The sequence below is a fragment of the Neovison vison genome, chromosome 13 (assembly GCF_020171115.1).
Source record: "Neovison vison isolate M4711 chromosome 13, ASM_NN_V1, whole genome shotgun sequence".
NCBI classification, from domain to species: domain Eukaryota; kingdom Metazoa; phylum Chordata; class Mammalia; order Carnivora; family Mustelidae; genus Neogale; species Neogale vison.
Genome location: NC_058103.1, coordinates 107,161,252 through 107,403,189, shown reverse-complemented (window position 1 = coordinate 107,403,189; position 241,938 = coordinate 107,161,252). Strand labels below are relative to the sequence as shown.

The following is a 241,938-nucleotide window of genomic DNA, read 5'->3' as shown; positions in this document are numbered from 1 at the left end:
AGTTCACCAGGTTGGTAGGTAGGAGCCTTCCTTTTGTTTCCCAGAAAGTGGTGCTATAGCACAAAATTTTAAAAGTTCTTTAACCAGAGCTGACTCACCACCAATGTTGGGAGTGCAGCGTTTAAGAAAAATTTAAAAGGCAAAGAGCTGCAGCACAGTGGGGGTAGTACTTAGTACTTGTGGCTTTGGTGGTTTGCCCACAGCCCAGTAGAGGAATTCTCAAGTTGGGGGCAGGGGCTCCCAGAGGTCTGTGCATAGACCTCTTGCCTCCCGAAGCAGACAGAAGAGATGCTTTCCTTCCGTTGTGTTTGCCTACTACCCTTCCTTACTCTCCTCTTAGTCACCACAGACTCCGTGAGGAGACAACTGGTCCCTCCAGCTGTAGCCCTTACGGCCAGGCAGACCCCACTCATCACGTTCACCCTCTGACTCCTCTGCCAGAAAGTTCATGCTGGCCCAGTGCCACACCCCGCCTTCTCTGCCATCACTGCCTCCGCAGCCAACACCGGTTTCACTGCAACCTCCTCCGCAGCCCGGTCCACCGTCGGGTGCATGTCTGGATCTCACGGGTGTCCTGTACGCTGTGCAAAGGCACTTTACTTTTTTTGGATTTTTAAAAAGTTGTAATTCCAGTGTAGCTACCATAGTGTTACATTAGTTTCAGGTGTACAATGTAGTAAATGCAACAGTTCTGTGCAGGACTCAGTGCTCATGATGCTGAGTGTGCTCTTAATTCCTTTCACCTGTGTTACCCGTCCTCCCACCCTCCGCCCCTCTGGCAACCACCAGTTTGAAGGGAACAAAACTCTTAACTCTAGAGAAGAGTTAAGAGTCTCTTTCTTGGTCTGTCTCTTTGCTTCTTAAATTCCATATGTGATATCATATAGTATTTGTCTTTCTCTTATTTCACTTACCATTAGACTCTCTAGTTCTATCCGTGTTGTTGCAAAATGGCAAGATATCATTCCTTTTATGGCTGAATAATATTTCATTATATATATAATATATAAACAACATATATATAATATATAAGTAACTATATATGTATATATTTATATAATGATTATATTTATATGTATATTCTCAAGTTGGACAAAGGGGAAATATATATATATGTATGTATGTATATTGTCTTCTTTAACCACTCATCTATTGATGGACACTTGGGCTGCTTCCATAATTTCGGTATTATAAATAATGCTGCAATAAACAAAGAGGTGCATATATCTTTTCGAGTTACTGTTTTTGTATTTTTGGGTAAATTACCATAGTGGAATTACTGATCCCATGGTAATTCTATTTTTAATTTTTTAAGGAACCTCCGTACTCTTTTCCACAGGGGGTATACCAATCTGCATTCCCACCAACAGTTCAAGAGGGTTTCTTTTTCTCCATATCCTCGCCAACACTGGGTATTTTTTGTTTTTGAATTTAGCTATTCTGACAGGTGTAAGGTGATATATCATTATGACTTTGATTTGCATTTCCCTGATGAAGAGTGATACTGAGCATCTTTCCATGTATCTGTTAGCCATCTGGCTGTCTTCTTTGGAGAAATGTCTGTTTATATCTTCTGCCCATTTTTAAATTGGATTATTTGGTTTTGTGGATATTGAGTTTTAGAAGTTCTTTATGTATTTTGGATACTAACCCTTTATCAGATATGTCATTTGCACATATCTCCTCTCATTCAGTGGACTTTTTAGTTTCATTATTTTCTTTGCTGTGCAAGAGCTTTTAATTTTGATGTAGTCCTAAAAGTTTATATTTGATTTTGCTTCCCCTGCCTCGTATCTAGAAAGATGTTATAGCCGATGTCAGAGAAATTACTGCTGTGCACTCTTCTAGGATTTTTATGGTTTCAGGTCTCATATTTAGATCCTTAACTCATTTTGAATTTATTTTTTATGTGTGGTGTAAGAAAGTGGTCCAGTTTTCCCAACACCATTTGTTGAAGAGACTGTCTTTTTCCCATTATATATCCTTGCCTCCTTTGCCAAAGATTAGTTGACTACATAATCAGGAACTTCTTTTTGGGTTCTCTGTTCTGTTCCATTGATCTAAATGTCTGTTTTTATGCCAGTATCATACTGTTTTGATTACTATAGATGTGTAATGTATCTTGAAATTGGAGATTCTGATACTTCCACTTTGTTCTTCGTCAAAATTACTTTGCTATTCAGGGTCTTTTCATACACATTTTAGGATTATTTATTCTCATTCTGTGAAAAAATGCTGTTGGTATTTTGATAGGAATTGCATTAAATCTATATGGACATTTTAACAATATTTGTTCTTCCCATCCATGAGCATAGAATTATTTTTGTGTCATCTTCAATTTCTTTCATCAAACTTATGGTTGTCAGAGCACAGGTCTTTCATCTCCTTCGTTAAGTTTATTCCTAAGCATTTTGTTATTTTTAGTACAATTGTAAATGGGATTATTTTCTTGATTTCTCTTTCTGCTTCTTCACTAATAGTGTGCAGAAACTTAACAGATTTTTGTATATTGATTTTGTATCTGTGATTTTACTGAATTCATCTGTCAGTACTAATAGTTTTTTGGTACAGTCTTTCAAGTTTTCTATATATAGTATCATGCCATCTGCAAATAGTGAAAGTTTTACTTCTTCCTTACCAATCTGGATGCCTTTTCTTTTTGTTGTCCAATTACTATGGCTAGGATTTCTAGTATTATGTTGAATAAAAGTGGTGAGGGTGGACATCCTTGTCTTGTCCCCAATCTTAGAGGAAAAGCTCTGTTTTTCACCATTGAGCATGTCAGCTGTGGGTTTTTTACATATGGCCTTTATTATGTTGAGGCAATTTCTTTCTAACCCTATTTTGCTGAGAGATTTTATAATGAATGGATATTGTACTCTAATGCTTTCTCTGCATCTATCAAAATGGTCATACGATTTTTGTCCTCGCTCTTGTTGATGTATCACATTGATTAAGAATATTGAACCAGGGGGCGCCTGGGTGGCTCAATGGGTTAAAGCCTCTGCTTTCAGCTCAGGTCATGATCCCAGGGTCCTGGGATTGAGCCCCACGTTGGGTTCTCTAATCAGAGGGGAGCCTGCTTCCTCCTTCCTCTCTGCCTCTGAGCCTACTTGTGATCTCTGTCAAATAAATAAATAAAATCTTAAAAAAAAAAAAAAAAAAGAAGAATATTGAACCAGGGGCGCCTGGGTGGCTCAGTCCTTAAGCATCTGCCTTTGGCTCAGGTCATGATCCCAGGGTCCTAGGATTGAGCCCCGCATCTGGCTCCCTGCTCAGCAGGAAGCCTGCTTCTCTCTCTCCTACTCCCCCCGCTTGTGTTCGCTCTCTTGATGTGTCTCTGTCAAATAAATAAAATCTTTAAAAAATATATTGAACCATTCTTGAATCTCAGGAATAAATCCCACTTGACTGTGATGAATGACTGTTTTATTGTATTGTTGGGTTCAGTTAGTATTTTTGAGGATTTTTGCATTCATATTCATCAGAGGTACTGGACTGTAGTTTTTTGGAGTGTCTTTATTTCGTTTTGGTATCAGAGTAATGCTGGCCTCATAGAATGAATTTGGAAGCTTTTCTTCCTTTTCTAATTTCTGGAAAAGTTTGAGAAGAATAGGTATTAACTTTTCTTTAAATGTTTGGTAGAATTCACCTAAGAAACCATCTGTCCCTGGACTTTTGTTTTCTTCCTGATTCAGTTTTGGAAGATTGTGTTTCTAGTAATTTATCCATTTTCTTCTAGGTTGTCCAGTTTGTTGGTATATACTTCTCATATTTTCTTGTCATTCTTTGTATTTCTTTCATGTTATTATTTCTCATTTCATTTCTGATTTTGTCTTTTTTCTTTCTTAAAAATTAGTCTGGCTATCTAGTTTGTCAATTTTGTGAAGAACCAGCTCCTGCTCTCATTGATGTTCTTTTTTTTTAGTTTCTATTTCTCTTATTTCAGCTTTAATCCTTATTATTTCCTTTCTTCTGCCGGTTTTGGGTTTTGTTGCTTCTTTTTCTACCTTCTTTTGGTTGTTTTGAGATTTTTCTTGCTTCTTGAGGTAGGTCTGTATTGCTGCAAACTTCCCTCTTTTGCTGCAATCCAAAGATTTTGGATGGCTTGGTTTTTTTGTTTTGTTTTGTTGTTTTTTTCATTTGTCTCCATGTATTTTTTTTATCTCCTCTTCACTTTCTTGGTTGGTTCATTCACTGTGCAGTAGCATGCTATTTAACCTCCATGTATTTGTATTCTTTCTGTACTTTTTCTTATGGTTGATTTCTGAATCCACAGTGTTGTGGTCAGAAAGCACAACTTCACTTTTAGCCTCGCATGTGATCTCCTCTGGAGAATGTTCCATATGCATTTGAACAGAACGTGTATTCTATATTTTAATGTTCTGCTGGTATCTGTCAAACAGATTAACCTGTTTCAGTGTATCATTCAAAGCCACTGTTTCCTTGTTGGTTTTCTATTTGGATGATCTATTGATGTAAATGGGGTATAAAAATCCCCTACTATTACTGTATTATTATTGATTAGTTCCTTTATGTTTGTTATTAGCTTCTTTGTTTTTGGGTGCTCCCATGTTGGGTGCATAACTATTTACAAGTGGCATATCTTCTTGTTCAGTTGTTCCCTTTATGATGATATAGTGCCCATCTTTGCCTCTTGTTACAGTCTTTGTTTTAAACTCTGTTCTGTCCGGGGTGTCTTGGTGATGGATATTGGGTAGGGTATGTGTTTGTGGTGGTGTTGGGTATTGTATAAGACTGATGAATCACAGACCTCTACCCCTGAAGCAAATAATATATGTTAATTTTTTTAAAAGTCTATTTTGTCCAATAAAATTATTGCCACCCAGCTTTCTTTTCACTTCCATTTGCATGATGAACACTTTTCCGTCCCTTCACTTTCTATCTGCAGGTGTCTTTGGTTCTGAAAGGAGTCTCTTGTATGCAGTGTACGGATAGAATTTTCTTTCTTACCCATTTTGTCACCGTATGTCTTTGGACTGGAGTGTTTAGTCCATTGACTTTCAAAGTAATTATTATAGGTATGTACTTATTGCCATTTTGTTATTTGTTTTCTGGTGGTTTTTATAGTTATTTCTTCTTATGCTCCTTCATGTTTCCTGGCTTTCTTTACAGATACATCTAGATTCCTTTTCCTTTTTTTTTTTTGTACATCCCTGTTTTTTTATTTGTGGTTACCATTAGGTTGATATATATAATACCTTATGCATGCAGCAGTCTGTATTAAGTTTATGGCCGCTTAAGTTTGAAGCCCTTCTTTACTCCCCTTCCTCCCACTTCAAGTCCTTTTATTTTATGAATCCCCTGACGAATTTTTATAGATATACTTAATTTTGCTGCTTTTGTGCTTCCTACTTTTCTTCTATTTATGGTCTTTCCTTCCTACTCAAAGAGTCCTCTTTAATATTTCCTGTAAGACTGGTTTATTGGTGATGAAACTTTAATTTTTGCTTGTCTGAGAAACTCTTTGTCTCTCCTTCTATTTTGAATGATATAGCGCTTTGCTGGATGGAGTGTTCTTGGTTGCATGAATATTTCTTTCAGCATCTTGAATATATCATGCCATCCCCTTCTGGCTAGAGGCACTTTTTGCCCCAGTTATGGATGTCTGATGAGTTGTACAATCAAGGGGAGAGAAAAAAGAAAGGACCCACACTGCCTTATGATGCTTGTGTCCCTTGAGTTAATTTTTCTATATGGTGTTCCATTAGTTCAGTCCTATTTGTTGAAAAAATTACATTATCCCATTTAATTATATTGGTACTTTTGTCAAAATCATTAACTAAACGTTCAGGTTTTCATTTTCTGGATACTCTTAATCTATTGTTCTATTTTTATGTCAGTACCATAACATCTTGATTCTTGTTGCTGAATAAAATGTCTTGAAGTCAGATAGCAAGAGTAATTAGAATTTTTTCTACAACTTCAAGGTTGTTTTGACTATTATAGTTCTTACATAATTGTATTTTTATATAACTTTAAAATATTGCATTTCTATATAATTTAAAAATGAACCTGCCAATTTCTTTAAGAAAAGCCTTATGGAATTTTGATTGGGATTGTATTGAATCTGTACATCAGTCTGAGAAGTAATTACATTGCAGTATTTAATTTCTTATCTGTGAGCATGATTGCCAATACATTAGACTTCATCAATATTTAAAACTTGTGCTCGCCTAACGACACTTAAGAAAATGAAAAGGCAAGGTAAAGACTTAAGAGAAAATATTTCCAAAATATATATTAACAAAGGACATGTATTATATATCAAGAAATCTTACAACTCAATAAGGAAAAATATGAAAAATTTGCAAAAGCGTGGACACTTTACCAAGAAAATATACAGATAATAAATAAATACATGAAAAGACACTTAGCATCTTTAGTCATAGGAAAATGCAAATTAACACCATAATGAGATACCACTACACACCCACTAGAAAAAAAATTTAAAAGACTGGTAATATCAAATGTTGTCGAAGATGTGAAACAACTGGAACTCTCACATGACATGAATAACTTGGAATAACAGTTTGGCGATCTTTAAAAAGTCAAACATAAACACCTACCATACAACCCAGCTGTTGCACTCTGATTTACCCAAGAGACAGGAGAGCCGATGTGCATGCAAAGATTTCTACACAGATATTCAGAGGAACTTCATTTGAAAGAGCCTAAAACTGACAGTAACCCAAATGTTCATTACCAGGTGATCTAGTCATCAATATAAAGGGATGAACTACTGATCCATGCAACAATATGAATGAATCACAAAGTATGGTAAGTAAAAGCAGCCAGATAAAAATGCATCAATATTTATGATTCCACTCCTATAAAATTCTACAAAATACAAACTAATCTACTGGACTAAAAGTAGATCAGTGGCTGCAAGAGGATGGAATGGGAATGGATGGTAAGGGGCAAAAGGAACCTTGGGAATGATGGATGTTCTTTATTTTGATTATTGTGGCAATTCATGGAGATACATACTTGTATATGATATTTACCAAGTGTTTATGTGTAATTTACTGTGTGTCACTATTTATCAATAAAAGATAAAGTCAATATTTACCAAGTATTTATGTATTTATTTTGAGTCACTATTTACCAATAAAGGATAAAATAACAAAGGTCACATTTGTTCCATCATAATAGAAAACTAGACAAAATACATAAAGGAACTGTTTTAAACAATGGACAATGGACACAGCAGGGCTGTTACCCGAGAGAAGAGAATGAGAGAAGTGAGCTCTTTGATTGCTCCATCCTCCTGCCTGGATGCATTTTCCTAACAGTAGTAGAAGGAGGGAAACTCAAATAGAGCCCAGAACGCTGAGTATGAAAAGACAGAGGTGGGAGTTCATGGACACTGACTGGTAGTCGGCTGCAGGACAGAGCTCTAGGGAGAAGGGAGCTATACAGAAAAGGAGCTCCATATAATCTTTAATCTTTGCTTCGTATTACGCCAAACACATATGAAATGCAACTCATGTGGTTGAGCAAAAAAATATGTATCGGGTTTTAAACTGAAAATTCCCAGAGTTACCCAGGGCAAGAAGTTCAAGTTTCAACCAACTGAAGCCTTGAACTGTGAGTGGTCAACTAGGGCATTCACTGTCAACCACATCAAGGCTATCCCACAGGACGATGACTGAACTATCTCTTAAATGAAATCTATTTTAGTTTCACCATAAGAATCTATAAACAAGGCTCAAATCTGTCAAACTGATCAACAAATAACTTAAATGCCTTAACTTCTTGAAGGGAACCAACAAATCTGGACATTCAACAACACAGTAATCATAAAGCCCAGTATCCAATAAAAAGTTGTTAGAGATGCAGAACCCAAGATGATCCCCAACCAGGAGAAAATTCAAATAAAAGAAATGGTAAGAGGTGTTACATTAGCAGACAAGGAACTGCAATCCTATATTCAAAGGCAAACGATATAATGAAGAGGGAAATCAAACTCATCTTTTAAAAACCCACAGAGAACTTTTAGAGATTAAGAAACAATGTATGAGGGCACCTGGGTGGCTCAGTGGGTTAAGCCGCTGCCTTCGGCTCGGGTCATGATCTCAGGGTCCTGGGATCGAGTCCCGCATCGGGCTCTCTGCTCAGCAGGGAGCCTGCTTCCTCCTCCTCTCTCTCTCTCTGCCTGCCTCTCTGCCTGCTTGTGATCTTTCTCTGTCAAATGAATAAATAAAATCTTTAAAAAAAAAAAAAAGAAACAATGTATGAGGGGCACCTGGGTGGCTCAGTGGGTTAAAGCCTCTGCCTTCGGCTCAGGCCCTGTTCCTAGGGTTCTGGGATGGAGCCCCACGTCAGGCTCTCTGCACAGCAGGGAGCCTGCTTCCCTTCCTCTCTCTGCCTGCCTCTCTGACTACTTGTGATCTCTGTCAAATAAATAAATAAAATCTTAAAAAAAAAAGAAAAACATGTATGAAATAAAATTTTCACATGATAAGATTAACAGTGGATAGACATTGCAGTAGAAAAGACTGGTAGGAGCATCTGGGTGGCTCAGTCAGTTTCGCGTCTGCTTTTAGCTCGGGTCGTGATCCCAGGGTGCTGGGCTCAAGCCCAGCATCGTTCTCCCTGCTCCCTGTGGGGAGTCTGCGTCTGTCTGTCTGTCTTTGTCAAATAAAATAAATAAAATCTTAAAAAAGAAAGAAAGAAAAGACTGGTAAACACGAAAGCGCAAAGATAAAATGAATAAAAAAAATAAAAATAAAAAAAGCTCAGTGACTTCTGAGGAAAGTCAAAACTACATGTAAACGAAGTCTTAGAATAAGAGAGTGTAAAAACAAGATAGGGGGAAAAAAGGGCCAGAATTTCCAATTTGATTAAAACAACAAACCACAAGTAGAAAATACACACCAAAATACGTCATAACCAAATTGCTGTAACCAGTGATAAGTAGAAAATCTTTAAGCAACCATTAAAGGCAAGGAACAGGCTAGGGAAGGAATATCCTATCCCTGTACCCCCATGCCAACCCCCCAGCATAACTTCCCAAGGTTACCCAATGGCTTGAATGAGGCAAGACTCCTAGACCGTGTGTTTGGGCTTTAGGAAGTTCCACTGCGTAACAGAGGCCAGGGCACTGATACTTCAGCCAAGAGGCTCACTGCGCTGTCCCAAGAAGTGGCTCCTAGAGCTCTTAAGTCCCAACCCAAATCCCTCGGAGGTGGACTGGGAAGCCTTGGAAGGAAAGAGCCATTTAGGAGCAGGCCATGTCTCTCTCCTCCATTTTCCAAATAGAGAAACTGAAAACCATGGCTTTCCCCATATGGGAAATGGCAAATCTGTAGCAAAGAAGTTTCCGTCTGTCCGTCAACTTCTGGGCTGTGGGGCCAGCACTCTATGCTGCACTGAAATTGCAATGAAAAATCTAATTTTCAGTTACAGGAGAAAATACCCATAGTACCCAGGTGGCACAACCAAGACATCAATTAAAATCCAACTTAAGCCCCAAGTACTTAAACTGTACAACCATCACTAAGAGGGAGGTCCCTAAACACAACAATACCGATTTGAGCCTCTCAAGAGGAGAATGATGAATAAGAACCTCTCCCCCTCCCCAGCCATATCCAATGATGGAGGGAGGGAGGAAGAGAGAAAGGGAGGAGTGTGAGTGGGAGGAATAAAGGAAAGAACAGTAAAAGAAAAGAAAGAAAGAAAACCTGGATACCGGAAAAACCAATAAAATGAAAGAATGTGGACACACACGTACTATTAAATTCAAACAGTTTCAGGCGAGCCTGCCTGGCTCAGTTGGTTAAGTGTCTGCCTTTGGTTCAGGTTATGATCCCGATCAAGCCCCGAATTGGGCTCCCTGCACTTCCTTCTCCCTCTGCCACTGTACTTTCTGGCTCTCTCTCTCCCGGTCAAATAAATAAATAAAACCTTAAAAAAAAAGAAAGAAAGAAAGAAAGAAAAAGTTTCATAATTTGAGCCAATTGGAAACCCAAAATTTACTGGGATAATTTGCATAACAAAAATAGCAACAATTAGAGGTCTTATGCCTGTACAACTTAGAGGTTCTAAATTAACTTAATATGTACTAAAATATGCCAATTCGGGGCATCTGGGTTGGCTCCGTCGGTTGAGTGTCCCGCTCTTTTTTTTTTTTTTTAAGATTTTATTTATTTGACAGGGAGAGAGACAGCCAGAGAAGGAACACAAGCAGGGGAAGTGGAAGAGGGAGAAGCAGGCTTTCCACAGAGCTGGGAGCCCGACGGGGGGCTCCATCCCAGGACCCTGGGATCATGACCTGAGCTGAAGGCAGACACTTAACGACTGAGTCACCTAGACACAAGTGTCCCACTCTTGACTGCGGCTCAGGTCAAGATCTCAGGGTCATGGGACAGAGTCCCCACATCAGGCTCCGTGCTCAGTGCAGAGTCTGCTTGTCCCTCTCCTTTTCTGCTTCCCCCCCTTACTCTTTAAATTTAAAAAAAAATTTTTTTTAAATAATAAAACACACCAAGTAGTTAAACTTCAGGGACTCAATACTGGGACTCAGATTTCAGTTACACCTGAAGACAAATCTGAATATAGCACCCCGATAATCTGGAGAGAGTAACTAAATATAGAGAAAACATAGGTATGCCTCATTTTAACTACAACCTTGCCTTTCCCATAGCCAGAGTACCCACTGCCCTAAAATATTCCACAGTGTCTTTGACACTTACAAACTGGTTTGACAAAACAGGACCCCACAGATCCCTGGTTAAAGTCATTAATAGGGTGACACCTGGGTGGCTGGGTCAGTTAGGAATCTGCCTTCAGCTCTGGTCATGATCCCAGGGATTGAGCCCTGCGTCAGACTCCCTGCCTGGTGGAGTCTGCTTCTCCTTCTTCCTCTGCCCCTTCCCCACTGCTTGTGTTCACTCACACTCCCTCTCTCTCAAATAAATAAAAATTAAAAAAAAAAAAAAGTTAATATGGCCCAAAGAGGGGTAAAATAGGTCCTTCAAGTATGGAAACTTCTATATGACCAAACTAATGAATGGGTGATTATTCCTACTGCTTCTCTACATAATAGCCCACTTCTGCCTGTTCTTAAATTTAGGAGAATGATGATGCCTCCTGCGGGATCACTGCAATCTTAAATATCTTAAATGCTGTGGGCCCACCCATGAAGGCCCCATCCTCAATACCCAGTATTACTGAAATTACTAATGTCATCCAATCAGAAAACCGATAAAAGACATACAAACAATGTTTTTTATTCATTCTTGGGTTCCAGAAGCAACATAATTCTCATTTCAAGGATTGCTTAACCTCACTGATGCTCCTACTTACAAATCAGTCCATCTTAAATGGGGCTCCCCTCAACAAAAGGCCCTAGAATCTATCCAAATGAAAATCAACAGGCACTTCCTTTAGTACCTTTGGAGACTCCACTGCAGGGGCTTTGACAACCTCCCCTCTTACCTCCTGGTCTCTGGACCACCTATGATGGCCTTAAGTTGCCCATAGGCTTCTGATGCCAGAAAGTACCCCTCTCAGTCTCGTGCTATATGCCACCAGAGAGAAATTGCTGGCCACATCCTGAGCTACCCTGGAAAGAGTGGCTCCCACAAGACTCTGAGCCTATGACCCTCTGTACCCAGCTGCCCACCATGCCTTGGGTCATGGCAGCAGGCACCCCACAAGCTCAGCACTGCTACTGAGGCCTCCTTGTAGGATAGAGCCAAATGTGGCCCCTGTGGCTTATTCCGATTGCAAGAGAAATGGCCTCCTTTGTTCTCAGCTCCTTGCCAGACGTCACCCCTCCTCCGGACCCTGGACTACCTGGGGAGGCTGCTTGGAATTAACTGAGTGAACAGCAGCGGAAGCTCAGAGCGAACACACAGCATGACCACCACCATACAGGAGGGGGCCCAGTGCGGTGTTCCTGCTTTCATCCCTTAACCAAGATGCCCCTGATAAAGGGCAGGACAGAGGACACAAGAGTGGGCAAAAGTGGCCAAATTTCAGGCAATCATCTTAGCACCCACTGCACATTTTTACAAACTTTGGGGTCATTGCCTAAAAGCAAGGTAAAGAACTCCAAATCTCTGGCCTCACAGATAACCCTGATACAAATCAGAGTCACACATGCCTCTCTATACACTAAGGCCAAAGTACGAGGCCTCACCAGACACTCCTCATCCCCTTCAGAGTCCCAGACATTACTGAGTTACCAAGACACACATTTCACTTCTAAAACTACAGTGCCCTCTTAGAAAAGGCATTCAACTGAACTTTGATCTTCCCAATAGGTCCCCAATGGCAATGGCCAGGTAAATGAGATATAATGGTCTCTTCAAATAACTTATTTTTAAACTCTAGTCTGCAAATGGACCCCTTATGTGGGTCTCAATCTTGCCCCAGGCCGTGTTCTTTCTTCATGTAAGGCTCCTTGGATAATTCACACCGTACACTAACTAAACAACTTTCCGATGCCCTTTCCTATCTTTAAAGAGGGCCTGTCCAGCCTCTAAAATTATCTGTCCGGGGTCATTGCCACGGACAGTGTGGACTATCAAGAAGGGAGACAGAAAATCCTGCTTTGCAAGTGAAAATCACATTGAGAGATAATCATAAAAGCAAGACCATGTCCCACACCAGTGAACCGAGAAGCCTCCTCTTGGTAATACTCCAGCATCGGGCAGCAGAAGCCTGTCAGGAGCGGCGGCACACCGTCCCGCCGGCTCTCGGCCTGGTACTTTAAGTCCGGGTGCTTTCACTGGTTTGCAACCCGGAGGCCCAAAGCCTCCAAGTCAGTCACGGTTCCGGCCACACCGAGCAGATGCTGAGGCCCCCGTGACTGGAGCGTGGCTCACACCAGCTCTGCAGCCCAAAGGCCCTGCCAGCTTGCCTGCGCACCGTCAAACCAACGCAGGGAACAAAACGCCCACGGCAGCCGGCTCAGCTGGAGGGCCCGCGCACGCTGCACGCTGCAGCTGCAACCACCTCGGCCGCAGAGATGCTGAGGGACAGACGACCGGACACCATAGCACCGAGGCGCACGCAAGTCAGGCCACGAGGTGTCAGATCTATTCTCGGCAAAACCCCGCTCGTGGCCCGTGCGGGCAAAGCCTTGGGCTCTTGGGGAGATTCTGGATTCGGCCACGCTCCCTGAGGCGTTTGATGGTGCCGGCAAGATTCAGGTACTCTGGCCCCACCACAGCAGTCCCGGGGGTGCCACCATCGTGCTCTCTGGCTGGACACCCACAAAGCTCCAGCACTTAACAGATACTTGCAAGTCGAGCTTGTGGGCCCAACACTGCCTTCAAATTTGACGAGCAGCCTGGTCTTAGTGTATTACAGGTTGTATGAAGGACGTTTATACCCTCTGATGCAAAAATTAAATTAAAAACAGGAAAAAAAATGCATTACAGTGTATTGTAATTAGCTTTGTGGATGTAAAATTAAGGCACTTATATTAAAACTGTTAGCGACTTTAAAGATTTACTTAAGAGAACGAGCGAGCACAGGGTGAGGAGGGGTAGAGGGAGAGAGCATCTCGAGCAGAATCCTCACTGAATGCAGAGCAGAGGCAAGCCCGAGGTCCGGCTTGATCCCATGACCTGAGATCGTGACCTGAGCTGAAATAGTGGAGGAGGCTCAATCCACTGAGCCACCCAGGCACCCCTAGAGTTAGTGATTTTTGAAGGATTAAATGGTCAATCAGATTCTCAAGAATTTTAGTTTGCTTTCTCCCTTTTGGTTCAATTTTGTAATTTCTGTTCTCAGAAAATAAAACACTCAAAATAGCAAAAACAAACAAGAAAACCACGACCCATATCAATCTGAGTGGGTATCCACTTGGAAAGGGTACACCAGTCCCACGTCCCAGTTACACTGCTCTGGCCCCGGAGTTCACCGTGCATTAGACACCGCCTTGGACACCATCACCGCTGTCCAAGATCTCACCATTGGAGAGGACTGCCCTCCAGGCCCTGAGGCCACTGGCCAAGCAATGCCCATGGGCCACCTCTGCTAAGCTACCGACAAATAAGATGCAGGTCACTTATTACTTTCCCTCCTTAACAGGAGGGATTCCGTGATGCTTCTTGAGCTTGCTGGTCACTTAGCCCACGATCCTCATGTACTCTCTGCTTCCGGCCCTAATACTCCCATGCCTAAGGGGAAATTTTGGAGAGTTTACTACCATCTGTGTCCTTCTAAAAATTAATGGAAATTAATGCTTTCCCCAGTGTACAACTGCCTATACGGCTACCCCTCAACTCCCTAGGGACAGGAGCTCCCGCTCCCCACTGCATTCTCCTACTCCTCCCAACTCTGGCTTGCCCCCTGACCCTCTCACCCTGTATCTCCATTGACAGCCACCAAAAAAAACCCCTCCCCTTAATTACAACAAATACCAGTAACATTGAAATACATCTTACTGAACTACCAGCTCATTCCCTTCAACAATGTAACTGCAGAACCTGCCACCTTGATCCAAGCAATACACCAAGATAGTATCATCATGAAGAAGATAACTGAGGCTTTTAACACACATGACAAGTCCACCAAGATATTGTTAGAGACCCCAGAAATTCAGACTGGTTTTCACTGCTAATGCCATATAAATGGGCAACTTGGTTTTGGGCTAATCTGCAAGGGTTCCTTGTACTTCTTTTCTTCCATTTTCACCTTATGTTTTCTATGTTATTCAAGACAACTCATCTCAAATTCTCCTCTACTATTTAGAACAAATACCCCAAGTAACGGAGCTCAAAACTGAGGTCAAGACATCGAGACGTCAATTTTAATATATATTTTAAAAATTTATCTTTAAAAACTTCTTCTTCAGAAGCACGCACCTACCTAGGTGGCTCTGTTGGTTAAGTGTCTGCCTTTGGCACAGATCATGATCCCAAGGTCCTGGGATCGAGTCCCGCATCGGGCTCTCTGCTCAACGGGGAGCCTGCTTCTCCCTCTCCTCCCAGCCTATATTCTATCACTGACTCTCTCTCTCTCTCAAATAAATAAAATCTTAAAAAAAAAAAAATACTTTTTTTCTTCAGCTTTTTGAGGTAGAATTAACACATAGGTATAAGTAATATACTGTATACTTACGTGGACAGCTTGTTCTGACATGTATACATTGTGAAATGATCACCACAATCAAGCAAATTAACATAACCATCAACTCAACAGTTACCATTTCTCTATCTTTCTCCTTTCCTTCCCTTCCTCCCTCCTTTCTTCCTTTCTTTTGTAGGGAGAACACTTAAGATCTACTAACATATGTCTAGTATACAATACAGTATTACCTAGAGTCACGATATTGTACCCTTTGACTAACACGTCCCTATCTCCCCCTTCCCCCATCCTAGTGACCACTAGACTCTCTTCTTCTATTAAATTGACTATTTGATTCTACGTATCAGTGAGATCATGTAGTATTTGTCTGTGTCTGGCTTGCTTAGCATGAAGTCCCTTAGATTCACTTATGTGATCCCAAATGGCAAGATTACCTTCTTTTATGAGGCTGAATAATATCCCATTGTGTAGTATGTATACACACACACATTTTCTTTATCCATCAGTAGACATTTAGGTTGTTTCCACGTCTTGACTACTATAAATAATGTTGTAATGAACACAGACATGCAAATAGCTCCTTAAGATCTATACTTCATCTCCTTAGGAAATAGCTCTAAAAGTTAAAAATGCTCTTGACCCAATTTGAAGGGCCTAAGTAGCAAGTCAGTTTCCCTTCTTGAGTGGCTGAGTCCACACCCTAGCCAATTCCCTTACTGAGCTCTTCTACTCTGGGGCACTATGCACCCAACTCTAATTAACCTGGGGCCAGGTACCAGACAACTAATGTCCCTATACTGCCAAGCGAAATTATTTAAAATAGATGATCCTCAGGGGAGCCCATGAAACCTAGCTAACCTCATCCTACTAGCCATATCTAAGCTGCCCCTGACTTCTCTAATTTGCTGTTACCATGTTCCTGGGTGCAACTTTTGTGCTGCACCGCATGGGAGCTTCTACTCGATCAAAACTTAAGTAACAGAGTTCTGCCTTTAATTTATCCAAGTGTTTTTATATTGTGCCGACCATCTTTAAAGAAGAATCTTTAAATCTATAAAACAATTAATTAGAAAAGAAGGGCCTATAAAAATGATCAAACTTTCTACCTTAAGGAGAGAAAAAGAGCAAATTAAACCCCAACAAGCAGAAGATAACAAAGAGGAAGATCAGAAAAAATGAGTAGAAAATAGACAAAAGATTAAAAAAAAAAATCAATGTAACCAAAATCTGGTCCTTTAGGGGTAAAAAAAGACCTCTAACAATTATTTTAGCCAGACTGACTGAGACAAAAAGAAAGAAGAAAAAAATTTCCAGTATCAGAAATGGAAGAGGTGGTATCACTACAAATCTTACAGATTGGAAAAGGTAACATAATGAATAATTTTCTGCCAATAAATGTGCTCATTTATGTAAAATGGATAAATTCCTTGAAAGACAAGAAGTATAAAAATTGGTTCAAAAAGAAACGGGAAATCTTAATAGTCTTATGTCTATTTAAGAAATTGAATTTATAAATTTAACATCTCCACAAAAGAAAATTCCATGCCCAGATAGTTACTCTATCAAGCATTTAAGGAAAAAATACCATCTTGTAAAACTTTCTCAGAAAAAGACAAAGGAAAAATCATTTCTCTATCACATTATGCAGACGGCATTACCCTCATAAACATTACAAGAACTACAGACTATTTATTCTTCATGGAAATAATGCAAAACTCTTACCACCACCAAAACAAAAACAACACAACAAAGAAAAAATTCAAAACTCACTATAAGGCAACAAAAATAAAGGTAGTGTGATACTGACAAAGGAGAAATAGATCAATGAAAGATAACTAAGAGTCAAGAAATAGAATCATTTGTCCACGATCAACCGGTTTTTTGACAAGGGTGTCACAACTATTCAATTAATAGTCTTTTCAAAATAATATTTTCAAAAATAATAATAATAGTCTTTTCAAAAATGAAATTTGACTCTTACCTTGTTACATATACAAAAATTAACCCAAAATAAATAATACACCTAAATGTAAGAGCTAAAACTGTGTAACTCTTAGGAGAAAACACAGTGGTAAATTTTCATGACTTCTGCTCTGGCAAAAGATTCTTAGAAATGACACCAAGAACACAAACAGTAAGAAAAAAAAAAACAGACTGTACTAAGTCTAAATTAAAAACTTTTGTGCTTCAGGGGCACCTAGGTGGCTCAGTGGGTTAGGGCCTCTGCCTTCGGCTCAGGTCATGATCTCAGGGTCCTGGGATCAAGCCTGTCATTGGGCTCTCTGTTCAGCGGGGAGCCTGCTTCCCCTTCTCTCTCTGCCTGCCTCTTTGCCTACCTGTGATCTCTGACTGTCGAATTATATATATATATATTTTTTAAATCTTAAAATAAAAAACAAGAACAACAAAAAAATCTTTTGTGCTTCAGAGGGTACCGTAAGTTCAATGACAATCCACAGAATGGGAGAAAATATTTGCAAGTCACATCTAACAGGGACTTCTACCTAGAATTCTTACAACTCATTAACAAAAAGGCAAATAGCACAATTTAAAAAATAGGTAAAAGGTCTAAATAGACATTTCTCCAACGAAGATGTACAAATGCCCTATAAGCCAAGGAAAAGATGGTCAGGGTCATTAGCCATCAGAGAAATGTAATTAAAACCACGGTGAGATACCATTTCACAGCCACTAGACTGGTGAAAAAGGTAAGCAAGCTCTGGTAAGAAAGTGAAAATATCAAAGCCTACACATGCTGTTGATGGCAATATAAAATGAAAGGGCAAATGTGGAAAACAGTCCGGCAGCTCTTCAAGCAATGAGAGTTAGCATATGATCCAGCAATTCCATTCCTAGGTATATACCCAGGAGAAATGAAAACATATGCCCACATAAAAACATGTACAAGAATGTTCATAACTGTATTATTTATAAAACCAAAAGGCAAACACAAACCAAATGTCCATCAACTGCAGAATGGATAATATGTGGTATATCCACACAACAGAAACTCATTAAACCATAAAAAGAAATGAAGTCCTGATAACATGCTACCACATGGATGAACTTTGATAACATTATGCTAATTGGAAAAAAGCCAGTCACAAAAGATAACATATGATTTCACTTACATAAGATGCCCCACATTACCAAATCTATATATAGACAAATAATAAATCAGTGGATTCTTAGGACTAGGGAGGACCAGGGAAATGAGAGAGTGAGGAGGTGACAGAGTATAGCATTTCTGAGGCGATGAAAATGTTCTAAAATTCACTGTGGTGATCTATGAAAGTACTAAAATCACTGAGTTGCACACTTTAAGCAGGTGAATTGGATGGTATATGAATTACAGCTCAGTAAGAAGTTTTAAAAAAAATCCTTAAAATTTTAATAAACCAGACCCAGCTATAATCAATATCTGACGATTAGATAGATTAATAGATCAATCAATCATACCTAAATATGGATTTTCTCTACTAAGCAAGGCTGATATATTTTAATATCAATGTAATTCACCATATTAACAAAATGAAGGGGGAAGCCCATATGATCATCGCAACAGACACAGCAAAAGCCTTTGACAGAATTCAGTATCCATTTATAGTAAGAACTCCCAGTATATTGAGAATACATGGTAACGTCTTCAACCTCATAAAGAGTATAAATGAAAAGTTCATAGGTGACATCACATTTAATGGCAAGAAACTAAATGCCATCTTCCTAAAATTGGGAACCATACAAGAATATCTGCCCTTAACAGATACCTACTATTCAACATTCTATTGGAGATACTAGCCAGTGCAGTTAAGACAAGGAGAGAAAAAGGCATTGAAATTGCTAAGAATCTAATGCTACCTTTGTTTCCGTAAGACACGATGGTAGACACGATGGTGTATGTGGAAAACCCTGAGGCATCTACTACAAAGCTACTAGAATTATTAAGTCAATTTAACAAGGTCAAAGGATACAAAGATCAGGGCGCCTGAGTCGGTCGAGCATGAGACTCTTGATCTCAGGGTTGTTAGTTCAAGCCCCACGCTGGATGTAGACTACTTAAAATCTTTTTTAAAGATACAAGGATCAATACACAAAAATCAATTATGTTTCTATGTACTGGCAATGGACAGTATTAAATACTTTAAATACAATTTACAATAGCATCAAAAATGTTAACAAAGAATGTATTATGTCCTACACAATCAAAATTATAACACATGGCTAAAAGATATTAAGGCCTATTAAATATAGAGATACAGTAATTGTGATTAGAAGATTCAATATTGTTAACATGTCAGTTCTCTCCAAATTTAATCTATGTATTTAACATATTTTCATTCAAAATCCCAGCATGCTTTTTTTTTATAGAAATTATCACGCTGATTTTAAAAGGAGTGGGATTGGGGCACCTGGGTCGCTCAGTGGGTTAAGCCTCTGCCTTTGCCTCAGGTCATGATCTCAGGGTCCTGGGATCAAGCCCCGTTTCAGGCTCTCTGCTCAGCCAGGAGCCGGCTCCCTGCCCCCTGCTGCTTGCCTCCCTGCCTACTTGTGATCTGTCTCTGTCAAATAAATAAAATCTTTTAAAAAAATTAAAATAAAAGGAGTGGGATTAGCCAACATAATTTTGAATAACATAAATAACATTGAAAGAATTACATTACCTGATTTTAAGATTTTTTTTTTTTTTAAGATTTTATTTGTCAGAGAGAGGGAGAGAAAGCAAGCACAGGCAGACAGAAAGGCAGGTAGAGGCAGAGGGAGAAGCAGGCTCCCTGCTGAGCAAGGAGCCCGATGTGGGACTCGATCCCAGGACGCTGGGATCATGACCTGAGCCGAAGGCAGCTACTCAACCAACTGAGCCACCCAGGCGTCCCTGATTTTAAGATTTAATATAAAATTACAGTAATCAAGACGGTGTGGTGCTTGTGACAAAAGTACAGACATAGAGATCAACAGAACAGAACAAAGTCCCAAAGTGGATTCACACATATAGATTTTTTTTTTTTTTTTTAAACAAAGATGTTAAGGGGGCACCTGGATGGCTCAGTTGGTTAAGCGCCTGACTCTAGACTTTAGCTCAGGTCTTGATATTAGGGTTGTGAGTTCAAGCCCCACTTCATGCTCCAGGCTGAGTGTGGAGCCTACTTTAAAAAAAAAAAAGAAAAGAAAAGAAAAACAAAGGTGATTAAGGTCATTTCTAGGAAAAAGATAGCCTTTTCAACAAATTATACTGGAAAAACTAAATATCCATATAGGAAAAAATATACCTTAACCCTTAAGTTTACACCATATGTAAATGAACCTGAAATGGATTTTATCTAAATGTAAAAACTAAATCAAAAGCTAAAACTATAAAAGGCCAAGAAGAAACACAGGAGAAAAACCTGTGATCTTGGGGATAGGCAAAGATTTCTACCTAGAGCAAAAATATCCCCGACTTTTGGAAGAAAAAAAATTGATAAACTGAACTTGAGCAAAACTAAAAACTGTTTTTCAGAAGATACCATTATGAAAATGAAAAAGCCGAGTGCCCAGGGGGCTCAGTCAGTTAAGTGCTTTCAGGTCAGGTCCTGATCCTGGGGTCCTGGGATCAAGCCCTTTATCTGGCTCGCTGCTCAGTGGGGAGCTTCCCCTTCTCCCTCTCCCTCTGCTGCTCCCCATGCTTGTGCTCTCTGACCTCTCTCTCTTAAATAAATAAATAAAATCTTTTTAAAAAAAGCAAATATTTTTCGAAAGATACCGTTAAGAAAATGAAAAGGCAGGAATGCCTGGGTGGCTCAGTCGGTTAAGTGCCCAAATCTCGATTTAGGCTCAGGTTATGATCTGAGGGTCATAGGACAGAGCCCCACATCAGGCTCTGTGCTCAGAAGGGTGCCTGCTTGAGTGTCTCTCCTCTTCTTCAGCCCTTCCCCCCACTAGCGTGCTAATAAATAAATCTAAAAAGAAAGAAAGAAAAGAAAATGAAAAGGCAAACCACAGACTGGAAGAAAATATTCCCAATATATATCTGATATAGGACTGGTAATCATAATACATAAAGAGATCTTGCAACTCCATAAGACAAAAAGCAGAATTAAAAAAATGGGTAAGTATTTGAAGACACAATTCACAAAGACCAATCAGTGGTCAATAAGCACATGAAAACACACTCGACATCAAAAGCCAGCAGGGAAATGTAAATACCACGAGATAGTTTTGTACACCAATTAAAACGGCTGAAATTAAAAAGACTGACAATAATAAGTGTTGATGAGCCTGAGGAGCAATTTTTACCCTTGAAGTTGCTGATGCAAAATGTGGTTTCCTATAACGATACACACACCCCTGCATATATGCCCTACACTGGATGAAATGATTTGATGTTTTTATTTATGTAAGTATCTGCCTATGTTTGAATCCTGGTTCTACCACTTGCTATCTTTATTACCTTGGGGAAATTTCTTTCGTTTCCATTCATATACAACAGAATAGTACTTAAAATAGAATAGTACCTACACCTAAAACGTAACATTGTTGTGGAAATTGATGCATGTAAATTACCTAGTAACATGCCCAGCACATGTAAGTACTCAATAAACAGTAACTTCTGTGACGACTCTATGAATCACTCATTCATATTAAACATACCCGACACAGTAATCAGCTAAGTAACAACTTGGAGGAATTACACTATGTTTTTAAAAATTACTTTGACTAATCTCACTCCTTTGCACTTCCATGTAAGGTTTACAATCAGACTGGTAATTTCTACCGAAAAAGCATGCTGGGATTTTGAATGAAAATATGTTGAATATATAGATCAAATATGGGGAGAACACACATATTAATTACCTTCTTGTGTGGGAAAAATTTTTTCCCTTTGATTTCCTGTGACTGAATGATCAGAGATGCCTGTATTTTTTTCAGAGAGAGAACGTGTACACAAGCAGTAGGAGGGGCAGAGGGAGGGGAGAGAAACAGACCCCCACTGAGCCTGGAGCCCAGTGTGGGGCTCAAACTCGAAAGCCTGAGATCGTGACCTGAGCCGAAATCAAGAGTCAGATGCTTAACCTACCAAGCCACCCAGGTGCCCCCAAAGCTGCCTGTATTTTGAATTTTTATTATAATGGAAGTTGGACAGTAGGAATCATAAAGGTATTAAATCTAGGGATAAAGAAATGGGGGTCCAAAAGGATTTAATTATATGCTTCAGCTAGTAGGATCAGAACCAGACTCCAAGACTTCTCTTGATCTAGTCTGTCAATCTCGGTACTGTGCTGAAACCCTTTCAAACCCTTCTCACTGGGTACTCTCTAGCTAACGGAATGAAAACAAATGACGGTAATATAGAATATTAATAATTTTAAGATTTCACAGCATAACCAGGACAGTTCTGACAGCTCTGTACACAAGGTGGTGCACAAGTCCTCCTCTGCCCATTCCTGAGTGGCTCGAGTGTATTAAGTTATTAATCAGTTAATCAGAAAATTACATTAATCAGACCATCTCATTCCCACTGGCAAAAGACGGGGTTTCTAAAACCAAAATAACATGTGTTTGAGTAGTGAGGAGAAAAACTCTCCCACCCATAAAATTACTGGCTGTTTGTCAAAGAGCATCTGGTTTTACTTACTCTGGACGCTATCAGTGATTCTCAATGCCACCTGCACATCGGAATCATCCGAGGGAATTTTTGTGGAAAATATGCCTGGGCCCCGCCCCCAGGCATTTGGTTCTGAGAACCACTGCCCTAGCTCACCCCAGGAGACCTCCAATTTTGTCCTGCTGTACCAATGCATTTCTCTAACCAGCAACCTTTACAAACTGAAATCGTCAGTTGTGGGGTTAAGAAGGGCCAAAAAGATTACGAAACCCAGACCAATACAGAAGCGCCAGTTCCCCAAAAGGCCAACGAGCAGAGCACGGTGGCTGCGCATGCCGCTCAGGGGTCTGAGTCATCCCACGAACCCGACTGTGGCCACCCGTGGACATTTACAGGAACTCCTACAAAGACTACTTCTCAAATCAAAAGGTGGCCTCAGGGTGATCCCTTATTCCCAATCTTTCGCTTTATACAAGCATCCAGACTGCTCAAATATCCAAGAATCTAGACCATTTGGGTTATTCATCACTGATTTATAAGAAGGAATAGGGAGGCTTTAAGAGGTAGCATTCAGAATTTACGTCGAAGGGCTTTCCTAGAAGATGCCTTTAAAAAAAAAAAAGCTGTAAGATTAGTGGTTAACTCGCCAACACTTCACCAGAGCGTACTACCCAGCTACTGAAGTGAAAATCAAAGTGAGATTTATTTCCAAAAACGAAGCCCAAAAGACTGCCTTCATAGCTCTAAACCTAGTCACTTACTTTGGGTTTAACTGTAGAAAGGGCTGGAGGACTAACACCTAAAGAGCTGGAAACAAAGACACATACACTTCCAGGTGTGGATTTTTATTTTCACAAAAAGACAACAATGCCTTCCCACATACAAGTATTTACAAAACCCAACTGATTCACCAAGCTAGAACCTGGGTTTTTTGTTTTTTTTTTTTCCAGTTCTCAACATAGTTGGGAACATGGAAACATTAGTACCCACACAATTCCCAGAGATGGAATTTATCCACCAAACAGTGCAGATTACCTAAAAAAGTGCACTTACCTGCACAACTCAGTCTAAAAACCTCAAGTGATACAAACCTCATGGCCAAGGTTTCATGAATCTATTTGGTTTCATACCATGCAAACCCGAACAAGTGTGCTGCTACACTAATCTGAAAATCGGCTCTCATTTTACAGTTAAAAAGGTTCTCAACGCTTTAGCAACTATACAGAATATGAAGGTTTATTTCAAAAAAGAGTACATTTTTTTTTAAACCAGGATACACAGATGCACTTAATGTAACAGTACCTTCTGCAAAAATAGGTTACATAATACTCAGAAATGCAAGGAACAATCTTATTCTCTAAAAATTAGACAGCAGACTTTTGTAAGCTTAGACAGCCTTCAAAATGGAGGCTGAAACGCTTGGTGACAAGAAGGAACTCTAGAGCCTGACACCACAGAGCTAATGCTGCAAATGAAACTACGACCACACACCTGCAAACTACTCTTTATATTCACACAGCGTTAAACAAAATGGTTTGGATTCCATCTTTTCAAATGTGTTTCGGTGCTGGAAGAAAAAAAGTTGAATGATACACAAAACTAGTAAAAGTTACAACGGAACTATTTAAACATCTTCTCCAAAATTGAGAAAAGCAATCATGTTAAATTTTAAAAAATGAGAAAAAAAGAAAAGTCTGACAGAACTCTCAAGCAAGTCAGAGGTCCTCTTCATAAGTAGTCAAGTAAAGTTTACAGGAGATTTCAATAAATTATCTTGAAACCATGGCAGAGAGCTAATTCTCAGAATCGTCGTGGAGGTCCACCCTTAAAAGGCTTAAATCCGGAGCCACTTCCTCTTGGCATGGAATTACCACTGATTTGTACAATTCTATTAATTGGGGATGCATTACTGAAAAAAGGTTTAAAAGAAAAAATTGTCAAGAACAAAAGAATAAATTACAGCTACTACTTATTAAGTGCTTATCATTTACCACGCACGGTTCTTTGTACTTTACCCATATTAAATAAGTTACACTTTTCAACAATCCTGTGAGGTATGGACCATTACTAACCCCACTTTCCTGATAAAGCAACTGGGATCTGGTGGTTACGTAACTTGCCCAAATCACAGCTAATAAATGGTGGAACAAGGATTTGAACTTGGGCACTCTCACTTCATAGTGAGCCAACTGATGAGATGCACCATGAATGGACTGGAGCAGAGGCTCTGAGTGTGATCCCCAGATCAGGAGCATAGGCATCAGCTAGGAATTTGAACCTCTGAACTAGAGGACATCACCACAGAATTGTTTCTGGAGTTCTTTTGGAGGAGGATGGATTTTTTTTTTAATATGCTTAATGGCAACGTAGTAGGTAATAATGAGCAACACAGGAAAAAAGACCCATCAAAACACCCTACAACCAATTTGGGAGATAAACTCATGGTGAAACAGCTTAAGGAGAGTAAAACCAGACGACATAAAGGTCTGAATGTCTGGCTGAGGAAGGCAGGTTAGATCTGTGACCAGAGAGGCAGCTCCCTGGCTTTGGAGCAAATAATGGTACAACAACACAGTTCTAATAAATAGTTAAATTTTTTAAAAGTATGAGTAACAGAGAAGATAAAACACTAATTTGATAAGCTGAAATGAAGAAGATGGCATAGCTATTGCAACTATTTTTCTTAAATGGAACCACATTTAGAAATTTAGGCTAGGAGTGGAGGGAGATAAAAGATGAGGCCCAGTCTGGGTGAACAAGATGCACAGTGGCACTGGCAAATTAAAAGAAGCTAGCGGAAACACACGGAACATGAAGGACTGAGAATGACTTCGCCAGAATTTATGCAGCCGGCAAAGCATTTACATAAAGATCATAATACAGAGCTAAATATCAAGAGCAGTGTCTCAAGTTCAACTATCTGAAGGAGCCAGCAAAGGAAATCCAAAGGGGCAGAAAGAAAGTCGGATGCCTGAGAAAACGGAGAAGTGTCTCCCCACCACCAAAAGAGAAGCCACAGTGAGCAACAGTGCTTCACCACCAAGGAGAGCTGAAAATAAAGGAATATAGATGTATCCAGAAAAAAGGCACCGGTAACCTTTGAAACCAAAGACAGAATGAGTGATGAGGCCACGCAGGCACAGATACAATAAACACTCACTCAAGTCTGACAGCAGAACCAACCACAGCAAAGCAGTAAGTCGGATCAGCAAGCCCGCCCCCTCTTCTAAGACAGGGGAATGGGAAAGACAGAGGGCACAGAAGAGAGGGAGAGACCAAAGACTTGCTGGCTGAGGGGCCACGATGGATGTTGGTACACAGCGAAGATAAAGCTCGCCTCTGAGAATACGAACAGGCTTTGGGTTAGTTAAATATCCAACAGTTTTATTAGAGCTATTGGAGAAGGAAGGGAGCAGAATGTACTTTCAGTCTTCTCTTCCATTCGAAGACTTTAGTAGTGCCAAGTAGTGAACAAGATGATGGTTCCGACGTGAAGTTAGTGCTCTCCATCTACTAGATTCTGATGCACACACATCCCTGTATCTCAATCCCTATGGCAGAATGCCTATCGATGAACTTACAATGAAGAATATCAACTAACAAATTAACATCCGCTGCCCTGCATATAATCTCTGGGCGATCTGGGGTTAATATGGGGAAATGTGTTGGAAGAAGTAGGGCTGTTACTAGCTGCGATTCAATCTCTCAGAAACTATACTGCCCTTTACAGAAGATTAACGGTGTGGATGAATGGTTGCAGTGAAGTCTTAACTGAGTACTTACCTCGTGTGTTGGCTTATCATGCCTGCTCCTGTCCGGCCGTCACCCATTCGCCTTGCATCGTGATAGCCAGGCCCTTGAGAAGGTGGACCATGCCACTCTTTCCTTGGTCCACTTGTGTCCCGTCCATGGCGTTCAACCACATGTCGTTCCTCAGGGTAGTGCTAAAGAATTACATATTAAAAGTAAAGTTGATGAGGGTTGTGAGGGGGAGGTGGGTAGGGACAAGGTGGTTGGGTTATGGACATTGGGGAGGGTATGTGCTATGGTGAAGTGTGTAAGCCTGACGATTTACAGACCTGTACCCCTGGGGCTAATAATACATTATATGTTAACTAAAAAAAAAGTAGTCACAACACCTGCAGCCTCATGGCGATTCACTTATGCCGGTGTGCTCTTAATGTCCGAAACAAACCAGCAGGGTGTTTGAGAAGAAAAGAAGGTTGAATAACACCACAGCACATGGAAAGCATTTCCACCTGTTTGGTACTGAGAAGCTGCTCAGGCTTCAGTGTAGCGTACGGGAGCAATGTAACTTCTATTTCCATACCTTTCAGCATGCACGTACTTTCTGACTTTTGAGTATTTCTAGATCTGTGTGTGTACAGTGCCTGGATCAACAAATACGTGAGAAGGTAAAACAGTAAGACAAATGAGGGTAAATGTAAGATCGACATGCAAACAGCACAAACATGGGAGTTGTCCTATTTCACACAGGACTCATTACTGCTATGACTCCAAGGTCTTACATACATGATTATGAAAGAGAGTAATGAACATAAGAAAACAAAAGCCATGGAACTAAGGATCCAAGGAAAGCAGACTAAGTGATGATACTTAGTCAACAGAAAAGCTGAAGGTACTCTACAGAGAGATGATACTGGCGAAACAAAAAACAGCATTTTCAAGGTAGGAACAAGATCTCCTCCTCAGGATACCTCTTCTAAATGGACATCGGAATGCAGGGGCCAATCTATGAGTTTTTACCCCAACTAAGGCAGAATGTCTGCATTACAAACCCTGTCTTAAAAGTTTTGCTCAGGATAAAGAGCTCAATGAACTAACTGACCTACTGATAGTATTTACTAACTCTCGGGGCGCCTGGGTGGCTCAGTGGGTTGAGCCTCTGCCTTCAGCTCGGGTCATGGTCCCAGGGTCCTGGGATCGAGCCCCACATCAGGCTCTCTGCTCAGTGGGGACCCTGCTTCCCCTGCTCTCTATCTGCCTCTCTGCCTACTTGTGATCTCTGTCTGTCAAATAAATAAATAAAATCTTTAAAAAAAAAAAAAAAAATCTGGGACGCCTGGGTGGCTCAGTTGGTTGGACGACTGCCTTCGGCTCAGGGCGTGATCCTGGAGTCCCGGGATCGAGTCCCACATCAGGCTCCCAGCTCCATGGGGAGTCTGCTTCGCTCTCTGACCTTCTCGCTCATGCTCTCTCTCACTGTCTCTCTGTCAAATAAATAAATAAAATCTTTAAAAAAAAAAAATCTACTAACTTTTTATTTATTAGAAACAGGAAAGCTGATAATGCCATCAGGCCCAAAACTGTTTCATGAATGCTTCAGATGAAATGGAAAATGTATAGTGGTATTAGCTAGTATGCCAAGGGATTAATAAAACTCTTCCAGTAAAAAATATTGCTATAAAAGCCAACAGGTATTCAAACACAAGACAAAACATTAGAGTACCATGAGGTTGAAGAATGGACACACACACAAACCACAAACACACTTCAGAATTCTTTGTTGTATATAATTTAAGAAGATATTCCATTTATGCCACTGAACTAATATGCCAGTATTTCATCAACAGAATGCTTTCAAATTAGGTAAAAAAGGTTTTGGCTCGGGCGCCTGGGTGGCTCAGTGGGTTAAGCCACTGCCTTCGGCTCAGGTCATGATCTCGAGGTCCTGGGATCGAGTCCCGCATCGGGCTCTCTGCTCGGCAGGGAGCCTGCTTCCTCCTCTCTCTCTCTACCTGCCTCTCTGCCTACTTGTAATCTCTCTCTGTCAAATAAATAAATAAAATCTTTTTAAAAAAAAAAAAAAAGGTTTTGGCTCATCCGAGTTGCTAAGAGATGAAGATACTTTATTAACTTACAAAATATTCAAGTCAATAAAGTGTCACAAGAATAAAAAGCAATTAAAAAATATGAACGATTCCACTCACCCACCTTTAGAATTAAAAGAACAAAAAAGAGACAAAAATTTTATCTCAGTTCTACATTCTAAGCTACTTAATGAACAAGGAGAGTATTTATTTATTTATTTATTTTTAAAGATTTATTTGACAGAGAGAGATCACAAGCAGTCAGAGAGGCAGGCAGAGAGAGAAAGAGAGAGGGAAGCAGGCTCCCCGCTGAGCAGAAAGCCCAATGCGGGACTCAATGCCAGGACCCTGAGATCATGACCCGAGCCGAAGGCAGAGGCTTAACCCACTGAGCCACCTAGGCGCCCCACTAGGAGAGTATTTTTTTAAAAAGGGAGGGGCACCTGGGTGGCACATTTGCTTAGCGTCTGCCCTCGGCTCAAGTCATGATCCCAAGGTCCTGGGATCAAGCTGCATGCACATCAGGCTCCCTGCTTGGCAGGAACTGCTTCTCTCTCTCCCACTTCCCCTGCTTGTGTTTCTGCTCTCACTGTCTCTGTCAAATGAATAAATAAAATCTTAAAAAAGTTAAAAGTGAGAGAAACACAAGTTGAAGTCAAAGTTTTCCCTGCTAATCTAAAAGCCTTAATTTCTTTTTTTTTTTAATTTTTAAGATTCTATTTATTTATTTGACAGAGAGAGATCACAAGTGGGCAGAGAGGCAGGCAGAGAGAGAGAGAGAGAGGAGGAAGCAGGCTCCCTGCTGAGCAGAGAGCCCGATGTGGGACTCGATCCCAGGACCCTGAGATCATGATCTGAGCCGAAGGCAGCGGCTTAACCCACTGAGCCACCCAGGTGCCCTAAAAGCCTCAATTTCTTAGAAGGAAATAAAACCTTCATCTCTAAGAAGGCTCATCTACAAAATTTAACAATACTCAAATTTGAGCAGGAATTTTAAGAAAAATGGCATAAGAATTTCAGGGCTAGCATCCTACTTCTTTGGACTATTAATGTTCAATTATTGACAGTAAAAATATGAAAAATACTAAGAGCTTTTTTAAGAATCTCGCCTCCCAATCGTTCTAAATAATCTAGACCATCAAAATGGTAAATCCCGGGAATTTATTCCTGAAGAGGTGACAATATATCCTTAAGCATTTACCTGTGTTCCACTTCCTCGGTCCGTGATCACGCCCCTGTCTCCCTCTCTGTTTCCGTAGCCCGACGCATTACTGCGATTGCCAGGGGGCGCGCCCCTCACACTGTGTCCTGAAACTTCCCTCCCAGATCGTTCCGGCCTTTCAACTCTGTTAAATAAAACCCGAAGACATCTTCGATCAAAACTCTATTACACCTCTTTTTCCTTGAACACAAATATCTTCTATGCCACCGGCTTGGCCCTGGCAACTAAACAGATACCTTGTTTCCCGTTTGTCGGCGGACATGCCGCCGTCACTTTTCCAGGTGGCTGGTCTGGATGGATTCGGCCCTGCTTCTCGAGGATGTCTAGGGTGAGTGATATCAGGCCTGTCATGGATGATCACGGTTCTCCTCTCGTCTCGTTCTCCCCGGACTTCTCGCCTGTCCGTTTCTCTAAGTTCATTTCTTGGTGGTGGAGGCTCATTTCTTCTGGAATCACTGAAATTTTTGGGATACCTTTCAAAACCCGGATCTTCTCTTCGTGCAGTAGGACGTGTTTTTTTCCCTTCACTTTGACCAACAAAGCGTTCTCGCCTATTGATTATCCAAAACAAAGAACAAACGTCTGAGATGTACTTACTTGGCCTTATTCTTTTTTTTTTTTTTTTTAACAAATCACAATTTTTTTTTTAAGATTTTATTTATTTATTTGACAGAGACCACAAGTAAGCAGAGAGGCAGGCAGAGAGAGAGGAAGGGAAGCAGGTTCCCTGCTGAGCAGAGAGCCTAATTCGGGGCTTGATCCCAGGACCCTGGGATCATGACCTGAGTCAAAGGCAGAGGCTTTAACCCACTGAGCAACCCAGGTGCCCCACTTGGCCTTATTCTTAATTGTACTTGGATAACTTAGAAAAATCACAGCTTCTTTAAAAATTAACTTAAGGCAAAGCCACCAGAAAAGCCACAACTGTTGATTATAATAACTTATATTGATTGATTATAATAACTTATTGATTATAATAACTTGTTGTTGTTATTATAATCAACAATAAACTGTTGATTATAATAATTTATATTCTAAATGCCTGGTATGGAGATTGTTGTTTAGCATCTGGGAGGAATTAACATCAAACACTCAAGTGACTACCAGCCTGAATGAAGGAGGTTCTAGTGTTCTCAACAGCTGAGACACACCCCATGCTGAAAGCTAACAGTATTCCCACCTAGTTTTAAACAATGCTAAGAGGATAAAGCGAATCAACTTAACTTTGTTATGGTGGTCTGTCAAACTAAATTTTTTTTCAAGGTTTATTTATTTAAGCAACCTCTATAACCTGAATGGGGCTCAAACTCATGACCTCAAACTAATTTTGAATACTGAATCACATTTACATTAATAACAACAAAAACCAAATGTAGGATTTGTTCTGAACACTCAGATCTGACCTGTAGTACTTAAGATTTTTTTTTTAAAGATTTTATTTATTTATTTGACAGAGAGAAAGAGGTCACAAGTAGGCAGAGAGGCAGGCAGAGTTGGGGCGGTGGGGAAGCCAACTCCCCGCGGAGCAGAGAGCCGGATTCAGGCCTCAATCCCAGGACTCTGAGATCATAACCTGAGCTGCAAGCAGAGGCTTCACCAACTCAGCCACCCAGGTGCCCAGTACTTAAGATTTTAATAGAGAACCAAAGTTATCATTAGCAAGGCTCACATACCAAATACAACAAAATCTTTTTTCTTTTTCTTTTTTTTTTAAAGATCTTATTTATTTGAGAGCGAGTGAGCAAGAGAGTGCACGAGCTGGGGAAGAGGCAGATAGGCAAGGGAGAAACAGACTCCCCACTGAGCAAGGAGGAGCCCGAAATGAGGCTCAATCTCAGGACCCTGGGATCAAGACCTGAGCCAAAGGCAGATGTTTAACCTACAGAGCCACCCAGGACCCCCCAAATATAGTAACTTTCAAGATATCTATATACCTTTCAAAAGATGAAGACTGTACTGCTGAACTCTCAGGAAACCTGCCCCTCTCTCGGTGATCAAAGTCATTAAATCTGTTTTGCTGGCGAGAATAGTCAGATCCATGGCTGAATCGTGCATCTGTATCTAGAGACAACTTTTTACTCTCGCTCCAGTAAGGATCATCTCGCCTTGAAGAGAAATATTTACTCATTTATATAAATGAGTTTAATAATAATCCAACAACACTAACTTGGAGTCATACATACCACATATTAGGAACTGTGGATACAGAGGGCTAATAAACTCAAGACATAAAACATTTTGTTACAAGAACAGACTAGCAAAGAATTAACTATCAGATGGCACAGAGTCATGTAATGTTAGAGGAATTTCACAGGAGAGAAAACAAGTGAAAAATGGTCTGTTTTAAAATTTGTAAATGGAAAAGACAGATACCATTTTATAATAAAATTCTAACCAATAGTACACAACTTTTTTCAGTCACACTTAACTTCCGGAAGGTTAGATGGGTAAGTCCCAAGCACAATTCATACATTCCATGTATTTCTCACCACAATCAATTAAGTCTCACAGAACTTATATGAAGAAAATTCAATGACTGCATTTGGAAATCTATTAAGGAGCATGAACACAAACACACAATGCAATCCTTCCCAGTTTGCAACCTCCAAATTTATCTGCACTACCCTCTCAGAATTCTCAAAATGGGTCTGAGTGTGAGAAGCATCACTGAAGCCTATGATGGTGAAGTATTTCCAGTCATAATGGAAAGACATTTGGCAATAGGAAGGGAAAGGGGAAAAGGGCAGACTCTTCCTACTTGACAAGCACGGGATCCACTCCCATCCCTACTGATCATGACCTTTTATTCCAAGCATGGTTGCCTGTACTTGCTGCTACTCCAATCAGCTTTAAATCAGTTTGAAAGGCCTAAGATAGCACGCACTGTTAAAGAAGAAAGCAGGCAACTACCTATGATCTACATCACGTGGGCGTTTCAAAGAATTCCTTTTCTCTTGTTCATAACGAAGCTGCTGCTGTTGCCTTCTCAGCTCCTCTCGTTCTCGAGCAATACGTTCGGCTTCCTTACGACGTTCCTTCAGACAACACAGAAGGAAGAACCAACCAATGCAAAATGAAAACATAAGGTAAGTACATGCGCAACCTTGTTTTCATCCTGTCATTAAGAAACCACCAAAGGCAAGCACCGGGCAAAACACACACCTGGGACAAATACGTAAACAAAATTGACTTCAGAAATCAGTAATCTAGGCTATGGCTATTGTTCTGCAACATTAAAAATAACGGAATTTGGGTGGTGGAAGCTGGCAGGTAATGGGGAAGGTCAGATTTAGTTTCATCATTTGACTGAAACAAAAGCACCTGAAGGGAATTAGATATAAAGTTCTTAAAAACCTGGATACAGTTCTGCAAAGAGAGGCATTATTTCCTTCCAGCCTTGGGAAATCATTCCCACTCTACAATGTAAGGAAATAAGTTATTATTTGCGGAGACTGGGATAGTGACAGAGCCTGGATTACAACTACTCTGGACTCAGAGTCCTATGCTCAGACTATTAGGCTGCCATGATTGCAGAGCTTGGGTTATTACCAATTGGCTCGAACAAAGTCACAACTAAATGTATTTTGAACTAGCACCTAAGTGATTGTTATCTTTCAGGGACACTTAATAAATGCTCATTAACTGAGCTCATTCTACAGAAGCTTTACAACAAGTAAAGCAAATTTTAGGGCAAAAATCACAGGGTTTGGAAAAGGTCAGTTATTTAAGATGAAAAGATTTTCTGACTGCACCTGTTCAATACGAATGCGTTCCCTTTCCAAGCGTTCGCGTTCCATTCTCTCTCTCTCTAGTTTTTGCCTTTCAATTTCTAGGCGCTCTCTCTCTCTCTGTAAGCGTTCCCGTTCTTCCCGTTCACGAATTATTCTAATGCGTTCTCGCTCTCGACGCTCTCTTTCTGCAATCTCTCTTCGTCTAACAAAAATCAGTATTTAGAAATACTTAAATTATGCTAGCACTGTGTGAAAGAGAATAGCTTTTGAGTTTGAATTTTTCCTTGAGGTTGGCAATTTTAAACTTCAACTCAACCTAAGTAGTTTTAATGTAATTGGAAAGAGAACTCAAAAGAAAACTTTAAACAGATTCCAATGCTGTCACTTATTTATTAAGACTGTCAACTGAGCAGCTGAATTTTATAAAGTAGTTGCCTCTTAGAGGATTCCTGTTTAAATAAAAATCCCATAATAGCCCATTAATAAATCCACATTTTAAAAAGGAGATATTCTACATATATGAATTTCCAAAACTAAACTTCTACTGTTTTTGAGAGGAAAATTTCCAGTATCTAGTATATGGTCTGCCTCCTTAAACAAGGTGTACCTTATTTTGATGAGTTGGGATCATACCTGTCAACACGAATTATAGCAATTGCTACATATAATTTCTTAGTGTTCATCGGCCCATGCTTCTTTGAGTCAGGAGGCAGTTCAAATGTTTGCTGAACTCAATGAAGTTACTGTATTGGGACCAGAAGTCACGTTTTTGTCATCTCCTCACTCTAAGGCCCTCCATGGACTCTACAAGCATGTCTTCTAGTAACCCAGTGGTTCTCAGCGGCTCAGTGCTGCACCCACGGATATCTGAGGGGCATTTTATCACAAACGAGCAAGGGGGCTGTTAGCAGCATTTAGGCAGTGGGGAACCAAGATCCTAATTATTTTTTGAAGCGTGCAAAAATCAGAATAGCTCTGCACCACAAAAACTGTCCGACAATTACACCTTTCAAATGCTGTAATGGACATTCATGTAATTAAAACAAAACAAAACACAATCACCTTAAAAAAAAATCATAGCCTAAAACTTGACTTGTTTCTAATAAATGTTAGGTTGGTTTATTTGCTTTGGCATGATTTTTATATAAAAACTAAAATGTCAAGAAATACAACTCCATGTAAATTAAAGGAAAAATACTTCAAGACCTTCACCAAGAGCTGTTCACCATTTCAGAAATCAGGTAGTAATGTCAACGCCACTCCTGGTATTTGACTTACCAAAATGACACACCAATATCAGTCTGCATTTGTAGCTGTCACATTTTCATTGAGTCTAAAGAGGGCTGTAAACATCTGACTACTTCATTAGGTCTTCTAGAGAGTCGTGCCTAAACATTCATATCTGGAATATATGCTTCATTATAATTTGCTTTTATTTCTTCTTTAGGTTAGAATTAAGGCATTATATTGTTTTTTTGGGAAATTATTTATAAAAGCATATTATGCATTTGTAGGCCTATTATGCATCAATTACTTTTCAGCAGAGTGAAGAAAATGCTGCGACTTTTTTGTTTGTTTGTTTTTTTAAATATAAAAGGGGTGCTTCTCTGACAGACCTGAGAATCACTGCTCTGGTAGAACCTACTCTCTCATCCTAACTTATCATATAAAGAGGAATCTCAGAATACTGGGACTTCATCAAAAAAAAAAAAGAGGAAAAAAATGGGTTCTGAGTAACCCCAGAATTATTTCCTTCTAATAAAGTATGTGGCAATCATAGTGCTATTTGAGCTGTGAAATGTGTCTGGTTGTTCCTAACACTCCTGTGAATGAATAGACGAAATCCCATGAGATAACCTATCAATGAGATAGGTTAATATTTGGAAATTTATATTAAAAAACACTTTCACAAGAATATTTCAAGTGGCATCCAAAAACTGATATAGGAAAGCAATGGTGGCATTTGTGGTGAACTGCTGAGATACTGCCACTAACAATGAAGTGTTTGTCTCAGTTTGTTTTAAAGAGAATGCTTGTATTGAGATAGAGCCTGAACACAATAAGGTTCAGAAGGCGAATCTTCCTTCACTTGGGCTCTAATCCAAAGTACAATCAATTTTTCCTAAAATGTCGACATGCTACTTTGAACACTGTAGCTTACACTATCTTATCTCAACATCATTTTTTTCTGTAAAGTCATGTTTTTCATGGCGGCAGCTTAGGAGTAGAGGAAAGAGCATTGGACTTGGAGTCAGAAGACTTGGGTCTGAGTCCCGACTCTGCCACTCATTCGCCATGTGGCACTGGAAGAGTCATTTAGCCTCTCTGGGCCTCTATTTTTTCAATTATATAATGGGCACACCTAATCTTAAAGAACAGCTGAGACAGAAGTAACAGTTGGAAAGGTAATTTGTAAATTGTAAAATGCTATACAAACTTAAGAAATCATTAGGTTTTACTGCATTTAAAAGTGGCCAATAGCTTTCTGTGGGAATACAATTTCTAGAAATCTGGTTTGTAACTAGCATGAAATTTGTACCTATAGTTAAAGACAGGTATAAAATAGACTCTTTTCCTACCTTCGAAGTTCCATTGCTCGTCGCAATCTCTCAAAGCGAACTAAATGCTCTCTTAGTCTTTGTTCCTTCATCTTTTCAAAAGGCAAGATGTCTTTCCTTCTATAGTCTTTGTCCCTTTTTTTATCTAGGCTAGCTCTCTCCTTTTCCTTGCTCCTTCCATGAATCTACAGAAAAAAAAAAGTTATAACAGAACTAGAAGTTAAAATAATTTGGGGTTTTGGTTTTCAAGTTAGGCTGGTCATTTAAAAAGTTTAAATGAGTAATGATATTCCATTTCTCTTAGATTTTCAAGAACAGAAGTATGCAAAAAATGGTAATACTAAATTATCTTCTTTTGCAAACAGGGAAAATAATACACAGCATCCCTCCCAGAGACTTACTTTCTCATATCTTCCTCTTCTTGATGGCCTACAATGATCTCCTTTAGTTTGGTCTAGTATTACCATATGTCCTGGACTCTTGGAACCTAAGAGGAAAAAAAAGTAGATAAACAAATGCCTAAAAAACATTTCATTAAAAAAGACAATAAATGTAATGTAAAAATGCTGAATTCTTAGGATAGCCAGATATTCACAACCAGTGCAAGAAATTTAAAAAAAGAACCTACTAACTCTATCAGAAAGTAATTTGTCCAGTTTTTAAAAAATAACTCAACCCACAAACATAGATACTTTCTGCAATACCAAAAGATCCCAACTCAGTTACACAGCTACAAATCAGTGACCATTTACTGCCAGTCCAGGTCTCCAGCAAAGGGGCTCAGCTGAAAAGAACACATCTGTTTCCCAAGGGTAGAAAAGAAGACAACTAGTGCTACTGGACCTCCTTTTCTACCACAGTGACATCGAACAACAAAATTAAAATATTTCTCTGGACTGCAATCTCAGGTCTTCCCTTCCACTGTAAAAATGAAGTAGTAGAAAGCATTAGAAAGGGACTGAGAAGAAAGATACATAGCATACTTATTCGCTTCTTTTCTTCACTTTTTTTAATCGATTCTGAAGTTTGGCCACTTGATCCATTATCATTCTTCTCGTCTTTACCTTCTATTTTCTTAGGCTCCTTGCCTTCTTTTTTTTCACACTTCTCAGACGACCTTTTCTCTTCTTTTTTGACAGAGGCTTGTGTCCTGACCATACCACCCAAGAAAACAACACAGTGAGAACTACTTCATCAATTTCCCAGAAAAGTCTACATGCTTATCAAAAAAATAAATCCTTACTTGCTACTTCTATCACTCATATTTTTTTTGTCTCCAGAACCTCTTGAACTACTCTTTTCATCATTTTCTTTCTTCAGTTCTTTCTTAGAAGGATCACCTTTAACCTGAAGGTTTAAATAGGAAACAAAACAAAAAAGTAAGTTAACATTAATGAGCATAAACAGTATGCTTCTAGGAGAAAATCTGGAAAACATGGAAGAAAAAAAATAAAAATACTTTAAAAATTATACCAAATTGTACTCCCTACTGGTATAATCTCTTGAAATTGAGCATTAGTGGCCCTCAAAGTAACCTCCCTCTTATACGCATTTAGGCAAGCTTACTTTTTCAACAGAAATCAGCTGTCCGTGCAGCTCAGTGCGATGAAGATGGGCAATACATCTGGACACCTCTGTGCTTGAAGACATAGTTACAATGCCATAGCACTTTGCCCCAGGACTTCGAGCATTTGTAACTACCTTTGCACTCAGAACCTACAAGATAAGGTAACACTTTACAAAGTTTTACAACTACATACATTCTAAAAAGATCAAACTTCAGAAGTAAGACTATTCAAATAAAATGACTACTCAGAAGACAGAAATTCATAATGAAGGATAAATTTAGGATATATATTATTCTGTCTCATATTCTTGTGATCACTATCTACTTTGCTTTTAAGTATGTAGTAAATATTCAGGGGAACAATTTAAAGTATCAAAAAGCAATTTAACCTAATTTTTTCTTATTAATTTTTTCAAATATATAGCCAAAACAGTTAGTCACATCAATGAAATTGGCACAATTAATGAAAGCGAAGAAATAATATTCTCAATTAGATCTGAGCCAAACTTCCCCTATCATAAGCCCACCCTAAATCTCTTAAAGGGAAGGAAAAAAAAGGGCAAATTTCTAGAAAGTTTCTAAATGATTGTTAACAATTTTCTATAACGAGTAACTATTAATTTCAAAAAATGAATAAAGAATTATCCTCATATAAAACAGCAGTCTTTAAAAACACTCCCTACAAAAATATACTCTAAAGAGACACACTTTCCAGTCTGTGCTTTTAAGATTTATACCAATATCAAAGTGACAAATAATTTAAATTCTGTAAAATAGTTAAGAGAGACAAGGGATGGGTAAGTAAGAAGAAAAGTGATCTAGTGCTGAGCAAAGAGAAAGACAGACATAATACCATGAAGAAGTAAAGAGGGAATTTAGGAGGCTGTGTGGTATGAATGGCTGGAAACTATCAGCTTTTATCTCAACTCTGGGAAAGGCAGACTTGCCCCAACAGCAACCTGATTTTTAAGCCCAAGGTCTTGTTATAAAGTGCATGGTGTCCTTTGCATAGTTTTAGTCCCAGGAAATGCCAGCATTAAAATATTGGTTTTGGGGGGCGCCTGGGTAGCTCAGTGGTTAAGCCGCTGCCTTTGGCTCAGGTCATGATCTCAGGGTCGTGGGATTGAGTCCCGCATGGGGCTCTCTGCTCAGCAGGGAGCCTGCTTCCCTCTCTCTCTCTCTGCCTGCCTCGCCGTCTACTTGTGATTTCTCTCTGTCAAATAAATAAATAAAAATCTTAAAAAAAAAAAAATTGGTTTTGGATTTCTGACAATAAATCACCAGCGCTGACCATGCAACTACAATTCTCAGTGTTCTGTATCTGACACCTACAAGAATCCTTAACACTCAGGTAACTCTTTATATTTGAAGAAAAAAAAAAAGGACTCCTAAAATCAAGAGGATAGACCATTAATGGTCATTTACCAATACTGGTCATTAATTTAATAAGTATTCCAAAGCCCACTGTGTGCACACAAAGTATAGCAGATAAAGTTTCTGCTATCAAAGAGCTTACACTGGAGATTACGTATGATGTATAATGAAAACCAAAAATAAACGGTAGAAAGCAGTGAGTGCCATAAGAGAGAGAGATCAACTACAATGCAATTCAAAAACTATTAACTATTATTTTAGTCATTTAATTATTTACTATTCTTCTCTATTAGGTCTTTCCCTTATATGCCTGAAGAACCAACTATAGTAAACCCTCCCCCTTTTGCTCTCTTAGCAACTCTTTCCATCATAGCATATATCACAACTTAATTAAGTATATTTTTACCAGTTTTACATTTTTCTCCACTACTGTATTAGAATCTGTATGATGACAGGGACATTAGTTCCCACCCGACCCCCAAACTCTATATCCCATGGTCTAGTATTAGACTAGTCTACCTATATTTTCCAAATGATCAGATCAACCTCAGATACTCAAGTTTCTAGAGAAATCATGATGTATGTGAAAAACAAAACGCAGTTTTTCACTGAAATGGGCTCAAAATATAAGCTTTTAATAAAAAGAGCCCTAGGGCTCCGGGTGAGATTTTATGACAAAATTCACCAGTACCACAGAACTCAGTAATTATGTCTATACCAGTCCTGAGAAAATCAAGAAACTGGAAGGTTTTATATAATACCGTTTTGAATATAATCCCCATTTCGAATGGAGATACTAGAAAGACAGATAAAAAGTGTACCTTTCCATATTTGCCAAAGAGGTTCTTCAAGTCAGCAGCTTTGGTATTAGAAGAAAGTCCACTAACCCAGATATTTTTAGTTGAGCTTCCACTGCTACCACTAGTACTACTTGTACTTCCTAGAACAGATTTAATATCAGACATTTTAGCGTCTTAATTGGAAATTCTATTTTTAAACAAAATTATTAGGTCCATATGCTTTCAAAATTATAAAACCCTCTTTTAATTTAGTTATGATAGTACAACCTTGCTGTATCAAAAGCCTATGAATTTGCTATTATTAAAATCAAACACAACAGATAATATAGCTAGTGAGGAAACAAGTCTGAACATCTGTATACTTCCTAGTGCATGAGTTTCACATCAAAATGGGTAAACCATGAACTACAGGTCCTGGACTTTCACTGCTAAGTTTAATCATTTAGAATCTACCACTGCACTGAATACAAACAACCAGAAAACAGTCATCAAGAAACTTACAGACTGCTTAATTACCCACATCTGTTCTGGGCTTTAGATCCTGAGAAATTGGGAGTGTAAGAGGGAAGAGTCAAAGCAAGGGATAAACTATTTCCAAGAATTTAAACGTTTAATAACAAAGACTAACCAAAAGCTCAACTTCATTACCTAGCAGAGAAAGACTAAAAATGAAATTATATGCAGCTAGTTAACTCTGGATTTAATAAGAAACAATTTTCTAAAACAAATTTAATTTTAAGAATAAAATCAGAAACCTCAAAATCCTTTAGAATAGGTAAGTATAATGCTATATGAATCATTTTTGTACTACTTCCATACACGAATTATGGTTTCATAATAGAGATGCCATTACTTAGAATATAGGCCTTCTCAGTCACCCTCCAATGCTTTTCCTCAAACATGCTATTCTAAAAGGGGAGCTTTCATTCATTTGACTTTACTTGGAAAACAATTCTTAATCCACTTTAACAGTATGTAATAATTAAAAGTAACAATTTTTATAACTTCAGGTTATTACATGTACAAAGACTAAAAAATTTCAATGCTTTAGAATATTACATGCCATAAGTTTTAACTGAAAAATTACTGTCCAGTGTAGACTTATATGAAGAGACAACACACAGCTGACTCAAATATTTTAAATATTAATGTTTGTGGCATTTCTACTCTTAAAAAATGCATCAAAGGATCGATACTAACAAGAAGTGCATGTATCTTTTTTATATTACCAATAACATTTGGGCCCAGGTATTTCTCTTACAGAAAAAAAATTTTTAGTTAATAGAAAAAAGTTACCATTTAACCAAGACCACTAAGTTTGTGAATTTACAGGTTAACACTTAATATTAAGTTATTATATTTTGTCCATTAACCAAAACTGTAAGGGATATAAGAATTGCAATTAACTGTCAATCACTAAGACTTCCAACTATAAAAACATACCAACAAAGTAACACTAAATGAACCACAAAACAGATTAACATTCGCTAAAGAAGCATTTTAGGACTTTGCAGTACCTGAATGGTGTTCTTTTCCCTTACAATGCTTTCTTTAGAAAACAAGAAATGTTTTTCAAGTAGATGGCATACGTGCAAGAGGAGACTATAGTGCGCAGCCGTGAAATAACCAGACATCCCAATATCAGATATTGCATCTTTAAGCTTATAAGAATGTCAAATGAAACTAACTTCCAACACAATACTCCCATCAACCCAAAATAAGTCAAATTAAGAAACAGATCTTCAAGAATCAAAATAATATATACTGGCTATGTTATTAGAAGTGTGCCCTGGTTTAAACAATGAAAAAAAGCAAAACCAAATGTTAGAGACTGGTTTTCTCTTAATACTAGACTCCACAAATAGGGCAAATATTATTCACAGTACATCTCCTAAAAGAACAGGGAAAAAGTTGTGCTGGTGTGCAAGGGATACAAATGACTACAATTAAAGATAAAATACTTCTAAAATTATAATGTAAGAAAATGAAATACCCACTGTATTAACATTCAGTACAGTTGCTTAGAACGCAATGTGAAAAACACAGACTTTTAATATACTCAAACCAGTTTACAAAGTAAGTAATTAAAGGTAACGCTTCAATCACACCAGGAGTTTGCGGAAATCTATTTAACTCAATAGTTTACAGATAGACCCACCCCCAAATGTTCAGTATGTCAATTTTTAATGACTAAAGATCAAAGGAAACCCCAGGAAATTATTACTTTTTAACAAAAATGTGCAATTTACCACTGAAACAAACAGTAAAAAATCCATTACCTTTGTCATCTTTGGATGATGTCTTGCTGTCTTTAGATTCCTTTGAAGAGCTAAAGAAGCAAACCACCAGAAGAAAATTGAAAACAAAAAAAACAAAACAAAACAAAAATCGAACAGCTTGATATTGACTATATTTCAAACTAGTACTATTCGTACAAATTAACAATTCCAAAGGCCTAGATTAGGTTATTTGAGCAAATGATTCCCTTAGGATTCTTGCACTGATTTTCCCCAAGATGCCTGAAGATCTATATTTTCTGACAATTCTATTCAGTGGATATATGGCCATCTTCTCCAGATTTCAGGACTGGGACTTGACTTCATTTTGTGTTCTTAGGACTGATAGTTGTTCATTAACCATCATCACAAGGATTTTTAAAAATAAAACACAAAAAAATTGTCAATTTGAAAAAAAAAAACCAAAAAACAACCAAAAAAAAACCAAATATATGCTGACAATTCGACAATGCAATCAGTAGGACACACTGCATATTACGAAGATCTTGAAATTTTTTTAAAAGTAACTTATGACGGTCAAAAATATTATAGGCAGGATCATAAGTACTAATTACTGTACATGGTCTTGAAGCCACCCCCTTAATGTAGAGTGATCTTATTGAATGCTGGAATTCAGTATCGTAAAGAACTGACATAGAAAAACAAACCTCTTTGCTTGACCAGAGGCCCCAGTAGACGAGGGCCCTTTCTTCAAAGTATCCTTTTCTTTGTCTCCAGATTCTGCTTTCTTAGAACTTTCTCTGGCTTCCTTCTCGACAGGATCACCCTTCACGCAGTCTTCCTTCTTACCATCTTTATGGTTCGCATTCATCTCATAATCCTTGCTTTCCTTCTCCGGGCTCTGTGCAATGGCGTCCTGCCCATCTTTTGGCTTACTTGCTTCAGAATCTGTAATTTTCACATTTTTACCTGTTTCTAGGAGGTCATCACCATCAAAATCCAGAGTGATGGCATCTTCAGCCTGGATTGTGACCGAGATGTTGTCATCCTCAGCTTCTTTCACAGGCGCATTAGCTTCCATCTCTTCGTGAGCTGTGTGATCAGCCTCAGCTAGGTTCCCTTCTGAAGGAAGAGGTTTAGATACTTCTTGTGTACCATCACCAGAACCTGCTATATCTAAGAGGATTTAACAGGAATAAATACGGCAAAACAAGAAGTTTAAACAATTTCATATTCATAAGCTAGAATAGGACCTAGAAAATATAAAGCCAGTTATTAGCACTGATGGAAGGTTAGGGGGAAAAAAAACACAAGGGTATTAACTAACATAAACAATCCTTTACCCAGGATCACTTATTCTTCATGGAAAAAAGGATCTCTACATACAAATACCAAACAACAAAAGTGAAGAAATGGTTCCATCCTGAGGATACCAACTCTTCGTTTGTGGTTATAAGTTAATGGCATATGGAAGATTTTGTTTCCCTCCATGAGGTAAGTGACAAATGTGAAGATTTGTTATTCAGTGTTCGAATCATCTTGGGTTTAACCCTTGTGACCTTCAGAACTCCCATGGTGACATCTTGAAAGGTCACAGTCTGAGGACAATAGTCTTCACAGTTTTTCAGGGCCCATCCTTTTCATTCTTCTTATTCAATTCTTGGGTAGTCCAGAATCCTATGGAAAACTGCTACAGAAGACTCCAAAGATGGCCTGCTCCATAATGTTCAGGAAATTGGTTATTTCCAGTCTTCATCCTGTCCAGCCAGTCCTGCAATTATCATTTTCGAAGATGTCTTGCATTCCCCCAAAATGGAAAGGCTTCGGGCATGTGATGTTTTTCAGTCAGTAGCTTTACTTCATCATCGCTTTTGGGCTTTTTATTCTGCCTTGCTTAGAACCCTGCTCCATGTCCTTTCTAGTCCAAAGAAGGACCTTTGACTTCCATCCAAGAACTCTTCCATCCGTAACCTCATAGTGATCAACGCATTACTACTGATGTCCCTGTAATTGTATTGGATGAGCCAGTTCTCCTAAACTATGAAAACTGTTGGAAGACTGTATGAAAGTTTCTCTATACAGCAAACAAAAAGTCAGTCTCCTGGTGACCCATTTTTAGGACTGGTTGTACAATTCAGTATCCATTACACTCTAGGACCCCAATAAGCACGTATGAGTTACTGCAGTGCCAGTCTTAAAGGACATTATCAACTTACCGTATGCTAGAAGTTATTTTAAAACATAAAATTAAAATTGGGTTAAATAAAATATGGCGATGTCCACTACAGTAACTGATATGTACCAGTAAGTTAGAACGTATCTTTAAAGTTAAAAACAAAATTAAAACCAATTGAAAAATAAAATCAAGATGCTAACTTAATTCACTAAATTGATAAATTTGAAAATAAATTCATTTCAAAAATAAGATTTCAAAGAAGGAATGTTTTATTTTTACATAATTTACTATTTCTCTAAATGTTAGCAATTTTTAAAACTCTACTTGGCATCAAACATACCTTTCTCATTTTCTTCTTCCTCACCATCCTGAAATTCAAAGAATAATCAAATGTAAAATGAATTCACTTAAAACTAGATTTTAGTAACAGCACAAAAGCAGTGAGGTTAAACTGGTATATAATTTAATAATATTAATTAGGGACACCTATCACTAACAAATATAGGATATTCCAATCAGAATGAGAGCCCATTTAGAGAAATGTGGCACATTAGCTGGTGGTTGTGGTTTCAGACAAAACAGGAAAATTTATCAGTAATTAGGTCAATTATCAATTGGATTAGTTTCAGTATTCAAAACTAGTTTATAGAATCTGAATCTTAAATCAAAGAGTTGCCCAAAGACTGACCTGATTATCTTATGTGACTCAGTTCAAAAGCACAAGGGCGTGCTATTCAAAATACTACGAGAAAGTATACTGTGAATATATACACTTTCAAGGGCTTAAATGCACATTAATAAAACAAACAAAAACCCTTCCAGGCATCTCAGAAGAGGGGTGACTACAAGAATAGTTATTTTCAAATTATTTGTTCCTTTCTTCTGTTGAAAATGAATTCACAGCAGTCACATATACCCTGATGGTCACTTTAAAAATGGTATTTGCACAACAGGTAATCAAAATCATAACTTGTGCTGTTTTAAAAATATGACTGATTTTAATTTTAAAATATGTGGTCTTTTCACTTAGTCTAAAATTAAGCATGTGCTAGCATGAAAACAGGAATACCTAAAGGTAGTTTACCTTTTTCTCTACCCAGCAAATACTGCAAAAACCCCTGGAGGTAGTCAAAGTCACACCAAGGAAAAAAACCAACATTTTCCCCAAACTGAAGATCGTAACAAATAAGCAAATATTCATTTAATCTCAGGAAAGAAAAAAAAAAAGTTAAGGGATGTTTTAATTTATAACTTTTAAAATAAAACCTGAGTAGCACCTGGGTGGCTCAGTCAATTAAATGTCTGCCTTCAACTCGTGTCATGATCGCAGGCTCCTGGGATCGAGCTCCGCATCAGGCTCCCTGCTCAATGGCAAGCCTGCTTCTCCCTCTCCTATTCCCCCTGCTTGTGTTCCCTCTCTCGCTTGCTCTCTGTCAAATAAATGAGTAAAATCTTTAAAAATGAAATAAAATAAAATAAAAGCTGAGTAGCAGCAGATCATTTTCAGTCAAGGTGGTGTGACGCTACCACATACAAAGCCTCAGAGTGGAGGGTCTCAAACTGAGCCTGTATCAGAATCCCCTGGAAGGCTTGTTAAAACAGTTTGCTGAGCACCAACCCAGAGTTTCTAATTCAGGTCTGGAAGCAGGGCTTGAGCATCTTCATCTCTAACAAGTTTCCAGGTGATGCTGATGCTGTTGGTCCAAGGACTACACTTTTAACAACTACTGCCTTAGAGTGACAGCCTAGTAGTGAAAGAAGACTTTAAACATTGAACCGTAAACAAAACTTTAAATGGCGTATTTATCTTGCAACATAATTTAAGATTCCAGAAAAGCATGCATTCCTTAAAAATGTCAAATACCTTACCGTACGTTCAAAATCAATAACCACATTTCTAAGAAATCACTTTAAAAGCTTTTTCAACTTTCAGCTAACATGTAAGCGCCCCCGAATTATGGAATGCCCAACTGTTTTACACACTAAACATGAAGGAAACTAAAAACACTGAAACAACTAAGCCACAAGCTTAGGAAGTAAGAGTCCAAAACTAAGTAGATTACTGATTTATAATAGCAAAGTGAATCATTTGAAGTGAAGTATTATCATGTAAGTCATTATATTATGTTCTAATAACCTCTTTACTGTTGTTCTGTTGAACCAGAATTTAGTTTTAGTCATTATTTCTAATCTGCGACATCTGGAAAGGAAAGAAAAATGCTTTCACTTGGGTAGTGAAGCAGGCTTGCCATTGAGTGACAGACAATGGCAGCAAAGAAAGGATGAAACTGTCAATTTATCTTTTTCTTCCCAATTCTTTTAATTTAGAAATTAGTCTTTTGGCGGGGAGAAACATACTGGAATTTCTTAACTTTTACTCAGGACAACAAATGAGCTTAAAGAATGCAACTTGCTGCTTCTTTATCTACCAACAGCACACAACTTCCCAGTTATTCTTTTAGAGTTGCGATATTGACAGGTTCAAGAAAAAAAAAATGGCCAAATTATCTCCTGTTTTAAAATGTAAAAAAAATTAAATACTGAGATGTAAAAAAACGAAATCCTTTCTGCTGTAATTCTACCAATTAGAAATGTTATTTCCTGCTGCTAAAATAACTGGTAAGGTTTGCCTTACTTTGCTGAAGAGCTTTTAGATATTTATCCTAATTACTCAACATGCCTTCCAAAGGGGCTCATACATAACATATTAGTTTCTCAAATTAAAGGTAACACTAGTTTTACTACATATACTTAAATGCCCCGAGAAGAGTCTGGCCCAGCTTCTGGAAAATAAACCCAACTACGGCTGAGGGTAAACCACAGAAACCACTAGGGTTAGTAGAAAAGACCAGCCACAGATCAGCGCAGGCTTTGCAGTGCAGTGGACACAAAGCACTACTAAAGTCAAACCTTTGGCCCTAAGCAAGCCTAAAAGTCCTCGTAATAAGGAAACAAAACAAGAAATACAACAAAGATAATGGGAGACTTTTCCCATCTAAATGATACAAACAATATGCATCTTATCTGAAAATAGTTTTCCTCCACTGAAAACAGGTTTTTTATTTTGGAATGAAAAATACAGTAAATCAGGAACAACAATGTAAAGCATTCCCTTATATTTTTTAGTTTATCTTGAAAAAATGTAACATTTCACATATGAAAATGAAGAAATGCTTTCCATAAAGTAGGAATTCATGTTGTGTATCTTTGTAGCAGGATCTACAACTCTTAGTCAAATGCCAAAAGTCACATACAAAGCTTCTCTATTTTTATTTCACCCTAGGAACAGCAATGATGAGACAAAAATGAGCAAAGGGCTTATTTTTCAGTTAATGAAATGTTTACTATATATATAGTAAGTATACACATACACACGTGTATATTCTATGTGTGTATATATGTATATACACACACACACTCATTTTACCTTCCCCTAGGTTAAACTTGTGAGACATGTAACATATATGTACTATGTAAGAAGACCTCCTCTGGAAAGCCTCCTTTTCCCTGAATGTATATAAACACTATATTCAGGGGCACCTGGGTGGCTCAGTTGGTTGAGCGACTGCCTTCGGCTCAGGTCATGATCCCGGACTTACGGGATCTCGGCCCGCCTCAGGCTCCCAGCAACTTGGGGAGTCTGCTTCTCCCAATGACCTTCTCCTCTCTCATGCTCTCTCTCTTATTCTCTCTCAAATAAATAAATAAAATCTTTAAAAAAAATAATAAACACTATATTCAGCCTGATATAAAATAAACCTTCAAAATAACCTTAAACCACCAACTGCCCACTATCTATCTGGCAGTAAGTTAAAGGTCATAGGAAATACAAAATGAGCACTCAAATAAGTACTCAAAATAAGCACATGATAAGTAATCAATAAACACTTGTTGAATGATTTTACTGAATAAATGTAGTGTGAGACACTATTATTTTTAGATGGAAGGAATGAACGAACTGCTCACTTCCATGTATGTAATAGGCTTAACTGCGGCACTGTGTAAGTACAGTGGAATTCGGGAAACACTTGCTAGCGTGCAGTTATTTAGTGAAAAGAACACCAAACTAGACATCCTAAGACCTGGGTATTTATCCTCTCTTAACCACTGAAACAGTTGTACTCTGTGGTATTGTCATCCATCTAGCTAAATTTCATCCATAAAAGAGAGTTAACCTATGACCAATACAGAATACAAGTAATTACATAAGATAATGGATGTAAAAAGTTCTCTGTAAACCATAGGCACTACATAAGAGATCTTAGAGAAAGTTTTATGGAGGATATACAGATAAATCCAGCTTTCAAAGTACATAAACTTCATATGACAAAAAAACAGGTATCAAATTAGTGAAACATTAAGGGCAAGGGCAAATAGAAAAAGGAATATACATGGTGTGATCACAGAAGACTGAAAAGACTGAGGTTAGAGGAAATTTTTAAGAATTAAAGCACTAGCAAACAAACGTTTTTTTGAGAAAAATTTCCCCCAAATTCTCAAGTAATGGGTATCTTCAAGCTAATACAATATCACAAATAACCAGACTGCATATGTACTAAGTGCCAGATCTATGACCAATCCCAACATCAATCCAGCAGGTAGAAATTATTATGTTTATTTTACAGACATAGAAACTAAGAGAATCTGCCCGAATTCATAAATTATTACAGGTAACCAATACAAACACAATTTGAACCAAATTCTATGTAGTGTAACAGGCTAATGCTTAAAGGTCAAATATTTAAAATCCAAGCAAGTCTGAAAACTGGCTTGAGTGAAGGGACTTTTTGAATGCATCTTTCTCATAGCTTTGATTTGGGAACCATGTACATATTTGTAAACAGTTATAAAATCATTTAATTTTCCAGCTATTCTGAATTATATACTCACAAAAAGTTACAGATCCAATTTCCTTAAAACCAATACTTTAATTATTGAAAATTAAATGAAACAAGTCAACCTAAATATGTATGAGTTGGTGATATAAGCACAGAGAGCAGAACTAGTCTAATAGGCAGTTAATTGTTCATTCCCAGAAGGATCCATCTTTAGGACAGATATAACAGGAAAAAAATCTTAAAATTATTTTCAGTAATCTTTTTGGTAGCGGTGTTAGTATTAAGTTTCTTAGACTGTTGTATGTGTACTGTAAGACAAAGAAAATGACTGACACAGAAGTATCCCTATGACCTCAAAATCTATTTAACTTAAAAGCAAAACCAAACCAAAAACCACACACATTCACTAGCACTGTACATTGGAAGAAGACCTAGAAAACATGAAAACCCAGTAGCAATGAACACCCCTACTACTGAGACTAGGTTCTTGAGAACCACTTACAACTAAAAGGAAAAAATGGGTACTTAGGTCTAGAGAAGAAAAAGGAACATCCTTACATACGAGAAAGCAATCAAAGACTACTAGGATCATGTTGAAATGAAGAGGCTCTCACAAGCTCCAGATGGGGCCATTTGAACACTGAACAAATTAAATACATTTAAATCCATAAATTCAAAATGAAACTGAGAAAAAAAGGAAATATAAAAAACACAGTAGTCACTGTTAAAGATGGTAATCAACTGGCTCATTATTCCAAAAATTGGTAAATAAAAGGAAAAGCATCAGGCTTAAATATAGATGCTGCCTTTCCTTTGTAAATGGTACCACTGAGTAACCAAATAGTATGAGATATTTCTATCTCTAGGATCATTCCTAATAAATAAGGAAGAAATGATAGAATGAGAGTATCACTACCTTGATCCAAGGGCTATGGATCATCAATGCTCGGTACCATCATCAAGTATAACTAGACATTATGTGCAGCCAAATGGAAAAACATGACACTATCTATGAACTAGTGGGTAAGTTGAGGTGGGCGTGGGATACCCTGCAGTGGATAGCAAACATCTAGATCCCACACCCAACTTACCAATTTATAGAGAATACAGTAAACAAAGAATCATGTTGAATGACTCCCCAGAAATGTAATCAGCAAAAATCTCGACTCCAGAAACCCTACAAGCAGGGATAGGCAAACTACACTAGATGCCTCTTTTTGTAAGTATTTTTACTGAAACAGCCATATCCGTTCATTTACCCACTGACTGTGTCTGTTTTCACAAAACAATGGAAGAGTTGAATAGTTAAAACATAGATCATATGGCCCACAACAGCTAAAATATTTTCTACCTAGTCCCATTAATAAACTCTGCCAAACACCCCTGGCTCTACAGAATACACCAACTCAATTTCTTCACCTACTGATCTTTTAAAAGAGGTCTAATGAACATTTCAATCAACCACAATGGGTACATCTTATTTGCATCTGGATTCAAACAAAACCTGTAAAAACAAAAAGCAAAACAAAAACTACACACAATTGAACATTTGAATACTAATTAAATATTTAATGACACTAAAATCTTATATTAGGAGTAATAATGTAAAAAATAATACATTACTTTTTTAGAGATACATCATGAAATTTTTAAAGCAATATATGACGTCAAGGATTTGTTCCAATAAACAAAGGGAAAAGTGAATGGAGCTATAAATGAAACAAGACTGTCCATGAGTTTTAACAGCTAAAGCTGGGTGATGGTTACACTCTATGTATTACACTCTATTATTTAATGCCCACAGTAAGACAATATATTCACTAAGCATGTTTAGAAGCATTAGAACATGATGAAACGTAGATACATTGACATATGTTGCTAGATGTTCCACTCTGCATTATTTAGAAGGAGAAAAAAGGTCGTTTTACTTAAAGAAAACTTCTTTGAAGATGTACCCTCCCTATCTTTTGATACAATCAGGCAATACTTGCCTCTTGATGAGAAAGAATAACTGTTCTTTCATTATCAGGATAGAAGGGGAGCAAGGCCATCTTCAGGCCATAAAAATTTATTAAAATTAGAAAAAGGCATTCATTCCTTAAGATACTTTACTTCCATCTGTTAAATTTTCATAATACATACATAGTTTATTATGAGAATGGGGACCCTTAGATATGATTGGTGCCTTTACACAACTTACAACCTGTACAACTTCAGGAGTGGCCCTTAGTGGAAATGAAAAAGCTAGCTACTAAAGAATATGAAGAGCTCAACTCTACCTTTCTGCAAATTTGTAATGTAGAAAAGGTACCCCCCCAAATTTGAGAAAGTTAATTTTCCTCACCTAATCTTTACCACTTAGAAATGAACTTATGCATAGCTAGTACATGGAACAAATCTATAGACTTTCACAGTCCTAACATTTCCTTCCTGAATATTCTCAATTATGACACATTTCTCCCAGAAATGCAGTTTCTCCCCCACTGCAATAAATGCAGAGAGCCAAGATACAACCTAACCAGCATTTGTGGCTCACCATCATTTCAAAGGCAAGAGAGCTGCAGGAAAGAAGGCGTGCATGACCAGAGGTAATCAGCTAAGCAGTGCTAAATATGAACCCCACTACATACTCTTCTAGAAAATATTAACTAAGGAAATAACAGACCTGATCACAGATTTTTCTAAATCTGAGAAACAGAGGAAACTCCTATCTCTACTTCAAAGCATACGATTTAAAGAAGATACATGAACAAGGCTTCTTGAGTATAGATATGAGAAAAGAAAAGGATAAGCTAAAGAGAAAACATTGTTGCAACTGAGCTATATAAATGTGTTTATAACCCCTATAAACCATGCTCTAAAATATGTTATATAAATCATATATACCAAAAAAAACACAATACGCAATAGAAGTGCACTCCTTTTCTACACACACACACACACACACACACACATCCCCCGAGTAAATCTCTAGAACAGAGATTTTTACCATTTTTACACTATGCCCATCCTAGGTCTTAAATTAGCAAAATCTTAAAAAAAGCTTTGAAAAGGATATTAGTACATTTAAATAATTAACTTCATAGCAGAGTAACAGGAAAAAAATATCAAGGAGAGTGCAGACTTCTCAAAAGACTGGTAACCAGAGTTGTTTTTTGTTTCTATTTTTTTTTTTTAAACAGAAAGGATGGACTATTTTTATTTTTCTTCTGAAAATGGTAGGAACTTTGTTATAATATCTTCCAATTACCTTTGTGGCAACAGAATTTCAGCTGCCAATTTTAACTATTTCGTATATACCACATAAATAATTCAGTATTGAGTTTATGGCAGTTTTATGAATTAGAGGATTCTGAAGTCAAAATAAGATTCCTTTTCCAAGCCCTTCCACCCACAATATCGTATTCATAGGACTAAATATAAACTTACTTGGGCTGTTAGAAAGGTATCATCTTCACCTTCTTGAGCTTCAATTTCCTAAGTAAAAGGGTATACAATAGCTTTGCTTTACAAAATATCTGGGTAACATGAGAATGCTTCTATGCTCTACCCAATTATCACTTGCCTTGTATTCTGCTATGTCTATGATACCATGTGTACTAAGTCAATGCTTAATAATGTAGACTATATATTTTATGCCAACAGAAAAATAGTCACGTTGATAGAGAATTAGAAAAATCTCTTGAGCCCTTCATTTATTGAGCTAGGTAGAACAGAAGTATTCTAAGCATGAACATTAAGAGCACTGACTCCCTCCATAATCCACTGGCTTTCTTAAGACATACTAACATACTGCAAAGCAGGACAAATGGTCTCTTTCAATCAAAGAAAGTATTTTTTTTAATTATATGTCTTTAAATTAAACTTTCCTAAGTAATTCCCCACCCTTGATAATAACCAAAGAAATGCAAGTTAATCTTTTAGCTCTACTAAAGTAGCAATGGATAAAAAGCTACCATCAGTAGTGTTGGCAAGATCAGTGACTGATACACTCATCCACAGTGGAGGAGAAAACAACTTCAATGTAAATGTCCCATATCAAAGGAGTGGCTACTCAGTCTAGTAAGTTACGGTGTAACACAAGCATTATGAAGTTATCATGGTATGTCATATAGAACAAATAGCAACTAAAGGTATGATAACTACTATGTACAAATATATACAAATGTGGAAGATAATAAGCCAAAATTTAAAAGCTAGTAGGATTCCAGGTGATTTAAAATTCAAAATTTTCTGAAAATTCTGAGACTTCCACATTGAACTAGAAAAAATACTATTATTTATTACTTAATTTATCTGTTCACATTTTAAAAAAACTGTCTAAAGACCTGACTTTCGATGTCCTCTTTTTCTATATCTTCTATTGCTTCTGCCTCTATTAATTCATGAGTTCTCTTGTTCTCTTCTGCAGAAAGTGACTCCTTGGAATGTACAGTTTCTTCTTCATTTTCACCAAATTCTTCAGAGTCCTTTAGTTCATCATTTCCATCTTGTTCATGTGCCTCTTGATTCTCCAACTCACAGTCCTTTTAATGGTAAGAAAATTTGGTACAGCTAGAGGCAAAGCAGTGCAGGCTATCCACCAAACGTTTCTGGTAATTTACATATCTACCTGTTTTAAATTTTACCATTTTTGACATTATTCCCAAAGTCAAAGTTCAATTATTTGACCTTACATATTAACTGTGTCTTTAAAAATGGAGTCAAATTCCAAAGTCACTGAACTATGCATCTAAGTTCCCAAACCTCTCACACTGAAATACACACTAACTGGATTGCAACTAGAGATGCTCTCAAGTTCCGGTTATTTAATATTTACCAAATCACATCCCAGGAACTTTCCTAGAAGATAAAGCTTCACAGAAATGACTTGATTTCTCCATGTGCCATAGTTTGATTTAACTTAAAAAACTCTGGGGCGCCTGGGTGGCTCAGTGGGTTAAGCCGCTGCCTTCGGCTCAGGTCATGATCTCAGGGTCCTGGGATCGAGTCCCGCATCGGGCTCTCTGCTCGGCAGGGAGCCTGCTTCCTCCTCTCTCTCTCTCTGCCTACCTCTCTGCCTACTTGTGATCTCTCTCTGTCAAATAAATAAAAAACAAAAAAAAAAAAACTGTGAATCTTACATATTATAACAAGGTTAATTTCTAATTAATATTCTTTATTTCTAATTATATTCTGTTCTTTGGGAAAAAGAAAAAAGCAAATCATTGACGTATTTGCTTTGAAATCTATCACTGTGCCACAGTCTCAGTTAGGGGAACACAGGTTGGGATTGTCTTGGTGAAGGAATTCTGTTTGCCCTTCAAAGTTTATCGACACACAGTACTACAGCAGAAACAAAGAAAAGCAGCAGTCTAATCAGTTTCCTCTTTAACTTCAAAGAAAGGGTTGAAAGCGATGAACACTTCCCCTTTCCATGTTCTTATGGTAAATATAACAGATTTAAGAAAAGGCTTCGGGATTAAAACGGGGAAAAGGGCAGGGGCATGACTATTAATCATTCAAAACTGAACTGCAGTGAGGAAATGGAAATTTCTGGGGAGGCGGGCAAAGGAAAGGAATAGGATTGTATTGTGAGTGTGAAGTACTTGGGAGCAGGGCACATCTCTGGAGGGCAGGTTTAACCAGCCTCAACACGTATGAGTAAGGGAACACTGGAGGTTGCAAACAGAGTAGGGGACTGTATAACAATAGTAAATGCAACAACAACAACAAAAAAAAAGAAAGAAAGAAAGAAAAAAAGAAAAGAAAGCAACCAAGGGAAATCACCCAGGGAACTTCATCCAAGAGTGCTAACTCCAACCATTCTCCTCTTTTCATCTATAAATGAAAGCAATTACTATACTATTTACATCTAGGCAATAGGTGATATTTACTCACCACTACAGTATAAATTCTAGAATTCCCAATACTGAGAGATAAGTATATTCACTTAATTTCTATCAAATACATCACGAATGCCGGTACTCCCAAAGCAAAAAAGGAAGTACAAAGAAACTGAAGATTTATTTAAATTGGACTTTTTTTTTTTAAAGCTCCTTTGTTCTTCCAGACATTATGACCAGGTTCATTTAATAATAACACAAAGGTATCTTTTGCAGCACACGTAAGAGACAATACTATTATGCGAAATAGAAGTATATATCTCCTAACATTTCAAATGAATGTTAAGATTTTTAATGAACTGAAGAGCTAAAAGTTAGACCTTTGAAAATTAAAAATTTTTACTAAATCACAATGTTTTTCCAGCTTAGGGATAATTTTTGCTTCCTCATAACACTCACTAGTGAAGACACCTGGAGAAAATAAGAGTAAAGGAACAAACCTAAAGGAAGAGGTATCACAAGGGTAACAGAATACAGAGATCGGACTGCTCCAAAAGGCTCAAACAAAAACCGACTACGGACATGCAATCATCAGTTTTAATGGCTCCCTGGGCACGTATTTCCTAAAATTATCTGATTTCAGGGTTAAATCCTCAACCACATGTTTCTTTCTCTATGTGCATATGTACCCTCAAAGTGCAAGGTGCAAAGTGTGGGAAGTGTGGTACGCTCTGTGCTCTGTGTGTGCATGTAATGTGGGGAGGGTAGAGAGTTAAGCAGAAGGTGAGATGGCCAGGTGAATGGACAGGAGCTGACTTCATGGTAGAGCACACAGACATCCAGAGATGTTACGACCATATGGACTAAGTGTATACAGAAAACAGAATATATGGGGTATAAATGGATATAATTTAGGAGGAACTGTGCTCATTAAAATAATTCCTGCAAATGCCATGCTACTTAAGACCTAATGATCATTAAGTAGCAGATCATGTCAGTAAAAAGAACCCAAAAAACAAAAAACCTGTGATTAAAAATAACTTCTGGAACTGCCACAGCTGCAGTTAAAACTGTACACATTACTTTTCTGGCTGGTCGGTTTTGAAATACATTCATTCTTAGCCAAAAAAGACCTGGCTTAAATTTACCTTGAAAGGGCAAAACAAATTTCTTAATTTGCTCTTTACTAAGTAGCAACACATAAGCAATCTTCTATCTCCATTTTAAAGACTACCTCAATCTAAGTTCTGTGTATTTTATACAAAAGCTAAATGGAATAGGCAGATGAAAATAAACCATCAATACCCTTAGTGCAGTAGCTTCTCCAGGAACTAACATATCATTTGTCCTGCAGCTGTTCCTCTGGCCCCTATGTCGAACTTCTACTTCCAGGCCTGTACCAATATTACTTTTAGCTCTCTGTCTCATGTAACTAAAGACAAAGTCATTTATTATATTTCTCAACTATGATGAGATTGACAATACTACATTAAGTCTCTATTTTACCTCCATACTTCAGGATCTATTATTCAAGTAAAATGCATGAATTCATCATGCAAAATAAACGTCTTAACCTGAGTAATTAACACTTTACCTTGACAAAAGCATCATCTTCCACAGAAGCATCTCCACTCAACTCATCTGCTTCCTGTTTTTTACCTGCGAAAGAAGGAAAATGGGCTAACAACCAATATTTTATTACTTTAAAAGTAAAAAACATTCAGAAGAGTTGACCCCACAGTATCAATCACTCTCTACTCCCAAATCATCTGACAAAACTAATGCAAACTCCTTATAAACCACCTGCTCACAGCTGTCCCAAACAGAAAAGCTTTATTAAGAACATCATGCTGCCTCACTAAATAAACTACACAAATCATCCTAATATAAACCCATCGTCTTAACTGACTGGATATATATAATACAATTTTCTTTATGCCACTCAAATTCTCTTATCTTCAATCCTTCCAGAAGTAGCAGCACATTTCAGTGTGTTCTGAGTCTATCACCAGATGCCTCACAGCTAAGTCAGTTGTAAGACAGCTCCTGTCCCCCACAAAGTCATCCCTAAGTGCTACTCTTCAACAAGCTTTCTCTGAAATAAAATCCTAATGCTTCAATCTACACCGTACAGTCCATCAGTTGATTCTGTATTGCCTCATACTCTCAAATAAATCTTGCTTCACCATTTAGAAAAGAAAATTCCTTAAGTACAAGTGACTGCTTTTATGCTTATTTTGTATTTCTCCAAAGGCCTAACTATAAATGGGGCTTGGCGCTTAACAAAATGACTGATTTAACTGACTTAAGGCAAGGAGAAATACTTCAGACTGAAAACTGTTAATAGCCTCCAGATAGACTATAGGCCTTCCCCACCCAATTCGCATCTTCAAACTACAAATCGGTGGTTGGGACTTCAAAAATGCTTTCCACGGTTAAAGAAATACATATTTTCCACAGAGCCAATGCTAAAGGTTTATGTTTTCGGGCTACTTCACAAAAACCTACTGAACAAGCCATGCATCAGAAATACTGTAAAAAGCACAGCTGCCAAAACTTTAGTATCGATGATTTTTTAATTCGTTTACTTTGAAATGTGAATGGATGTTCTTTCCTGAGCCCAACTAATCATCAACTTTCCCCTTTATCTAAAACAGGGACTGCCATGTACCTATGTCAAGCTTCTGTGACTCTCACGGTAGAGAGTTTAGGTTTAAGGTGGCTGTAAAAAAAAAAAAAAAATAAAAATAAAAAAGTCAGTGTACCTCCCTTCCCTGAGTCTCAACAACCTCTACCTTCCATGTACTCCTAATTTGAAACCCCTTCCTTGAAGGAGAAATAAAAAGGCAACAAGATTCTAATCCTTCCAGGTATGTGAAAAAGATCAAGACTAAAAGTGGAGTTTTGTTTTGTTCTTTTTTTTTTATTTTTTAACTCACTGAGGTAAAAAGGGGTTGTCCCAGTCTCTCAAGGGTTTACATGAATCAAGAGAGAAAGTGTGGAGCTTGTGTGGCATTTGGTTCCTATTTAGAATGCTGGTGTATTTTCTTAGGGAAAATAGAAATTAGAAGTTATTACAAGAGACAACTAACAGAGTCTGCTGGTCAGAAAACATTTATTACTATATTAAAAAAAAAAAAAAAAAAGTGCAGATGTTCCTTCCCCGAAAACAGTATCAGATGAAAAAGAGCTCACTAAATTATTCCTTCACATTTAGAGGAAATTCCATGTTATAAAATCTTAAAGATGCTTCTTCATGGGAGAAATAATTTTTTTAAAAATATAAGACCCCAAAACACACCACCAAGTAATCTACAGAGTAGAGCTTTGGGGGGAATTCTTTCAGAACATTTGCAAACAGTATTTACTCCTTAAATTTGCAAACCATTAAAAAAAAAAAAAGTTCAATTGATTTTCTCAAGCACCCTATGGTACTTGGGATAGGTAATCAAAATCTTAGGAAAAAGAGAAAATGAGCCAGAGAAGTTAAGTAGCTTGCCCAAAGCTAGTAAATGGCGTTGTCAGAACTGGAAGCCAAGACTTCTCATTTCCAGTCCAAAGTTCTTTCCACTACATCCTATGACCTACTTAAAAGGCATTATCCTAGTAAGGCGTGGTTCATTAACTCAGTTTAAAGATACTATCTTTGAAATGGCAGCCTTCAGCATTAATGACAAACTACATATGCTTTGCACACTCCTGGTCAATTTCACTTGCCTTAGTTTACTTAAAGGAAAACCAAACTGCACCACGGCAACAAAATGAACACTGGCAGTCACTATCACTGCTTAACTGGCTTCCATGGTCCAAGCACTAGGATAAACGTTTTCTATACAGTAATGTATTTATTTAATTTATTCTCCTAACTACTCTAAAACTATTATCCCCATTCTATAAAAAAGGGAACTGTTGCTCAAAAGCTAATCAGATTACAAAGCTAGTGAAGGCAGTGCTTCAGTTTATTTTTTTATTTTTATTTTTTAAAGATTTTATTTACTTATCTTTATTTTTTAAAGACTTATTTGTGGGGCACCTGGGTGGCTCAGTGGATTAAGCCTCTGCCCTGGGATCAAGCACCGAATTGGGCTCTTTGCTCAGCAGGAAGCCTGCTTCTCCCCCACCCCCCAGCCCCCCTGCCTGCCTCTCTGCCTACTTGTGATCTCTTTCTCTCTATCAAATGGATTAATAAAATCATTAACCAAAAATAAATAAAATAATAAAGACTTATTTGTCAGAGAAAGTGAGAGGAGAGAGTGCATGTGCATGCACAAGCAGCAGGAGTGGCAAGCAGAAGGAAAAAGCAGGCTCCCTGCCGAGTAAGAAGCCTGTCTGGGGACTCCATCCTAGCACCCTGGAATCAGAGTCAAAGACAGATGCTTAACGAACTGAGCCACCCAGGCATCCCAACAGTGCTTCAACTTAAACCCAGGCCTATTCCCACCTTTCGAAACCCACAAAGCCATTAAATTTGTGAGTGGCTACAATGTGCCAGTTGTTAATGCTATCTCTTTTAATGTAAAAAGAGGCTCCAGAAGTCACACCCACAAAATGTTTAAAGGTAAGCCTCCAAGATTATGTAACCTGCCCCATGACAAACAGGCCATAAGAGGCAGAAGTGCACAAAAAGGCCCAACTTTGCCATGCCTTACTGTTAAAAACAGCTGTACCACACAAAAGCACTGGACATTTAATTTATCAGCTTATAAACATAAAAACCATGAGGACAAAATTTTCAAACATATAGTGATGAAACTATAATAATAATTTGATATGTTTTAAGAAAAATGAAATTTTACCCTCTTCAAAAAATGATTTAAATTTTGAAACAGTATAAGAAAATTCTACTTGATGTCTCAGGAATGAGCTGACACCATTTTTTATTCTGTACATTTAGAATGAAGTCATGAACTTTATAAAGACATCTTTGATCATTCCAAAAACAAACAAGCAAAAAAACCCTGAAATTTTACACTCTAGCTTTTGACTGCTTTCATAATCTGTAACTTGGGGCTTACTTAGCACATGCTGAAATTAGAAACTATATTATAATATCTTCCTTTATGAAAAAAGGATCATTCTTCCCCCATACAAAATATAACTCACATTTTAAAAAGCTCTAATGATCACCATCTAGCCCAGAACCTAGTACAACATTATATAATGAACAGACAGATTTCCTGACTGATAATGGGAGTATCCCTAGGTTGGATATAACAAGGTCTGGATTTCTATTCAGCCCTCACTGGAACAAGAAGAGGTGACATGGCAGTCAAACTAGCACCATGTACGGTCCCATCCTCTCAGTAAAACTGTAAACTCCCAACTTCAATGATGCTAGATTATCTATGGATTCCTAATTTATGTCACAGATGAGAGATAACTTATAAGAAAAACCAAATCCCCTTTAAATTCCAACAAGCAACACTGACCACCTTCGGCTCTTTTTTGTACAGTCAGTAACCATCTCTATTTCCAGTTCCCATTTATGCCTGTACTAGCAACACTCCTAGAGAAAATTAATCTGGTAATCTTCAGTCCTTCAAGGACTCAGGCACATGCCACAGAAACGTGTGTTGATGCAAAAGAAAGTGGCATGACTGGGAAGAGGGCGCTAACTTAAAGTTTAATGTAAGAGAAGCTTCACTTTTTTTTTTTAAAGCAATGTCTACACCTGGCATTGAGCTTGAACCCACAACCCTGAGATCTAGTCGCATGTTCCACCAACTGAACCAGCCAGTCACCCCCAAAGCCTAACTTCAATGCTTTGAGCAACAAAACTAGAAAATAAGCCAAGCAATAAAGATAGTCTGAACAACAATACAAATGGAAGCAAAATTAACTTTATCATATTTTAAATTATCACAGTAGTAACACATGGCTATTTTTGAAATTACATAACTTCACATAAAAACACTACAATATTCTTTGCATGATTTTAGTCTAAAGTAAAATGGCAAAGCAAAATGTATACACCAAAGGAAGAGGACGCTAGAAATACTTTCTTAATTATGCAACATAAATGCATACAGGTCCACAAGTATTTAATTTTAAGAATTAAGTATAATTCAGAATTTTCAGATTTTAGAGGAGTATGACAGTATATGCATCATGTATCAAACTATATTTCCCAGTGGCTTCTGGAACAGGGCCTTTCAATCAATCACAGAAATATCTGTGCAAAGAAACATGCATATTCATACCAAATGAGATAAATCAAGACTATAAACACATCAAGACCATAAATAGCTTCACTTTTGCCAACAAACTTAAGAAAAAACTCAAAATTTTCCGAATTTTTGTATTTCAGAATTATGAATAAAGGATTCTAGGTCATAAATTGGTTTTCTCCTCCAAAGGTAAAGTAGTCCTTCTAAGGATTTGCAATTTTCCTTTTCAAGTTCAGAAATACGTCCAAAACAAAACCCCACTCAATAAGTAGATTTAAAGTAAACTCGCCCAAAAACTTTGTGAGAATAACTCTTCCACGTAAACATTTACGAAGCTATGAAATATAGAAAACTTTAGTCATAAAACTGCTGTTTGAAAAGTGGGGGGGGATTCAGAATATAAGCCAAACTGAACAAGACTGTTTCCAGCAACCTCTCCCCAAAAGCATAACTGCATGCAGTATCTTAAAATAATCAGACTATGCTTTGTGTTGTCTGCATACAACTGCATGCAGTGTTTTAGCATCTCGTCTATTAAACTGATGTTTTACTAATGAAATCTTTCTAAATGACCTTATATGTTGTCTTAAACACTGCAGTTATCCAACAGATCATTTTATTGTATTTTTAAAAATCTACTGCAGATAATTCACACTCATTATAACAAATCTAGAAAATACCAACAGCATATTTTTTTAAAATCTGTTAACTTTATCATCTGAAGATAACCAAATTCAACAGACACACACACACAAAATAAATGCACACGAGTACACACAAGATTTTAATTTAAAAGGCAGCAAAAATGTAACTCAGTTTTTAGTGGGTTATTTTTCCAGTCCATCAATACAGAGAAAATACTAGCTGACCCGAAGCCTCACTGTCTGAATCAAATAAAGCAATGCGGAAGTTTTTTGGAAAATGTAAATTATGCAATACAATTTGCAAACTGAGAGGCAGAAAGAAATGAATGAAAATGATACCAAGCTTCAAGCTCTAGTCTAGAGCAGTCAGTGGTTCTTAACTCTACCTGCGTGAAAATTACCTGAGGAACTGTTAGAAAATAACGAAGTCTGTGTCCCCAACAGAGCAGCCAAAACCAAACCTCTGGGGAGGCAGAAGCCTGGTAGCTGTATTTTTAACAATTCAAATGACTCTACCATAGAGAACTACTAGGACAACTGAGCCTAAGTAACTAAGAAAATATGAGGAAGATTATTGTTGTCAGCTTCTCCAAACTACAGAAAGTTTCAATTCTCTCTGCCTTTGACAAAACACCATGCATGATGTGAACCTATTTTAGTTGTTGAAAAGGGGGTAAAAATCTGTAAACATAAATCTTCTATGAGTACGTGCACATATACGTACACAACTCAGATCAACAGATAACACCTGATAGATTCAGGGTGGTAGAATTACAGGCAATTTCACCTTTCAGTGCCTTTCTGGATTATGAATTTTTTTTAATGAACATATTTCCCATTTATAATCTGGAAAACACTATTGTAAAGCCATAATAATAATAATACTATCTCAGGGTACCAGATCTGCCATGTAAAACTACCTCAGGCTGTGGAGTTCAGGATGTGAGTAGTTAATTCCTAATACTGCACAACTTCGAGGCCTTTTTATATGATATATATGTGAGAACTTTAGCATAACTGATTAGCCAGGAAATTCCACCCTTGTACCTTAAACCATCGTTCAACCTCTTCGATAAAGTCATTTCTGATGCCACCAACTAATAATATTTTCCCCCTAATTCCTGGACAATTCATACCTCATTTTATATGAGTTTGTGAAAGAGGAGATAGTCTGAAGCCCTCTGCTCCTAATTCAGAAGGCAGAGAAGGACTAACCTGGGAAAAATGCACTGTCTTCAAGTACTAGAAAAATTTTCCTACATCGACACACATCACATTTGACACAATAAAACAGTCGCAAAAAGTACATGAGGGCTTTGATGATAAATATACTCCATCATATAAACTGCAGAAAACAAGCTGCAGGTTTTAACAGCAAAGGCGAAAGGTCTGATTTGGTGATGTGAAAACGAGGCTGGACAATAATCCAGCAAAAGTTTTAAGGATTTCCAACACAGTTACAAAGTGGTAAGGAATAAAAGGATGTTGCAATGACTCACATGTTCTGGGTTCTGGATGCTTTACACATCAGTGCCTAAGGAGGAGCCACTAGTGCCATTGAGAAAGGTACCTCTGGAAGTAACAGACTACTGATCTCTGATACATGTGCTTCCAGCAAAGAAACAGGCAATTAAAACAAGCACCAAAAGAGGTATCTTTAAAAGCAGTTAAGAAAGCCATCATATGGCCCTTAGTATTCATTCAACAAATATTTTTTGAGTACCTATTCCACGCCTAGCACTGTACTAGGCATTACAGAGACTAATGTAAACAAAAGGCTGTATGTCCTTACCCTCACAAAGTTTCTAGCCTAGTGGGTATCCAAAAATATTTATGACAATTCTATCCCGAAAGCCCTTCTCAATGCCACAGTTCTGATTAGTTTCCTTAACACCCAAACATACTGCAATTAAAAAAAAAAAAAAGGCAAGAATTAAAGTATACTAAAATAATGTATTATGTTAAATGCATTTTATGTGGTTTACTTAACAGACACAAATTTCAGAAAGCTTTACACAGTAAACATGTAATTCTTTACATTATCTGAGGTATTTTCCACACAAAATTAGGCATTAGATGTCTGGATAAACCTATAACCCCAAATTACACTTGTTTCTACAGCAGGAAAATAAATCAGATTTCATGTAGTGGTTTGAACCTTTGCTAAGCTTGCATGTACTGCACATTAAAACATCAATAGTACTGCATTATATATAATTCTGAATACTATACTGATTAAAGCCACATAAAATAACTTTTGCTGAAGTTTAAAGGTGACTCTAAAGGTTGAAAATCAAAAGAATATGGTATGCCATGGTCAGGTAAAGCAAAAGAAACTTTAAATCTATAATCTCTAAAACAAGTTAATGAGGAGTTAGCTCTACCTGTTTAACCACTTTCTTCACACACACGCCCAAATAATATGACAATAAATCTCCCTGGTAAAGCTTTCTTCTGTGTTACTTATTAAAAAGTTCATAGCAAAGAGAGTTGTAAAAAAGACTCAGAAGGGACAACCAATACAAGCTACAAACCGTTTCACTGTATTAACCACATGCAAACAGAATTTATAAACAATATTAGAACTATAACACTATCAACACTTATTACAAGCACAAACTTGTTTTAAAAATATTCTAAAATATAGTTAAGAATACAGATCCCCTTTCCTCTAATCTGGCTAAACACAAATATTTTAACATAAAATTTTTTAAATACTGACCCTGCATTTATAAGAGAATAAACTTAATATTTCACCTGAGTAATTGATCCACACCCATTAAGCTACTCTCTTGCTTTCTTAATATCATTTAACTTTTACTTGATACCTTAAGATTATCATACGAATTATTCATTTTCCTGACAAGCTATTATATGCTGTATCTTGCTGATGTCTATATGACTACCTCTAGTAATCCCTTTCTTTGTTCTCCTTTTCTAATAATCTGTTCTAAAGAATATTTATACTGATGGAGCCCCTATGAGCTTTACAGTTCCTTCTTTGCACCTCCATTTTAGTTGAACAGAAAACATTTTTCTTCTGACTCCTGACCATATATAATCATTAAATTTTAGAACTAAAGAAGTCCTACAGATGATCCAGTAAAACTTTCGGTTTTATTTAAAAAAAAAAAAGAAGAAGAAGAAACAGATCACTGAAGGAAAGGTGGTATGACCAAGAGGAAGTTATTTTCAAGGTAGAGACTGTTGAGCAAAATAAGATTTGGAATGCAGTAATTCAGCAATTAGACTGAAAAACTGACATCACATTAAAATATTTAATTTCTTGAATCCTTGATTTTAAAACATACTGTTATTTTTAAGTTTCCATATTCAAATTTGATTTTTACTCTTTTTATACTTATTTTTATTATTATTTTAAAACTCAACTTAAAATAATCTTACTCGTAAGCATCTTTAATTGCACATTAATTCAAACCAGGTTCTTAGACTGGGATTTACATTGCGTTCTTTGTAATTCACAGAATTTTCAGAACAATGATAAATGGAATTTAAGGAGTCAAGAGCTACTTATCATGCAAGTCCTAGAATAAGTCTCATGAAGGACTCAGTGATTATATGTTACAACTTCTAACTAAAGACCACAAGACACCTTAATATCAGTGTTATGAAAAATTAAAGTTCAAGTATCCTAATAATCCATATAAAAGAAAAAAAATTAACAAACTGATCATATATATATATACACACACACACTATATATAGAAAATTAAAACTTCTTAAAATTCTACATTGCTAAAAATTATTTCTAAGGGTAAGACAAATGTAGTTCCTAATAACTGAAAAAGAGACACACAAATAAATTTAAAATAGGTGAGAATGCACATATCAGATGAAGTTTACTTTCAGTGCTAAAATCCATAATCAGCTTGAATAATCTGGAACTATGATTAATACATAGCATCTGTTAAACAATCACAATGTGCTAAATAAACTACATGAATTAAAATCACTATAAGAAATACGGTTAATTCCTGTTTTACTTATTTCCAAAATTTCTATGCTTCATTTTGAAATAACTCTGGTTTGTAAGCATAGGCTTCTCAGCACAAGCTTCTCTCAACACAGGGAAATGTATCTCTCAAAGTGATACACTGAGTCAGAGTTACATTAAAAGCCACAGATCTTCAAGATAACTTTGTTATTCCTCTAAACTCCATTTCCACCTCTGTCATTCCCATCCCACCCAGGAAATACTCCTTATCCCTGTTCAGTTTCCTCTGGCACAAAAGGGGGACACTTGCAAACCTATGAAGACTCAAATAGTGAGATGGCATCAGATCTGCCTGGTCCTAACACCTACAGACTGCTTAAGATCCAATGTTAATATTCCCATCTTTTCAAGGTTAATCCATTCAATCATTTTACCCTAGTTACAGTCAATCTGGTCCACGGCAGATAGAACAGTATTTGGATACTTGGAGCAGTAAGGAAAGTTAGATTTTTAAAAAATTCTGCAGCTGTCCATGACACACTCCACCTATTGCAAACAGGTACCAGGAAGCAGATACCCACATCATGTCCACCCTCTGCCACTGTCCTTATAAGAAGGTGGGAGAAATTTATAATTATTCAAGTCAAGACTTCAATTACCAGAACATTTTTTTTTAAAATCTAAGTCCCATTTATACTGTCAAAGTGTTAATTTAAAACCACTTTTCCCTATTCATTAAATCACCATATCCTGGAAATATATTCTGGCTAGTTTAAAAGTTTAAAAAATTAAAAATTTTGAACATATCCCTACAACTTTTTTTTAAAGCTAATTAATCATGGATTTTCCCCTACCTTGTTAGTATGATTGGTGAGGTCTTTTTAAATTTCACTGAAAATTAGAATGTATAATAGCATAAATGGAAATTAAGTTCACCAAGTCAAACAAAATACTAAACATAAAGGTTATAAAATTTTAATATACTAGAAAAAACAGCAGGAGCCAAGGTGAAAGATTTGGAAGGAATTCCATCAATACTCTGCCAATTGTGGGGCAAGGTAGACATGTATTTAACTGTATTTTATTCTTCAGGTCTTCACACTATGAAAGAAGAAACATTATGAAACTGGACTTTGTGATTTTTTTTTTTTTTTGGAAGCAATAAAAAACTGGTCTCTTTCAGGTCAGCTTCAGCCAAATCTTAAGGGCTACAAGTTATCCAGAGCCTGGCAACAGTAACTTTTCTTCCTTGACCCAAGAAGGCAGAGTGCCAGAGGGAAATAGCAAAGAGTAGCACTATATAAACAGGGCAAGTGGCACAAGAGCAGAGGCAAGTTATATAACCAAAATATATTTTAAAATATGTTCATAACTCGTAACAACCTTTGCCTTTGGTTGGTTTCTTGTTTGGAGTATCAGTTGAAACAGTTAATTCAATATTATCTGGATCGCCTCCTTCCTCTTCAATAGCCTACATTAGAAAGAGAAGTTAATATGCTACACAATCTATCTAAACTTATTTTATAAAAAGGAAAAAAAAATTAGCAAACCTCAAGCCTCAAGACATTAGAATTGCCAGTCATTTCATAAACCGACTTCAAAAAGAGCAATTAAACTACACGAGTAAGAGAAACTTCCACGGGGATTATCATTAGGTATCAAAATCACAAGGAGTTTTAAATTCTACCGAGTCGAAATAATTAAATATCACATGTTATCATACTGAACAAAAGTCTAAATATTCTCAATTGCAGAAAAGTTGCTGGCTATGAAAGTAAATAACTAAAAAGAGTTTTCCTAATTTCTAGAATGCAAACTTATTTCTCCTCTACTACAATTCCAACGCTCACTCAAATAAACCAGAAAGATAATCAGGGATGAAAAAGCAGATTACTGCTCTGATGCAAAAACTGAAAACCCAGCGGAAAACAAACCCTCTCTCTTACCCACCCCTCAACTCCCACTACCAATTCCCCCCCAAGATGGGGAGGAAACGGTTGGGCACAATTAAACGGTAACTTCACAGAAGTCACCAAAGTAACCAGTCCCTCCGAGGCCAAGAAATGCACGCGCTCACCACCGCTAAAGACTGGGGACCGAGCGCCTCCCGGGTCTCCACGATCGCCCTTGGGAGGCCGCGCCGGCCGTCGACAGCCCTCGCAGCCTGGCGGGGACGTCCCGGGGGAGGCAGGGGCGCGCTCGGCTGCGACGGCCGGTCCCAGGCGGCTCGCGGGCCCCTCGCAGGCCCAGCCAGGCTCGCGGGGGCGGGGGCGCCGCGGAAGGGTCCTCACCCTGCTCGCGCGCGCGGGCGCCGCCCGGGGCCTCCCCATAGCGCAGCCCCGCGGGCCCCGGCGGCTGCGGGCGGCCGGGGGCTGCGGCGGAAGTGGGGGCTCCGAGGCGCGGCCTAAGCTCCCATTCCCGGACCTCGCCGGGCCTCACCTGCTTGAGTCGGGAAACGAGCACAGTCTTCACTCCGGTGATGTCTAAGTTCCGCCGCTTCAGCTCGGACTTGAGATCGATGACCCGCAGATCTGTGATCTTTTTACCTTCCGCCTGACCCGAGGCGGCCGAGGCTGCCACAGCACCGGTAGCGGCAGCCATTTTAGAAGAGCAGCGCGCTGCCGAGGCAGCGAGTGGGCTGCAGGGCGGCGGCAGCAGCGCCAACTTCGACCCAGGCCTCGGCGGCCGCCGGCGCCGCGCAGCGCTGCGCACAATGAGCCGCTGGCCCCGCCCCCTGTCCGCCACCCCAGCGCAACCTGCAGCCGCAGCCAGCACCCTGGGGCTGAGCCTGGCTCGCGATTGGTGCTTGTGCGCAGCGATCCCCGCCCCCCGCCCCCTCCGTCACTGCCAAGATGGCACCAGTCGCAGCGGCCGCCGCCGCTGCGGCTGGAGCCAGAGAAGGAGGCGGAGGCAGCGGCGGCTGCAAGGGGAGGGGGAGTCCCGTCTGACTGAGACGGCAGGCCTGGGCGGGCGGGGGTGCCGCGCAGGGCGGAGCGCCGGGCTGGGGATGAGCTAAGCGGGTTTAGAGCGCCGCGGCATTCAGCCCCTCGTGTCCCGCCGCCGTCTGGAAGGGACTGGGCAGCACTCTCCAAGCTCGACCCGCTGCTCGCGCTGGAGCCAGCGGTGAGGTGAGTGCGGGGGTGGCGGCGCGGACAGCGGTGGCATGTGGAGCTGTCACGGCCCCGAGCGGTGACAGCCGTGGTCGCGGGAGCGGGGTCGGCCGGGCTCGGAGAGGTGGCGTGGATGGCCGCGACCTCCGCCCGGGGGCTTCTCAGAGCCGGACGGTCCTCGGCGGACTGGGTCCGCTCCGGGCTGGCGCGGCGGTATTAAGAGTAGCGCCAGCACCTCTGTGTCGGACGCGTGGGGGGCTCCGGTGTTTTCATTCCAGATTTTCTATTCCGGGCTGGTTCGGGGCTCTTGTTGTTAGGAGGTGGGGGTGGGGTGGGGGCGGGGGCGGTGAGAGGGGAGGTCCTGAGCTGGGATTTTGACAAGCTCGTTACGTAAGACGGAGGTGGCCTTCCGGAATCCCACCTGCTCGATATTTTAAATAGGCGGCCGCGGGAGCCTGGAGGGCCCCCAGAGGCCCAGTTTTCCTCTCAGGGGTCTGCTTAGCCAACCCTAGCCACCGTGGGCCGGGTTAGCGTTCAAGTTGGTCAGTTGCATTTTGTGTGTGTGTGTGTGTGTGTGTGTGTGTGTGTGTGTGAGCGCGCGCGCTCGCGCGCGCGCGTGTGTGTGTCTGTTTTTGCGGGGGGAAGGGGGTAAATGTTTCTGGTCGCCACCATTCCTTTTGAAGTTTATCGCTTTCGTGGGGGGCGGGGGGAGGAGGAGAAAAAGGAAAAAAGCTTGTGACCCAAAACTGGGTCGCAGCGACAGCTTTTCATTATCGTGCTTTTAAATGACAGATGTGTTGGAAGATTTTTGTTATTGTTCCAGAGTGCTTTTAATTCAAACGTATGGTTACGCCTGGAGGCTTAGAGAAGGGTTTTTGTCTTACAGGACAGTTATTTGTTGTTTGCAACAGCAGGACAGACATCAGTCAACAGGCATGTATTTATTTGAGGAGAAAACGCGTGTCAGCCAGCTAGAGACTCGTGAGGACAGAAATTGTATTACTCCGTGAATATGTTATTCTTTCAAACGCATTGTACATTAATTAAAATAATAGTCCACGTGTGTAAAAAGCAATTTTACAAGATTGCAAGCTGTTGTTTGGTATATAGTCTCTATTTTCTGCTTGCTATAATCTACCTCTTCTCTCCTCTTGGGAAAGGAGGCGGAGACACCTGTAAACAGCGTAGCCCAGGTTACACTAATCTATTGTAGTACATTTGAGATAATTGTAAAAAGTAGTCTCTGGGGGACCTAAGATTAGGTGGTAAGTAAGGACTCTTGGGCAAGTTACTCAGTTTATGTTTAGAGTAGACCTGGTATCCAGCTTTTGAAAACTTAAGTATACAGAATTTCTGAGCTATTTGAACCCTGTTTGAACTTGTAATGAAATAAAAGATTACATTTGGCTTCTCTTATGGGTACTTTGTTTTGTTTTGGCCAGAATTAAACATTCTGGACAACTTTTACTTCATTTTCACAATTTCCCTTTGAACTGCAGCTCTCAGTAGTCCAGACTACCATATATCATGCCATCATCATCATTATATATATGTTATATAATTTTCTTTTTCTGAATGATCAAAGATAGACTTACTTCATTGTGGAATTTTTAAAGAATATACTTTTTAGGAAAATTAATTGATCTTGACACCAGCCCAATAGAAATAAAATAAGAGTAAATTTTGGCCTGAGTTTTAAATTTATGTACAGAAATTTACACTTTAGAAAACTGGTGAAGCAAAATACATTTTTTGTTTGTGCAAGAGAGCCAGGAAGCTGATGCTGATTTGTTCTGAACTTTTCCACATGAATTACCACTGGCTTAAATAGTTATTGATTCTTAAGCTCCTGGAGCTGTTGGCCTATTTATGGCAGTCTGAATAATATTTAGAATAATTGGAAAGCTATAAGAAGGAATAAAGTATATGAAATTTATTAATTCATTCAAAAATAAAAATCATGGCAGAATTGTAAAAAAACAACAACTTATTTTTTCATTGAGTGATACTATTTACACTACCTTTTTGTTTCCAGAATTCTTCTAAATAGTCTACCTACTATGGAAACCTAGATTTAAGCACTCATACAGATAGAGATGTATATTACAAATCTTGTATCATTCCTATTTAAATTGATGGCTCATTCCAAGTGGAAAACAGAAGTGGCTCTAGCAGGAAAATTGACTGGTTATTCTTGTCCTCTCTGCTGTCAGAGGCTTATCTTGGGGCTTTCCTCTTTCTTACCAGATGTGGAAGATGAGACAGACTGAAGGAAAGCTGATAAAAAAACTTCCTCTTTGTTTAATACCCTAGATTATTGATCATTGCTTAGTAGAATTTGTGAGTTGGGGAGAAATGAAGCACTCTATGCTTTATTAGTGTGTATCCTAGTTATCACTTTCGAATTCTAAAACAGCAGTGTAGAACTTTATACGTAAAAGGATTAATTTATATAGTTTTTTACTGTAGTAGGGAAAAATTTATAATAGTCAAAATACCATATAATAGAGGAATAGTGAAACAAATGATAATCCATGTGGTAGATGCAGTTTTTAAGGGTCCCATTTTCAGAAATATTTACTGACATGAGAAAGTACAGTATAGTGTTGAGAGAAAAGTAAGAATATAAAGAATATACTTTGTTATTATTTATAGTATATCACATATACATGGCAAGAAAATTGGCAGGAAATAAATTTTTTTAAGATTTTATTTATTTGAGAGAGAGAGAGAAAGCATGAGCTGAGAGAGAGGCTTTTGGAGAGGGAAAGGCAGACTACTCGCTGAGCAGGGAGCCCAACACGGGGCTCCATCCCAGGACTCTGAGATGATGACCTGAGCTGAAGGTAGATGTTCAACCAACTGAGCCACCCAGGCACCTCAGAAATAAATATTTTAATAAAATATTAAAAGGTGTCTGGTTGATGGGATGATAGGAAGTGTTTATACTTTGTCCTATCTTCTGAATAGTATTACTGTAGTAATGACAAGAGTGACATTAAAAGGTTTTAAGGGTCATAGGAGAAAATCCCCCAAATCCCACAAAACCACTACTCCAATAGGAAGACTATCTTATGATTCATTATTAGAAAGCTAACTCAAAGTATGGTGCTTATGCAGTATGCAATAATGGAAGGAGCTAATAATTTAGGTGAAGGCACTCTTCTGGTTACCAGCACCAACCTCCAGTGGTTTTACATATGTAGATGCTTCTATTAATGCACATTGTTACTCTCCAACCTCTTTTCTATTTGGATCTTACACCCAAACTGTTTTATATTGATAGTGCCACCTATTATTGATGGACTGCCTGACTGAGTCTTTCCCTCTTCACCCCATCAGTCAATAGATAGCAGTCTTGGAATGTTTATGAGGTGCCAGGTATTTTGCTAGTCACTGAAGATACAGAGGTAAATGAAACATCATTTCTGTCCTGAAACTCTGGCTGAGAACCCTTTCTTCTGTGGGCCAGCAGTGCATACTGTGTACTCTGCTTTTCCTGTTCACTGCTCATGGCCTGGCACCACAGTCAGTATCTTTTTGATGGTGCTCATATCCTCTTTTAACTTTCTTTATGGGAAAATGTTTCGAGGTCCAAACAACCAATTTACAAATAAGGTTTTGGAACATTACTTGATTGTATGTTGGAGAATCTTATATTAAGAAGGACTGCTGTTACTGTTATTTTCAAAGTGTGTGATTCTCAGTGCCTTGTTTCCTTCTTTTAAAAAGCACAAACAAGTAGAAACCAGTAGGGAGAAGAGATAAACTATCAAGAAAAATATCCAGGGAGTTTTCCTGCTGTTGCTATACTTTATTCACTAAAAATAATGAGTCATCAAAATGTATAGTAAGAGAAACTATTACTGCTGTACTTTTAGTATCTCTTTGAATCCATATAAAAATGCATTTTCCATGTACATATACACATAAATTCACAGTTTACCTGTTTTCATTTCCAAATAAAAGCTGAAATAGGAGATTGGAAATTTCTTAAATTTCTTTTTATTTTTATGGTAATATTTTATAGATGATACATTTTCTTGAAAAGCTTTAAAGATACAAAAAAAGTAGTAAGCACAAATACACTCATACAAAGTGTTAACATTTTTTCATTTTTGTTTCAGATATATTTTTAATATAAAAAAACTATGTATATTGGGGTGCCTGGGTGGCTCAGTCAGTTAAGCCTCTGCCTTTTGCTCAGGTCATGATCTCAGGGTCCTGGGATTGAGCCCTGCATTGGGCTCTCTGCTCGGCAGGGAGCCTACTCCCCCCCCCTCTTCTCTGCCTACTTGTAATCTCTCTCTCTATCAAATAAATGAATAAAATCTTAAAAAACAAAACAAAACTATGTATATCATAGTTATCATACTGAATGCTTAAAGAGCAGATAGAACTTTATACTGTACTTGAACATCGCTGATAAAGTTAAAGTCCTTTTTGTACTCCTCAGTTTCATCCTCCCTCCATCCCTCTTCATAGCCCCTCCCAAAGGCAATTGTTAGGATAAATTTGATGTGTATCCTTCTGTTTGCCTTTTAATAAACTTTACATATGAACAGTACATGGCATTGCCTTCAGTGCTTTTGGAAAGCTGTGGACTCTGGAGCCATACTCCCTTGATTTAAACCTGGACTCTGCTACTTAATAGTTTTGTGACCTTAGGAAAATTTTTAAATCTTCCATGCCTCCTCATCTATCAGATAGGGATAATAGATCTGCCTACCTCATAAGGTTGTTGTAGAAAGCAAGTGAGTCTAAAGATTTATTTATTTATTTATTTGACAGGCAGAGATCACAAGTAGGCAGAGAGGCAGGCAGAGAGAGAGGGGGGAAAGCAGGCTTCCCACTGAGCAGAAAGCCTGATGCAGGGCTCATCCCAGGAGCCTGAGATCTTGACCTGAGAGGAAGACAGAGGCTTAACCCACTGAGCCACCCAGGCGCCCCTGCTGTTAGGATTTTATCATAGTATACATATTTTGAAATTTAAAATTTTTACCCTCCTCTGCCATTCTTCTTGGCCCTTGTAGGTCTGGCTCATTTGTGTTGACTGGTGTGTAGTGTTCCACAAGAGGATATACTGCAATTTGTCAAGTACTCTATTAATGAATGTTGATTGTTTTCATTTTTAATGTTTTATAACAGTGCCTCGTGAACATCCTTATATCTCCTGAAGCACACATATCACTGTTTCTCCAGATCAGGTATCTGATCATCAAGTTGCAGGGTCTTAAGATATATGCATCTTTCTCTATACAGAATATTTATATGATATTGACAAACATTTTCTGTTCCTCCATACCAACAGTTAATGTTGTCAGACTTTTGTTTTTTTTCCAATCTGATTGGTGTGAAATGGCATTTCATTTTCTATTTTTATTTCCTTTCATCTCTTCTTATATGTGAGCATTTTTGGTTGTCTGTTGAGTGATTTGCTTGTACCTGTCCTTTACGCATTTTTCTTCTCTTGGGCTGTTTTTTGTACTGCACTGTAGGAGGTTTTTTTTTTTTTAATGTATTCAAGATATTTACAAATGTTAGTGAAGTTTGTTTGTTGGTAAAGTTTGTTTGTATTTGTGTTTTGAAGTTTCCAAATTTCTTGAACAATGACCATTATGGACCTAAGTTATTGTGAATTTTACACTATAGTATATTATTAATCAACTTTACAGTGTACTTTCTTAAAATACGTATCTATGCTCTTCTCTTCCTGAAACTATGAGGAAATGTAATATACTGTAAATATATTTTACCTAAAACTATTTAAACTTTTTGGACTTCAAAAGCTAGGTAGAATTTTTATTAATATAATTAGTACCACAATTTTTCTTTCATCTAAAATATGAGTCCCTGGAGGAGAGTTTCTGCTTCGAAAGTGCTTACCAACTAAGGAATAAGAATGTGCACATATTAAATGACCATAGGCACTTACATGTACAATATGGTATTCATCAATGTTGAGATTGTTTTGCACAGTACTAACTGTATTTCTGTTTTTGTCCAACCTACTATATGACTTAAAGGACCAAAATCAATCTGATTAAGATAATAGCTTCCCTATTATTATCATTTTAAATAAACTTAATTTGGAGTAGTTTTATATTTGTAGAAAAGTTGCAGGGAGTTACCATGTACCCTGTACCCAATTTTCCCTGTTGTTAATATCTGACATTTCTCTGTTACATTTGTTACAACTAAGGAGCCAATATTGGAACATTACTATTAACTAAAGTCCATATTTTACTTGGAATCATTAGTTTTAACTAATGTCCTTTCTGGATTCCAGAATCCTGTCCATAATCCCACGGTACATTTAGTCATCACGTTTCTTTGTCTCCTCTGGGCTGTGCTGGCTTTTTCAATTTTCCTTATTTTGATGGCCTTGACAGTTTTGAGGAGTTTGGGTCAGATATTTTGTAAAATGTCCCCCCAGTTTGGGTTTGCATGATATTTTTCTCAGAGTTAGACTGGAGTTTGGGTTTGGGAAAGGATGACCACAGAGGTAAAATTCTGTTCTATCTATATATCTATATCTATATCTATATCTATATCTAAATATCAAGGGTACATACTATCAATATGACTTATCAGTGATATTTTTAACCTCAGTCACCTGGTGGAAGCAATGTTTGTTTCTCTACTATAAAATTTTCCCATATTTTACTTTTTGGAAGCATATCACTAAATGGAGACCATACTTAGTGGGTGGGGAATTAAGTTCCCACTCTTTGATGGGGAAGTACCAGCAAAATTATTTGGAATTCTTCTGTAAGGGAGATTTTTCTCTTCCCTCCATTTATTTATTTATTTATTCAGTCCATATGGAGTCAAGGATACTCATTTTATAACTTTGGGTTATAATCCTTATACTACTTAATTTTGTTGTTTAAATTGTTCTACCTCTTTCATGTTAGTTCCTGTGACCAATAGGACATACACTATTGTTTTGTGTTGGTTTTTTTTTTTTTAATTTAACAGACAGAGATCACAAGTAGGCAGAGAGGCAGGCAGAGAGAGAGAGGGGAGGAAGCAGGCTCCCCGCCGAACAGAGAGCCCGATGTGGGGCTCGATCCCAGAACCCTGGGACCATGACCTGAGCCAAAGGCAGAGGCTTTAACCCACTGAGCCACCCAGGCGCCCCTGTTTTGTGTTTTTTAGCAGTTCCTCACTTTCTAGTACTATAAGGTGCTCCAAACTCATCTGCGTATTCTCTGCCTCATTCCTGCAATCAATCTTTCTCCAAGGATCCCTGGTATTTTATATTAGAGAATATTAGAAACCAAGATCTGGGCCCTGGATGTGCTCATTGATGCCAGGATATCATTGTTTCTTGGCCTTCTCAGGACACTTCTCAGGACACAGACCCAGGAAATGTATGTATGCATCTTAATCCACATTATACAAATATACAGCTATTTTTTTTAATCTATCCACGTGTATCTATATGAAGCTAAACATGAATTTATACTCTTAATCTTTGACTCTACTTCAGTACCGTCTGGTTCATTCTAGCTATACCTCCTTGCTTATGTAACCTCCCTCTCCAAAAGTAAGAAATCTGACTCTCACCATCTGCCTTTCATTTACTTATTTGGTCAGCCAGTCCTGTCATACATGTACAAGAGAAGCAACTGTACCAACTAGAGCATTTTCATGTATAGTTCTTTTGTCTTTAGTCTTAGAGTTTCCAGTCAAAGCACTGTTTTCCACAGTTATGTAGGTCAGAACTCTTCAGAATCTTTTTTTGCTTGTCCCCATATTTTAGTTTTACTTTTTATAAGTTAGTCTAAGTTACATAGTTATTACATCTTACCAGAAATTTATCAGAAAGTTATCCGATAAAGGGCTAGTATTCCCTTGCTTAGTTATGGAGTCTTTGTTCTATATGGCCTTTTCCCCACCCACTTTTGTGGTAAAAAAATAAAAATTAAAAAATAAAATAAAATAAAATCCAGTCGAAAGTGGTATTTCTTGAGGTTTAGCCAGAAAGTTATTCCTTTATTTGGTTGTTTGTTGATATCTTTATGATTTGGACTGAGAGTTTTTATAGCTTTAACACATAATGTATTATTAACCCCAGGGGTACAGGTCTGTGCATCGCCAGGTTTACACACTTCACAGCACTCACCATAGCACATACCTTCCCCAATGTCCATAACCCCACCCCCCTCTCCCTACCCTCCTCCCTGCCAGCAACCCTCAGTTTGTTTTGTGAGATTAAGAGTCTCTTATGGTTTATCTCCCTCCAGATCCCATCTTGTTTCATTTATTCTTTTCCTACCCCCCAAACCCCCCATGTTGCCTCTCAACTTCCTCATATCAGGGAGATCATATGATAATTGTCTTTCTCTGATTGACTTATTTCGCTCAGCATATTACCCTCTAGTTCCATCCATGTGGTCGCAAATGGCAAGATTTCATTTATTTTTATTGCTGCATAGTATTCCATTGTGTGTGTGTGTGTGTGTGTGTGTGTGTGTGTGTGTGTGTATATACACCACATATTCTTTATCCATTCATCTGTTGATGGACATCTAGGTTCTTTCCATAGTTTGGCTATTGCAGATATTGCTGCTCTAAACAACCGGGTGCACACGCCCCTTTGGATCACAACGTTTGTATCTTTAGGGTAAATACCCAGTAGTGCGATTGCTGGGTCGTAGGGTAGCTCTATTTTCAACTTTTTGAGGAACCGCCATGCTGTTTTCCAGAGTGGTTGCGCCAGCTTGCATTCCCACCAACAGTGTAGGAGGGTTCCCCTTTCTCTGCATCCTCACCAGCATCTGTCATTTCCTGACTTGTTAATTTTAGCCATTCTGACTGGTGTGAGGTGGTATCTCATTGTGGTTTAGATTTGTATTTCCCTGATGTTGAGTGATGTGGAGCACTTTTTCATGTGTCTGTTGGCCACCTGGATGTCTTCTTTGCAGAAATATCCATTCATGTCCTCTGCCCATTTCTTGATTGGATTATTTGTTCTTTGGGTGTTGAGTTTGATAAGTTCTTTATAGATTTTGGATACTAGCCCTTTATCTGATATGTCATTTGCAAATATATTCTTCCATTCTGTCAGTTGTCTTTTGGTTTTGTTGACTGTTTCCTTTGCTGTGCAGAGGCTTTTGATCTTGATGAAGTCCCAATAGTTCATTTTTGCCCTTGCTTCCCTTGCCTTTGGCGATATTCCTAGGAAGAAATTGCTGTGGCTGAGGTTGAAGAGGTTGCTGCCTGTGTTCTCCTCAAGGTTTTGATGGATTCCTTTCTCACATTGAGGTCCTTCATCCATTTTGAGTCTATTTTTGTGTGTGGTGTAAGGAAATGGTCCATTTTCATTTTTCTGCATGTGGCTGTCCAATTTTCCCAACACCATTTGTTGAGAAGACTGTCTTTTTTCCATTGGACATTCTTTCCTGCTTTGTTGAAGATTAGTTGACGATAGAGTTGAGGGTTTATTTCTGGGCTTTCTATTCTGTTCCATTGATCTATGTGTTATAGCTTCAAATATTTTTAATAGTACATGTTGAGGTGTGCCATTTAGTGGAGGATTAAAGATCATTACAAGTAAGCGAAAATATATTTGAGTGCTCAGAAGGTACCTGTATTCTTACAATAATTTTATATGGATTAATTCATTTAATTCCTTCAAGAAGCCTGGTGGGGGGAAGTACTTTATTACTTTGCCTCTTTTAAATATGAGGAAATTAAGACACTGAGAGATGAAGCAACTTGTCCAAGGTCACATAGCTAGTCCATGGCAGAGCTAGAATTTGAATGCAGCCAGTCCAACTGTGGAGCCTGCATTCTCAATCACTTTGCTATATTACCTCTAATTAAAGAAGAGAGCTTCAAAGAGTGGTAAAAGTTATGAAGGAAATACAACAGGATGATATGAGAAAATGACTAGAAGAGGGTATTTTTTTTTTAAAGAATTTATTTATTTATTTGACAGAGAGAGAGATCACACGTTGGCAGAGAGGCAGGTAGAGAGAGATGGGGAAGCAGGCTCTCTGCTGAGCAAAGAGCCTGATGTGGGGCTTGATCCCAGGACCCTGAGATCATGACTTGAGCCTAAGGCAGAGGCTTAACCACTGAGCCACCCAGGAGCCCCGGGAGGTTCTTTTTTAAGAGATGATAGTTGACAGATGAGAAAGAGTCAGTTATGTGAAGAGCTGAGGGAAGAGGGGATCCTTGTTGGAAAGCATCAGGTCCAAAGCCTTACAGTACAAAGGAGTTTGGGATGAGAACAAAAACACCTGGCAAAGAAGGCCAAGTATAGTGAGCAAGGGTAAATAGAGTCCATGAAGGCCTATAGTGTTTATTATATGTGAAGTTCCATGCAATAAGTCATTCAGTACTCAGAATAACCCATTATCTCAATTTTATAGATGAGAATATTGTTAGAACACTCTGCATTTGCGGAAATTACCTTTTTTTCCTCCCATTTTTTTTCTTTATTCCACTACAGTCTAATTTCTACTCCCTGAAATAAACAATAATTTTTCTCATGAAACTCTCTGCCCCTTGACTTCCACTGTGCTGCCCTCTTTTGTTTATTCTTCTGCCTCTCCCATTAGAAGTGGTATTCTTGGGATTGGCTGATTGCTGCTTCTCAGCCTTCACATTTTCCCTAGTAAGTCACAGTACCTCTGTGGTTTACTCACCAAACAGTTTTCCCAGCATTAGTATCTTTCCAGAGCATCAGATTATCTTATACAACCACTTACTTATCTTTACCTCAAACTCCGCTGTCCGAACTGAATTTACATACCTACTTGAAGTTTTGTTTTGATCTGTTATCTTCCAAAGACGTCATAATCTACTATGTAGTTCATCATCCCAGGAATTTAGGAGTCATTCATGATGCCTCCCCCTCTTTTTCATTCCCGTCCATTCATTTACTGAATTCTGCTGGCTTTACCTCCTAAATATATTCTGAATCAGTCCCTCCCCTAGCATTCCTATTCTAACCACTGTCTTGTCAGGAACTACTTCTTACTCTGTGGCTGGTGTTCCTATCTTCACTTTCATCTCGCTGAGATTCACTTTCTCAGAATGCTAGACAGGTGTGTCTAAAATGCAGTTTGAAGATTTTTCATTGACTCCCCATTGTCAGTTGGATAAAGTTGAACTCCTTACCATGTCATTAAGTTTGAACATGGTTTGGCCTCTGACTGGTTCTCTAATCCTAACTCCTACAATTTCTGCTTTCCATTTTCCAGTCTAGCCATACGGAGCTACTTTTTGAAGATTCCCTGAATGTATAACTATGTCTGAATTGTTGACCATTTCTTATGTAGCCCTTCTTGGAATAACTTCATTCTCTCCTTCCCTTTTGCTTTTGCCTAACTCTTTTGCATCTTTTAAGACAGCCTAGGGGCGCCTGGGTGGCTTAGTTGGCAAAGTGTCTGCCTTCAGCTCAGGTCATGATCTTGGCCCTGGGATCAAGCACCATGTGGGGCTCCCTGCTCAGTAGGGAGTCTGCTTTTCCCTCTAACTCTGTGCACACTCTCTCTTTCTCAAATAAATAAATGAAATCTTAAAAAAAAAAAAAAAAGACTCAGCCTAACAAGCATTACTTCCTCCAGAAAGCTGCCTCGGACCCAGAATCTTGGCTAGATATCAAGTCCCTTGTGAAATAATCTGTTAGTAACTATGTTATATCTCAGACACCTAGAAACAGTGCCTGGCACAGCGAAGATACTCAATAAGAATTTGTTGAGAGAATTACTGTAGTGTTGGAAAGATCATATAAGATGGTTGGCTTTGGATCCAGAATGTCTGGGAATGAAACCTGGCTTCTCTATTTAACTACCTGTGTTCTCTGTCATCTCTGTTCTTCTCCTTTAAAATAGGAATAGTGAAATCTTCATAAGATTGTTGTGAAACTTTAATTAGTTAATGCAAGTAAATGCTCAGAACAGTGTCTGGCACTTAGTAAATATTCAATAAATACCCTATATATAGCTTTTATTGCTCCTAGAATGCTCTATGTATCTGTGTCCCCTCACCAATCTGGAATTAGCAAATGAATGAACAAACCAACTAATCCTGGGTTTTAAAGTGTAAGATAAATTACTAACTTTTCAGAATATAATGGCAAGTTGACCATGAGTCTTTCTAGTAGCTCCAATATTTGGTGTTTTGTTACAAATTGAAATTGGCATTAATGATGATTAGCATTTCTTGATTATATTTAATTATTTAAATTTCAGCACACTTAAAATTTTTTTTAATTCAGTTGACAGTGCTACATTAGTTTTGAGTGTACAAATGTGATTTGATTATCTATATGTTATACTATGCTCATCACAAATGTAGCTACCATCTGTTACCATACAATGCTATTACAGTATCATTGACTATATTCCCTGTGCTGTGCCTTTTATTCCCATGACTTACTCATTCTATAACTGGAAGCCTGGGTCTCCCTCTCCCCTTCATCCATTTTTGGCGATCCCCCTACTCTCACCCCTTTGGCAACCGTAAGTTTGTTCTTTTGTTGTTGTTGTTCTTTTTTTCTTTTTTTATATTATGTTAGTCACCATATAGTACATCACTAGTTTTTGATGTAATGTTCTATGATTCATTGTTTGCATGTAAGTTTGTTCTATTTATAGGTCTGATTCTTTTTGTTTGTTCATTTCTGTTTTTTTAGGCTCCACATATGAGTGAAATCATATGGTATTTGCTTTTCTCAGTCTGACTTACTGTACTTAGCAAAATATCCTGTAGGTCCATCCATGTTTCCCAAATGTCCAATCGCACCCATTTTTTTTTTTTTACATTTAGATTCAATTTAGTTAACATATAGTGTATTATTAGTTTCAAGGGTAGAATTTAGTGATTTATCAGTTGAATGTCACACCCAGTGTTCATTACATCAAGTGTCCTCCTTAATGCCAATCACCTAGTTACCCTTCCCCCCCCCACTCCCCTCCAACACTCAGTTTGTTCCCAATAGTTAAAATCTCTTATGGTTTGCTTCCCTCTCTGTTTTTATCTTATTTATCCTTCCTTTCCTCTGTGTTCATTTGTTTTGTTTCTTATATTCTACATATGAGTGAAATCATATGGTATTTGTCTTTCTCTGACTGACTTCTTTCACTTAGTGTAATAGCCTCTAGTTCCATCCACATCATTGCCAATCACATCCTTTTTTATGGCTGCATGATATTCGTGTGTGTGTGTGTATAAAACACCTACACACACATGCCCCACATCTTTCCTTATCCATTCTTCTGTAGATGGACAGTTAGATTTAGCATACTTTTCTTATTAATTATATTGTTTAAACTCTAACAGTGCCCTTTATTTCCTCTTAATTTTCACATACTCTATACTATAGCATTTAACCAGCCTTTTCTATTATGGATTATGGTGTGAGGATGGTAGCTCTGCTAAGGTTAGGATTTTTATTAATTTGGGAGATAAACTGAAGCATGTTGTAGAGAAAGATTGAACAAGGGGACACAATGGGGAAATTAGAAAACTTCTCAACTATTGAGCCAAACCTGCACAGTATCCCTTCTGTATTTGGTTTAAAATAAATTTACAGATAAAGTACTCATAATCAAACTTAATTTCAGTAAACATTCTAGAAGCAGTAAAAGTTATTAAAAATTATGAATGCCTCTGCCTTCTTCCATTATTGTAAACAGTTGAGAATTGTTTGCTTCAGATCTTTTTTATGGCAATCACTGCTCAATTTTTCATAAACCCTTCCTTTGACTCTATGTTTGTCCCTCATTTTTTTCTGAATGCCACAACTGTCTACATAATCTTGGCAAATTTGATAGAAGTACTGTTTGTTTTGTTTTGTTTGTTTTTATCTCTGAACTTGCTGTTACATTTGTAGATTTTCCCAGTCTTACTCAGTTTTGATTAGGTGAAACTGATGAGTTTTTCTTACAAAAGTATGTTTTGAATTTAGGAATAGTATGTTACTGATATTCATTGTTCTTCCCTGTCCATATGAAAGTTGTTGCTAAAGAAACTAGTTGTGATTTTTTTTAAGCCTGAGTTGCCAAAGGGAACTTTTTGCTAACAAGCTAATATCAAAGAAACATGGAAAACCGAATATAAGAGTCTTATTTTAAAAGCCAATGTGTCATGTAATAAGGGTGCTATTGGGCAATGCTTCCTTTTATTTTTTTTTTTTTAAAGGGGCACTGTCTTCGACCACTAAATATTTTAGTTGAGGACTCTGAAGTGGTATGGTTTTAAAAGAAATACGTATACGTGGGTGGGGAAAACTACATAATGATATTTAGGCTTATTAGCTAGGTCTGGCTGTTATCGCCAGAAAAGATACAACTCTCATCTATTTTGTGGTCAAAATTGTAGTAAGCAGTATTATTTTTCTTTTAAAAACAAGTTTTGGTCTAATAATATCTAAATTAATCCCTTTCCCTTAATATCTGGGTTCTTTCCTGTACTTTGAAATAGAATTTTATTCATACTGACTCACAGCTATGCTGAAGTTACATATATAGGCTGTTGTTTGAACCTGTTATGGTTACTGAATAGTTTTTTTTTTTAAGATTTTATTTATTTATTTGACAGAGATCACAAGTAGGCAGAGTGGCAGGCAGAGAGAGAGGAAGGGAAGCAGGCTCCCTGCTGAGCAGAGAGCCCGACGTGGGGCTCGAACCCAGGACCCTGGGATCATGACCTGAGCCAAAGGCAGAGGCTTAACCCACTGAGCCACCCAGGTGCCCCTAGTTTTTATTTTCTTAAGCTGAGGAGTGCCTAAAGATACCAATGTGACAACCATTTTTTAACACAACCTTTTTCCCCTCCTATGATTAACTGACACTTGTGTATTCCTACTTGACCTCTTCTTTTTTGAGGTTTTTAAAATCAAATTTCTTTTGTTTGTAAATTACAAATCAAATTGAAACTAATGTTAAAAAAAGAAAAGGAATTAATGTTAATGGCAAGGATGCTGGGGATTTCACAGTACCTGAAGATAGAAATGCAGATAGGCTTCATGAGGGGAGGGGAACCAGGAACTGGAAACTCATCAGCAACTCAGGAGACTGGTGTCTTACCACCCTGGGGCAGCATGATCTCTCTGCTTCTCTCTACTTGTCCGCTTCATTTTTCTTTTTGTTTTCATTTTGCTACGTTTTGTTTTTTTACTATTATGCATAACCGAACAAGTCTTCCAACTCTTAAATTCATACATTCACTCATGATTCTGTGACCTTGGGTTTGAGGGAGTTTGAGGCTAGTGTTTATGTATGGTCTAATCAGCTGTGGCAGATGAAACCAAGGTTTCACGGAACATTGCAGGCCCTATTTTTATGGTAGGGGAGGAGATGCAGGGTATACAACTCTGAGAAGAGAAGTATGTAAGCTAAGTAGGTATCTTAAAGGTGGTGATTACAAAGGAACACTAAATAATGTGAAATAAAATTAACATTTTTTAAATAAAAAGGAGACCACTTACTCATTGGCTTTATATAGTATCCAGTGTAACAAAATTATTTCATTCCCAATCCATAGGTGATTATTTTGAAAGCTATAAAAATATCTACCTTTTTCAAATAAAAAGCAACGAGAGCTGATTTTTTAGCTTCTGCATACAGAATTTGATGTTTGAGTCATGCTATTTCATGAACACAAATAACCTTATATTAATAACATCATGAATACATGCCATTCTGTCTTCAGCAAGCATTTGCTGACTGCCTGTTCTCTGCTGGAGACTGCTATAACAGGTATTTACAGAGATAGAGATATAATATTGCCTACTCTCAAAGAATTCTAATCTCATTGTGAAGAGTACACGTTCAAAGAAATGATTATAGTATTAATGTGGAAATCATAATGGAGATATATACAGGATGCTCTTGAGAATAACAGTCTCTCCTTGAAAAAGGGGTTGGGGAAGGCTTCAAAAGGCAGGTCTCAAATATTATGCAGACCCAGGCCATTTTAACAAGGGCATTTTGGCAGAAAGAAATGAATTTGCAAAGGTAGTGTGGAGTTTGATATGACTGAAGTAAATTTTGAGACCATTCAATTTATGAAAGTGAAATGAAACTTATTTTTTCCTATCTGTCCTTCACATGGTAGTGGATACCAGTTTCTTCAAAGGAAGATTACAGATTTTTAGAATATTCAGATCATTTTGTTCTATAACTTTGGTGTCACTTTTGAGAAAGTGACATGTCACTTTCTGTCACTGACCATTGTTTTCAGCCTCCTTTATCAGATTTTTCTTAGGTTTTGGTTAGTTTGTTAGTTTACTTTTATGGTGTTTTTTTTTTTTTTCCTATTCAAGCATAGATGTCCATACAGTAGATGACAGAAAATGCCAGAGCTTATAAAACTAATGAAGATCATAGTTCTTATAAGAAGTAAAGGGTGAAAATAATACATAGTATAAGTCTAATATAATTTTAAAAGGTTAAACTCTAAAAATGACCTACACCACTACTGAAATTTTAGAATTTCTGAAGAAAGAGCACACATAACATGCATACATATATACACATATGTGCTATTACGTAAACATTTTACATCAGTTTTTTCTCTGGCAGAGTTTTACCTACCATTAGGCAAAAGTAGTGTAAGCAGTTGACACAATGCCCTATGCTTCACTACTCTTATCTGTTGGTTAATACCTTTACTTCTCTTTTCAATTCCTTTATCCACTCATTCATGATTCATGATACCTCCCCCACCACAAAGAACCAACCAAAAGTACCCCCAAAACCCCAGAACTCCTTAGTTGACTGTTCTGAGAAGTGACTGAGGTAGGTGAGAAGAGTAGAGAAGAGGAAGGTGGTTGTGACCAGCTTTCCGGTGGAGGCAGTAGCTTTGGTGGTGAGTGGGTGAGTGTTTTAGGCATGAGGTTCATTTTCATATAGCAAGCTCAGTAATGCCACCATCGTCACCCAGGTCACAAGTTTTATGACTGTTTCTGATCCTCTTCCTCAAACCCTCCAGTCTGCCTTTTGTCATTTTTGTCCTTCAGACTCGCCTTTGATACTGTGTTAGAAGGAGGTGATGAGCAGAGGAAAGGTTGTATGTCTTTTACTTGTTGCTCCTTCTGTTTGGGGTGACCTTTCATCTCTCCTCTATTACCCTGGTCATATTTCCAGATTTGTGTGACATCCCTTACTTTTCTGACTCCTCAAGCCTAAACTGTGTGTCTTTCTTGTGCTTTCTGTGATAACTCCTGTTATAGACTTACCACTTATGGTAATTGCTTGTTTACTTGCCTTCTCTGTTAACTCCTGGAAGGCGGAGCCATATCATTTGTCTTTGTGTTCCCAGTGCCCAATACAGAGCCTGGCATATGGTCATTTTACCATTTTTGATTGCAAACAACAGAAATCAACTCTGGCTCACTGAAGCAAAAGAAAAGGTATTTATTGAAAGGGTATTAGTTAGCTTACAGAAATGACTGGAAGACTGGAGAATGAGACTCTGAGAACAAATAGAAAACCAACCAACCTCAGGGCTAGACCATAGTCATAGTGATGCTATAGAATTACCCTTTTCCTGTTTAAGACCCCATCAACTACCCTGCAGGACGCTGGATGCCATTGCTAGAACACCACCAATGTGTGCTTTATGCTACTGCCCTAAAAATGAATTTTTAACTGTCATAGCAATGTTAGGTCTAGATTAAAATTCTGCATGAAAGCATCTAATTGACTAGTTGATATGCCTGGTCCCTAAATAGGAAAGTAACTCTGTGGCCTCTTTGGCTTATGTGGTTGATTTTAGGCCCCAGCTTCCTTTTAAGACATACATAGTAGCAGATTCTGCAAGCACAGGAAGGGAGTTCAGATGCTAGGCTGTCAAAAGTAAAACTGACACATGTCTTTTTCAATAAACATTTGATAAATATTTATTAGATGAATGAATGAGAGAATTGGAGCCATAATTTCCCATCTCTAAATATTTACATCATCAAGCATTGAAGTGATTATGGTACCACTTAATCTAATTCACAGGAAAATCAATTCCAAGCCATAAAATAAGGAAAAGATAAGCAAAATCAGCAAAGTTCTGTTTTTTAAAATGAAACTGCATTGTTAAATCATTAATTTATAATTCACTTATAATTATATATATTATAATTAAATTATTATTAAATACAGTTATTTGAGTTAAATTTAAGGTATCTTTTTGTTCCCCTTTTTTGCAATACCTGAAGCATGTCTTTGTTTATCCCATCATCTAACATTGGATACAGCCGGGATTTGAACTTGGCCAAACTGATTCCAGAGCACTTAACTCCTGTTTTTATAGTCTTTGTATAGTTGTGTTCAGCAATGACTTAATTAAAGCCAAAACAACAGCAGACTAATGTTTCAGAGAGCTCAGTGAGAGGAATGTTTCTGCTTGTGAAAAAAAGTTTTTATTTCAAAGTCATCTTACGCATCAAATAAAAGGTCTTCTTGCAATCATTTTATAACACTGTTTGGCATTATGTACCAAAGTCGAATATATTCATACCCTACATCCTAGAAATTTTATTCATAAGTATTATTTTTTGATGCCTGCACTTGTGCCTTAGAAATGTAGAAAACTCTGTATGACTTTGTAATTATTTATAATAGCCTAATATTGGAAACAAGCCAAGAGTCTATTAATAATAGAGTGGATAAATAAAATTGTGATATATATTCTTAAAATGAAAAACTATACAGAAATGAAAACTAACAAACTACTGCTATGTGTATGAGTATGACTGTCTCAAAGACACATTGGAGAGTGAGAAAAGCTAGACCAAAGAATACATTCTGAATCCTTCTATGTTTCGTTTATGTAGAGTGCAGAAACAGACAAAGCTCATCTCACATTAAAAGTCAAGATAGTGATTCTTTTTTGGGAAGATTGGAAGGGGACAGAGGGCTTCCTGTTACTGGTAATGTTCTATTTCTTGACCTGAAGGATACTTATAATAGGTGGTATGTTCACACTGAAAATTCATGGAGTTGTACTGTTCCGATATGTATGTTATACTTTAATTAAAAAGTAAAAACAAAGGGGCGCCTGGGTGGCTCAGTGGGTTAAAGCCTCTGCCTTCAGCTCAGGTCATGATCTCAGGGTCCTGGGATCGAGCCCCACATCAGGCTCTCTGCTCAGCGGGGAGGCTGCTTCCCCCACCCTCTCTCTGCCTACTTGTGATCTCTGCCTGTCAAATAAATAAATAAAATCTTTTAAAAAAAAAAAAGTAAAAACAAAGACAAAAAAACCAGACTTGTGTATGGACTACTTTGGGGAGCATGGCTCAGCAGACTCCCTAAAGTTGTGTGTAAAGTTTTATCTGAATATGTATGTGTTGGTGTATTTTAAGGGAGAGAAGATCCTTAGCACTAATCACTTTCTCAGAGGGGCTCCTGACTTTAAAAAGGTTAAGAACCTACCTCACCAAAGCCTGAATATTCAGAAAAAGTATTGTTAAATACATTATGATGGAAAGCTTGTTTTTACAGTGAGGGGAATGAATCTTTGTCTCTGTGATCAGACCCTCTAGGTTTTACATCCCATCCTCTCACACTTTCTCCAGGCTTTTGCTTCTATAGTCATCCTCTTTCTCTCCTTCATCCTCATTTTCTTTCTCTGTGGATGATTGCCATTGGCATAACCCCCGTTAATTAATTTCATTCTTTTTTTTTTTTTGAAGGCCTCTCTTGATTACACATCTTCTGTCAGTTGCCACTCCGTTTTCCATCTCCCCTTCACATCAAAATGCCTACAGAGGGTTATGGATACTTCCTCACCTCCTCCTCTTGTCTCCTCTGCTCATTCCAGTTGGGCTTTCGTTCTTCCTAATAACGTTCTACTGAAATGGGTCTTCTCAAGGTCACAATGATTCGAGTTTTGTTGAAACCAGTGGTCAAATATCTCGAGTTGCGAGGAAGTGGGGTGAGAGCACCTTAGGTATAGAGACTTGATTTAATCTTTCTCATTTCATGGTACTCTTTCATCACTGGCCTGTGCTAAAGCAGGAGCCCTGCTTCAATTTCATCTTTCTTTATACTCCATTTTCCACTCTCACTCCCTTTTTCCCCTATAGATATCCACTTTAGTACATTTAGCATATGATCCTGAATGTATCTTTGAAAACTATAGTGCTGTTTTGAAAACATGTTTTTAATGTATATAAATGATATCTTGTTATACATTCTTTTCTGTTTCCTCCTATTTTCATTCAGTAAATTTAAAAAATTTATCGGTGTTGCTGTGTACATTCATGTAATTGCTTCTAACTTCTGCATGGCATTTAGATCATGGTATCTGCCACATTTTAAAATGATTTCTTTACTTTTGGGCACCTCAACTTGTTCATTCATTCAGCAAATATTGACCACACAGTATTCTCTAGGCACTGTATTAGAAACTGGTTATATAGCAGTGACTAAAACAGAAAAATTCCTACCCTCCTTGAACTTAAAATCTTGTGGAGAGGCAAAGAAAGAGATAATAACATGAGTAAGTATAAAATGTACTACGTTAGGTAGTGAAAAGTCATAAGGTGAGAAAATCAGAACAAGGGAAGAGAATATGAAGTGTTGGATGTGCAAGGCTGTTGACCTTTTAAATAGGGTGGCCATGGAAAGCCTCACTGAGATGGTGACCAAGAAGGGAGGGCCTGAGCAAGGTCTTGCTTGGCTGGCATCAGGGAAGGCTAGTCCAGGCACAGAGAGCAGCAAGTAGAAAAGCTCCAGAGTCCAGGCACAGAGAGCAGCAAGTAGAAAAGCTCCAGAGACTGGAACATGCCTCTGTTTATTCAAGGATCCGTCAGAACACTGCCATGTTACCTCCAAGAAGCTAAGAGTTTTTCTAGTATGCTAACCTTTGCCTTATACTACTAGGATTTATTCCTGCCATCTTATTTTATCTTTTATGTTTACCCTAGTTTCTTTTCCTTTCTTCTTTTTCCTATTTTCTAAGGATAAATAAAACTTTTGGTGCCAATTTAAAAGTTATGTATTCTAGGGGCACGTGGGTGGTTCAGTGGGTTAAAGCCTCTGCCTTTGGCTCAGGTCATGAGGATCCTGGGAGCCTCAGGTCCTGGGATCGAGCCCCACATCAGGCTCCCCAGGGAGCCTGCTTCCACCTCTCTCTCAATCTGCCTGCCTCTCTGCCTACTTGTGATCTCTGCCTGTCAAATAAAACAAACAAACAAACAAAAGTTATGTATTCTATTTTTATTCTTCTGGTGGTTACCCTTTACTTAGATTCATACTGTATTCATTTTCTTCTATCAGTTTTTTAAAGCTTATTGATTTTTCATCATTATTCTAAGTATTTCCTCACCTCCATTTTTTTCCACCCCTGAAAGTCCTTTTATTTAGATATTGACTCTAATTTTTCTAGCCTCTGTGTTTGGTAGGGGTTCAGAACTAATTCTTCAATTTTTTTCTTTTCAAATGCCCCTTATTTTTTAGAGCAGTTTTAGATTCACAGCAAAATCAAATAGAAAGTACAGAATTCCCGTATATTCCTATCCCAACACAAGCACAGCCTCCCCCACAATAATCATCCCACACGAGAGTGGGACATTTGTTAAAATTTGTGAACCTACATTGACACATGATTATCACCCAAAGTCCATAGTTTACATTACAGGTCACTCTTCGTGTTGTACATTCTGTAGGTTTTGACAAATGTATAATGACATTAATATAATGACAGATAAAGAATAGTTTCACTGCCCTAAAAATCCTCTGTACTTAGCCTATCTATCACTCCTCTCTAACCCCTATCTTTTTTTTTTTAAAGGTTTTATTTATTTATTTGACAGACAGAAATCACAAGTAGGCAGAGAGGCAGGCAGAGAGATAGGAGGAAGCAGGCTCCCTGCTGAGCAGAGAGCCCGACGTGGGGCTCGATCCCAGAACCCTGGGATCATGACCTGAGCCAAAGGCAGAGGCTTTAACCCACTGAGCCACCCAGGCGCCCTAACCTCTATCTTTTTATAGTCTCCAAGTTTTGTCTTTTCCAGAAGGTCCTATAGTTGGAATCATTCAGTATGTGGTCTTTTCAGGTTGACTTTTTTCACTCAGTAATAAGCATGTGTCCTTTTGTGGCTTAATAGCTCACTTCTTTTTATAACTGAGTAGTATTGTGTTGTCTGGATGTATCGCAGTTTATCCGTTCACCTACTGAAGGACACCTTAGTTCTTTCCAAATTGTGGCAATTATGAATAAAGATACTATGAACATCCACGTGTAGTTTTTTATATGGACATGTTTTCAGCTCATATGTGTAAATGCCTAGAAGTATGATAGCTGGATTATGTGGTAAGAGTATGCCTAGTTTTGTAAGGAACTGCCAGACTGTCTTCCAGAGTGACTATGTGCCATTTGCATTCCTTACCAGCAATAAATGAGAGTTCCTGTTGCCCCACATTCTTGCCATCATTAGGTGTTCCCAGTGTCCTGGATTTTGGCTATTCTAATAGGGGTTTGGTGGTATCTCATCGTTATTTTACTTTGCATTTCTCTAGTGATATATTATGTGGAACATCTTTTTATATGCTTACTTGTCTTCTATATATCTTCTTTGGTGAGCATCTGCTCTCCCAAGTCTTTTGCCCATTTTTTAATCAGGTAGTGTGTTTTATTGTTGAGTTTTAAGTGTTCTTTATATATTTTGGATAAGAGTCCTATATCAGATACATCTTTTGCAAGTATTTCCTCCAGTCTGTGGGTTGTCTTCTCATTCTGTTAAGCCTGTATATTTTTAAACTTCTGTAATATATATTTTCTATTTATTTATACCCTCCTAACATCTCATCCTGATCATCTCCTTAGTGATTTTATTTTTGAAGCAATTATTTTGTTATTTAGCCTGTCTTTAAATTTTTCAGTTGTTGCATTTTTTTTAATACCCAGTATCTCTAGTTGGTTCTTTATTATTCCTTATTATTTTCCTAATGTCCTACTTTAGTTTCCTGAGGATGTTTGTTATGCTTATCTAAGAAATGTGTTTGGTCTGGACCATAAATTCTGTTTCCTCTGGGATAGGTTGTTCTGGTTTTGGCCTTTTTCCTTCCACCCCTCCCTTGTACTCCTACAATATTTGTTGTGTTTTGTTTTGAAGATTTTATTTATTTATTTGACAGACAGAGATCCCAAGTGGGCAGAGAAGCAGGCAGAAGGAGAGGGGGAAGCATGCTTCCTGCTGAGCAGAGAGCCCGATGCGGGGGCCTGATCCCAGGACCCTGAGACCATGACCTGAGCCCAAGAGAGAGACTTAATCCACAGAGCCACCCAGGTGCCCCTCCTGTAGTGTTTTTCGTTTTTGTTTTTGTTTTTTTCCTGGAGCTCATATTCGCTTGAGAATATCAACTCCTTTGACTGATAATATGTATAGGTAAAAATCCCATGTTCAAATTTATCCCCTTCCTGGTGAATTTGTAGAGTGTAAGTGTATGCATGTAAGAGAGAAAGGTGTTTATAAAGTTAGTGCAGCTTTACCAAAGAAGTAGTTTGGTTTTGTCTATTAGATATACAGGTAGAGTTATCAAGTAGGAGTTTTGGGTCTCAATGACAAGTCATGGCTGTTGATATGAATTTGAAAGTGAGCAGTGGTTAATGGGACTGACACATTTTCTTGAGAATATGAAGAAAGGGGAGATCCTGAAGGTAGGTTTAATTGCTGAAAATTTGTTAAGGGATTTTAAAGAATAGAAGATACACTTTGTCTAGGACTGGTTCTGGCCATTGGGATGTTTAGAAAGAACAATACATCATCTAATCAAGCTGATTTGCTTACGCTCGTCAATTAAGGGTCATTGTTTCAGGCTTCTGTGGAATAGTTTATGTAGTATATATACAGTTGACCCTTGGATAACACCACGTTTGAACTGTGTGGGTCTACTTATATGTAGGTTTTTAAAAGTACAGTAGTGTAAATGTATTTTCCCTTATGATTTTCTTAATAACATTTTCTTTTCTTTAGCTTACCTTATTGTAAGAATACAGTATGCAATGCATGTAACATACAAAGTATGTGTTAATCAACTGTTATCTGTAAGGCTTCTGGTCAACAGTAGGCAAGCCGGGTCAAAAGTTATATGCATATTTTTGACTGCACCAATGGCTGATACTCCTAATCCCCACATTGTCATCTGTTGTAGCAAGAGATATGGGATAAGGAGTTTCAGGCCCTACTCTGCTACTGATGAACTGTGCTGTTTTGGGCAAATCAGATTTGCCTTTCTACATTTTAATTTCCTCATCAACAAAATGTTGAGATTGAACCAAAATACTTTTAAGGTCTTTTAAAAAAATTTTATGAGTTTGGGGGCACCTGAGTGGCTCAGTCAGTTAAGCATCTGACTTCGATTTCAGCTCAGGTCTTGGGATCATGATATTGAGCCCTGCATTGGGCTCTGCACTTGGCACAGAGTTGTCTCGAGATTTTTCTTTCTCCTCTGCCCCTTCCCTCCTTGCTCTCTAAATAAATAAATAATAAAATTTAAGAAATTCTCTAAGTCTTTAAAGACATACAATTATAAATCTAGACCAACAGATTAATTTTTTTATATTTTCTTAAGATGATTTCATCAGAATTGAATTAGTTGATAAGTGTACAATTTAAGTACTTGCTGGATTACTTTTCAGAACAAGTATTCTAATTCACAATGCCATTAATAATTTTTAATTGTGTTTATTTTCCTTACAGCTCTATCAGCATTGGACTTAACTATTCTTAATTCATGTTTGTTCATTTATTGGATATAATAGAGTACCTCAAAGTTTCATTTCCTTAATTATTTGCAAGACCAGCAATTCTTAAGCATTTTAGTATTTGGGTTTCCTGATATATGAATTGTTTGTTTATAGTCACTGATCCTGTAAGTCCTACAGATTAAAAATTTATATTAGTCATGGGGCACCTGCATGGCTCAGCAGGTTAAACCTCTGCCTTTGGCTCAGGTCATGATCTCAGAGTCCTGGGATTGAGCCCCGCATCAGGCTCTCTGCTCAACAGGAAGCCTGCTTCCCCCTCTCTCTCTGTCTGCCTCTCTGCCTACTTGTGATCTCTCTCTCTGTCAGATAAATAAATAAAATCTTTAAAAAAATTATATTCATCATTATTAACTGGAAGAACAACAGAATTCTTAAAGTTGTTTTTAGGTATTCTCAAAAGTTCTTTTCAGGTGCTTCTTATCAAATAAATGTATTACTTATTATAATTTGTAGGGAAAAGTGAAAAAGGATTTTTTAAAAGGCTTTTAAAGTGTATTTAAATAGGTGGTAAGATGAAATAAGAGTGGGGTGCTTGGGTGGCCCATTCAGTTTATCACAGGGTTCTGGAATCAAGTCCTAAGTTAGGCTCAATGCTCACTGGGAAGTCTGCTTGAAAATTCTCTCTCTCCCTCTCCTTCTCCCTCTCCCCCTGCTAGTGCACACACACTCTCTCTCTCGCTTTCTCAAATAAATAAATCTTTTAAAAAATCAAAATGTTCTACATTAGTCAAATGACAGAACTATAAATCTTGTCTGTCTACTTTTCAAGAACAGTGATATTTTAAATCAGGGTATCTCGTGTTTTAATATATTATATAGCTGAATTTTAGATTGCTTATTTCATGTAGATGTATTTTTAATCACCCCAGTGAGTACTATTTCTTAAGTTTTTATTTAATCAGTGTGAGTACTATTTCAAATAGCTTACATATGCCTAAGAAATAGAGAAGAAAAACCAGATATTGTATGCTTGAGAGAAACTTTTGGGAAGATTCCAATGGAAGCAACAATTCATTTCAGATACTAGCTAACAAATGCTTATGATGATTTAAAGAGGAAGTAAGAACTTTGAGATGTGGGAGTGGTATGCATATGGGAAATTAAGTAAAAAGAGATGGTGCAAGAGACAAAATTTAAAACCAGACTTCCCTTTCATTCTAGGCTGGTATGTGCCATATATTTGCATTTCATATGCAGGGCTGAATATGAAAAGATTTTTCATTACAGGATTGGTAGTTGATACTTGTTGTTATCATTAATTTGTATGGAATTAATTTCACTGTAAGAGTGGCAAATCTCATAGGTTCCTTATGTTTAAAGAACGTAAATAGCATTAAAAATTCTTCAGATACCATTTCCTCACCCACCCCCTGCCACCGCCTTCTTTTTTAAGGTTTTATTTTTAAGTAATCTCTACACCCATTGTGGGACTTGAACTCACAACCACGAAACCAAATGTTGTGCTCCACCGACTGAGCCAGCCAAGCTTCCTTCCTTATCCCTTTTAACCATTTCCTACTTTTCTCCCTCCATTTCTGCACTTTTAAACTTTAATTCCTTTTATGCCTTTTCCCCCCTCATCGTTTTTACTCCTTTTCTTGCTGTTTCTCTGTTCATCTTTCTTCCTTTTCTCTTATTTTCGGTCATCTTTTCTTTTTCTTACCTGCTAATTGCCTCATACTCATCAATCAGTTTAATCTATCCCACATAACTATTAACTTTTTTGTCCGTCAAAGCCCGTGTTCACTAGTAGGTCTCCCCAGGGAATTGCTTTCTTCTCTTCCATTCTTGAACTATGGTGTAGTAGAACTCCAAATTAAAAGCCATGAGAGGTGAGTCATAAACTGATGTATATGGTCTTGGGCAAGCTGTTTTATGTTTCAGTTTCTTCAGTTATAAAGAGAAGAATTGAAACTAAATCTCCAATGACCGTTCCTGGCTCCAAAATCCTGTGATTGTGTGGTGTCTTAACTTTCCCTTTTTTTCCCCTTCTGTGCTGACCTTACTCATCTAATAATAAGTATTATAAGATGTAGGGTGTGTGTGTGTGTGTGTGTGTTTGTGTGTGTATACATATACACATCTAATAATAAGTATTTATAAACCTATCGTGTAACTGCTACAATTTATATGAGGGAGTGAAAAATAAAGGACAGGGTTCCTGCCTTTGAATTGTTTATAGTCTGTCTGGAGGAAAAAGAGGTATCTGTATGTTAACACTCAATAATTTCCAGTCTGTTCCTGTTCTTCCCAGACTAGATCCATATTCCCAAGGTAATACAACTATTTTAGTTCCAACCGAATTTCTGAAATAAGGGGCAGGGTTGCCCCTGAACACAGTAAATGATTCCTTTTTATGTTCTTAAACATCTAGGAATTCCTGTTGTAGTTGTTGTGTGACACTGTTTTACACTATTCACTTGATTCTAGTCTAGAATTTATCCATGATAGAAAAATTTAGAACTAAAGAGTTTAGTCTTTGTTGTACTTTAGTAGATGACCACTCTGTCCTTCTTATACTTTCTTTTGTGTGTTCATATGTCTGTGCATTTATATGTTTGTATAATTATGTTCAAATATAATTTTCCAGATGGCTAAGTAAATGTGACCAGCAAGTCTTTTCACACCATATATATTTACACTTTTTTCTTTGGTTTGTTTCTGTACCTACTTTGTATGGGGGTATTGCTTTTGGAGACATTTTTTTCCTTTCTCAGTCTGTATGCATTCTCTGATAAAAACATAACCACTCCGTAGGGATTTAGGGGCAGTGGCTGAGGGAGCAGGAAGGAACTGGGCGTATTTATAAAAGGTCAACTGAGGAATCCTTGTGATAGAATTGTTCTGTATCTTGACCTTGGTGATGAATACATGAAGCTACACGTGTGATAAAAATGCATAGAACTAAATATACCCACATGCACACATGCACACACATACACGAATACAAGTCAAATTGGGGAAATCAAAACAAGATAAGTGAATTCATCAATGCAGTATTCCAACTGTGATATCGTATTACAGTTTTGTAAGATGTTGTCATTGGGAGATACTAGGTAGGTGTGCCAGATCTTTATTATGTCTTTGAACTGAATGAGAATATATTATTATCTGAAACTAAAAGGTTTGACTAAAAATAATAGCAATTTATGGGAGTCTGCTGAAAGATAATGTAACACGGAATGTAGTTACAGGAAGTACATTGACATACTATACTGGGCATGAATTCTGTAAAACTGCTGGATACAAAATCAGTATAACAAATCTGTTGTATTTCCATACACTAATAACAAACTACCAGAGAAATTAAGAAAATCAATTTACAATTACATTGAAAATAATAAAATACCTAGGAATAAATTTAACCAAGGAGGTGAAAGACCTGTACCCTAAAAACTGTTAAGACATTGGTGAAAGAAATTGATGAAAGAAGACACAAATAAATGGAAAGATATTCCATGGATTGAAAAATTTAATGTTAAAATGTCTATAGTACCCAAACCAATCTCAGATTCCATACAATCTCTATCAAAGTTCCAGTGGCATTTTTCATAGAAATAGAACAATCCTAAAATTTATGTGGAACCATAAAAGACTATGAGTAGCCAAAGCAATCTTGAGAAAGAAGGACAAAGCTGGAGGAATCACACTTCCTGATTTCAAACTATATTACAAAGCTAGAGTAATCAAAATAGTATGATACTGCCATAAAAACAGACCCGTAGATCAATGGAACAGAATAGAGAGCCCAGAAATAAACCTACGTTTACATAGCTAATTAATTAATGGCAAGGGAGTTAAGAATATACAGTGGGAATGGAGAGTATCTTCAATAAACAGTGATGGGCAAGTTGGACAGCCACATGTAGAAGAATGAAACTGGATCACTGTCTTTCACCACACACAAAAATTAACCCAAAATAGATTAAAGACTCATGTGTAAGACCTGAAACCATAAAACTTCTGGAAGAAAACTTAGTAACCTCCTAGACATTGGTCTTGGTGATGATTTTTGGAATTTGACACCAGAATTGAAGGTAACAACAGCAAAAACAAACAAGTTGGGACTACATCAAACTAAAAAGATATGCAGATCAAAGGAAACCATTAACAAAATGAAAAGGCAACCTACTGAATAGGAGAAAATATTTGTGAATTATATATCTGACAAGGGGTTAATACCTAAAACACATAAAGGATTTGTATAACTCAATAACAAAAACCCAAGTGATCCAATTAAAAAAATGGGCTGAGGATTTAAATAGACATTTCTTTCCAAAGAAGACACACAGATGGCCAACAGGTACATGAGGAGATGCTTAACATCACTAAATCATTAGGGAAGTGCAAATAAAAAACACAATGAGATTGCCTCACACCTGTTAGAAGTGCTGTTATCAAATGACAATAAATAATATCTGTTGGCAATGATGTGGAGAAAAGGGAACCCTCATGCACTGCTGGTAGGAAAGTAAATTGGCACAGCCACTGGGGGAAACAATGTGGAGGTTCCCCCCAAAATTAAAAATGGAACTACCATACATTCTAGCAGTTCCACTTCTGAGTGTTTATCCACAATAAAACCACCAATTCAAAAAGATATATGCACCCACCCACGTGTTCATTACAGCATTGTTTACAGTAGTCAAGATATAGAAGCAACCTAACTATCCCTAAATAGATGAATGGGTAAAGAAGATGTTGGGGGGGGGTATGTGTGTATACATATATACAATGGAACTCACCCATAAAAAGAATAAAATCTTCCATTTGTGACAACACAGATGGACCTTGAGGGCATCTAAGTTAAAGAAGTCAGAGAAAAACAAATATGATTTCACTTATATGTAGCATATAAAATACTAAACAAAACAGAATTTTCTAGTTTTCCTAATTAATTTCTGGTTTCATACCATTGGAAAAGATATTTGATATGATTTTAATTCTCTTAAATATATTAGTACTTATTTTGTGGCCTAGCCTATGATCTGTCTTGGAAAATGTTGGATGTGAAATTGAGAATTGAACTTATTCTGGGGCACCTGGGTGGCTCAGTCAGTTAAGCATCTGCCTTTAGCTCAGTTCAAGATCCAAGGGTCCCAGGACTGAGCCCCATGTATGGCTCCCTGCTCAGTGGGAAACATGCTTCTCCCTTTCTCTGCCCTTCACCCTGCTTGTGCTCTCTCGCTCTCTCTCTGTGTCAAATTAAAAAAAATAATAAAATCTTTATTTAAAAAAAGAGAAGAGTGTGTATTCTTGTTGCTTTTGGTTGGAAATTCTGTAAATATCTGTTAAGTCCTTCTGATCTAATGTGTCATTTAAGTCTGATTTTTCCTGTTGATTTTTTGTCTGGGTGAGGTATTAGGGTTCCCTACTATCATTGTATTGCTGTCTGTTTTTCTTTTTAGATCTGTTAAATTTTCCCTTAATATTATTAAACAGTAGGTGCTTCTATTAAATAATTTAGGTGCTCCTATGTTGGGTGCATAGATATTTACAAATGTTACATCCTTGGGGGCACCTTGGTGGCTCAGTTGGTTAAGCATCTGACTCTTGATTTTGGCTCAGGTCCTGGGGATCATGCTGTTCACTGGGCTCTGCACTGAGCAAGGAGTCTACTTGTTCTTTACCCCTCATCCCACTCATACTCACTCTCTCTCTCTCTCTCAAATAAATAAAATCTTTTGAAAAATGTCATATCCTCTTTATCATTATGTAACCCCCTTCTTTGTCTCTCATTATTGCCTTTGTTTTGAAGTCTGTTTTGTCTAATATAAGTATATATACATATATATATAATATATATTATATTATATATATATATAGCTATTCCAGCTTTCTTTTGGTTTCCATTTCCATGGAATATCTTTTTTCCGTCTCTTCACTTTCTTTTTCCATCCATTCACTTTCTTTTCTTTCTCTCTCTTTCTTTTTTTAAAAATATTTTCTTTATTCCAGATAGAGTAGCAGTGGGAAAGGAGATGCAGAGGGAGAGGAACAGGAAGGCTCCATGCTCAGGGCTTGATCTCGGGACCCTGAATTCATGACCTGAGCTGAAACCAAGAGTCAGACACTCAGCTGAGTGAGCCACTAGGAGTTCCCATACCCTCACTTTCAGTTTGTGTGTGCCTTTACATCTAAAGAGTGTTCTTATGGGCAGCATATAGATGTGTCTTTGTTTAATCCATTCAGCTACTCTGTGTTGGAATTTAGTCCATTTACATTTAAAGTAATTGTTGATAGTTATGTGCTTACTGACATTTTGTCTTACCTTCTGTTTTATAGGTTTCTCTCTTTTCCTTCTTTGCTGTCTTCCTTTGTGGTTTGATGACTTTTTAAAAAGATTTATTTATTTATTTTAGAGAGAGAAAGAGAGAGACAGTGCCTGATGGGAGGTGGGGGGGAGAAAGGGACAGAAAGAGGAGAGAGTCTCAGGCAGACTCCCCACTGAGTTAGGAGCCTGACACAGTGTCGAGCTCATGATCCTGAGATCATGACCTGAGCCAAAATCAAGAGTCAGATGCTTAACTGACTGAGCTACCCAGGTGCCTTTGAGGACTTTCTGTAGTGGAATGGTTATATTCCTTTCTCCTTATTTTTTGTGTTATTTACTATAGGTTTTTGCTTTGTGGTTACCATGAAGCTTACATATAACATCCTGTACCTCTAGCAGTCTGTTTTAAGTCAATAACAACTTAAGTTTGATCCTGTTCTAAAGCTTAATATTTATACTCTCCTTCTACACATTTTATGTTTTAATATCACATTTTTGTGTATCCTTTAATTAATATCTTAATCATAATTATTTTTACTACTTTTGTATTTTAACCTTCATATTAGCTTTATAAGTACATGATCTAATACCTTTGCTTTATATTTAATTTTCCAGTGAGATCTTTTCTTTCATGTGTTTTTGTTACTAATGAAAGAAGTTCCCTTAACTTTTCTTATAAGGCCAGTTTAGTGATGATAAACTCCTTTAGCTTTTTCTTATCTGGAAAACTATCTGTCCTTCAATTCTGAATGATAATTTTCTGGGTAGAGTATCCTTGGTTGTAAGTATTTTTCTTTCAGCACTTTGAATATTGTGCCACTGCCTTCTGGCCTGAAAAGTTGGTGCTGAGAAATCCACTGATAGTATTATGGGGGATTCCTTTGTACATAACAAGTTGTTTTCCTCTTGCTTTTAATATGTTGTCTTTAGCTTTAACTTTTGACATTTTATTTTTTTAAAGTCCATTTATTTATTTATATGAGAGAGAAAATGAAAGAGAGTGAGCATGAGAGAGGGAAGGTCAAAGGGAGAAGCAGATCCCCATATGAGCAGGGAACCCGATGCAGGACTCAATCCTGGGACTCCAGGATCATGACCTGAGCTGAAGACAGTCACTCAACCAACTGAGCCACCCAAGTGCCCTAACTTTTGACATTTTAATTACAGTGTGTTTTGATGTGGGTTTCTTTGGGTTTCTCGTATCTGGAACTGGTTAGGTTTCCTGAATCTGAGTGTTTTTTTCCTGCCCCAAGTTAGGGAAGTTTTCTGCCATTATTTATTAAACAAGATTTCTGCCTTTTTTTCTCTTTCTTCTTCTGAGAGTCCTATAATGCAAATGGTAGTTCATTTGATAGCCCATAAGTCCCACTGTCTCTTTCCTGTCTTCTTGCAATAAGATTTTAGAAATATTCAAAAAATATATATGCCACTCCATATTTACTGACTGAAGTTTTTCAGTGAGTCTGAAATGGAGTGATGTCTTAGTTTTTGAAACACATATATCTATCCTGACCATTTTTTGCAGTTCAAAATACAATAAGATTGTTCTTATGTTATTTCTTATTCATTCTTTTTATCCTTCATTCCATTCTAAGACATTTTATCAAATTTTGACTCAAACAGTTTTGGTCCTTTCCCCCTTTCTCTTCTACTTCCCACAAACATCTGTATCAAGTATCACTGGCTTAGGTAAATCCAATGTCTTCTGCTGTTACTTCCCTCTTATTAGTAGATACTCCATGTTGGTTAGAGCTGTGGTTTCTTCCTCTTGATGTGCTTGTGACTACTGTGTTTCAATTTGCTTTCCTGCAAAAGCTTTGACCCTAAATGAAACTCATATGCAGATGTGTGTGTGTGTGTATGTGTTCAACATTATAAAGATAACATAAAATAAGTTGATGCAATACAGTTGGATTGACTATACTCTAAGACTTAAGCAGTGGCATTGTCTCTTCATTTGTTGTTTAAAATTACTAATAACTACAACCTACTCAAATGCTCAATTTTAAGAAAATATGGTGATGACATATTGAATTCCATAATACACATTGCTTATTATCTTGGTCAGAAGACCTGCATTCCCTGATGATATCCCAACTGTGTCTTGTCAAGGAGTTGATAAAACTAATGCTATTTAAATGGTATTTTAAAATCTGTAATAGCCCAGTGGAAAACACAGAGAGAAACCTCTTTGACCTCAGCCATAGCAGTTTCTTACTAGACACATCACCACAGGCAAGGGTAACAAAAGCAAAAATGAACCATTGGGACTTAAGATAAAAACCTTCTGCATGGCAAAGGAAACAATCAACAAAACTAAAAGGCAGCCTATGGAATGAGAAAAATTATTTGCAAGTGACATATCTGATAAAGGGTTTAGTATCCAAAATCTGTAAAGAACTTCTCAAACTCAACACCCCCAAAACAAATAATCCAATTAAGAAATGGGCAGAAGACATCAGTAGACACTTTTCCAAAGAAAACATCCAGATCGCTAACAGATACACAAAAAGATGCTCAATATCACTCATCATCGGGAAATACAAATCAAAACCACAATGAGATACCATTTGACACCTGTCAGGATGGCTAAAATTAATAACACAAGAAACAACAAGTGTTATCAAGAATACAGAGAAAGGAGAACCTCCTTGCACTATTGGTGGGAATGCAAACTGGTACAGCCACTCTGGAAAACAGTATGGAGTTTCCTCTAAATGTTAAAAATAGAACTACCCTATGCTCTAGTAATTGCACTACTAGGTATTTACCCAAAGAATATAAAACTACAGTTGCAAAGGGATACTTGCACTGTGATGTTTATAGCAACATTATCAACAATAGGCAAATTGTGGAAAGAGCCCAAATGTCCATCAACTGAAAATGAATAAAGAAGATGTGGTATATGTATACAATGGAATATTGCTCCATTTTGATAGCCATCAAAATGAATTAAATCTTGCCATTTCCAATGAAATGGATGGAGCTAGAGTATATTATGCTAAATGATATAAGTCAGAGAAGAACAAGCACCATAGGATCTCACGTATATGTGGAATTTAAGAAAGAAGATAGATGAACATACGTAAAGGGGAAAAGAAAAGACAGAGGGAAACAAGCCATAAAAGACTCATAATGCTAGAGAACAAACTGAGGTTTGATGAAGGGACTTGAGTGGGGGATGGGCTAGATGGGTGATGGGTATTAGGGAGGGCACTTGTTATGATGAGCACTGGGTATTTTAAGTGGTGAATCACTAAATTCTACTCTGGAAACCAATATTGTAGTGTATGTTAACTACCTAAAATTTAAAGAAAAACACAAAATCTGTAATAAAGGGAAAAAACTATACATCATGCCTCAGAAATAGGCATTTTTTTCATACTCCTTTCTCCTGTACACATTTGTCCTTTTGTGCCATTAATTATTATTTTATTTTCTCTCCATCATTCTCCCCATTATTTGCTTTTTTTCCCCTTTAATGTGGAGATTCCTCAAGAAATTAAAAATAGAGCTTCCCTATGACCCTGCAATTGCACTCCCGGGTATTTACCCCAAAGATACAGATGTCGTGAAAAGAAGGGCCATCTGTACCCCAATGTTTATAGCAGCAATGGCCACAGTCGCCAAACTATGGAAAGAACCAAGATGCCCTTCAACGGATGAATGGATAAGGAAGATGTGGTCCATATACACTATGGAGTATTATGCCTCCATCAGAAAGGATGAATAATGTATAGCTCTTCTTAATTGAAAGGTGTTTAAGGAAGAGCTGGTGTTTGAAAATGACTTACTGGGTCTTAAGCATGTGGAAAAAATATATGCAATCATTTTCTTTGAAAATTGTCGTTGTTAACAGAACTTAAGTATCTACAGGCATCTTAGTGGGAAATATTTCATTGGAATTAATTTAAGTTCAATTTTTATTCTTTCCAGTACAGTTTTTCTCAAACTCTGAGGCTTGCAGAATTCACAAACTGAGATCTGGCATCATTTTCAAAGAAAGACCTTCAGTGATGTGTAAGTAGCTTTTTTCATTTTGATTTGTTTCTATTAGTTGTTTTCTGTATTAAATACTGAAAAGTTATTTTACCATTCTCTGGAGAGAATTTGGCATATATTCACCACATAATGATTAACAAATAACACAATATATCTTATTGAAAGATGTCTTAATGATGTGCCCTGGGTCACTATTATTGACCGTGAGAGAGGCAACATCCTCAAGTGTAAAGAATACTGGATTAAAGGACTTGCCTTGTCTGCCACTAACTAGCTACATCCTTAAGTGAGCCAACTTTTGAATTTTAGTTTCTTTGGCTATATAATGAGGGATTAGACTAGGATTAGTAATAAAATACTTTCCCCTGGAAATGTCTGTTATTCCCAGCTTTAGTTTTTTTCTTTTTATAATAAATCAAAGGTTAGTAATCATCCAAAAGGGAGCTCTCAAATTACATAGTTTTGAGTTTTTGTATTGATTTTTGCTTGGAAATAGATATTGGGAGAGGATGACTAGGATACTAGGAGACAAGTAAGCTCCTACCCTTCCCAGGCACCCCCCTCCACTCCTGCTCATGAAATTTACCTCGCATAGTCCATTAATTTAGGTTAATTAAGCTTGTTTTTTTAAAAAGTCACGTTTGCCTTGGTTGGGTTGAACCTTTTTAAAAGGATGTCACCCTACTTTTAAGTATGATATACAAATAAGATTTCTTTCAAGATTTCCATACAGTGCTGATCCTGAAGGAGTGCCAGTTTTCACGGAGATGGGAGAAAGGGACAATAAAGTGGGGATCGCATCTATGCATGGGGCTTTTGTGGGGACAATGGTAGGGAAACTAGGCAGGCTGAAGGCCAGTACTTGGAACCTGGAAGGGAGATAGGAGAAGAGAGAGCTTGAGGTGGAATAAAAGAATAGACAAAGATGTGGGAAAGTAGAACTGGACAGGAAACTTCTTTGAAGGCAGAGACTATGGCTTTCATCAATATTGTCTAACACCAACTCCTAGAATAGTGTCAGATCTTAATAAGTATTTATGAAAAATTTGAATGAATGAATCACTCAATATATTTCTAATTTTGCCTAAGGCTGTGATGGTTTTGTTTATTGGTTACTAGACTCAAAGCATCTAGGTTATCTCTGGCTACTCTACATTCAGTAACTACAGACAGGTAGTTAAGTTGAGACAAGTAATTGAGGTTCAGAAAATTGATTCTGAATCACAGAAAAAAGGTCTTACACTTGAGGGTTATAAAGTGAACTATTAATTCATTTAACAAATATTATTTTAAGCAGCTACCTACATACTTAGGGTACTAGCTGGGAATGGAAAAATGGGGTAGTGGTTATAGTGTATAGTTCTATTTGATGGAATATTATGTAGGCACTTAGTGTAATTATGAAGATTATAGCAGTTTGGGAAAATGCTTAGTAAAGAAATATACAAATATGTATATTCTATCTTATATTGTTCATGAGGACTAGTAGGATGTTTTTTTCTCTCAAAGAAGACTAGGAAACATTGTTAAATAGAAAGCCGATTTATTATTGGGAAAAGAATAGTTGAATTTCTTTTCCTTTCTTTTATTTTGTACAATTCACAAAGTTTAAATGAAAATCCAAATAAACTCAAGTTTTAAAACAAATATGATGAATATGCATTGACCAGAAAAAGGAAATACTGTTTTGTCAAAGAGGAAGAAAACAAAACTAAATTTGTAGGGCAGGATGGGTTACCTTGGTTGGAAGAAAAATTAGAGGTGAAGTTTAGAAAAGATGGAAATGAGAGTCTCTGGTTTAGTTTTAGTAATGTAAGAAAGGATGGCTAGATTACATTCTTAATGTGGGATTACTTTTTAAAAAATTTCTGATATGAGGAATTTGAAAGGCAGGGCAGGGGCTTGGGGGATAGGGAAGGAAAAAATGATACAAGATGGGATTGAGAGGGAGACAAACCATAAGAGACTCTTAATCTCACAAAACAAACTGAGGGTTGCTGGGGGGTGGGAGATAGGGAGAGGGTGATTGGGTTATGGACATTGGAAGGGTATGTGCTATGGTGAGTGGTGTGAAATGTGTAAGCCTGATGATTCACAGACCTATACTCCTAGGGCATATAATGCGTTATATGTTAATAAAAATAATTTTAAAAATTAAAAAAATAATATGGACTCTTAAAGAAAGAAAGAAAATTTCTTCTAGCCTATTTATTTAAGTGAACTGGAGTGAGGGATATTCTAACAAGTCCATTGTGCTATTGATGATTTTTACGTATAGGTCTTGAGTTTTTGTTTGTCATTCTCTATTTGAAAGATTTTTGCAAAACCCCTATGCTCAGATTTTTTGTTTTTCATATATCTTTAAAATGTTACCTTTCCACTCTTTTCTTATCCTTAGAGTTAGCCTACATAGCAAATACTTAAGGACTTTGACCTACTAGAGTGATAGTAGCAATATGAAAGAATCTGAATTGATTGGGTAGATATTGAAAGGGAGGAAAACAAATGATTCTCCATTAATTTGCGAATGGGTAAGAGCTTTCTTATAACGATTTATTAATTTTGTTCTCATAAACTTTTTAGAACTACAGAGCTCGTTCTTCTTCTTTTTCTATTCTCAAAGAAAAATAGATGTATTTTGAAGTGAAATACTAGCTAAGCAGGTATCTGAAATTTTAAGAAGATGCCTATCAATATTTTATAAGGTAACTCCTTAAGTTATCTACATCATGTTGAACAAAGAAGAATTAAAAAACAGTGGTTAATGATGTAGTATTATCATTAACACTAGCTTGTATAAACTTGTGTTGGAGTTTTATATTACTGTGATTATTTACAGAACTGTTGGATCGATTGCTTGTTTTGTGTAGCCCCCAGTTTAAATGAACTCAAAGAAATTTACATCCAAAAAAAAAGAAAGAAAGAAAAGAAATTTACCTATATACCTCCTAATTGTTTAGGGGTTTTTGCTGTCATGTACTACACTAAAAGTCCAAGTTTTGTGTGAGACAAGGAATGCTTTCCTCAAATGCTCTTTCCATGGAATTGTTGGTAGTTCTTGCCAATGCAAGGCATTTTATCTTAATGTATATGTAGTATTTTTCACGAGGATTGTAATTTTCATACCCCAGTGTAAGTCTCTTGGCTAAATGGAATTGTTAGAAAATACTGTTGTTCATTTCTATATAAAAGATTTTCAGTATTTTCTTTGCCTTATAAATTTTAAATATCTTCCCCCTAAAGATATTCTTCTAATATGTAAATATTATCTAAATATCTAATAACCATAATATTTAGATAGTATGATATTTAATATCTAATATCTAAAGATGTTCTTCTAAACTCAAACTTATTTTAAAAACAGTTGAATTAAAATAAAAAGTAGAGGTGCATTTTCAGTATTTTCTGAATGGATTAAAGGGCATTTAGATCTTATAAGAAGTCACCTGGAACGTTGCCAGCTGTATTCTTGGCATTACATACTTGATCAGCAGTGCCTTAAGACATCTTGTTTACCTTCCTAACCACTCTCTGCCCTCAAATGAATAAATGGAAAACAACATCAAGGTGAGAGAACTGGAGTGATATATAATTTATTTTCTTGTCAATAAACTGTAAGAAGATTTTATCACCACTTTAAAATTATTTTCTTACATGTATTGATGAAGAACAGTAATTTTTTCTCCTTTAGTAGTGATATACCGTAGTCCGTTGTAAATGAGATCAAATCATTAAACTTTGTCAATCAGGAAGATGTAACAAAATGAATTTCACATACAAATTTCTCCCAAATATCTCCTTATTAGTATAATAGTTGTTTATTTCCAATGGCTAACGTAGTAGCTTTCAAAAGAATGTATTAAATATATATATGTTTTCATGATAATACTGTTCTCATTCTCTCCCTTCTTTCTGCATAACAATATGTAAAACTACATAGTATGCAATAGTGACAATATGCTATAGTTTAAATAACATGAAGTCAGAGGGGCACTTGGCTGGCTCAGTTGGGAGAGTATGTGACTCTTGATCTGAGAGTTGTGAGTTCAAGCCCACGCTGGGTTTAATTATTTAAGTAATTACTACTTAATAAATAAATAAATAAATAAACTTAAATAACATGAAGTTAGAGTCTAGGAAAAATGAGAATATTTAAATGTCTTTATTATAATGACAGTGTTTTACCAAGGTATTTTTAAGATTTTTATCAATCAAGAGCTTATAGCTTCAAATTCATGCACACATAAAAGCAAATAAACACATATGGAGGCTTGGTTAATGACCTGCCAATTCTACCTTAATAAATTTTTTTTGAAGAAATAATAGGATTTGTAGCCATAGGTTTATGTTCAAGATTATTCATCATGGCATTAAAAAAATATTAAACAGTCTGAGGGGTTTGAAGTGGCGGGGGAGGGTGGGAAGTTGGGGTACCAGGTGGTGGGTATTATAGAGGGCACGGCTTGCATGGAGCACTGGGTGTGGTGAAAAAATAATGAATACTGTTTTTCTGAAAATAAATAAATTGAAAAAAAAAAAACTTTATAAAAAAAAAAAAAGGTACTTTTGGGGACGCCTGGGTGGCTCAGTTGGTTAAACAGCTGCCTTCGGCTCAGGTCATGATCCCAGCGTCCTGGGATCGATCGAGTCCCACATCGGGATCCTTGCTCAGCAGGGAGCCTGCTTCTCCCTCTGCCTCTGCCTACCATTCTGTCTGCCTGTGCTTGCTCTCTCTCCCTCTCTCTCTGATAAATAAATAAAATCTTAAAAAAAAATAAAAATAAAAAAAGTACTTTTAAACAAAACAAAACAAAATTTAAAAATTTTTAAATAAAAAAGGTGCTTTCGTCCTCCTACATTTTAGAAATGGGTAGATGATCATCAGGGTAAAACTACTTGTTTTTTTTGTGAAACACCTGTTACATGTAGTCAGCTGAGAGTGACGACTGTTGAACAGTGTTCCCAGGAGACAGCTTATTACTTTCTCTTTACTGTCAGGCTAGGGGCCATTTCTGAAAAGTTTAATCACTTTATTTTGTGCAGAAATCTTATATGTAAGTGAGTTGCTAATTGGAGTCATACATACAAATAAAAGAAGTAGAAACATTTGACCCTTCTTTAGGTGTGTTTTCTAAGCAAACAGTGGGAATATTTAGAGTATATTTAAGCAATGGATACAGATTCTGCAAAATGTGGCATGAATTATGAAACATCGTTATGTTAGAAAATTTATTACGTTAGCAATAAAGAAATTTCAACAAGTTTTGGGATTATGATGAAAATGGTGACAGTTATATTACAAACAAGTATACTCCATAAAAATTTGTTTGCCCTCAGTTACTTTATAGTCTATAAAGTTCATTTACTTTGAACTAGCATTTTCTAAAGCATCTTTAGAGGTTTTTTTTCTAGTTTTTAAGTGGGAAAATAGGGTTCATTGTTCAAATAGACTTGGAAAATCTTGGGCTAGTAAGAAGTTAAAGTTACCTTTATCAAAGGACGGCTGATGCTTTCATATTTTTATATATTTTATTATAAATATACGAAAGAGGCATATTGTGTGTGTGTGTGTGTGTGTGTGTGTGTATAGTTTATTTGTCCTTTTTTGCATTTATTGGAACTAAATTTAGCATGACACATGTTGGAAAGTATCTGTTTGATATTAAACTTTTTTCCCGTAACTGTTTATAAGGAATGACCATACTGTAGAAGGTGTATTCTCCTCGTTAAACAAATAAAGTTGAAATGACACCTGAAGGGAATTTTGCTATGAAAGTGTTTGCAAATACATAATGGGATTCTACTTTATGTATTTTTCTTTGAATTTATTATAAGCATGCATTACTGTTCTAATCTCTGCCCCACTTTTGTTATTTGAAGTTCCTCTGTTTGTTGTATCTACTGAGACTCACTCATGGTGGGTTTTTCTTTGGATGTTTTTGTAGTTCTGGAGTAGGAGGTCATCTTTCGCTGGGCTTTATCTGTGGAGAACCTGGGTTGAGGGTATTCCCTTCTAGAACTGTTCTGTATTTGCTTCCCCCAGGGTATCACTAGCCTGGGAACAGTTACTGTTAATATCTGTTTGGAGCTTCTTGGGACTATGCAGATGGCTTATGGTCAAACATCATATCCAAGTCTGTGTAGGCCTGTTGTTATACATTCACAGAGGAGACTTTTTACCAGTCTCCACTCCCCACAAAGCTGGGCCCAGATTGAGGCAATCTATAATCTCCCTGTACCAGTGGATGGATTTTTAAAATCCACTCTTTAACTAGGGATATAGGCCTTTGAGGCTTTTGGTTTCATACAGATGTCTCAGTTCTAATTCCCTATCTTATGTGGTTCCAAAGCCTTGTCTCCTGTCCCTGTAATGCCTTTTAAAACACAAACCCCTTGAGTACTAAAGAGATCAGCAAATCTCCCCAACCCATTATCAGCTTATACTGCACTCTGGTCTTTGGTTCCTCGGTGTTTTGGGGCCCTGGGGATTTCATTTTTACAGGTTAGTCTGTGCATTTACAAGGATGTGTTTTGTTGTTTTTGAAATCTACTTAGGTAATCCAGGCTTCCATGTTGTAAAAAATGGAAATTCATGCATTACTTTCATATTCAGAAAATGATGCTAAATATATTCCCATTTTTAAAAACACATGCATTTTACATATTGAAATGAAATGCATAATAGTGCTGTTTATCATAGAAGCAGTATTCTTTCTATAGTTTTTCATTCTTATTTATGCACAAAGCACTTCTATTTATTTGACTTATTAGAGGAGACTACTAAGTCTTTCACTTTCCTTTTAGATGTAACCTTCTGTAATGGAAGATGATTGAAGATAAGGGGCCTCGTGTTGCTGACTACTTTGTTGTAGCAGGATTAACTGACGTTTCAAAGCCTCTTGAAGAAGAAATTCAGTTCAATGATGCCTGTCATAAAGTAGCTAAACCAAAAGAACCTATCACAGATGTTTCAGTGATTATTAAATCTCTTGGGGAGGAAGTGCCACGGGATTATATATGTATTGATGTTACCCCAACTGGATTGTCAGCTGATCTCAATAATGGAAGTCTTGTGGGGCCACAGATTTACCTTTGCTACAGAAGAGGAAGAGATAAGCCTCCACTTACAGATCTAGGGTAAGTTGTTTTTTCTTTTAATTGTTGCTGTTGATCAAAATAATATGCCTTGTAGATTTTGAAGTTCACTGTTCAATTTGTTTATTAATAAATACATGGCAGCTTTAGAAAAACAGGCACATATTTAGAATCCTGAGTTCTCTTTCTGTGTTCCTTATACCATTTGATTATCCCTTTGTTTCCAGCACTTTTTTCTTGTCAGAGCTTCTTTTTGTTAAAGGGAGAGACCCTGAAAACTTCTACAGCAAAGTACCAGAAAACTAGGATATTGTCCTGACCACAAGAATTTTAATAATTTTAAAAGTGCTAGAAAAGGATGACTTTTGAGCATCAGTCATATGATCATTGTAGATAAATGCTTAAGGCTATATGCATCAAACAAGGATCTTTGGGTAAATTAGTGCTTTACTTTGGATACTATATTAAACTTAGGGCTCCTTTTTTCTCTATCAGCTTTATTGAGATAGGTTTTGCCTACCATGTAGTTTACCTATTTAAGTGTACAATCTGTGGTTTTTAGTGTCTTTGTAGAGTTGTATAGCCATCACCACAATAAATTTTAGAACATTTTTATTATGCTGGAAAGAAACCTCATACTAATTTTAGTTGCTGTCCAGTTCTTCCTAATCCCCTCAGCTCTAGCAGTGCTTATTCTACTTTCTGTCTCTATGAATTTGCCTATTCAGGACATTTTACATAAATAGAATCATACTCTAGGGCAAAAAAAGAATACTTTTTGTGCCTGGCTTTTTTCACTCAGCATTATGTTTTCCAGGTCTATTCATGCTGTAGTATGTGTCAGTACTTTATTCTTTTACATGGCTGAATAATATTCCATTTTATGGATGTACCTTTATTTATTTATTTTCACAATTTATTTATCTGTTCATCAGTTTGGTGGACATGGAGGTTGTTTCCACTTTTTGGCCATTATAAATAATGCTGCTGGAAATAATCATTTATAAATTTTTGTATGGATGTATGTTTTCATTTCTCTTCCATATATATTTAGGAGTGTAATTTCTGGGTGTTATGATAACTCTGTGTTTAATCTTTTGAGGAACTGCCAGACTGTCTTCCAAAGTAGCCACACTACTTTGCATTCCTGCTGGCAGTGTATGAAGGTTCCAATTTCTCTATATCCTAGCCAACATTTTGTATTGTCATTTGGATTATAGCTTCCCTAGTGGTATCTCATTTTGGTCTTTTTGCATTTGCTTGATGGTTAATAATGTTGAACATCTTTTCATGTACTTGTTGGCCACCTGAAAATCTTTTGAGAAATGTCTATTCAGAATCCTTTACCCATTTTTTAATTGGCTTGTCTTTTTATTATTGAACTTTAATAGTTCTCTACATATTCTAGATGCAAGTCCCTTTTTAGATATATGATTTATAAATGTTTTCCCCCATTCCGTGGGTTGTCTTTTTGCTTTCTTTATGGCATCCTTCAAAGCTAAAAAGTTTTTAATTTTGATGAAGTCTGATCTATTTTTTCTTTTGTTGCTTGTTTTTTGGCATCATATCTAAGAAGGCTTTTACTAATCCAAGGTCATGGGGATTTACACCTAAGTTTTTGTCTAGGAGTTTTATAGATTCAGCCTTTATATTTAGGTCTTTGATCTGTTTTGAGTTCATTTTTGTATATGGTTGAGGAAGGGGTCCAACATCACTATTTTGCTTGTTGATACCCACTTGTCCTATCAACAACTATTGAGAATATTCTTTTCCCATTTTCAAAAATTAATAGGCCATGAATGTATGGTTTTATTTCTGGACTCTCAATTCTATTTTATTTGTCTACATGTCTTACCTTTGTGCCAGTACTACACCGTTTTGATTGCTATAGCTCTGTAGTAAGTTTTTACATTGGAAGTGTAAGTCTTCAAACTTTGTTCTTTTTTGAGATTGGCTATTCTGTCTGGTCCTTGAATTTCTGTATGAATTTTAGGATCAGCTCATCAATTTTTTTTATTGCCTATCAGATTTTTTTGGTAATTTAAATTCAATTAATTAACATATATTGTTAGATTCAGAAGTAGAGTTTATTGATTCATCAGTTGCTGGTCACACCCAGTGCTCATTAAATCCAATGTCCTCCTCACCCAGTTACCCCATACCCCATTCTCTTACCTATCTCTCCTCCAGCAACTCTCAGTTTGTTTCATAGCTATAGTTCAGAGTGTCTTATGGTTTGTCTCCCTTTCTGATTTCATCTTTTTAAATTTTTCCCTCCCTTCCCCTGTGATGCTTTATTTTGTTTAATTATACATATGAGTGAAATCATATGATAATTGTTCTCTGATTTACTTATTTCTCTTTGCATAATACCCTCTAGTTCTATCCACCTCATTGCAAATGGTAAGATTTCTTTTTTTTTCAATGGCTAAGTAATAATTCCATTGTGTATGTGTTTGTGTGTGTGTGTCACATCTTCTTTATCCACTCAGCTGTCAGTGTACATCTGGGCTTTTTCCATATTTTGGCTATTGTGGACATTGCTGCTATAAACATGGGGGTGCAGGTGCCCCTTCGGACCACTATGTTTGTATCCTTTGGGTAGATACCTAGTATGTAGTTGCTGGGTCATAAGGTAGTACTATTTTTAACTTTTTGAGGAACCTCTGTTCCATTTTCCAGAGTGGCTGTACCAGCTTGCATTCCTACAAGCAGTGTAAGAGGGTTCCCCTTTCTTCATAACCTCACCAATATCTATTGTTTCCTGACTTATTTATTTTAGCCATTCTGACTGGTGTGAGGTGGTATCTCACTGTAGTTTTGATTTGTATTACCCTGATTCTGAGTGATATTGAATATCATTTCATGTGTCTGTTGACCATCTGGATGTCTTCTTTGCAAAAGTGTCTATTCATGTCTTCTGCCCATTTCTTTTTTTTTTTTTCCAATTTATTTATTTTCAGAAAAACAGTATTCATTATTTTTTCACCACACCCAGTGCTCCATGCAAGCCGTGTCCTCTATAATACCCACCACCTGGTACCCCAACCTCCCACCCCCCCGCCACTTCAAACCCCTCAGACTGTTTTTCAGAGTCCATAGTCTCTCATGGTTCACCTCCCCTTCCAATTTACCCAAATTCCCTACTCCTCTCTAACGCCCCTTGTCCTCCATGCTATTTGTTATGCTCCACAAATAAGTGAAACCATATGATAATTGACTCTCTCTGCTTGACTTATTTCACTCAGCATAATCTCTTCCAGTCCCGTCCATGTTGCTACAAAAGTTGGGTATTCATCCTTTCTGATGGAGGCATAATACTCCATAGTGTATATGGACCACATCTTCCTTATCCATTCATCCGTTGAAGGGCATCTTGGTTCTTTCCATAGTTTGGCGACTGTGGCCATTGCTGCTATAAACATTGGGGTACAGATGGCCCTTCTTTTCACGACATCTGTATCTTTGGGGTAAATACCCGGGAGTGCAATTGCAGGGTCATAGGGAAGCTCTATTTTTAATTTCTTGAGGAATCTCCACACTGTTCTCCAAAGAGGCTGCACCAACTTGCATTCCCACCAACAGTGTAAGAGGGTTCCCCTTTCTCCACATCCTCTCCAACACATGTTGTTTCCTGTTTTGTTAATTTTGGCCATTGTAACTGGTGTAAGGTGATATCTCAATGTGGTTTTAATTTGAATCTCCCTGAGCTGCCCATTTCTTGACTGGACAATTTATTTTTTTGGGTGTTGAGTTTGATAAGTTCTTTATAGATTTTGAGTACTCAGCTTGTCAATCTTTGCAAAGATCAGGGATCTTTTTAAAAGATGAATATGTATATGGATATGTGTTTATCTTTACATTGATGTACTTCTCCTTTATATATATGTATCCTTACATTCATTTATTTCTCTTACATATATATGTAATATATATTCATCTTTTTAAAAAGAACCCCAGGGGGGCCTGGGTGGCTCAGTGGGTTAAAACCTCTGCCTTCGGCTCGGGTCATGATCCCAGGGTCCTGGGATCGAGTCCCGCATCGGGCTCTCTGCTCAGCGGGGAGCCTGCTTCCTCCTCTCTCTCTCTCTCTGCCTGCTTCTCTGCCTGCTTGTGATCTGTCAAATAAATATGTAAAATCTTTAAGAAAAAAATAAAAATAAATAAATAAAAAGAACCCAATCTTTGCAGAAATTGGCATCATATATACATTATATAATATATATTATATATGCAAAAGGAGAATATATAAATATAAATATATATGCTATAGATATATCCATATATATGGAACAAAAGATGAATAAAATTTCAAAGCCCGTGAAATAAGTTCCCACTGAAAAACTGAAAGAAAAAGACTAAAGGAAAGCTACAAGTAGCTCTAATACTGTCTTCAAAATAGTTTATAAGAAATAAAAATTAGCCTTCTTGTTTTCATTTCTCAGTTGCAAAAGAGCATGTACTTGAGCAATATTTGAGTTAAAAATAAAGAAGATATCAATATCCCTACTTATGTTCCCAGAAGGGACCATAAAATTTCCATCTCCTATTATACTAAGTCTGAAAGTGTGCAGTCATGTTTACTAATGCCTTAGGGGAGACAGAATGAATCGGAAAAGTTCCTGAAATTTCTTCTACTTTAAAATTTCTATCATCTAATGTTTGGTGTCAAAAAGTTTTATCAAAAATCAATTTTTATTCTCTTAATTTATGAAGGAATTATAATTTAAAGTTGGTTTCAGAACAGCTATTATATTGCCTCTTTTTTTCTAAGATTTTTAATTTATTTGTCAGAGAGAGAGAAAAAGAGAGGACAAGCACGGGGAGTGACAGGCAAAGAGAGAAGCAGACTCTCAACTGAGCAGGGAGCCCAATGTATGACTCAATCCCAGGACCCTAGGATCATGACCTGAGCCAAAGACAGATGCTTAACCGACTGAGCTACCCAGGGACCCTACTATATTGCTAATTGTAAAGCTTATGTATTTAGTAAATGACTTGGGAAAGTAAGCCAGCTTTTAGATCTTTTATTTGTTTCAAGTTTTTATTTATTTATTTAAGATTTACTTATTTATTTGAAAGAGAGAGACACAGAGAAAGAAAGCAAAGGGAGAAGGAGACAAGCACACTCCCTCCTGAGTGGGGAACCTGACGTGGGGCTTGAACCCAGGACCCTGAGATCATGACCCGAGCCAAAGTCAAGAGTCTGATGCTTAATAGACCAAGCCCCCCAGGCACTCCTCAAATTTTTATTTAAATTCTAGTTAGTTGACTATAGTGTAATATTGGTTTCAGGAGTAGAATTTAATTATTCATCCTTAATTACTTCATCTAGCCCATCACCTGCGCACCTCCCCTCCAGTAACCCTCAGTTTGTTCTCTATAGTAAGAGTCTGTTACAGATCTTCTTTTCAGAAGATCAGGTAATTTGCTCCTATGACAACTTGATCATCCTCAGAATTATAGATTGTGGATGAAATGAAGGTAATGTTGCAGATTCTTATTAGGGTGTTGGAGTTTCCTAATTTAGAGATGAGGAATTTTCCAAGTATAGGAAGGATTCTCCACTAGCAAAGAGCTTAAACTAGAATGAATAAATTAACCACTTTTATAAATATTCCCCTTGTTTGTCATTGTGGAGGCCAGGGCAACATTTTTAAGAGCCTTTGAAAAGCTTAGTTAGACAAGAAAAGTTCCTAACAATATAAAAATTAAAAATAATAACATAAGTAATGTATATATAATAGCATAATACCTGATTAAAGAAAACAGGTATCTTATGTTTCAGATATATTTATATTCCATATCTTTAAGAAATTCAAGGTAGTAAATGGTGGTATGTTGTTTTGTGTTATATTTTTGTTTTCTTGTTTTCAATTGAGCATCTGTTTTCCAGGCACTATTTTAGAGGACTTACTTATACTCTCATCTAATTCTCTTAAGATCCTATGGGTTAAATTTTTTTTTTAATTTTAAGATTTTATTATTTATTTGACAGAGAGAGAGCGCACATGCACACAGGAGAGCCCAAGCAGGGGGGGGGGGTGGCAGAGGGAGAGGGAGAAGCAGACTCCCTGCTGAGTAGGGAGCCTGATGAGGGACTTGATCCCAGGACACTGGAATCATCACCTGAGTGGAAGGCATATGCTTAACTGACTGAATGACCCACGCATCCCTAGATTTTTAAATGTTATAGCTGAGTAGTACAAGGCTCAGAGAGATTAAATATTTGCCTAAGAGAATACAGCTAGTAACAGGTAGTAGAAATTTGAATTGAGATGTGTCTAACTTCTCTCTGTTACAATGCCTTTTTTTTTTTTAAGATTTTATTTATTTGACAGACAGAGATCACAAATGGGCAGAGAGGCAGGCAGAGAGAGAGAGAGGAGGAAGCAGGCTCCCCACGGAGCAGAGAGCCCCATGAGAGGCTCGATCCCAGGACCCTGGGATCATGACCTGAGCCGAAGGCAGAGGCTTAACCTGCTGAGCCACCCAGGTAGCCCTACAATGCCTTTTTTAAAGATTTAAAAAAAAAAACAGAAAAGCAAGATCAAAAAGAGAAGGAGGAATCAGCATTTAAGCTAACATTAGGATAACCATAGTTGCTATGATTAAGCATGAAATTTAGCTCTAAATTTCCAAAATAAAAGTTGAAAGAAAAATTTGTTTGCTGACAGCCACGACAAAAAGGGAAATTAAAAATAATATCAGAAAGAAATATTTTGACCAATATTTGGCACTTAATTTTATTAGAATAATGAGATTTTATAAAAGGAAATACTCACTGATGTTGAGGATATTGCCTGTTATAACAATTTTTTTAAACTTAAAAAAAAAATTTGTTTGACACAGAGAGAGAGATCACAAGTAGGCAGAGAGGCAGGCAGAGGGGGAGGAGGAAGCAGGCTCCCTGCTGAGCAGAGAGCCTGATGCGGGGCTTGATCCCAGAACCCTGAGATCATGACCTGAGCTGAAGGCAGAGGCTTAACCCACTGAGCAACCCAGGTGCCCCTCTGTTATATAACAATTTTTATAGCAAATGCAGAAACACACTTAATATAGTAGAGCTTTATATTTTTTTTTATTTTTATTTTTTTGGCTCATGTCAGGGAGTTAGCAGTAAAATACAAATCAGTGAATTCTCTGAGGGAATAGACTAATATTATTCCAGTAAGACATTTTCCTTGTATCCCCAAGTACTTTTTGGAAGATGTAAGGAATGGGTGGCTGGGCTGACCATTAATAAAAGCCTACCATTTTCCCACAGTAAAGAAAAAGAAGAAGAAAAAACCTATGTCTTTCACCCATCTTTGATTAAAGATGGGTTGAGGTTATTTTCTCTTTTGAAAAACCTAGAGCTGTCTCTTAAATTTGAGGGAGTATCAGAAGTAAAAGTGTACAGGCAGGTTCTATACTATTTGGCAAGGAGGCTTTTGTAAAATTTTAACTTTGGTTAAAATATAAAGTTGCTTTTTCAAAAGAAGATGCTTGGTTTTAGAGACAAAAATAAATAAGTAAATCTATTAAATGGAATGCTAAAACAGTTGCCTCTGCAGTTGTTGCCATTATGTGATTTATGCCAACAAACACAAAAGATAAACTGAGTTTTCCTTACATTATTTTAATTTTGGTGGGGAAACCACTATCCTGTACTTTTAAATGGGACTGTGCAATTCAACCTTGCAGTAAGATTGGAATATCTGCTACACTTAAAGTTTGGCTTATGATACCTGACAATATTACCTATCCTATTTGAAGATGTTTTGCATTTATGTAGTTATTTATATATTTTTCTTTTAGGGTTTTGTATGACTGGAAAGATAGATTGAAACAGGGATGTGAAATTATTCAGACTACTCCCTACGGACGCCCCGCAAATATAAGTGGCAGTACCTCATCACAAAAAATTTATATCACTTTCCGAAGAGCCTCTGAAAACATGACTCAGAATACGTTGGCTGTCACAGACATATGTATTATTGTGCCCAGTAAAGGAGAAAGCCCACCACACACATTTTGCAAAGTCGACAAGAATCTCAATAACAGTATGGTAAGTGACTCTTTCGTACTGATAAAATTAGCCACTGATGAAAAGAGCATAATTTAAAATCTGAAAGCAGCATAATATAATAAGTGAATTAAAAAATACATTGTTGGGGTTTTTTTTTTTTTGAGAGAGAGAGAGAGAGAGAGAGCACGTAGGGGGGAGGGGTAAGGGGAGAGGGAGAAGCAGACTCCCTACTGAGCAGGGCGCCAGACAGGCTTGATCCCAGGAGCCTGAGATCATGACCTGAGCCAAAGGCAGATGCTTAACCGACTGAGCCTCCCAGGTATACCTAAAAATATGTTTTTAAAGATGTTAAATATTTTATTTTGGGGCAAGTATTTTAGTTGTACTTTCAAAAGGAGTTGTACAAAAAGTTTGCTTGCTTTCTTGCTTTTTAATTAAAATAATATTTTTTCCCTTACTGGAAAAGTAGTACTAGCCGAGGGTAATCCCTGCACTTAGATGCCATAAACTTGTGTATTTGAGGACATGGCTTCCCTACGTTTTTGGGAATCATCAGTCTTTCTCTATTGGATTATTTCCTCCAGCATGCAAAGCATGTTGCAGTATAGCCCATCTTTACAAAACTCCTTGACCTCTATGTCCACTTCCATCCATTGCCTCATTTTATTGTTCTCCTTTACAATAAAACATCTCAGATGAGGGGACTATATTCTGTCCGCTTCCTCACTTTGACTCTCTAACTATAGAAAGCCTAACTATAGGCTTTTGTCCCTATCATTCCACCAAGATTGCACTTGTTGAATCCAATGGTCTTGATTTGTAATTTTTCAGTAGGTTTTAACACAGCTGATCACTTCTTCCTTCTTGAAACAATGGCAGGAAGATAAGGTATATTCTCTTTCTATGTACTTTCTTGCTTTTTCCTCCTACCTTACCCCATTCCCCTTCTGCCTTTGCTAATCCTTAACCACTACACAATGCAGTGCCACAGGCTCAGAGGGCCCAGACCATTTATCTTTATCATCTGAACTCAATCCCTTGATGATTTAATCATTTAAATACAAGTTAAATACAAGTGGTTGGCTTCTAAATTTATGTGTCTAGCTTGGACCTATGTAATTCATCTCTCCTTGAATATCTTATAGAATAAATCATTGCAAATTTAACATGTCTAAAACTCACTTCTTGTGTGCCTATCCCAGCCTGTTTAGCCCGTGGTCCTCCTCATCTAGTAAATGGAAGTTCCACGCTTCTAGTTGCTCAGACTAAAAACCTTGCAGTAATCCGTAACCTTTCTCTTCTACTTTTCATTCATGTCTTCTGTGAATTCTGTTGACTCTCATCTCAAAATGTATCTGAAACCTGACTACTACTCACCCTATCCATTGCTTCAACGCTGGTCCAAGCCATAATGCTCTTTTAACAGGACTGTTGCTATAGTTTTCTAATTTAGGAAACAGGCAAATTTTCATATAAAGGGCTAACTAATAAGTTTTGCAGGTCATACATAGTCTCTGTCATATTCTCTTTCTCTCTTTTTAAAAACAATCCTTTAAAAATGTAAAAACCTGGGTGGCTCAGGCTAAGCCTCTGCCTTCGGCTCGGGTCATGATCTCAGGGTCCTGGGATTGAGCCCCACATCAGGCTCTCTGCTCAGCAGGGAGCCTGCTTCCCCCTCTATCTCTGCCTGCTTGTGATCTCTCTCTCTCTGTCAAATAAATAAATAAAATCTTTTTTAAAAAATTAAAAATAAATAAAAATGTAAAAAAACAGTCTTAGCTCAGTGTACAAAGCAGGCCTTGGGTCAGATGCAGGCCATAGTTTGCCAGATCCCTGGTCTAACTGATCAAGGCATCCATTTTGCTTCCTACAACCTATTCTTGAAGCAGCAAGAGCGATCCTTTTAAAACATAAATTAGACCATATCATTCCTGGGCTTACAACCTTTAATGGCTTCCCATCTCACTCTTAGTAAAAGCCAAAGTCCTTTCAGTAGCCTTAAGGCTATGTATAGTCTGTAATTGTCTTGGTCCCATTTTGCTATTTTAAATTTTAAAGAAAAAGAATTTTGTGCCCCACTTCCCACCCCCAGATTGAGAGGAGAAGCAAATTTTAGATCTTTGAAATGGAAGTTCTTGTTCTTATTACTTGTTCTTACTTATATCTTTTGTAATCCCTTTCCAGGATTACTAATTACAATTTGTCCTATGTCCTTTCAGACTGTTTTGTGTGCATATGTGTGGACATATATAAAATGTGAATAAATTTATCCTCTATTTTTCAAAAACTGGAAATTTTTATATATTCTGATGTAAACTTTTTTCCACTATCTGCCTTCACTTGATAATAACTCTCTATTTAATTCTTGTAACAATTGTATAATATTCCAGAATATAAAAGTGAGGAATGATGATTACAAATTATTTCCAGTTTTTCCCATTACTAATAATTATGCTACTTGATCCTAGAGTCCCAGGATCAAGTCCTACATGGGACTCCCTGCTCAGCGGGGAGTCTGCTTCTCTCTCTGCTCCTCACCCCACTTGAGCTCTCTGTCTCACTGTCTTTCTTTTTGTCTCTCAAATAATAAAGTCCTAAATAAAATCTTTAAATAGGTAATTCAAAAAATGGATATTTGACAGTATCTAACTTGTATCCTAAACAAATCTATGCCTTTTTCTTTGTATATTTATTGAAGTGTCTTTGGAAGAATAAATAATTATAAGTGGAATTGATGGGTCCCAGGGTATGCTGCACATTCTGAAAATTGTTGACACACTGCTCTGAAAGGTCTGTGGTACTTTGTACTTTCATTAAGAAGACCCTTTCCCAGGGTGCCTGCGTGGTTCAGTCAGTTAAGCATCTGCCTTCAACACAAATCATGATCCTGGGATCCTGGAATTGAGCTCTACATCATTGAACTTCCTGCTCAGTGGGAAGTGTGCTTGTCTCTCTCCCTCTGACAACCCCTTCACTCCCACCCCATGTGCTCCCTCTCTCTCTCTCCAATAAACAAATGAAATCTTTGAGGGAAGGAAAAAAAAGGTTAAACCAATTTATATCCTACTAACAAAATATAATAAAAGTTTGGGTTTTTTAAAAAAATAACTGTCAACAGTTGGATTTTTTAACCACAGATTTTCAAACTTAATTTTTATTTATTTATTTATTTATTCATTCATTCATTCATTTTTTTTATTATGTTAAGTTAGCCAGCATAAGCACTTGATGTTATACACAACTAATGAATCATTGAATGCTACCTCAAACTTTGTTTCTTAATGATCCTAGAGCTGATATGTCCTGTTATAACCATGTAAATGAATAATACTTTGCTAAGATTTAAAAGATTTATACATATCTCATTTATTAAGTTTTATGGGAAGCAGATTTTTAAAAATTATTATTTATTTTCTCTTCTGTTAAACGAGCAGCATTAGAAATACCGAAGGTTTAGATAAAGCTAGAAGAGGAAGAACTGAAATGTATTGACATGTGGCTGGATACAGTGCAGATTTTGTAACCCTGAAAAATGTTTTGAACTCCCTCAGTAAGATGGTAAAGTAGATTTGTATTGTAGTGGTTAAGGTCAGTATGGCCAAGTGGTTCAGAGTACAGGCTCTGGAGCCAGAGTGTCTGAATATGCATCCTAATTCTGATATTTACTGGCTCTGTGACCTTGGGTAAGTAACTTAGTCTCTCTATGCATCAATTTCACAATTGTAAAATGAGGTTAATATCATCTAACTCATAAGGTATTGTGATGATTACATGAATTTAGAACTGTGTCCCAGTACATATACAAAAGTACTATATGCGTGTTATCATGTTATCTGTAAGCATCTTCCAATTCCAGATTTTCTTTAAGAAAAATCTGCAACTTTATGTAGCAGCAGTATTTATGTAAAATCTTTAAATAGAGGGATGCCTGAGTGGCTCAGCTGGTTAAGCATCTACCTTCTGCACAGGTCATGATCCTAGAGTCCCAGGATCAAGTCCTACATGGGACTCCCTGCTCAGCGGGGAGTCTGCTTCTCTCTCTGCTCCTCACCCCACTTGAGCTCTCTGTCTCACTGTCTTTCTTTTTGTCTCTCAAATAATAAAGTCCTAAATAAAATCTTTAAATAGGTAATTCAAAAAATGGATATTTGACAGTATCTAACTTGTATCCTAAACAAATTATCTGCAGCAGTGTGACTCCTAATTGGGTGACCATTTTTTGTCAATAGCCATTCACATATAAAATGCCCCATCCTTTCATGCCATCCTTCCATCTTATTTTGGCTTGGTGATGACAGGTGAGAGTTGGAGAAAGTATGCTGGAGAAAAAAGATCATGGTAGCAAACAAGAGTTTTACAGGCCTTATGTGTTACTGAGAGTGATGACAAGAAGGGCTTTTGAACTTCCATGATGTGATGTCCATCTTAATATCATTTTAGATTTGATCTGGTATTTTTAGCAATATTGTGCAGGCTCACAGGTACTTCCCATTTCCCCATTGGTGAATTTTCCATTTATTTTGTGGATGTGTTCGTTTTTGATTCAAAGTAAATTGACAGTGTCATCAGAGCCATTTCCAGGTTTTATTAGTTAATCAGTGTGTTCAAGGTAGAGTTACTGCATTGAAACTGAAACCAGAGATAGGAGTTTCTGTTTTTCCTTATCCTGAAACATTGGTCCCAGTATTGTCAGAGAGCATTTATTCTCTCCTAAAAGAAGAAAGAGGAATGTAACATCATGTGAACAGAAATAGTCTCCATCTAAACTATTGGATTTGAACTCCAGATTATGTGTAACAACTTAGGATAGTGTCTGGTACACAGTAAGTGCTATATAAATGGTAGTTATACGTTTGGTTAACTCTGCTTCAACAGTCCCTATTATGTGTATTTAATGTCTGAAGGAAAACTTTTCTTTTTCTCAGTTGTATTGAAATATAATTGACATTCAGCAGGGAAGAGTTTTGTTGTTGTTGTTGTTGTTGTTATTTTTTAATTTTATTTTTGCCCAGTGTTTAAGCTCTTCCTAAATTTTTAAAGAAATTTTACAGGAATAAAATCCTCTTAAAATTTTTTTTTCTTATTCTTAAATCTAGTGTCAGTTCTGAAAATAGAGAAATGTGCTTGCTCTTAGCAATAAATGTCTTTTTTAAGTGATGGGTTGTGGTTTATATCTATTAACAATCTTTGTTTCCATCAACTATAAGGTAATAAAAGCAAATTTTGTTCTTTGGAGCAGATGTATAATGACTTCTTACTCTTTCAGAAAATTTAAAATAGGCATGCAATATAGGAAACTTACGTTCATATCTAATGTATATATAAGAATCAGGAAATGGTTGGGATTAAATTATTGATGTGTTGATAATACCCAGCAATAGTTATGTAGCTGACTCTTGTTTTTGAAGATTGGGTAGCTTGAGTGAAAGTCATCTACTAGGTTTCTAAACCAGGGAAACAAAGAAAAACCAATCTAATGGACATGAGATCTATGTTGAAACTTTCCTCAAATTCCTGCATGATTTGTGTATCAGTCTTACAGCTTTGGCCTCAAAAAGACTCTCCCCCACCCTCCCATTAAGCTTATAGAAAGAGTTTTCAAGAATTATTAGTTTTTAAACTTTGTACTGTAAGCCTTAAATGACTTGAACTTTGAATGATTTAGAGTAGAAGTATATTTTAGAGCCAAAAGAGAACTTAAACGTGTTTCAAAAATGCTAGAAAAAAAAAATGCTAGTCAGGTGCTGTGATTCACACAGCTAATTTTTGGCAAATTTGGGACCATCTACTCCATTTTTGACTCACTGAGAGTATTTTTTTATACTCTATCCAAATGGTTCTTGTTTTACAACCTTTTGTGAATGTCTGTATTTTAAAAAGTAGAATTATAGGGATGCCTGGGTGTCTTAGTCGGTTAAGTGTCTACCTTCAGCTCAGGTCATGATCCCAGGGTCCTGGGATCAAGTCCCACATCAGGCTCCTTGCTCACTAGGAGCCCTGCTTCTCCTCTCTTGGCTGTTCCCCTGCTTGTGTTTGCGCTCTCACTCTCTCTCTACCTGACAAATAAATAAATAAAATCTTTTTTAAAAAAAGAGTAAAGTTATTAACTAAGTAATTAAATCATGTACCTAATTCCCTCCCTCACAAAAAAAGGTATCTGAAACAATGTTTCTGTCATGTAAACCACAATATGGGTAATTTATTTAGAAGTTAAACATTTCTAGAATAGTGATTCCTCCTACTTTCTTTTTCACTGAACTGTGTATGCAAAAAAAAAAAAAACTTCAGAAAACCCTCTTTTAGTATGGTTCTTTTGCTTTGGAACTCCATATCTTTTACTGTCATTTTTAAGTCCATTTTTTATTTTAGAATGTTCCTCTTGGTTTCTGCCATATCCAAATGGTCATGTAGTTCCCTTCTGGTCATCACAAAGGTTATCATTGAGGGTTTTTTGTTATCTTTACAAATTGGCTATTGAGAACTGGAGTTGGGACCAGTAGAAGGTCTTTTATTTATATGTTTGTACACCCTTCAGAAACTGTAAGTCTAGTTTACCTACATTTATAATATCCACTTGACTTCTATATACATCCATTCTTTTTTTTTAAAGATTTATTTATTTGAAAGAGTGTGTGTGCAAGCAGGGGGAGGGGCAAAGAGAGAGGGAGAGAGAATCTCATGCAAAGCCTGTGCCAAATGTGGAGCCTGACATGGGGCTCGATCCCATGACCCTGAGATCATGACTTGAGCCAAAAACAAGAGTCAATCCCTCAACTGGCTAAGCCACCCAGGTGCCTCTATATATCCATTATTTGATGCAAAAGTATTAAAACATTTATAAAAACAAAATGCCAACATAGCAATGAGCATAATTTAATGTCCTAAGCATAATTTAACATACTAGTTTGCTGGAGACCCTTGAAAAATGTTTAACAAGAAAAATTTCTAGATGAGGAGTCAACATACTGCTTCATTGTTTATAATAACCCCTCCTCCCCAAAAGGAAATAATCCAAGTGTCTGTCAGTATAGGAATGACTGTGGTGGTTTATTTATTAATGAAATAATACCCAGCAGTTAAGATGAAGAAATTAGATCTCTATAACTTTACTAATTATTAAAAACATACTAAAGAGTTTTTTTTTAAAGATTTTTTATCTATTTATTTGACAGGCAGAGATTACAAGCAGGCTGAGAGGCAGGCAGAGAGAGAGAAGGAGGAAGCAGGCTCCCCGCTGAGCAGAGAGCCCCATGTGGGGCTCAATCCCAGGACCCTGGGATCATGACCCGAGCCGAAGGCAGAGGCTTTAACCCACTGAGTTTTTTTTTAAAAAGCAAGCTCTAAAAGCATATATTCAGCATCTCACCATTTATGTTAGATTATAAAGTACACAAAAGAATAATACATATATTTACAGATGTGTGGTAGAAAGTTTTTGAATGCATATGAATGAAATGCACTAACCTCAAGCTAGTAGTTAACTCTGGAGGACAGAAAGGGATGGAAGACGAGGCTTTAGCTAAACATATAATTTTTTTCTTTATGAATTAAAACATTTGAAGCAAATATATTAAATTATTAACATATTTTGTTTAATCCAGGATGATTATATAGGTGTTTAACAGTCGCTTAGTAATTAAAAATATTTCTTGGGGTGCCTGGGTGGCTCCGGCAGTTAAGCATCCAACTCTTGATTTCTGCTCAGGTTGTGATCTTAGGGTTGTAGGTCAAGCCCTGTATCCGGCTCTACACGTAGCTTCAGATTTCCTCTCTCTTCTCCCTCTGCCCCTCCCCAAGCACATTTGCTCGCTCTGTCTCTCTCTCTAAAATCTTTTTAATAAGATTTCTTTTTTTTTAAAGATTTTATTTATTTATTTGACAGAGAGAGATCACAAGTAGGCAGAGAGGCAGGCAGAGAGAGAGAGAGGAGGAAGCAGGCTCCCTGCTGAGCAGAGAGCCAGATGTGGGACTCAATCCCAGGACTCTGAGATCATGACCTGAGCTGAAGGCAGCGGCTTAACCCACTGAGCCACCCAGGCGCCCTTAATAAGATTTCTTAAAGTAAGTTATTTTCCTCTATATATTGTCTTCGGTGCTGTGAATCTGTCCCCACACATTGGCTTTAGGGGCATGCCATCATGTGTGCACAAACACATCCTTTCACTTTCATTCAACAAATACTTTTTAAACATTTCTACGTAATAGGCACTGTTTTCAGTACTACAGATAGAGCAATGAACAAAATAAGGCCTTTACCATCATGGAACCTATAATCTAGTGATGGGAAGCAGATAATAAGAAAATATACAATATGCCACATGGTAGTAAGTGCTATGGAGGGAAAAAAAGCAAGATGGGATGATCAGGGGAACTGGGTAGGGTAGAGGGATGATTGCTGTTGCATTAGATGATGAAGAAAGGGCTCTCTAAGGGGGGTGAGGAGTATGCTGTGTGTGTGTATCTATCACCATCTGATGTCAAGTAGTGAATCTCCCAAGTTACATCTCCATTTCAGACCTCTTGCCTTATCTGCATTTGATTCTTCACTTTGGTTGTCTAATAGATATTTCAAACCTATCGTGTCTAAAAGTGAATGCCTTTTCTTCACCCCCCAGTTTCCTTTACCCACTTCTTCCCCATCTCAGCTGCGCTGGGACTAGAAATTTGAGACTCCTTTGGGAGAAGTTGTTACAGAAAACAATGGGACTAAATGTATGAGATCATTTACAGAAAGAAAAGGAGAGATCACATTCAATGATCAGGAAAAGAGAAAGGAGGAGACTGAAGAGATTTTGGTGGGGAGGTGCCCACAGAATGTGATGCCTCAAAAGGCGAGAACATGTTTCAGGGAGTCTTTAGTAGTGTCCGTATCTAATGAGGTTAAATGAGATATAGACTAGGAAACAACTGTTAGACTTAGCGTCATTAAAGTTGTTAAAGTGTTCTTTTAAGGAATGGTGTGATTAAAACTTGACTGGGAATTGATTCAGGAGAAAATGGGAAACAGGAAATGGATATAGCAAACTACAACTCTTCAATTTTGGTATAAAGAGCTACAAAAAGATCTGGCAATATTGGAAAGAGGTTGTAGAATCCAAAGGCAGTTATACCCATGAGTAGATATTTCTTGATCATTTCTGCCCAAAGTTTGGAGTTAGAATAAAATCTAAATTGTTATGGCTTAGTTATTTTAAAGGGTCATGTTATCGCTATTACAAGGGCAAAGCAACATTAAATATCACCTCTGAGAGAAAAGTGGGAAAAACTGCAATAAAATGCTGGCAAAACAACCAACTAGAATTAGCTTACAGAAAACTTACTACATTTTAGATAATGTATACTGGAGATATCAAAGAGATTTCATTTTATTAAGTTACTGCCTTTTAAAATTAAATGATATTTCCTTTTTTTTTAATTCAGTGGGGATCTGCAGTGTACTTATGTTATAAAAAATCAGTGGCAAAGACTAACACTATATCCTACAAAGCTGGTAAGTATAATTTTTCATGGAATACTTAACATATATTATGAGGCCAGTAAAACTTAAGGAAAAAAAACCCTGTCTTATGATGTGCTAGTGTCAGGATTGGGACCACAACCCATGTCTTTTTTTTTTTTCTCCTGTTTTATCTTATCTTTATGTTTATTGAATACTTAATGGAAGACTCATTTTAAAGGAGCTGGGGTAACCATGCTAAATATGTGTGACCACAAACTGAAGTTTTAGGATTGTGTTCGTATTTGTGTATGTTGCTTCAGAATAATCTTTTCTTGTTTGTCTTACTTAGCCTTCATGGATGAAGCATGATAAATATTAATTAGTTATTATGAATATTTACAGTGTTTGAGGATTAAAATCTAGATGTATCCTACTGAAGCATTCAGTTATTTGATGAGCATATATGTAATGTAATGTTACTAAATATGTTAAATAATAAAGCATTTTAGCATCATTCATATTATGAGCACCTAAATTCAAGAGCTGATGACTTAATATTTATTATTGTTTTCATAGGTCTAATTTGTAGATATCCTCAAGAAGATTATGAATCTTTCTCACTCCCAGAATCTGTCCCCTTATTTTGTTTACCAATGGGTGCAACTATTGAATGTTGGCCACCCAACAGCAAATACCCTCTCCCTGTATTTTCTACATTTGTGTTAACTGGAGCCTCAGCTGAAAAGGTACTATATGTTTTAACTAGTATTATCAAGTCTTAAGTTCTATATAATATAGGCAACAGTAGCAATAACTGGTTAAATTGAATCTATTGTACATACTTCTTCCACTTGATTAAAATAACTATATACAGAGGTAAAGGAAAAGAGAATTTTCATTCTGCCCCATACACCCCAATGCTTTGTTGTGAATTTGGTGAAAGATTTTTTCATCATCAGATGATGGTCCTTTACTGCTACACTTTCTGTGATAAAGTTTTGAGAGTAATACAAAAGACATTACTAAGTATACAAAACTATTTGGAATTATAGACTATTACAGTTGGAAACAACTTTGGAAATCATCTATTCTAACATCCTCATTTTATAGATTGCAAAACTGAGGTCCAGAGAAATTTAATGGATCGCCTGAAGCTGGAATATATATTCCCTTATCTGACATTCTGTCCCACTGTCTACTAAATAATTATTTTCAGTTACTTTCTTATAGAGAATATTGATAAGTTGCTTTCACTCTTCAGAAAACAAACTCAATTTAATTAAAGAGAGTAGCACTGTGAAGTTGTGTGTGTGTGTGTGTATGTGTGTGTGTGTTAATGTACTTCAAGAAAGCAACAGTGATGTTTGCTCACTGCTGTGTTCCTGGTACCTGGCACCTTGCCTGGCTCTTGGGCATATAAATGGCTCATAATGGTCTAGCTTATAATGGCTCGTGCATTACATATTTAATGATGTGATTTGAATAAATGATATAAGGAGTATTTATTAAATATATTACTTGTTTTCCAGGTCTATGGTGCTGCTATTCAGTTTTATGAACCATACTCTGAGGAAAATCTTACAGAAAAACAGAGACTTCTTTTGGGTTTAGCATCATCAGCAGATGGGAAATCTGATAGTTCCAAAACAATTCACACTAATAAATGCATCTGTCTTCTTTCTCACTGGCCTTTTTTTGATGCATTCAGGAAGTTTTTGACGTTTCTGTATCGTTATTCTATCTCTGGACCTCACGTTCTTCCAATTGAGAAGTAAGTTAGAGAAGTATTCTTCAGTCAAAATTTGGTAGATCTTTCCATTATGTGTGGTATGTTTGTAATGGTAATTCAGTACATTTTATGTGGAAACTAGGTTTTTCAAGAGTTATTTGGAAAAAAAAAGTTTGGTTATTTCAATCAGGTAGTATTTCTCTGTTATACTTTTACAGTCATGGTACTTTATTTTCATTTTGTTTTAAAGTTTACTTATATATTTAGTGATCTCTGCACCCAACATGGGGCTCAAACTCCTGACCCCGAGATTCAGACTGAGCCAGCCAGGTGTCCCACATCATGTTATTTTAAATGATTTTATCTCTTAACAAAATGAAATGAATGTTTCATTTTTGATGCTCTTGTGACATTTGGAGAACCTAATTGGCATTTTTTAATTAGGATCTTAGGATTTTTTATTAGTTTTGTAATTCTTATTTTTCAAATAATTTGGGTTTATTATGAACTTTTAAAAATATTCCCTACTATCTTTAGATATCATGAATTTAAAGGAAAATTAGATAAACACATTCTTAATTCTATTAAATAATGTTTTATGCAGTAAAATTTGTTGCAAGTGAGATCTAAATATCTTCATTGTCTATTTGATTATTGTTTATACCATCTGTTACTTAAACTCTTGTATTCTTAAGCAAGGAATTTCGAAGTACACAGAATATTTGACTCAACTCAGACTTGTGACATGTTGACCTTTATAGTATATGGTATTCACTTTGGAATCAATTGGGTTCTTGTCTGTTTGTTTTTAAGGCATATTTCTCATTTTATGCATAAAGTTCCTTTTCCATCTCCTCAGAGACCACGGATTTTAGTCCAGGTAAGATTTTCTTGATTTAAGTGCCCTATTAAATCATTATTGGCTCTGTCAAAATGTACCATAAGAATAGCAATTATAGGGCGCCTGGGTGGCTCAGTGGGTTAAGCCGCTGCCTTCGGCTCAGGTCATGATCTCAGGGTCCTGGGATCGAGTCCCGCATCGGGCTCTCTGCTCAGCAGGGAGCCTGCTTCCTCCTCTCTCTCTGCCTGCCTCTCTGCCTGCTTGTGATCTCGCTCTGTCAAATAAATAAATAAAATCTTTAAAAAAAAAAAAGAATAGCAATTATAAATGGAGGAAGAGAACAAATATTATCTAAAGAATCAGATAGTAGTTCATGTTGGAATTTGGGCCCTTAGTGTTTTATTAACTGCCTTCCAGGCAGACATCGAATGTTTCCCCTGAGGTAAAAGTTCGAAGAGTTAAAACAGTTGGCAGTAGATATTTTGAACATACAAAAAGGAATTTCTTTCCCCTAACCTTTGGCATTTATTCCTGAAGTTAAATATATTAGAGTAGATATAAGGAAAAGTTGTGTGTTTTATGTATATTATGTAGGAAGGAAGGTTCATAGCTTTGTGATGGGAAAGTTCAAAATGAACATAAATTATTTTCCCTATAGCTTGTCCCAAATGACTGTATCTTTTCTCTTTTGTTTACATTTCTTTTTTGTTTGTGCTCTTGATCTGTAAGATGTCTGCTTATTTAATCACCATTTACAAAGCAATTTCTATAAAGAGAATATTATTATGTGTTATCACTATATGTGCTTTACTGTATTTATCACAGTCCTTAATGGGGGTGGGGTATCATTCAAAATTACAAGTATTTGGCAAATAGGTATTTAGAGATTTGTGGAAATATGCCTAAATATGCATAAATTGAAAAATGTAGATAAAACAATTGTACTATTGATACAGATAAAATGTCTAGAAAAAATATCATTTTTATAATCTTCATAATCAGTCTGTATATCCACATGTCTTCTTGGTATTTAGTGCCAGAATATATGTATGTGTGTATGTGTGTGTGTGTGTGTGTGTGTGTGTGTGTATGTATATGTGAATGTGTGTGTATGTATATATATATATATATATGTATATGTACATATATATATATGACTCAGTTTGAATACACATAAAAGATTTGTTTTATGACAGAAGGTGGTAACTTTTTTTCTGTTGAGGACCAAACAGTAAATATTTTAGTCTTTATAGGCCATGCTATCTCTGTCAAAACTACTCAGCTCTTACTGTGTAAAAACAGCTATAGATCATACCTAAACAAATGAGCAGTGCTACTGTTCTAATAAAACTTTATTTGTAAAAACAGGTGGCCTAAAACAAACAAACAAACAAACAAACAAAAAAAAAAAAACAGGTGGCCTGTGGATTTGCCCTGGAGGCTGTAGGGTTGCTAACCCTGATTTTGTGGTATTAAATGAATAATTTGGTCTTTCAATAAAATTTTATTAAATTTGCATTAGGGGAAAAGAGAATTCAGAATAGGAAAAGTTAGTAGTTAGAAGAGGTCAGTGGTTAGGAAATGCTTTTCAGGATCTTAATAAGTGACATAAACAATTCATATACTGGTTAATGTCTATATTGAAACTTCGTGGACATCATCATTAGTCTACTTTTTTTTTTTTAACCAGAAAGTAGTGTTTTAAAGCCATCTTTATATTTCAAACACTTTATTGTAAATTTTCTTCTAGTTATCACCACATGATAATCTGATTCTCAGTCAACCTGTTTCTTCACCTCTTCCACTAAGGCAAGTAAAACTTCATTTTTACTTGTGTTTCTTCAAATCTAGTGTGAGCTAAAGTGACATTCAAATATTTTTTTTTCCCTAGGTAAAATTTCAGATACTGATAGAAATACTTCTCATTTAACTGTTTCTTACCTAAATTCCTTTTACTTAAAGGAAAAAGAAAAACCTTTATAATAGTTTGGTATTTTATGTATCCATTATTTATCAAGTACTTACTGTTACATAAATAGGTATATATGTATATAGAATTTGAGTATGAAAAGTTATTTTTAGCTTTAAATATCTTCTGAAGAGCATTCAAATGCAATTAATTTTAAATTTAATCCACAAATAAAAAAGACACTCCTAAATACTAACCATGGAATAAAACAAGGTATTTCCTCACTCAGAACTTTAGAGAAATTATGAAATATATTTTCAAAAGTATCACTTCCTGAAATGTAATTACCTATGTAATTTTCTAGCAGAGAAATAGTTACGATATAATTAAGTTATTTTGTAGCACGTACCTAAGGGAGACCAGCTGCCATCTTTGACATTAATTTTGTAAGAATTGCAGGTTATTTCATCACTAGGTCTTGGTCCAGAGTGACCAGTGTTTTCTTAACCTTTGTTTGAGCTGAAATCAACTAAAATACTGACTGACTGAGACTATAAATAAAATGATCCTAAATTACCCAAGACAATTTTTTTTTAGAACAGCATTATCAATATGATTCACATGCCATATAATTCACCCAGTTAAATTGTACGATTCAGTGGTTATATTCACTCTGTAAGTATAGAGATTTAGAAAGGTCATTATAATCAATTTTAGACCATTTGCGTCACTCTAAAGGAGAACCCCTGTGCCCTTTCAGTTACTTTCCCTTCCATTTCTCCCATTTCTACACACACAAACACACACACATACACATACACACTCCCCAGCCCAGGGCCACCATGAATCTTTCTGTCTCTGCAGATTCAACCAGATTTGTCTATTCTGGATATTTCATATAAATGCAATCATATAATATGTGACCTTTTGGTTTTAGCTTCTTTCACATATAATAAATTGTCCAAAATTCATCCATGTTGTATCATCATTACTTTATTCCTTTCTGTTTCCAACAAATATACCATTATATAGATAGACCACATTTTAGTTATTCATTTATCAGTTGATGGACATTTGGCTTATTTCTGCTTTTTGGCTATAATAAATAATGCTGCTCTGAACATGCACAGAGTTTTAGTGGACATGTTTTCATTTCTCCAAGAGACTTGTTATTAGTTCTGCTTTATTTTTAAAAAGTTAATTTGGTGAAGCCAGTTATTTAGCATTATAAGGGCAACATACTGATTGGCTTACTGAATTACTTACTTTGTCAGTTCGGTATTTATTATCACACAGAATGTCTCAGTTTAGGTTATTTATTTGCTTTTTATGTGTATACCATTGCTCGACTTGGTAGCTGTCGATATCACATTACTCTTACCATTATATCACCAAAGATAGTCTATTTGTAAATCCAAATTTTAATAGGCATATTTACCTTAAGAGAAGTAGACCTGTAAGTCATGCATTTTTCTGATAATTTCCATGAAAGATGAGCCACTAAAAAACAAACTTCCATTAAACAAATATGCTTTCAACCAAAATATCCCTCTTATAGATTGAATTCTTTACTTGGACATTATCTGCATAACAGATCTTTTTCTAAAAAGAAAAAAATGACTTTTCATTTTCTATATTGAATACAATGCACAATAATTAAATAATTCTGAAACCTCAGAAAACTTCATAGTTTTCATAATGTGTTTCTGGTGACATTTTTCCACACATAAGGGAGGAGTCACATTTAAAGTTGAATAAATAATATAATCCTACACTAATCATGACCTTTTTTCACTATTTTGGATAATGAGGTATTTGAATTTTTTTTAATTGTGTATTTTTGTTTGGATTGACAGTGGTGGCAAGTTTTCAACACTACTTCAAAATTTAGGTCCTGAAAATGCTGTGACACTACTGGTGTTTGCAGTAACAGAACATAAGATTCTCATCCATTCCTTACGGCCTTCCGTGCTTACTAGTGTGACAGAAGCATTAGTGTCTGTGAGTATCAAAGTTCTTATTGGCAATCAATTTCATTCTAGACTTAATTTATTCATTTAATTTAAAGCTACTTTGAGACTTAGCTAAAATTCAGGGAGTAATGAATTTTTATGTTGTGAAAAAATGTTAATTTTTTGACCATTAATATTATAATTATTTAATTTGTTATCAAATGCTAGACTTTAGGTATGAATATTTAAAAGACAGTTTTTTACTCTGAAAAACAATCTGAGGGGTTTGAAGTGGCGGGGGGGTGGGAGTTTGGGGTACCAGGTGGTGGGTATTATAGAGGGCACGGCTTGCAAGGAGCACTGGGTGTGGTGAAAAAATAATGAATAATGTTTTTCTGAAAATAAATAAATTGAAAAAAAAAGACAGTTTTTTGTGTATGCTGATAAATTATGCTTCATTGTCAAACAGCTGAATATTATCCTGTCTTTTGTTTATCCAAGATGATTTTCCCTTTCCACTGGCCATGCCCGTATGTTCCTCTCTGCCCGCTGGCTTTAGCAGATGTCTTGAGTGCACCATGTCCATTCATAGTAGGAATTGATTCAAGATACTTTGATCTCTATGATCCTCCACCAGATGTTAGCTGTGTTGACCTAGATACCAACACCATTTCTCAGTAAGTACATTGTAGTGATTCTATACCCAATCAATTACAACTTCATAGTTTACGTATGTAATTGTGTATTTTTTGAATGCTAATTAGAATTCTTTTGAGCTATATTGTAACCAAAGATGGTTATTACCATCTTTGAATCAACTCATACTATTCTTTTTTTTCCCAGGTTTTATTTATTTTAGAGAGAGAGAATGAGAGTGTGAGAACTGGGGAAGGGACAGGAGTAGAGGGAGAGAATCTCAAGCAGACTCCATGCTGAAGCATGGAGCTGGATCTTACCACCCTGCGATCATGACCTGAACCAAAATCAAGAGTCACATACTTAACCAACTGAACCACCCAGACTCCCCCAACTTGTACTGTTCAGTGGGATAGATGAGGGTATTAGGTTTTACTGTAAAGAAAATATATATTTAATCCTCAGATCTTTAAATATTTAAGAAACATTATTATAATCTTATACTTAGAAATTTAGCAGAAGTGAAATTGAGCTTAAAAACAGAAGAATTTATTTTCCATTTTCCAGATAAGTATGGGTGAAATCACAAATTGAATTGGAGTACTATACCCTGATATTTCAATTCTATTTCTAAGTCTTGTGTAATGCTATTAGAATGCTAAAACTTCAAGAAAAATTTATATACTGCTTTAAATTTTTAAAATAACTTTTAAATTATACATGATTTTATCACCTTTATACTTTAGGAATATTAGGACTTTGTAAGTTTCCTTTTTTTATTGGAATAATATTTAAGTTGTAACTACTGGAGCTCTATTTTTATAGTTTTTTTTTTATAATTCACTTGTTTTTTTATGTTCTCTTTTTATGTTCTCTTGTACCCTTTATTTTCAATTTAATCATACTTAGGCTATTCAGGGAAGAGGAAATTGATGCAATGACCACATTGCATTCACAGGACATACTTAAAGTAACTATGAGTTAGTCTATCAGTAAAGCCCAAAAGCTGGTGCACCTTTTACAACGTAAATATGTGTATGTGCAATAGGTTTTACTCCATTTTTAATAAGCAAGCATATTTCATATTAAAGCCTTTTGATTTAATTATATAATCATATGTTAATTCTAATCCTGTATGTTGAAACCTCAAGTGCCTAAACCACTAGAAAAAAATGGCTTTTTATTATAGGAAAAATAATATATAATATAAAAATATGTAAAATGATAAATAATATAGCAAGAGAATACTTTTCTGTTATAAAGCATATACACTGTCAAAAAATTTTTTTCAGACAACGCTTAACCAAGAAAATATGGAATATACTTTATGCATAAAAGCCATTTTTTATATGGGTTTTCAGAATCAAAGATTCTTTACAAGGAACATGTCATTCATTACCAGGAATATTTAATTCTTTAAATATTAAAATAATATCTCTTTTCTTTGCCAGTTGTTACATGACACAATGTTTTTAAAAATTGAAATGAAGGGTGATAAATTAGTACATACTGTATTAATTATGGTAATAAGTTACATTTACCCTCTTTTATACTTTCCAGTCTGTTAAAAGAATTTTTTTAACTTTATGTTTTTGTTTTGATCACTATTGAGTTAAAGAATGAAAGAAAACATGGGTCATTTGCACTCATAAGCAGTCTTCCTTCTTGTTATTATTGCCTATAGAAGGACTAAACTAGTGAACTAACAGCTTTCTACTTTCCTTCATCCAGAATTTCTGGAACCTCAATCTGAAATTTGAAAGAAAAACAGGTTCTGAATATGCAATTTTGGTTTCTTTTGCCCTCTCTTAGATACATAGAATACAAAGTATGTTATGCATGTCAATAAATTTTTGAAGGAAGGGAAATTAATAGCTGTACTAGGCATAAAGCTATATACATAACCTATGTTATTTCATCTTATTCTTTGTATTTTGTGAGGTAGTTTTTATTAACTCCTCTGACAGGTAAGGAAACCAAAGCTTAGATTTTTAAGTAATTTATTGGAAGGCTCATAGATAATATCTACTGCCAGGTGGATTTTGAAACCATTACTGACCAGCTCCAAAACCAGTACCGCTGCCGCTGATTATTGACTATTTATGTAACAGTAATCTTGTAAGTGGAAGTCACCATGAATAAAAATGCAGAAGGCTTTCATAGACTCAAACTCAGGAACTAAATTAAGACTCTCCTACCCAGCCAAGTTTTAGAGTGACGACATCAAGGGCAAGAGGAGGAAGTTATGTGAATAAATTATAGAAATTAGATGCAATGCACAGATACCAAGATTCTGCTCATTTATACTGCAGATATATCTTGAATTCCCTTTTTTGCTAGGCACTAGGAATAAAAAGGCAAACCAATTACACTCCTTTCTCCTGTTGCTCATAATCTAGTTTATAAAGCAGGCACTCACACAATGAACAAGGTACAGTGGGAGTGCTGTGTTGCAAAGTTTTACCAAGAAAAAATAATGTAAAAAGTGTTTTACATTGTATTCTCTCACTGTAATGCAAGATTCCATGCCCCTGGTCACATTATAAATGAAATATAACCTTACTGTAGGACATCTGCAATTGACTTTGTGTTTTTATCCTCATTTGTGGAAAGATAGGGTAGAATCCAAGATAGTGGTTCTTTGTCAGCCTAAGCTTTCCCATCCATTCTTTTTTCTTTGTTTAGTTTCCAAGGTGATAATTTTGCCCTTTTTGTTCTGTGGGAAGTACAGAGAACATAAAAAAAAAATTCAACTTCCACTGTACACCTGGACTTTATTATTGTCTTTAGAACATGAGTGATTTACTTTTCTTCTTTTTCTCTCCACTTCTCAAGTTTTCTTTAAAAAAAAAAAAGGTATTCATAGCTTTTAAAGTATAAAAAGATTTAATAAAGAATGAAATCAACAAAGCTATAGTTAAATCTGAAAGCTTTATGGTGTTTTATCACTGTCTCTTTTCTTCTCTCCCCCTTGTATAGTTTGAAGAATAACCATGTTACAATAATTGTCAGAAAGGAGAGTGGAGGAGTACAAAGCTACCACTTTTAAGCAGATATCCTCTTATAGTTATAAAAGTATTTTGGAATGTTATCCTTTATCCAAATAATTTAATTTTATAGATTAAAGAAGAAACAAAAACAAATATTACTTTTCTGAAAGAAACAAAAACAAATTTTACTTGTAGAAAACTAAGAAACTCAATATTTAAATATACTCAAGAATTTTGATTAGCTTTCTGGATCATCAGTTCATTTTTTCTGTAGGAGTTCAAGTTTTCCACAGTGCCTTTTCTTATAGTCTGTAAGAAAGAAAACCTCTCATTGATAGGATTTTCCCAATATTTAGGTATCTAAAGTCTCTTAAATGGGGTTTTGAGTAATGACCACCATATTAAGTGTGTAGTGATTGGCATAATAATGCAAGTGGAATTTACTCAGTACTGACATAATTATAAAATTTTGAGCTATATTTAATACAGGGTTCTTCTCTCATGTGAATTAATTTTTAAATATTCTGCATCCCAACTTAACCTGAGTATTTTTCTCCTATTAATTAGAATTTTTTGCATGTTTTATTTTTTGTTCAATATATTTTCTCTTTTCCCTTTTTTATGTATAGCAAAAAAAGTCCTCCTAACAAATATATTATTGTTGTCATTTAATCTCAGAACTGGTGACAAGAAAAATGTAGCCTGGAAGATACTTCCAAAGAAACCATGTAAAAATCTGATGAACACTCTGAATAATTTGCACCAGCAGTTGGCAAAATGTAAGTGTATAACTTAATTAAAGGAAGTAATTTAATCTGAAAAAGGACTCCAATTACTTTGCCTTACTTGTAAAAGGATACTGTTTATTTTATCTGAGGGGAATTTTTTTATAATCTTAAGGGCAAATGAACATTAAAGCAAAATTTGTTAGAAGCTGAATAGGAAATTTATAAAATTTATATTTTATATCTAGTACATTTTCATAGAACCATTTTAGAATAATAAAATTCAAAAAGAGGTTAAGGTCACTGTTTTCTTTAATTTTACTATTATTGAAATGCCAGGGGAAAAATAAGGGTTTCCTCTTGTATATTTTCTTCATACATAGAATAGAAGTTTAGTTTTGAAAATTTAAGACAGATGGTTTAAATTAGAAAATGCTGATGATTTTGATGGGGTGAGAGCTGGGTCATATCCTTTTCGCCTTTCATGGATTAATGCTATGCTTACCTCAAATAATTTGAAAATAGAAGCTTGCCAAATGCATTAAGAAATTAATCAAAATGAAAATTGATTAGGATATGGAATACTTCAGTAAAAAGCTTATATAAGAATACCTTGTCAGTGATCCAGAAATACTGATAAGAAGAATTAAACCTTCATTTCTTTAATCCTCTTGGTATTTTATAACAATGGCTCATTCAGGACCCATAAATTAAAACTTATTGTATGAAAAATGGTCAGTGATGGTGTAGCAATATTTGAGGTTCTCATTTATGTATTTATCATTTATCTAATCCTCTTGGTATTTTATAACAACAGCCCAATCAGGACCCATAATTTAATACTTACTAAATTACTGTGTGAAAAAATGGTTAGTGATGATAGAGCAATATTTGAGGTTTTCATTTATGTATTAGGTGAAATGTAAACATGGGAAGGGGACTATATCCTTGAGGGTTCAAAGTGCCTGAATATTTGGAAATAGGCATGGAGGAAGACAATGTTTCCAAAGCAAACCTTAAAATAAGCAGTTGATTTGGAAGCAGCTTATAAGGACTGGGATATGGTGACATCCCAATAGAACAACATTTTATCTTATAGAACAAATAAATTATGTATAGAACTTTAGTTAAGCTAACTACTTCATTGCTCTCTAACAAGGCATGTACTTCTTTTAAGTGGCTGAGAAGTCCAGCAGCTTTTGCAGCAATATTTAAAATATTATTAAATTCAGTGAAATAGCCCATCCAGCTCAACTGAAGGGCAGAATCTTAAAACTATAAGCTTTTAAACAGTACTGGTAGTTAAGGATTGTTTAACACTTTACAGTGGGCACTTTCACATATAGAAGTTGAGGGAGGTGAAATAGCTTGTCAGAGATCAGACAGTTAACAAGGATGAAGTTAGGATTAAAATCTAGGCCTTCTGTATCAATGCCCACATTCTTCCTAGTACTGTTACTTTTTTGGACAATAACAACTCCAGAAAGAAGAAAAAAAAAACTCTCTAAGGTAATTTATTGTTCCTCATATTTTAAAAAGTGTTTAAATTTTGAAACAATCACAGATATTTCTCTGACCTTTGAGAATAGATGCCCCATCCAAATGGAATATATTTCCTACCAAAAAACATATTCTTCTGTATGAGTGCAATATAACCATGAAAATCAGGAAATTATCATTGAGCGTGACTGTCACCTTTATCCACAGACCAGATTCTAGTTTCATCAGTTATCATAATAATGTTCTTTATAGCAAAGTAATCCATTTCCAAATCAGGTGTTATAATTTAGTTTCAAGTCTCTTTAGTCTCCTTTTCTCTAAACAGTTCCTTGATTTTTCCTTCTTCTTCTTGATTCTTTTGAAGATGATACTTCCTATCATAGAATGGTCCATGATATGGGTTTTCCTCATGGTAAATACAGGTCAGATGTCTTTGGCAAGACTATCGTAGAAGTGACACTTTGTTCCTTTCCTAGCATCCTTACCTAGGATCCTTACAACATCCTTACCATATGTCCCATAATTTATGACGATGTCTACTTTGTGCACTTAAGGTGGCGTCTACCAGGCCTCTCTATTGTGAATTTGTTATTTTACTACTAATGGCTTTAGCATTGAATTGTTCAGGAAGAGGAAGAGCTGTTTTTCACATTTTAATCCTCGTGTTTTTCCTGTAGGCACTTATATTTTTTAAAAGGAGTGGGCAGAGATAGGACTAATGCATTTACCCCTGTGTCCTGCTGATATGGTTGCTAGGATTTTCATTTATTAGTTTATATATAGTTGCTTCAGAACATGAATTTTTTTGATGGTTGTCAGATAAACAAATAATTTTATATTTATTTTGGTTGAAATATATGCAGCAGAGCCTAAAAAATGATGTAGCAAGCTTTGCCAGGGTTTACCTGTTATGAAGTTGTATAAACACAGAGTTCAAGTAGCTTGAGACCTTTTGAATACAGCACGTGTAGTTCTTTCAATTTTATTGAGATATAATTGACATACAGGACTGTATAAGTTTAAGGTATACAGAAGAATGACTTGACTTACCTATATAATGAATTTATATTGATATCATTTTGAACATTGGTTTCAACAGTTTGGAAAAACCACTCAAACTCATTTTCTTCACAGTGCAGCAGAGACCAAGAGACGATGGACTAATGGACTTAACAATGAATGACTATGATTTTAATTCTGGAAAAAGGCTGCATATGATAGATCTGGAAATCCAAGAGGCATTTTTGTATTTCATGGCCTCTATTTTAAAAGGTTATAGATCATACTTAAGACCAATAACACAGGCCCCGTCTGAGACAGCCACAGATGCCTCCTCTCTTTTTGCGCTACAAGGTGAGTGATTGTATAGTTTTATACTTTCCATTTTATTGAGTTTAACCTTGTGATGGTTCAGTTGCTTTCTGTGTTAATTAATAGCTCATGTTTATAAAAACACATACCTATTTTGGGAATATGTGAAGATCGACTTTGTTGGTACTCCATCTCCACAAAACTAGTTATTTCTTGGGCACATTAGTTCTAATCCCATTAGCTAAATATTTGAAAAGCACAGTGCCTCCTAACCATGTAGAAATGTTGTGTCACAGATGTGTTGTGATACTGATATTTTTAGCTTTCAGAGCAGCTGGGCAATATTGGACACTCAGAGGAGCCCCTGGGATGGCCACCTCCAGGCATGGGCAGCCTCATTCATTTTACTTCAGTGTGCTCTATAAATATTACTTTCTGTTTGTGCCCCAAAGCAAAAGAAGTTGGAGAGCCCTGGAGTGCAATTTCTGTCATAATACATATGTATTTTTCTTTTGTGGTATATAACATTTGCAAGAGAAATTCATTTAGTAAGCATATATTGAGTTTCTCTAAATGCTAAGTATATAGTGGTATGCAGAAGACACATGGTCACAAAAAGAGAGAGAGAGAGAGACATGGTCACTTCTCCCATTGAGCTAATAGGCAAGAAGATAAGCAATTTGAAAATAATATGAATGAACACTTTATTTCACAACTTAAAATCACAAAAATCCCTCCAAGGAATTTATGTCTGAGCCAAGGTCTCAGGGATGAGTAGAAATTAGCCACACAAAAGAAAAGTAGAAGACAGTTTTAAGCAGAGAGAACAGATAGAAATAACTTGAGTTTATGGGCCCCAAAAAAAGGCCCAAATGTACTGTAACTGACCACAGCGAGCAATGTGGAGCATGAAATCAGGAAGTAAATTTTTACTCTGTTTCAGTAAGACACAGACATAAACAAATACTAGAAGAAATGTAACTGGGGCTTTGAGAAAGCCAAATACATGGATAAAGAGCATGCCATGAGCATAGAGCATGCAACACCTGCTCGAGGAAAAAAGGAATTTTAAGCATGCTTTCAGATTTGCTACTTTATGTGTAATCTTCAAGGTAGTGAGGGGACCACAGAGACAATTCTGGGTGAGGATTTGAAAGATCTGGATTGAAGTTCCCTTCCTGTTGCTGTCTTTTTCAGGTCATGTCCCTTCTCAGGGGTCTTCGTTTCTTTTTCTTCAAAGTGGTGGGTTGAGGGGGTATGTGGTTAATCAAGTTTCTCCTGGCTTAAAATTTAATGAATCTTTGAATGGTGCTATATTTTGTGACATTATGAATTTATGTTGAACAGCTTTCTTAAGAAGCCGGGACCGGTCACATCAAAAATTCTATAGCATGATGACCAAAACACAAATGTTCATTCGCTTCATTGAGGAATGTTCTTTTGTCAGTGATAAAGATGCAAGCCTGGCATTTTTTGATGATTGTGTAGATAAAGTAAGTAATAGTATGTCTACAGTGCCCTGACTTATTTTGTGTGATTGTTTTAAATGTTGAGTTATATTTCTGTTTAACTTTTATCAGCTTTTAACAAAATCTAAGTTCATTCCATTTCATCATTAACTCTTTATTATGGAAGTTCTGTTGGGCCTACTAGATACTAAAGAGCACCTCTTAGAAGTACCTTGCAGGATTTTACTGAATGATCAGTTCTATTTTAGCACTCAGGTGTATAACCTTGCCTGCCCACTTAGAGACTATAGGAGTTCTCTCCAAGTGTGTGGACCTCAACTTGAACATCCTTAATTTTCACCTTTCCTTTTTGAGGACTGCCATATGCTGAGAGTAGGTGTAGAGCATAATGAATATTTTACTTGAATATATTTACAATTTGGAAGTGAGTTTGTAACTTAAATTAAGTGAATTAATTGTGGTATTTTAAATTCGTGTGTGAAACCTTCCCTTCCCCTTCAGTCCTAATATTATTAGGTGGGATGGAGCAAGGTAGGTATCCCTACTGAACAGAGAGGAATTTGGGAACAGTGGCCAGAAGGGGGGTGTCAAAACATGAATGGGGTGAAGAAGGAAGAACATCCTAGCATTGGGTATTGGAGCCCAAGACAGGTGAAGACAACATCCATGCAAGGGGTGACCTAGCACAGAGAAAAATCAGAGGATGAGAGAATGAAAAGAGTGTCCATGCTAGGGGAAGAATGAGAAGAGTATCTGTGCAGAAACAGCATGGAGCATCAGAGTCTGAGCAAGGTAAGGAGAGTATCTCTACTGAGTAGGGGCAGCTAATGGGGTATCAGAGTTTGATATGGATGAGGAAGATGCCAGCTTGATGGAGGTAAGGGGTTGGTCTGGAAGTAGTTGTTGAAGCCAAATTAGGGTGAAGAAGTCATATATGTGGGGAAGGGTAGTGGTGGAGATGGAAGAATATAGCATATGGGGAAATGGATCAAATAAGTAAATATGTTAAGAACAATGAAGTTACTCAATGTCAGAGAAGGGACTAAGTAATACAGAAAAGGAGAAAACCTGAATGAACCCTGAGGTATTAGAATGAAATTGGAGGCTTGATGTATCATTAGTATTCAATATGTATAGAAAAAAATAGAAATAAATATAGATATAAGTGCGTGTGTCTTTGTGTGAACATATACTCCCTATCTCTGTACAATAGGACCTGGGGGCAGCCATCTCCAATAGCAATGAGTACACCAAATGCACAGATTTTGGCTTCTAAATACTGTTCTCCATTAAAAGGAATTAGGACTCCTTGGAGAAATGATTGGGTCTAGGGCAAGGAAAGTACAAAATAAGCCCTGAAATATCTTGTGCTGGAAAACAAGAAATCACTCCAATAATGGAGACGTGTTTTTTAAAACAACACCACACATATATAGACAGATGCTTGTGCATGTGTGTGTTCATGCGTGCGCGCGCACACACACACACGCAGACAAGCCAGCTTGAGGGACTCCCACTGATTACATTTGGAACAACTTAAACATCAAATGTTAGTAAGAGATCCTAACCCATTGAAAAAAATAGGAAACTCTGAGTCTACACAGATATCAATCAAGAGTGATGAGAAACAGGACTTTAATTTCAAAGTACCTCTGCACAAAATATGTATTCATTACAAAAGGGGAAAGAAAGAGTAACTTTATGGTGGAACAGAATGCCTGGCAGACCCCACTTTTATCTAATCAAAGTGAATATCATCAGTAGTGGAACAAATCAGCATCATACGCCTATAATAGGCCACAGTGAGAATACAACAACTCTATGATATTTCTGCCAAAGATGCATATAACCTCAAGGAAATTCTTCTTCTGCCAAAGAAGCATATAATCTCAAGGAAATTTCACACAAACTCAAATTAAGTGACATTCTACAAAATACCTATTCTGTAATCCATGAACTGTCAGGATTAAGAAAATAAAGGAAAAATAGAGAAACTGTTCAAAGGTGAAGGAAACTGAAGAGACTTGACAGGCAAATACAATATATAGTTCAGAATTGGATGCTTTAGGCAGAACATTATTAATGTAATCATTAAAATGTGTATGTAGTTTGAGGATTAGACTGTAGTAGTGTAACATGTTAATTTCTACATTTTCATGCTGTGTTATGGTTAGATAAGAGAATGTCATCGTTTGTAGGAATTACACACTAAAGCATTCAGGGGTGGTGGGTCATCAGTCCAGCAATTTACTCTGTAAAGATGAAAGGGGATGAGTTGTTTGTACTTGAAAGGTTCCTATACTTGAAACTCTCATATAAAGTTGTGAGTATATGTACATAATGTTCATGATTTTATGCCCATGGCAATAGAAGAAGGGGAGAGAGCAAAGTTTTGTCATATATTTACTCAATAGGTTATACTTGTAAGGATGTTTAAAGAAGTCCATCATGTTCAAATTTATGTGACCGAAAGAAAATTAGTGATTTTTGAGGGCAGGAGGTATAACAGCCAAAATACTGCTCATCCCTCAGTATTCAGAAATTGGCTCAGTTCTGAGTTGGACTCCAAAGTGTTTTTTACTATTAAATCAGTTCCAAATATGTCTTATAAAAATGAGAAATGATTCTAACTATATCAGATATAATAGGAAAAACACTGCCTTGGGAATAAGGACTACCTGAGTCTCAGTTCTTATACCTGTGATTTGAGACAAGTTATCTAGTCTTTCTGTGTCGTTTTCTCACCTATGTTTAAAATACATTGTGAGGAGAGATCACTTTGCATATTTCCCAGTGTTCAAAGTAGTATTGGATGAACTAAAAAGTAGAAAACTTTTTTTCTATTGACTATTTTTTATATTTTACCAATTTTTGATTTTATAGAATGGCCATTCATTTGTTTTTATCATTTCACGACATACAAATGTTTGACTTTTAAATGACTTATACATATGAAGAACAAGAACAAGTTAAGATCCTTCCATTTAGAACACTTGATGGATGAATGGTGTAGAGAAATACTGTTGCTTGTGCTGATAGAGAATGTTAAGGTGCCTAGAAATGATCACCCTAGTTATTGAAATGCTTTGGAGTTGGGGGAAAAAATGGATATATGCCATTATCCACTTAGAACTCATAATTCATTTTTTTCATAGAAATGGATGTAAATGATGATAAGCTGTGGTTCAAATGGTGCCCCTAGGACATGTTTTAAAAAACAAAGTTTATTGAGATATAATATACACATAGTAAATTGCACCTCTGAAATGTACAGTTTGATGAGTTTTGGCAAATAAGATTTCCATGTGGGGGCGCTTGGATGGCTCAGTGGGTTAAAGCCTCTGCCTTCGGCTCAGGTCATGATCCCAGGGTCCTGGGATTGAGCCCCGCATAGGGCTCTCTGCTCAGCAGGGAGCCTACTTCCCTGTCTCTCTCTGCCTGCCTCTCTGTCTACTTGTGATCTCTGTCTGTCAAATAAATAAATAAATACATCTTTTAAAAAAAAAAAAAAAGATTTCCATGTGACCATGACTCCAAAACATAGACCATTTCTATCAACCTGATTTTGAATACTCTATTTAGAAGTGGACTTTTAGAACCCTGGCTTCTTTGTAGGTTGAACTCTGCTTATATAGAGCTTCAAAATCCTGTTTATTTTGAGAGGTAACTCCTTGACAGTTTTATTTACACTGAAGCATTGTGCCAAGAATTTGACTTTCACTTATCTTAGCCAAATCTGTAGGTTTGCTTTATTTGGTGCTTAATAGAAAGAGTAAATAAATAGAAAGATGCGTGGCAAACAGAAAAGTGTGCTTTAAAACATAATTTCTCTACCCTTTTTTATAGGAATAATTGGTTGGTTTTATGTAAAAAATGATGTTTCTGGGGGTGTCTAGCTGGCTGAGGAGGTAGAGCACGTGACTCTTAATCTGAGGGTCATGAGTTCAAGCCCCATGTTGGGCGTAGAGCCTATTTTAAAAAAGAGAGAGATGTTTCTTACACCATTATGCACTTTGGTGGAAGTTTTCCCCAGTGGTGCTGGACTTCCAGTGGTCATCCATATATGCTCATGGAGCTTGCCTTGTGAACAGTGACACACATTCATGTAATAGTTTGTTCCTCTGCCAAGCTAATTAATCATAAGGGACTGAACTAGTAGTGATCAGAGTTTTGCTAATAGCATACTTAAGCCACTACATTGATTAATCCAAATGGGAACACTGAATTTGTTGTGGGAATCCAATTAACGATGCAGAAGACATGAAATCTTGTTCTCTTTTTCTACTCATTTTATGGACCCTGTTCACAAGTTTGTGTTTTAGCTAAGAATTCATATACAGTAATGTGAGTATCACATGGTTTTAAAAATACTCATTAATATTGTAAGACATATAACACTTCTGCTAGGTACCTAGGGCATCATGTTCTAAGAAGGATATTTTATCACTGATAATTACTAGATTATATTGTCTAGGAATTTCTGAAAGTAGGTCACCTGCTATTTACTTGGAGTCAGTGCAGGACTTGATGAGAATAATCGCTTAAAGAATATACATTCTGTCCAAAAAAAGCCAATCCTGTTTCATGTGTAACCACTGTTTCTAGACAGATTATTTTCCTGAAATGCTATTTACCTACTCAAAATCTAGATCCAACAAAGGATCACTTATATATAATGCAATCATGTTGCACTTAAAAATTTGAGTGACTAAGAAAATTAAAACTGAAAATTAACTGACTAAAACATAGTTACTTGTATGTGCTTTATTATAATTCAAGAAGTTTTTTATTAGAGAATATAATAAAATGTCACAAGATCCAAAATACATCTTAATAACCTTCATATGCAGTTAGAGGTTAATTGTATTCCTAGTTTTGTTAAGCAGAACTGTCTGAAATAGTAAATAATTATACAGTACTGGTAGTACCTTTCATTTTTTAATACCACAGTTTAAGTATGCTTAGTAAAGCAAGTGAGTACTTGCTTTTAATCTGCAAATGTTTTATGAATATCAATAATACGTTTAAATAATCATTTATGTGGGTTTGTTTCTTAGTTGGGTGACTTTTAATCATGTAAGTGAACAGATACTCTTGCCTCTGGTAATTTAGCTATGGGAAATAAGTAATACTTATATATAAATTACAAATTATATATTTATATATAGATATTTTTATATAAATTATATATAAATAATATTATTAACTATCTAACTCAATCCATGACAAAGAATGAATAGGAATTAGACATATTCCTCTTTCAACCTCTGCATATTCAAACAGAAAACATTTGCCCAATTTTAGGAAACTAGAGTGGGTAATACTGAATAGGACTATGAAAAACTATGAGAATTATTTGAGCTTCATTTATGACTAATTTAAGAACCATGTGTTCTTGTTCTTCATATGATTGTGTTTTAAATCCTTACAATCTGTTCCTATAGGAGGGTTCTTAACTAAGGGCAGTTTTGTTTAACAGATAGTCTGGTAAGATTTTTCTTAGTCTCTTAAGCATCCCTCTGCAGTGTTTGCTAAGTATATTAATGTCTTATGGAAAAAATATGAAGAGAATATGAAAATTATTTTAATTTTATCCTGTCGTGGGTGTTGGATTTCTTTTTTTCCAATGGGCAGATGTCACTGTGCTTTCCAAAAGACAGAAATGGCCAACTGATTAATGTAGGATGTATATAGCATGATTGTTTTTATAATGTTGAAATGCGATTTCATTGGTATACAGGTTAAGGGAAATATCTTTTCCCAGGGTACCGAATCTGCAAAGTATTTTAATAGACTTTATGGTGCTGAGAATTAGAGCAGCTGTCTTCATACAGGTTTTTTCCTATGTGATCAAAGTGGCTGGAAATTTAGGAGTGCCTGGGTGGCTTGGTCGGTTAAGTGTCTGCCTTGGGCTCAGGTCATGATCCCAGGATTCTGGGATCAGCAACCCCCACCCCCACCCCCGCCCCACACCCAACCCGCAGGCTCCCTGCTCAGAGACTCCTTGCTTCTCTCACTTCTCTAGCTTCTCCCTCTGCCCCTCCCCCACACATGTTCTCTCTGGCTCTCTCTGCTCTCTCTGTGACAAATAAATTTTTAAAGAATAAATAACAAGTAAACAAAAATGGAAAAACATCTATTCATAGACAAGCATTTTGCTCTCATAATGTTCAATTCTGGAGACAGGAGTAGTTTCCACCTTTTCTTTCCAGTGACTTTGGGTATTTAACTATCACTTTGTCTTCATTATCATTGCTGCTCTTATAATTAGATCAACCACATTTCATCTGCATCAAATGTTTGTGCGTAGAGCTTCTCATTGTTCTTGGGTTGCCCCTGAAAACTGTATCCTATTGGGTTACCTATGATTTGAGTTATCATTGACATATTCCTAATGCTGTTGTTTTAAAAATACTGCTCAGACTGTTTTTCAGAGTCCATAGTCTCTCATGGTTCACCTCCCCTTCCAATTTACCCAAATTCCCTACTCCTCTCTAACGCCCCTTGTCTGAGGGGTTTGAAGTGGCGGGGGGGTGGGAGGTTGGGGTATCAGGTGGTGGGTATTATAGAGGGCACAGCTTGCATGGAGCACTGGGTGTGGTGAAAAAATAATGAATACTGTTTTTCTGAAAATAAATAAATTGGGAAAAAAAATACTGCTCAGTTTGCTGATAATGGCTCAGGTGTTCTCTGTTTTTATTGAAAGTTTTAATTTTTAACAATATTATTAAATGACTAACAGAACAGGGAGTGTGGAAAATGAAAGAGAGAAAAAAACTCTGTAAAGCCCAGTGCCCTTTACTTTCAGTGTTTTTTTACATAATTATAATCATATATTTATAATTATATAATTATAAACATATAATTATAAAATGATTATAAAATAATTATAAAAATAAATATATAATTATAATTATAAGTCTCCCAATTTTTTATACAACCAGATCTTATAGGCATTTTTAATATCATTGTCAAATCTCATAAAAGGAAATGTTCATTTTTCCTACAGTAAAACATAACAATTTAAAAAGTCAAATAAGGGACGCCTGGGTGGCTCAGTTGGTTAAGCAGCTGCCTTCGGCTCAGGTCATGATCCCAGCATCCTGGGATCGAGTCCCACATCGGGCTCCTTGCTCAGCAGGGAACCTGCTTCTCCCTCTGCCTCTGCCTGCCATTCTGTCTGCCTGTGCTCGCTCTCTCTCCCTCTCTCTCTCTGATAAATAAATAAAAAATCTTTAAAAAAAAATAAATAAAAATAAAAAAAATAAATAAAAAGTCAAATAATTTTCCAAGGCTTCGGTCTCATTCCTTCCTGCCCCTAGTTTTTACTCCCCAAAGGCAACTACTTTCATCCATTTCTTTCCATCTCTTTCATCCAGTTCTTCAGCTTTCTACCTTAAGATTTCCAAATAACATGTTTTTATTGCTGCTGATTGTTTTATGAATTATCCATTAATTATCCATTAATGTTTTATGTATTATCCATTAATGTCATACCTACCATACCACCTGAATTCTCCCAGTGTCATTATAAGGAATTTTGCTCAAATTGTTGTTCGGTGTTAATATTATTATCACTTTGCATATAATCCCAGCTAGGCCACATAATATATATAGTAATTAGATTTCCTTTCATGCTTGGATTTTGTTTTCTCCAAAGTTAATAATTACTGTATTTTCTTGTTTTGTGTCTATTAACTCATCTCCAAACTTTTCTACAAAAGTGGAAAATCTAAAAATCTGTTTTTCCAACATATCAGGTAATCTATCCATTTGATTTTTTTTTTTAAATTTTTGCTGGAAGTTTCCATGTGTATTGCAGTCTGAACTGATTGTTTGCTACTCTGTCATCCTGGTTTTTTCCTTCACCATCATCTTGGGACTTGTATTGACTTCTCTCCAGAGTTGGATCCCCTGCTTTCTGGCTTTAGTAACTTCTTTCTTAGTGTATTTCCTTTTGACGGAGCACATCTCCCAATAGCTTAGTGAGAGAGCGTACATGAGAGATAAACATTTTTTGATGCCTTACCTGTCTATAAATGTCTTTATTCTCTCCCAATACTTTTTTAAAAAATTTTATTTATTTATTTGACAGACAGAGATCACAAGTAGGCAGAGAGGCAGGCAGAGAGAGAGAAAGGGAAGCAGGCTCCCCACTGAGCAGAGAGCCCGATGAGGGGCTCGATCCCAGGACTCTGGGATCATGACCAGAGCCGAAGGCAGAGGCATTAACCCACTGAGCCACCCAGGTGCCCCCTCTCCCAATACTTGATTGCTAATTTGGCTGATATAAAATTTTTAAATCTTCTAGCTCCAAATGTAATTGTTGAGAATACCATTTGGTCTAATGTTCTGTTGATTTCTGACCTTTTGTACCTGATTTTTTCTTCTCTCTGAAAGCATTTAAGATCCTTGATATTCTAAGTTTCATAAGGATATGTCTGGTGGAGGCCATCTTTTCTTCGTTGAGTTGAATACGTGCAGGCTCTTTTACTCTATGGACTCATTTTCTTCAGATTCTGGGCAATTTTCCTGCATCCCATTCTTTCTTTACTCCATTTCTTCAGTTCTCTTTTTCTGAAGTATGTATTACTTGGACACTGGCCTTCCTATCCTGATACTCCTAACTTTTTTCATCCCATGTTCTGTCTCTCTATTTTTCATCTCCATTTTCTGGGAGATTTCTTCAAGTTTATTTTTCCGACTTTTGTAGTATAATTTTGACTTCTCTCACATTTATAATTTCTCTAAGTCTCTTTTTTTATAGCATCTTCTTATCATGGATGTAGACTTACTCGTTTTAGTTATTTTGAGCAGTTTTTTCCCTCTGCATTGTCTCTGCTTCTTTTTTTTCCCAATGGCATTTTTAAAATTTATTAATTATTTTTATTAACATATAATGTATTATTTGCCCCGGGGGTACAGGTCTGTGAATCGTCAGGCTTACACACTTCACAACACTCACCATTTCACATACCCTCCCCAATGTCTATAACCCAACCACCCTCTCCATATCCCCTGTCTCTGCTGCTTCTTACTCAAGTGTTGCTTTTAATATTTGTTTGTTTTATTCTTCTTCAAGTTATTAGTTTTCCTTGTGTGATCTTTGGTCAGTATTTCAAGAATGAGGCACAAGAACTCACTGGAGCTTTAATGGGAAGGTGAGGCTTGGAGTTTCCTTAGGTATGAGATTGATGGTCATAAAAGAACTCACCTATTTCATTAGAGTCCCTGTTTGATCAGTGTCTATAATTCTTTTCTTTTAGGCTGCTTAGTTTCCCCAAGAGGTTATCTCCAGTCTTGAGCCTGAGGAGTATAAGACTGGTTGCCAGTGTTCTCACAGCAGAATGGGGAAGGTAGCTGAGGGCTTTCCCTTGTATCGTGTAGGCTTTTACTCACTTCTCCTGTTTTTATTAACCTCCTTCATCTGCCACAGCTCTGCTTGGTGTCCTCAAGTCTAGAGTCCCTCTGGGTCACACAGAAAGACCCAACCTCATCTATGGCCACGGTGTGGAGAGGTAGTGCCCTAATACTGAGTTGGGTCAGGGATCTGGGAGTCCTTAACTGGCTTTTAACCAGTTCTCCTGCTTCAGCAACGTGTCCATTCCCATCTTCAAGGTCATTCGAGCACTTTTCATTCCTGATCTTTCTGGGACTCTATGGAGCAAAATGGCTAGATTTTTGGCTTTTTCCTTTATCCCCTCCCCAGTGCCATATCTGTGGCTTTCAGCTTTCACGGGTCACATCAATCTACTTTGCAGCTTCTAAAATGTTTTTCCAGCTGTGCTATTGTCCTCTCTCCAGTTCATTTTATCTTTGTGGGTCATTGTTTTGTGTGTGTGTGTGTGTGTTTTCCAATCCCCTTACTTCTCAGTTTGGTGAGATTTCAAGAGGGATTGAAAGTAAATTGTTGTGTTTAATTTGTCTTGTTCAACCAGAATTGTGTGTGATCTTTATTACTTTAATTTTTAATGATTGTATATTTCATCTATTTATCATACTTTACCTGTTTTTTTGAAATATGGGTGACTTCCAGTGTATTGCTATTGCAATCCTGCAAAAAAAAAAAAACATTTTTCATGCTGATAAATGTTTTTCATGTTAGATTATATTCTTAGAATAAGAATAAGGCAGATGTGTTTAAATATATCTTGCTTTCTAAAGAAGACTTTACCTATTTTGAGTACCAGCAGGGTATGTGATTATCTAGTTTACTGTATCTTTGCTAATTTCACTATATAAAAGTTCTTTTTTGACAGGCTAGAAAGAAAGGTACCCTTTTTTAATACTGATTTTTAACTATCCTTCAACAGAATTTAAATACTTATTCTAAAACCAATATATTCTACTTTGCCTAAATTTTTACTATTAAATTTTATTTGCTTAAACTTTTATTCTGAAGATTGATTACTTTTATAATTTGTGGAAAAACCAATAAAGCTAATACATATTATTTTTTGATTGGAAAGTAACAATATAAGGAAAAGACAAGCAGTAATACCATTACCCAGAGGTAACATTTTGATAAGAGTATATATGTGTGAAAGAGAAAAACACAAGTATATATATGTGTATAGATACACATATGTATATATGGCATACATATTCACTCTTTTAAAAAATTAGAATAAAAATATATGTAAAATGGGTTTTTGTCATTTATCATTACTTTGTGAACATTTTTTCATGTCATTATTCTGAAACATCTTTATTGTTTTCTAGCTCACTATATGGATATATCATTAAAAACATTCTTCAGTCTTGGGGATTATAGCATGTAGTTCTGTGAAATTATAACTGACAATTTATGTAAGAACACTCTGAGTGTCCATTTTTTTAAAATAAGAATTTAAAAATTTTTAAAGATATCCTTGGCCTTTTTTGGTATATTGTGCCTTAAATCCTTATCTTAAAGAGTTAACTTTTTATAATTCTTGTTCACCCATTTATTTCCAACTGGTAATATGATATTCTCTCTAACTTAATAAAGTGCTGTGGGTTAAATTTTGTCATATGTATGATATCTTGTTGGGGTTTTTTGTTTGTTTTTAATTAATGCCAGTGTTGTGCTTTTTAGCTTATGAGCTCTTTTTAGGCATTTTAGAGTCTGTTAAGTTTTCACTTTTTGTGAATATTACCTTGCCATAGAGTATCTAGAAGAGATTGTACTATTCAAGTGCTTTCAATACTGATGTGATTGGAATTTTAACTCAAATCTGCTTCTAGGTAAACTGGAAAAACTTAGAGAAGTATCTTATATTTAGTATAAATGAAACCTAGAACAAGGTATTCTCAACACATACATACACTTGGGTTTGTGAATTTTTTAAAAATATTACTTTTTGAGTACATTCTCATTATTCAAAATGCAAAATAATATGAAAAGGTATACATTGGGAAATCTGGGTCCTATCTCATCCTTTATTCCGTTCATCACCCCTTCCCCATATGGGAAATTACTTTTCATAGTATTCTTTAGTATATCTTTCAAAAAAAAAATGAGTGTGTGTTTTTATTTTTCTCTCTTTTTTACTCAAAAAATAGTATACTGTATACACTGTCCTATACCTTGTTATGTTTACTTAATTATCTTAGAAATCTTTTTTAATGGTGCATAGAAGACTTGCTCATTTTTTTAATAGTTCTTTAATATCCAGCTATATAAATGTTTCATTTAACCATTCCCCATAGACAAATTCTAGGCTAACCAATGTATTTTTCTTAATGTATGTTTTTTAAACTTTTTCAGGTGGATATGGACAAGAGTGGTGAAATGCGACTTATAGAACTGGATGAATCTTTCAAAAGTGAACATACTGTTTTTGTAACACCACCTGAGATCCCCCATCTACCCAATGGTGAAGAACCCCCTTTACAGTACAGGTATTCAAGAGGCAGAATGTTTGAGATTGAAAGAGAGAAGCAATCCATCATCTGTGACGTAGCTTTCTAAGGACTGTGGTATTTTCAAAAATCCAAACTTTACAGATTCCTAATTTTTAGGTGGTAAGCAAGCTTATCCCACATCCATTACTAAGTTTTGAGGTATAAAAAGCAAAGAGTTGTAATTTTGCATAACGTAGACTTGGTTAGCTCTCTATATGTATATAAGTATCTGTTCTCATAAATGTTGGTTAAACTTAGTTAGGATCTCACCCCACCAAAATGCAGCACTTTTATTACAGATTTTGATTTTTGTTTCTCGTTGAAGCTGATTCTCTCGCTTTCATCCCCTTTCCCACACACATAGTGATTAATGTAATCCTGGTTTACAACAGGATTAAATCTAAGTTAGTCAATATTTGTGGCCTTAATTTTAATAATATAATTTTGGGGGCTATTTTTCTGTGAGTTTTTATTTAAGTCGTGGAAATTCAGAACTACTGGGAATCAGTCAGTTAACTTAGGAAATTTGGTCAGATCCTGCAGTAAGTGTTTGGTATATAGGCTTGAATGATACATTGTTCCTGCTTTTAAGTCTAGTGGGAAAGAGAAAAGTTCTGAGCATAGTGAAATAAGGTTGTCATAAAGGTAGATTTATTATACATCCGGATATCTATCCAGATGTATATTACACACATACATTTGTTACCTACTAGAAGTAGTTTCCAGTATGCATTTATTTTTACTTAAAATGGCACTTCCTTTTAGATTTTAAATGATTTCTTTCTCTGGTAATACTTTCTTACTTTAAAGATTTTAAAACCATTTCACATCTATTATTCATTAGGTCACAGTTTATTTTCATTGAAAAAGGATTTTTCAGGACACCCTCATTTATAACTTGGATTAAATTCTTCCTTTTACAGATGAAAAAGTGGTGCAACAGGTGTTTATGAATGTTGTTGATTAATTCATAGGCCACTCGGTTCCTGCCCTTACTTTTCATCTATTGATGATGTTGCTCAGATCACTTTTTAGAATTCTGGGTTTTGTCAGAGGTGTTTAAAATCTCCTAATTTCTCTCTTTCTCACTTCTTTTTCTTTCTAAACAAGATCTCATTTCTTTTATCTGTTTGTACATTACACTTCAAAGACTGTCTTAGGAACAGGTTTCACTAATATAGTTTTGTTTTTCTTTTTATGCTTTGGCTTTAACTTTTTTTCTTTTTTTTAATTTATTTTTTATTTTCAGCATAACAGTATTCGTTATTTTTGCAATTTTACTTTTAGATTTAGTCCTCTAATTTAAAAAAACTACTTAGCTTAGAAAGTTCCCTAGTCTTAAAGAATCTAAGTCACTTCTTATGTTGAGACTAACAATATAATTTTGCAATCATACACATCATTGGAAATACAACTTAAATGTCTTCAGTGAGCACAGTGTGTCCTCTTAGTGAGAGGTTACTCATATTCAACATTGTCTGTATGAAATGATAGGGTAGTAAGTTTCCATAAGATAAACAGAATGGACATCAGTTAGAATGGCAAAAATCAACAAGCAAGAAACAACAAGTATTGGAGAAGTTGTGGAGAAAGGGGAACCCTCTTATACTGTTGGTGGGAATGCAGATTGGTGCAGCCACTTTGGAAAACAGTGTGGAGGTTCCTCAAAAAATTAAAAATAGAGATACCCTATGACCCAGCAATTGCATTACTGGGTATTTACCTCAGAGATACAGATGTGGTGAAAAGAAGGGCCATATGCACCCTGATGTTCATAGCAGCAATGTCCACAATAGCCAAAATGTGGAAAGAGCCAAGATGCCCTTCAACAGATGAATGGATAAAGATGTGGTCCATATACACAATGGAATATTACTCGGCCATCAGAAAGGATGAATACCTAACTTTTACATCAACTTGGATGGGACTGAAGGAGATTATGCCAAGTGAAATAAGTCAAACAGAGAAAGTCAGTTATCATATGGTCTCTTATTTATGGAACATAAAGAATAACATGGAGGACATTAGGAGAAGGGAAAAACAAAGGGGGAGAAATCGGAGTGGGAGATGAACCATGAAAGACTATGGACTCTGGGAAACAAATGGAGAGTTTTAGAAGGAGTGGGGTGGGAAGACAGGTGGGCCTGGTGATGGGTATTAAGGAGGCACAGATTCCATGGAGCACTGGGTGTTATACGTAAACAATGGATCATGGAATGCTATACCAAAAACCAATGATGTACTGTATGGTGACTAACACACACACACATACAAAAGATACACAGAATGGTCTTATTATCACACCATGTACATATAATGAATTTTTTACAGGTTGTAGTTTTCCTGAACTTTGCTATTTTATTCCTACTTAACATTTAATATTTATTTTTTCACTTTACTGAATTTGCCTGTGGTAGTGTATAATAGATACAGTTTACCATCTTTTATTATAGCTGGTTTTCTTCTCAGTTAATTGAAACTACTGTTATACCTTTAGGAAGGCTATAAAGTAGGTTCAGTTTGATGCTCAGGGGTTTCTTCTGTTTTAGCATGGCTCTTTCCTAGCTGCAGCTACCTTTCACATTCCCAATAGGGCCATTCATTCTAATCTTTTTGCCACCACCGTCTTTTTCTTCGTCTTCATCTTCATCTTCTTCGTTGTCATCGTCGTCTTCGTCGTCGTCGTCGTCTTCTTCTTCTTCTTCTTCTTCTTCTACCTCTTCGATTTTCTTTCTGACAAATGAGAGCCAGATCCTGCTTAGCTAACCGGATAAACCAATTCATGATAATATAAGAGTTTGTCCTGGAGTGTGCTAATATGTTATTTGTATTTTTTGAAGAGGACGGTTCTGTGGTAATATCTTAATCTAAAGCAATAATACTAATGACTGTCCTGTCTGAAAGAGTATTGATTCGGGGCCCTTTACCAGCTGTCATATTATCTCATATGTTTGCTGTATATTTACGTGAATACTAACTTACAAAGTTCACGTGTTTGTGTCAAATTCAGCAAAATTTAAATCTTTCACTTTCCTACCTCTGAAATATATATTTGAGTTCATATTTGGCTGCTACATGATAGCAAGAAAGGCAACATTAACACAAATATTTGTTGAGTATATATCATAGTCTGATGGAGAAAGATAATCAAAATAGACTCTAAGTTAAGATGTTATTGGTCAGGTTTTTTTTTTTTAGATTGTGACCAGTATGATCATCTATGTGTGCTTGAGATTTTTTTTTCTTTTCAAAAACAGCTATAATGGATTTCCAGTTCTTAGAAACAATTTATTTGAGAGACCTGAAGGATTTCTACAAACACGAAAGAACAAATTGCCTTCAAAATCAAGTAGTCCTAGTAGCCCTTCTCCCATGTTCAGAAGAACAAAACAGGTGCTTTGACAATTTTGCATTCTTCATGTAATCAAGTGTTAGAACAAAAATAAATATGACACTCATCCTCCCTTAATATATTTTACTACCCCATATATATGACTAGATTATTATGCTCCTCAAAACATCCCCCAAATAATTTAGAGTAATGTGACTTCAAAAATTAACTAGTTTTCTTATCTTGGAACTTTATTTCACATATTTTATAATACAGATTCAAGCACAGGCTTGAATATGTATTAATTATAGACAGATTTTGTTAGGGAAGTATATAAAAGCGTATGACTTACACTTGTTCAGGATTCAGTTAAATAAGGATGCTTAAGTGTGACATTCTATTAATGAGACCCTTGCATTTTTTTCTAGGAAATTAAATCAGCCCATAAAATTGCCAAGAGGTACTCTTCCATTCCTCAAATGTGGTCTAGGTGTCTCCTGCGCCATTGTTATGGACTGTGGTTTATTTGTCTGCCAGCTTATGTGAAAGTGTGTCACTCAAAAGTCAGGGCCCTGAAAACAGCTTATGATGTCCTTAAAAAAATGCAGTCAAAAAAGATGGATCCACCTGATGAGGTAACGATTATTTTTAAAAATGCACTATTTTATTCTAGACCTAAGTTCATAGATACCTTGTTTCCAAACACTTCTGAACTATGTGTTTTCAGGTGTGCTACCGCATTCTTATGCAGCTTTGCGGGCAGTATGATCAGCCAGTGCTTGCAGTTCGAGTGCTTTTTGAAATGCAGAAAGCTGGTATTGACCCCAATGCCATCACTTATGGTTATTACAATAAGGTAATTACTTTGAGTTAATGGAGAAACGAGTATAACTTTTGTGATTGTACAACCTTAATTTAATGGCAGAAATTATTGATTCAGGCTTTATTTGGCATTGATTTTGGAGTATTAAAATATATTCTGTAAATCAAGTAAGATTTTTTGTTCCATTTTGTTGTTATACAACGTAGATATTCTTGGCTTGACTATAAAGCTGATGTGCATTCACTGATACATATTGTCTTACTAATTATTTTATTTTGTTGAATGAATAGGCTGTTTTGGAAAGTACCTGGCCTTCAAGAAGTCGTAGTGGCTATTTTCTTTGGACAAAAGTAAGGAACGTTGTTTTAGGAGTAGCACAGTTCAAAAGAGCTTTAAAGAAACACACACACTTATCACAAACCACTCTCTCAGGTAATTAAAGGTTCTTAAGAGATGTACTTATTTTACTTTGTAAAAAAGAAATTAATTGACTAGTTATAATTTACATTTCTTAGAAATTTTAAATGGTTTCAAAATATTTAATGATTTCTAATTTTTATTGCCATTAAACAAATTCTAATATTATTTTCCCATTTAAAAAATACCTTAAGTCACTTTTTTTCTTTAACTGTTAAATTATCACTCTTTGGTGATCTTGTTTTAGTATCCATTAATAATTCATAGTAGTTATAATTGTCATAGTTGTAATTTGCTAATTATGTGGCACGTTCATGTTCAGTATGAGTGGATTATTAGCTTGAGCAACAAACTAATGTGTATTTTTGGTATCTGCCTGAGTAGTAAAATGCTGTCAAATTGTGTTCTTAAGCAGATGGCAGTGACCTGGATGCTGTTAGTCATGGCAGCATGGATAGTGGTCATGGGACACACACTGTGGAGCAGGCACCTTTTAATACGGGTTTAATCAAAGTATATGCTACTGATGATAGATCTAGTACAGGTTTGTGTGTGCTTATGTATACATTTATTACAGTACATTTTAAAAAATAAATTTGCTAGCCTGTCTTTTTGAGATTTTAATTCTCAGTAATGTATTTAGGTTAACTGTCACTTTTTAATTGTATATCTTAGGTACTTGGTTTGATATTGTGTCTAATAACTATATGCTATTTTATTCATTCTTTATTGGAATAGATAAAAGTTTAAGAGAGTTTATTCAAGTATTTACTCCATGGTAATCCAATTAACTCTGGATGGCACACAGATCTCTGTATCTTGTCACTTTCCTAGGGTAAATTCTTGTTCGTGATTATGAAAATGTTATTAGAGTTTTTTAAAAAAGAAACTTAATAGCCCTGATCAGAGTTACTAGTACATATCAGCATCAACTTCCTGGTTTTAACAGTGTGTTATGTTTCTTGTAAGATAATATTATTGACGGGAGCTGGGTGAAGAGTACACAGGAACTCTCTGCTGTATTATTTTTGTAATTTCTTGTGTCTTAAATATATTAAAAAGGTATAATAAAAAACTTGCAAATACATATAAAAGTTATAGCATTCTAGCACTGAAGATACTATTAATTTCATTAAAATATCAGATTTGTACATAAGTTTTCTCTAAGAATCAAAACTGACACAATTTCTTGAATGATTTTGTCCTTTCCCTTAGTACATTTTTAAAAAGACACATGACTCTTTTTTTTTCTTTTTTTCAAGAGAGAACTTAAGTGGTGGGGAGAGGGGGGAGCAGAGAGAGAAGGAGAAGCAGACTCCTTGCTGAGCAGGAAGCCTGACTCAGGGCTCAATCTCAGGACCCCAAGATCATGACCTGAGCCAAAGGCAAACAGTTAACTGATTGAGCCACCCAGGCATCCCATGACTTTTTTTTTTTTTTTAAAGATTTTATTTATTTATTTGACAGAGAGAAATCACAAGTAGGCAGAGAGGCAGGCAGAGAGAGAGGGGGAAGCAGGCTCCCTGCTGAGCAGAGAGCCCGATGCGGGACTCGATCCCAGGACCCTGAGATCATGACCTGAGCCGAAGGCAGCGGCTTAACCCACTGAGCCACCCAGGCGCCCCTCCCATGACTTTTGAACAGAGTGTAAGAGACACCTCTTAACAGACAGAAATTTTAAATTTAAAAATCCAAGCATAAATAATGAAATATGAAGGCTTCTGTCTCTACAAATGGTAACATTATCTTGGTCTGTCTCTCCTTTTGCCTACTTTGAAGAGTAATAAATGTAAACAAATTGTGTTGAAATGTAATTTTCATAGTTCTTCCTTGGCTAGTTTTAGTTTTTTATCATGCAATGTGAATTTAATCTGAGTTATAGTAGTCATCCTCAGGCATTCACTCTTAAAAATGAAGAAATCAGGGACACCTGGGTGGCTCAGTCCGTTGGGCATCTGCCTTCAGCTCAGATCATGATCCCATGGTCCTGGGCTTGAGTCCCACATCGGGCTCCTTGCTCAGCGGGGAACCTGCTTCTCCCTCTGCCTGCTTCTGCTCTCTCTCTCTGACAAATGAATAAATAAAATCTTTTTAAAAAATGAAGAAATCAATTTTTTTTAGTCTCATTTTTATTTAAGTAATCTCTGCTCCCCATTTGGGGCTCAAACTCACAGCCCCAACATCAGGAGTCACCTACTTTTTGAACTGAGCCAACCAGGTGCCCCCTATATTTTGTTTTTAATTATGGACTTTAAAAGCAGTACAGAATCTAATAAAAGCATGGATTTCATCAAGATTGTCTTCATATTTTTAAATTTTATTTTCTGTTGAAACAGAGCCAAAAGTTTGATTAGAAAAAATACTCAAAATCATAACAGATATTAAAGTAAATATCTAGTGATAATATAAATTTCTTTATACAGTTCATTACCAGTTTATAAAGCTATTCCATATATAGTCTCTCTCATATAATCATAACCATGCTCTGTGTGTGAGAAATCTGGGGACTTGAAATCTAAACCAAAAGGTTAAGTGGTTTACTTAAAATTATGTCTCGTAAGATGGAGAACTAGGATTTAAAACCTTATGTTTTGATGCTAATCTAGTGAAAACAATTTGAAACTACAGACGGCCTTTTTTCTTAATCAGTGCAATGTTTGCCTAATTTTTTTCTCATTCCTGTGTATTTATACTCAGGTACAATTCAATAATTATCCAACTGAATTTTCAGAGAAAGCAACTACCTATCAATAAATTTAAATAAACTCATTTTCTTTGGTAGAATCATTTAGACATTTGGCTCCAGTGATCTATGTGTGAATGTTCTGTTATGAATTCTCTGCAGATTTTTCTTCTGCATTGCTTAGTTGGAACTTTGACTTTCACCTAGAAACGTCATAGGCCTAAAGAATGTCTGGTCTGTCTGTAACTTTAGAAGCCCAGACAGTAGTATGAATGTACATAATCACTTTTGACTGCAGTATGGAGCCAAAAACAAATTATTTTGAGATCATCTTTTTCTTGCATTAATAGTGATGGGGGAGGAGAGCTAACAAAAGAATGCTTTCAATTGGATGTTATCCAGAAAATTTCTCATAAGTAAACCTGGACACCAATATGTTGCTTCTAATTCCAGCTGTTCTCAATAAAGAAGTTTATGATAAACAGCATAGGGGTTTTGTTTCTTTTTTTTTTCTTTTTTTTCCTAGGTGGCCAGTCTGATCTTGGATATAATTCGTTATCTAAGGATGAAGTTAGAAGAGGAGATATATCTACTGAGGAAATTCAAGAAGAAAAAGATAAGAAAGGGAGTGATTCTAGTTCCTGTAGGTATTTCTTAAGTTGATATTGAATAAATTTGTGAACCTTTTTTGTTTTAAAGATTTATTTATTTATTTTAGAAAAAGAGCACAGGGAGGAAGGGTAGGGCAGAAGGAGAAGGAAAGAGAATCTTAAGCAGACTCCGTCCTGAGCGTGGAGCCTGACACGAGACTCCATCTCACAACCCTGAGATCTCGGCCTAAACCGAAACCAAGAGTCCGATGCCAACCAACTGCACCACCCAGGCATACTTACTGTGTGACGTGTACAACCTCAGTCACACAACACTCTGATCAATTACTACGCTTCTTATAGTAGAAATATATATGTATTTCTTCAAACAGTGACTCTTTTCTAAGGTTTAACAATATTTTTATTTAGTGATTGTGTTAATGGTCTGCAACTCATATTCCCTCCCTTGCCTACCTCCATCAAAAGCAGTGTTTCATGACCAAAGAAGAAATGTAAAATGTATGTGTGGACCTCACGCATCACCAGTACTTAGAAAGTTGAAACACTTTAAGGCCTCAAATAAGTTTAATCATTTATTTGTGATCAGCAAATAGAGAGGTATTTGGTATTTTCTTATCACTTATTATCAGATAGAAATATTTACAACTAAAAGCTACTTCTCTTTATTCCTTCTGTAATAGTATAATAGCTAAATAAATAAAAGCTAAGTAGCTTCTTTATAGCTTTTATCATTATTAACACTTTCATTTTAATCTTTGCAGTGTCAGAGAGCGAGAGTACCAAAGGAAGTGCTGATTGTCTTCCTAAGCTCAATTATCAAAGTTCTTCCAGTATAGTTCGCTCCAGTGGTACAAATAACAATGGTGCTGATAAAATATCTGGAGAAAGCACAGGTGAGTTGAGTAGTATACCTCTTTTATATGCAGAATATCTTGTAGCTGTATTTCTAGTGAGTTTTTTTTTTTAAAGATTTTATTTATTTATTTGACAGAGAGAAATCACAAGTAGGCAGAGAGGCAGGCAGAGAGAGAGGGGGGAAGCAGGCTCCCTGCTGAGCAGAGAGCCCGATGCGGGACTCGATCCCAGGACCCTGAGATCATGACCTGAGCCGAAGGCAGCGGCTTAACCCACTGAGCCACCCAGGCGCCCTCTAGTGAATTTTTTTAAGTCTTTATAAATCTCTAGGATTATTTTTTATATATTTGCATAGCCTCTCATTGTATAGCTTAGTAGCTTGAATTCTATATTTTATAATATATTTTGTTCAAGCTTTTGTTTTAACGAAGTATAAGGACAAACCTTAAGCCACATACCATCATTTGAGTTTAGACTATCGGGACTTTCTGGAAGGGGGAAATGGGAGCAGGTAAGATGATCCATATGAGGGTAACTTACACCCCCAATTTTTAAATGAAGCATAGAGTTCCCTAATCTTCATTATTGTCCATACTTTTTTCAGAAGCAAAAGGATAGTCCTCAAGATAGTTTAGATAACAATACCTATTTTTTCTCTTCAAAGTGCTTTTTGGGGCACCTGGGAGGCTCAGTCAATTGGGCATCCAGCTCTTGATATCAGCTCAGGTCATGATCTCAGGGTCATGGGATCAAGCCCAAGTCAGGCTTCACACTCAGCAGGGAGTCTGCTTGAGATTCTCTCTCCCCCTCTCTCGGTCCCTCCCCCCCGCTTCATGCTCTTTCTCTCTCTCTCTCTCTATAAAACAGATATAAATTTTTTTTAAAGTGCTTTCTAGGGGCACCTCAGTGGCTCAGTGGGTTAAAGCCTCTGCCTTTGGCTCAGGTCATGATCCCAGGGTCCTGGGATTGAGCCCCGCATCAGGCTCTCTGCTCAGCGGGGAGCCTGCTTCCCCCTCTCTCTCTGCCTGCCTTTCTGCCTAATTGTGATCTCTCTCTGTCAAATAAAGTAAAAATCCTTTCTTAAAAAAAGTGCTTTCTAGGGGCGCCTGGGTGGCTCAGTGGGTTAAGCCTCTGCCTTCGGCTCAGGTCATGATCCCAGGGTGCTGGGATCTAGCCCCACATCGGGCTCTCTGCTCAGCGGGAAGCCTGCTTCCTCCTCTCTCTCTCTCTGCCTGCTTCTCTGCCTACTGCCTACTTGTGATCTCTCTCTCTGTCAAATAAATAAATAAAAATCTTAAAAAAATTTTTTTAAAAAAAGTGCTTTCTATATATTATTTCATGTTTACTAATACAGCAATGCTTATATTCATGAAGGGATATTAGCACTATTTTAATGAGAAAATTAAGGCATAATCTGGCTGTTGGCAGGTCATGTAAATTATCAACTAGTTAATTAAAAGGTCGGTTTTAGATTTGAGAGAATGCTTGGTCTCACAAATTTTTCATCAGAGCAGTTTTGGGGGGCTTAAATAGACATAGTACTCAAAGCTCCTAGTGTTACAAGCCTGCTATTTTATGTGCTATTTTATGTTGGTATTAGCTCAGTTCTGTATCACGTAGGATCTAAACAGATCTTGAAGGACTGAGCTATCAAGGCTGTAATCTCTCTGTTTATACATGGCCTTGCTACAGTGATCCTTGTTTTGTAGCATAGTGAGATATGCCTCCAGCTCAGGGGTAGGCAGACTATGGCCCAAGGGCCACACTGGGCCTGCAGCCTGTGTTTATACAAGCCCATGAACTAAGAACGGCTTTTACATTTTTAAATTATTGAAGAAATTAGAAAAAGAATAGTATTTGTGACTCATGATAATTAACATGAAAGGTGAGCATCAGTGTTCACAAACAAAGGTTTATTGGAGCACAACGACAACTCACTCATTTTTGTACAGTCTGGTTGCTTTTGCAGTCCATCAGCAGGGCTGTGTAGTTGCCACAGAGACTGTGTGGCCTGCAAAGACTGAAACATTTACTGTCTGGCCCTCGATAGAAAAAGTGTGCTGACTCACCTGCTCTAGCTCTTTAAAAAAAAAAAAAAGAAGTTAAATGTTCTGTAACTTTCTTTGCATTTCTTTCTTAGATCATTGTTACAACTTAAACATTAAAATTTGTTTTCTTGGGATCATGGAATTGCCTCACAACCTAGTCATTGTCTAATTATAACCCATAATAACTTGCCTTTGGTAGTCTTTGCCTTATTGTTCTTTCATTACTGTCTATTCATACTCGCCTTTTTCTGAACATCTGCTTTTATGACCCCTGTTTTAATATGATTGTAAACCATCCTTTGATCATGGCATTTTTAAAAATTTTTTTATTTTTTATAAACATATAATATATTTTTATCCCCAGGGGTACAGGTCTGTGAATCGCATTTGATCCTGGCATTTTGTCATAGTATTCAGCATCTGACTCATCATCTGTCTTTGGTTACCCTTTATGCTTAACAAGTCAGGTTTTAAAAGCCTATAATAGAGGTTTCCTAGGTGTGAATTAGAGTTATTAGTTCATCTTTGAGATTTTGGGCTTGAAAGCATTCCCATCTGTTAAATTCTATGGATTTATCACTACTGTATATGGGATTTATAGAAATACTTATTTTTCAATAATGCTTTTCTTATATACTAGTACATGCAAGGAGTCAAAGGATTTTTTAGGCTTATGTTTTGTAGTACAACATATGGATATTTTATATAACTGTATAATATGAATAGCTATATATATATGAATAGCTATGTATCTGATAGCTTCTAAAAGATACTGGAGTGAAAGAGATACCTTCATGTTTAACTCAATATTGAAATAAAATCATCACTCTATAGTTACTTCAAGATTACATTGAGAATTTAACATTTTGATAAATGTATATTGAATAACTGAGAGTTGAACCACAAGAAAATTTATTCTGAAATAAAACCTACTCAGGGATGTTTTTCTAAGCCTAATTCTGGTTGCTATTTAACTTTTTATCTTTAGCTACGATATTTAGCTATAGTATGTCATATTATAATACGTTATACTGTGTCATATTCTGGGGTGGTCTGTTTGACAGTTGTTTTCCAGCAGACAGTGTTCATTCACTAATTATTCCTTGAGCTCCTGCTATATGTAACCAGATGTTGGGTGTTTCTGGGGATATGATAAGGAACAGCAAAAAAAATAAATAAAACCATGGTCTAGTCCCTTAGGCCTTAATGGAGAAAGCAGGTGGGAGAGATGGGAAAACATTAATCAAATAATCAAGTAAATGTAAAAAGGCTCTGAGCTTAAATACTGTGAAGAAGGGCTGTAAGTTTCTACAAGAACATAAAACAAATGGATGTGTCCTGGGGTTGGGGGGGGGTCATTGGTCATGGAAGACTTCCTTAGCAAATATGAAGTCTGAGTCAACAACAAATCAGAACAGGGCTTGCAAAGGAGGAATTGAGAGATTTTCAGGCAGAGGGAAGCAATGTGTGAAAGGCTATGTGGTAGGAAGGGATTATAGAACATTCTAAATCTGAAAAGGAGCTAGTATTTCAGCTAGGAATTCTTTCAGCTTAAGACTCAGGAAATAGGACTAGCAGTCACTTACACACATCAAGGGTTTTCTCCTCAATTAAGAAATTCAAAGGTAAACAGTTGCTCAAGATGTTAATTCCAGGGCTTCGCCATCAGTTCTCTGGACCTGACCATATTTATAATAGGAGCACTGGCAACTTCATGCATCACCTGTCTGTGTGAGGCAGAAAAACAATGGGGAAGGGAACCACATCTATCCCCTTTTATCAGGAAAACAAAAATTTTCCAGAAACCTTCAGTAATTACCACTTTAACACTACTGGCCAGAATTATGTCATAGAACCGCCTGACTCAAGGAATTGAAATCGTTTTTGGCTCTGTCTTAGAGGCATGCAGCACCCTGCATAGTCTGATGGAATTAGCATGTGTGTGAACCTGAGATTGGACTAACTTAACTGTACATGGCCAGATAGTATTTTAGGCCTTGTAGACCACATACTGTTCTGTCACCTGTTCTTCTTTGTAGTATGTGACTGTCAATGTAAAATCTTTTGTGTCTGTACAAAAACAGTCCACAGGCCAGATTTGGCTCAGAACCATAGTTTGGCAGCCCCTGGTATAGTTGGATAACCAGCTTTATTTGTCTTCAGGCCGTAACATGGTTTTGACTTTGCAAGGGGATCCCCTGCCCACCGATTTAAGTGCAATCCCAGTGTACTGTTCTAGGATTATAAGCTCCCTCCACGTCTTTGATGATCTTTAATCGTCAAGCAGAGGTTTCCTAGAATGTTCCAAGAAAGTATACTTTTGGTTTCTCATGCCCTTAGTCATAGGTGATAAAGAGACAAAGAATAGACTTTACCTTTCTGCTTTGCTATTTTCCTTGTTAATGGTATATGCTTATTACATTACTAGTTTGTAGGCTCTTATGGTCTCCAGTATTCCCTTTTACGGCCTATCCTGTTACCTAAATGCATCACATGGCAGGAAAAAGGCACATTTTTAGTAATTACCTTGTTATAGCACACTAGTTCTGTTGGATAAGCATATAAAAAGAATAGTTGACAATACCATACCTAGACTAATGCTTTAGAAGACTCCCACAAAATAAGGACAATTAAAGTGATCAGAAATCTGAAATCTGACTTGCTGCTTTCAGCATTAGTTCCTGAGTAATTTGGCAAAAAGCAGTGAAATGCTTCTGAGTCGAAAATAGCCATTCACATTTAACTGGTATAAATTTGCAAACCATATATAAAATAAAGGTAAAATTATTTAGCAACATCTATAGTTATAAGATTTAAAGTTTTAAAATAATCCTTATATATGGGTAAAGCGAACATAGCTGCCTTTTATTTGGTTTAGTTTAGTGTTTTTGGTTTTGTTTTTCATTTTTATAGGTAGAAGATTCAGAATCTAAAGGTCATCTAGTTTAACCACAATTGTATAACCATTGTCTAATCAATTTAGTGGAATTAATATAAATGTATTATTATTATTAAATATAAGAAAGGTACATTAAAAAAATTATTTTTAGTACAGACAGTGTTACATTAGTTTCAGCATACGGAACAGTGATTCAGCTTTTCTCTATGTATGCTGTCCTCGCCACAGTTGTAGCTGCCATCTGTCACCATATAATGCTATTACAATCTCACTGACCATATTCCCCCTGCTATGCCTTTTATTCCCGTGACATGTTTCTTCTCTGAAAGCCTGTATCTCCCATTCTAATAAAGGTAAATATTAATCTTAATTTAAAAGTTTTAAAAAGCAGTACATGCTTATGCCTCAGCACATACCCTTTATATTTGAATCCCACTTCCATCACTTACAGACTGGGTAACTTCGGGCTAGCTAATTCATCTGTCTGAGTGTCAGTTTCCTCTCATCCCATAAGGATGTTGGCATGATTACAGTAGATAATGTAAGTCAAGTGCCTAGTTATAGTGTCTGTCAAATTGCAGGCACTCCGCGAGTACTTGCTATTATCATTTTCATTCTTAGTATTTTAAATATTTAAGATATATCTGCACATTACATTTTTCATCGCTAAAAACACTCTTCTTCTTTTTCAGAAAGTACATCTGAGCTGCTGTTACTGTCATCTTTTGAAGGTACAAATGAAACAGGAAACAGTCAAAGTAGGTGCTTCAGGAAAAGGCATAAAAGTGACAACGAACCTAATTTGCAGCAGCGACTGTCCTGGGGAAGCAGAAACCGCAACCTTAGTGGAGGAGTACTGATGGGACTCATGCTCAATAGAATCAACCAGGAGGCAAACCCTGGAGATATGGTCGAAAAACTAGGAGCTGATGCAAAAATTCTTTCAAACGTTATCTCAAAAAGCACAAGACCAACTAGTCTTGATATTGGGAAGCCACCTTTAAGATCAAAAAGAGACAGTCTAGAAAAGGAATCTAGTGATGACGACACACCTTTCGATGGTTCTCATTGTTTGGCAGATAAAGTGGATTCTCCTGTTATTTTTGATTTGGAAGACTTAGATAGTGAGACAGATGGGTCAAAAGTGAGTTACACTGCTTCGCAAAACCCCAAGAGGATTCAGCGTATGAGCAGCAGCTTTTCAGTAAAACCTTCTGAAAAAACGGATGTTGCCACAGGATTTGATCCCCTCTCTCTTTTGGTTGCTGAGACTGAACAGCAGCAAAAAGAGGAGGAAGAAGAGGATGACGAAGATAGCCGAAGCGTTTCAACACCATCTGCCAGGCGTGACTTAGCCGAAGAAATTGTGATGTATATGAATAACATGAGCAGTCCTTTGACCAGCCGCACACCAAGCATCGATTTACAACGGGCATGTGATGACAAATCAACCAGTAAGAAAAGTCCAACATTGGTCAAGGCGTGCAGAAGATCTAGCCTGCCTCCCCATTCTCCAAGGCCAATGAGACTTACCAAATCTAAAAGTTATACAAAAACTGAGGAGAGACCACGGGACAGACTCTGGTCTTCTCCAGCCTTTTCACCTTCTTGCCCATTTAGGGAAGAATCTCAAGATGCATTAACTCATTCATCACCTTCATTTAATTTAGATACACTGCTGGTACCTAAACTAGATGTTCTAAGGAACAGTATGTTCACTGCTGGGAAAGGAGTTGCAGAGAAAGCCAGCAAATGGTATTCAAGATTCACCATGTATACCACGTCATCTAAAGTAAGTTTCCTACTTTCCCTTTTGCCTTCCTCCACTACCAAAGTACCTTTCTTGCAAAAATGTCCATTTTTACCATGCTCCTTGAACACAACTTTACCAAAAAGACTGAACGCATAAAGTTTGTAAGTATCACAACTTGAACTTGGATAATAAGGAATGAAAATTCATTAAGGTTATGTTACAAACATATTATAAGTACAGTTTTAAAAGAAAATGACTTGTAGCTGGAGTAAAAATCAGTGTCATATGAAAATGCTTACTGAGCCTTATTATTTCCTTCAAAATGCAGATTTTTTTTTCAGGTAGTGTCTAGCATGCCTTCAAAAATTACTGGCTGACATGGGATTTTTCCTCCTAGTTCAGATGGAGTAGCTTGTGATAGACCTATATACACATCTCCCAAGAGCAAAGGGCTAAGTGAAATATAAAAAATCTATTTAAAGTAATCAGAGAATTGCTAAAGCAACTAGAAAGTAGAGGTACAAGATTCTAGCCAGAATTGCAGAGATGAGCCCAAAGTTCAACAGCTGCTTCCCCCTAATGGCATTTGTTGAGAGCAAGGGGTTGCAAATCCAGGTTTTGCCTTAAAGGACTGAGGAGAGCTGGTGGGGGACATAGAGCTTTTGGATCTTGTGGAACTGGATAGACAAAAATGGAGGCTTGAGGGTCCTCAGGTTCACTGGTTTTTTTCCTTCAAGACTTTTTCCAAATACTGATACTGCATGAGGCAGGAGACTAAAAAGGTAAGCAGAAAATCTCTGACAAAGAAGAGTTTTCAGCAGTTCGTGGTGCTGGGAATAGTCACAAAGAGTTCATAAATTTTAGGGGCCAGTGGAGGAGATAGAAGCCGGAAGAGCTTTGGCAACCACACCAAGCCCTTTGTTGGAAGTCCTGCAGAGCCACGCCTTAGGAGCATTGGCAAACCAGAGTTGGACTACACCTGACCAAAACTGCAGCCTAGGCTTGACTCAGGTCAGCCTGTGATTGGACTGTCAGACTATCTGACACATGAAAAACTGTGTCCTTTTGGGAGGAACAAAATATCATCTGGAGTCCTTAAAGTTTTTTATATTATTTAATTAAAAATAGCCGTACCCAGAGATAGTACCATAACTTAAAAAACAAAAGAAAAATGCAGGTGATCCTAGTATTTAAATAAGAGGCTTTGAAATAATTCTAATATGTTCGAGAAAATCAAGGGAAAGCTGAAGAAAAACAGCTGGAAAGGTAGAAAATTTCGCCAGATAATTAACTATTTTAAAAAATCAAGTATAGGGGCGCCTGGGTGGCTCAGTTGGTTGGACGACTGCCTTCGGCTCAGGTCATGATCCTGGAGTCCCAGGATCGAGTCCCACGTTGGGCTCCCAGCTCCACGGGGAGTCTGCTTCTCCCTCTGACCTTCTCCTCGCTCATGTTCTCTCTCACTGTCTCTCTCTGAAATAAATAAATAAAATCTTTTTAAAAAAATCAAGTATAAACTTGAGAACCAAAAAAGACATGAAATTAAAAATGCAGTAGTTGGATTTAACAGCAGACAAAATACAGAAAAAGAAAGTTCGTAAACTAGATGGAAACTCAGTAGAAAATATCCACTCTGAAGCAGATTGGAAATCAAATGGAAAATTTAAAAAACGAATATAGGATTTAGTGAAAACGTCTAACACTGATGTAATTGAGTTCCAGAAGAGGACAGAATGAGATAGAAGGAACATTTAAAAAGTGAATTGCCAAAAATTTTCCCGAAGTGATTAAAGATGGCAACTCACATATTTAGAAGATCTACAAATGTCAAGCAGAATAAATGCAAAGAAAACCATACTTATGTGTCTAATTTTAAGACAGATGGAAATGGAATACAAAGAGGAAATCTTAAAAGTAGTCAAAGAGCTATCTTACCTTCAAATGGAAAAACAGTAAGAAACTGCCACTTGTGTTCTGAACAAAGAAGCCTCTTGCTAATTTAAATACTAGGATCACCTGAATTTTTCTTTGATATCAGGAGACCCTGGAAAGATTCCTTCTGAGCACTGAAGGACAATAACTGTCACCCTATTTTCCTATACCCAGCAAATATCATCTTTAAAAATGATGGGGCGCCTGGGTGGCTCAGTGGGTTAAGCCGCTGCCTTCGGCTCAGGTCAGTATCCCAGGATCCTGGGATCGAGCCCTGCATCGGGCTCTCTGCTCAGCCGGGAGCCTGCTTCCTTCTCTCTCTCTCTGCCTGCCTCTCTGCCTGCTTGTGATCTCTCTCTGCCAAATAAATAAATAAAATCTTTAAAAAAAAATAAAAATAAAAATAAAAAATAAATAAAAATGAGGGTGAGGGGCGCCTGGGTGGCTCAGTCAGTTGAGCATCATCGGACCCTTGGTTTCAGCTCTGGTCATGATCTCAGGGTTGTGGGATCAGGCTCTGAGCTCAGTGGGGAATCTTCCTTAAGATTCTCTCCTTCTGCCCCTCTCATGGGGGGGCGGGGTGTCAGAGTGTGCGTGTGTGTGTGCGTGTGTGTGTTGTGGGTTCTCTTTTTCTCTCTCTCAAATAAATAAATAAATCTTTTTTTAAAAAATCAAAATGGGGAGCCTGGGTGGCTCAGTGGGTTAAAGCCTCTGCCTTCAGCTCAGGTCATGGTCCTGGAGTCCTGAGATCGAGCCCTGTATCAGGCTCTCTGCTCAGCAGGGAGCCTGCCTCCCCCTCTCTCTCTGCCTGCCTCTCTGCCTACTTGTGATCTCTGTCTGTCAAATAAATAAAATCTTTTTTAAAAAATCAAAATAAAAGTGAGGGTGATAGTCCTACCTCCACTGGAGACATAAAGCTGCTAAAGCCCATCCCTCCCACTGATTATAACTGAAAACCCCAGAAAAAATGCAAAAAAAAAAAAAAAAACCAAAAAACCAAATATCTAAGGATTCTGAAGAACCAGGCAGATTGTAGGGGGGACACAGACAGATGTGAATCCCCCATTTTCTTTTCTTACGCATCTCTACCCTAAGAGCAGGCTCCAGTCACAGTGTGGTGTGACACCCCTGGCAGATGAAAATTCAAGAGAAAACCCCTGGTTCCTGGACAGAGGAGCCAGAGAAGTGGACATCTGTGAGCTGGAGAGTTTGAGGGGAATCTGAGAGAAGGGGATTCCCAGATTCTGTGAATGGCCCACACGAGTGTCAAGCCTAGCTCTTGAGCTGCACATAACATAGGATAAAAGTGAACCAGCAGAGACGAGTCTTACAGAAGTGACTAAGAATTAAGTCACTGTCTACAAAAATTGAAACACAAATTACAGTCTGAACATAACTGAACGTAACTCAGTAACAAATCCTGCTTAACAAAAGCATCAGTGTTCTCCAAGATATTATAACAGTACCCAACCACACAGCATAACATTCACAATGCCAAAATAAAATCCAGAATTACTTGATTTATCAAGTAACTGGTTAATTGATAAAACCAGTTCTCAAAGGAAAGACAACCTTGAGATGACCCAGATGTTGGAATTATCCTGACAGAAACTCTGAAGTTGCTATCATAACTAGGTTCCCTGAAGTTAAAGAAAAGCACATTCAAAATAAATGAAAAGGAAGGAATTGTCATCAAGAAATAGAAACTATTTTTTAAAAAGCACATTTTATAACTAAAAAAAAAAGATACGCTGAAGTCATTGGATGGGTTCAGTAGCAGAATGGAGAAGATAGAGGAAAAAATCCACTGAACATGAAGACTGAGTAATAGAAGTTATCCAATTAGAAGAACACAGAGAGAAAAACCTTTTGCAAAATGAACGGAACCTCAGAGACTTGTGGGACAGTATTAAAAGGAATAACATATAATTGGGGTTCCAGAAGTATGAGAGGAAAAGATTGTGGTAGAAAAGATACCTGAAGAAATAAATAATGGAGAAACAAGTAAATAAGAAATAACTTCTCAAATTTGGTGAAGGATTTAGATTTACAGATAAAAGAAGCTCAGTAAACTATAGACAGAATAAACACAAGGAAAACCACTTCTATACACACATAAGCAAACTGCTAAAAAGCGAAAATGCCCATCTGCTAATAAAATGGCTGCTGGGAAGAAAAAATTTTAAAACTTGAAAACTGTTAAAGAAAAATGACACAGAGGAATAAGGATTTGAAAAACCATGTATTTTTTACCACAATCTTTGGACCAAAGAATACATGCGAACAACACCTTGTAATTGTTAAAAGACCTGTCAACCCAGAATTTTATATCCAGTGAAAATATCCTTCAGGGGGAGGGTGAAATAAAAACATTTTCAGATAAAAGAAGAGAATCCTGGCCAGCAGACCTGTTATGTGAGATAGGCTAAAGGAAGTTCTTCAGGCTGAAGAAAAATAATACCACAGAGAAAACTGGACCTGCAGGAATGAAGGAGAAATAGAATACGTGGTAAATAGTTAATATAAAAGACTACTTTTGTTCCTCTTAAGTAATTGCCCAAAACAAAAATTATGACGTTATCTTATGGAATATTCAATATATGTACATGTCTTACAGTGATAAAGGGATTCACTCTGCCGATAGTCACTATAGTTATTATATACCAAGTGGTACAGTATAACTTTAAGTAGACTGTAAATGACTGGATGTGTATGATTCCTAGAGCACCCGCTTTTTAAAATATAATGAGATATAGTGGAAAAGCCAATATAGATATTCACATAATCCTAAAAATAACTCAACACACACTCAATATGACTAGAAAAAAATAAGTTGTATTATCTGGGCAATAGAATTATAGATACTTAAACTTTTTTTTCTTTATACAAAAATTCATATTGACTAGATTTTCTTAATGTATGGTTGTTATAACCAGAAAAAACATTGAACTTACAGTTTGGTGTTCTCAAGAATGAAAACTGGAAATACATCTCTTTGAAACCTAGATTATTATGGAAAATAATAAAATGTAAATATACATGAAATTTTAAAAGAATAAAATTCAGTGCTAATGGTATCATCCTGGGAGGAAAATGAACAGTAAACAAAGCTTCAAAATCAGCAAGATTATCTAACCAACAGGTCTCTCTACTTCATGTAACTAAAAATGATATCTAAATGATTTCCCACCTGTGTTTGTCCAAATTAATAGCCCTTGTAAAATTGGTGGTTTTATTTCTATAGACTTAATGTTGATTAACTGATCATCTGGGTGATTAAACATTTCCTCTGCCTTAGGAGTGACATTTTAAATAATTAAATTTAAATATGAAGGAAATTAAGCTTATAATTATGTCCTTAGGATCAAAGTTCTGATCGTACCAGTCTTTCTTCAGTGGGAGCCCAGGATTCCGAATCTACCTCTTTAACAGATGAAGATGTTTGCCATGAATTGGAAGGAGCCACTTCCTCCCAAGAGAGCAGTGCCATTTCAGGGACTAAGGGAATTGATTTCAGCAGAACAAGCCTGGAAAGTTCTGCCTCCTTAGAAGGTTTGTCCAGTTTGGTCCTACTGCATTTATATGTTGTGTCTTTACCTTTTATCCTTGTTTTAATTTTGCAAAAGATTTACATGGCTCCAAAGTCAAAACAGTAAGAACCAGGGCACTTGTAGAGAGCTCTGCTGTCCATCTCCACCCCTGCATCTTGTTTTCTCCCTGTGCCTAGAAGTAACCATTTTTATTCATTTTGATTTATCCTTCCATTGCTGTTTCTTTAAAAATATAAGGATATCTTCTTACTCAGAAAGTAATGTACCTTCCAATTCTTTGTGTTTTTCATTTAACAGTATATCCTAAAGATCATTCCATATCATCACATTGCATTGTTCCTTACTCATTTTTACGGTTGCATAGTTAATCATCTGTGGGTATATCAGAGTTTATTTTAATCACTTCCCTACTGATGTACATTAAGTATCTAGTCTTTGGCTATTATAAATAATGCTATGATGCATATATGTCATTATATTTTTGCAAGGGTATCTTTGAAAGATACAAATTCTTCCTTGAAGTGATGCTGCCAAAGTTGCCTTCCCCAGGGGTGTATACTAGTTAGCATTCCCAGTGGCAGTATATAAGAATACCTATTTCCTCACAGCATGTCAACAAAATATGTTGGCAGACTTTGGGATTTTTGCCACCTGATCAATGAGGACTGTATTTCAGTTTAGTTTTCATTTATATTCCTCTTGTAAGTTGAGTAACTATATGTTTAAGGACTATTTGTATTTCTTTTTCTATGGACTGCCTTTGTCACTTGTTGGCCCTTTTTTTTAAAAAAAAGTTTTATTAGTTCTTTTTATATAGCAATATATAGTCTCATATAATTGCCAGATACTTTCTCCAATTTTGTCAAGTTTTTGTGCGTTGTTTTTTTTTGTTTGTTTGTTTGGGGTTTTTTTTGGGGGGGGGTTGCCACACAGAAATTTTTAATTTTATGTCATCAAATTTATCAGTACTTCCCTCCTGCTTCTGGATTTGGAGATATTAGGAAAAATGTCCCCTTCCCTAGGCTCACCAGTGTTTTCTTCTGCCACTTCTTTGGTTTTCTTTTTAGCATTTTCTGAGATCAATAAACTTCCTGTGTAAAGGACTGTATCTTAAATATTTTAGGTTTTGTGGGCCACACACCTCTCTGTCACATATTCTTTGTTATCATTTTCTTTTTCTAACTAATGTAAAAACCATTCTTAGCTTCCATACACAAGTGGATTTGACTCCCGATTTAGATATTTAATCCATTTGAAATGTATCCTAGGATATGGTATGAGGAATGGATTCACTATAATATTTTTTGATGTGCACCTTTGTATTTTCAAAAAGCTTTTATTGGGGCACCTGTCATTAAGCTTCATGACCTTCAGCTCAGGTCATGATCCCAGGCGGGGTCTAGCGGTGCATCTGGCTCCCTGCTTGGTGGGAAGCCTGATTCTCCCTCTCTCGCTGCATCTCTTTCTCTCTCTGTCAAATAAATAAAGAAAAATCTTAAAAAAAAAAAAGCCTTTATTGTAGGGACTTTCAAATGTACACAGAAGTGGAAAGAATAGCCCAATGAACCCCCATTTACCCTTTACCCAATTGCAACAGTTATCAACAAATGGCCAATCTTGTTTAATCTTTCCCTCTCCTATAGTACCACTATTTTTTCCTTGCCCAGTGGATTATTTTAAAGTAAATACCAGACAGCATATAATTTTATTCATCAATACTTCCATATGTAACTCTAAAATATAAGGACTTTAATGTTTTATATTGTTTAAAAAAATGGAATTCAACCAAATAAATTTGAAGATCTAACTAGCTTTACTAACAATTGATGAAACAGGCAGCATCCCATCTAGCAAGTAGAGGGGAGCCCCAAGAACTGTACAAAATGGAAGGTTTTTATAGAAGAAGGATGAGGTAAGAAAGTTATTAGCAAAAGAGAAAGATATTCCAGGCAAAGTCACTTTCTCTTAGGGGGAAATGCAGGGGGTCTTATCATGCAGATTGCTTCATCTTCCTTTGCATGATGGAGGGATGCACGTGGCAGACTCCCAGGCACTGGCCAGAAAATTCCTGACTGACTAAGACCATACTCTGAGCAAGTTGAAACTGCAGTTAGATTAGGTGTTAAGCCCCAGTTGGGAACTCAGCCTGAGTGATGTCATTGTGGGTCAGTGGTTTTTCTTTTCAAAAAAAAATTTTAACAATTAAAAAAAATTATGTATTTGATAAACTTACTTTTAATTTTATTAATGTTATGCATGTAATGTGTACACTTTTATGTATGTAAATACATTTCAGAAATTGAGGACATCTGAGTAACCAGCACTTAGATCAAAAAACAGAATGCTGACAATATCCAGAACCTCCTCTCATGCACACATCTGGTCACTGCCCCCTCATGGATAAACATTCTCTTCTAACACTATGTGTTAGCATGTTCTGTTTGGAACATGTACAGTATATATCCTTTGTGACTCATTCATATTTTTAAAACATAATTGTAATGCTATTACATTTTTTAATGTTTTGATCAATTTCATATCAAATATTTAATTTAAATTTTCACAGTTATCTCATAAATCTCCTTTTATAGGTGGTTTATTCAATTGGGATCCTGATAAGGTCCACTTGTTGCATTTGGTTAATATGTCTGTTAACTTCCTCTTTGTTCTCTCTTTTTCTCCCTCTTGTCATCCATTCATGAAGAAATCAGGTGATTAGCTCCCTCACCCCTTTTTTAAACTTACAAGAACAATTTGTTTTGCTAAGAAATAAACCTCATAACCTGATTTGTATTTATTAAAGTGAATATTCTGTGCTCCAGATTGATTAGATGTGAAAGGGAGGCTCCCCACATAAATGATTTCATTAGTCAAGGCTTATAGAAGGCTTATAGAAGAAAGCAATTCTTAACTAGCTTTAGCAGAGAAGGATTACAGAGGGTTGTGGGGAACCATCCAGGGAAGGTACTGCAGTTCCACCAGCTGTAAGCAGATTACAGGTTGTTGGAGGCTTCAGCCCTCTCTGTCCCTCTCAACCCATCTGTGAAGCCGGACTAGGACCAGTGGTGGTCCTCTAGAGCTATCTTCTTTTCCCATTGTCATTTATTTACTGAAGCAATCAGGGCATTAGTCTGGATCATGCTGATTGCATCCTTATGATTGTGAAGAGGGAGAGCTAGGTTCCTTTCTCATGAGTTGAAGAATGAATCTTGTGGACAAAGGGGAGTGAGTAAAGTGATAAAAAGTTTTATTAAGCGGTTATACAAAAAAAGCTCTCAGGAATGAGGTGGGTCCCGCCAGGTTTGCCAGTATGGGCCTCCGCTAACATGCCTTAACATTCTTGTGACATCTTGGTTTGAATAAGGACTGGTGATAACATCTTTAATGGCTTACTTCTTCTTTGGGCTCTGGTTATTCTTGGTCACAATGTGACTGCCATTAAAGACCTCACCTCTGATGCCCAGGACAGGGTGGTCTGGTTTGTTCCCTTATCTCTGGTTTCCTTATGCCTTAGCATTTCTGGGATTACTGTGAGCCTGATCACATAGTCCCCTGCCTATCTCTCCCTACCTAGCCCCTCCTGTCCCTTACTCAGTGAGACCCTTCAGATGTGTATCAGTGGGTCATATACTTGGGGGATAATTGCCAACATGTATCTGGGCGCTGGGAGAGAGATAAAGGAAGTTTCCAAAGGAATTTTTATATGTTAATGTAGACTTACAGGTTGGGGTGGGGGGCTCGGGGTCGGGTGGGATTGCCTTTTGCCCTAGCAAAGTGTCACCATCCAGGAAGTTGAGTTCCTAGAGGAATGTCACTCTGCCCACCTCAAGGACTTGTCAATGGGCTGCAAGTAGTAAGGAAATTTGATAATTTTTCTTCTGCCTTGTTTCCCACATACATTGGTGTTTAGCATGCTTTTTCCTATCTTCTTTATTTCTTGTGAACTGGCAATTTATCCCATTACTTACTTTTTTACCCTTACTTTATTAAAATACAAGTATTCAAGAATTTATTTATTTATTTGAGAGAGAGAGAGACAGTGAGAGAGAGCACAAGCGAGGAGAAGGTCAGAGAGCGAAGCAGACTCCCCATGGAGCTGGGAGCCCGATGCGGGACTCGATCCCGGGACTCCAGGATCACGCCCTGAGCCGAAGGCAGTCGTCCAACCAACTGAGCCACCCAGGCGTCCCAAGTATTCATTCGTAACATTTAGTAACTACTGAGAAAAAAGAAAAAGAAAAAGTATAGGTTACCTCCCAGTTTTATTAACAAGATATAGCCACTGTCAACAATCGATTTGACCACAGAACTCCCCTTACTTTTTGTTGTTGCCGTCATTTTAATACCTACTAATATCCATTACTCTTAAGAATATATCTGGTGGGGCACCTGGGTGGCTCAGTGGGTTAAACCGCTGCCTTCGGCTCAGGTCATGATCTCAGGGTCCTGGGATCGAGCCCCGCATCGGGCTCTCTGCTCAGCAGGGAGTCTGCTTCCTCCTCTCTCTCTGCCTGCCTCTCTGCCTGCTTGTCATCTCTCTCTGTCAAATAAATAAATAAAATCTTTAAAAAAAAAAAAGAATATATCTGGAAATTCTTTCCTCATGTTTCAGAACAAGATTGCTGTACCACATCTTAAAAGATCGTGAGAACAGAGAATTGCCAGTAAATCTTTTTATGATTGGAACTGAAATTAGCTATTTTATGTTTTAGACCTTAGAACTAAATACATTCTTATATATTAAACATGGAAAAAGAGAAACTGCAAATTAGTAATTAAAAATAACTGGAATGCATTGTAGCCTATACCCACAAAGTACTTCATAAGTGAGTAGCCTGTACCCAGAGACTACTTCATAAGTGAGTAATGAGGCTAGGGTTTCCCACCCCCTCGCATGTGGGAAGCCGTAGAATCAGAGCACATTTCCTTGAGTTTGTACTCAGAACAAAAATGCATGCCTTTTTTGTTTTTCCCCTAAATTACCTTTGCTATTTTGAGTAGAACAGTTGGACATTTTATCAGAGAATTTACGGAAAAGATTTTCATGGGGCACCTGGGTGGCTCGGTGGGTTAAAGCCTCATCTCCGGCTCAGGTCATGATCCCAGGTCCTGGGATAGAGCCCTGAGCCCTGCATCGGGCTCTCTGCCCAGCAGGGAGCCTGCTTCCTCCACTCTCTCTGCCTGCCTCTCTGTCTATTTGTGATCTCTGTCAAATAAATAAATAAAATCTTTTTTTTTAAAAAAGATTTTCATATCCTTTCTCATTAATGGTAATGGTTTTGCTCTTCGTTTTCTAATAATGAACAGGATCCCTGTCAAAGTTTGCCTTACCTGGGAAAGCAGAAGTGGCATCTTCCTGCAACACAAGTAATACAAATATCTTCCAGAACTATGCAATGGAGGTACGGTTTTAATCCAAAGAGCATCTTCCTTTATTACTTACGCTACTCCTACAACTTACGTTCCCTAAGTATTCACGGTCAGGGGCAAAGTAATAGAAAGTTAAATATGTAGCATCTGAAAATGTCAGAATGTATATTGTAGCTGAATAAATTTAAAATTTCCAGTATTTCAGAATACTGAAGTCATACTACTTCATATCTGTTTAGGAAAGTCCCATATTTCTGGGATTTACCAACGTACAAAAGCATTTTCCATTTTCAGTATTTCTAGTTTCCCTTATTATCTCTGTGTTCTTTTTGAACTTTTATTTCACATTTGAACCTCTTAAAAACCAATTCTGCTATGCAGACACACTTTTGTGATGAGAGGGCATGGAGTGTTCTGGCATTTATGTCCCCATTCCCCATCGTGTTTTTCATTTCTTGTGTCAGTTTGATGTGGTTAACTGCTGGAGATGCTGCTGTGTGTCTTTTTTTCTCACAATGAAAAAGTTATGTTTTTACAGTTTAAAAGTTTTCCCTAACTTTTGTATAGAAATTCCTTCCAGGGGCGCCTAGGTGGCTCAGTCATTAAGCGTCTTCCTCCGGCTCAGGTCATGATCCCAGGGTGCTGGGATAGGGTCCTGTATCAGGCTCCCTGCTCCAAAGGGAGCCTGCTTTTCCCTCTCCCACTCCCCCTGTTTGTGTTCCCTCTCTCACTTTGTCTCTCTCTGTCAAATAAATAAAATCTTAAAAAAAAAGAGAAGAAAAAGAAATTGCTTTCAAATACATTTTTTTTAAAGATTTTATTTATTTGACAGAGAGAGATCACAAGTAGGCAGAGAGGCAGGCAGAGAGAGAGGAAGGGAAGCAGGCCCCCTGCTGAGCAGAGAGCCCGATGTGGGACTCGATCCCAGGACCCTGAGATCATGACCTGAGCTGAAGGCAGCGGCTTAACCCACTGAGCCACCCAGGCGCCCCTCAAATACATTTTTGAGTGTTGTTGCTTCTTCAGACCAGTTTGCCTAAATTTGGAAAATAGATTTGCATGTAGCTGGGAAATAACTATGAGCACAGATATTACAATTGACCCAAGTTTCTCATGGCTTCAGGAATTTCTGTATTTTATACATGTAATGACAGCATTTACATTCATCTATAGCAACACTTCTTAAACTGTCTTTAGTGACAGACCAGGGTTTTGTTGGGGTTTTTAATTTCCAATCTGTCCTGGTTGCTACTCTTGTGAAAATGTGTATTGATCACAAACTTAGATATTGCAGCAATGACCAATTTCTTTAAGGGTTTCTAAGTCCTCTTCTCAATTTCTTTACTTAACACAAATCAAAAAGAGTTTGTGGACCCACACTTGTCCGGTGACCATACTATGAGTAGCACACAGACCCATAATATGTAATTACAAATACCTATTTTGGGTATTAGTAAATTAATGCTTGGATTTGCTTTTTCACTAATAAAACCATAGCAGGTTTTATAGTAATTATAATAGTAAGGTTCCCTTTCTTAAGTGCAAGTTTCCCTTTCAAGTAAAAACTTTGAAATCAATTTACCTGAATGTAATCTATTTTTGTTTGTTTATTTGTTTGCTTGTAAATTCTGAATCCTTCTGACTTACAGTTTTCTAATAGGTTTATGGATTGAAGTGGTTTTTAATTCATAATATCTCCAACAGGCTCACTTTGTAAAGTGTTGTTTTCTCCCATAGGTTCTTATCTCAAGTTGCTCTCGGTGTAGAACATGTGATTGTCTTGTCCATGATGAGGAAATCATGGCTGGCTGGACAGCAGATGATTCAAATCTCAATACTACATGCCCATTTTGTGGCAATCTTTTCTTGCCCTTTCTGAATATTGAAATAAGAGATTTAAGACGGCCTGGAAGGTAATGATTTGTGCTTTCTTTTTCCTTCATGTTTAAGGGTCGTATTTACTAGAATATCTCTTTTCTCAAAAACTTCCTTTAATTCACATTGCAGATACTTTCTGAAGTCAAGCCCTTCTACAGAAAATATGCATTTTCCATCCTCTTTTTCAACTCAGACAAGGCAGTCTTGTATCTCAACATCAGCATCTGGTCTTGACACATCTGTTATTTCTGTTCAAGGGAATTTTGATCTCAATAGGTAATTATAATTCTGTGGAATGATATTTTAACATGTATTGCACATGTTTCTGAAAATGACAGAAAAATCAGCTGACCATTTAAAATTTCTAGTCTCGCCCGGGTGGGTGGCTCAGTTGGTTAAGCTTCTGATTCTTGATTTCGGCTGAGCCCGTGATCTCAGTGTCATAGGATTGAGCCCCACATCAGGCTCTGCACTGGGCCGTGGAGTCTGCTTGTGATTCTCCCTCTCCCTTTCCCTCTGCCTTGCTTGCGCACACATGTGATCTCTCAAATTTGCATGTATAATAAACTTATAATCTTAAGTTATTTCCCCTAATTAAAACAGTATTAAAATTCTCTAATAACCTAAATGTTTAAACAGTTACAGTTTATGCTTTATGAATCCCCAGAGTTTAAGCTGTATAATTCTTATAGGGTAATGTTTACTACTGTTTTAAAAGTAAAAATAACACCTGGAACACCTGGACTGGCTCAGTGGGTAGAGCATGTGACTCTTGATCTCAGGGTCATGAGTTCAAGCCCCACGTTGAATGTGGAACCTACTTAAAAAAAAAAAAAAAGTAAATATTCTATAGAACACTTGAAGTTCACCGTGAACATTTTTTTCTCATCCCTGTCTCTTTAGAACTTAAGTCAGTCCTAACTTACTTCTACTTTGGAATATCTAATAATCTGAGAAGGCATTTAAAGTGCTAGAGGAACTGTAAAATCAAAGTAAGTCTTTACAGTAAGCCTAGTATAAGTGAATTTACACTTAAAACAAATGCAGAAATTGACTCCATTTTGGAGAAATGCCAGAGACACCACATTCATAACAGGGCAGGTGAAGTCATAATGGTAACTGCATGTGCAGGAAAATATCCGAGGTACAGGCCAGCTGGCATGCCCTACCTGTTTGATCCTGAGTGTCTAGGCAGCACAGCTGTAAATCTGTGTGATGGTAGGTTTAGTGGAGCCCTTTCTCTGGCTCGGTCCACTAGCTTGTGACTCCTGAAGGAAGAGGTGCCTCTTTTCTCTGCTTTGTATCCTCTGGGCCTACTGGAGTTCCTGACATATAAAAGTTGTCCATTAACTGTTTTGATAAATGAATGACTTTGAAATACTTAAAGTTCACTGGATAAATAGGAAATTTAACATGATTAGACAACTTAAAAATATATCCTGTTCCCCAGCCAACTTTTGATGAACATCTTCATTTGATTTACTTTGGTATGCATCCAGCTCTGAATCTAAAGAGCTGGATGTTCTGGATGAAATAAAGTAAATCTTGACAATGATGTGCTTTTTTTCCTTTTTTCAATGCCCAAGCAAATCTAAACTTCTGGAAAATACATGTGCCCGAAGCATTCAGATCCCTGCTGATAGATCAAAAACAGCTGTGTCAAAATGTCCAATATTTCCAATGGCCAGGAGTGTTAGTACTTACGGCCCCTTGGATAAGGAAGACACTAGAGGCCAGAAGCTCATTCCTACAGGCAGCCTGCCAACTACTTTACAAGGAGCTACTGTATGTATTTTGGTGTTTTTAAAATTTGGACATTGATGATTTACATTTGATTCTGTTCCCATTGTCCTATATAGTCTTATTAGCTTTGATATTATAATGCATCAAGAAGAGTTTCTAGGGCCATGATACAATTCTAGTATTTTCTATTTATATGGAAATCATTGACAGGAATTTAAAAAATTGATTTAGTATAATCAATCTTGTATTTTTCATTTATTTTTTTTTATTTATTCAACAGGATTCTTTAGGATTAGAGTGGCACCTCCCCAGTCCAGATCCTATCACTGTTCCATATCTTAGTCCTTTAGTGGTGTGGAAGGAGCTTGAAAGCTTACTGGAAAATGAAGGCGACCATGCAATAACAGTGGCAGACTTTGTGGACCACCATCCAATCGTGTTTTGGAACCTGGTGTGGTATTTTAGACGTCTTGACTTACCCAGTAACTTACCTGGACTGATTCTTTCTTCCGAGCATTGTAACAAGTATTCAAAGGTATGAAAATAAAAATTAACTAAAAGGCAATGCTACTGTCACCATTGTAATATTTGCATATTCTAAATGACAAAAAAGTAATTTTTATGCTAGGTTTTTAAAATAACCATCTGAATCATTAGATCAATAAAATTATTTTCTTTGCACTTACAGATAGTTTTTCTTCTTACAGCCTAGCAGTAAGATAAAATCATGTTTTGTAGCCTTCTTGTAAAATTGACACAAAATGGGCTGTGTTTTGGTTATAATCTCAAGAAGAAACTGTCAATGACTTTAATGAGAAGAGTTTGTGCTTTGGCCCCACTCATGTCTCATACCTCTTTCAAAACAAGACTTACACATTTTTAGGAGGATGTCTATAATTCCTAGCTCAGTCATGTGCTACCATTCTCCTCAGTCCTTTTCTCTGAGTTTTTGCTTAACATCTAGATAGGTTATTATGTTTACTTGTATTTGTGATCCATTGTTCTATAAAAGTGTTTATTTCTTCATATGTATAACCACCACTAAATTGCAACATCTCCAAGTTCAGGAACTTTTTGTGCCTACTTGTACTCATGTCTGTGATTGTGCATGCAGTTTGGGATTTTCTGCACATGACCAATGTTTGACCAAGAGGTTAACTCAGTGAGTTATCTAGGGTAGGGTCTTGGTCTGATGTAGAATGAGGCTCCTGGATTTATGGTGCCCTTTTTGCTGATCTAAGTGTTGATTAAACCTGCTACTTCAGAGGGGGCACCTGGGTGGCTCAGTTGGTGGTTACGTGTCTGCCTTCAGCTTGGGTTATGATCCCAGGGTCCTGGGACTGACCCCTGCATCGAGCTCTCTGCTCTGCACACAGGGAGTCTGCTTCTCCCTCTCCCTCTGGCATTCCGCCTGCTTGTGCTCTCTCTCTCTTTCAAATAAATGAATAAAATCTTTAAAAAAAAAATCTACTTCAGAGATCATTAGCTTCTCAATTCAGCCCATCTTCCTTCAGTATAGATAAAATGCATACAAACCAGTCTTCTGTTCTTCTCCTGTTCTCTTGTTCTCCTTTTTCTCTTGTACACATATATCCTAAAAATATATTTATAAGGATCTTTATAAGATATTTACAAAATCTTATCAGGTAAGGATCATTAATGAATATCTCTTTGTTCTTTAACACAGATTCCTCGCCACTGTATGTCTGAGGATAGTAAATATGTTTTAATACAAATGTTATGGGACAATATGAAATTACATCAAGATCCGGGACAACCCTTGTACATCCTCTGGAATGCCCACAGTGAGTGCTCTCATAGAATGCTGACTTCATGTGTGTAAGAGTAATCTCTGCTTGCTTTATTTAGCAATAGTAAACTCATGTATAACTAACTTCTATTTTACTTTACTACTTTTTGTCTTACAGGTCAAAATCGTACTCTTTTGTTTGAGAGTGAGTGTTAAGTTTGATGTTTTTAGTGCAATCTTCCATGGAGGCCAAGGGGTTTTTTGTGGGGGGTTTTTTGTTTTGCTTTGTTTGAGTGGTACTGTGTATGTGCTGGAGAGGGTTATGTTTTGTGGAGTTCGCTTTTAGCCCATTGCTTATCCTGGTTTCTTCTTTTTACATATTTGTTTGTTCCCATCCCAGGCTGCTGATTGAGAATTTCCTCCACGGGCTGTCTTAAGGAAAACTGCATTTTTAGTTTTTGTCTGTTTGAGGCCACAGAAAACTTTAAGTCTGTTTTCATCATTATGTGTCTTATTTTTTTCCCTTTTTTCCTTTCTCATTCTTAGATTTCTGTTCCTTTATCTATTGCCCTTAATTTGCTTTTAGTGCTTTGTAACTTCTTGAATGACTATCAGTTGCTGCTTAATTTTTTGTCCTTTATACATAGAACATTTCCCTTCATCTGTTCTTTTGTTCTTTCACAGCCCAAAAGTATCCAATGGTCCATTTATTGCAAAAAGGTGATAATTCATTTAACCAGGAACTATTGAAAAATATGGTAAAGAGCATTAAAATGAATGATGTTTATGGACCAATGAGTCAAATTTTAGAGACATTAAATAAATGTCCTCATTTTAAAAGACAGAGGTAAGTCTGTCTTAAATGAATATATTGTTCCTCTAAGCAGATGCATATTATTGGCTTAGTAATTTGTTTGATTACTTCATGCTTTTATTAGCATCAGTATTTTTGTACAGAATATAGAGATTATATGAATAGTAATATCTTCTCCACTCCTTTCCCCCCCTAGGAGTTTGTATAGAGAAATACTATTTCTCTCGCTTGTAGCCCTGGGAAGAGAAAACATTGATATAGGTAATCTACTGTAATATCTAACATGTAATGTTTATATGTCATGGTATTATTTTCAAAGTATTTTTGTATCGGTAGTCTTTAGTATTATTTTAATATTATTTATTATTATTTTAATATTATAGTAATGTATTAGAAGAATTCTTTCTTTGGTTTTTTTAATTTAATGTAATAGATACTTTGGTCATATTAGTAATAGTAATGATAAATGATAAAAGCTAACATTTTTTGAAGCCTACTGTGTGTCTGACACTGTAGCAAGTATTTCCCAAGTATTATCTCCTGTAATTCTCCCGAAAGTCCTATGAGTTAGGGACTGCTGTCATTTCAGAAGGGATGTAAGGTAGCTATCTATTTCAAGAGACCCCAGACTATTTTAATTGGTCATCTTCTTCTCCCAGTGATTGTGCTGGGCTCCGTTTAAGTTGCCACTTCTAAGTCTCAGGAAAGGGCAGGAATAGCCCCTGATAGAAAGGAAAGAAGAAAGGGGTGGCTGTTAGACATTGAGAGATTGGAGCAGAGTTTAGGCATTTTGTCTGAAAATTTATAATGTAAATAAGTTGATGAAAGTGACAATGATACATATTTAAGTCCTCTGACGTTGAGTGGTACCTAATGTGGGTGCCCTGCTTAAGTAAACCCACTCCCAGTTAGAGAATATGTAATCAGCCATAGTTTTTAGGTGATTGTATACTGTCTTAACAAAAACATATCTGGTTATTTAGCGCTAGTCAACACTTTGGTTGGCTTTTCTTTCTTTCTTTCTTTCTTTCTTTTTTTTTAGATTTTTAAAGATTTATTTACTTATTTGAAAGAAAGAAATCTCACAGAGGGGCAGAGGGAGAGGGAGGGAAATAGATTCCCAACTGAGCTTAAAACGGGACACAGGGCTTGATCCCAGGACCTGAGCTCATGACCTGAGCTGAAACAGAGAGAGTCAGACCCTCAACCGACCCAGGCGCCCCTCACAATGATGACAGTATGTAATAAGCTTATGTGCCCTGTTACAAGTCGCTCAACCAGACCATATGGAACATGAATAGAGAACAAGGGCAGTCCCTGTGGTGCTGGCTTCCCAACAAGTTCATTAGCACGTGGGAAAGAGTAAGAGTTAGTGAGGGAATTAGAGGGCTTAGAGCAGCCATCCCTAACTGGGAATCTCAAGGGGTATCAGGTGCCTTCTGACCAATAGTGACCTGTGTCACTGGGACTTGTCAGTCTTGATGCCAAAAGAGAGCTTATAGAATCCAGAAGCAATGATATGTGAGATGGCAAGCATCTTACAGAATGGAACTACTAGGTAAGGGATAGTATTTTTTATGTACTCATTATCTAAAACGGTTAACCTTTTCTGAGCACATTTTACAGAAAAGTCAAATTTAGTTAAACTTTAGAATAAATGTCCTGGGTGCCTGGATTGTTCGGATGATTAAGTGACTGCCTTTGTCTCAGGTCATAATCCCAAAGTCCCAGGATTGAGTCCCGCATTGGGCTCCCAGCTCCATGCGGAGTCTGCTTCTCCCTCTGACCTTCTCCCCTCTCATGCTCTCTCTCTCTCTCTCTCTCAAATAAATAAAAATCTTTTAAAAAATAAAATAATGTCCTGACCCCCTAAAATAATGGTGAGAGAGGGAAAGTATAAAAGGGTTTTCTTTTATCTCAGCAATCTGTCATTCACTTTGCTCTAGCCGAAACAAGCATCACATGCCCCCTGAGTGTTGCTGTGAATTTCCTCATCCTTGCACCCCTTCCCCAACCAGAGCCAAATTTACAAATACACTTCTTTCTTGACCCTAATTCCCATGCAAAATTTTACTCCTCCTCTATTAGAACTGCTTGGAGATTATTATATAGGTACTATTTACTGATACCTTAGAGTTTGCCATTTCATGAGTCTGAGAGCCCTTTTCCTCTGACTTTTTGAAGACAGACCTGATAGTAACTTCCTTTGCCAATTCTTTGAAGGTTTCTGGAAACATCTGAGTTCTTAGGACCTGTCCTTTTTGGTCTTCTCTGGGTGCAAAGCTCTGGACAGTCTGTATATGTTGGCTGCCCTCAGAAAACTATCACTTTCTGTGTAGCCCCAGAGTTGATGCCCAGGGAGAATTTAGAAACCCAAGAAGGCAAGATTTCATTTCTTTTGATGGCTGCATGTATTCCATTGTGTATATATACCACATCTTCTTTATCATCTGTTGATGGACATCTAGGTTCTTTCCATAGTTTAGCTATTGTACACATTGCTGCTATAAACATTCAGGTGCACATGCCCCTTTGGATCACTACATTTGTATCTTTAGGGTAAATACCCAGTAGTGCAATTGCTGGGTTGTAGGGTAGTTCTATTTTCAACAGTTTGAGGAACCTCCATGCTGTTTTCCAGAGTGGTTGCACCAGCTTGCATTCCCACCAACAGTGTAGGAGGGTTCCCCTTTCTCCGCATCCTCGCCAGCATCTGTCATTTCCTGACTTGTTAATTTTAGCCGTTCTGACTGGTGTGAGGTGATATCTCATTGTGGTTTTGATTTGTATTTCCCTGATGCCGAGTGATATGGAGCACTTTTTCATGTGTCTGTTGGCCATCTGGATGTCTTCTTTGCAGAAATGTCTGTTCTTGTTTTCTGCCCATTTCTTGATTGGATTATTTTTTCTTTGGGTATTGAGTTTGCTAAGTTCTTTATAGATTTTGGACACTAGCCCTTTATCTGATATGTCGTTTGCAAATATCTTCTGCCATTCTGTTAGTTGTCTTTTGGTTTTGTTAACTGTTTCCTTTGCTGTGCAAAAGCTTTTGATCTTGACAAAATCCCAGTAGTTCATTTTTGCCCTTGCTTCCCTTGCCTTTGGTGATGTTGGAGATGCAACATGTGGGGTTAAAGGGGTAGGAGAAGAATAAATGAAACAAGATGGGATTGGGAGGGAGACAAACCATAAGTGACTCCTAATGTCACAAAACAAACTGAGGGTGCTGGGGGGAGGGGGATTGGGAGAAGAGGGGTGGGGTTATGGACATTGGGGAGGGTATATGCTATGGTGAGTGCTATGAAGTGTGGTAAATCTGGCGATTCACAGACCTGTACCCCTGGGGAAAAAATATATATTTATCAAAAAAATTAAAATTAAAATTAAAAAAAATAGAAACCAAGAAGGATTGGAGACTAGAACAGTAATAGGAAGGGGAGGGGGAAGCAACTTGAAAACAAATATAAATGAGTAAATAATTGGAATTAGGATGGACTGATGGAGGGAGAACCTGGATGTTAAAAGGTTTATTTCTGGAGGCTTCTGCTGAGAGGCAGACCAGACTATAGGGAGGAAGTACTTAAAGTGCATTGTGACCAGGAGAGAGAGTGGAGAATGTGTCTGGGAACAAAGTCTAAGGGACCTCAGGGCCAGAGAAGTTTAAAAATAAGGAAGGCTTCAGAGGAAATGGCACTAAGTTGAGAATTTAGCCAGAATATGAGTGGGGGAGAAAACAAACAATCTTTGAAGTTTGCAAGAAGACCCTGAAGTGAAGAGTCTAGCATTTTTGAGTAACTGAAAGGCCAGGGAAGACAGGATTCAAAGAGGAAAAAGTGGAGTGTGGAGTGAAATGGGCCCCAGAGAAACAGGCAGGGAGTAAATCATACCATCTAACAGGTGCTGCCAGGTTTTTTGGATGGAAACCTCAGTGCAGTGGGAAACATCTGAGGGATTCTTTTTTTTTTTTTTTTTTAAGATTTTTTTTATTTGACAGAGAACACAAGTAGGCAGAGAGGCAGGCAGAGGGGGACTGGGAGACAGGCTCCCCGCTGAGCAGAGATTCCCAGTGCGGGCCTCCATCCCAGGATCATGATTTTAGCCAAAGGCAGAGGCTTTAACACACTGAGCCACCCAGGTGTTCCCATCTGGGGGATTCTTAAGCAGGAGAGAGACATGATGGAATATATGTTTTATCAGGATTTCTAATCTATTGAGAATAAATTGGGTAGGAACCCAGTGGATAGTGAAAAGGACAATTAAGAAGCTAATGCAGTAAAACAAATGAAACCGGGTGGTGGCTTAGGTGTGATATTTTAAACAAAACTAACATTTAAAGAACAAAGAGGGACTCCTGGCTGGCTGGGTGAGAAGAGCATGTGACATTTGATCTTCGGGGTCATGAGTTCAAGCCCCCACATTGGATGTAGAGATTACTAAAAAATAAGTAGATAAACTAAAAATTTTAAAAAAAAAAAAAAAAGGAAAAAGAGACTGATTTGGTTAGGAAGAAAATAAATCTGCTCATTTAAGAGTTAGGAACTGGAAATTGGCCTTACACTAAAATGGCTTTTAAAATTTTTAGCTATAAATCTGAGCCTAGTAGAGATGTGTGTTTGGTATCTTTGTTTGAAAAAATATATATAGGGCACCTGGGTGGCCCAGTGGGTTGGGCCACTGCCTTCGGCTCGGGTCATGATCTCAGAGTCCTGGGATCGAGCCCCGTATCGGGCTCTCTGCTCAGCAGGGAGCCTGCTTCCTCCTCTCTCTCTGCCTGCCTTTCTGCCTGCTTGTGATCTCCGTCTGTCAAATAAATAAATAAAATCTTTAAAAAAAAAAAAAAAATATATATATATATATATATATATGGCCCAGAGAAATATAACCAAGGAACATTGTACTCAGAAGTTACATTAAGCCATAGATTTCCTAGTTGAAATAAAGGTGGAAAAGTCTGGACAAGTTCCAGTAAGAAAGGTAAAACTTACTTAGAATTAAGGACTATTTGATAGAGAAGGCTAATGGAAGCATAAGTGTGTTTAACCTGTAATTTTGTTTGTAAATAAATACTGTATGAATGTGTTGAGCTGTCCTTTCTATTAAAAAGCGGAAAACAATGAATGGGTTCAAATTGCAACCAGAGGGCTTTGAGCAGAATGTTGTAAATGTTTGTGCTTTTTTTGGTTTTGGGGTTTTTCTTTTTTCGAGGTTTTTTTTTGGTGTTTTTTTGGTTTTTTGTTTTTTTAGAGAGAGTGCACGTGCCTGTGCATGGATTGGGGCCAGGGCAGAGGGAGGGAGAGAGACTCTTAAGCAGGCTCCACACCCAATGCAGAGATGGAATTGGGGCTGAGTCTCGTGGCCCTGAGGTCATGACCTGAGCCAAAATCAAGAGTCAGATGCTTAAACCAATTCAGCTACCCAGAGGCCCTGAATATTTGTTTTTTAACTGTAATGGTTGTGAAACACTAGAAACTATTAAAAATAAGAAACTTGCCTAATGATTTTAATGTTCGACTGAAAAATTAATCCTGTAGGAACTTATATAGATACCTATGTAACCTTCTACCTGATGAAACGGAAAAAGAAGAGCAAACTGAACCCAAAGCAAGCAGAAGAAAAGAAATAATAAATATTACAGCTGAAATAAATGAAATAGAGAAAAATAGGGAAAACTATTTTTAAAGATAGAGAAACTCATCAGAATCAAAGTTGGTTCTTTGAAAAGATTGATAAAATTGATCTTCATTTAGACTAAGAGAAAAAGAGAGAAGACTCAAATTAATGAAGTCAGGAATGAAAGAGGGGATATTCCTACTGCCCTTCCATTAACAAAAAGAATTATAAGGTAGTATAATAAATAATCATATGCCAATAAATTCAATAACCCAGAAGAGATAGGCAAATTCCTGCAAAGACATAAACTACAAAACTGACTCTAGAATAGAAAACCTTAACAGAGCTGTAACAATAGATTGAATTGGTAATCAGAAAGCTCCCCAGAGGGCGCCTGGGTGGCTCAGTGGGTTAAGCCGCTGCCTTCAGCTCAGGTCATGATCTCAGGGTCCTGGGATCGAGTCCCGCATCGGGCTCTCTGCTCAGCAGGGAGCCTGCTTCCCTCTCCCTCTCTCTCTCTCTCTCTCTCTCTCTCTCTGCCTGCCTCTCCATCTACTTGTGATTTCTCTCTGTCAAATAAATAAATAAAATCTTTAAAAAAAAAAAAAGAAAGCTCCCCAGAAAGAAAAACCCAGGACCAGATGGTGAATTCTGTCAAACGTTTAAAGAAAGGTTAACACTAATTGTGATGGACTTCATGTTTGTGCCCTATCTCATGTGTAGCCCTAATGTAATGGCATCTGGAAGTAGGCCCTTGGGAAGCAATAACATCATTTGGTTGGAGCCCCCCAAAATGGGATTAATAGAGAGAGCCATCTCTCTTTCTCTGCCATATAAGGATAGAGGGAGAAGAGAACTATCTGAAAACCAGAAAGAGTGCTCTCATCAGACACCAGATATGCTACCATGGCCTTGATCTTGGATGTTCCAGCCTCAAGAGCTGTGAGAAATAAATGTTCATCATTTAAACCACCCAGGCTCTGGTATTCTGTTGTAGCAGCCTGAACTAAAACGTTAATCCTTCATAAACTCTTACAAAAGTAGAAGAAAAAGGAGCACCTCCTAACTCATTCTATGAAGCCAGTATTACCAAAGATGTCACAAGAAAGGAAAACTACAGAGCAATATCCCTTATTGACAGTTCTCAACACAATGCTAGCAAACCAAATCCAGCAATGTTTAGGAAGTTTATATTCCACGACCAACTGGTATTTATCCCAGGAATGTAATGTTGGTTCAATGTGCAAAACTCAGTCACCACAATATTTCATATTAATAGAATAAAAGACACACGTATCTCTGGGGTACCTGGCTGGCTCACTCAGAGCATGCGATTCTTGATTTCAGGGTTGTGAGTTCAAGCCCCACGTTGGGTGTAAAGATTACTTAAAAATATAATCTTAAAAAAGAAAAAGACAACACATACCTCAGAAGATTCAGAAAAAGCATTTAGCAAAATCAACAAACTAGGAATAGAAGGGAATATCCTTAATTTGATAAAGAGCATTTATGAAAAAAAAACCCAAATTAACACCATACTCAATGGACTCCCTTAAAAAATTAAAAATAGAATTTTCATATCATCCAGCAATTACATTTCTGGCTATATACCCCAGAGAATTAAAAGCAGGATCTGTAAGAGATATTTGTACATCCATGTTCATAACAACATTATTCATAATAGCTAAAATGTAGAAACAATTCCTGTGTTCATTGAAGGATGAATGAGTAAGCATAAAATGTGGTCTATACATACAATGGAATATTATACAGCCTTTAAAAAAAGAAGGAACTTCTGGCACATACGACAACATGAATGAACCTTGAGGGCATGATGTTAAATGAAATAAGCCAGTCACAAAAAGACAATCATACAGTTATTAGAGTAGTCAAAATCGTAGAGACAGAAGTAGAATGGTAATTGACAGGGTGGGGAGGGGAGAATGGAGAATTATCCTTTAATGGATATAAGGTTTCAGTTTTACAGGAGGAAAAGAGTTATGGAGATGGATGGTGGTGATGGTTGTACATTATGAAGGTTTGTAATTCCACCAACCTGTAAAAATTGTTAAGATGCTAAATTTTATATGTATTTTACCACAATTTTTAAATTTGGTAAAGAATCTTAAAAAGAAGGCATCTTAAAACTTGAAATTTCATTGGTCTGTGTAATCTGACTCTAGAATGCTAAGGCCTGGGGTGCCTGGGTGGCTAAGTTGGTTAAGTGTCTGCTTTCAGCTCAGGTCATGATTCCAGGGTCCCGGAATCGAGTTCCACATCCAGCTCCCTCCCTGTTCAGCAGCAAGTCTGCTTCTTCCTCTCCCTCTGTCTCTCCCCTCCACTTGTGCGCTCGCTAGCGCTCTCTCTCTCTCTCTCTGTCAAATAAATAAAATCTTTAAAAAATTAAAAATAAAAAATTAAAATGTTCTTTTTAAAAAAATAAAAATAAAATCCTAAGGACTCTACGGTCCCTATTTAAGCTTCTGTAGTCCTTTAGTTGGCAGAAATGACCTAGGGATTCCTTCTTGGCCTCCAATTTTATAGTTCTGTAATATTACAAAAACTTGATTGTTGTTAGTATTGAGTATAAATTGCTGAATGCCCTTATTTCCTTATGAATTTTTGCAGATGCATTTGATAAAGAATACAAGATGGCATATGATCGCCTCACACCTAGTCAAGTCAAGAGTACACACAACTGTGACAGACCGCCAAGTACGGGGGTGATGGAATGTCGAAAAACCTTTGGAGAACCTTATCTTTAAGACATGCACGTGTGTGTATACTTTCAATATGTATTGTATAGTCCATGTATAAAATAACATTTGAGGACTCTAAACTCTTTTTCTTCAATTTTTGAAAGTGCATTTGTAAATGGTTCAGAAAGTCCAGATAGCTTATGTACAGAATGTTTTCAAAAGAGAAGAGTGACAAGTGAGGAGAAAGCCATTTTGTTTCCCATTTCTTTTTTTTTTCTTTACTTCTCCTATAATAAGTGATTAAGTATTTTTGTGACGAGGAAATCCCTGAACAAAATTACTTCTCAAAATCAGATAACCGTTTCATGGTTTCTTTTGGAAGACACGTTGAAAAATCACGTATGGAACTTAAACAAATGTAAGATCAAAGTATTTCCTGTTTTCATAGATTATTCAAATGTTTTGACCATGAAGTTGTATTATACATATTTTAAATTGTTTATAGTAAGTTGATATTTTTTTAATTTTTAAACTTAATATAGCAAACAAAATGAACTTAAACTTATGAAGCGAGCAATTAAGTGCTTATTTTCCTTGTCTGCTGCTATTTGACGTAATTAGTACAGCTGCGGATCTCTATATGTATATCTATCTATTATCTATCTATATTTTTTATTACCTGGAGGAATGATTCAGAAATGTCAGTGTTATGCTAGGATTGCATGTTAGTACAGCTAAGCCTGACCGCAGTGAGTAAATGAAAGCTAGGGTGTGCACTGCCCAGACTGACTTATTGAGCCTTGTGGAAGGAGAGCCGGAGAGGTTCCAAGTCTGCTTCTGCCAAATCAGGTTCAATATACCATGATTTGAAAATTTTCTCTATCACTAACAGATGCATACAGTACACAGGGAGCGCTTACAAAACCAAATATCAATTTAAATTTTAATATGCTACATGAACACTTACGCTGGGAAATATGTCAGACAACTTATTCTAAATTTTACCCTTATTTTAATATCTAAAATATTGGGGATGATGTAGATTGTGTCATATTTATCTGGAATATGACATATTGGAGTATTCTGTTAATATTATAAATATATATACATATATATAAAAATATTCAAAATATTTTTTCAAAAGTAGAAAAATAATAACCCTCAAAGTATAGCCAGATAGAATTTCCCATATTGAGGAACTTGGCTTTTTCAATAAGCCTTCAGAATCTGAAGTCTATGGAATCTAAAATTCAGAAATATCCAGAAATCAGACAATAAATAGAATGTTTAAGCACCAATGGTATTAAAGAGACTCTAAAAAAATATTTTTAGTTCCATTATTGCAAAAACCACTTTCTTTGGGTAATTTCCGATAAAAAGTATTCTTTGACTATTAGAATTATGTATAGATTATCAGTATGTGTGTGTGCATGGTTGCACACATTGTCATGAATGAAGGAATTCTCTAGACACTTTCAAAGAGGAAAAAATGGATGGTTCCAAATTTGGTCTGGAAAGCCAGTGGAGTCCAGCACACTTGTACTGGGGATATCTGAGACTTCGAATCAATTTAGCTGCAGAAAAACTACCTTTTGCATTCACACCATTAGTGAATAGCATCAAGCTGACACATTTCACAGCTTTTGACTGGGGAAGTAATTGGGAGAGTTTACAAATGTGAAATTTTGATTCGGATTAGTTTGATGCTGAACTTGCTTACTTGAAAAATCTGGTGCTATGCACATATATATGCCTTTCCTTTGTAAATACAACTCCAGTCTTCTACTTTACTATTCATATCCAGTTTCACATTCTGATGGAGTCTTCTGTTCCCTAAATCACTTGAAAATTGTCAAACGAGAGAAATGTTTAGTAAGTGAGGCTTTGGGCATTGGCAACAAACATCCCTCCCAGTAGGGTTCTGGGGTTCTATTCTGGTTTTTTGATGCATGTTTTACTTTCCCTTATAAGAACAGCTTTTACTGTTCGTGGAAGTTGTTTAACTTTTCTTTAACACAAACTATATGTAAAAATTATAGTTGATGGATTTCAAATCGCTGACCAAAAAAAGTGAGGTAAAGCCCATCCTTTCTGTTCAAACTCAGATGGAAAAGTGAGTATAATTTTTACCTCCCCCCGACACTGCCCTGCCCCCACCCCACCCCCCACAAAGTTTTGTTTTTGCTTTTGGTTGGGTTTTATTTCTACTTTTAATCCCCAGGAAATACTATTTGTAGAAATTTAGTCTTTAAAAATAAAACCTAAAACATGAATAGAAAGTGGTAAACCCTGCTCGAAAGAAAATTAAAATCTAGATCATCCTTTAAAATAACTCTATATAAACTTTTCTTCCATTTTTGTCTCTGTTGAGGATACATTTTGAAGAATCATGGCCAATCCTGTTGGAGAGAAATACATTTTTGCTACATTATCTGTTTCTTGTTTTCTTACTCTTAGTTTTGTTTATATGTTTAATAGTGGAAAATAAACCATGCTGTGTCCTGGTATAACTTGTTTACTACTTCCTCCCATGGTGTTTTGAATGTCATACATTTGTATTTTGTATCTAATTTTGATATTCAACTTTTTCTTTCTACTGCCAGGTAAGGAATTATACAGCCTGCTCATATTCTGATTTTTGTCTTTTTTTCCCCTGATTTCTCTTTTGGACAATGGTGGGGAGGGAGGGAATGCTTTAAAACTCTAACACTACCAGCTTATTTGATTCTAAGTTTTTCTAATATGCTTTTACATTTTTGTATATAGAGAAATGGCCCCAGAAAATGTTGGTTCAGCATTTTATGTGATACATACTTACTGTACTTTACGCTGGTAACTACTCTAATACTTCAGTGCAACTAGCAAGTGTTGACCTGGTGTACAGAGAAGGCTGTGATGTTTTATTTCTAAATACGTTGTAAGTACACAGTTAGAAGAGACCTGTGTGTATGGTAATGTCAGATGGCCCAGTTTCATTTTTATTTCTCCCACTAGAACTTGAAAGCTGCTGTTAGACACTTTATTCCAGACCAGCAAAGGAAAGGGCAGGCTGCTTCTTTCTGAGAACCCTGGGCCCCCTCTTCTGCTAGAGCTAGCCTGCTCTGCCCTTCCTGTTTGGATATCAGACTAAGTTTTCTTTCAGAATTGTGTTCGTTGACAGCAGCACACCAGTCAGTTTACTTTAATATTCTCAGACTTATTCTTCTCATCCCTTTATACTGGCCTCTTCCTCTGGCCTCAAAGCAAGTACATTTGCTGGCTGAATTATTTTTGTTTACAAAAATTAGCTGTTCACAAATTAATATAGGAATTTGTCTCTTACACAAAAAGTCTGTGCTTGTGCTTATCCTCCAAGATGCTGCCAGGCTCTACTGATGAAGTCTCGGCGGCCTTTCCCTGGTTGCTGTCGTTTGCGTGGCTCCCTCCTTTTGTCTGTATAGATTTTTTTTTTTTTTTCAAACATTGTGCTGTGATGAAACCACTGGAGCAACTGCCAGGCTTGTCTATAAATGAAATTCTTCAGGTTTTGCCTGCTCGTCACAGTGAGGGGCCTGAAGACCCAAAGCATGCCTTTGGCTATGAAGGCAGCCTGAGACCAGGGTGTGCCACTGGGCTCTCTCTAGTGACCTCCACTCCCTGCACTGGCAGAGACCGCTCTGATCACAACCCCTCTTTGTATCTTCTGTGGTGACCAGTCCCCAAACGCATTGCAAGTGACACCTGGGGTGGGGAGGGGCCTCCCACAAAAAAGGAATCAGACCCCAAGGGTATTCTTTGGCAAGGAAGGCCAGCCAGTTCTTCAGATGTACCTACCGGGCTGTGCTGTAAATACTAAATTCCGGTTCCCACCCTCTTTGGTACTCAATCTTTAAATAAGTGATAATTAAAATATAAACAGTGGCATAAAAGGCCAAGCCTGTAAATTTGATAAAAGCATTTTTAGATCGATTGATGGAAGAACCATTTTACTTTGTAAACATTTAAAGAGAACACCATTTTTCAAAAATATGGATGGTGTTTTTTTTTCTTTCAATACTATATAGAATTTTAACCCATTAAGTCAGGGAGAGGCTCACATTTTTAGAAATCGGGCCCAAATCTATCACCAGGGTCACCAAGGAAATGCAACCTCCAGAGGGATGAAACCATCATCTGGGTAGCCACTGTCCTCCAACTGAGAAGCTCCAGTGGATCAGTTCATGCATCCTAAGGCTGAATGAGTAACCTGGGATTTGTCCCCTGTGACTAGATAGGTCACTTTGCCTATCACATGAGAGGACCATCTCACCATTATCTTGACATTTTAAGATGATCCTTCATGCTAAACAGTATACTTTTAATAAATTATAGATTTATAAACATAACAAAAAATTTCATTTCCAAGCAGAACAAATTGATCTTTTAAAAATTGTATAAGTTTTCCATCTCCCTGAAGTCTCCTTCCTCCCTCCCACCCCAGTGACTTCTTATACATCCATCAACACCCAGCTTTAATTTCTCTTGACCCTTTCGGTCATAGTGTGATGTGATCAGACCTTCCTCTCCAAGCAAAGAGAAATGCCAGACATCCAGCAAACTGATCATGAATGGGATGTTAGATCATTAGAGTTGACTTTAATCATGAAATGTCTGTCCAGCACTCTCTCATAACAAAATGTTTCACTGTCCAGTACTCCTCAGCCATTCTGGGGAAAAATATTGGAACCCAGGCTCTCGGGTGATGTCCCTGAGTTGGCTGGAATTGGCTGCAGATGTGCACAGTTTGGCATTGGAATCACCCTTCTGACTCGTTCTGTCCTCCTGTTCTTGGGCCATGCCATAGGGAGAGCAGGCAGTGCAACAGCACCAATGAGGATAACTATGAATATGGAATGACTATGTTTCCATTGTTATCTTCTCACGCATTCCAACCAAGTGACCTAAAGATATAGATTAACTCATCCAGGTTTGCAGAATAAAATACCATTAGGGCTCACAATTTATTGAAATTTAATAAAAATCATTTCCAAAGAATGTGAATCCTGGGGCAGGGAGGCAATTAATTAATTAATCAGCCCATCTTAAGAGATGGATTATGGACTGAAGTATTTTGAACACCAAAAGGTTTGATTTTTTTTTTTTTACATCACATCTGTCCTGCTATCTTCTAATCTTCAATGAAGCCTCTCATGTTCATAATTAAAGCCGTATTTACCATCATAATCTATAGTCACCTGAGCTCCTTCTGCTCTGGAACTAGGGACACAGAACTGTTTCATTTCTAATGTGTCCCTTAAATCAATTCTAGTAAAAGCAGCAAGCAGTGGTTTTTAATAGGCAAGCACTTCAAATTCCACATGCAATGTTTAAATAGTGACACAATTTGTACAAACACAAAAGTCCTTTAACTAGTGGAAGCAGTAATACTCTCTATCTCACCATGTTGTCATCATGTTAAACATTTTTGGAATTTCTCCTTTGTAACTGCCTGGAGATCCACTTATAAGCCACACAGGAAATCAATCGTCTTGCCTTATAATCCTATCTAGGGTGACACACAAAAATAGCATTACCCCACAGGATCTCTTACTTTATAAATCAGACTTGGCTCTACTGATTTTGGGATCTCTTTAAAATTACTCCTTTTCTTACTCACTAGTAGCTGCTGTCACTGTTAGGCGAGAATATGCTGGAGGAGCAAAGCCAGGACTGCTTTTGTATGACTGTCTAATCCCTCAAGGTGACCACTTGGCGGAGACAATACTAACTTGGATTTTCTAGTAAGTACATATGTTTAAAGAGCCCTTAGAGTAGTTTTCCTTCCCCAACACTCCCACTTCCAGTTCAAGGGTGATGTATAAATTTTAATTTCTTGGGCTACTTACTTTACTTTCAGTTTTGAGAAATGTAGCTGTAAGAGCTAAGGTAGTCCTTTTAAGCTGTAAAATACTGGTATACATTTTACTGGACTATGATGTACAATGTAATTGATTCCTATTATACATTTTTTTCTATAGTCTTAGTTCCTTAAACCCACCAATAATTGGACTTGCAATATTTACAAATCTGATTTAAAAAACAAGCCACATTTTAAACAGAAAAAGAGAGGACAGCAAATTGCAGCATGTGCTTGGGCCAGAGGCCCGGGGATGCAGTGTAGACCACATCTGCATCTTCGGAGCAACAGCCCTTCAGGAATGATCAGGGACTGTGGGCATGGGGGCTTGCCTTACTTCTATTGTGACTGTCCCAGCCCTCACCCCCAAGTTATTTCTCATTCAGAAAACCCTCTGGCTCCAGAGGTCCTTCTACAGGCCTCCACATGATAGCTGCCAACAGCAGTCAGGGGCAGGAGCTCCATCCCTCTAGAGGGGAGATTGTTAATCTACAATGAGCTGCAGGTGCTTCCAAGGATAATGTTCAGATGACATTCCCATCAGAGGCTCTTGGCCACTCCGGTCACTCTCCTGGACCATGTTCATTCTTTCATTAATGTAACAAGAAGTACAGTAGCTTCTGGCATGGTTTTTCTGATCCATGTCCATTGTGAGCAACAGTGACTCTGACTCAGACAGATACGGGACAGGAAATGATTCGATCTTCTAACATCACGCTCATTATCAGGAATATAAAGTAAAGAAGGAACATCGTGAAGCCCAGGATCTTGTTCATTCTCCATTTGCATGAGGCAATTGAAGAGATCACAAACAAGAGCATGAGAAAAAGCAAAACAATTGCACAAAACAAGCCATTGCTGCTGACTGGAACAGGCTGTAATCCATTGATGAGAGAGAAGAGCAACCAAGGGGCAGGCAGGCTGCAAGATTGAAAAGAAAAAAGTGAATATTCTTAATTTATAATAATCCTACATATAATAACCCCACATATGTAAACACTTTTATAATTTATAGTGTTTTATAATTCATATAAATATATAATTTATAACATTTACATTTTATAATGTATTTTATAATAAAACAATTTATAAATTTATATAATTTATATACTTATAAAACTCTTTTATAATTTATAATTTAAAAGCACTTATTTTTACACACACACATACACACAAAGCCTATGAAACAGAACAGAAAAGCTTAGCCCCATTTCATAGATGAGGAAACTTACGTTCAGGGAAATTGAAATTACATGCCCAAGGACTCACAGCTAGTAACTAGAAGACCCTAGGTTAAAACTGAAATTTTCTGGGTCCAAGTGGGTTTTTTTTCTCCATAATTCATGACGTGCGTATGAGAAACCCAGATGGGTTGATGTTTGACTCTCTAATCTCACAATTTTTATAAGCACTATCTCAGGCTAACATGTTTTTAAATTCCTCAGTGATTGGGGCTCTCCTATGCCCCACCCCTCCATACACACACATACACAAATTCATATTAAAGAAACAAAAGTCCCTTCCCAAAACTGGGTTATGCCTACGAAAATGAAAAGAGCCCAGAGGTTCTGTTCTGACAAGTTGGGAGGAGGGGAAGGAGAGTGGGTACAGGAGGGTGCTGCATTTGCTTGTTTAGACAAAATGCTTTTAGAGCCTCTGAGCTGGCAGGACCCCAAATGCCAAGGACCAGAAATATCAGGAGGTGAAACTGAGTCACTGCTCCTTCCAACCCCACTTTGACGGAGGTCAGTGAGCAGAGCATTTGACTGTATTTGGTAATGAATTTGATGGACTTTGTTTTTCAACTCATCTATAAATTCTACTTGGTTACATTTCAGGCAGCATTTTTGTCCTATTATCCCATCTGGCCGTGATGAATGAGGGGAGGACACTTTGCTGCCTTGTAGACACTAATAATATAAATGCCCTATTATTCCACGTGTAAATAATGAAGCAGAAAACCAGCGAACAGAGCCGACACAGTGTTTCCCAGTCATACTTGATAAGCCTTCGAAAGCAACTTTGCCACTCACCCCACCGTGATATCAAATATGTTACTGCCCACAGAGCTTGACACGGCCATGTCCCCCAGGCCTTTCCGAGCGACAATCACACTGGTGATGAGGTCAGGAATGGACGTGCCTGCTGCTAGGATCGTCAAACCCATTATCTCTTCAGAAATCCCTACTGTTTCACCAACCTGGTAAAAAGTTACAGTGATAAGAAAGCACAGCAACAGCAAGGGGAAAACCTGAGGCTCTTCAAAGCACCAACCACATGCTATTTCGTGCAAGCCCAACCCCTTTCCACAGAGCTCAGCACTCTCCTTTAGCCTGGGAGAGATGGGCCACACAGAGAAAGAGCAGGGCCCCTGCTCAAGGCTTCAGGGAATGACGCAGCTCTTGTCTAAATTGGACTACAAGTCTATCTTTAATACCACCTCTCACTGTCATTTCAACTCCAACACCTCCAGCTTCCCAAAAGAACTGCCCCTCCAAAGACTTGTTCATTTCATGTTTCCATTTCCAGAACAACCATGGACACCTGCTGAGTGCCAGGAACTAAGTTAGAGGCCAGAGATAAAAATATGAGCATCACAACACTGACCCTACTCCCAGCCTAGTGAAAGAGAAAAACTTATAACCAGCGATCCCAGGTAGAAGAGAAAAGCCACGGGCACTTGGAGGAAGACTGACAAAATGCCCAGCAGAAGGCAAAACTGAGTTTGGGCTCACAAGTGTGCACAGCGTCACCAAATGGAGGGGAGCAGGGCATGCGTGACAGAGAAAGCCTGGAAGAAGGCTAATAAGCAATGATTAGCTGGATCAGCCCCTGAACGGCCTTCTATGTCAGGCTGCAGCGTGACTGTAAGACAAGACCCATACTTGAAAATACTACACTCACCAGAATAAAGAGTCAACATTTGAGCCTTTACAAACAATGTAGGACCTACAAATTCACTTGAGCCTCACCATTGCCTGGGTACTGGACCTTCACCCTGAAGGGGAGAAAAAGTGCCCTTGGGCCCTGATGATGCAGGATTTAGTTCACTCACCTGGTGAGCCCACCATACCATGAGGTATGAGAACATGGCAATCCACACGACAGATCCCAGGAAGGTAAGAACAAAAAACTTCTTAGACTCCTATTAGCAAAAAGGAAGGGAAATAAGTTGCAGAGTCTAAAGGTCTTTGACCCCTCCGAGGGAGCCCCAGAATCAGTGACAGGATCTGCTGGGGGGAGTGGTGGAGAGGATCTGGAGATGGTCAGCTGAGATCTGGGTCTCCAGTGAGGACCCTGAGATGTCTGGGGAAGGAAGGAGATGGCGGCCCACTGGGCGTCTGGCCAGCAGGGCATTCAGCAGTCACCAAACTGTGAAGGGAACTATTTGCTTGCCCTAGAAACAGACTGGTCTAGGCGTTCCGTGTGGTATCTACAACCTCCTGCTGCTCTCCTCACCCTCGGACCCCGAGGTAGAGTATGGACAGCCTTTGGGTAGGGCCTGTTAGTCAGAGCTTTCCCTATAAATGAGAATGCTGGGTAGAAATACTTTCCCCCTAAGTTTTCAGAATATCCCTGGCTGGAACATATTGGTTGGGGGAAGGGGGAACTTGGCATTATTCCCATATTAAAAGCAAGAAACTGGTAATAGGAATTGTACTAGTTCACACCCTTATAGTGATGGAAACAAGCCCATTTTAGGGCCTCCCAAGCCTACCGGTATGTCCCCCTAGGCCCGTGGTCCCTCTGGAGCTGCAAGGTACATCCCAGATACTCTCTGTGGTTGAGCCCTGCCAAGTCAGTTTGCCCCATCCTCTCATCTCTTGCATGAGAGGCCTAAAGACTCCACAGACTCCCTGGGATACAGCTGGGCGAACTCACCAGCCTCCGGACATCGGGCACTGTCAGCCACAGTGGGAACACAATGGGTAGGAGGAACAGGTAAATGGCCTGCTTCTTCCTCGTCTCTGGCCACTCCAGGGACAAAGGCTCCTCATTTGCCTCCTCATCTTCCTCCTCTTCCTCCTCCTCCTCCTCCTCCACTTCCTCCTCCTCCTCCTCATCTTCCTCTTCCTCCTCTTCCTCCTCCTCTTCCTCCTTTTCATCTTCACTTCCATGTCCTTCTCCGCCCCCTTCAGCATCTCTATCTTTCTCATCACTTTTGGCTTCACTTTTACATTCAGCATTGAGTTCCTGCTCCTCATTTTCACCCTCATCAGATTTCATTTCACCATCTTCTGCCTGGAGTTCACCTCCACCGTCATCAGCTGCTTCTCCTTCTGCCTGGAGTTCACCTCCACCGTCATCAGCTGCTTCTCCTTCTGCCTGGAGTTCACCTCCAGGATCACATTCATTGGCGCATTTTCCTTCTTCGATTTCACCTTCATGTTCGCTTTCTCCTTCTGCTTCAATTTCACCTTCACCTTCCAGTTGAGTTTCACCTTCACCTTGTTGTCCATTTTCACCTCTACCAGGAGCTTCAGCCTCTTCACCTGTCACTTCACCTGTGCTCTCAGCCTCAGCCACCTCTCCTTCCTGCAAGCCAAAGTCAACAGATTAGTGTGGAAATAACTGCTCTGCTTGATTTCCTTCCCAGTGTTTCCCCATTTTTGTTATTGTTGTTCTCAGAATGGATCTACAAACTTGAGTATGAGGAGAAACTAGTGCAGTCATTCAGCAAAATTCTCTTCCCAGCATTCCCACCCGGTGGTTGTCCTGTCTATACTCGATCATTTTCAGGGATGGAAAACTCACCACCTCAGGTGGCTTCTGCCTCTTGACAACTCTGATTAAAGTTCTTATTTATGATAAGGTTCTACACTCTGTGTGTATGTTGACTCTTTGAAGCTACACAAAACAAAGCTAATCACCCTTCCACAAGACAGCTTTTTATCCTGAGTTAGAGATTCTCAGGTTCTTCAATCTTTCTATGCTATTGCCCAGAGCCTCCTACCCATGTTAGTGAACTTGCTCTAGTTAAGTTTATACCCCAGGAGGAAGCTTCGAAAACTGAACACAGAACGCCACAGAGTGGAATAGGACTATCACCTCCTTTTCTTAGAAATGTGCTTCCATTAATGTTGTCTAATATAGCTTATCTTTTGGTGGTTACATGGCTGAGTCTACTAAAACTCCTAAATTGTCATATATCTTGTATGTATGAAATGATGATAATAATACCTACTTACTGGGGGTTTTTATGTGCCAGGCACTATGCTAAGTGGCTTAGATAATAATAGCACTTAGTGTGCTTCATGAGTCAATAAGTTTATAGTACAGACAGAATTAAATCCATCTAACAGATGGAGAAACCAGGGTATAGAGTAGTTAAATAATATACCCCTGATTCACATAGTAAGTGATAAAATTGGGCTTTGTAATATGGACAGTCCAACTCTCGGCCTCTTGACCACAAAGCTGTCCTGCTTTGCAGTTGCCAAGGCTGAAAGAGATCTTTCAAAGCTGAGTAGCTTGGGGAGCTCAGTAGAAATACAGATTTGCAAAATAAATGAATAAAATCAAAGAAATACAGATGTCCTGGCCCCATGTGGACCAACTGAATTAGAATCTCTGCGATGAGAAGCCAGGAATCTATTCTAACGTGCTCACAAGTGCTCCTAATACATCCGCTTGCAGACCACTGTTTGGCCACAAGGGACTGACTCCATATGTAATCCAAAAGCCACTAATTCTGAGTGTCCACAGATTAGACACCCAACTGCCCTATAACAACATGCCTGGCCAGTCCCTCGAGCAAATGACCTGAGCTGTGTGCCCACGGGAGTATGTCATCTATAAAAATTTCATGACACAGCCAGCCTCCAAGGGATGCTCAGTGAGTCTCCACTCCGCTGCATATTCAAATCACCGGGGGGCCTTAAAAACTTTCATGCCCAAGGACCCACCCCAGATACTCTAACTTAATTGCGCATTTTTTAAAGTTCCTCAAATTATTCTAATACAAAACCCGAGCTGTAAACCTCTGATGTAGTGGTCAAATATTCATGGGGCCTGGGCTGTGAATTGGAAATGAACAGTGAGAAGATTTTAGTCTGGAATAAGTCCTGCCCTCCCTCCCGCACCTCTACCAGGAGAGAAGGTTTCCTGGAGGAGATGACAAGTCATTTAAATCCATAGGTATGGGAGTATCTGCCCAGCCTGCACCCTTTTCTCTGAGAACTATCACGCCTCACACCCTCTGAGCCAATGGCTCTTTTTTTTTTTTTTTTTTTTTCCTGTGTTGGAGTCAAAACAGCCCACCACTCCCTGCCACAGTTGATTGGACACAGACTGGATCCCTGACCTGGGACCTGGTTTGAAGAATCCAGTATCTTTTGATACTGGAAGCCAGTCATTGGTTGACCCTCCTGTGGACTGGAGGCCCCACGTGGGGGATTAGGGCTCTGTGTGCCCGTAAGAAAGCAAATGAAGCCAGGCTGCCAGACGAAGCTGAGTGATAAAGCCTGCACACAGAGAAGGGGACCTGAAGGAGAGCAAGACAGAGAGCAAGAAGCCACTAGGGTCACAGATCTCCGCTCAGGACTTGGTACAGTTCTTTGTGAGACTGATCTTTCCCTGGGATTCCAAGAGACACCTCTATAGCTTCTTAATCCCTTTCTTTTTTTTTAAATATAATTTTTAAAATTTTTAAATTAACATATAATGTATTATAAGCCCCAGGGGTACAGGTCTGTGAATCGCCAGGTTTACACACTTCACAGCCTTCCCCATAGCACATACCTTCCCCAGTGTCCATAACCCCACCTCTCTCTCCCTACCCCCCTCCCCACCCCCACCGCAAGCCTCAGTTTGTTTTGTGAGATTAGGAGTCTCTTATCGTTTGTCTCCCTCCCGATCCCATCTTTTTTCATTTATTCTTTTCCTACTCCCCAAACTCCCTGCCCTGCCTCTCAAATTCCTCATATCAGGGAGATCATATGATAATTGTCTTTCTCTGATTGACTTATTTCGTTCAGCATAATACCCTCTAGTTCCATCCATGTCGTCACAAATGGCAAGATTTCATTTCTTTTGATGGCTGCATAGTATTCCATTGTGTATATATACCAAATCTTCTTTATCCATTCATCTGTTGATGGACATCTAGGTTCTTTCCATAGTTTGGCTGTGGTGGACATTGCTGCTCTAAACATTTGGGTGCACGTGCCCCTTCGGATCACTACATTTGTATCTTTAGGGTAAATACCCAGTAATGCAATTGCTGGGTCATAGGGTAGCTCTATTTTCAACTTTTTTTTTTAAAGATTTTATTTATTTATTTGACAGACAGAGATCACAAGTAGGCAGAGAGGCAGGCAGAGAGAGAGGGAGGAAGCAGGCTCCCTGCTGAGCAGAGAGTCCGACGTGGGGCTCGATCCCAGGACCCTGAGATCATGACCTGAGCCGAAGGTAGAGGCTTTAACCCACTGAGCCACCCAGGAACCCCTATTTTCAACTTTTTGAGGAACCTCCATGCTGTTTTCCAGAGTGGTTGTACCAGCTGGCATTCCCACCAACAGTGTAGGAGGGTTCCCCTTTCTCCACATCCTCGCCAGCATCTGGCATTTCCTGACTTGTTAATTTTCTTAATCCCTTTCACTTGAGCTGGCCATAATGGGTCTACTCAGGACACTCATGATGCCATCAAGATGTCTCAGACACTAAATGCAAAGCTGCTGGCTTAAGGATGATACAATTGACTGTTTCTGGGTGTTAAACAGAAAAAAAAAAAAAAACAGGGATGGAACTTGTCAACTAAATGCTTATTTACTGTCATTACTCAACCCTAACTGAGCATAGCTGTGCCTACCAGGCATTGCCTCTCTGTGGGAGAGACAGATAGCTCAGATTGTGCATCCTGCCCTCAGGAACCTCACCACCTAGCAGAAGAACTAAGACTCCTAAACAGAGTATGGGGAAGGCTGTGCTAGGAGCCCTGAGACAGGGACCAAGTACAATAGGCGTTCATTCATCTGGCGGGGGGTGAAGGGGGTCAGGGAAGCTTGATGGCCATGGAGGCATATACAGTGGCCTGGAGAGGTGGATGAGAGAGAGAGGAAGGTGGAGGGAAAAGGTATCCTGAAGGGGAGGAAACCAAGGCCCAGAGGTAGAAGAAGCATGGAGATAAGGAGTCCAGTTGGCTGGAGCCTGGCAGAAGAAGAGGCTTTGTGGCCGTAAAGACAGCGGCGGCAGGACTCTGGAAGCCCTGTGGATAAACCTCAGGGGGTTCCAAAGGCATCCAGCAACCCTCCCCACCACATGTCTTACTGCCCCCTAGTTTCTGACAGACACCCTGAGAGTCACCCTTATGTGACAGTTGGCAACACATTCTCATATATGGCATCTCACTCATACTGAGGTGTTAATGTGACGTAACTGACCCCATGAGGTACGTGATATTCACAGAAACAGCAGGCTTACCTCAGAGGAATGAACCTCCAATAGAATTTCAGACCTGCAGGAAGGAAGGATTTGGGGCCAGCAAGTCCTTCCTCGGTCCTCTTAAACTCCACCACCAAGGAAGAGGCTGGTGCCTACCTGACCACCGGGATCCTCCTCCTGATCTCCCTTGACTTCTGGAGCAGGGGCTGGCGTGACCGTGGCCCCAGGAAGCTGGGCTGGCTCCTCCTCTTTAAAGGATAAACATGGAATAGGTCAGAAACGTGTGCCAGGTTCCAAGGGCGGCTGTCAGAGGCTAGTATGAGGGGCTCTGGGCTACTGGACTTGTCTACCTCGGTATTTCAGAAAGTCTGGGGAATTTCTTTCCACAGGGATAGCCGCGGATAAGAGGACAGCTAGGAGTGGCCATCCTTGCTCCCCCTGTATTCACAAGCATCTAATCCTGACCAGTGTGGCCACAGATCCTAGGAACAGCTTGGGCAACAGAGAGAGACAGCAAAGTCCCAGCCCTCAAGGTCTAACCTTTCCTCTTACCCCCTACATGGAAAGGGTTCTGGTGACTTCAAAGACAACAGCTTGGAAGCCTTGGAATAGTATTGCCAGGAACAGAGACTCAGAAAATCTGGAGAGCCAGGTTTAGGAAGAGGCCCTCACTTCTTGGCTCTGCAGCTTTAGGTAAGTCACTCGACCTCTCAGCTGGTGTTTCCTTGTCTATTGAATGGGGAGAATGGCTGCTGCTCTCCCTCCCTCCAAGGGTTGCTGCGTGCATTAGGCAGGCCTGGTGTGCGGTGCAGCACCCACAGGCCAAGAGCTCTCGTACTCTCTCTACCCCCGCTGCCACAGGGATGCTGCTCTTCTGTATCATTGGACCCCTGGTGTCCTTCCCTCCTGGGATTGCTGGTCTTGTACCAATCCCTAATAGCACTGTCCTTGTGTAGAAGTGACAGGAAGAAGAAATGGAGCCCAATAGAGTCTCCTCTGGGACAACATTTAGTGAAAAAGAATCTCACACACACACACACACACACACACGCAGCCTGGCCTGGCCCATCAGAGGAGAGTTTGCACAGAGCTGTCAAGGACCTCCCTCAGGACAGCAATCCTTGCAGAAAGGGAAGACCCCGGGAGGAGGAGGCTGACATGCCGCACCAGATCATCGCTCCAGCTGACTGGCTCCCAGAGGCCAAGAGGCATGTCTCAGCCCTGGGCCACCGGGAGGGAGGAAGGTGGCAGGAGGAAACCTAGTGGTCTGGCCATCCTCTCACCTTCTGGTTTGTTCTCTGCTTTAGCATGAGGCTTGGCTTTGGCCTGCTTACTCAAGCTCTCCTCCTCCTTGTCCTTGGAGTGGCGGGCTGCAAATGAGAAAGGGAACACATCTTATCTGGGACCATTCAGTTAGGCTGATGAGTGGAGCGGCCAGAGCAGCTGAAGCGGATGGGAAGAGGCTGGCCTGGGAGTTGGGGTCTGGATGCTGGCCTTACTAGGCTCACTCATGCCACCCAATTCCCAGACTTTCACCCTAAATCCCCTGCATCATTACTAACTGGCTGAGACCTTAGGCAAGTCACTTCTCTCTAACCCTCTCTCTTTCCTGGTAAAAGGACATGGTTGGACTCAGAGGCAACAAACAGGATTTATTTCCGTCGTGAGTTCAAGTGCTGGCTGTTAGAGCGCGAGACTGAGGAGGACTCTGATCCAGGGTGGGGAGGAGGTGACCGTGACTCGTCAGTGGTGTGTGCAGGGAGTAGACCAAAAATGGCAGAGAGATATTTTTACCATCCTTGAACAAGATTATCTCTTTGGTCCTTAGCAGCTCACTTTCCACGAATCTACCAGAAGCTCTACTGTACTGGTCACTACTGGTGACCGTGTTCATGAGACTTCCTTTTCTGGTCAGGAAAGCTGGTCAGAAAAGCTGACCTTTTCCTGCCAAGCTCCCTGCCATGTGCTTTCTAACCCCAGGTACCTGGAGCCCAGGGAGGGCCTCCTTCCACATCCCTGCGTACACGCTTGGCCAGCAGCCCACAGAGCACTCCGTGCACAACAGTGCTGCTCTGACATCGAAGAAAAATGAGGAGGGCACATTCAATGTGACGGTGTCGTGGGCAACATGCAAAGCACTTTACCCGTGTGGTTCAAGGTGGGAGACACGGAGACTGAGGCGCAGGGGCTCACGAGGTCCTCCTCACGGCTGTGTGGCCCGGGAGGGTGAGCTCAATGGCACATGTGATCAGGCAGCGTGGTGCCTTGGAGTCTGTTCTGGAGTCCAGGCTGGCTTCCCCCGCGAGCGCTGGGCCACCTCGGGAAGCCTACACACCCTTGCCAAGGTGCTTTGGGTGCCACGCTGCTCCGTGTCCCCCTCTAAGAAGTCAACATCATGAGACACACAGCTCTGATGGGAGGGTCCATGAGACAAAATAAATAAAAATATTATTAACTGGTATGATTAAATTTTGCTATGTTAGCTGGAGTTCTGGAGCCACAGAGGCCTGGGTTTGAATCCTGGTGCTGCCACTTGGCAGTCGAGGACCTAGTCAACTGATTCCTTACCCTCTTTGTACCTCAGACTCTTCCTCTGTAAACTCTCACAGGGTTGTTAAAGGAATACATAAACTGATCCATGAATGTGCTTAAAACAGGACCTGGCATCCAGAAAGCCCCGTATAAGCATGAGCTACAACAAGGACCAAGTGAGTAGTTGAGAGCATCATCCTTCCCAGGAAGCAACTCTGCAGGGGCCCAGACTCCAGAGGGTTTGAGTTAGAAGGGACCCTGGAGATCCTCTGGTTCATGACACAGACAGATGGAGGAGGTGCAGTGCAGAAAGCTGCAGGGACCAAACGCTGCCTGCATCCAGGATGGGCAAGAAAAATAAACAGGTCTGGAATTTCCTCCTTTCCGCCTGTCTCCCACACACTCTGAGTTGGTTCATCTGTAGCTATGTCTGGCAAGAGGCTCCATCCTGCAGGGCCACCCATCGGGCACACGAGGCCCTTCCAAGAGTCCCGGTGGGCGGGCCCTGCAGCTCCACGCCAGAGCTGAGATGTCAGGAAGCCGGCATACTACGGGCTCCCTCATCCACACAGCCTCAGTGGCCCCATGGCACAGATGGAGCACTGCCATCTTCTGCCGAGCAGCACAGAGTTGCTGTTATCCCAGGAGAGCTCCTTGGGTTGCAGTGCTGGCGCTGAGAACATCTGCTGACTGTGGGCTAGAGGGGCCGGCAAGGAAAATCAAGTCCTCGTGTTTTCCTTCTGAACCTTCCTCGCACACCCTAACCTCCCATCTCCTGCGGCCCTGAGGAAGGCAGGTCAGCTGCAGGGCCTCTTTCTGGTCCCCTCTCCCTCTCTCTCTCATGCACACACACACATCTAAATGAAATCACCATAAAAGGTATGGGATCCCAGAGAATAGAAGCCCTTTCCCACGGTAGGGGAGAGTTCAGACTACACATCAGCTCTGTGGAAAGAGCTGGAACACCTGGAAAGGGTGGAAACATCTGGACTGCCATTTGGAACCAGCAAATGGAAACACAAACATGTATCTGGAAAGTCTTGGGAACAAAGGCCTTCATCACGGCTCTGCAAGGTCCCAATGCCTCCTGGATGAGGTCTCAGGGTGTAGAATCAGAGCAGGACTTCCTCCCACATTGTATCAGCCATCACCTGCTGTGAGGCCCTTTCCAATGTACCAAGCCTGTTTGTCTTGCTGGGGCTGACTGTCCCTGGCTCACCCAGAGCTCGTTTCCTCAAATGGCCTCTCTGCTCTCAGCGCAGCCAGATCATCTCCTACTTAGTATCAATCTCCTCTGACCTCGGCCGGGCCAGGGCCATCACATAATCTTGTTAGTACAAGTAGGTCAGCTGCTGGTCATGGGAGTGGCCCAGGCAGGGGGGCCTGTGGTCCCATTCAGCAGATTTTTATCTTCAGGCTGTTGCTAGAGTCGGTGATTCCATAAGGAGTGGCCAAGCATAGCCCCGAGATAGGGCTTCCTTCAGAGCCCCAAGCCAGGTGTGCCTCCAGCACTGATCACCCACAGGCTGCTGGGTGCTGCAAACTCCACTCTCAAAGCTCCCAGGGTACTGTTACTGGTGGGGGGGACGGGGGGGAGGGGAAGGCTCTCGCAATGTCTGCTGAGGCTCACCCTGAGGATTTTCAAAGGAAGGTTTGATCATCTCGTCTTTGTCTCTGCTTCTCCCCATCCAATATCCTTTTAAATACCCAACAACTCAATACTGTATCTGCAGGGGATACTTCAGGGCCTGAGAACATTCTGAGCACACCGCCCCCTCACCCCCCAACCCCCACCCCCCTCCAACATTTGTCCCTGAATCAGAAATGTAAGTCAGGAGGCTTCCTGATGCTCATGAGTGGGTCTCCAGGGTCACAGTCAGCTCAGGCCTCTGGGGAATGGGCCCAGAAGGCAAGGCTTGGTAAGATGGATGGTGAGAAGCTCAGCTACTCCCATCACTTGTCAAGTTGGACTCCAGGCCCCACTTTACTTTGGACCCCTACCACCCCCAGAAGTGGTCCTGGCAGCTCCTATGGTGTTCCTAGCTGGAGAGGGGTTAGCAGTTTTCATGGGACTCCAGAACTCAACACGGAGCACAGGGGGTTACAACTCAGAGATTCCGGGCTGTGGGGTCCTACAGGAGGTACTCCCAGGAGTGGCCCTGACTAGTCAGCCTGGGATAAGCTGCCTGGCTGGAGATTCTGTGGGATACTGGAGCCGACTTGTGGGTGCTAGGCCTTGTAGGGAAGTCACTGAAGGCAACCCCAACATAGACTGGAGCAGGGCACACAGCACTCTTGGCCTCACCAACTACAGATAAACTCTTTTACAGGAAGCGACACAGAGACAGGGAAGTCGTGGGATGCGGATACCTAAGGACCTTAGCTCCTGTTGAGTCCTGTGCCTTCGCTCTGCCCTGACTCCCAGACTGCTGACTTCATCCCTCATCTCTCCTCTGCTCTTGATTCCCCACTCTGCCCTCATCCTACCCACTGCCTCCTAGTTTTGCAGGTCCCTGTTCTTGTCCAGCTGCAGGAGGGAGGGAGTGGACAAGAGACCGCGCAGGTCTGGGGAGGCCTTACTTACCTTCTCCCAGAGGGTCCAGGCTGTGGAGCATGAGCTGGAAGATGGGGCTGCGGATGGTACTGTTGTGCAGAGAGGCCAAGCTCCTCTCTCGCGTCAGCACTGCTGGGAGCACGGCCGGGAGCTGAGCAGAGAAGAAGAGGGCCTCAGTGGGCCCTGCCCAAGCTAGGGAAGGAGCCACACGCGAGGGCCTCACTATCCCTGCCCCCCTCCCTTGGAGGGCAGAACAAAGCACAGGAGCCTCATCCTGGCCTCCCCCTCCCTTCACCTCCATCAGGAGCATTAACACGGCTTTCTTTCCCAGCCTCCCCTCACTCTTCCATGACTGGATAATTCTACGTACTGAATAATTCCCCAACGTCTCAACAGGGAGCAGACAATGTGCACGAAACATAACGCATTACCTAGGGTCTGTCCTTCCCTGAAGATTCACTCTCACAGAAACACACTCACCCCCACACGCAGATCCCCTGTGCATGGGTTCACTTCACGGTCCCCAGAGCATCATCCTGCTTTATCATTGCCCCAGCCCCAGATAAGCAAGACTGGGATCGCCTTCTATGGAAAAGGAAATGGAAAGTGAACGAGGCTAGGTGGTGTATCCAAGGTCCAGTGGGGAGTAAATGAAAGACTAGATACTAGTGCTCAGGACTTTCAATTCCCAGTTCTGTTCCTTTTTTTCTACCCACAGATGCTCAGGAGACCTTCACAGGCACACACATACTCACACCTATGTGCACAGATACCCAGATGTGACACACATAGAAATATCATCTGATTTGCAAAGGAGCATCCAAGACAGACCAACGCTGGCTCAGGCCCTCACACACCCTACCCCCATTCCCATCCCTCCGGAGCTGAACTCCTCTGCCATCTAGTGGCTGTGGTAACACAGTACTCCACAGCAGGCCTAGGGATTTTCTTAGGTTAGGACGATTTCATTCAGGCCCCAGCCTCTCTCCTCTCCAGGAATCCCATAATTCTTTCCAAATATCCCACCACCCAAAGGCAGCTAAGATACCAGAAACCTCAGACTCCCCTGCTTCCAGTGCCCCTCCTATGTTTCTCTTATTTCTGGAGCAATCCAAATCCACAGGTACTTTTTAGATCAATTCTAAACGTTGGGACTTGAGTTCGTCTAGTCCACAGTCATTTTACAGATGCAAAAGCTCACACAGCAAGCCAGGGGCAGAGCAAACAGGGACATTCTGGATTTAGCTCCCTAATGAGCATCTCCTCCCAGGCCACCTTGGAGGTGACAGTCCCTCTGGCAAAGGAGCTGGCTCCTTCCCTGGCTCGCCCTGGGAGCACTCCCAGGAGCTTCCCAAGCCTGAACCCCACCTAGGACCCTCGGCATCGGGGCCATAGTGCCTAAGTTCTATGGCTGTCCTCCGAGACCCTGTGGTGTCCCCCTGGGCAGACGCCACATGGCACCCACCTTGACCCTCTTGTTTTCCTGTAGCTCATTCACCATGACTGGCCCATGGCTGGGCTGCAAACGGGGACTGGAGTTATGGGATGTTTGGAGAGACGCTTGCTCTCCCTCCCTACTTCTCTCTCTCTTGGGGGAAACCTCAGGTGGAAACACAGAAACACACCCAAAAATAACCTGCTCTCAGGAGATGTTTTACCATATCCAAACCCCAGCCTGGCCTTTCACGGTCTGGCTTCCGCCTGCACACAGTGGGCCCAGTCAAATGTGTCCACTGTCTACACTCCAGTAACACCAACTGTCTTTCAGCCTCTCAAAGGCAACATCCTCTTTACCCACTTTGAAACCCTCATGGCAGGACCTCTCTCTCGGCACCCTCCTTCCTTCCCTCCCTCACTCCCCATATTTCAGGTCTCCATTTACATGCCACCTTCCTCTGGGAGCTGAGGTGTTGCCTCATTCTCTTTTATAGATTCCTGTTCTTCTCCTCCTCCATAGCACTTTCCTCAATTTATTTGTGTGTTAACAAACATTGCTAACGTTGTTAACAAACATACAAATAAATTAACTGCCCCCCCAGCATCTTTTTTTTAAGATTTTGCTTATTTATTTGTCAGAGAGAGAGCATAAGCAGAGGGAGAAGCATGCTCCCCACTGAGCAAGGAGTCCAACGCTGGACTCGATGCCAGGACCCTGAGATCATGACCTGAGCCGAAGGTAGATGCTTAGCCGACTGAGCCACCCAGGTGCCCCACTCCCTACCCACCTCCCCCTCCCCCCAGCATCTTGAAGAAAGATTGTTTATTTCATTCACCACTATGTGTCTAGCAGAAAAACACTCTTGGGCACTTCGCAAAGGTTCAATAAACACTTGTTGCATGATGTGTGAATGAACTGTCCTCTAACTGTCCCCAACCCATTCCAACTCCTGGGGCCTTGTTCATGACTCTTCTCTCTGCTTAAAATGCCTTCTCCATTCCTCCACATCTACCAGTTTCTCAGAAAATTCAGGGTGAATTTTTCTATAGTTTTCCTGAATGGCCCCTTCTACTCCCCCCACCCCTCGCTCCAGCTCCCTATGATCCCTCTCTCTTCAAAAGCTGTATAACAGTGAACATATTTTGTGTTACCAAAATCTGGCTCTGTGATCGAGGGTAAGCGCTCGGGTCCTCCGGAAGCTGCATGGCAGCCAGCTAGGAAAAGAGACAGCCCTAGAAAAATCTAAGATGGAGGATCACTAAACGCACAGTTCTTATTGTCTGCACCACTAGCCTGCCGCCTTGCATTTGCTGCTTTATAATGCCATTTGAACTTTAAAAGAATTATGTTTTAACTATTGACATATGTGAGCTGTCTACCGAGCTAGGCGCAATTTTTTTTTCGAAGTGACAATGCAGTCATCTCTGTTCTCCTAACCTGCAGCACAGTGTCTTGTACATAGTAGGTGCTCATTAAAGGTGAGCCGAATGAATAGCTATTCCTAAGGAGCTTCTAGTGCTATCTTCAGACAACACGGTCACCAACAGTTGCCCCCAATGCCTGTCTTCACCTCCCCACTGCTGGCCTCTATGGCCAAAACTAGAACTGGACTTGCTACCGTCTCTGTTTCAACGCAGAAAATAAAATAGTACCTGAGCCAGGGTGCTTCACGCCCCCATCCTCCCAATTTGTTCATTCGTTCAGTTCTTATTTCCTGAGTACCTGCTGCTTATAGGTCAGTGCGCTAGTGCTGTCGAGACGCAAAGATGTCGAAGACACGGGTTCTATGTCCAGAAAGGAACTGGAACCAATACTGACAAAGTAGGGTCGCCTGGGTGGCTCAATGGGTTAAAGCCTCTGCCTTCAGCTCAGGTCATGGTCCCAGGGTCCTAGGATGGAGCCCTGCATGGGGCTCTCTGCTCAGCGGGGAGCCTGCTTCTCTCTCTGCCTCTCTGCCTACTTGTGATTTCTGTCTGTCGGATAAACAAATAAAATCTTTAAAAAAAAAAAAAAAAAAGGACTGACAAAGCAGAGAGTGGCGCAAGAAATGAGAAGCGTAGTTGAAGCTGCAGTGGCGGGAAGGACAAGAAGGCTTCCTGACGTAGGCAGAATTTGAGTGAGCTTTGAAGGATGGGGGAGGTTTGAATGCTGGACATAGATGGCTGAATGAATTGTATGAATGGATGGATGAACCAATGAACATGCAAACAAATGAAACAGAGCAGAAATAACCAATCTGCATATGAAGGGAGCACTTCGAATTTCTGAGCAAATCCCCTGACTCTTTCATGACATACGGTAGGTTTACTGGCATGGTAAGTACGCCTGCTGGCCCAGCCTTCTCACTTTTATCCCGTCCAACCTTCACCCAGTGAGTTTCTGGAGGCAAAAAACCAGGAGGAGCCAGGGTGCCCTTTGGGGTAGCTAGTTCTGTCCACAGAGGGGCAGGAGAGATTGACTTCTGCCCCGTGATGCACATGCCTAATGATTTTTCTGCCATTCAGATTTACCCAAAATATTTCTGAGTTCATCGTTCTTTGCACATATCAATATCTTCTGAGATCAGCATGTACTTCCAATTTTCTGAAGCCCTTCATATCCACTTTCTCATCCAGGACTACTAACTGCACGAAGCACACAAGGTCAGTATTATGACTGCTCTCTGACAAATGAGAAAACAGAGATGCGGAAAGAGTGTGTCACTTGACCACACTCACAAAGTCAGTGTCAGAACTCTGACCCCCTGATCCCCATTAGAAGTAAGTTGTTGCTGTTGTCCTTTACTAGCTTGCATTTCTTTGCCCAGGCATAAGTAAGATAATGAGGCAAAATCTCCATTCCCTCGTGGCTTTGTTCCAAATTATTGACATTTTAGGTAAGTGGACACGAATGTTCTTCTCCATTTACATGTGGATGATGGGTCTATTATGGGTAGCAGTCCTGGCAAGTAGGTGCTTTCAGAATATGCTCTTGGTACAAACACATTTCATATCCACCTCTGACACCAATCCATCGGCCCTCCCCTTTCTTCAGCTTCATTACCCCACCTTCTCCTTCTCCTCATGAAAATTAGCAAAGGGAGCAGACCGAAGAGGATGTCTTCATGCCAGCCAAACCCCCCAGCACCTGTGATGCATCTTGCTGAGGCTGAGCAGTGGGATCCCTTGTAGCTGCTCCTGAAACCCTCAGGGGGCTCTGCCTCCTGACTTCCAGTTTCTATCTCCCACTAATACAGCAGTTAATCATTGGCTTCTCCCCTCCTAGACCATCCAGGACACATTCCCTGAACCATGTATTTTAGTCTGTGATTTTTTAAAAAGATTTTATTTATTTATTTGACACAGAGAGGGAGAGATCACAAGTAGGCAGAGCAGCAGGCAGAGAGAGAGGAGGAAGCAGGCCCCTGCTGAGCAGAGAGCCTGATACGGGGCTCCATTCCAGGACTCTGAGATCACAACCTGAGCTGAAGGCAGAAGTTTAAACCACTGAGCCACCCAGGCGCCCCTGTGATTTTTTTTTTTTTTTAATATTCATTTAACAAGTGTTTTTACTGAATTCTTGGTCTGAGTCCTGCCTTTACCCAAGTTACACTCCAGTAGGAGACCCTTCACTCTAGCCTTTTTCTGCGTACAGTCTTGCGCTCTGATCCACTCATTTTTTCTAAGCTGGAAACCCGGAAGTCTACCCAAATTCCTCCCTCTCCTTCACAGCCCACATCCAATCAGCTGTCAGACCTAGTTTCTAAAAGTCCTCAAATTTAGCCGCATCTCTCCTGCCTACAGTCCTGTAAAACCCTCCTGATTCCTGATCTGTTCCTCTTCCAGTTCATTCTCCATCCTTCAGCCAGAGTGATAATCTGAACAAAGCACAAATCGCGTCCCTCCCCCACAGGAGCTTACTGTCCTCACAAGGGAGTCCAGACTCCTTAGCTGAGCACCTACTAGCCTCCTCTTATCTCCAGTCCAGCACTGTCCAATAGAAATAGAATGCAAGTCACATACATAACTTTAACTATTTTAGTAGCCACATTTTTTTTATTAACACACAATGTATTATTTCCCCCAGGGGTACAGGTCTGTGAATCATCAGGTAGTAGCCACATTTTTTAATGTAAAAGGAACGTATGAAATTAATTTTAATAACATACTTTAATCCAATATACTAAAATATCATAATTCAACATGTAATTAATATAAAAAGATCAATGAGCTATTTTGCCCTTTTTTTTCATACCAAGCCTTTGAAGCCCAGTGTATATTTTATACTTACAGCATCTCTCAGTCCGAATTTGCCCCATTTCAAGAGCTGAGTGGCTCCATGTAGCTAGTCTTACATGCTTTTTCTTAAAGAGTGTCAGGCCCCAGAAAATTTAGATCAATTCCCACTCTGCTAGGCTGAGCTCATCAAGGACTTGGGACTGTGCCTTTTTTGTCACTGTAACCCCAGACCCTACACGGGCCTCATATAAAGGGATTCAATAAATGTTTGCTGAATGAATGATCATTGGAGCTTTTTATGGCACAGACCTAGGGCCCCCCCCAACTCCCTCTCTCAGCCGGTCCTCGATTTTAATGACCACACGTTGTCAGTGATTCACAAATTTCTAGCCCAGACCTTGCTCCTGAGCTTCAGGCCCACGTGGGTAACTGCCTCCCAGACATACCCACTTGGAGGTGCCGTAGGCACCCAAACTCATCACTCCTGACTGGAAACTCTTGAGTCGCCCTAACTCTATCCGTCCTTGAGTCTTCCCTTTTTCACCGGGTGGGACCACCATCTACCCCACTGCTCAAGGCGAAAACCTGGCAGCACCCTTGACTTCTCTGGCTGAGGCGCCCTCCCACCCACTTCATCACCAGTCCAGAAGATTCTGCCTTTAAAACATCTCTCAAAGATACGCACGTTGGATGCCCACAACAGCCTCCCAACTGGACTCCCTGCTTTTACCCTCGCACACCTACGGTTCATTTTCTACACAGCGGTTAGGACCGACCTCTTAATATGGCTCCTTGTCACTTCCTTCCCTGCTGAGCATCAGTTAAAATCCAAAGTCCGTATCTGACCCATAGGGTCCGGCAGGAAGCCACTCCCACCTCTCCAGCGTTATCTTGCTCTACTCTCCCCTCACTCACTGACCACACTGGCCTCCATTTCTTTATTCCAATGTACTGAGCTCCTTCTGGGCTCCAAGCCTTTGCAGATGTTATTTCCTCTTCCAGAATTCTTCCCCATGGAGCACGGGGTGGTTTCCCTTCTCATTCTGCAGATCTCTGTTTAGACCTTTCTCCCTCCAAGAGGCTTCCCCTGCTCTCCCTCACAAGAGGGGGCCGCACCTCCAGTCCCTCTCCACCACAGGCACGCTTTTAACTTCACCGCCCTTGTCACTCTCTGAAATTACCTTATTTTTTTTACTTGTTTAGCATCTATATGCCCACCCCCCACACTAAGTAAGGTTAGTTTTACGTTTCCAACCTATTCAGGTGGCAGAGTATCTAGAAACCATGCTGTTATTTGTAGAACACCACCAATATCTAATTTCATCCTTAATCCCATCATATACACTAAGAGAAAATATTACTGTGTAGCAAGAATGCATGTAAAATCTCATTTACATGTACACATGCCTCCATGGAAACCACAAGCTGTTGGACCAGGCACAATCAGGTATTTCAATCTTTCTATTCCTGTTTGTTTGTTTCTCATTCATTCATTTTGTCATCTGCTAGCACCGACTAGCAGGTGAACACTAAAAAAAATGTTATGAGGAAAAGAAGCCTTAAACCTGAGAATTCTACTCTTGTCATCTTTTTCTGACAACGGGGAGGAAGCTAACTATTCAAGGGGTTAAAGGAGGGAACCCTTGGACAGTTAAAGGAGGGAACCCTGGGTGACTCAGAGCGCAACTCTTGATCTTAGGGCTGTATGTTCAAGCTGCATGATGGGTGTGGGGCCTACTTAAGAAAAAATAAAAATAAAATTAAAATGTGTGAATATTATCTTGAAAGAGAGAGAGAGAAAAAGAAAGCTGGGAACACCTCAACCCAGGCTAGGAGGGGCTCTTTGGGAGCTAAGTGGATTCCCTGAAGCCTAGCAAGAGTGGGGTCCACAGAGCTGGAGAAGTCTTCCTGTCCATAGGGCTTCCTGTCCACAGTCCTGCTGTCTCCACAGCAGACAGCTGGCTATAGCGGCCACTGATAGAAGCCCTTGGAATAAACGTCAACCTCGACAAGGGGAGGACTGGCCCCCTTAGGAGGCACCTGGTTTTTCTGCTTAGGGGTTCATGTTCATTGCTTTAATTCAAAACCCTTGCCAGGAAAAAAAACCAAAAAAACATAAAACAGTCCCCAGTGCATTTAAGAAAAGAGTGGCAGACTTTTCCCCAGAGTTTCACATTCTGAAGTATTCTTGAAGGTATAGTGTGTGGACAGGGACCCAAAAGGACCCAAAATTGCTTGTTCCCCTCCCACCTTGGGTTCCTTTTTACCACTGGTGCCCCTCAGGCCATATTGCCAATCAGCATCTCATGCAGATGGATGGTCCTTGCTAGCTAAGTTGGGAGCTCGGAACTCTCTCTCTATAGAGAAAGGCCCCTGGCGCTTCCAAGCACAAATAGATAAAGCTTTTTTTTTTTTTTTTTTTTAAGATTTTATTTATTGGGGCACCTGGGTGGCTCAGTGGGTTAAGCCTCTGCCTTCAGCTCGGGTCGTGATCTCAGGGTCCTGGGATCAGGCCCCACATCGGGCTCTCTGCTCAGTGGGGAGCCTGCTTCTCCCTCTCTCTCTCTGCCTGTCTGTCTGTCTACTTGTGATTTCTCTCTCTGCCAAATAAACAAAAAATCTTAAAAAAAAAAAAAGATTTTTATTTATTTATTTATTTATTTATTTAGGGAGAACTAATTATCATCTTCCTACTGAATAAGATTACTAAGAAAAGCAAATAGATAAAGCTTTTTAAGCCAGGCGGATGCATCAAACAGCTTTGCTGTTTGTTGGCCTTCTGTGACTATGCATGGTCACCGCAAGTCAGGTATTTATCATTTCGGGCTAGAATAAATACACTGCGGGGGGGTATAGTTTGTACTCAGGTATAAACCTTCAGAGCAAGCGAAGTTAGACTGTATCAATAACAGGGATCATAAAAGGCATCCCAAACCAAACCAACCAAATGCCGGTTTGACCAATATTGTCTAAAGTGTCGTAGCTTTTATTTCTTTCTCAGCCAGTGTCAAAAGAGAGACTCTAAAATTTTTACTTTGTGTCTGTGTCCGATGCTACACCCTTTATTTTTTTCTAGAAATGCTCTTAAGTGAATTCTTTTTTTTTTTTTTAAGATTTTATTTATTTATTTGACAGGCAGAGATCATAAGTAGGCAGAGAGGCAGGCAGAGAAAGAGGAGGAGCAGGCTCCCCGCTGAGCAGAGAGCCTGATGCGGGGCTCAATCCCAGGACCCTGGGATCATGACCTGACCCAAAGGCAGAGGCTTTAACCCACTGAGCCACCCAGGTGCCCCTCTTCAATGAATTCTGATAGGATCACCCCCTCTCCACCCCCAGAAAACCCCTTTACCCCAATTCTAAGTTGTCAGAGCAGGATAAAAATTAAAGCGAAAGGCCCTCCAGCTCAGAAACTCTACAGATATCAGCTGGGTAAATATCCAGCAAGAAAACAAATCATTCTCTGCTGATCTCGTCTCCAGGCTGCTCAGGAAGAAGACCCACAAGTATGTTGGACTTGGGGAAGCAGCGTGTGGCCGCTCCCGTTTGTCGCTGTATTGTCTGTGGCAGCTTTCATGCTACAGCAGAGCTGAGTAGTTGTGACAGAGACTGCACGGCCTGCAAGGCCCGAACGATTTACTGTCTGGCCCTTTACAGTAGCAGTCTGCCAACCCCTGCATGAGATCGTCATCCCACTCACTTTATAGATCAGCAATCTAAGGCCTGGTGGGAAAGCAAAGTGACTTCCTAGCACTTTGTATAGTGTTCCTTCCATGACAGTTACTCTTGTCTGTGCTGGTGCTCCTCATTGAAGCGCTTCCAGATAAAGGTTTGTTGAATGGCACTGACTTGCCCAAAGCAACAGGGGCAGTTTGCAGCAGAGCCTGAGTTAAAACCCAGAAATACAGTTTCACGCACCGTGGTGAGAACCACCAAGAGCTATGGAACGGGCTGAGTTAATGATCCTCTCTGAGCTTCAGTTTCCTCATCTGCAAAATGGAGGCTGCCATCTATCCTTGCAGGACTTTCATGAGAAATCGTTGAGATCATGTACATACGGAATAGGCCCTCCATAAGCAAGGAGTCCCTCCCCACTCTTCTCTCTCTCTACCCAGGAACCCCTGAATTGTGAGGGTTTCCTGAGGAAACAGAACCACATACTTAGCACCTCCTACTAGAGACGAGAGCCCGGGCTTGCCTCTTTGGGGGATAAAAAGATTGTTCCCCCATGCACTGGCAACGATGAGTCTGATGACGTAGCCACCCTCGCCCCAGGCTGGCAAGAGAGGAAGGGAGGGGCCCAGATGTCTTTCCTGTTCCTGTTTCTCTCCAAAGGGAGCTGGATCACTCTGCTCTCCATTTCTCTTCCTGCTGCTTAGACTTCACGACCACCTGTGGCTCTGACCCTGCTGCCCAGCCTCTCTCCTTGGCTCCTTACTCCTCTGTCTGGTCATGCCCCACTTCTCTCCGGCTTCTTCAGTTTGGAGCATGGCTGATGGAATAAGCCACTTCCCTGGTCCCCTGCTTTCCTGGGGTGATGCTCAGAGAAGGGAATCATTAGTCAGGGAGAGGTATGAGTCAATAGGTCAACAGGAGTGAGACAGTAAGGCATGCTTATTTTCATGTTGAAGTGAAACAGTTTACAGGGGTAAGGACACCCTCTTGCATAAACCGCAAAAACGAATGCCAACACAGTTTACTAGATCAATGATTGGATTTCCAGGAAATTGTTTCATGAATTCAAAACTGAATGGCTTGCTCCTAGTCTATCAGTGAAGTTCAGGATAATCTATCTCCCTCTGACCGGATCATAGGTTTCATCTACCCAAACACGGACATAAAGATAGAAGTAAGGACAGTTCCCACTCTTTCTTTCTCTCTCTCTCTCTCTCTCCCTCTCTCTCTTTCTCTCCCTCTCTCCTTCTTTTTGGCTTTTAGACACCTAAGGTGAAATCCAAATCCACATGTTTTAAAAACCATTTCAAAATAGCCATAGTTGTGCTTACTTCGGCAGCACATATACAAAATAGTCATACTCCAGGATTCCTGGGTGGTTCAGTCAGTCATCTGCCTTCAGCTCAGGTCATGATCCCAGGGTCCTGGGATGGAGCCCCGCATTGGGCTCCCTGCTCAGCGAGGAGTCTGCTTCTCCCTTTCCCTCTGCCCCCTCCTTGTGCTCTCGCTCTCTCTCACTCTATATCAAATAAATAAAATTTATTTTTAAAATAGTAATAGTTCTTGTTATTTGGACTAATTTTTAGTGAGGAGTTGTTAATACTGCAAAGCACTAACTATAGGTTTTTTATTTTATTTTATTTTTTTTAAGATTTTATTTATGGGGCGCCTAGGTGGCTCGGTGGGTTAAAGCCTCTGCCTTCGGCTCGGGTCATGATCCCGGGGTCCTGGGATCGAGCCCCGAGTCTGGCTCTCTGCTCCGTGGAGAGCTTGCTTCCTCCTTTCCCTCCCTGCCTGCCTCTCTGACTACTTGTGATCTCTGTCAAATACATAAATACAATCTTTTTTAAAAAAAAAAAGATTTTATTTATTTATTTGTCAAAGAGAGCGGGCACGTGTACAAGCAGGGACAGCAGCAGGCAGAGAAAGAAGCTGAGCAGGGAGTCCCACATTGGGTTCTGGGATCATGACCTGAGCTGAAGGCAGATGCTTAACCAACTGAGCCACCCAGGGGTCACTCAAAGATTTTATTTTTAAACAATCTCTACACCCAGTATGGGGCTCAAACTGACAACCCAAGACCAAGAGTCACATGTTCCACTGACTGAGCCAGCCAGGCACCCCTAGATTTTTTTATTTTAAATAAATACAGATTGACTTTCAAGTATAACCAGTAATTCAACCTGTTGTTGTTGTTGTTGTTTAATGCTGTTAATTAAGATTCATTCTGGATTTGTTTGAGCAAATAAGAACAGAGTTGTGATTGGCACCACTCTCACTGGTTGGCAAAGAGCTGCTAGTACCGCCCTAGAAGTCTCTTAAGTAGGTTACAAATTCTCCTTTGAAATCATGACTATGCTTCACAAGATCTGCTTTGATGGTCTTGCCCTCGCAAAATGGAAAATTCAGAATCTGTAGAGCTTAAATGAAAACAGAACTACTGATAAGGACTGGGAGGCCATTCAGAGGCATTTTGAAAACAGCCTGATGTATACCAAGACATTTGATGCTTTTCTCAGGGGAGAGTGCCAGGCTTCTGGCCACCCTCAGCAAGGCATGCCCTGAGGACTGCAGTAGGAGGGAGGCCCCTGTTTCTTCATACTAAATGTAATGCTCTGAGCCTCCCTTTCTTTTTTAAGCTTCTGGCTTCATGGAGCAGTAAGCTGACAGGCAATAGCACTGAATAGGGAGTTCGGATACTGGGTTCCCATTCTGATTCTGATACCTGCTGGCTGTATAACCTTGAGTAGGACATTTCTTTTTGGGGGGTCATCTGCAAATACGGCAGCTGGAGCTCAGTTGACCAGACCAGACAAATAACCACTGTGCAGGGCCAGCCAGAATTAAACTCACCTGGACAAGGATCATTAGACAGGACCTTTTTGGTAACTCGTTGGACTCTGTTACAATTTCTGCCAAAGAAGGGAAGGGAAGGGAGGGGCTGGTCCAAGGTCACACAGGTAGTTAGAAGCAGAATCAGATTAGAATCCAGATTTCCTGACTCCTACTTCTGTGCTCTGGCCAGAATACTCCATCATCTCAAATATCCTAAAGGAAGTACATTTCATCTCTGTTGTGTCATGTGTCTCCCAGACATGCTGCTGAATTTGGTCTCCATCCTGCCCACTCATCAAAACTGCTCTGGATTAAAGAACTAAGTCCTTGCACTCTTGCATGCAAAATTCTGCTTGCACCAGTGGCTTTTCTGAAACCTGAAAGAGGCAGGCTGAGAGCCAACCTTTGCCTAAACCCACCCTTTAGGAACAGGAAAGAACCAGGGTCTGTGTTCCCTAAGGCACCTCACTTTGGAGTCAAGGAACAAAAACTTTGAGATGAATTTTCAGAGATCACATCCCCACCTTAATCTCATCTTCCAGGTTACTGAACCACACACTGAACTTAGAAGGAAGGTCCCTCACAAGGGCAAAGAAATTCTTAAGAAAGAATCTTGGAGCCAAGAAAAAGCCTTGGGGTTGGAGCTCTGGTATCTGGCCTCCACTTGATAAGAGAGAGGGCCCTGCACCCAATGCTGGCTTGTCAGTGGATGAGCGGAGCTCTCATCTTAACCAATATATCAAAAACAAAACGAAAACAAAAACAAAAAACCTCCCCCTTGTCAGACCCTATCCAAGCCACTAGCTCCAAACCCAGAATGTGAACAAACAGGATTAAACGAAAGTGAAGGTGCTTGACAAACCATAAACAGCATGCACATGGAAGAGATTATCATTTTTCCCTGCCTGATATCTCCTTGGATATTCTCCAAAGCCCAGCTGAAATGTCATTTCCAAAGACCCAGTCAGATCAACCCAAGTTCACATCTTGGCTCCACTGCCTATTTGCTCTGTGACCTTGAAGAGTGGTTTAACTTCAATAGGCCTCAGTGTCTTCGCCTGCCAATGGTGGACCGTAATAATAACCATTGGGTGATTAGGAGCTGAGCCAAGGTCACTCTTGCCAACTGCCTGGCAAAGAATAGGACTTTAAGTGTCTATTGACTAGCAAAGGGAACCAAAGCACCCATCCCTTGAGGTCTAACCCAGCAATTTCCACTCCTCAGTCATTGGCTTCTCCTCATCTTTTTTGTCCCAAAGGGGCTACAGAAACTTGAGCCAGCCTGTCCTTACCTTGCTGAGGTCCCCTAGGGCCATGACCTTGGCCACTGGCCTCCTGCTGAGCTGCTCCTTCACCCAGACCTCCACCTGCTTATTCCACTTCATGGTGAACACATAGAAAGCATAGCCCAGCAGCAGCAGCAGGCTTTCCCACCAGGCAATGAGGCTGTCCAGGAAGAAGATAATGAGCATTATCAGGTCAAGGATGTAGAAAGAGACATCACGGAATAAGGGCCACCATGTGAGATTGAGGATCTCCCGGGAAAAGAGGGCACAGGTGCCAATGACAAAGAGGATGTTGAACACAGCAGAGCCCACGATGGTACCAATGCCCACGTTGCTGTGGGAGATGAAGACGCCAATGAGGGAGGTGAAGAGCTCAGGGGCAGAGCCTCCAGCAGCCATGAAGGTGGCACCCGCCACATCATCAGAGATCTGTAGTTTATCTGTGATGACACCCAGGGCTGGGACAAAGTACTCATCGCACACGATGGCCAAGGCCACAAACACATACATCATGCCAAAGATGTGCAGGACCACCCAGCCCTGTTGCCGCTGCTCTATGCTGAACAAGTCTGGGGGGTACTCTCCCTTGGTGTGAAGGTCTGGCCAGCCAGGAGGCAGTGCTGAGGGACTGGAACTGGGCACCTCTGGGATCATAGCTGTTGTCAGGCTGGGGGAGGCGGCAGGGGGCACCACTGGGGCTGGCTCCACAACCACACAGTGATGGACCTGGATGGTTGGATTTGCCCTGGCCTCGGAGGATGCTGAGGGCCTTGGTGCCGTGGAAAGTCTCTTTGCCAGCCCCCAGAAGGTGGTGGAGGAAATTCCAGTGGTCGATGCACTGGTTCTAGACAAGGGATTACTAATACTCCAGGTAGCGGTAGAGGCTTTGGTTTCTGTTGGGCTACTGCCTGTTGTGGTGCGTATTGTCACTTGCCCCTCAGAGATGGCTGTGGTGTCCTCCAGGACCGTTTCCAGAGGAGGTGTCAGCTTGTTCTTTCTCACTGACCCCCGGGGCTTGGTTGATCTATTATTGTCCACTCTTCTGGTGGTAGTCAGGGTGTTCTCTTCTGTCATACTCCTTGGAGAAGTCAAGATGTTTGTTTCTATGTCATTTACCAGGAAAGTTGGGGTTGTATGAATTTCTCCCTTGAGAGTAGTTGGGGTGGTTTCCTCTACCATTCTCTTAATAGGGTTGGTCTTCAATATTTTGGTGGTTGTCATAGCTTCAATGTCTTTCACTGTTGTTCTGGGGGTGATCCCATGGCTCTTTGTCATTGTCATGAGTGGGAATGGGGCATAATTGCCTACTATTCTATCAAGTGGAGATGGGGTGTATTTCTTCACCTTTCTCCCAGCCTGAGTTGGGTGGTAGCTCTGCATTTCTCTGCTGGGTGGTGTTGCTGAGGTATGATTCTTTACTGTTGGTCTGCTTGAAGTTGGGGTGTAGTGATTCAGTACTCTGCTGGGTGTGGTTGTGGTGTCTTCCTCCATTCTTTCTGTGTCTGCTGCTGTTAGGTTATAGTTATTCTTGAGTGTTGTTGGAGTGGTGTTGGCTGTCCTTCTGGGTGGATAGGGAGTATTCTCCATTGTTATGCCAGGTGTTTCTTCACCCCTGTCAACTGTAGCTTGGGGCACCAGTGTATCACCTGCCATTTCAGAGCTAGCTCTTGGAGGATCACTGTTCACCATCATCATATCATTGTTAGAGAGGTCACGGCTGGCCAGTTTTACGGGGTGTTGGGAAGACACTGCTGCCCACAATGAGGGGAGGCCCCGGGAGCTCCTCAGGTGCTGGTAGGTGGAACCGATGATCAACGTTCCCAACAGGAAGAGGAGGCGACTCCAATGAAGCCGTTTTGGCCGGAGTAACCGCCTCTCCCGTGTTCCCATTCTGATCAATTTCCCCATGATGACCAGTTATGCCTGGTTACAGAAGACCTCTCATTCTGTCCGTGAAAAGATGGGGTCTGTTCTGGCGTTCAGGTTGGTGATCAGTGAAGATTTCTCCATGAAGCCAAGCCAGGGGGTATCCACAAACCTAGAGGGTTTAAAAAAAAAAAAAAAGTGGTTATTTGCCCCTAAGAGGAAAGCTGGGATCCATCAAACCCCTAGAAAAGAGTGATGACAATTCATGTAGGGGCCTTTATGCTAGGACGCAGTTGTTTCTGCTGAAACAAAACTACCCCTACTGCCTGTCCCAGAGAAAAAAGCATTAGTGGTCCTCTGTGTTGCGGAGGCATGCCAACAGCCCAGGTTCCTGAGCTGGGTCTACCTAACCCTCTTTGGGATCCCTACACGAGGTCTACCGGCACCCCTCAGGTCCAAGCCTGAGTTGCTGGCAGCTCAGTCATCCATAGTTCATAGCCCAGGCCACAGATATCACCTGGTCCATGTCAGGAGGAAGATAAGGAGACATGATTTTAAGCTTTAGACAAAAACAGGCAGCAGTGGAAGGCAATGTTGGGAACTTCAAGGCTGTGCGTGGGTTTTTTTGTTTTTTTTTTTTTTTAATGTTTCGGACCCATTTAAATCAATTCCATGGTATCACCCATAGAGGGCAAAGCTAATGTGGTGATGCTTCCCAGACAGTGTGATGTGGTGGGAAGAACATGGAGAATGGAGTCAAAGTCCTGGATTTCCAGCCCTACTGCTTTCCAGCTGTGCCACTCTGGACAGGCTGAACCTCACCGCCTCATCTGTGAAATAGGCATGATAATAGATGTGCGTGATAATAGATGTGTCAGGGAAACTGACATCAGGAGTCCAAGGAAGACTTGTTTTTCAGTATACCCTGATGTTCAGTGTAACTGTTTAACATTTTTACCCTGTGCCATCTCATGATATTTTAAATTTAAATTTAATTTAATAGAAATAACAATAGTAACAATAATACCTGTCACAGGAATGTTGAGAGAGTAAAAACACATAAGGTCTATAAAAAGCATTTTACACGGGCACCTGGGTGGCTCAGTGGGTTAAACCTCTGCCTTTGGTTTGGGTCATGGTCTCAGGGTCCTGGGATTGAGCCCTGCGTTGGGCTTTCTGCTCGGTGGGGAGCCTGCTTCCTCCTCTCTCTCTCTGCCTGTCTCTCTGCCTCCTTATGAGCTCTCTTCTTCTGTCAAATAAATAAATAAATAAAATCTTTGAAAAAGCATTTATACAGAATCAAGTGCTACATAAGGGTTGATTTTATATAAAATTTTAATTTTGTAGTTTTATTTTTTTAAGATTTTATTTATTTATTTGACAGACAGAAATCACAAGTAAGCAGAGAGGCAGTCAGAGAGAGGCGGGGGAAATAGGCTCCCTGCCGAGTGGAGAGCCTGATGCAGGGCTCCATGTGGGACTCAATGCGGGGCTCCATGCGGGGCTCCATCCCAGAACCCTGAGATCATGACCTGAGCCGAAGGCAGAGGCTTTAACCCCCAGGCACCCCTGTAGTTTTATATAAAGGTTTGATTCTATATTCTTCAGGAGGGGAAGAAGAACATGAAGGGCTCTGAAAAAGTCCTCAGTTTATAAATTAAGTAAATATTTATTAAATCTCTAGTTATGTCTACAGATTATTATAAAACATTAACTAGAAGTGGTTGGTTTTGCATTTAAAGGAATATATTTAAAGTGAGATGAGTAACTCAGAGAGTCTTAGGTCACTTAAGGTAAGAGGAATTACAGACACTAGTTAGCGCAACTCCCCATTTGAGACATGCAGAAGCTGAGATCCAGAGAGGAGCTCCACTTGTTCAACATGACACAGCTCGTGAGTGACGGTGCAGGTGAGCCTTCTAATGCCCCAATCTTCCCAGCAGGCCACACAAATTAGAGACGCAAATGCATTTGTCTTTTAAAGGAAAAAAGGAACAAGCAAAAGAAGAAGTACAGAATAAGTACATTTCCTTCTCTGGTCCTTGATCCTATAACCGTCTTTCCACCATCTCCTTGCAGCTGCCGTCCCATGCCATGAATTCAACTCTGTAGCAAGCCTGCTTGACTCTCCTAAAGAAACTCTGGAGAAGTGGTTGGTTTTGCACTTTCTTTCTGGTGTGCCAGTGTTGTCTAACAGGGCTGAGCCCACACCTCAGCTGACCCCTCCTATCTAATCACATCATTTACCTTCAAACTTGGACATCTGAGTATCTTCTTAGTTCTGGAAACTTGTCAGAATCCAGGGTCTCAAAGAGTGAGTCTGAAGCTGGACAGCAGAAAACACCCCATTCTTCTGTCCCCAGATCCCCTTCGGAATTCTAATTCAAGGCAGGGTCGGGTGTGAAGGGCATCTCAGGGGAAGAATATCCAATCCCTGCTAATACCCGCCTCTAAGAAGCTTATCAGGGCATTGTACAAGCTCTGGGTCCCAGTGCCTCTGCTAGAGCCCGAGAGGGTGGGCCTTCCACAGGGAAACAGATGGGCTCTCCGCGGCCCCCTGTGGTCAACAGGCAAACGGGAAACTTCTCAAATTTGGCTCTAAGCTCTAGGAATGAGAGATGGTGCAGGGTTCCCATGCTTAGGGGGAGGAAAGATCTGGAAAGATTCAGAAGGTGCTCTGAGGGAACCAGGAGAAAGTGCTTGGGGCTTAAGAGATCAGAAGACCTCAGTTAACACCAGGCTCTGTTTGCTACTGTGTGATTCTAATTGTAATCTAACTGTACGTGTGGAGAGTAATACCAGATCTTTCTCTTTGTAGGGTGGGCATGAGAATCAAAATTAAAAATGAAATATCTGCTCAATTTCACGGTGAACTTAAAACTGCTCTAAGAAATAGTTTATTTTAAAACATGGTCCATTCAGAAACATGAGGGAATGTGGGGAAAGTACTCTAAACTTTGAAGCATTTGGCACGTGAAAAATATTTTATTAGGCCTAAGGGAAATCCTCTGTGGAAAGAGCACTGACAGATCTCCCAAGAGCAAGAGGGGACGTCCCAAGATACCCAAGGAATTATGCCTCCAGCTCAGGACTGGAGGTGTTGAAATGAAGGTGGGGCGAGGCAGTGGGAACTTATGACCCTTACCCACTGACCTGGAACCCACTTTAATCACCTAGCTCTGCCTGATCTTTATTGACTGCTCCTTCCACCCCTCCCAGTTTCCCCCAGGGATAGAGATCACATGCAGTTTTGATTGTCCTCCTCTGAAATAGCAGGTAATCCCTCACAGCTTCACCCCTTGCCCTGCTTTATCCAGAGTGGCCTATAAGGTAAGAAGGTGCCCAGGTCCCCCTGCTGAAGCACACAAGGGTACCCACCCCCTGCAGAAACACCTAGAAGGGGGGCTGACCTCTGCCAGTCATCACGTCCTTGCCGTTAGGCTGCTGCAGGCAGAACCAGATCTAGTTACTTCCCGTCTCACCCCAGCTGTCTAACAGCCTCAACATGGCCCAGAAAGATGGAAAGAAGAGGGGTGCCAGAGTGATTCAGTCGGTGAAGCATCTGATTCTTCATCTTGGGTTCATGAGTTCAAGACCCACATTTGGCTTAAAAAAAAAAAAACAGATAGAAAAAGGAACCAAATTCACAAGGTAGAATTATGAGAGATCTTTTTTTTTTCCCCTAGAATATTTCCTCTAATTTTTACAATGCTATTTGTGCCATACAGGAAATTCAGGGGAGAAGCAAATTCCCAGAAAAAGAATTCCTTTTCTCATATACTTATAACTGCTGCCGAGGAGTTCTTTCTAGTATCTAACCTAAATCTCCCCTGCTGGGGTTGAGCCTGGTTCCTCCTGTCTTGTTCTCAGGGATTGTGGCACACTTGAAATCCAGGCTGTAGAGAGGTCTGCAATTCATCCAAGAGTGGAAGTAGGGCCCGGACTGGCAGGGTGAGCGCGGGAAAGTTATTTAACTTCTCAGTGGCTGTAAATCTCTCCTGTACAATAAGGATGATGATACACTATCTGCTTGGTAGGCTCGCTGTGAAGAGAAAGTAAATTAATATGTAAAACATACCAATAGGGTCTGGTACTGTTGTTGTTATTCCACTTGTGGAGACCATAGCCTGCTAGGGGCAGCATGTCCCAGAGCGGTCCACTGTGACAACACCGTACCGTGTACTTACTAGTGGGGTCACCTGACTCGTGTCTGCATCTCTTACTAGTCAGGGAGCTCCAAGAGGACAGGGACCTTGCCTGTATATTCATGACTGAATCCCCAGAGTCTGAAACAGTGTCTGACACCCAATAAATATATTGTGGACGAAATGAAAAGGGACATCCCAGTGAGGAGATGCTCTGAGACAGGGTGCCTGAGCTACATACTGGGGTGGGAAGGTGGGGAGGAAATGCCCACTCACTGAGGTTCATGACTATTCAGAAACAAAGTGCTGAGGAAAGACCAGTACCACTGAGGAGGGAAAGATGATCTGCTTTGTTCTACTACGTCGTCTCATGTTATAATCTCCCTCCAAAAGGGTGGCAGGACAGGTAGGAAGGTATGGGCTCTGACCCTCACGGTAATATTGCTAATATCAGGTCTGAGGAAGGCAGGGTATAGAAGCTATACAAGTCAGCAAGGAGTCCTTTTCCTCCCCAGCTCAAGGCCTTTCCCATCAGAACAAGAGAAAGAGGGAATGAGATTTTTTGCCCAATGGCAAAGGGTTTGTGGCTAAGGCTAGTTTATTTCTGGGCCCACATTTGGAGTTGAGGTTTGACCCTACAGCTGCAGAGTAGAAAGGAGATGAGATTTGGCAGGGATTTGCAAAACCAAATGCCTTCAGGGCCTGGGTGAATAAAATTAAATTAAATTAGCTCTACTCAAAGTCACCAGAGAGTAATGAGGGCTGTGTCTAGACAGAGAAAGAATGACCCATCAGTAGTCATTCCACTGTTAAAACCATTTAAAAACATTAAAAGGTAGACAAAATGAGCTGAATTAGACCTACAGGTACTACTTTGCAACATCTAATAAAGTAACAAGTCCAACCAGGAGCAAGTCTCCTAAGGTCTCTCAGAGTCTGGCCCCTCATTTATACAACCAGAAAAGCAGAGCTTCTGGTTGGGAAGATGGAAGATGTACAGTGTGAGCCTGTGGGAAAGTACTTGGATCTGTCAGGCATGGAACTGTCACAGCCCAAGACCTTTTGCTGGTATTGTTTTCATTGTTCATATTATATTGTTTATGGGATATATTTTTTAAAAGATTTATTTATTTACCCATTTATTTATTTTAGAGAGATAGCACCAGTGGGGCGAGGAGCAGAGGGACAGAAGCAGACTCCCCACTGCGGGTGGAGTCCAAAGCACTTAGATCTCATGCCCCTGAGATCATGACCTGAGCCAAAATCAAGAGTTGGATGCTCGACCAACTGAGCCACCCAGGCACCCCTATAGGGTGTGGCTACACTGCTGTCACTGGTGGGAATAAGCCAAGTAAGCCCCCACACATCCCACAACACTTCATCCCTCTAAGCCAGTGGCTGGAGTCATACCTGAGGCAGGGAGCTGCAGGGTCAGAGTCAGGGTTTGGCCTTCTTAGTCAGGTACCCACCCGGAGGGGCCTGGGGCCTACAGGAGAGGTCAAACAGGCTCTTTCAGAGGCTTCAATGTGGCCACACAGAAATCCCCACAGCAGCATTAAAATGAACAACTCCCCTCTAAGTAAAACTTGCCTCGTCAGTCTGATTTTACAAAGGAATACCAACTGAAGCAACAGTGAGATTTTTTTTCCTTATCAGTTGACAAAGGCTAAAAAATGTAATATCCAGTACTGATGATAATACTGTGAGTTATCAATCTGCTACAGTAGCAAAAGAGACCTTGTTAAACTGGAAGTCAGGTCATGTCCCTCCTCTACTCCAAACTTTCCAGGGCTTTCCCCCCTCAGTCAGAGGAAAAGCCCTCACCACATCTATAAGGCCTATTCCGACGTTGCTTGTAAGAGCAAAAATTGAAATCTATCGAAATGTCAATGGATAGGCACTTGGGTGGCTCAGTGGGTAAAGCCTCCAACTCCTGATCTCAGCTCAGGTTTTGATCTCAGGGTCGTGCATTTAAGTTCTGCCTTGAACTAAAAAAAATAAATGTCAATGGAAAACTTGTACGTAAATGGTGTCCTAACTTTCCAATAATCAATTATATAGCAGTTCAAAGGAATGAAGATGATGCCCAAGATACACTGATATACTAATAATAATAAAAACAAGATATAAAGGAGAAACCACCAAGGTTTTTATACACCTCGCAACCTCCTATTCTTCTAATACTGACTTTAGTGTCAACCTCGTCCCAGGTCTCACTTCCATTCCAAAGGGGAAAGTGTTCATCCTCTCCAACCCTCTACTTCCAACTCAGGCTTGGTCTTTCGCCCAGGCTTCAAGTGTGGGCCTCTCTTGGAGGGAAGGCTTGGGGAGGATAAAGGGTGGAGTCCCACTTCCACTTACCAAATCCTTATTTAGGCCACTGCATTGTTTATAAACACACACACACACACACACACACACACACACACACATGCTCCCAAGCACTCTAGCTTTGAATAGAGCCCTCTGGGGAGGGGGAGACTTAAAGGCAGTTTGTGGTGTGGGGAAATAAGAGTCGAAAGAAAGATGAGGAGTTGTGATTCTCCCATTCCCTGCCCTTCCCCTCTTCTAACCCCTTAGTCCCCACCACACACACATCCAGTTTGGAAGGAGTCTCCTTCCAACCTACAGACTCTTGATTTTGGAGCACGTCATGATCTCAAGATTTTGAAATCAAGCTGAGTGCAGCTCCGCACTCAGCAGGAAGTCTGCCTGAGATTCTGTCTCTCCCTCTGCTCCTTCCCCTACAAATGTGCTCTCTCTAAAATAATTTTAAAAAATGAAAGAAAAAAAAATGAAAGAATGGAAGGAAGGAAGGAAGGAAACTAGTTTTGTTTGCTTTATCTGCCTTTTCACTGGAAGATGCTCCCGAAGTTTTAAGAGGGTGAGGGGTGAGCCTGGGAAGAAAGATGCAGGCCCAGATCATGAGGCACCTTTAAAAATTTAGTTTGTAATGCTTTTCAAAGAAGAGGGTGTCCTAAATAAAGAAGTTTCGTTCTACTTTCTTAGACAAATGTAATATCAAATTATCTCTCTTTCCTGCTTTGAGTTTGTTGTTGTTGTTGTTGTTTTCAAATAGTCTCTTACTTCCTTCTTATCTTCTTTACACAAATGCATACCCAATGTTACATACCAGACCCGTGGTGGGTAAGCCTCACCCTTATTTAGAGTGGAGATGAACTGGTATTGTGTAAAATCCCTACTTTGTTCAGTGAGTTTTTCTATTATTTTAGCATAGAGAGAAGTTTTGTGGTTTTCTCAAATGTTGTGGAAAGACTGAGGAGGATTGAGAGCAATTAAAAGAGGGGAGATCACAGTTTCTTCATGAAAGGCACACAAGGGAAAAAAGACATGGAGGGAGAACCTACAGATGACAAGAGACTTCAGAGACTGCATGTCTGGATCTTACTTGGTTCCTGACTCAAACAACCAAAGTAAAAAAAATAAAATTTAGGGGCACCTGGGTGGCTCAGGGAGTTAAGTGTCCAAATCTTGGTTTCAGCTAGGGTCAAGATCTCAGGGATCAAGCCCCACAGCGGGCTCCACATTCCACACAGAGTCTGCTTGAGATCCTCTCCCTCTCCCTCTGTTCTGCCCCCTCCTCACTCATGCTCACATTCTCTCTTTTTCTCTGAAGAAAAAAGAATAAATTAAAAAAAAAATTTTTAGTTTAGGGACACCTTGGTGGCTCAATGTGTTAAGCCACTGCCTTCAGCTCGGATCATGATCTCAGGGTCCTGGGATCTAGCCCCATATTGGGCTCTTTGCTCAGGGGGGAGCCTGCTTCTCTCTCTCTCTGACTGCCTTCTCTGCCTACTTGTGATCTTTCTCTGTCAAATAAAGAAATGAAATCTTAAAAAATTTTTTTTTAATTTTTTAGTTTAAAAATTAAAAAAAAATTTAAGTAAAATTTATGATATTTTTGAGATACCTGGGTATTTGAGAACTGGTATTTGATGATATTAGGGACTCATTTTTAATTATTTTTAATTTGATAATGGTATTATAATTATTGGGTTTTTGTTTTAATTTTTTTTAAGTCTCTCATGGTCATGAGAATGCAAAGACAAACTCCACAGACTGGGAGAAAATACTTGCAAAATACATAACCGATAAATGAATGTTATCCAAAATACACAAACAACACTTAAAATGCAACAGTAAAAAAAGAAACAATCTGATTTTTAAAAGTGCAAAAGACCTGAACAGAATAGACCCTTCACCAAAGAAGATATATGGATGGAAAGTAAGCACATGAAAATATGTTCAACATCTTATGTCATTAGGGAATTGCAAATTAAAATAACAGTGAGCCGGCGCCTGGGTGGCTCAGTGGGTTACGGCGTCTGCCTTCGTTTCAGGTCATGATCTCAGGGTCCCGGGATCGAGCCCCACTTTGGGCTCTCTGCTAGGCAGGGAGCCTGCTTCGTCCTCTCTCTGCCTGCATCTCTGCCTGCTTGTGATCTCTCTCTCTCTGTTAGATAAATAAATAAAATCTTTTAAAAAAATAAATAAAAATAAAGCAACAGTGAGAAGCCTCTACCCACCTATTAAAAGAGCCAAAATCGAGAACACTGACAACACCAGTGCCGCTGAGGAGCAGCAGGAACTCTCATTTATTGCTGCTGGGAACGCAAAATGGTATGGTCACTTCAAAAGACAACTTTTTCACAAAAGTCTAGTTTCTTAAAAAACTAAAAAGCTCTCGCCATATGACCCAGCAGTCTCTTTCCTTGGTATTTATTCAAATGAATTGAAAACCTATGTCCACACAAAACCGTCATAATGGTGTTTATAGCAGCCTTATTCATAATTGTCAAAACTTGGAAGGAACCAATATGTCCTTCAGCAAATGGTGATACCTCCAGACAGTGGAATATTTATTATTCAGCACTAAAAAGAAATGAGCCATTAAGCCATTAAGCCATAAACAAACATGACAAAAACTTCAGTGGGAAAAAAAAAAAAAAAAACTTCAGTGGGAATTACTAAGCAAAAGAAGCCAATCTGGAAAGGCTACATACATTCAGGGAAAAGCAAAACTATGGAGACAATAAAAAGATTAGTGGTCACTGGGAGTCAGTGGGGGGTGGGGATAAAAGGGCAGAACACAGAGGATTTTTAGAGTAGTGAAAATATGCTGAATGATACGACAAGGGTGGCTATCTGAATCCCCCTCTGAGCCCCAGTACTTAGCACCTATGAGTGGCCTAGAATTTCTGTCACTAACCTTTGCTTTTGCCAGACCAGAGACCAAACCACTCTGCCTTTCGAAAGCCTCTGTTGACAGTGGTCCACTGTTTCAAAGCAAAAGTAGGAGCACCTGGGTGGCTCAGTGGGTTAAAGCCTCTGCCTTCAGCTCAGGTCATGATCCCAGGGTCCTGGGATCGAGCCCCGCATCGGGCTCTCTGCTCCGTGGAGAGCCTGCTTCCTCCTGTCTCTCTGCCTACTTGTCATCTCTGTCTATCAAATAAATAAATAAGATCTTAAAAAAAAAAAAGCAAAAATAAATAAATAATGATAGATTATGCAAAGGAAGCTATTTATTGATTCTCTTTAATGTGTGTGTGGAAACATGCAAATGAAGGTCTCTGGAGTGAGAAAAAGAAATTCATTAGCCAGCTATGCCTTGAAAAACAGCTCCTGAAGAACTTCTAACTCTTTGTGCTAGTGTTCTCTGATTATATATTCACTGAACAACCTTCCGATTTTTCACGGGATTCTAAGACTTTACAAATAAAAACAAAAGACTTAACAGTTGCCTTAAGTGACACAGTCCCCTTGGCAGTTACATTTTACTGTTCCATTTTAGTAAATCGCTCTTTTGCTTCCCTAATCTCCTGAAAGCCTATATTCAGAACAAGGTTACCAAAATCTGATCACCCATCAGCAAACTAATAAACTTAAGCTTCAGAATTGGGGAGGGGAGGGCGCCTGGGTGGCTCAGTTTGTTGGGCAACTGCCTTCAGCTCAGGTCGTGATCCTGGAGTCCTGGGGTCAGGTCCCACATTGGGCTCCCAGCTCCATGGGGAGTCTGCTCCTCCCTCTGACCACTTCCCCTCTTCTGCTGTCTCTCTCTAATAAATAAATAAAATCTTAAAAGAAAGAAAGTAAGAAAAGAACTGAGGAAAGTAAGTCCATGGAGCTAAGCTGGAACTACCAGGAGAACTGCGACCCTCTGGCTGAGTCATCACCACTTTAGGGGTAACTAGACAAGTCCTGTGTCCACACATTCTTGGCCACATCCCTCCCAAGAGGGAAAGAGTTAAAAACTGTGACCAAGTAATCAGGATGCAGCCTTACTTACCTAGATCCCATTATGTTCAAGCATAATAAGGTTTTGAGACAGCGAGGTTAACCAAGTTGGGGAAAGGAGTTCTGAAGCAAAAAGGACAATCAGCAGCTCCCCAGGCCCTGATGCTGGCAGAAATAGTCTCAGGGACTGACTAACTTCCTTGGCCACCTTAGACATTAGGAGGAGTCGGGGAAAGAACAACAAACAACTGAAACCTTCACTCTCCCATGGAACAAGCTGTGAAAAGTCAGACAGATTGGGATGTTCAGTTCAAAGCATCCTCCCTCCTTGCTTCACCCCCAGGAGGACCTCACCCCATCCCACCAACTAAAGGAAAAAGAAGCAGAGGCCTTTTTCTGTTCTCACTTGTAATCTGTGTGGTACAACAGGATTCTTTGAACCACAATTACCCTGGCCTGCTTCTCCCTGACATTTCCTGGCTCCCTATGTGGTTAGAAGGTTACCCCCTCAAAGACCAGAACCGGGCTGGGGCTGCTACGGGGCACCGGGTGGCCAGACGTGAGGCAGGGAGGGCCTATGGGGCCTTACAGGGAAGTCTGAGTGCAGATCCCTCAGCGAGACACCTCACACTGTCGGGAGAAGCAGTGAACCTTCCCTCAGAGAAGGGGGGTGGGGGAGAAAGTGAGCCTCGTGCTGAGGAGACCCAGAGGGAAAGTCTTAACTTGTCCATTGGCTCGGGTCAGCTCAGAAAAATATATGGTGTGCTTAGCAGGAGCCCTCCTCAGGCAGGACGTATAGTTAAAGAAGAGTTTGGAGAAGATTCTGTCACCTGGTTCAGAGGACGTGAGTGAGGGGGCTCAAGAGTGTGGGCAAAGAGGTGCACGCGTCAGCAAGTGTGAGGCAGGTGCACCAACAAGCCCAGGTGA

General features: G+C 38.6%; 3 protein-coding genes across 12 annotated transcripts; 1 reads left to right on the top strand and 2 right to left on the bottom strand.

Moving 5' to 3' along the window:
* Nucleotides 1–23,866: 23,866 nt before the first annotated feature.
* Nucleotides 23,867–68,232, bottom strand: SLTM (SAFB like transcription modulator). 2 transcript variants are annotated; one of them, XM_044231363.1, is made up of 21 exons: nt 68,016–68,232; nt 66,960–67,047; nt 56,405–56,469; nt 53,314–53,511; nt 52,415–52,462; nt 44,488–44,515; nt 42,679–43,147; nt 42,014–42,063; nt 39,756–39,874; nt 37,560–37,709; nt 37,237–37,340; nt 36,977–37,143; nt 36,395–36,480; nt 36,015–36,178; nt 33,457–33,637; nt 32,615–32,739; nt 31,639–31,809; nt 29,941–30,255; nt 29,684–29,828; nt 26,435–26,595; nt 23,867–24,560 (listed from the first exon to the last, which is right to left on the bottom strand). In XM_044231363.1, exons 1-21 carry the CDS (start codon nt 68,175–68,177, stop codon nt 24,452–24,454), a joined length of 3,105 nt encoding a protein of 1,034 aa, XP_044087298.1. In that variant the 5' UTR covers nt 68,178–68,232; the 3' UTR covers nt 23,867–24,451. The 2 variants fall into 2 exon arrangements, with proteins under 2 accessions (XP_044087298.1, XP_044087299.1); XM_044231364.1 differs by having other exon boundaries at nt 42,679–43,093.
* Nucleotides 68,233–68,573: 341 nt separating this feature from the next.
* Nucleotides 68,574–198,461, top strand: DENND4A (DENN domain containing 4A). Of its 7 annotated transcripts, none has more exons than XM_044232001.1 (34): nt 68,574–68,704; nt 103,634–103,712; nt 110,499–110,831; nt 118,590–118,839; nt 128,221–128,290; nt 128,816–128,985; nt 129,769–130,010; nt 130,782–130,848; nt 132,560–132,618; nt 134,575–134,719; nt 135,172–135,347; nt 138,975–139,075; nt 141,656–141,874; nt 143,180–143,325; nt 155,051–155,184; nt 158,445–158,580; nt 158,947–159,153; nt 159,246–159,374; nt 159,632–159,773; nt 160,171–160,302; nt 162,968–163,084; nt 163,814–163,945; nt 169,547–170,646; nt 175,902–176,091; nt 181,398–181,492; nt 183,198–183,373; nt 183,468–183,614; nt 184,925–185,123; nt 185,362–185,616; nt 186,769–186,886; nt 187,010–187,036; nt 187,516–187,678; nt 187,842–187,906; nt 195,884–198,461. In XM_044232001.1, exons 3-34 carry the CDS (start codon nt 110,521–110,523, stop codon nt 196,018–196,020), a joined length of 5,757 nt encoding a protein of 1,918 aa, XP_044087936.1. In that variant the 5' UTR covers nt 68,574–68,704; nt 103,634–103,712; nt 110,499–110,520; the 3' UTR covers nt 196,021–198,461. The 7 variants fall into 7 exon arrangements, with proteins under 7 accessions (XP_044087936.1, XP_044087937.1, XP_044087935.1 ...); XM_044232002.1 differs by having other exon boundaries at nt 103,629–103,712; nt 160,174–160,302; XM_044232000.1 differs by having other exon boundaries at nt 103,629–103,712.
* A 4,030-nt stretch (nt 198,462–202,491) lies between these two features.
* On the bottom strand, nt 202,492–230,653 carry SLC24A1 (solute carrier family 24 member 1). 3 transcript variants are annotated; one of them, XM_044229833.1, is made up of 10 exons: nt 228,752–230,653; nt 216,763–216,816; nt 215,328–215,448; nt 211,495–211,581; nt 210,368–210,459; nt 206,167–206,365; nt 205,712–206,082; nt 204,885–204,974; nt 203,863–204,029; nt 202,492–202,750 (listed from the first exon to the last, which is right to left on the bottom strand). In XM_044229833.1, exons 1-10 carry the CDS (start codon nt 230,651–230,653, stop codon nt 202,501–202,503), a joined length of 3,333 nt encoding a protein of 1,110 aa, XP_044085768.1. In that variant the 3' UTR covers nt 202,492–202,500. The 3 variants fall into 3 exon arrangements, with proteins under 3 accessions (XP_044085768.1, XP_044085770.1, XP_044085769.1); XM_044229835.1 differs by lacking the exon at nt 204,885–204,974; XM_044229834.1 differs by lacking the exon at nt 216,763–216,816.
* Between the last annotated feature and the right edge of the window lie 11,285 nt (nt 230,654–241,938).

Bases quoted from the DNA above. Each gene is read 5' to 3' on its own strand.
- SLTM (XM_044231363.1), bottom strand. From the start codon at position 68,177: ATGGCTGCCGCTACCGGTGCTGTGGCAGCCTCGGCCGCCTCGGGTCAG. The intron at 67,048-68,015 runs GTGAGGCCCGGC...TTTCTAATGTAG, and splicing joins TCGTTTCCCGACTCAAGCAG to GCTATTGAAGAGGAAGGAGG. The intron at 56,470-66,959 runs GTTGTTACGAGT...CTTCTTTCGCAG, and splicing joins GAAACCAACCAAAGGCAAAG to GTAAAAAACAGGAAGCAGAT.
- DENND4A (XM_044232001.1), top strand. From the start codon at position 110,521: ATGATTGAAGATAAGGGGCCTCGTGTTGCTGACTACTTTGTTGTAGCA. The intron at 128,291-128,815 runs GTAAGTATAATT...TTGTTTTCATAG, and splicing joins CACTATATCCTACAAAGCTG to GTCTAATTTGTAGATATCCT. The intron at 130,011-130,781 runs GTAAGTTAGAGA...TTTGTTTTTAAG, and splicing joins CACGTTCTTCCAATTGAGAA to GCATATTTCTCATTTTATGC.
- SLC24A1 (XM_044229833.1), bottom strand. From the start codon at position 230,653: ATGGGGAAATTGATCAGAATGGGAACACGGGAGAGGCGGTTACTCCGG. The intron at 204,030-204,884 runs GTGAGTGAACTA...ACTTTTTACCAG, and splicing joins TGGTATGGTGGGCTCACCAG to GTTGGTGAAACAGTAGGGAT. The intron at 202,751-203,862 runs GTGAGTGGCAAA...TCAATCTTGCAG, and splicing joins ATATTTGATATCACGGTGGG to CCTGCCTGCCCCTTGGTTGC.